General features: G+C 51.6%; 11 protein-coding genes across 26 annotated transcripts; 5 read left to right on the plus strand and 6 right to left on the minus strand.

Annotated features, from left to right (window-relative positions):
* Positions 1–1341: 1341 nt before the first annotated feature.
* Positions 1342–9922, plus strand: TNMD (tenomodulin). Its single transcript, XM_065689150.1, has 7 exons — positions 1342–1389; positions 1510–1644; positions 4764–4904; positions 6006–6107; positions 8093–8246; positions 8879–9051; positions 9460–9922. The coding sequence occupies exons 1-7, from the start codon at positions 1342–1344 to the stop codon at positions 9667–9669; spliced, it is 963 nt and encodes a 320-aa protein (XP_065545222.1). The 3' UTR covers positions 9670–9922.
* A 1790-nt stretch (positions 9923–11712) lies between these two features.
* Positions 11713–17907, minus strand: TSPAN6 (tetraspanin 6). The gene is made up of 8 exons (XM_065689795.1): positions 17728–17907; positions 17456–17644; positions 16671–16745; positions 15907–16005; positions 15601–15756; positions 14925–15008; positions 13174–13273; positions 11713–12377 (listed from the first exon to the last, which is right to left on the minus strand). Exons 1-7 carry the CDS (start codon positions 17812–17814, stop codon positions 13205–13207), a joined length of 759 nt encoding a protein of 252 aa, XP_065545867.1. The 5' UTR covers positions 17815–17907; the 3' UTR covers positions 11713–12377; positions 13174–13204.
* A 510-nt stretch (positions 17908–18417) lies between these two features.
* SRPX2 (sushi repeat containing protein X-linked 2) lies at positions 18418–23589 on the plus strand. Its single transcript, XM_065689323.1, has 10 exons — positions 18418–19045; positions 20606–20692; positions 20788–20979; positions 21076–21252; positions 21622–21748; positions 21836–21957; positions 22042–22221; positions 22301–22434; positions 22511–22632; positions 22879–23589. The coding sequence occupies exons 1-10, from the start codon at positions 18976–18978 to the stop codon at positions 23057–23059; spliced, it is 1392 nt and encodes a 463-aa protein (XP_065545395.1). The 5' UTR covers positions 18418–18975; the 3' UTR covers positions 23060–23589.
* A 396-nt stretch (positions 23590–23985) lies between these two features.
* SYTL4 (synaptotagmin like 4) lies at positions 23986–31842 on the minus strand. Of its 2 annotated transcripts, none has more exons than XM_065690087.1 (17): positions 31668–31842; positions 30883–31049; positions 30571–30786; positions 29955–30064; positions 29702–29816; positions 29442–29549; positions 29120–29240; positions 28947–29034; positions 28715–28818; positions 28549–28635; positions 27892–28070; positions 27665–27767; positions 26719–26880; positions 25941–26046; positions 25509–25608; positions 24898–25106; positions 23986–24233 (listed from the first exon to the last, which is right to left on the minus strand). In XM_065690087.1, the coding sequence occupies exons 2-17, from the start codon at positions 30990–30992 to the stop codon at positions 24091–24093; spliced, it is 2061 nt and encodes a 686-aa protein (XP_065546159.1). In that variant the 5' UTR covers positions 30993–31049; positions 31668–31842; the 3' UTR covers positions 23986–24090. The 2 variants fall into 2 exon arrangements, with proteins under 2 accessions (XP_065546159.1, XP_065546158.1); XM_065690086.1 differs by having other exon boundaries at positions 31664–31678.
* A 770-nt stretch (positions 31843–32612) lies between these two features.
* TRMT12 (tRNA methyltransferase 12 homolog) lies at positions 32613–36038 on the minus strand. 3 transcript variants are annotated; one of them, XM_065690089.1, is made up of 7 exons: positions 35400–36038; positions 35106–35253; positions 34845–35034; positions 34617–34767; positions 34429–34538; positions 33545–33663; positions 32613–33471 (listed from the first exon to the last, which is right to left on the minus strand). In XM_065690089.1, the coding sequence occupies exons 1-7, from the start codon at positions 35468–35470 to the stop codon at positions 33031–33033; spliced, it is 1230 nt and encodes a 409-aa protein (XP_065546161.1). In that variant the 5' UTR covers positions 35471–36038; the 3' UTR covers positions 32613–33030. The 3 variants fall into 3 exon arrangements, with proteins under 3 accessions (XP_065546161.1, XP_065546160.1, XP_065546162.1); XM_065690088.1 differs by having other exon boundaries at positions 33545–33702; XM_065690090.1 differs by having other exon boundaries at positions 33545–33702; positions 34845–35067.
* A 14-nt stretch (positions 36039–36052) lies between these two features.
* CSTF2 (cleavage stimulation factor subunit 2) lies at positions 36053–43220 on the plus strand. Of its 4 annotated transcripts, XM_065690081.1 has the most exons (15): positions 36053–36161; positions 36824–36902; positions 37576–37745; positions 38069–38205; positions 38298–38417; positions 38514–38669; positions 38792–38909; positions 39161–39223; positions 40342–40401; positions 40977–41118; positions 41454–41605; positions 41894–42171; positions 42555–42680; positions 42797–42923; positions 43033–43220. In XM_065690081.1, the coding sequence occupies exons 1-14, from the start codon at positions 36104–36106 to the stop codon at positions 42917–42919; spliced, it is 1782 nt and encodes a 593-aa protein (XP_065546153.1). In that variant the 5' UTR covers positions 36053–36103; the 3' UTR covers positions 42920–42923; positions 43033–43220. The 4 variants fall into 4 exon arrangements, with proteins under 4 accessions (XP_065546153.1, XP_065546154.1, XP_065546156.1 ...); XM_065690082.1 differs by lacking the exon at positions 40342–40401 and having other exon boundaries at positions 39161–39238; XM_065690084.1 differs by lacking the exon at positions 40342–40401.
* A 1257-nt stretch (positions 43221–44477) lies between these two features.
* On the minus strand, positions 44478–50057 carry NOX1 (NADPH oxidase 1). The gene is made up of 13 exons (XM_065689816.1): positions 49243–50057; positions 47940–48035; positions 47302–47412; positions 47126–47210; positions 46906–47051; positions 46648–46829; positions 46379–46517; positions 46198–46290; positions 45862–46097; positions 45627–45789; positions 45383–45529; positions 45085–45209; positions 44478–44994 (listed from the first exon to the last, which is right to left on the minus strand). Exons 1-13 carry the CDS (start codon positions 49285–49287, stop codon positions 44868–44870), a joined length of 1695 nt encoding a protein of 564 aa, XP_065545888.1. The 5' UTR covers positions 49288–50057; the 3' UTR covers positions 44478–44867.
* Positions 50058–50304: 247 nt separating this feature from the next.
* On the minus strand, positions 50305–60108 carry XKRX (XK related X-linked). 2 transcript variants are annotated; one of them, XM_065689352.1, is made up of 4 exons: positions 59943–60108; positions 54949–55285; positions 52740–52999; positions 50305–51353 (listed from the first exon to the last, which is right to left on the minus strand). In XM_065689352.1, exons 2-4 carry the CDS (start codon positions 55236–55238, stop codon positions 50608–50610), a joined length of 1296 nt encoding a protein of 431 aa, XP_065545424.1. In that variant the 5' UTR covers positions 55239–55285; positions 59943–60108; the 3' UTR covers positions 50305–50607. The 2 variants fall into 2 exon arrangements, with proteins under 2 accessions (XP_065545424.1, XP_065545423.1); XM_065689351.1 differs by lacking the exon at positions 59943–60108 and having other exon boundaries at positions 54949–55385.
* A 9373-nt stretch (positions 60109–69481) lies between these two features.
* On the plus strand, positions 69482–135891 carry ATP11C (ATPase phospholipid transporting 11C). Of its 6 annotated transcripts, XM_065689247.1 has the most exons (31): positions 69482–69549; positions 71445–71843; positions 74460–74509; positions 95998–96117; positions 97814–97903; positions 101853–101933; positions 102910–103017; positions 103628–103756; positions 106109–106212; positions 107123–107173; positions 108040–108104; positions 108654–108735; positions 109087–109237; positions 110001–110198; positions 111056–111217; positions 111552–111709; positions 112583–112654; positions 113488–113561; positions 114232–114335; positions 114915–115096; positions 115615–115878; positions 116583–116757; positions 117435–117537; positions 119118–119263; positions 119616–119675; positions 120704–120831; positions 123243–123378; positions 124823–124888; positions 125919–126022; positions 127475–127628; positions 132521–135891. In XM_065689247.1, the coding sequence occupies exons 2-31, from the start codon at positions 71822–71824 to the stop codon at positions 132635–132637; spliced, it is 3456 nt and encodes a 1151-aa protein (XP_065545319.1). In that variant the 5' UTR covers positions 69482–69549; positions 71445–71821; the 3' UTR covers positions 132638–135891. The 6 variants fall into 6 exon arrangements, with proteins under 6 accessions (XP_065545319.1, XP_065545321.1, XP_065545318.1 ...); XM_065689246.1 differs by lacking the exons at positions 69482–69549; positions 71445–71843; positions 74460–74509 and adding exons at positions 84914–84970; positions 131358–131453 and having other exon boundaries at positions 132521–132607; XM_065689249.1 differs by lacking the exons at positions 69482–69549; positions 71445–71843; positions 74460–74509 and adding an exon at positions 75422–75569.
* Positions 135892–140902: 5011 nt separating this feature from the next.
* Positions 140903–203669, plus strand: MCF2 (MCF.2 cell line derived transforming sequence). 4 transcript variants are annotated; one of them, XM_065689517.1, is made up of 30 exons: positions 140903–141042; positions 152563–152631; positions 153130–153244; positions 157610–157700; positions 164007–164126; positions 165193–165309; positions 170406–170555; positions 173222–173346; positions 173929–174043; positions 174417–174536; positions 175886–176077; positions 177593–177784; positions 177924–178095; positions 181009–181097; positions 181634–181722; positions 181958–182024; positions 183848–183963; positions 184077–184146; positions 184508–184600; positions 185254–185346; positions 186552–186677; positions 187424–187645; positions 189971–190063; positions 190984–191062; positions 191549–191612; positions 195619–195725; positions 195806–195918; positions 196187–196299; positions 197751–197851; positions 201732–203669. In XM_065689517.1, the coding sequence occupies exons 1-30, from the start codon at positions 140916–140918 to the stop codon at positions 201770–201772; spliced, it is 3381 nt and encodes a 1126-aa protein (XP_065545589.1). In that variant the 5' UTR covers positions 140903–140915; the 3' UTR covers positions 201773–203669. The 4 variants fall into 4 exon arrangements, with proteins under 4 accessions (XP_065545589.1, XP_065545591.1, XP_065545592.1 ...); XM_065689520.1 differs by lacking the exon at positions 140903–141042 and adding an exon at positions 152081–152103; XM_065689519.1 differs by lacking the exon at positions 201732–203669 and having other exon boundaries at positions 196187–196286; positions 197751–197822.
* Positions 203670–204951: 1282 nt separating this feature from the next.
* On the minus strand, positions 204952–217541 carry F9 (coagulation factor IX). Its single transcript, XM_065689757.1, has 8 exons — positions 217409–217541; positions 214440–214603; positions 214111–214135; positions 212105–212218; positions 210313–210441; positions 207845–208083; positions 206936–207053; positions 204952–205665 (listed from the first exon to the last, which is right to left on the minus strand). Exons 1-8 carry the CDS (start codon positions 217473–217475, stop codon positions 205118–205120), a joined length of 1404 nt encoding a protein of 467 aa, XP_065545829.1. The 5' UTR covers positions 217476–217541; the 3' UTR covers positions 204952–205117.
* Between the last annotated feature and the right edge of the window lie 58939 nt (positions 217542–276480).

The raw sequence follows: 276480 nt of genomic DNA on the forward strand, positions 1-276480 counted from the left end.
AGGGATGTTTCTCCTCCAAATAACCTGCTGTCTTTCACTCCTCGATATGGTTCCCTTCTGTTATTGGCCTCTCTAATATTACACTAACTCCCCCCTCCTTGGAGTGTTTTACATCCTGGAGCGATTGGTACTGGTTTAAGGGAACAGGAGCTGGCAAAGCCAGCACTGGACCTACTAAAAGCAATTTCTCCATTCCTCCCCTCTGAGCCAAGCCCAATGTGGGTTTTCTTTTATAGCAGTGCAGTTTTAATTAGTGCATGATGCACTCCAGCTTTATATTAGATGAACAGCTTGGAAAAGCAGCCCATGCCAGCTCCTCGACACCAGGGAGCCTCGTCCTGTTCAGACTAGAAACTCCATGCTGGATTGCTGGGAGTCTTCCTTCAGATGGGTTCATTTCCGTGCAGAAACGGTGCGATTGCAACAAATGGGAGCTCTGGAATGCCGAGACAAATAGAAAACTTAGTCAGGAAATTCCTGGCTAAGCCAAAGGGGCAGCAGAATGCGCTCCATGGGGAGAGCTCGGGCTTCATACTACATTGCTGTGGGCTGGCAGTGAGTGCATGCACAGCCACGCATACACATGTGCATGTACACACCCATACATACGTGCATGCACACACCCATACATATGTGCATGCACACCATACATACATATGCACACGCATGCACCCACACATATGTACATGTACACACCCATACATATGTGCATGCACACCATACATACATATGCACACGCATGCACCCACACATATGTACATGTACACACCCATATGTATGTGTATGAACGTCATATATACATATGCACACACACACACCCATGCCCACCCATGCACAACCATGGCCATGTAGACATGTTCCCCTGCCGTGCCATGTCCCCATGCCATGCAGGGACCCCACTGGAATCTCCTGGGCTGCAGAAGTGCCCCTGGATCATACGATCATATAATCATGGACTCATAGTGTCATAAGATCATGGAATCATCATGGAATCACAGACTAGTTTGGATTGGAAGGGAGCAGCCCCCACGAGCAGCAGCGCCCGCATCCCCACAGCTCCGGGGTGTCCAGGAGCCCTTGCCCATCCAGCAGTGCGCAGGCAGCAGCGTTGGGCAGGAGCAGCACAGACCCCTGTGCCCTGCCCGTGGCCGATGGAGCCCGCACCGCGCCGCTCCCTGCAGGCTCCTCTCCAAAGGCTCGGGAACGGCGTGCGGGCAGGCAGCGCTGCGGGAGCTGCCGGGGGAAGCTGCTGCACCGTCAGGACCCGGCCCTCCCTGCTGCATGTGCAGCGCAGAGCCGCCGTGACTCCACCTCGGAGCGGGCTCGCACACGGAGGAGACGATGGGAGGCACGGCTCGGGACAGCCCGGAGGAATGCCGCTTTCTGGACGTGAGTTCAGGGCTTGCCCTGCTGCTCTGCCCCCCTGCAGCTTGTCAGAGCCTGGTACCCGTGTGTGCGTGCCCCTCCTTGGGTCACCGGCGTCAAGCATTGCTCTTTGTCATTCCTTAGGCAGAAGCATCCAAGGGGCGAAAGAGGACCTGCTCCAGGTACCAGGTCTGCGGGCTGCTCGTCAGCGTGCTGCTCATCTCTCTTATCCTCATATTCTTTGGTGTCAAATACCTGCGGAACCCAGCGCCCAGAAAAGTAAGTAAAAACTCTCTGATCCAGCATTACAGAGTGCTGCTTCCCCAGGCAGAGCCTTCCCCCCTCCCCAACCCACCGAAACTGTTAACGACACCCCAAAACCCAGGCGACTTCACAAAGATGCACTTCCTTAGACCACAAGTATTCATGAGCCATTTAGAAATGTCTTTATTATTCATAACTAGCTTTTACTTTATGCGGGCTGAGGTTTATTTCTCTCTGCCACCGCATTCTGACAATTAGAGGGGATGGGAGCTATGCCACGAAGAGTTAAAGTTACTCTTATTCCACCGGCAGCAAATTTCATGACAAGTAAGAAAATATTTTCCATTTCATTTCAATTATCTTGCCAGAAACTGGTGGAAAAGTCATTATGCCACTGCATAAAGAGGAGAGAAAGCCAGGACGCGGCCGTGATGGATTGTCATGGATTGTATTTCTTACTTTAATGTGTCTGCAATGCGAGGGGACGCTGAGACGGATTAGCTTGTGGAGGAGCTCCTGCTAACTGGATTGGACTCCTTTATTCCCAGCTCCCCAGACAGACGCTGCTCTAAGTGCTGAGTGCGTCGGGGGCAGCAGCAGGGCTGCACGTCTCCCATACATCTCTGCCCAGCGTCTTGGCAATCCTGCCTTTTATTTCCTCCTGTACCCCAAGCAAATCACTTAACCTTGAATCATAGAATTAGCATTGACGCCAGCAGCTCGGTGCTCCTCATCCTCCTTTGAGTGTCCATGCCCACTGAGGAGGCCTTGCTTTGCACCCTGGCACCAGCGGGTCTTGCCAGCTCTCCAGCATCCCCATGCACAGACAAAGTGACCCCTTTCCCACATGGAATCTCCTCGCTCCTCCCATGCTGGAGCCACAGCATCCCGTCCAAGCTGCCCTCCTGCTGGGCAGAGGAAGCGCCCTGCTTGCTGGAAACTTGGTCTTTTTATCAGCAAAAAGAAATAAATACCTCCTAAAAGAAAAGAAGTGGCAATCAAAGCCATATGTGCCTGCGGGCTCCTGCCAAGACTGCTATAAAGCCTCCACTGTTCCTCGAAGAGCAGGGTGCGTGCCAGCTCTTAACCCCTGGAGGGGAGGTTCTCTCCGGGCCACTGAGCCATTGCTGCAGCCTCATAGCTCCAGCCCTCAGCATCCTCACTGATGGGCACTGGGGGAGGATGGAGCCTGGTGATGTCTCTGGAAGCCCTTCACAAGGCCTGAGGAAGCAAAGGTGTTCCTGCAGTGGAGCTGCATGGGATGCTCCTGGTGTCCGGCATCATTGGTGTCCATGGGCTGCTCCAGCTGGGCTGGGAATCCTGTGGGAAAAGCAGGATGCAGGAGGCTGGAAGTTCCTAACACTCAGAACTCTAACCCGAGGGGAATCAAGCTCTTTGAAGAGCAAAACCCCCTTCAAGCTCCCTTCATGAAACCAGGGAGTGGAAAAAAGGCTTTAAAGAAGACCTGCTCCTCTGAGGGGTGGCCTCTGCTTGGCAGCATCCAACACAGCAAGTGTCACCTTTAACCCTATAGCATCTCACAGCTCTCTGAGCATCAGGAGCCAGCAAAGCCCAAATGGGTTACCTGACCTCTGCAATGGCAAAAACCATTCTTCATAGATGGAGAGGCACTTGAAGATAAGGTATCACCCAGGATCCTAACCCCTGGAAGTTATTTATGACACTGAGTGCATTTTGTCAGGTGGAACCAACAGGTTTCCAGCCATTTTAGGCTGCGGACTCTTTCTGCCATGCCATTACATCCATTGTGGCTATATATTGTTAGAAAAGCCTCCTGCTGACTAAAAGGAGATGCTCATGGATGCCCAGGTGCTCGTCGCTCTTCTAGCTTTAAGCAGAGGTAAAGGTACCTGGCAGTTGTCACCTGCATGGCCAGTTCTGCACCCAGGCTGCAAAGCAGGGGATGCTGATGCTGCAGATGCTGCTGAAAGGCTCTGAACCCCCTCATGGGGAGGGATGTGCAAGAACCAGGGGACCCTGAAAGGGGGATTGGGTTGGGGTTTCAATGTGCTCTTTTCCCAGCTCCACAGCCTCTCCAGGGGATGAATAGAGCATCCCCATCCCTGTGCCTCCATCATCCCCTGTTCTGTGGGTTGGAGAGGGTCTGCACAAGCCCTTTCCTTCCACATGACACCATTAGATTTGGGAAGCGAGACTCCCCGAGGCTCAGTGCCAGCGGGATCACTTTTGTGCTTCAAATAGCATCTGCCACTGCTCATTCCTTAAGGGTCAGGCATCCAGAGACTGGAGCGCTGCGGGACTGGCTGCGTGCGGTGAGCACCTGAGAGCAGCAGAGGGCTGCTCCACCGGCACGGCTCCCCCCGGCTCCCGCAGGGATGAGTGCCGACGGGAAGCCGGCTGCTACGCCCCAAAGCTCTGCATCAGCCCTGGAGGAGGGCTTTGATCCGCAGGCAATCCCTCATCTCCTCCAGGCAGAGAGAGGATTTACCTCGGCTTTTCCAGGACAAACGGAAAGTGCAGTGATGGAGCAAGGGAGCTGGGGATGCAGTGATGGAGCAAGGGAGCTAGGGATGCAGTGATGGAGCAAGGGAGCTGGGGATGCAGTGATGGAGGAAGAGAGCTGGGGATGCAGTGATGGAGCAAGAGAGCTGTGGATGCAGTGATGGAGCAAGAGAGCTGTGGATGCAGTGATGGAGCAAGAGAGCTGCAGATGCAGTGATGGAGCAAGAGAGCTGCGGATGCAGTGATGGAGCAAGAGAGCTGGGGATGCAGTGAAGGAGCAAGTGAGACAGGGATGCAGTGATGGAGCAAGAGAGCTGGGGTTGCAGTGATGGAGCAAGAAAGTGAGGTCCATTGAGCTCTGGACTTCAAGCAGGTTCACACCACAGAAAGCACCACCAAAGGCTGAGCCATGGCCAAGCTCCTGGTGCAAGTGTGAGATGAGCATCTCCCAGGCTTGACATACATGTTCCCCCACAGCCTGGCCCCATCCCGCCCTGCTTCCCAGCCCTGGTGCTGCTTCTCTTTGCACTATCCAGGTGATCACCCTCACTCAGAGCTGCCCCAGTGCAGGGTACCCAGAACCATCCTGCTCACCCACCGGCCAGCAGGGTCAGGCTGAGCCAACCCCTGTGTGGTTTTGTCCCTCACAGGTTTATGACATGGAGCACACGTTCTTCAGCCACGGTGAGAGGAAGAAGATTGTGATGGAGATAGACCCGCTGGCCAGGACAGAGACCTTCAGCAGCGGGAATGGCAGCGAGGAAATCCTGGAGATCCATGACTTCAAAAACGTGAGTGCAGCAGGGTTTATCCCTGGGACCATGCATGAATTCATAGAGCAGGACCAATGGGATCCCTGAGGACACCACAGAGCCACTGGAGCAAGCCCCAGCCCTGCATCAGGGTGCTCTCCTGCTCATCCTGATCATCCCTGGGGGATGCTCTCAAAGCGAAAGAGATGTGTATCTACATAAGCTTGCATCGGTATTCAATAGTGGAGTGGTTCAGTTCCAACAAGATGCATCTCTAAAAGCAAGCCCCACTTATCGGATTTACCCTTGCAAAGGAACGCAACCAGCATCAATCTATCTGAGCCCTGTGCCTCTTTCTGTCTGCAGAGCGTTAAACCCTCATGACAATGTTGTCGGGCTCTCTCTGAAACCTAATTAAAATGTGTAGGGAAATATCCTGTGTGGTGACATATGGCACAACTTTAAGCTAATAGCCTGGCAGGACCCAGGGGCTGGATGTTCATACACCCATAACGGTCAGATGCATGTTTTTATTGATGATAACCACAGCTCCTGCATGTTATAAGGAGAAGGGGAGCAAAGGAAAATGTTATTGCTGTCTGCCTTCAAATATCTGTAGAAAGACCAATTCTCCCAACCCATAAAGTGTAAATCCCTTAGGAGAACCTGTTTGTGCATCTGAGCACCGCCACTGAGTGGGGTTTGCACAAGAATATCAATGGGAAAAGCACAACTGAACCCTCAACCTGCTGCACCTACAGGGGTGCAGAGGGACTCTTCATCAGGGACTGTAGCGATAGGACAAGGGGTGATGGGTTCAAACTGGAACAGGGGAAGTTCAGGTTGGAGATAAGGCAGAAGCTCTTCCCTGTGAGGGTGCTGAGGCGCTGGCACAGGGTGCCCAGAGAAGCTGTGGCTGCCCCATCCCTGGCAGTGCTCAAGGCCGGGTTGGACACAGGGGCTTGGAGCAAGCTGCTCCAGTGGAAGGGGTCCCGGCCTGTGGCAGGGGCTGGAGCTGGAGGAGCTTTGAGGTCCCTTCCAACACAAACCATTCAGTGATTCTATGCACCCTCAATACAACAGGGTTGCTTCTCCTGCTTTGCCCTGACTGCTTGTTTGCTGTTTGTTCTGATGCTGTAGGGAATAACCGGCATCTTCTTTGTGGGACTTCAAAAATGCTTCATCAAAACTCAGACTAAAGTCCTGCCTGAGACAACAGAGGCCAAGATCCCAGAGCTTGAGGTAGGTGCATAAAGCAGGACGCCCCTGTGCCCCTGGTGAAACCCTCTCATGTGCCCAGCATTGGGAGCGCAGCACCATCCCCACCGCCCTCCCATCTGCTTCTGCCTTCCAATGATGCTGCAAGGAAGGAATAATGAGTTCTGATCGCTTCATAAAACGATCTTGTTTCAGAGGATTGCTTCTGAAAACAAGTGGAAAGAGGCAGGATTAGGCTGCCGGCAGGCAGAAACCTCTCAGCACAATAGCGCAGATCAAGAACAATAATCCTGTTGTAGTCAAAAGGTCGCAAGGCAGCTCAGGATTAGCAGGCACTGAGAAGTCAATCAGATTGGTTTCTCCCAGAACCGAGTCTCATGTTCTCAAGCAGAATGAGGCAGAAGTAATGAATTTAAAAGAGCAGCCGCGTTTAAGGAATGGGATTTGGGAGCAGGCTTGGAGCGCAGCCCTGGAGGTGGGAAGCACGGGGCTGGGGATGCCTCCCTGTCCTGTGTGAATCCGTATGTGGGTCTTGTGCAAGGGGCCCCTGCCCGCGGCAGGGGTTGGAACTGGACAAGCTTTGAGGTCCATTCCAACACAAACCAGTCTGGGATTCTATGGTTCTATGGCTTTAACCCCTCTCTGACAGCCTATCCTCAGCTCAGTGCCTCGGAAGCATCCTTACTTGTCCCTATCCCCAAGCTCCCTGTGGTGGCACAGCGCCCCCGCATCCCCCTTTGTGGGATGCAGGGTGTTAGCACCCAGGGAAGCCGTTGCAGATGAAGCACCAGCAGGACACGTGTTTGAATTGAAGCGTGGGCAGAAGCGATTCCCTGAATCCTGACCCGAATTCCCAGATGCTCATTCTTTCATTATGCCTCAAGATGCCCATGGATCTCTTCAGCTACCGCCATAAAAGGGAGATGACTTCCCAGGCTTCAGCAGAACATTGCCCCGGGTTGAGAGCTGCAATGTAAAACCCAGCCAGATAAACATCCTTGAGGCAGCACCTCTCCAGCCTGGCTGCTTTCACCATAGGCTCCAACCCAACCCAGCCTGGGTCAGGTTAATGATGCTCTGCAGTGCAGGATGCGATCAATCCAGCCACGCAGGGAGAGAAACCCAGCTCCATGCCCTGCAGGAGGCAGGTAGGGAATGGGCACCAGGACAGGACTTGCACCCAGAGCAAGTTGGGGAGCACCAGGAAGAGCGGATTTCCAACCTGAATCCTAAGGGATTCAAGTTCTGGGGGTGGCATCCCCTTGGCCCTGCCCCACTGATGCTGCCCAAGCCTCTGGCCCCACAGCATCGCACAGCACTCAGGTTGTGTTGGCTCTTCCCTAAGACCTCCCAAAACCATAAGGAAAAGCTCTATAAAAGAGAAATACAGCTCCAGACGCCTCCCGGAAAGCAAAGGGATGCCATTTGCCAGCTTGCTCTATGGGCTACCACCACCACCACACACAAGTGGCCTCAGCAGATAGCTCAGCGCAGACCCGTTCAATAGTCTTTATATATCTCCCTCCCTAAGCGCCTGCCAAAACACACCGTGGGCTAATGCAAGGGCAGAGACATGTGCTATAAATTACAGGCTACGGCCGCGCAAGGGAGTTCTGCGAGGAATAAATTAAAGCGTTCGATCACAAAATCAGCAGCAGAAGGAGGGAGAAATTAAATAGTAAGAGAAAAGCAGAGGGGAGATGCTTTAATCTTGGGTTTGAAATGAGCTGGGGCGCTCCAGAAGGCTCCTCCAGATGGTGGGGACCACGCAGGAGAAGGCTGTTGAAGCATGATGAACAGGGAGAGGAGAGCAGGGGGGTGGTGGCTGAAAGCAGGTAGGGGAGATGGGGCTCATGATGGGACCAGCGGGGTGCTGCGTGTGCATCGGGTGAGCACCATAAGGAGATGAAGCGAAGATGCTGTCGGGGATGGGAGAGGTGCCTCTGGGTAAGCCGAGGGGAGCACAGGGTGTCTCATCATGCAGGGCTGAAATGTGGCTCTTCTTCCAGGGAGAAGAAATCACGACCACGTACTTGGAGCAGTCCGTGGTCTGGGTGCCCGGGGAAAAGCCCATCCAGAACAAGGAGTTCCTTAAGAGCTCCAAGATCTTTGACATCTGCAGGAACGTGACCATCTACTGGATCCACCCCACACCCATAGCAGGTACAAGGAAACATCCCCCATCCAAAGCACCACTCACTACCCCACTTCTGAGCTGGTTTCAAACACCCGCCCTCCGTTCTGCAGCCATCGAGGAGCATCTCATCCCACATGGGTACCACTCAGCTCATAGCCACTGATGCTCCCGGGAGCAAGTGAGGAGCAGAGATCCCCACTGCACAGAGAGGCTGCTGGCCCCTTTCTCCTCAGTCGCCACCATCAGACCCCATCTGCAGTTGGGTTTCAGCAAAGGAAATCAATGTCACTGTGGTGCTGGGCCTAATCTGCCCCAAATCCTGTCACTTTGCTGGGGCTCTATAAGTTCCCCCCACAGCAGCACCATGAGGAGGTGCTTCCCCACAGCATGACGATAATGCAAACATCAGCCATGGGTACCCACCACCCATGAGCACAGGGAGAGGATAGGACATGCCTTCTCTACCCTTTCCTCTCACCATGTTACCTCCCACAGCCCTTCCAGGCTTGGTAAGAGGCAGGAGGCAATGGAATGCAGCTAGTTTGCTGGTGGGCTTTCCTTGCACCTCAGCACCAGATTTTGGCACGTTAATACCTGCTGCTGCGTTTGTCTCTCTGCTCCATGCTTGTTGACAGCAACCTTTGGGCTCTTCCTGCAGCTCCTGAGCTGGCAAACCTCGAAGGGGCAGAAGAAGAAGACCCTGAGCTGCTCGTGGACAACCAGAGCTGGCTGGACAGGGGGAGCGAACATGAGGTGGAGAAGGATGCGCAGCCAGGGCCCAAGCGCCGCGCACGGCAGCTCACCGAGGAGGACCTGCCCATCAATGACTACGTGAGTGCAGGGAATCACACCCTGGGGCGTCCTGGTCATGGTCCCAGGGTGTCATGGGGTGTCCTGGGGTGCCCCGGCTCTACTCCTTGGGATGTCCCTCCCATGCCCCTGGGATGCCCTTCCCATGCTCCTTGGGATGTCCTGCCCATGCTCTGGGATGACCTCCCCATGCTCCTGGGATGTCCTGCCCATGCTCTGGGATGTCCTCCCCATCGTCCTTGGGATGCCCTGCCCATGCTCCTGGGATGCCCTCCTCATGCCCCTTGGGATGTCCTCCCCATCATCCTTGGGATGTCCTGCCCATGCTCTGGGATGTCCTCCCCATGCTCCTTGGGATGCCCTGCCCATGCTCCGGGATGCCTCGGTCACACATCCGCCTCTCTGTGCTGACACTGCTCTCCCCGGCAGTCGGAGAACGGGCTGGAGTTCCACCCGCTGTGGGACGAGCGCGGGTACTGCTGCGCCCAGTGCCGCCGCGCCAACCGCTACTGCCGGCGGGTCTGCGAGCCCCTGCTGGGCTACTACCCCTACCCCTACTGCTACCAGGGCGGCAGGGTCATCTGCCGCATCATCATGCCCTGCAACTGGTGGATCGCTCGGATGCTGGGCAGGGTGTAGGCTCCGGTGCTGCCCATGCCCACCCATCCGAATGCATCCCGACATACCCGACACGCAGGTCATTACCAGATTGGGTGCTGCCAGCCACAGCACCCTCACCATGCACACACCGCCTGCCCGCTGGCATCCTGCACTGCCCCATGGGGCTGGATGGTCCGTGTGTTCACACATCTCCGCTGCAGGGATGTGTGGTCCCCCTCCCAAGTGCTGCGGGGTCCGTGCTGAAGCGCATCGTGGCCACGCTGAGAGGCAAGAGGCAAACAATAAACGTCTTGTATGAGAGATTGCAAAGAAAATGGGAAGTCGTTTAGTCTCAGCCTGGGATGCTTAATGGGTCTGGGAGTGATCTAATTGCTCAGCTGCCTCGTCACGAGCATCCATAACTCAAGGAGCAGGACTGCCAGCGCTCACCTCATTGGGAACGTGCCGAGGTCCCTAATTTGCTCCTTGATGGCACTGGGAGTTGTTCAGCTCATCTCAACCTGCTGTTCCAGCGTGCTCTGATGTGCTCAGTGACAGCTCCAGTCCCATTAGGAGTGATGTGGGCAACGGGGAGGCAGGAGCATCCCTGGGGAGCCGGGTAGCCAAAGCCAGAGGGAGCAATGGTCAGGCCCTGCTCGGTGCCACTGTGCTGGGTGCCAGCCATGGTGTCCCTGGTGCTGTCAGGCCCTCCCTGCATCCCTGCGGCTCCCATGGGGCTGTAAGCACGTTTTAAGGGCAGCTCCCTCCATCCCTGCTCACAGCTGTGCTGAGCAGAGCAGCAGAGCTCCACATATGGCATCCCAAGGGACACCAACAGCCCTGGCGATACCACGTGTTTCTGATGAGTCGCTCAAGACATCTATCCCCATGAGAGGGGAGGTCTGAAGGCATCAGGGACATGTGAAAGCCACCCAAACACAGCTGCTGCAGGAAACCAGCCCGTGCTCGTGTCCTGGCTCAGTGGGTCCAGCCACATCACCAGGGTACATCAACGCCTTTGCCAGGACAGCATGGCATCCCCCCGGCACACGCCTCTACCTCTGGGATACACTGACGTCTCTGCAAATTAAAGTGAGGCATCTACATAAGCACTATTTAACTGGGTGAGATCCGCACCCTCTGATGGGTGTCTGTCTCTGGCTACGGGGACCAGCAGTGCTGGTTTTGGAACCTCTGGGCTCCCCAAGCCACCCTCTGACAACATCACCCCATACCTGTGCCCTGGGAAGGAAGCCGCCAGCGGAGGCAGGCACAATTCCCTCTGACACGGATGGGTTCATCCAGACCTGGCCCTGCTTCTCACGTGCTCTGTCTCCCTCCATGCACCAACCGCTGTGGGCCGATCCCTCTGATCTGGTTTGCGTGCTCTGACGCACGCTGCCCGACCTGGCTGGCTTTCGGTGCCGTCAGCGCTCTGATTGCCTCACCCGGGTTCGATGCAACACACCAGGGTTTCGGGTGTTCCCTTCGGGTTCCTCCGCCAGCAGCGGGGCTGCCCTGTGCTGGTCATTGCAGCACCATGGGGCAGCTCAGCCAGGCATGCGCTGACAGAGCCACCGCTCCTACCCATGGCTTAACCACTCCTTTTCCACCTTCCTCTGTGCTCCCATCAGTTCCATCCTCCAGACCCAAGAAGCCCCCAAGGAGGGGAGTTTCACTGCACCACATGGCACCAGCAAGGCAAAGCTGGCTGACAAACAGCCTGAAGATGAGCAGCATCAAATGAACACAGATGCTTCAGTGCATGTTTCTTACCCAGAGGAGAGGCTGGGCTCACAGGCAGCTCCAGCAGCTCTGCCCTGCCCCTCGCTCCGAGTGATCCACACATTTACATGGGGTTGGGATGCTCCAGGCCTTCTGCTCCAGCACTGTTACACAAGCACTGTTATGAAGAAATTCAGTCACAGGAGTTACTGGTAAGCTGAAGTGCACCAGTCAGCACTGGCGATGCGAGCTGCGATGACCCAGAGCTTTCCGGTTGGCCTGGGGCAACCACATCACCTCCCAGTGGGGTTTGCTGCTCTCCACAGTGCCAGGAGATGGAAAGAAAAGCCAAGGTGGTTTCATAGGGTAAAATAATATTTATTGTGTGTCAGGACGAGAGAGTTCTACTCAATACATAAAATGAGTTGAAGCAGCACGTAATACTGACAATCAAGTCACAGCTGACTCGGTGCAAGAACACCTACCAAAGGAAAGGCACCAGGAGCTATATCACCAGACCTTGCTACACCCTACAAAGAATCACTAAGGCCTGTACTTCAGAAAGTACAACTATAAAGAAGTATATAAACCCCAGGGCAGGGATGAGAGAGAAGAGCTTGGCATCACGCAGAGATCTTGCTGAGCCAAGGGCTTTGGGCAGGCAGTGCAGGTTGGAACAGGGCAACAGCCCCATCTCAAGAGCAACCGCATCCAGAGGGGCTGCTGGAGGTGAAGGAAGTGCTGCTTTCCCGATGGAGGCACTGAGAGGGGCACCGGGAGTCCCACAAGGCACAGCACCGAGCCAACGGAGGAGCATGCTTGCTGTAACCACCGCAGCTACACTGATTACCCCACACGGTGGCACAGCAGAGTAGTGTCAGGACAGGTCCCCGAGCGCACCAGGACGCTGCTGCGCGCGTTCCTATGAGCTAGGTGAGAGGATGAGTCAGTTCAAAGCAAGATTTGCCAAAGCAGCATCCAGAGGAAATCTGCAGGTGGTGGAGAGCCATGGAGAGCACACCCTGCAACACATGGAACAGCGTTAGCAGGGCAGGCTGGGTTACACACAGCTTAAAATGAATCATAGAATGGATTGGGTTGGAAGGGACCTCAAAGCTCCTCCAGCTCCAACCCCTGCCATGAGCGGGGACCCCTTCCCCTGGAGCAGCTTGCTCCAAGCCCCTGTGTCCAACCTGGCCTTGAGCACTGCCAGGGATGGGGCAGCCACAGCTTCTCTGGGCACCCTGTGCCAGCGCCTCAGCACCCTCCCAGGGAAGAGCTTCTGCCTAAGAGCTCAGCTCAGTCTCCCCTCGGGCAGGTTCAAGCCATTCCCCTTGGCCTGTCCCTACAGGCCCTTGTCCCAAGCCCCTCCCCAGGTTCCCTGCAGCCCCTTTAGGCACTGGAGCTGCTCTCAGGTCTCCCCTTCAGGAGCCTTCTCTTCTCCAGGCTGCCCCAGCCCAGCTCTCTCAGCCTGGCTCCAGAGCAGAGCTGCTCCAGCCCTCGCAGCATCTCCGTGGCCTCCTCTGGCCTTGCTCCAACAGCTCCACATCCCTCTTGTGTTGTTGCCCCAGAGCTGGACCATGGCTGCAGAGGGGGTCTCCACAGAGAGCAACAGAGTGGGGAGAATCCCCTCCCTCAACCTGCAGCTCATGCTCTGGGGATGCAGCCCAGCACACATGACAGCACATACTGTCTTGCCCTCTACCCCCACACCCCCATGTGGTACCCACCAGCATGCTGAGGGTCCCCAGGGGTGACCAGGCAGCAGCCAGGGATGCAGAGGCTGCCCATTGCACTTACATCACTGGACAGACCTACCTGGCCACAGCCACAGTGTGCTGGAGGCCACCTACACCATCTCGTACTGATTGTTGGTGATGTACTGGGACAGGCAGCAGGCGAGAATGATGCCAACCAACTGAAAAAGAGAAAAGAAAACAGATCAGAGGTAGCCACAACCAGGATATGGTGTTTTTTAGGGGTAAAGCTTGATATACTGCTCCAGAAGCCCAGTATTATAAAATCCAAGCATGGACAGTGGGATTTGCAAACCACAACACGTGCTGCTGTGCCCTGCTTTGGAGTAACTGAGAGGCTGAAGCAGAGCATCCTGCAGCAACCAGCCAAGCAAGCTCCCCACACGAGACGCTCCTCAGCCCATCCTGTTACATTTTGCTTCATGAAGCATCTACTGTTTTATGGCAATTCTGGAGATTACACAGATCTGAGGAGCATCACAGCCAATTACACAGCCACTAGAGAACAGCAGCCACCTCTCCCCGTGGCAAGGACAAGGTTGGTGTTTTCCCATCAGCATCTGAAGGACACACTCTTGTTATCACACCATGTCCTCCCAGCCCCTCTGCAGACATTTGGGGCCACATCCTACTGGAGTCTGACCTACACAAGCAGAGTTAAAGGCACATTTGCATGATGGGTCCCAGCCGGCCGCACGGCTCAGCAAGGCTTGCTGGAAGAGGGATTAAAGCCAGGAACCGGTTACAATTCCCAAGCCTGGCATCAGCGAGGATAACTCGGTATCTGGGAGCATGCAGCTCACCACTGTCCATATGTCGTCACGTCTCGGTGACCCCACAGCTCACTGAGGAGGACAGTGTGGTCAGTGGTGCAGCACCTCCAGCTCTTGGTCTCTCCCAGTTCCATCCAAAAGCATTTGGAAGCACAAGCTGCAGCCAGGAGCTGCTGCTCCCACCTCTCCCCCAGTTCAATCCATCTCTTACTGGGAACACACAGCAATGTGCTTGTTATGGGAGGAATATCCTTAATGGGGCTCCTTCCCCCCGTGCTGGCACAGGTCGACTTCCACTGGAAGTTCATACCACAGCCTGTACGTGCTGGATAACAAAGGTGAATTCCAGCCCCTCCGAAGTCAAGGCCATCCCAGAGCCCAGGCTGCAGAGCATCGGAAAACCCTCGGCACTTCGGGAAACCCCACCACGACGTCAGCGTGCCCAACGCTCAGTCTACAGGAGGGGCCCCTTGTTTCCTGATGGGATAAAGCCTGCTGGAGCAGGGGCTGGCGAGCGCGCTGCTGCTGCAGCTCCTGCAGGAAGTGTCCCGCGGGATAAAGGAGGGCTTGCAGAGAAGGACACAGAGGACAGGGTAAATGGTACAAGTGGTGCCCTCCACAGGCACTCACAGGGATGCAGCCACGCTGAAGTGATGCCAAAGCACCTCCCTGATGAAAAGGAAGGTCAGTGGCTAGGAAAAGGAAGGGCACACATCTGATCCCAACAGCAAACGCAGGGCGTTTGCCCAAGACTGGCTCTATCTGGTTTTCCCTGAAGACGGCTGTTTGAGGCAGGAGCTCTGTTCTCAAACAGCCTGGGCTCCCGGAAACAGAGCTGGCGCTTCAGCACGGGGTTTAAGAGACTGGGGACAGCACAACAGTGAGGCTAAACCCAAGGGGAACCTGCAGAATAGCTGCTCCTCCCTGGCTGACACAGGCCGTGCCTTCTGTACACGCACCAGCCTTTGTGCAGGAGTTAAATACGTCCAGAGACACAACAGTGCCAGCGCTCCTCCTGCGCCAGGCAAGGCAGGCTTACCTGGGAGCAGGCAGTGCCAAAGGAGATTCCAGCCACAACGCCCATCTTCGACTCCATCACTGACGTGACCAGGAAGAAACACCCCTGCAGAGGAGGGAAAGCAGGCACGTGGCTGCAGTGCTTATCACCACAGCACGCACCAGCGCCAGGGGAAGACGCTCCCATTCTCCTGCCCGACCTTGTCAAAGTCCTTCCCCTATCAGTGAGCAGCTCCCAGCCCAGCAGCGTTATCAAGGAGAGGGCTGCCCGTGGGCTGCTCCCAAGGGAACTGGGTTGAGCAAGGTGCTCCTGGTCCTTGCCTTGGGGCAGTGACTCATCAGAGGCACATCCCTTGCATCACCTGCAGGGTGAGGTCACCCCTGCCTGCACAGCACCGGGGCAGGCAGACGTCAGCAGTGCCCATACTTCACTGGGAAATGACCTTCTTATTCAGCTGCACACAAACACTTGGGTCTGGCTGGTCCCTGAGCTCCAAGGGAGGAGAGGAGGGGACATGAGACACAAGGAAGGGCTCATTTCTCTGTACCATACCCCTGCATCCACCCTAGGGGAATCCCTGGGCTGCAGGGAGCAGTTCTTTCCAGCTTCATCAGGAAGGACAAGCCCTTCTCCACCCATCCAGCTCTGCCCTGCCCACCTCCAGGACAGGCAGGGGGATTTGCTGAGCTTCACTTACATCCACAAACACTTTCAGCTTGGCCTTGCCCAGGTCTTTCAGGTCCTCCTCTGCGCAGTCGTCCTGGCTCTTGCAGCAGCTCTGCGGGATGCCTCTCTGGGTGAAGTATTCAGTTCTCTCCCAGTCCGAGTAGTTCTGCACCCCACAGCAGTGCAGCTGGAGGGGGAAGGACAGTCACCCATATCCTACCATCACCCCCATGCCCTTACCTCCCCACAAATTGCCCCCCCATCTCACCCAGCATCTCCCAAACTCAAACCTCCATGGTGCAGAACCATTCTCCCACCAGCACTGTGGAGCACTCACGGTTCTCTGGATGGTGTCAACAGCCTCGCTGTGCCGATCTGCAGTCACGTTATAGTCCTTCAAGGCCAGGTTGAGGTTACTCTCAAAGGTGGTCTTGATCTGCAAAAGAGAGGGCTCTGCGGTGCTGCCGTCGCCTCCCGTGCTTGGGGACCCGTGGCCCCATGTTAGTCACCTCTTGGTGATGGCAGGAATGAGTGTGGCCATGGCCAGCAGACGTTCCCTGTCCTCAGGCAGGTAAAGGCTGTTTTCAAGGGCAGGCTGGGATGCTGCGTGTGTGTAATAACAAGGATGTGCGTGGTGCCAGCTCCCCCCAAGAGGCTGCTCCGTGGTGCAGGAAGCCTCAGAGGCTTTCATTTAATAATTTAATTACAGAAATTACCGTAGGAGATAGACCAAAGCCAGGAATTAAAGTCCAGGCTACTCGGCCTGTTCTGGTGGAGGGGCAGCGTGCACCCAGCCTATCCCCTATGGGGACCTTATGGGTCTTTCAGGACCAGGTTGGACACAGGGGCTTGGAGCAAGCTGCTCCAGAGGAAGGGGTCCCTGCCTGTGGCAGGGGTTGGAGCTGGAGGAGCTTTAAGGTTCCTTCTAAACCAAACCATTCCATGCTCTATGGTCCTACAGGGACCAAGCTGCTCTTTGGGCCGGTTTAAACCCATTTTAGCTAAAGCAAGCACTGCTCCCACTGGTCCCTCCAGTGCCATCACTGTACCTGGGTTAACACCAGCACCAGACTGGCTCCACATCCCCAGCACCAGACTCACCTCATGCCTGAAGACGAACCCCACGACAGCAGCCACCAGGACAATGAGGAAAATGAGGGACAGGAGCATGGCATACTGCGGGCAGAAAGGATGGGGTGGGATGGGCCGGATGGGATGGGATGAGATGGGGTGCGACAGGACAGGGCTGGGATAGGGTAGGATTTGTCAGGGTTGGGATGCAGTAGGGTGGGACAGGGTTGTGATGGGGGAGGATGGGATGTGGCTGGGATGGGGTAGAATGGGATGGGACGGGGATGGGGTAGAATGGGACGAGACTGGGATGGGGTAGAATGGGACGGGACTGGGATGGGGCAGAATGGGATGGGGTTGGGGTTGTGGTGGGGTATGATGGGACAGGGCTGTGATGGGGTAAGATGGGACAGGATGGGGTAGGACAGGATGGGGTTGGGATGGGGTAGGATATGTCAAGGTTGGAACGAGGTAGGGCGGGACAGGGTTGTGATGGGGTAGGACAGGACGAGGCTGGGATGGGGTAGAATGGGATGGGTTGTGGTGGGGTAGGATGGGACAGGGTTGCGATGGGGTAGGATGGGGCAGGGCTGCGGTGGGGTAGGATGGGATGTGGTAGTGGTGGGGTACAATAGGGCAGGGTTGTGATGGGGAAGGATGGGGCAGGGCTGCGGTGGGGTAGGACAGGACGGAGCTGCGACGGGGTGGGGAAGGCTGGAGCAGGATGGGCCGGGGCAGGGTGGGCCAGGGCTGGGGCCGGGAGGTTGGGGCCGTGCCGGGACGGGTCAGGAGCGGATGGGATCCGTGGCACGCACCAGCTTGAGCATCCACGTGCTGCCGCGGCAGGTGGCGAAGCAGCCGAAGGTGCCCAGGAGCACCACGACGGTGCCGGCGCCCGCCAGCACGAAGGGGACGTTGGTGGCCTTCTCGTCCAGCAGCGAGAAGTACACGGCGAGGCTCACGCTGCCCCACACGCCCACCGCCAGCAGCACGATGCCCGACACCTGCGAGCACGGGGCACAGCTCGCCACTGTCGCGACACGGCGGCGCGGCCGCGACAGGCGGCGGGGTCGGGGCGGGCTCTCACCCAGAAGACGAAGGTGTAAGTGAGCAGGACGCTCTTGAGGCAGGTGATCACCGGCTTCGTCTGCAGCCGCCGCGACGGGGACGCCATGGCCGACACGGGCCGAACGCTGCCGCTCACGCTCCGCCCCGCTCCGCGCCGGAGCCGCCCGAGCGCTCACGGAAATGGCCGAGCGTGACCGAAGGCGTTGGAGCTGCTCCCCGTAGCGGCGCTCCGCCCTCCGCGTGTCGCCCCCTGCAGGCTACGTGCCGCCAGTGCCTGCGCCGCGGCACCTCCCGTGTGCCCTGTGTCCTCTGCCTGCCCCATGCCCCCCAGCCCTTGCTCCCCTGCCCTATGCCACCCCCTGCCTGCCCCATGCCCCCACTCCCTGCCCTCCTGCCCCAGCGCTGCCGGTGCACCCCAGCCCCACCGTGGCCCCCCGCTCCATCGCAAATGTCCCCCCCCCCCAGCAGAGCGGGGACCAGCCGGGGCAGCCACCCCGTGCCCCAGCACATGGCACAGCCACCATGGGGCGGGCACGCCATCCCCTCCCCGGGGGTGTCCCCACACATGGCCTCTTGCACCCCCCCCCCCCCCCCTGCTGCCAGCCCAGCTGTGCTCTTAATTACTGCGCTGGCTGCCGCATAATTAGTGCATTCAGACAGACACCCCCCCCCCCTTCGCTCCACGCCAGCTCTACCTGCCCATGCCAGGCTCATCCCTCGCCCGCCCTCCTCACCATGCTCCAGACCCCCAGCCCCAGGCAGCGGCTGCCTCCTCCCATCCAGCCCCATGGACTCGGGTGCTAAGGAACGTGCTTCATTACCTCTGCGCCGCGGGGCCGAACCTCAGCTGGAAAACCGCTCCCAGCTGGAAGCGTTTTCCTTCGGACCGCATTCGGAGCCCGCGGCTGCAGCGGGGCTCTCCCTCCCTCCTGGCACAAAGGGTCCTGGATGCCAGGGGTTCATCCTTAGCATCCCGGAACCCCATTCCCGGAGCTTGGCACAGGCTCGGCTCTCCCCTGTGTCTAAATAGGCTCCTGGTTCTGCTTGCGAAGGGAAAAGACCCCACAACCTTCCGAAGCCCGGGAGAAGCAGGAGGTGCGTTGGAAAACGGGAGATCCTGGGACTTGTTATTTTTAATAATCCCATCGTTTTGGGCCTGACTCACGGCTTTTGAATGCTCGGGACGGGCAGCAGAGGGGAGAAGTAGGTTTGCTGAGCGCAGGCAGCAGGGCCGTGGTCCTGCCCCCAGCCCCGCACGGCCCCCGGCATGGCGCAGGACGCGGCCCCCGTCCTCCTGGTTGTCCTGGCCAGGCTGGTGTCATCCACGTGGCATGGAGGTGAGTGCTGGGCTCCATGGGGATGCAGCGGGGTCCTGCTCCCATGGGGGGCTCGCAGTGGGGATGGAGGGAGGGGAGCAGGGTGTGGGTGACGGGGAGAGCAGCGGTGCCTGTGGGGTATGGGGCTCTGTGGGGGAGCAGAGCGGGCGCTGGGAGCCATCCAGCGAGGGGCAAAACCAGCTCAGCACCGCGCCTGCAGCATTCCCGCTGACCCCCTGCTCCCACCGGCCATCGCCTGCAGATGTTTGCTTGGATCAAGCACTCAGTCCCACAGCCGGGTCAGGGATCAACGCTTTTGTCCTGTTCGGGGGTGGGGGGGCTCCCCCTTCCCTGCTCCCATCCCCATTCCATCCCCTGGCCATTATGCCAGCACCGCTGGCTCGGGATGCTCCTACCCAGTGTCCCCAGGTGAGAAGGAACAGAAGGGGAATGTCACAATGAAATGGCACATCTGCCCGCAGCGATACAGTGCGATCCATCCATAGAGCCCTGGTGAGGGGCTCGGTAGCCCTCCAGGAAGCATCCTTGCTTGGGGGGGGTCACTGACATCCCCACCACCAGCCCCATGGATGCCAGCCCTGCTCCGGTCCCCTCCGCTCCCCAAGGCAGCGTGGGAAGCACATTAGGATGAAAGGCTTGTGGGAAGGAGTGGGCAACTTCATGGAGCTTGTGGGAAGCGGCAGGGAATCGCTCCGTAATAAAGTTCATGCTGGAAGGATTTGTAATGGAGTTTCCTCCCCGGGGCTGCTGCTGGGAATGGGCTCAGTGGATATCCCCTTCCTAAAGCCTGGAGCAGGGTGAAGGGGGGTTGCAGCCACAGCAGAGGTGCTGCTTTACCCGGGGTTCCCTTCGCTGCCCAGCGGGAGCAGGGCGCTGTGGGACGGGATGGATGGATGATGGCGAGGAGGGGGCCAGCGGAAACACAGCGGAAACGTGAGCTCAGAGCTGGGGAATGCCGCGGCTGCCGCGGCGCCGAAGGGGAGGACAAAGCCCTCGGCCCCTGCCTGCAGGTCCCTGGCCCATGGGGGGACAGGAGGATGGTGCAAGGCTGTCCTCCCCCTAACCCTGGGGCCATGGGTGGTGTGGGGCCAGCCCTTCCAGCAGCTTCACATTCCCTGATGGGAGTGGGGGGCTGCAGCATCCCTCGCCTTGGCCAGGAGCTCTGCTGGGATGAGAGGGCAGCTGTATTCCTTTGGGATGCTGTATTCCTTTGGGATGCTGCATGGTGCCACGGAGCGGGTGGAAGCACTTCCCGGCAGCGCAAAGCCAGGGGTCGGTGCCAGCCCACTCCGTGCCAGCGCCTGTTTCCTGCCATAACCACGGCTCCTGCCACTGTTTAGTCTGCAGCCGGTGCCAGCGCACACAGTGTCACTGGGGACTGTGCTCACTGTCTGCCGGGCTTAACCCCTGATGGCAGCCCCAGGAGCAGCAGGACAGGGATGGGAATCTCTCATTGGGATGTTTCGGTGCCGGCGGGTGCATGGAGTCATCACCACCTGGGTGCTGCTTCACCCACAAACCATCGCTCAGCAGCCTCCCGGTCTCTTCCCTTCTCCCCAGGGTCTGGCTATTACCCCTCCGAGAGCCACACCAACGAGGTGTACACAGAGGACGTGCCCCCAGAGCCTGCCCTGGACTACCACCGAGGTACCCTCACCCCACCCCATCCCTCGGGGCTCCCCATGGGCACACGGGGTCACCGTGGCGCCGGGTACCCCCCTCACTTGGCTCCCGTCCCGCAGTGCCGCAGTGGTGCGCCACGCTCAGCATCCACCGCGGCGATGCCACCTGCTACTCGCCCCGCGGCGGCTCCTACCGCAGCACCCTGGGCACCCGCTGCGAGCTGAGCTGTGCCCGCGGGTACCGGCTGGTGGGGCCCAGCGCCGTGCAGTGCCTGCCCAGCCGCCACTGGTCCGGGATGGCGTACTGCCGACGTGAGTGAGCCCCGGCAGCCCCAGCGCGTGCCCTGCCCTCGGGTACAGCCGGGAGCCGCTTCCCTCCCTCTCCCCTCTTGGCTCTGTCCACGGCAGAGATCCGGTGCCACGTGCTGCCCGCGGTGCTGCGAGGCTCCTACGTGTGCTCGGCCGGGGTGCAGATGGATTCCCGCTGTGACTACTCCTGCCTGCCCGGTTATCAGCTGGAGGGGGACCGGAGCCGGGTCTGCATGGAGGATGGGCGCTGGAGCGGCAGCGAGCCAGTCTGTGTAGGTAAATTCTCACCCTCTGTCCTCACAGCGCCATGCATCCAAGGGGAGGTCACCTCCATCCCCAGGGTGGCAGCAGGTATCACCTCCACATCCCACCCAGCCATCACTGGGTGCCAGCTCCTGTGCCCCGTGTCCTTGGGCCCCTATCAGTGATGCTCCCAGAGATGCTGTTATCCCCAAAGCATGGGTAGTGCAGGGCACATTGGTCCAGGATTGAGGCATTCCACAGCAGGTCTTGCTGGCTCTGGGATGTCTGTGCTACGCATCCTGGAGCACAGCACCCTGGGGTGTCCAAGCACCGGTACCCAGCTCTCGCAGCCCAGCCCCAGCACTCACAGGTTTCCCAACTGCCTCTCTTCCCTATGGGCAGACATGGAGCCTCCCAAGATCCGCTGCCCGGATTCCCGGGAGCGCATAGCCGAGCCTGGCAAGCTGACTGCCACCGTCTACTGGGACCCCCCCCGTGTGAAGGACTCTGCAGATGGCATCATCAAGAGGTGAGGTGAAGGTGCTGTGGGCATTGCCAGTGGGGCTATGGACCATGCTTGGTACCACTGATGGAGAAACCCATCTGCTGGATAAAGGGTGATGCTGCGGGGCCCGGAGCCTGGCTCAGAATTCCCTGAAGGAGAGCACATCATCCGCTACACGGCCCATGACCAGGCCTACAACAGAGCCAGCTGCAAGTTCAGCATCCGTGTCCAAGGTGAAGCCACCCCCAGGCTCTTCAACCCTATGGCTGGGACCGTGCCCCATCGCCCCCAGCCCTCACCAGCCTTTCCCTCCGCAGTGAGGCGCTGCCCTGTGCTGAAGCCCCCGCAGAACGGGCACCTCTCCTGCACCTCCGACGGCAACAACTACGGGGCCACCTGCGAGTACCAGTGCGAGGGGGGCTACGAGCGCATGGGGACCTCCCTACGGGTCTGCCAGTCCACACAGCAGTGGACGGGCTCCCAGCCCATCTGTGCACGTAGGTGTGGGGCAGGGTGAAGGGATGGGGAAGGGCTGATGGGGTAAAACCTTCCCCACACGCTCCCCTCTCCCCCCAGCCATGCAGATCAACACGGACGTGAGCTCGGCTGCCAGCCTGCTGGACCAGTTCCATGAGAAGCGCCGTCTCCTCATCATCTCAGCCCCCGACCCCTCCAACCGCCACTACAAGATGCAGATGTCCATGCTGCAGGTGAGGAGACCCTCCCGCTGCCCCCCTTCCCACCTCCACCCCAGCATCCCATCGCCATCACCCCTTCCATCCACAGCAAGCTGCCTGCGGGCTGGACCTGCGCCACATCACCACCGTGGAGCTGGTGGGGCAGCCGCCGCACGAGGTGGGACGCATCCGGGAGCACCGGCTCTCCGCTGGCATCATTGAGGAGCTCAGGTAAGTTTGGACCATCCCTTACCTTGGCTGTGGACAAACCAACCCAGCTACAACCTGTCGTGCTGGAGGGGCTTGTGCAGTGTGGGGCACCCCCGTTAGGTCTGAATGCAGCATCCCCAGACCTGAGGAAGCGATGGGAGCCGACACCCCCAGAGAACACAAGCATTGTTGGATGGGGTGGGCAGGCTCAGCCCTCCACGCACCCCCCCCTCCAGCCTTAATCCCAGCTCCCCTTGCACCCATCAGGCAGTTCCTGCGCCTCACCCGCTCCCACTTCAACGCGGTGCTGCTGGACAAGGGGGGCATGGACCGGGAGCGCTACATCAGCCCCGCGAACCCCGACGAGCTCTTTGTGTTCATCGACACCTACCTGCTGAGCGAGCAGGAGGCGGCGCGGCGGGCGCAGAGCGGGGACCCCTGCGAGTGAGCAGCGACGGGACCCCCTCGGACACCTCCCTTCCTGCTTTCCTTGTCGCCCACTGCAGAGGAGGAGCAGGGTGCCGGGGAGCTGCAGGGAAGGGGAGCCCCGCGCCGGCTGCTCTGGCCCAGAGCAGGGATGGGGCCATGTGCTGCAGGTGGGGTGGCTCACCAGGACCATGGTGGGAGACACTGGAGGGCCTCTGCTCAACGCCAGGGCAGGGGGGACGGGGAAACAGAGGGGACAGACAGGGCAATAAATAGCCTCTAATAGAGCAGCTTCACCATTATCATCCTCACCCCGTGCACAAGCTGATCCCCACTCCCTATGGCCCGGGTCAGCCCTGCTGGGCAGGGTCCTGCCATAAAGTCTGTATTCAAAGCTACAGCCCCATGCTCAACACAGCCAGCAGCAGCCCACTGAGGGCTCAACATCTCACCCTGTTCCTTGCTTCCCCTTACCAGCCACAGGCACCCTTCCTGGGAGCAGTTCTGGCAATAGAATTAACTTGGAATAAACATATTTGTTATTAAAAGTCAGTGCTGGAAGAAGGTGTGTTGAGGACAGGCTTGGGAATGAATGCTTCCTGGGGAACACCATCCCCAGGTGACCCTGCACGGCTCCGTCCTGGCCGTCTCCAACACCATCATCATCTCCAGCCAGGGCTGGGATGTGCAGGGCTGCCCCTGTCCTGCAAGCAGTCAGCAGGAGAAGGGTGGAGAAGGCGAGGAGGGAGCAGGCTGTGAAACCCAGGGGGTGGGAGGAAGAAGAATGGAAAGGACTAAAAACCCAACCACATCTCAAAGCATTCTGCCTGGAGGGAAATAAAGGGAGGGTCCACAAGGACTCCAGTTCAGCCTGAAAGCTGGTGCAAAGCCTAAGACAAAAGGAAAACCCTTTAACCAAAACTGGGCCAAGAAGACTTTCTGCCCGAGCCTGTTTAGAGGTGATGTTTATTAAAGCATAAGGATAAACCAGAACAACCCACATTTGGCAGCTCTGCTGGGCCATGCAGTGACTGTATTCCCGAGTCCCAGTGCCTATAGCTTCAGCTTGGCCATGGTGGAGCGGAGCTGGAGCGTCCCCTCTGCCCATGAGCCTGGGTATTGACACATCTTCTGCCATAGGTTCAGCTCCTCGCCCATAGAGTCCATCCAGTCCACAGCTTGCCCATTGCTCATGCCTGTGGGAAGGATGGATGTGGGCAGAAGGCACTGCCCCTGCCTGCAGCGAGGCAGCCCCAAGCAGGGCTGCTTGTGCCCATGGTTTGATGAACCCCAGGGCTCCTCATCCCTATGGTTTGATGGACCCCAGGGTTCCTCATCCCCATGGCTTAATGTACCCCAGTGCTTCTCATCCCTGTGGTTTGATGGACCCTAGGGCTCCTCATCCCATGGTTTGATGGACCCCAGGGTTCCTCATCCCCATGGCTTAATGTACCCCAGTGCTTTTCATCCCTATGGTTTGATGGACCCCAGGGCTCCTCATCCCATGGTTTGATGGACCCCAGTGCTTCTCATCCCCATGGTTTGATGGACCCCAGGGCTCCTCATCCCATGGTTTGATGGGACCCAGGGTTTCTTATCCCATGGTTTGATGGGACCCAGGGTTTCTTATCCCATGGTTTGATGGACCCCAGTGCTCCTCATCCCCATGGTTTGATGGACCCCAGTGCTCCTCATCCCCATGGTTTGATGGACCCCAGTGCTCCTCATCCCCATGGTTTGATGGACCCCAGGGCTCCTCATCCCCATGGGTTGATGGACCCCAGGCCTTCTCATCCCCATGGTTTGATGGGACCCAAGCCTTCTCATCCCCACGGTCTGATGGACACCAGGGTTCCTCACCATTGCCCACTCCAAGCCGGACACCCCCAAGGAAGTCATTGCTGGACAGTGGCTCCCGGTCCCAGACCGTCAGCTCCAGGCAGATGTGCTGCAGGTCCTCGGGGTTGATGCCGGTGTAGACGAAGGTGTGGTTGTAATGAGGGTTCAGGGTCTTCTTCACCACCGGCGTCTTCCTCTTGGAGGCTTTGGTCTTGTGCGGCAGGAGGTAGCTGGGGAAGCAGCCCCTTGGGTTTAGCACCATGGCCTGAGCCCACCTTCCCTCATAGGGCTTGGGAATAGGGACCACTGCAAGGGGCTGGGGCTCTGCTCTCCCTCCTCTAAAGCTCCTCAGCAGACTGCAAGCAGTCTAAGGATGCAAGAGGGCAAGGACTAGAGGCTGCTCACCCCAGTTATGCTGCCTGACGGCTGGGGTGGCACTTGGAGCCCTGCCCTGCACACAGTGTCCCACCATCACCTCTCAACCAGCAGAACCCAGGGGATTTGGCACCAGGAGCATCTTACCTCTGGGCAGACAGCAGAGTCCCTCCCCTCCCCATGTCCCCACAGCAGCGCTAGGAAGTGCCCTGGGATGCAGCCAGGGAGCACAGTGCCCATCCAGGACCCACACTCACCCCTTGACAAAGCTGTCCGAGGTCCCCCCGGATTTGGCAGCCGTGAGGTTCCTGGCTTCTTTGATCCAGACCTGGAGCTCGCCACCTTCCCCTGTTTTGCCTGGGAAAAGCCCATCACAGCAACAACCAATCAGCCCTCATTTCCACCACCTTTCTAGCAAGCTCTTGCTGAACACATTAGACTCCGGCACAGATCCCAGGTAGATCCATCCCTTACTGATGAGCTGAGGGCAGACAACTGATCCAGCCCCATGAAGGCACTGGGACCACTCGGCCAGACTGAGGACAGCCGGGTCTGCCCTACCCCAGAGCATCATTGCAAGCACAGCAGAGGGAAAGGCTGCAGTGGCACCATACAAGAAACCCACCCAGACCCAGCTCTCGTGGCCACAAGCAGGTCCCACACACTACACATTGATGCACAGCACTCACCCTTCCTGCCGTTCCCAGCCACAGGGTGCTTGGGAGATGGGATGTACTTCATGGACACGACCAGCTCCCCCTTGTACTGGTGGAGACCGGCAGCGTCCACCCCAATCTGCAAAGAGAAAGACTTAAACACTGCTGGAGCGGAAAGTGGACATGGTGGTGGTCTGGCCTGCCTGCAGCACTTCCCCATGCTGTGCCAAAGGGCCTGGCCTCTCCTGGATGTGGTTTAGCTGGTACAAATGCCTATGGACCATCCGCAGCATCACCAGGTCAGACTTTGGGATCCCTCTTTGGCTCCATCACTTCCCTTAAGAAACCCTATTTAGGGGTTTCCACAAGCCCCAACAACACAAAACTGAGCCCACACTATGAGTTAGTCCAGAGAACCAGCCTCAAGCCCAGCAGCAGCATCTGCTGCCAGGGAGCTGCAGTAAGGCCATCCCTGCTTTGCTCTGGAATCACAGCAGGATGTCCAGGCCAGTTTCCACCATTTGTTTCCTTGCATTGGCTCCAACTCCTCCCAGCTGGGACAGAGCCAGGAAACAGCATGGAAATACTTGATGGAGCAGAGACAAGCTTCACAGCATCACACAGGGGACTTAGTGAGGAAAAGAAGGGGGGCTCTCTGCTCTTAATTACTATGACAGCTTTGCTGCCTGCTGCTGGGGGCTTCACTTCTGCAAGGGTTTGAACTGAAACAAGCCTTTGGCAGCTCCTGCATCCCGCACCGAGGCCTCCCCACCACCCCGGGCAGGGGGATGCTGCGGGCACAGGGCAGCACCTTGCCGTGCAGGGGCAGGAACTCCTCCAGGTGCCTCTGGAAGTCCCAGGCCTGCAGCGGCACCTCCACCTCGCCCAGGAACGTGTTGCGGCCAAAGCGGTCGTGGTGCCAGACCGAGAACTGCAGCGTCCTCTCGGGCAGCAGGGACCTGTGGATCTCGTACTAGGGGAGAGACAGGAGAAGCCCCGTGAGCAGGCTGGGTGCACGCATCAGGAGCAATGGGTGCACACAGGATGCTTGTCGTCCTTCCCAACCTCAAAGCGCTGGGGCAGTGGTGCAGGAGAGCATGCTCTCCCCAGAGCCCATACAGAGGCAGGACCAGGGCTCATGGCATCCAGCCATTCCACCCCATCCCACCACAAGCGGAGCTCTGCCAGGCCGCCGGGCCTCAGGTGGTGAAACCTCAGCAAACACAGGGCTGCAGGAGCCTAGGAACCAAACTAATTCCCACTTTCCATCCCTGCCTCCCTAGGGATGCACTGCCAGGCTCAAGGATGGAGCCAGCCAGTCCTATCACCTTATGGAGGCTGCAGTGGGGATGGTGAAGGGCAGCACCAAGTGCCCCTGGGCTCAGAACTGCCTTATCTCTGCCCCAGCAGCCAACGCTGCTTCCCTCCAACCACTGCAACCTGCCCGCAGTGGGTCCAGGAGCCTTGTCCATGGAAATCAGTGCACAGGGTAGGCAGAACCAAGCCCTGGGGGATGCCCCAGGGCCAGGAAGGCAGCCTGTGACCACATCCACATTTGCACCTCCACCCCACCGTGGCCCCAGGGCTTGACACCACAGCCCCATCAGAGTCTGGAGTGGGTCTTCCCAGCCTTCAGAGTGTTTGGATATGGGTCCTCTGCAGAGCCAACCCCCCCGTGGTTTGGAGCGCATCCCTCCCCTGGCTGGTCCAGCAGCATCCCCAGCGCTGAAAGCCTGCATCCCAGCTATCCCCATCACCTTGAGCAGCTCATTGTACAGGGGGTTGATGGTGTTGCGTTTGATGGTTGTCTTGCGCTTCCCCTGCCGGGATTTGTCGGGCAGGAGGTAGGTCTTCACGTACCTGATGGGGGAACAGCACCAAGGACTCACCACAACTGACCCGCTGAGCCTCCCAGGGCAACCCCAGACCTCCTGCCTCGCCGAGACAGCCCCCCACAACCCAGCCATCACCCCACGGCTCTCACGGGTTGGAGCGCTTCTTGCCCTCATCCCCATAGGCCAGCTGGCGGCACTCCTTCACGTGGATGAACAAGGTCTGTGTCTTCTGCTCATAGCTCAAGGAGAAGGAGATCCCCCCGGTGACCGCGACGCTGCCGAAGTCCCCGGCCTCGCTGTAAATGCTGACCATGCTCCCCAGTATGCTCTGGAAGACACGGCAGGGCTGAGCCAGTGCAGCATCGCTTACAGTCCCTCCTCATCCTCAGCAAGGCCTCTTCTGCACAGCCACCCTCATCCCCATGACTGGGAATGGATGCTAAGTGCATCCCATCACACACAGGCTCCATAGAAGAGAGCTGGGTCTCCTTGTTTTGATTCCTTTCAAGCCCCCATACCCACAATCTCATGTCCATGCAGCCCAGAGGCTGCCCACCCTGCCTCCCTCCCACCCATTCCCCTTCTCCATCATCTCTTCCCGCAGCAGAGCGCAGCATGGCCCCATGCCATGGGGACTCTGGAATAGGCTGCCGAGGGCAGTGGTAGAATCACCATCCCTGGAAGTGTTCAAAACCACGTAGATGAGGCCCTCAGTGACATGGGTTAGTGATGGCCCTGGGGTGATGGGTGGACTTGATCTTAAAGCTCCTCTCCAACCTGGTTGATTCTATGATTCCATGACTCACGGAAGAGGTGCCGCTGCGCATGCTGCCCCGGGCCACCCTCTGCCGATGGATCTCCACCAGGTTATCAATGTCCTCCTCTTCCTCCTCCTGCAAGGAGATGGACCAGCCATGCATGGGGAGCACCACCAGCCAGGCAGCCAGCTCCATGGCATGATGAGGGTCTCACCAGCTCCGTGTTGAGGCCTGGGACCGACTTGCTCCTGTCCCCCAAAGAGCCGCCTTCCCCCACGAAGTCCTCGGGGCGCAGGTCGATCACCGACTTGGTGTAGTCTGCACAAGGGATGGGGAGGAGGGAGGCAGCGGTGCAGGGCACGCACAGCCCTGCTGCTCCCACTCGCACCAAAAGCCCACCACCCACGCCAGCACCCAAACCCCCCCGCACCGCACATAGCACTCACCCGCCGGCCTCACCACCCGACGCGGGTTCTTCTTGAACATCATTTCGTGCTCATCCAAGGCGCTGCTGCGGTTCCCCACGGCAGCATCCTGCGGAGGACAGGTCCTGTCAGAGCACGGCAGGGATGGGCATCCCATGGGGATCCTGGTCCCACAGCCAGGACAGGGCACGCACCCGTCCGGAGAGCATGTGCTTGGAGTGGAGAGGGAGGGTCAGGCTGGAGGCAGCAGGTCCTGCTGGTGCAGGAACCTGTTTTCCATCTCGGAGAGGGGCAGCTCTCTCCAAGGAGTTACTCCTGTGGAGGACATGGAAAGGTTTGTCCCAGGCCAGGGGCAGAGCCGGGAGAACAAGGGCTGGCCAGGATGTGCCATCTCCCCACGAGCTCCCTGGAGCACAGGACCTGCCTGCATACAGACAGGCTTCAGCCCAGCTCTCCCTCACCAGCCTGGGGGAACCACACTTGGTCCTTATCCAACCCACCCAGGGAGCCCCTCACCTGCCCCCCAGCCCACCAGGACTCGGTCTGTAGCCATCCAGGCTCATGTTTTCCATGGATTCTGTGTCGCTTTTGCCATCCCGAGGGTCTGAGGCATCTGGAAACAAGCTGCAGACAAACCAAACCACAGGTATGTCCTGTTTGGCGAGGAGGAGGGACTGAGAGGGAGCTGCTGCACCAGCACCGAGCCGAGCAGCATCGCTCCCATCCCTGCAGCTGATGCCTGGGGCTTGGAGAGGAGCAGACAGCGGGATCCTCACCTGGGCCCCTCCCGCGGTGCTGGGGGGCTCTGCTTCTGTGCTGGGGAGGAGCTTTTGGGCTCCCCAAGCTGGGCTTTCTGGAGGAGGGTTTGTCCCACGGTCTCCCTTTTGCTGGCTGGAAGCAGAGAGGCATCAGAAGAACCAATGCACCAAGCCCATTGCCTGGAGCAGGAGCTGCTCCCAGCCAGCCAGGGAAAGCTGGAGCACCCAGAGGGCCGGGATGCAGGAGGAGGCATGGCTGTGGCACCCCTACCTGCTGCCTTGTGCCGCAGGGACAGCCGCACCATGTCGCTGCCCAGGCGGTTGGCGAAGCGGTTGACCCTCTGGTCATAGAACCAGTCGCCTGTTGTCTTCTTCAGCTCACTGCAGGACAGGGGGGGAGTGAGGGTGGACAGGGGGGCAGTGAGGGTGGGCAGGGGGGCACCCCAACACCACCCTCAGTGCTGCCACCAGCCAAAGAGAGCATGATCACAGTGGGCACATTCAGCAGGTGACGATGCACCGGGCAGATGATGGACCCAGCTACATCGCCAGCAAACATGGGAGCAAGATGGGTTTTGTAGGACAAGAACAGCCAAGAGGAAGGACCTGGGGTGCTCTAAACACAGGATGACAAGGGGCACGGGGGGATGCTGAAGTAAAGTAAGGGGGGAAAAGGAACAGGAGGGCATGAAGACCCAAGAGTGGGTCACAACCCAGCTCTCCACCACCCAACCATGGATGCCCACCCCGGCAAGTGACAGCAGAGACATCTGCCCTGCGCTGAAGACCAGCGGGGGTAGGCAAGGACCATGGGGCATCAGGCAGGGGTAAGTGGGACTAGGAGGGGACCAGGAGGGGCACGCAGCGGTCCCAGCCCGGGTACTCACGCCTCCTTGGAGCAGACTTTGCAGCGCCAGGCGCTGTTGGGGCCGTAGGCGCGGCAGTCCCGGCAAACCAAGTGGTTGCAGCCCCGGCAAGTGTTGGCCTTGGGGCTGACCCGGCCCAGGCTCTGCTGGCAGCGGGCGCACGTCCGCTCGCTGTAGCGCTGGCTGCCGCGCTTGGCCCCCTTCCGACGGATCTCCAGCAGCTCGTTCTTGAGGCGCCTGCTCGGACCCCGGCAGTGTCAGAGCCGCAACGGCTCCCATCGCCCCTCGGAGCAAGGCAACCAGCGCCCTGCCCGGCCCCAGCCCCAGCCCCACCTGATCCTCCTCTCCTCCGCTTTGCGGAGCTCCTCATCGCGCTGCAGGACCTGCAGGATCAAATCCTTCTCCACATCCGACAGGAAGGACAGATCCACGGCCTCCGACATCGCTCCGACCGGGATCGCTCGCTCGCTCGCAACCAGCAGTATCCGGACGCGTCCGTGCTGGGAGCAATCCCTGCTCTCAGCACAGCCGCATCCCGGCTCGCAGCCCCGCCGGGTGCCCCGGTGCCCGCAGCCGGGGCAGGGCTGGCTGCCTCCGCCTCCCAGCCCCGAGCGCCCGCACCCAGCCGCCTGCCGGCCCTGCCCAGGGCACGGCGCTGCCGCGGGCCGCCCGCCAGCCCCGCTGACCTCAGCCGGCTCTGCGGGACCCAGCACGGCCCGGGGGGGAGAGCTGCCCCGGGCTGCTGCACGCACACACACACACACACACACACACACACACACACGGGGCGGCGGGGGCAGGATCCGGCCGGGCTCCGCACCGCAGCGGCTGCGCCCGCCCCGACGGAGCCGGTCCCGGAGCGCCCACCCGGGGGTCTCTGCACGCCCGACGGCACCGGAGAGTAGAGCCACGGACGGCGGCAGGGAGCGGCTGCGACCGAGCCCGACGGGAGGGACCTTCCTGCCGAGCCCGGGGGCAAGAGGAGCGAAGGGACGGGACCGGGAAACAACGACGACACCGACCCGGGCCGCCGGGGCGGGCACAGGCAGCAGCCCCCAGCCTGGCCGGGACGGGACGGAGGGGAACACCCGCCCCCCCCCCGTTCCCCCGGTACCTGCCTTGGCTCTGGCCGGCGCCTCCCGGCAGCAGCGGGGAGGGAACGGGGAGGGCGGTGCCGCCTCCTTAAAGGCACCGCACCCGCCGCACCTCCGGCACCGACGGCGCGGCCCGAGCGGGAGGCGGCGCCAGGCGCGGCCAACCCCGCGACTGGAGCTCAGCAGCCGCCTCCCCTCGGGCACAGCTCCGGGTCCCCGGGGACGGCTCCCCCCAGCACGGCCCGCTCGGTGCCTGGAGCAGGGCGCGCTGCCCCCGCTGCTTCCCTGCACGCAGCCCTGTGGGAAGGCAGCTCCTCCCAGAGAGCACACACAGGCCGGAACGGAGGGTACAGCCCCCCGAACTGCCCCTCGGGGTGCCCTGCACGACAGCAGGCTGTGGATGGAGACCTGAGTACCACGGCCACGGTGTCCCCAGGCCCTGCCCGCAGTAGGGGGTGGCCTCGCTGCAAGGCTCCAGTCTCTGTCCTTGTCCTTTGGGGGCAGATGTGCTTCCTGTCAGGCTCCTTGTGCCTGCAGCAGCACAGACAATGGGGAAACAGGATGAGGCGTGGGGCTCACAGCCTGGGAAGGTGGCTTCTTGGCACGCAGGGAGTGGGAGTGAGCTGGGAGCAGCCCCAAAGCAGATGTGAGGGCTCTGCCCACACGCTGGTTGCATCCCAGCGATCCTGCCCTAGGACAGAGGTTCCCAGCGCTGCAGGAGGAGATGGGACATCTACATAGGGGAAGATGCACCGCAACACCAAAGGGGCTGGGGGAGATCCCTCGGGGATGGAGGTTTCTCTGCAACGCAGGTACAGACACAAGGCTCAGGGCTTTGGGCTCACAGGTAGAGCTTGAGAGCAGAGACTTTGTTCCCCGAGCCCCTCCACACAGCAGCCTAAGACTCAACCTCCTTAGGCCATACCCCCACACTGTCACCAGCGTTCATGTTTTAAATGGACACTGACATAAGAGGTAAGAAACATCCTTATTTCTGCAGAAAGGTGAGAAGGAACTGAGATGAACAGATCTGGTTCCAGTACGCTGAAAAAGCATGTTGGTAAATGGAGACACAATGCCTGTCCCTGACCCACCGAAATTAAAAGCAGCAGGAACCCAGGGTTTATTCAGCCCCGTGGCTCTCTCCTGCGTGAAAATGGAGCTGAAAGTGCCACCATGTGTCCAAGGCACTGATGGGCAGGACTTGAGTGCCCTCAGCCCCAGCTTGCTCCATCCTCAGCCTGGATATGGCTCCTGGAGGGACATCCCATGGGAGTGCATCCCCCGGTGCCACCGCAAGGCGCTGCCACTGGGAACGAGGGGATGCAAAGCACATCCAAGGTACCAGCAGGCAGTGGTGGCATCTCCTGCCACCCGTGCTCCAGCGTCACCGTCCTGTGGGATCTGGAGTGATGGGGGAGCTGGCAGTGGGCTCCGTGGGCGGTGTCGGCCGGCACTCGAGGTCCAGCACGAGGTGATGCACATGGGGTGCGTAGGACTTCACCGCCTCGATGTGCAGGATGCTGGTGCTCCACGACTGCCCATGCAGCTCTGCCAGCAGCCCCCGGATCCGTGATGCTGTGGCTTCAGCCCATCTCTCCCACTCAGGTCTGATCCTGGCCCTCTGCTTCTCCTTCCCACCACCCTCTGCTGGGTGCTGTGCTTCTCCAGCAGGGCTGGATCCTGCTGGGACAGACTCCACGTTGTGATGGATGTGGAGAACACCACCCGTGGCCTTCTTGAGGACGCGGCATGCCACCGGCCAGCCCTCCTCCGAGCTGGGAATGAGCCCCAGGTTCACCCTGTCCGCCACGTCCCGCAGCTCCAGCTGGAAGGAGAGACAAGGGGTGGTGAGGGGATGCAGTGCAGGGATGGCGTCCATGGCTGGGGGCAGCTCTCACCTCCCGGCTGTCCCCATGGTGCACACGGCAGCGGTCCTGCACGCCGTTCAGCACCAGGTTCCTCCGCAGGGCCTCCACGGCGTGGATGTTCCACTCGCAAGCGTGGGCAAAGGCGGCTGCTGCATGAACCAGGTAGGGCAGGGTGAAATAGCCGATGCCTGGGGGGGCAGGAGGTGGCAGCAGCTGAGGGAAGGCTCCAAGCACCTCCTCTGGGGCAGGGTGGGATGTGACTGACACCCTGGGTCTCTGAACCTGCTCTGGGCTGGAACAAGCCCAGACACTGGGGAATGGAAATTCATCCCTCACTCCTCCTCAAGAGCAAAATCTGTCCTATTTACAGAGAAGTTGATTTTACTTAAAACAAGGGAAGTTCAGGTTAGATATAAGGCAGAAGCTCTTCCCTGTGAGGGTGCTGAGGCGCTGGCACAGGGTGCCCAGAGAAGCTGTGGCTGCCCCATCCCTAGCAATGTTCAAGGCCAGGCTGGACACAGGGGCTTGGAGCAAGCTGCTCCAGTGCAAGCTGTTCCTGCCCATGGCAGGGGGTTGGAACTGGAATATCTTAAGATCCTTTCCTTCATGAAGGTGTACCCATACAGGCTCAGGAGCCTTTCAGAAATGATATGAGGGCAAATCTTTCCCCTGGATCCACATGATTCCCATGACCAGCACTAGGTACACAGCAGTGCAAGGTCATCTGAACCGTTCAAAGGCACCAGGGACACAGAAGGGACAGCAGTGCCAAATTAACTGAGGGCTCACAGGCCAGGCAGGAGCTCTAAGCCTGGATATTTTTCCAATCCAGGCTGGAAATGAAGTTCCACATCCACCTGGATGCCATGGGTCCCTGCACCACTGCTCTCTGCCCTGCCAAACCCCTCCATTACCTGCATAGAGATCCACCAGCACCTCCCCGGCGCAGGGCAGCGATGCCACCCGCAGCTTCTCCGTGATGTTGCCCGGTGAGAACATGCACTTGGTCACATCAAACGTGTACCTGGGAGACACCACGGACCCGGTGAGGGCAGCCCCTTCCCTGCAGGGGCCACATCCTGCACCGCAGCTCCTGCCCTACCTGATCCCATTGTCCACGTGCTCCACCCAGGGGTCCTGGCCCAGCAGCAGGGTGACACTGGGGGACCGCATCCCGCCTGGCAATACCCGGCCTCTCCTGGCCAGCCGCCGCGCACCCAGCGCTGATGCCACCGTCTCCCAAAGCACCGGACCTGCAGCACATCCATCCCGGGAGCTTTGGGAAGAGCTCTGCGGGCAGGATGGGGCCGGCAGACCCCGTCCCCCTTACCCAGCTGCTCCCAGGGCGCAGCCCTGAGGCTGTCCTCGCTCAGCAGCACCAGGTCCCCGTGGCGCTGCCAGGCGCGGGGCACGTCTCGCTCCAGCTCCTCCGACCAGCTCTCGCCCAGCAGCCGCCGCAGCTCATCCCGCAGCCTCTGGGCAGGCGTCCGCCGGCGGAGTGCCCTGGAGGGGACGGGATCCTGCGGGAGGGATGGGGCACATGGGGATGGGACCTTTCCATCCTATAGCAGGGCTCTGGAGCTGTCCCAACCTGGATGCGGACCAGCCCACAGGGCATCTCCTGCGGCAGGCTCAGCAGGGAGAGCTTCTCCTCCAGCACGGGCAGGGCCATGCGGCCCCCCGGCACCTCCTGCAGCTGGTAGCGCTTGTCCAGGAGCTGCTGCGCTTCCAAATGCTCCCTACAGGGCCAAGGCACGGTTAGGACCTCCCCAGACCCACAGCCCACCCCACTGCAGGGAAGAGTGTGTGCCCGGGTGTGGGGCTGGCCCCCTTTGCCTGCACCCTGAGCAGACACAGGGCTCCCCATTCGCCCCTCCAGGCTCACCTGAGGCGCTGGGCGAACCGTGGCTCCGTGGCCAGTGCAGGGATGGCGATGGGGGCATCCATGGTCTCCATCCCGCCAAGCCAAGGATGTCATCGGAGGGCAGGGATGTGGCTGCCTATCAAAAGGGCACAGGCTGCGATGGAGAGCCAGAGTCCCCGTCACTGCCATGCAAGATCTGGCTGCCCTGGAGAGCAGCCGGTGACTGGGGCAGGGGGGTACCCGGCGAGACGGGATCCTCTGGGGAGGGGATGGGGATTGGGCGCTGCACGGAATGGGGCGCCAGGCGGTGGGATACCTGCTGGGATGGGGTGTCCGGGATGCGAGGGAGGGGGTGCCCGAGTGATGGGGTGCGCTGGGGTGGGATTCCCGGAGGATAAGGGTTGACGTACCAATGGATGCCGTACCGGGGCTGGGATACCCGGGACGCTCTCCCTCAGGGCCGGTGCCGGGGCTGGGTTGCTGTGGCCGCGGGGCTGCCCCGGGAGCCGGCACCTCGTGTCCGGGTGTCCCGGGAAGGGCTCCGCAAGGACCCAGTGTCCCTGCACCCCGAGATCCCGGTGTCCCGGTATCCCGCCCGCTCCGCTCCCCGCTCCTACCGTGTTTCCGGCCGGATCGCTTTCCCCGGTGCACCGCGGCCTCCGGGTGAGCTCCGGGTGGAAGCGGAAGCGGGAGGACCGTTGTGGTGTCGGACCAGCGGCGGCGCCATGGCGGGGCTGTCGGTGCGGGACCCGGCCGTGGACCGCTCCCTGCGCTCCGTGTTCGGTCAGCGCCGAGGGGCCGGGGCGGGGCGGGGACAGGGGCGGGGGCAGGGATGGGGATGGGGCAGGGATAGGGGAAGGGACAGGGGCAGGGGTAGGGATAGGGGTAGGGATAGGGATAGGGGCAGGGATAGGGATAGGGATAGGGATAGGGGCAGGGATAGGGATAGGGGCAGGGATAGGGGTAGGGACAGGGGCAGGGATAGGGGTAGGGACAGGGGCAGGGGCAGGGGTAGGGATAGGGACAGGGACAGGGATAGGGATAGGGATAGGGGCAGGGATAGGGATAGGGACAGGGGCAGGGGCAGGGATAGGGATAGGGGTAGGGATAGGGATAGGGACAGGGACAGGGGCAGGGATAGGGATAGGGATAGGGATAGGGGCCGGGATAGGGGTAGGGATAGGGAGAGGGAGAGGGGTAGGGATAGGGATAGGGACAGGGATAGGGATAGGGGCTGGGACAGGAATAGGGATAGGGACAGGGACAGGAATAGGGACCAGGACAGGAATAGGGACCAGGACAGGGATAGGGATAGGGGCCGGGATAGGGATAGGGGCAGGGGCAGGGATAGGGGCAGGGATGAGGGCGGGTGTTGGGGCGAGCAGGCTGGCCGGGCCCGGTGCTGCCCCCCGCGCTGACCAGTGCCTGCCGCCTGTGTCCCACAGTGGGGAACATCCCGTACGAAGCCACCGAGGAGCAGCTCAAGGACATCTTCTCGGAGGTCGGGCCCGTGGTCAGCTTCAGGTGAGGGTGGCGGCTCCCTCCGCGCTTCCTTCGGGTTCCTTTAGGGGAGGGTGGCAGCGGAGCGGGGCGGCCTCGGGGCTGTGAGGCTGTGGGGAGCCAGGCATTGAGGTCCTGCGCCGGGGTTCCGCAGGGATGCAGGCCGTAACGGCCCTAGCACAACAGCCCATGGTGGGGTGGAACTGGGTGGCTTTAAGGCCCTTTCCAAACCGAATTGTTGAGTGATTCCTTGGGATCTCCAGGCTGGAGGCACTGGTGGCGCGGAGCTGGGGCAGATAAGTCTTTAGGTCCTGATGAGGCTCTGTGCAAAGGGATGGGATTGCTCCACAGGGATGTTTTCTTGGCTTGGCACCAGGCCTCAGAGAGCTCTCAGTGAAGGGTTTGGGAGTCCCAGGAGCAGGCAGTCCGGTTCTGTGTCCCCAGAAGTTGTCTTTGTGGGGTTATGGGAAGCGCGGGGCTTGTGCTGGTGGCTTTCCTGACACTGGGGCTTTGGGAACAGCCGTCAGGCCGGATCCAGGAGGCCTTTTGGCTCTCAGTTAGGGCTTGACCTGACTCCGATGCCTTCACTCCTGCATGGTGCACCCCAACATCCCTCTTCAAGCACTGGGCAGCGGTGGGCACCGCTCGGTGCCTGCACTGCCCTCAGCGGTGTGGTTCTGTCCTCCTCGCTCTGCAGGCTGGTGTATGACAGGGAGACAGGCAAACCCAAGGGCTATGGCTTCTGTGAGTACCAGGACCAGGAGACAGCGCTCAGCGCCATGCGGAACCTCAACGGGCGCGAGTTCAGTGGCAGGGCCCTGCGTGTCGACAACGCCGCCAGCGAGAAGAACAAGGAGGAGCTAAAGAGTGAGTCTGAGCTCTGTGCTGGAGAGGGCACTGCTGTGGTGCTGAGCCTGCCCTTTTCAGCATTACATACGTGCCTCTTCCATGGGGCTGGCACAGAGACTCATGGAAGCAGAGGCTGCTTCCATGAGACCTCACAGAGCTGGCATGCTCCAAGTGATGCAGCAAGTAGTTTTGTAGAGGGATGCATGGGCTCAGCTGTTTTCTCTCTCAGATGATCCCGTTTTCATTGCTTCCCTTTCCTTATGATGATGTGGGGCTTTCCTTCTGATGAGCCCATTACAGACAATTCATGTTGCCATAGGAGGTCACGAACTCTATTGCAGGCTTGGGCACAGGCGCACCCATCATAGAGTCACCCTACGGGGACCCTGTCAATCCTGAAGATGCCCCTGAATCCATCAGCCGGGCAGTAGCCAGCCTGCCACCTGAGCAGATGTTTGAGCTCATGAAGCAGATGAAGGTGAGTGGAAGGCTGCACCCCATGAGCATAGCTTCTGTCATGGCTGCAGCCCTTCTGTCTTGCTGGAGCTCTGATCTCGTTTGTCTTCTCAGCTGTGTGTCCAGAACAGCCCCCAGGAAGCCAGGAACATGCTGCTGCAGAACCCCCAGCTGGCTTATGCCCTGCTGCAAGCCCAAGTGGTCATGAGGATCGTGGATCCAGAGATCGCACTGGTTTGTCCCTTGCTGCCTTGTCCAGGGTTGGTTGGGTATTGGTGGCAGCCCGTTGAGGGTGGAAGAAAACTCTTTTTCTCCTTCTTCTGCCCCTAGAAAATCCTGCATCGCCAGACCAGCGTTCCTCCTCTGATCTCAGGCAACCAGCAGGCAGTGCCAGGGCCAGGACCAGGACCAGGACCAGGGCCTGGGCCAGGGCCGAACGCACAGCTGAACCCACAGAATACCCCCTCGTCCCAGCCACAGCCCATAGTAAGAGCCTACACGATGCACGAGCAGGGCAGAGCTGGGCTTTGCCAGCTCCAGCTCTCCCAGCTGGGGGGCCTGTACCTGGGTGCTGGGGCTTCCCTGAGGTCTGGTTTCTCTCTGGGCAGGGTGGGATGCACGTGAACGGCGCTCCCCCTCTGATGCAGCCACCCATGCAGGGAGGAGTGCCAGCCCCAGGACAGATGGCAGCCGCTGTGCAGGGCCCCGGGCCCATGGCTCCAGGAGGTGAGTCCTGAATGGGTCCTGAAGACAGATCCCCCCCATAGCCAGAGGCTTGGTTCCATGAGAGCACACATAGTCCCATACTGTGTGTTGTGGCTGCTGCCAGCAGTGGTCCAGAGAGCTGGCTTATCCCTGCGTTCAAGTAAACTTCCAGATCCTTGCCCAGGAATGGGGAGGTATTTGGGGGCAAAGCAGTCTGATATTAGTGCAGGGATGGTTGAGGAGGGCTCTGATCTCTTCCTGTTCCCCCTCAGGTGGAATGCAGCCGCAGGTTGGGATGCCGGGCGGAGGACCTGTCCCATTGGAGCGTGGCCAAGGTAGAACACACATGGGTCAGTGCTATGTGCCATGTGAGCCTCCAGTGGGGCCCGGGCCATGGGTGCTGAGCAGAGCTGCACCAAGAGCCCCTGCCAGCTCCCTGCAGCCTTCCCATCCCTGTACCTGGGTCTGTTTGCTTAGGTGCAAGGCTGCGGCAGCAGCTCTCCTGCTCACACACACACACGCACACAGCACTTTGTTCTGTGCCATGTTACGCTTTGGAAGCCAGGAGAGCTGCCAGCCCCTGCAGAGCCCACCAAGCGGGACATGCCTGTGTTTTCCACCTCTCTGTGAGCCCGTGTCTGTCCCTGTGCTTGCGCAGGCAGGCAGAGCTTGCCCTTCTCTGGTCCCTGTCCTGCTCCTTCGCTGCCTGGGTGTGCTGGGAAGCAGCTTGAGCTGCAGCCGCGTCTCCGTGCCCGGCAGAGGGAGCCGGGCCCTCGCTTTTGCATGCAGAGAGGGTGAGGCTTGGCAGGGAACTTCCCAGGGGATGATGCTTGCCTTTCCCTCCGCAGGCACGGTCTGTACGGCCCAGCCCCGCAGCCGGATTCCTTACGGTGCACCCGCCGGGTTCCCGTTCTCCCAGTAATGAGGCACGCAGGCACTTGACACCCCTGTTGCCTTGACTTGTATCATAGGCCTTCTTTCAGGAGCCTGTTCTGAGCCCCTCTGGTCTTAGGGGCACTGGACTCTTTGTTTTCTTTGGGGTGGGCACCATCTTGCTGAGAACAACCAGGCAGTTCTTGGCTCCTAGAAGGTTTGGAGCAGGCAGAAAGCTGGCACTGGGGAGTGCTGTGGGGGAGCTGTGAGCAGGGGCAGGAGCTGGCTGTGCATCGTGGGGCACAGCGTGGCCCTGCAGCATGCCCGTTGTATCTCAGCGGGGTGTCCTCTTGCCTTGCATGTCACACAGTGAGTGAGGGAAGGGTCGTGCCAAGCAGTCTGTCACGCCTGTAGTGGAAGAGGTTGATCAAGCCAGATGTGCAGCGTGAGCATCTCCATAGGTTTTCCTAGGGCACTCGAGGGAGCGGAGGTGACCCTGCACTGTCCCACAGCTGAGTGCATGTGTGCATACACTATTTACGTGTCTGCTCTTCTCCCTCTCTTCCTGCTGCTTGCCCAGGGAACCTGCAGCTCTCGCCCGTGGGACCTGCCAGGCCTGCGTCTATCGAACGCGTTCAAGGTATCCCAGTATCCGCCTGCTCCCTCCTGCCGTGGAGCTCGTGTGGAGTGTGCAGCGAGCAGCGCTCCCCCGGCTGTGCTCAGGGGCTGCCAGGTCCCTCTGTGTGCCCTGCTTGAGAGGAGGAGGCAGGGCATCCTCTGGGGCTGGAGGAGAGAACAGGCTAGGGCCAGGCACTAGTAGAAACAGCCTGCTTGAGAGCACCTTTTGCTTAGGATCCAGCCCCCTTTGACACCTCACTACAGGGTCTTGCTTTGCTCCTGGCCCCACATCAGCAGGGTGTTGATGCCCGTGCTTGTAGGGCTTGCTATGGGGGCACCCACACTTGGTTTGGCCACCTGGAGCTATAAGAACCCTGAGGCAGAGCCAGAGAGGGATGAAGCCAGCAGCCAGAGAAGGGGTTTTGGTGCGCTGTGGCCGTGTGTGAGGGGCTGCCCCCTTGGCAGTCAGCACGGCTCACCCGCCCGCACCAGGGGAGCAGTGTGGGGCTGCCCCACACCCCGAGAGCGCTGGGGGACAGTGTCAGCACTGCACTGGTCATGCAGATCCTCACGAGCTCTTGTGTGTCTCCCTGGCAGTGCCCATGCCAGACCCGAGGGCCCCTATGCAGCGTGGACCTCTACCTGCTAGTGGCCCGCCGCCCCGAGGCCTTTTGGGAGATGCCCCGAATGACCCTCGCGGAGGGACCCTGCTCTCAGTCACTGGAGAAGTGGAGCCCAGGTGAGGGGAGAGGGAAGGAGAGGAGCTCTTGGCACCATCCCCTGCCCAAGGGTGACCTCTCGCTGAGGACAGGGATGGCACCGTGTGTGGTGCTGCCCATGGGGGCTGGCCCGGTTCCCCGGGGACGGGGCATCCCCGGGGTGGTGGCAGCAGCCCTGTGGCATGGGGCTCACAGCACCCGTCCCTGTGCCAGCCTCACCCTCCTCCCCTGCGCCCGGCTTCGGGGGCACATCCCAGCGCTCTGCCCAGACCGTGCCAAGCCAGCCAAGTCTGATTCACAACTCTCTCGCTTTTTCTCCTCCTCCTGCTTTGCTCTCCTCGTCTCTCTGCGTCAGAGGTTACCTTGGGCCACCCCACCAAGGAGCCCCTATGCACCATATGCCTGGGCATGACAGCCGGGGCCCCCCTCATGAGATGAGGGGGGGACCCATGGGAGAACCCCGACCACTGATGGGAGAGCCGCGGGGGCCCTTGATGGATGCTCGAGGTGAGAGAGGGGGCATGAAATAACGGGTGGCTTTAAAGAGCGCAGACAAGGAGTCAGAATGGAGCCCACTGCCCCAGCAGCAGACACAGGAAGGGGTTTGGGCAGTGGAACAACTGACTCCAGGGCAAGGAGGGACAGTCCCATGGGGTTAAAGTCTTCTTCCAGGCATGTCCCCTCTGCCCCAAGGCCTTGCACCTTCTGGCCCCCAGACACAGGAGGTAGGGGGCTCGCCCCATGCTCCCTGCATCACTGCTCTCTCCAACATCTTGCCTTGTCTTTCCTCTGCAGTCGGGAGAGATCCCCGAGGGCTGGAGCCGCGAGGATTGGAGCCACGAGGGCTGGAGCCCCGGGTGATGGAGGCGCGAGCCCTGGAAGCACGAGCCCTGGAGGCGCGAGGGCTGGAGCCAAGAGTGCTGGAAGCCAGGGCTATGGAGGCCAGGGTCATGGAGCAACGGGGCTTGGAGCCTCGAGGGCCTGGTCCCAACCCACGTGGCCCCATGCCTGGTGGGATACAGGGTCCTGGGCCGCTTAGCATGGGAGCCAGTGGCCCGCAGGGGCCCCGCCAGGTACACACAGCACCTCTGCTCGATCGGATGCTGGTGGTGTCTTGTAGATTGGGGCTGGGTGGGGATTGATCACATCCTGCAGCAGCAGCACCTCTGGCAGTGCAAGCCTTTGGCTGGTGGCTCTTAAGGAGTCAGGGCATCAACCCATCTCCACAGGCACTGCCTGTCTGTTGGGGACAGGACAGGGCTTGGGCTTCTCCACCTCCTTCTGATGTGCAGGAGTTGGAGGGGCAGGAGAGTTCATAAAACCCATGTCTCTTTATTCTCTGGTGTCTTCAGGCTGGCCGTGAGGGCATCCATCTGGTCATCTGCTTTACGTTCCTGTATTCACATGGCTGAGTCCAGAGACCCCTTGGTCCTTACCTCATCTCTTGTGCTCACAGGTTCCTAACATGGCAGGGGCAGGCATGCAGGGAGGAGGCATTCCTGGAGCAGGAGTCCAAGGAGCTGGTCAGCCCGGAGGCTTTAGCCCTGGGCAGAGCCAGGTCACCCCCCAGGATCACGAGAAGGTGAGAGGACAAAAGGGAAAGGGTGAGACATTGGGAGCAGCACTTCCTATGTGCCTCACAGTGGTAGCAGCAACTGTTCCTGGCTCTGGTAACCCAGTCTCTGACTCTCCCCACAGGCAGCTCTGATCATGCAGGTTCTGCAGCTGACAGCAGACCAGATCGCCATGCTGCCCCCGGAGCAGCGCCAGAGCATCCTCATTCTGAAGGAGCAAATCCAGAAGTCCACAGGAGCACCGTGACAAGGTGATGTCAGCCCAGCCTGTGCTTGCTCCCCTTCAGTGAACCAGAGCTCAGAAAGGGGCTCTGCTATTCCTCTCCATGCTGGGCTTACTCTTCCCCTTCCTTCCTGCAGCACTGGCTGGTGTGTGGTGAAGGTAATGCTCCATGGCGGCTGCTTCCTGTTGCTGTCTGAGCTGATGCTGCGTTTGGGAGAGGTTTCTTCTCCCTCCCGTCACATTTTCCTTTCCCATTCATCTTTTTGTTTTCCTGTGTGTATATTTTATGATGCTTGAAATAAAGTGGGAGGAGGGTTTGAGTAAAGTCATGTCTCTGGTTGCCTTGTTTGGTCTCTCATGAAGGCCCAATGGGACTGTTGGGTTCTGGGAGCATCCAGGCTAATGCAAACCACTCACCTTCCTCCCTTCTCCCAGCACCAGAGCAAGGATGGATTGCTGATGTGCCATGCTGTTGTTCACAGCTCTCCACAGGGGGTAAGCAAAGGGCAGGATGGGGAGCTCGGCTTTCTATCCCGTAAGTGATACAGCAATCGGATACCACCCCAGCCTGCACGGGGTGGGGGGGGGTGATTTTCCCTCTTCCCTGCATATGCTGGAACAGGATTTGTTGCCTTTGCGTGAGCTGCATTTGGATCATGGAATGGCTTGTATTGGAAGGGACCTCAAAGCTCCTCCAGCTCCAACCCGTGCCACGGGCAGGGACCCCTTCCACTGGAGCAGCTTGCTCCAAGCCCCTGTGTCCAACCTGGCCTTGAGCACTGCCAGGGATGGGGCAGCCACAGCTTCTCTGGGCACCCTGTGCCAGCGCCTCAGCACCCTCACAGGGAAGAGCTTCTGCCTAAGAGCTCAGCTCAGTCTCCCCTCGGGCAGGTTCAAGCCATTCCCCTTGGCCTGTCCCTACAGGCCCTTGTCCCAAGCCCCTCTCCAGGTTTCCTGCAGCCCCTTTAGACACTGGAGCTGCCCTAAGGTCTCCCCTTCATAGAATCATAGAACAGTTCGGGTTGGAAAGGACCTCAAGATCATCCAGTTCCAAGCCCCCCACCATGGGCAGGGACACCTCACACTAAACCATCCCACACAAGGCTTCATCCAACCTGGCCTTGAACACTGCCAGGGATGGAGCACTCACAACCTCCCTGGGCAACCCATTCCAGTGCCTCACCACCCTAACAGGAAAGAATTTCCTCCTTAGATCCAGTCTAAACTTCCCCTGTTTCAGTTTTAACCCGTTACCCCTTGTCCTGTCACTACAGCCCTTGACAAAGAGTCCCTCCCCAGCATCCCTATAGGCCCCCTTCAGGTACTGGAAGGCTGCTATGAGCTCTCCATGCAGCCTTCTCTTCTCCAGGCTGCCCCAGCCCAGCTCTCTCAGCCTGTCTCCAGAGCAGAGCTGCTCTGGCCCTCGCAGCATCTCCGTGGCCTCCTCTGGCCGCGCTCCAACAGCTCCACGTCCTTCTTGTGCTATTGCCCCAGAGCTGGATCAGGACTGCAGAGAGGGTCTCCCCAGAGCACAGCAGAGCAGGGGGAGTACCTACATGGAGGCTTTTAGTGCAAAGGAAATCAAGTTTAATGTACCCTTTCACGCAGATGACTGCTTTAACCCGGAGGGACACGCTTATCCCCAGTGCCTGCTCAGCATGGCCATGACCCATCCCTGTCCCATGGTTCTGCCCAGCCTGCTGGGTGCTCCTGCTGCTTCCCACTGCTCCAGCAGCATCATCGCAGCACGTGCCTCTGGTTTATCAATGGGGGTCCATGCAGAGCAGTCTTCGACCCTCGAGTTTCTCATGGAGAAGAAGTCTTGCCTTGTCTCGCCTGGCTTCAGTGCACATCCCCTTCAGGAGATGCTTACCCCTGGCATGGGGGATGAGGTAAGATGTGTAGGATGATGGTAAGGTGCGTAAGATGAGGTAGGATCCCCTGCCCCTGGGGCTCCCATTCTGGCTTCCTCTTAGAAGTTCTCCTTGTTGAAGTAGAATTTGACCTTCCTGGGGTCCAGGCTGGAGTGCTGGTGGCAAGACTTCTGCAGGCTCTTCGCCAAGGCCCCCGGCCCGCAGAGGAACACACCAACCACCGACCTGCGCACAGCATGGGGACATCAGCACCAGGTAAGGGGCTCAGGGAGGACGGGTGCCCCCAGCACCCTCAGCCCCCTGCCCTGCTCTCACCTGGGGTGTGCTGCAGCCACCGCTGTGAACTCGCTGTTCCACATGGGCCGCCCGAAGATGGTTTTGTGCCTGAGCCCCGTCACCGTGTCCACAGCAGTATCGAAGCGCAGCGCCACGTTGTTGGCCTGGGCAGAGCAGGGGCAGTGAGGACCCTGCCACCGCCCCTGAGCCCAGTGACAGTCCCTCGCCATGGAGGAGCATCGAATGTTGATGCCCACCAAACACCACTGCCTGTAAGCCATTGCCATGGTTCTCCTGGGCCACCCCATGTCCCCCCCCTTGCCCGTGGTCAACTCACAATGCTGGTGTCCCAGCCAGTGAGGAAGAGGCGGTAGGTGAGGAAGTCAGCCTTGCCCGACTCAGCCATCTTCTGCTCCAGCGAGGCAAGCAGGTCATTGAACCAGGCAAAGGCTCGTGTGTCCCGGCAGAGCCAGTAGAAGTAGATCTGGGATGCAGAGAGGGATTGCTTGCGGTAGAGCAGAGCAGGAGGGATGGAAGGATGACGTGTCAAACCCACGCTGCTCCCATGGGACAATCCATACCTTCTTGGTCTTGAGGGTCTCGTCACCCTGCTGGAACTTGTACCAGATGGACTTCAGGATGGAGGCAAAAGGAGTGACACCAATGCCTGCTCCCACCAGCATGGCCACTTCATACTGGAACACGTCTTCACTGGCTGTGCCGAAGGGACCATCCACCTCGATCCTGGCCAGGGAATGGTCTGGATAAGAGGCCTGGCCTCTCCACATCAGCCCATTTGAGTGGTCCCCAGCCTACCTGGGCATCTCCAGCTTCTGCTGCTGGAAGGTGTCGATGAGGCGCTCGGTCCAGTCTCCAGCTGCCCGAATGTGGATGGAGAAGAAGTCCTCCTCGGGTGCAGAGGTGAGGGTGAAGGGATGCCACTCCAGCAGGGAGATGGAGGGGCAGTTGACGAAGATGTACTGCCCCACTTCCATGCGGAAGCCCTTCTTCTGCATCTGCAGCTCCAGCACGTGGGCAGGGTGCATCACCACCTATGGGGAGGGATGGGGCTCAGCACCCAGAATGGCTCCTGTCCATCTCCCCATGGCCATCATGGCACGGAGCTTCAACGCATGCTCCTGTTCCACACACCTTGGTGACAACCACCTTCTGCTGTGCACGCCAGACCCGCAGGATCCGCTCGAAGATGTAGAGGAGGACGGGGGCCAGGACCCACTTCCAGGACTGTGGGTTGGAGGAGAGCAAAGGGCTGGAGCATCCCAAGGGAAAGGGAAGAGTTTCTCCCCCTGCCTCCATCCCAGCACTGCCCTACCTCGGCAGGGATGCTCCCGAACTCAGGGTCCTTGCAGCAGTCATGGTTGCAGTGCTTGTCCCTGTGTGTGAGGTACTGAGCACAGTGGTGTGGATGCACCTCCTTCATGCTCTCCTCTGTCTGTCCACGCACCAGCCCGCTGTGGGGAGATGAGGGCTGAGCCCGGCTCATGTTCCCTTGTTCAGGGTTTAGCCTCAATGCATGAAGCCAGCTGGGAATGGGGAGCCCTGGGAATGGGGACCTCAACTCCCTGTTGCCCAGAGCCTTACGCGATGCCATGGATGACAAGCCCAGCAAAGTAGATGATGAAGAGGTGATGCGTGTACCAGAAGACCTCAAAGTAGTTCCTGCGGATGAACTCCGTGGAGGACGTGACCATGAGGATGAGCGCTAGCGTGATGATGACCCCCGTCAGCCCTGGGATGGTGGTGAAGGCCACGTACTCCACAGTCTATAGGAACAGCAGGATGGGTTAGGGATGCAGGGGCTGGTGGTGATGGGGAGCTGGATGCCAGGGTCACGCTCACCGTCTGGTTGGAGTGGATGGGGTTCAGCCACTTGTTGCTGCCCTGCAGGTGCATCTTGGAGAGGACAGCGGGCAGGCTGCTGTCCGTGGCCTGCTGGCTGCTGTTGTAGCGCTCCAGGTTGAAAAGGTGGGCAATGGTGTGCACGGCTGGCAGGGGACAAGCAGTCACCGCATGGTCACCTCCCAGTCCCCACCATACCCCAGCCTGTGCGGGGCAGTACCTGTGAGCAGGGCCAGGGCGTACGCCACCAGCTTGTGGAAGGTGAGGTTGTGGTCCAGCTGCTTCCGCAGTGTCCGCCGGCAGCACTGCGGGACAGGCAGGGGCGTTGGGATAGGGATGAGGATAGGGATGAGGATGGGGATGGCCACGCTGGCCGTGCCACCATAGAGCCCTCACCGAGCAGGTCCCGCGGAGGAAGGAGAGGAGGTTGCGGCACACGGGCAGCAGGATCAGCATGCTGTTGAAGTTGAGGCACTTGGCTGATGCTCGAGCCCATGCCAAGGCGGACTGAAGAGAGGAGGAGGAGGAGGAGGGATGAGCGCTGCTGTTCCATGCCACAGGTTGGGTACGTCTGCCTGCAGCTGTGCTGCTCAGCATGGGGCTTGGGCAGGATGGGGTCAAGAGATGCTGACGTGGAATGGGAGCGGGAGTGATGCTCGGCTGGGGACGGGGAAGAGGGGTGATGCTGAGCCAGGAAAGGGCAGTTTTGTCCCCAAAGGGTGGTCAGGCATTGGAACAGGCTTCCCAAGGGAAGTGGGTAGAACCAGCAACCCTGGAAGTGTTCCAGTCCATGTAGATGAGGCCCTCAGTGCCATGGGTTAGTGGTGGCCTTGGCAGTGCTGGGGAATGGTTGGTCACAATGATCTTAAAGGTCTTATCTAACCTATTTGATTCTATGCAAGGAGGAGGACTTGGAGTGGGCGATGCTGGGCTGAGACATGATAGGGACCAGCATGGGCTGTGGACTGGGATGGAGCAGGCTGGGAGAGGGCAGGACAAGGAAGGGGCATGGGTGCTGCAGGAGAGAACCTTACCCCAAGGATGGCCCTGGTGTAGAAATACCGCTCGTCCCGGTCGAAGAACAGGAAGTAGTAAGTGAAGAGGAAGATGTTGATGCCCAGCCAGGCTGCCTGTGGGGACAAGCCGCAGCCTCATGAGGGACCCCCCTTTCCCCCTAGCATGAGGGTGCATCAGGACAATGCAGCCCCTTCTGCTCCATGTGAGCTGCAGCAGCACATGGGGCTGGGACATGGGGACAAAGGTGGGGAGGGTGAGTCTAGCAAAAGGACCATTGGGTCCCCGTGCATCACCCTGATAAGGAAGGAGGAAAAGCGGGTGCAGATCTCAATGGTGGTTGGGGCTGCGTGGGGAAGACACTGGGAGGAGGAAGTTTCAGCCCCACGGCACTGCCAGCCCCTGCCCAACCCCGCTGCACCCCACAGCAGCCCTCTCACAGCCACGCAGAGCTCCCAAAGCCCCTCTGTCTTGTGTTGTTTTCTCTGAGTAGTTTGAAGAGGTGAAGATGACCGGATAAGAGCTGGGGCAGCCTGGAGCAGAGAAGGCTCCTGAAGCGGAGACCTGAGAGCAGCTCCAGTGCCTAAAGGGGCTGCAGGAAACCTGGAGAGGGGCTTGGGACAAGGGCCTGTAGGGACAGGCCAAGGGGAATGGCTTGAACCTGCCCGAGGGGAGACTGAGCTGAGCTCTTAGGCAGAAGCTCTTCCCTGTGAGGGTGCTGAGGCGCTGGCTCAGGGTGCCCAGAGAAGCTGTGGCTGCCCCATCCCTGGCAGTGCTCAAGGCCAGGCTGGACACAGGGGCTTGGAGCAAGCTGCTCCAGTGGAAGGGGTCCCTGCCCGTGGCAGGGGCTGGAGCTGGAGGAGCTTTGAGGTCCCTGCATCCCAAACCAGGCTGGGATTTTAAGCTGCACATCCCTGTTTCCTGGGCACTTGCAGCTCCTCCCAAGCGGTGCCACCCGGACAAGCCCCATAACACCAGTGATGCCACAGCACGGCACCACTCGTCCACAGGGTCCACCATCACCCGGTGCAGGCCCCCACAGGAGCCTCCTGCTTTCCCATGAGGAGAAGAGATTCCCAGCCAAAGCAGCCAGGCAAAGGGATGGCATTTTCAAGCTTTACACTAGGATCCCCCTTCCCTTTAAGTCACATTTTCCTTAAGCTTTAGGAACCCCATCCCTCCCTGGCCACCGGTGCTTTGCAGGTTGGCTGAGCAGAGGGGATGCTTGTCTCTCCCTGCCCATCAGCCCCCTTTTCCCCCTGTGATCCCCCCAGCCCCTGCTCCCCATAGCCCCGTGCATCACCCCCAGCCCCACACACTCACGAGGACCGCGGCAGAGAACCAGTGGTTGACCAGCCAGTTGCCCATGGTGCACTGTCAGTGCCTGTGCTGCCTGCCTGGGGCTTTATGGAGGCAGCGGCAGCCCCGGCCATGGGAGCAGCTCCTCAGGGACTTTCCCCTGAGGAGCCTTTGAGGAAATGCGGGCTGGCTTCAAAGGCCGCCTTCCAGGAAGGCAGGGCTGACCCCATCAACAGCCCTGACATCAGCCCCAGCACTGAAGGGGTACGGTCACCGTGGAGGGGTTCCCTATGGCACCATGGCTGGGTGCTGCAGGGCATCAGGGTGCTCCTCGGGCGTGTTTGCACTATTTGGGGACAAAACGGGCTTTTCTGCAGGGGATTTCCTGGTGGGACAGGAGAGAGGGTTCAGCTCTGTTGTGCTGCTCCCAGCCTTCCTCACCAGCCTTCCCTGCCCCTGCACTACAAGGAACCATTGGAGGAGGAGGAGGAGAAGCATCCCAGCACTGTGCTGATGCCGGGATCCAAGCCAGGGATCCACTCCAGGGTGGGTGAATTAAGACTGAGCACTGCACCTCCATGAGCACCCTCAGCCTGGCACCAGCATCCTCCCCACCGAGCTGACCCCACAAATGATGCTGGGCAGTGGGGGGGGGGTCACACTCCTGATTTGGCACTGGGATGCTCGGGTCACACCAGCAGCCCTGCGGCTGTGCCAGCCACCCTTCCCCTGCTGCCTGCCCTCCAAGGCAGCGTCCCGAGCCCCACGGTGCTGGGTGCTCGCCTGGGAACAGCAGCCCGGGCCTGGAGGAACAGGTTGGGCAGGATTGCTCCTCACCGCCTCGCGCCTGGCCCGCGGCCATGGCCACGCTGACGGAGGTGCAGGGTGAGGCAGGCCCCTGCCCCGCCATGCTCCTGCCTCTTCCCGGCTCCACTGTGGGGCTGCCCCCTCACCCCAGTACCCGCTGGCACAGCCCCTGCTTGGTACCCGTGAGCGCAGTCAACGGGTGCGCACCCACGCCGGCCCCAGCGCGACGGTGATGGTCCCACCCTCACATGAGTCAGCGCCAGCACCTGGACACGCAGCCACAGCGGAGGTTCTTTACTGCTTAAACCAGTCCCGCTGGCCCCGTGTCCCCAGGGTCACTGTGTGTACCGCAGCAGGCAGCTTGGGGTGTCGGGGCACCCACAGGGCTGTGCACTGCACAGCGGCTGCTTGCAGTGGCACTTTGGGCATCCCAAAGTCCTTTGTGTCCGTGTGCACGGCAGGCAAACACGTTCCTGTCCCCATGACACTGTGGGATGCGCTAGGACCAAGGGCCAGCAGCGCTCGGTCTGTGCCACGTCTGCCAGCACATCCCTGTGTCCATAGCCGGGTGCTGGCTGTCCCTCAGACGATGCTGTGCCTCACACCAGGCTCATACGGTGCTTCGAGGTGCAGAGGGGTCCCCGGCGGGTGCCGGCGACAGCAAACACAGTGCAAGAAGTCAGCAACGTTGTGCTGGAAGAGCTGTCGGCAGGGATGCAGGTACTGGAAGAAGAGGAGCATGAAGTAGATGCCCAGGCAGTAGCCGAGGAGCAGCTGCACCACCAGCAGCGGGGTGCAGACGTTCTCGTAGACATCCGTCTTGAAGAAGTACCAGAGGACGACGAGGGCCGTGTTCTCCATCAGCCGTGCCACGTAGTACACAGCCAAGCGGCCCCAGTCCTGAGACTTGTCAATGAGGTCCCTGTCAGCCAGCTTGAGCTGCACGGCCGACCAGCAGAACATGTTGATGCTGGCGTAGAGGAGGGTGAAGGCGCAAAGCACCACCACGGTGCCCACGCGGCTGAAGTTCTTCTCGATGTTGTCGGGCAGGCGGGTGCCGCTGCGCCAGAACTGCACCCAAGGCATGAAGAAGACGATCAGCAGGTTGGCCAGGGCGATGGGGATGATCCAGTGCTTGAAGACGGTGCTGAAGAGCACGAGGACGGCCACGCGCGTGGAGATCTCCAGGCTGCGCCACAGCACGATGCAGAGGAAGGCCAGCGGCCGCAGCTGGACCTTGTAGTCGTCGTACTTGACCTGGATGGACAGGACGTTGCAGACGAGGGCTCCGTACGTGACTGACACGAGGCAGATGCCCATGAGGACCGCTGCAAAGGGAGAGGGCAGAGGAGTCAGGCAGCGCTGGGGACTGTAGCCCACCGCTCACCCCAGGAGCATCTCAAGAGCCAGCCTCATCCAGGGGCAAGATAAAACCATAGAACCAGAGAATGGTTTGGGTTGGAAAGGACCTCAAGATCATCCAGTTCCAACCCCCCTGCCATGGGCAGGGACACCTCACACTAAACCATCCCACCCAAGGCTCTGTCCAACCTGGCCTTGAACACTGCCAGGGATGGAGCATTCACAGCCTCCCTGGGCAACCCATTCCAGTGCCTCACCACCCTCACAGTAAAGAACTTCTTCCTTATATCCAATCTAAACTTCCCCTGTTTAAGTTTGAGCTCATCACCCCAAGTCTTTTCACTCAGGATGAAGATCATTCATAGGGAACACTGGCAGCTGCTCCTATTCACTGCAGCCAGGGAAACTGCAATGGAAGAAATGGGAAGTGTCTGGTCCCAGTCGTGCCATGCCAATGGTGATGGCTGTGAAATGCAGGACTGAGCTCAGGCATCTGAGCTGCAAGGGAATGACCTGGAATGTGCCAACCTGGATTCACCTCCTGCATCTGCTGCTGGAGGAGCACTGGTGCTCATCCTCCCTCTGATGCTCCCGCTCCCTAAAACCCCCTTTCAGGGGGATATCCCAAGGAGGGGGTTTCTATGGGGCATCCCCCCTGTTCCCTCTTCCATGGACACAGCTCTGGGCTCCCAGCACGGGTTGGCGAGGGCAGCTCCGTCCGCAGGCGCTGCACTGCAGTGGTGCAAGAGCTCCTGCGCGTCCGGCTCGGCAGCATGCCGAAGTGGGAGTTAAGAGCTTGCTCTGGCACATCCAGCCCCGAGCACATAAACATCCCGGGAGCGGGCAAAGGAGCCTGGGAGTGGAAGCGCAGGACTGGGAGCTGTGGCTGCTGGGAGAGGCACGGATCCAATAGATCCAATGGAGGGGCTGTGAGGGAGCCAGAGCATTCTATGCTATTTCCATCTATTTCTATTTGATCTATTTCTGTCATTGGAAATAGATCCAATGGAGGGGCTGTGAGGAAGCCAGAGCATGTAGCTGGCTGGAAAACAACAGCAACTGATGCAGAGTGGAGCAATGTGGGGCAGGGACATGGCATTTTCATGGGACAAGGCACTGGGTGCATGGGTGGCTTTGTAGGGCAGATATCTGTGAGTGGCGGGGGTGGGAGTAGCATATCCAGCTCTTCCCGCTTTCCAGCTGGAGAGCACAGAGTGGGAAAAGCAACAGGGATGGACGAGTGCAGGTTGTGCTCCACGTTATCCAGTGGCCACCATTCCCCCAGGGCTTTGTGGGATGCCAACCATCACCCACGGCTATGGAGCGGGTCCCCATGCACCGGGCGCCCTTACCTCGGGCAGCAGGGACGTACTTCTCCAGGATGCTGATGTAGAGCTGGACGCTGAGCTGTGGCGTGGAGCCCAGGAAGGCCTGGATGACCGCCATGCGCTTGAAGGCGTTGCGGTGCGTGGCCAGGCGCCGCTCTGAGTGACCCATCTCCTGCTCCATCTCCACCTCGTAGCCCTTCCGCAGCCGCCGCTTGCGGGTGATGGTGACGTAGGGCTCCTCCTGCCTCCCCGACCAGCAGTACACCACCAGCGCCTCCATGCACCTGCAGGGATGTGGCGGTGTCACCCACAGCCTCACCGTGCCCCCCCAGCGCATCCAGACCCCCTTCACCCAGTGCTGGATGGACCCTGACCCTGCTGAGTGCAGCCCAAATGATGTGAGTGAGGGCTCAGCAGTGCTGCAGGCAGTCCCTAGCCCTCGGACGTCAGGATGAGGGCAGGGTATCAGGATGAGGACAGGGTCACACCAGGACCATGGGGATGCCCGGTGGTCACTTCCCTGCTCCAGCACTCAGGGTGAAGCATGTAGGGCAGGGGGACAACAACCACCCCAGCGAGGGGTGCAACGACCGATGCAAGAGGTGCAGCATCCAGGGTACAAAACCGTAGCTCTTCTCAGAATCAGAGCTACAGGAAGTGGTTCATCACCCTTGGGCTCTGTTTCCCCCACTGGCACAAAAAGCATGTCTTCCTCTAAGCAGAGGCGAGAGAAGCCTCTGATGTCGCTTTTGATCTCTCCTCTTGTAGAAGGCTTCTATGCTTCCTTCTTGGTGGGGACGGCAGGAAGGGGAGCGCAGGGTGAAGCTGCCTGTGCCATGGGGAGATAAGAGAGCGCTTCTGCAGCCGTTTCCCCGCGGGACACCCTCACGTGTGCGCAGGGGATGTGGGTTCCTGCCACGAGGGAGGACCCCCCCTCCCCTCCACACAGAGCCATGCAGTGGGGTGCATGGGCTGGAGGTGCTCAGCAGAGGAGGACCCATCCAAGAGGCTTGGCTCCCACCCAGGGATGAGCTGGCTCTGGGGCCAATGGGATGTAATTATCTGTGAGTGCTCATTAGGGCAGCAGAAGTTGCTCTGTTTCAGACCCAAATGGAATGAGGTTTCTGGATACGTTCTGTTGCCAGATGAGGCCAATGCTCATGGCTCACTGCAAGCTCTAACGGGAAAAGGGTTCCATCCATAAAGTCTGGCTCCATGGGCAGTCCCAGCACTCCCAGTGCCCTGCCAGACCTTCTCAGCTCCATCTCCAGCCCAGCGAGCATCCTTCCCTGAGCATCCCTGGCTGGCTCTTGCAAGTGGCCAAGCACTATCATCATCATCTGATGCATCGCCATGGGTCAGCATGCGCTGATGTGGCCCCACAGCCCATCAAATGGCTGATGGCACCGTGGTGAGGCTGCCCGGCCCCCTCTGAAGATGAAACATCACAACAAGGATGTCCCCGGCACCCTGCTTGCTCCTGGTGCCACAGGAAGTGTGCTACAGGCCATGGTGTGCCCCAGAGCGTGCCCTTGGGGCAGGACCCGTGGCAGATGGGGGCTCTGCCATGCTGCCCACAGCACGCCCTGTGTGCTCTCACGGAGCAGGGTGCCTGGGGTGGCACAGCCCAGGGAGGCTCCACAGCATTCCCGAGCAGTGAGAGATCAGCACCTCTCCGGCTTGTGCAACGCCCACCTCCTCTCCCGGCGTGGTTCAGTGGACCCCAGCTTCCACACCAGCCCCAATCCTGCACCAAGCGCCTCTCCTCCACGGCCCAAAGCTGGCCCCAGGGCTGGGGACCTCTTCGGGGGGGGGGGGGGGAAGGACCCTTGTCCCCTCAAGCACTCAGCCAGGATTTGCATCTGTGCTCCCAGCCTATGCAAGGAGAGGACAAAACCCAGAGGCAGAGGGGAACGGTTGGGCTGCAGGAAGCAGCGCTGGGAAGAACCTTTCCAGCAGCTGAGATGCAACAGGCTGGCGGAGCCGAGTCCTGCCTGGAGGACCCCTGGGGAGCACGGTGGCACCACTGGGTGCTGGTGGCCGAGCACAAGACCCCCATGGGACAGGAGCAGCAGAGCCCCCAGGAAGGAACAGGATGGGGACACATCAGGAGCACCTCCGGGCTTGCCGGGAGAGATCCTGCTCTCACCCGCTGCCTGCTGCGGGGTCCCCTCTTCCCTGTAGGGTATCCCCGCATCCCTGCCGGGGGTCCCCGCATCCCCGCTGCGCTCACCTGATGATGGGCCCGAGCTGGAGCAGATGCATGAGCCCGATGAGGGGCCGGTCGCGGCTGATGTCGCGGTGCACGAAGATGAGCGTGAGCTGCACCAGCACGGACGGGCAGAGCATGAAGAAGATGGTGAGCGCCAGCCAGAAGCGGTCGTCGGAGTGGCTGTAGGAGAAGCAGAGCACGGCGGCCGCCGCGCTCTCCCCGCAGAACAGCGCCGTCGAGAACACGATGCCGAGCGGCAGCTTCGGCCGCAGCGGGGCGGCGGGCGGGCAGCCCCCGCTCGGGCCGTGCATCGCGGCCCCGGCCCGGCCGCTCAGCCCCGCCGCGGCCGCATCCCGGGCTGCAGCGGGGAGAGGAGCCGCGCTCAGGGCGGAGCGGGGCGGAGCGGGCCGGAGGGGGCTCCCCCGCCGCTCCGTGCCGCCGCCGCGGGTGCCCTGGCCCGGCCCCGCCGAGGCGAGCCGAGCCCGGCGGGGCGGGGACGGGACGGGACGGGACGCACCGGCAGCGCTGCAGGCCCGCCCCGAAGGGCGCAGGGGGCGGGACACCCCGGCAGGGACCCTCCCGGTGCGGTACCCCCTGCCCGAGGAGCCCCAGCACCCCTAGCCCAGGATCTCCCTTCCCTGCCTCTGCCGGGTACCCCCACTCCAGAGCATCCCCAACATGGCCAGGACCCCCACCCCGAACCACCCCACCAGCCCAGGGCACCCCTGCAGTACCCACAACCCCATCAGCCATAGCCCTGCCAGCCCCCTTGCAGCCCCCAAGCATCCTCCCTGGGACCTCCCTGCAAAGTCCTGGCTCCCTTGTGTCCTGGCAGCCACCAGCACCCCAAGGTGCAGCTACATGGGGGGGCCACCCAGGCAAGGGCCGTCATCCCTAGAGACCACTATGGGGCAGGGAGCATTCTGGTATTAAGCAAGTTGAGCTGCAGCAGGGGCATCCCTTTGGGTCTGCAGGCAGCTGGGGTGGGTCTCAAGGTTTGCGGAGGGTATTACAGGGGAGATGTGGCTCTTGCATCCTGGACGCTTCTAACTCCAGGTAGGAATTAGTAAAGACCACATTGTCCTACAGCTGAGCAACAGGGTGCTTTTCCCGTTGCCTTCAAGGACCCACTTTCAAGGTGATGGGATATATAACCTCACTGATGGAGCCTAACATCCCGTTGCTGAACCCACCGTTCAGCCCCACATCCCCTGTGTCTGTGGTCCAGCCCAGGGCAGCAAGCTGAGCCCCACACCTCGGTCACCACACAGCCATGAGGTCCCTGCTCTGCCCATCATGCACTGAGACCCTCAGCCCTGCCTTTCCCCCACAAGCGGTGGTGCTGGCACCATGATGCCCATGTGCTGCCTTCCCAAGCATGCGCTGCCTGCCAGGTTACTCAGTCCAGCCTGGGCACACGCTGGCTGTCTGGGAGAGGTGGGACAAGGCGAGGAGCGTTTGAGGTCAGCCGGTTTCCCCTGGTTTAGGCAGACTTCCAGTCTTCGGTAGCTTTTAAATCCCTCAGCAGCCAGACCTTCGCACAGGGAGGTGCCCGCGCTGCATCCATCACTCACCCAGCCCCATACAAGCCAAAAGCCATGAACCCTCCCAAGCCCCACACACAAGTTCCCCCTCTTTTACCAGGCTTATCAGTGGCAAAGCTGGGGATGAGACCACCTGAGCCCTCCGAGGCTGCGTCTCCCCAGTGGCAGCTCCCACACAGAAGCAATCCCAGTCTCAGCACTTTTCCTTCTAAACAGCTGAGGAGCTGCTTTGGGAAGCCACAAACACCATGAGCTCATAGGGACTGGCCTGACCGGCGCAGACGGGGACCCACGTGTGACTGCTCAGCTCTGGTATGACAGTCATGTATTTTCCAGCTGTTTTTGGAAACAGCCTCTCCAAAAAGAACCCCAGTGGGACAGAGGGCAAAGGGAACAGCATCCGAAGGAAGGAGCCGGCTGCTGCGGATACTTGGGATGGGAGCTGCGCATAGGCCTGGATGGACACTCAGGCAGTGACAGGGCACTGCCAACTGTGCCCACACCTCCGTAGTAGCAGAGCAAGGGGCAACTCACACCATTTACGCAACTTCCATTTATCCAAATTAAAAGCATCCCAGGGAGCCTGGCAGGACACCAAGCCCGGGCTCCGACTCATCCCATTGATGATTTCATCTTCCCTTGTTTCGTGATGAAATGAGCAATTGTTTAAGCACTCCAGAATTCCAGTCCTGCTTCAGGGAGCGCCGGCACCCATGATGGGAATGGTGGGGTGAATCCTCACCGCGCTTCCCACACCAGCTATTATCCCATGTTCTGGCCCGAGCAGCGGGCTGTGTTCTGGTGCACGCTGTGACTCACCCCTCCAGCCTAACCCTACCTGGCTGTGGTGTAAACAGCAGGCCATAAACACTCCCTGGGTCACAGATAGCACCAGCCACCCTGTCCCCATTGCCACCGCCGCTCCCTGGACCTGCGCCTCTGCCTGCAATCCCAGCATGGCTTTAGTGACACCGGAGGACATTGCACCCTTGCGTCCCCATCCGCAGTGTCTGGGTGCTGGGGCAGAGCCCTGAAGCAGAACTGGGGCTGGATGGGGTGAAGTGGCCTCCAATGTGATGCGGAAATATCATGGAAGTGCCCATCAGGATACAAACCAAGGTGCCAAACAGACAGGGACTGTGCTGGCACCCCTAGGACCACTTAGGAAAGTGAAGGGGTTTAGGTGGGTTGCAGTTCACTTCTGTTTGGGTTGTAAGGGGCCTTAAAGCTCATCCAGTTCCAACCCCTGCCATGGGATTCCCAAAATCCTGTCACTGGATGTCAGTGCTGGAGAGCATCCCAGCTCCATTGTTTTCTTAATCCCAGGTCCATTATGTTGTCAGTCCCGGTGCTCAGACACATTGAACACGGGGCTGTGGCAAGGGTGTCTGCCTGCCGGGATTTGATGTCTATGAGAGCCTGGGCTGAGCGTGGGGTGGGAGCAGGCTCCAGCTCTGAAAATAGCCGTGTGTGCTTTACACATGCCTGGCGGCTCAGCTCCTGTAAAAGGAGAAGAGATGGGAATGGGAGGCAGCTCCTTGCCAGAGCCCTTAAAGAGCCCAGGTAGGATCGCAGCCCTCGGGCTCTGCTCTCCGGTCCGTGCCGCACCGCACTAGGACCCGGAGCTGCTCCCGGAGCCAAGCGCACGCTGCCGGCTTCCCAAATATAGCCCAGCGCACAGCGTGGAGCAGGGGGTGTGGGGACCACGCTGCCCTTTCGGCCCCAAACCACCCCAGCAACACGCTCCGAGGAGGATTAAACCCTCAGCATGGAGCGATGGCGGGGACGTGCCGGGTGAGGTGGAAACCAGTGCTCCCTGGCTCCGCATGCACTGAGCAGGGACCTCACCGCGTTCCCAGGAATCTGTGAGCCGGGAATGCTTTACTTAGTTTGGAAATAGCTTTGCTGGTTTTGACAGCCTGAGCTGTTTGGATTCTGCGTTGCTGCCTCAGTAACTCAGCTGCCTTTTTGCCTGCCCCAGCTGTCTGTGGAATAGCTTCTGGTTGGGGAAATATTTCTTTCCATTTACTTCATCATGAGACTGCTTTTACCAGCCCAGTTCCTCATCCAGCTCCTCTCCCTTATCCTGCTGGGATATAAACTCGTGGCTGCCCTGAGGAGCTCATCCCTCTGTATTTCACTGCAGTGCTGGGCCCAGTGCTGCCCGTAAAGCAGGCACCCCGTGCTCCTCTGGCATGGGCCAAGCCACTCCTGGCTTCAATTCTCTAACAAGAAAAGAGTCACCTTCTTCAAGGTAACTTCAACACATTTATAGGTGTTTGCCATAGTTATAGGTGATGCCTCTTTGGGTGCAGTCCCAGCCCAGGCACCGGGTGATGCTGTAACAGTAAACCGGGGCAGGAAGGGTTAAAATGACTTTAATTAACCGATTCCTCTGGTCCCGCCTCCTGTAAGAGTATCCAGCTCACCCTGTTAACCCAGCCGGGAGGCACTGCACATGCCCAGGCATCCTGGCAGGCAGGAGGGATGGGTTACACTCTCCTTCCCTGCGCTGTAATGCTCTCAGCAAAACCACTGCAGGAGCCTGGGTAGGGCTTGTAGCCATCAAAGGGGCATCATAGAGCTGGCATCCTCCGCAGGCACCAGGGAATGACACAAACCCCAGCCAAACCCAAGCCTCTCCTGGGAATGTGTGTGTGCTCTGGCTGGGAAGCACCCGGCTGGAAATGGGGTGAGAAGCACCCAGCTCCCTGCACACATCTCCGCTGCTCCTGTGCCTGCTGAGGGGTGATGGTAGTGATGGAGGGGGAGCGAGGAGAGCTCTAGAAAAACAACTTTCTGTGCCTAAAATAGCTCAGCGAGTGGTTGCTGGGCTGGTGGTGGGGAACACAACCGGATTCCGCTGTGCTTGGTGCCGGTGTGGAAGCCATGGTGCAATCCTGCTTTACTCCCTGCCACCGTGCCAGCAAACACCCCCAGTGCCCCATTGCCACCAGGTCTGCGTGGCACAGGCTGTAATTATCTAGCATTTCCAGCCTGACCGCTGGGCCTTCGTCTGTAATTAGCTCTTGGGATTTAGGAGCTCGCATGATCCGGGTTATCGGTAACCACCAGAGCCGTGCTGGGATTTAAAGGGACGGCACATCTATCTGCACTGCCTCCGTGAGCCGCCTCGGAGGCATTCAACAGAGAGATGAGTCCCTCCCCAAAGCCTGGGCATGCCCTCACCCTGCTTTTTTTGGGCACAGTCGATGCGATCCCAAGCAAAGCTGAACAGCTTGGGAATATTCCTGCCAGGCTTTATGGTCCTTGCCATCACGTCGGTTTTCATCACCCCGAGATAAATGCTGTAGGCAGCCCCCATAACACTGCACTGGTCCCTGCTTTCCCTTGCAAGCCATCATTCCCCATGTGCAAGCTCCCCATCCCTGCCACTGCCGTCCCCCGCACTCAGCCCCTCACCCGGGGGTCTCACTGGGGCTCCTGGTGCCGGCTGGGGTGCATACTCACAGGGTCTAGTGAAGCCAAGGCAAGGCAGCCCGCCAGCCCGTGTCCATCTGCGCTCCTCTTCCGCCCTGTGCTCTCGCCTCCTTCCCTCGCCCGCGGCACTCCAGCGAGGCAGAAATAGCCCCAAAACACGTGCTGCCTTCCGGGAAGCGATGCCAGCGGCTGAGCAGCCCCAGTGCCCCGGGCACAGCCTTCCCTGGGGGGCTCCGGTGATGGCTCCGGCGAGGAGCACCTCCAGTCATCCACCAAGAGGATAAATCCTGCCTCGGAGTTTCTCACCTGGCAACAGTCACCAAGGAAACCCAGGCGGAGGGTACCCACTGGCACTGCCAGGGGGGTCCCTGCCGTGCTGGATGAGGGGCTCCCTCCGCTCTCTGTGTGGGATGAGGGCCAGCCTCTGCTCTGCAACCTGAGCCCATGGAGCTGGGCATGGCCCTCACACCGCCCCTTGGGATTCAAGGAAGGGTTCTGCCAGGTTTGGGATGGGTTTGGAGGGTTTCCCAGCGTCTGTGCCCATTGTGGTACGTGGGGAGGTGACCTGGAGCTGTTCCAGGCTCCAGGGGTTTCCCAGTGGCTGGCACCAGGGATTTGGGGCACTTGTGTCAACAGCAGCAGAGCACCCATTGCTCTGGAAATCCATTGGTGCTGGAGGGACACCAGCTCCTGCTGCCCCTCAGGAGGCTGTGCATGCCACCAGGGCTGCCTGACACGTGGCAATCCCTATGGATAGCACTTCTGGTCATGCCTCTCCCCGGCCCCTGCCTGGCTCTCACTGGCAGTGCCACCCCTAGGCACAAAGGCAGGCGTTATCGCTTCCAGCAAGTCATTTTGGCCCTGGTGCAGCTAATTCTGGTACAGCAAAAAGCTTCCCAGCCCCACGCTGCCTGCAAGCCTGGCACTGCTGGTGGTCCCATAACGGGCACAACGGTTCCCAACATAACAGGAGCTGACTGGGGACAGGGCTGTGTCCCATCAGCAGCATGGGCTGAGCAACAGCCCCAAATATTGTTGTGTGTGGCTGTGATACGGTGCAGGAACCTCATCAATCATTAACCACCAGTGGCTCCCTGCCCATGGCGTGGCTCTGGGCAGCTCCTCACCCAGGGGCAGGCAGTGCAGAGTGCGAGGCTGCGGTGAGGGGCTGCGCCCTGGGTCACCCTGGAGCTGTGGGATGCCTGGAAGCATCTCAGCATCCTTGGCACGTGGCTGGGGCTCTGATGGTCAAGGTAGTGCTGCTGGCACTGGGTGGTTTAGCACAGACCCAGATGAGCTGGTGGGAGCCTTGTTTGGTCCCCAGTGTGGCTTTGGAAGGTCTCGTGTCATAGAATCATGGAATCATGGAATGGTTTGGGTTGGAAGGGACCATAAGTCCCCGTCCAACCTGGATTTGAACACTGCCAGCTCATGCTGAGCTTTTCATTCTCTGCCCCATGGTCTGAGGGTCCCCATTGCCTCCCTGCTTGGCCGGGTGCCTGTTTGGGCTGGGTGGTGTTTCTCTTGCAGGCAGCACAGGACCTATTGATGCTCAGGGTGTGCTTCATTAGCACGAAGTACCAGCAGTGAGCAGTGATGTGCCACAGCCCGGCACAGAGGGGACCCTAGGTGGGCAGTGGAGCCGTGCACACCATGAGGGGCTGCAGAGAAGCATCCACGCAGGGATTAGGCAGCAAGAAGCCAGGGACGCCGTTGGTTAGAGCAGGCGCTAACTCAGCTGGCAATCCCATGGCTGTCAGGCCATGTTCCTGCCAGTTAAACGATCGATGGAGACACAGAGCGGCCGCATAGGTAACGCAGTGCTGTGCCATGCTGTGCCATGCCACCCAATGCGGTGTGCAGCCCCATGGCATTCCACATCCCAGTGGCCACCGGCCTGGCACGACCCACTGGGATTAGGGAGGCTGCGAAGAGTAAACCATTTAAATCCAGATTAGGTTTAAGCAGCTGCTGAGCAAAGGGGATGTGAGAGGGGCAGCGCGGAGGGGACAAGCAGGTAAAAGGCTGTTTGGATGCAAGAAGGGGCTGATGGGGGTCCGGACCCACGGGGCATCGCCAGTGGGGCTGGGAATGGGGTGAGATGCTCCCTGCCATGGGGAGAGCAGAGGAGGATGCAGCATGGGGACACAGCAGGCTCCTCACTTCATAGGTGCTGAAGAGAGGCCATCCCTCCACACGGAGCATGTTCCACCTCTTCTCCCACTGCTGGTCGTGGCTGCAGGCCATACAGGAGCCCATCAGGTAGGTCCCTGTGTGCTCCCCTTGGGGATTCCCAGGGGGATTTATCCACGAGTTTATCAATGATGCAGGAACCCTGCGAGAGCTGTGCTCATTGCAGGGACTGACCCCGACTGCAGAGCAGGGCACACGCGGGTCCTTGCAGGCAGGAGCTGGGCAGGCAGGGGTGGGGGCACTGCCAGTGGGATTCCCCCTATGCAGCGTCAGCAGCTTCCTGGGAAAGCTGGGGAGGATGTGGATACCTGAAAGGGGCCGACAGAAACCTGGAGAGGGGCTTGGGACAAGGGCCTGTAGGGCCAGGCCAAGGGGAATGGCTTGAACCTGCCCGAGGGGAGACTGAGCTGAGCTCTTAGGCAGAAGCTCTTCCCTGTGAGGGTGCTGAGGCGCTGGCACAGGGTGCCCAGAGAAGCTGTGGCTGCCCCACCCCTGGCAGTGCTCAAGGCCAGGTTGGACACAGGGGCTTGGAGCAAGCTGCTCCAGTGGAAGGGGTCCCTGCCCGTGGCAGGGGCTGGAGCTGGAGGAGCTTTGAGGTCCCTTCCGACACAAACCAGGCTGGGATTTGCATGTGCTGGGAGACCCAGGTTAATCCCTGGGGATGGCGCTGCACCAGCCCAGGCAGACCCTGCAGCAGTGATAGGGTTTATGGCCCTGTCCTGCCAACCAGGACATGTTGCTGTAATGCCAGCAGCAGGGCTGCAGCACCCACAATGTGTTTAAGGAAGAAAACAACACCAGGAATCACTGCTGAGGCTTCTCAACACCAGGGGAAGCGTTCTGTGCATCACTGCAGACCAAACAGGGCAGTTTAGCAGCAGGAAACACCTCCTGAGCCCAGGCAGAAGCTCATAAAATGTCCTTGCTACCTCTCCCTGGCTGTGTAAACCCACAGCCATCTGACAAGGAAGGGCACAAAGAACAATCATTAACCATTTGCGTGTAAGGAGTGATCATTTTGGCCTGTGCATATCATTGCTTAATCCTACCTGATATGAAAAGGAATCCTTGCTGTATGTAGCACGTTGAAGGCTCCACATTGTGGCTGTCCCATTGTGCTGGGGGGGCGGGTGTTCCAGCAGCCTGTGCCTGCCCTCACCCTCAGCTCATCCAGAGCCTGTGTCACCATCTCCTGGGGTAGGAGTTAACCATGGGCAAGGTTAGGGGAGCCCTGGAGCCAGCAGTGGTCAGTGGTCCCCAAGGGAGCACAGCCTTTCTCTTGATGCGCACATCCCATTGTCACTCCACAGGAAGGTCACGCTCCTTGTGTTGGGGCTGGACAACGCTGGGAAAACCTCCGTCATCATGGACCTAGACAGAGGTGAGGAGCTGCACTGCCCCAGAGCCAGCCTTGGCTGGAGGCAGCAGCTTTATGCAACCAAGTGCTTGAGCCTTGAAGGACCAAGACCCATCTGCTGCTGGCAGTGGGATGGGGAGCAGGAGGCACACAGCACAAGGGATGCTGCGGGCTCACTGCCCCGGCTCTCTGCCTTCTCCTGCCCACAGCACTGCCCAGCGAGGGGCTGCCCATGGCACAGCCCGGCCAGACCCGCCTGCGGGTGGAGCGCTTCGAGGTGACCCTGCTGGACCTGCCCGGGGCCCCGCGCTCCCGCAGCGCCTGGCGCAGCCACTACAGCGCAGCCCATGGGCTCCTCTTCGTGCTGGACTCCAGCGACCTGGCACGGATGGAGGAGGCGCGCAGGGTCCTGAGCCGCGTCCTGAGTCACCCCGATGTCTCCGGGAAGCCCCTGTTATTGTAAGGCTGGGTCCCAGGGGTGTGACCTGCAGGGTTCGGGGTGAAGGAGGGAGCGGGGACTCGTTGCTGGGGTCACGGCGTGTGCGACTTGGATGCTCAAGGGATGTGGTACCTAAGGGGCTGTTGAGAGGATGCTGGGACATGAGGACCTCAGTGATGCTCTAGGGGTATCCCTAGGGATGGGGATTCAGTGCCTGGTAAAGGCTTGGGCAACACTTCACCTAATCATAGCCAAACTGGAAGAAAGCATCCAGCCTGCCCTGCCTCCAGGCGCCCAGAGGCCGGGGTGATGATCACGCTCCTCTCTCCCCATGCCCCAGGCTGGCCAACAAACAAGACACGGCGTCTGCCCTGCTGCCCTGCGAGCTGATCGAGCGCCTGTCCCTGGAGCGGCTGGTCAACGAGAACCGCTCTCCCTGCCGCATCGTGAGTGCGGGGCTGCCCCGCTCCCGGTGCCCGCTCCCCGGTGCCCGTCGGGGCTGACCGTGCCGCTCCACCGCAGGAGCCCTGTGCCGCCAAGCGGGGCCCCGCCGCCGGCCCGCCCCGCACCACGCTGCAGGGGCTGCGCTGGCTCCTCCGCAGCATCCCCGCCGCCCCGGCCCCGCCGCCCGCCGCCTCTCCGCCACCCGGCCCCGGCCCCAGGGCAGCCCGCGGCCGCCGGCCCGCCCGCAGGTGCGTACGGGGATCCCGGGGTGCCCGTCCCCGTTTCCCGTTGTCCCCATCCCTCGCTGTGCTCTCGCCCCAGCAGGGACCCGCCGCTCCCCGCGGAGGATGCCCGAGACGGAGCTGGGATAACGGGCGAGTACCGGCCGCCACGGCCCGTGCCTCGCCTCCTGCCCCTGGTGAGCGCCCCCCCGGGGGTGGGATGGGATGGGAAGGGATGGGGTGGGATAGAAGGGGAGTTCCGACGCCTTCCCTCACCCCCCTTAGCCTGCCCAGGAGGACAGCGCTAAGGGAGCCGGGAGGAAGAAGAGGAAGGTGAAGGTGAGGAAGAAGGGCCTGGGGCAGCCAAGCCCAGCCGAGGAGCCAGAGGGACCAGGAGGAGGGGGTGACAGCCGAGCAGGGGCTGCCGGGGGGCTGCTGCCCCCCAACAGGGTCGGGCAGGAGGAGCTGGTGCCCACCGTGATGGCCACCCCGCACCCAGGTGAGAGGGGCTGCGGTGCTGCACTGCACATTGGGACCCCAGAGCCACCCCACGGGGTGTCCTGGGGACAACACAGCAGTGTGCTGCACCACCAGTCCTCGCCACCTCCATCAGCTTTGATTGCAGATCAGCTGGGCACAGAGCGGGGTCACAACGATCCAACTGGGAAGAGGAGAGACATCTCAGAGCATCTCCGCAGGGGCTGATGTGTGGAGGTGATGGAGGACTGCACCAGCAGCAGTCCTCTCAGCTGATGTGGTGACAATCGCATCCCTGCTCTGATGTAGCTCCTGACATTGTGCATTTCTCCTTCCAGTGCAGGCCATGAAAAAGAAAAAGAAGAAGAAAATCAAGAATAAAATCAAGTCGCAGGATCCTGCCATGGAGCAGCAGCATGAGGAGGTCTCAAGCACCTTCGGTTCGTATTTCCAGGGCAGATGTTGCAGAAAAGCACTTGGGTTCTGCCCTGTTAGCAGAGGGGCATAAGGTGTGCAGGAGCCCTTGGCCATGGGGTGCTTGGTGTGGGGACAGCACAAGCAAGTGCTGCTACAGGGTGGGGGGGGCTGTTGGGGGGGCAGATGTTCCACCTCTGGGATGTGGGGAGGCCTCATGGGTGCCCTGTGCTGGAGCCTGAGTGCCCTTGCTCAGCACAGGCTGCCTGCTGGGCCCTGGAGCTGCGCTGTGCTCAGCCCTGACCACTTCCCTCCTGCAGACCTGTACCGCCGGGCGATGCTGGCTCTGAAGATGAGGCAGGAGCAGAGGAAGCAGCCATCTGCCATCGCCCCCTGAGCAGGGACAGCACATCCCAAGGGGTGTGTGGCTCTGGGGAACCCCACACTGCAGTGGGACCCATGCTCAGGCAGGGCTTGTGGGGTGCTTGGCCAGGGCTGGCAGTCCTGGGGCATGAACAGCATCATTGTCCTCTGCATGGCTGGAAAACCAGGGATCGCAGGACTGAGCCAAAGTCCCTTTGTAAGACGCCTCTCTGGCAGCAGGGCTGCAGTCCTGAATGAAAGGGGAACAGCGGCCACTTCCCAACCCTGTGTTAGTATTCTGTGGAAGGCTCGGTCTGAATCCAGCTCAGTCTGTGGAAAAGAGGAAGATCAAAGGAGGCATCCCAGGGGAAAAAGCCCGTCTTGAGCTGACCTGTGCCCAGGCAAAGCTGTCTGCGCAGGTCAGGGGTTTGCTCAGCCCCTCATTCAGACCCTGGTTGCAGCTGGACAAGTCTCCTTTCCTGCTGGTGAAGGTGAAAAGGTGCTCATGGAGGGTCTGCAGAAGAGCTTCATCCATCCCCACTGGCATCACTGACAGTGGGCACCCTGCAGCCCTGCTGGTGTGTGCTCTGAGACAGGACCACGAGCAGCATCTGTATCCCAACACATCCATGTCCAGCAAAGTGATGCTATCACAGGGACTGGGCTGTACCCAGAGGGCTCCAGGTTGGTCCATGTGCTGGGAAACCATCCGTCAGCCCAGGAAACACTGGACATGAAGTCACTGGTGCAGCAGCTTTCCCTTCCCGGCTTGACCGGTGCTCAGCAGCAGAGCCTGAGTCAGCTCTGCTCCCGTGGTTACTGATTAACAGGCCCTGCCTTTGTGGTCCAGGGGAAGAACAATCACTGAAGCCCTTCCCTGGGCAGAGAAAGAGGAAGAGAAACCGCAGCTGCTCCACCTTGCCAGCCTGCTGTGAAGTCTGCCTAACTCAGATTCAACTGCAGTGACACAACTGCCAGTGACCAGATGGTCTTGAAAGTCCCTTCCAACCCTACCCCATGATTCTATGACATGGGGATTAACAGACTGCAAATAGGAATAGCACACGTTAATACTGGCCTCTAAATACAACACTTTTAGTAACCCATTGTCTCTGTGTGGTGGAGATCCCTGCGGTGCCGGTGCTGTGAGTGATGCGGGAGGGCGAAGCAGGGACCTGTGCCTATGGTGGAGCCCCTTCTCCTAAGGTCAGGGCTGTGTGTGCTGCCATGGGGACCCACTGGGGCTGCCAACCAGGCTCCTTCCAATGGGTCACTTCCATGGGGTGCTCCCTGTGCCTTGTGGTGGTTTGGGTCCTTGGTATGAGCACCGAAGATGGAGAAGACACCAGTGAGACCAGTCCAAAGGCAGAACTGGCCCTGCTGGTGCTGCGGGCAGCTGAGTGAAACTTGTCCTGGGAGTGAGCTGTGAGAAACCGGTTCGGTTCATCTCACACACTTGCCCCTGATCCCCAGTGAGTGATGCAGACAGGCGGTTCTAATGTATTCCAAAAGCAACCCCCCTTATCCTGGTGTTTCCATGGCTGTAGAGACACTAATCCCCACAACAGCCCGGAGACAGTCCTGGTCTGCACCTACCAAGAATTTTTATCTTCTATAGAAGGGGAGCAGCAGCCATTCTGTGTTAAAAATGGCCTATCCCAAAGCCAGAAACATCTCAGAAATGAGACCTCGGGATCTCTGTGATCAAAGATAAACTGAAAGTATCAATTAATGGCCATGGGCAATGCGGTGGGCTGCTCCTGCCATGTGTGACGAGCAGTGATTGGAGCAGGACGTGCACGCTGGGGTGGGCAGGGCTGCTTTTGCCATCGTTCTCTTCCTGCTATCCATCTTGCAGCCTTACAGCTCAATAACCAGCAAGGGAAGGAGGTGTGCTTGGTCCTGCTGCCAGTGGGGCGAGGTGCAGCTCTGCCCAGGCCGGTCCCAGCATGTCCCATCTGCTGGCAGGTGCACCCAGCAGCAGTGCTTATCTTGGGAACACATCCCATGGGGGACTGGCACCTTCCCAAGGATCCTGGGTTTGTTGGGAAGCGCTGGGCCTCCAAGTGTGCCAAGAAATATGAAGTGATGCAGCAGCAACCACCCCAGGGAGACCCATCCTCTGCCTATTGATGCAGGAAGTCAGTGGTACCAATAGCATCTTATGCAAGGAGCAGCTTTGCATTAATCCATTTTATACTATCTGGCATATCCTTTTGTGCAGGTTCCCAAAGGGGCTGGCTCAGGTGGGTCAGGCCAAACAAAAGCTGGTTCCTGCCTCCACGGGTGTTTATCGTGGGCTGTGGATGTGTTTAGAGCAACCCAGTGACACAGGAGTGAGTGTGTTTTGCAAGTCTGCATCCCACTTCCCCTCGATGGTGCTCATTCAGGGTACCATTCGGCATGGCCACCAGCAGCTCTCTCCATGGCACGTGTCCTTCTAAGCCTGAAGGATGGAGGGGAACAGGGAGGCTGTGCTTGTCGGAGCTTTGCAAGTTGCTGATGGAGCTGTACGGTGACGGGAGGAGGTGAGGAGCTGTTACAGGGAGTCCCTGTGGGTGCACACCTACATCTGGTCCCACTTCCTCACACCAGCACTGCTTTGCACAACCGGGTTTTTGCCTGATGGCTGTTGCCACTATTGAAATTGAACTGTGTGGGATGAAGTCTGAAGGGGAGGAGGCAGAGTGCAGCTCAGCTGAGAAGAGGGGTGGGGAGAACATGGCTTGGGCAGTGATGAACACACTGCCCAGCCCTCTGTGTACAGGGCATCCGGAAGAGATGAGGGAGAGCAGGGCAGATGGGACCATGTGGCCCTGGCCCTGTTCTGCTGTCTCCCAATTCTTTACACTACCTGCTGTTAACCAGCGCTTACGCTTCATTGTAACCCTTCCTTGCTCCTCTGTACCCCCAGGAGAGGACGAGGAAGGTGATGTTGACTCTGAAATCCTCACTGAGAGCTCGTGACGTGCCCCACAGATGCGGCCAGGGCAGGAGATCCCCCATGGCAAGGTGCGTGGGGATGCACAGGCATCTCCTGCTATACCACCACTGTTGTATTGTATTAATAAAAACTAAATCATGTATATTCTTCCCCCTATATGAGCCTTGCTGGGGCAGTGTGAGCCACCGTGGGTCTCACCATCATTTCCAGCTTTCCAGAGATGTTTTGGGAATCAGGCTTCCTGGCATCTGCAGTGAGGATACGCCACGCTCCAAGGGACAGGACAGGGGAGGTGAGCCCAGGTTTGGGACGCTCCATGTGCCAGGGCTTTTTGTCCATTCCTTCATTAACCCTAAAGTGCAGGAGAGGGAGCCAGAGACTGGGATTTGAACATTGCCCAGAGGAGCTGTGGCTGCCCCATCCCTGGCAGTGCTCAAGGCCAGGTTGGACACAGGGTCTTGGAGCAAGCTGCTCCAGTGGAAGGGGTCCCTGCCCGTGGCAGGAGCTGGAGCTAGAGGAGCTTTGAGGTCCCGCCCAACCTAAACCAGTCTGGGATTTAGTGCTGTAAAAGCAATTGAGTGCAAACAGCCCTTGCTAACGGGCGTGCTGTGAGGCAAATGCAACGGGTCACATCCTGCAGGGTGCCTGCAGGTGCTCCTCATTCCCTCCCTATAATTGCCATCACAAGTTGTAGGGCATATATACAGCCAGGGCAAGCCTGGGGCTCTCTTAAGGTGATGAAGGTCTTTCCCATGCAGCTCTTCTCTCTTTGTCCTGCCCAAAAGGTAAAATGTTAATGAACTTATAGCAGTACTAATGAGCTGCTCTCGCCCTACAGCAGTAGGAGCTGGTGGGAGTGAGCAGCCTTTGCTCCCTGGCTTTGCCATCTCTTGGGACGGGGCTGGATGTATCACAAGCATGCTGACCAGGCAGCGCTGAGGTTTGGAGCTCTTTCTCAGGTTGCACTGTTGCTGAAAGCTGGTTGTGGTATGTATGTACTTAAATAGATATAAATGAGTAAGGTTAGTGGGTTTTAAACCTCGGAATGGGTGGTTGGCTTGGTGAAAGCCTGAGGTGGATGGATTTTTGCAGCTTGAGAAGTTGGTTGATATATAAATAGAGGATGTTCAGGTTGGATATAAGGAAGGAACCCTGTGAGGGTGCTGAGGCGCTGGCACAGGGTGCCCAGAGAAGCTGTGGCTGCCCCATCCCTGGCAGTGCTCAAGGCCAGGTTGGACACAGGGTCTTGGAGCAAGCTGCTCCAGTGGAAGGGGTCCCTGCCTGTGGCAGGGGTTGGAGCTGGAGGAGCTTTGAGGTCCCTTCAACCCAAACCAGGCTGGGCTCCTGTGGCTCTCTGCACACTCTCCCGTGGCTGCGGCTCCTGCCCTGTGTCTCAGGTGGGCTGGGAGCCAGCAGGCTCCTGTGGCAGTTTCCCAACTGAGTCAGAAAGAGGAAGCCTTGGGAAATACTCGTATTTCTTCTGGGTAAGCGCACCAGGGCAGGGCTGATCTCCATGGCAGCAGTCACAGCATGGGCTGAAAGGTGCTGGTCGGTGCTGGTATGTGCTGTCGGGGCAGCTTGCCCTCTTCCAGCTCTCACTGAATGATGAATGACCGTGCACTGGTTCTGCTGGGTATTTGTCAGCTGTAGATCCTCTGTTGTAGTCCATTAAAGATGAGAGCCGGAGTGTTTGCTGTCATGGATCCTGCAGAGCTGTTGGGGAAAAACAAGGCAATCCGGTGAGAGTAGCTCCCTAAACTGTCCTTGATTCTTATGGAAGAGGCAAAGAGGACTTTGCAGGGAAAGAGGTGGTAGCAAGGACTGGGAATGAAGGAAACATGAAAACTCCCCCTTTCTAGGTTAAATGAGCCTTGTTGGGGATGTTTTTGCTGGCAGGAGGAGGAAGGATGGAATCAAATCTGTTTAATGGATGTATTTGTCTCAGGGCACGGAATGTGCTGGGGTCTGAGTTATATGGGTTTGTAACAACACAGACCAAATATATTTGGTGTTCTCCCCCTTATAAAAAGCTTGGTTTCAAAGGAGGATGCTTTCAACTAAAACTGGTGGTGTCTAAGTTATCACTCCAAGTCACTGCACATCTGAATAGACTTTAAGGGGAAAGCGCCTCTTGAGAAAGACTCAGCGTATTAATGAAAGGGCTTTTGCTCCAGAGCATCACTGGATATGGGATCGAGAGCCCCATTTGTTTTCCTTTTAAAGTCCTCCGCAGTGCTCAGAACTCAGGCCCTGTCTGTGGGAGAACTTTCACCTCATTGAACTGCGTTTGTGATTCAGTGCAGCTGGGTTTAGCAAGACCCTAGCCCCAGCCCCTGACCTGATGGTGTAAATCTGTTTCTTGGCATTCAAACTGCATTAGACTTTACAGCTCTCCTTCTATGTGTAGCACAGCTGTAGAAAGATGATGGGGGTGATTTTGTAGGTGTTTGAGGTACAATCGGTGCACAGGCTTGCAGAGACCAGCATCTGAGCTCTGTGCCCTATTCCAGCAAACCAGCTGCTGATGGAGTGATAAACTCATTTAAAGTGGACTTGGGGTAGAGGAAAGCATGTGCAAATCCCCTTGTTCCACGGACACCGCAGCAAGGATGCGGCTGCCGAGTCTACTCCATAGTGCTCAGTGCAGGCTCTGAATTTGCCTGTTCCTTCTTTTTTCCAGGAAGGCTGAGGAAAGCTCAGAAGCATTCCCTGCTGCAGGTTGTGACTTCCCAGAGGAGGCTGTAGGACCAAAGCAGATGGTTTTGGCACAGGCTGCACAGCAGGGCTTTGGAAACCGGCACCGTGTGATGCTCTCAATCACTGCTTGTTAGGCCCAACTGATCCAGGGGAATGGGATGCATGGGACCCAAGGGAAGCACTGAGGAATGCTTCATGTGAACCCCTCCGCAGACAGTTACTGGCTTCCTTCATTTGTGTGTGTTGCAAGGATGATGCAATTCCTCCTTGTAACACCCTCAATGGCATGCTGGATGTTCATTTGCCATTCCTGGTCCTGGATGAGACCTGCTTTACCAGGCAGAGGAGCACAAGGGGAAGATGAAGCCTACACCATGTCCTGGTGAGGGTCAGTGGGGAACGCCCATGGATGTCAGCAGCTAAAGGCTGTGTGTAGAACCCCAGCAGATGCAGTGTTTGGGTGGGTTTGGCCCCTTTCAGAAAGCCAGAGCCCCTGGTCCCATGCCCATCAGTCAGCCCTGAGTGGGCAGGATAAGTAGAGACCACATTGCAGGGTTGAAGGTGGATTTGAAGGTCTCTGTGTGAGCAGACCAGGATCTTGCCTTGGGACATGCTGGCAAAAATGCTCTCTATGTGAAGTAACAGTTGTCACCAGATCAGTGAAGGATCTGCCCTATCCAGAAGGAGGGGAGGGATAATGGTGTTGTCAGCTCCTCCTTGGCATCTTCCCCAAAAGGCTCCCATGGACCGGAATAGAGCCCTGCCAGTCTCTGCACAGTGCAGTGACTACAGCAGCCCTGAGCATGAACTCAGGCTTTCCCAGATGGAAATGGCCTTGGGATGGCTCTCAGAGGGACAGAAATAGCTTCCAAAGTGGATAGCTGTGTTGGTGGTCAGAGAGTGCCTTTTCCATCATCTTATTCCCCAATGCCAGCATAAGCTCCGCAAGCTGCCCGCATCAGCTGTCAATCCAAACAATCGGATTAACGAGGTCTACTCCAGGATATCACAACATCAAAGCTAAACCTGCAGTAGTCATCAGGAGGTGGATGGCTCATGAAGCCATGCGTCTCCATTGACCTCATACACCTCCGAATGCCCTGAAAATCCATAACCCGGTTCCAAGGCATGGCAAGCTGCTGGCCTGTTCTACAGACAGCTCTCATCCTCCAAAAGGCCACACGATGGCAGAAGAAGCAAAGAGCATCACAAAAAGAAGGGTTTTAACTAAACCAAAGCAGCGAGGCTGTATGTGTCTGTTTTAAGATTAGAGGGGATGCTGGCTCTGACCTCTTATTAATCTACCTACCAAGCACTGAGGTCCAAAAGCTTCCGTTGCTGCCAATATTAAAACCAAAGGTTTCGGGACTTAAACTGTTCTGTGAAAGGATGCAATGGACTCTCCCTAGTAGTGAGTAGCTCATAGCAGTCCCTTAGGTCACTCTGAGTTAATGCCCTGGTTGGCAGACTACCAAGGAGAGCTTGGCTGATGGACCAGATAACTAGTTTCTGATGCTAATTGAAGTGATGTGTCCCAAGTGAGCTGTACTGTGCAGAATTCCCCTTGGGATCTGCTCCTTGTGGTTCCCTTGCCACGGGCAGGGCATTTGTGGATGCAGGAGGCCCCTTTGGTACCCCTGTGTGTTATCTGCATGGGGACCAGCTGTCTGTGGCGTTAAAAGGGGCATTAAAAGCAGATTCCCATGTAAATGGCCTGAGAGCTGATGCAGTTGTTACCGAATCAGCAGCTGAATCACCCAGGCTGTTTGAGGGTGTGAAAAGCCCAGTCAGGGCTCTTCTTGTTCCTCTCTGTGGGGGTGGTTTCTGCTGAGATCGGGGTTTCGCTGCCCCAAGGCCACTGTGTCAGCAGCTAAAGGGGAGGTGACAGTGGCCTTGATTTCTCCAGTGAAATCCTGCCTTTGCTGCGCAGGGTAAATAGGGAGATGGATGGATGGATTTAAGCAGTCTGGTCCATGGAAGGAGCCTGGTTCTTGCTCTGGATGAGCAGGGGAGATCTGCTTCATCGGGGAGCTCCTTGGAGAAGGGTGTCTCCAATACCTTGGTCACAGGCATTGTTGACAATGCATTAAAGATAATGAATTACCTGTTTAATGCTTAATTCCATATCAGTGTTGCATTTTAGTTCTAATTCCAGCAAACCTCTATAGAAAGAGGGACATCAGCATTCCAAACTAAACTGGATAGGGGCTGCGGCTTGTAAGGGTGAGAGATGAGGAGTAACAGCACCTCTAGGAACATATGAAAGGGCAAAATATGGCTGTTTTTCTTCTATAGGCCAGGTAAGCCAGGCTGCCTTGGCAACAACGGGTGCCTGGCCACAGAGGCTGGTGGTTCACCATACATCACTGCTCTTTTCAACACGCAGGCAGGGAACACATCAGAGAACAGCAGCTCCCTCCCTCTTCTAGCCAACAAACAGGCTTGATACCATCAGAAACATAACCAAAGAGCAGTGCCAAAGGTCTAAGTTTAGTTCTCTGCTGCTGTTTTGTGGGGAGGGAAGCCTGGGACTGAGCTGGTCGGGCATTATGTGAAGGTGTTGAACAATCCCCATTCATTATTTAGGATGTGTTTAAAAGTGCTGAGCATTGTTCCCTGGTTTCCTCTGTTGTGGTCAGGCTTTTGTGTGGCAAGGTAAGGAGCAGCACAGCTGCACAGGGAGGAGCGGAAGGGTTGCACTGACACACAGGTGGTGCTTCATTGAGCAAACGTGGTGGCTTGAGCCTTGGTCATGGAATCAGGGAATGGTTTGGGTTGGAAAGGAGCTTAAAGCTCATCCAGTTCCAGTCCCAACACCTTCCACTGGAGCAGCTTGCTCCAAGCCCCTGTGTCCAACCTGGCCTTGAGCACTGCCAGGGATGGGGCAGCCACAGCTTCTCTGGGCACCCTGTGCCAGCGCCTCAGCACCCTCATAGCAAATCACTGCGGTGCTATTCTTGCTTTTAAAATGCCAAGTGAAAATCTCTGTGTTTTCCAGGTCTCTGGAAGCCCATAGCTGTCCTCTGGGCCCGGTCGTGGTGCAACGAGGTGAGTTTTGCTCAGTGTCCAAGGAGAAGCCTGCTTTCAAACTGGAGTGATGCTGGCAGCTGAAATGGAGGTGGCTCCTGGGTGCTGGGACTGAGCAGCCCTCTTGTTTCCCGCAGATCCTTGGGGCTGTTAGCAAGGGACAGCACCAGGAAAACTCTCTGCCCTGTGCTGTTGCAGCTGATATTGCTCCAGAAAAGGCTGTTTTACCACCAGGCAATAGCAATGTCAAACACATAACAGGATTTGTTAGGTTACATCTTGTCTTTCTCAATTCTGGTGGTTTATGTGGAAACATTCCCCTGCTCTGTACCCTCTGGACAGGGGAGATGCTCCCTTGAGGAAGCATTTCAGCTAAGTGCTGTTCCCACTAGTGTTATCCCACCCGGGAGGGAAGAGGGATGTGGGTTTGGCCTGTGCGTAGCCAAAAGAATGGGGACCCTGGGGAAAAACTGGTCAGCTTCTGTGCCTGGGCATTGCAAAGCTGCAACAGGAGTGAGCCCGGACTTGCTCTTTGCCTGCCCACCCACCCACCCACCGCTGTCCCTGCGGGGGTGCGCATGGAGCCTCCCGGGAGCAGTTTGCAGCGGGAGGAAGGAAACACCTTCCCTGGCCAGCCTTGACTCGGGGGCAGCGCTCCGAGGTGTTCGTGATGCTCGAGCATCACGGCAGTGGCTGCGCTTCTGTGCCCGAGCGCTCTCCCGCGGCACAGCGTTAAGGACCAGCCCGTACCCGGCTCTTCGGGGGTGGCGGGCGGCGGCGCTGCCGCTGCCTCCATCCGCAGGACGAGCCCCGGGGGCTGTGCGGGCTCCCCCCGCCGGCCCCGTCCCGCACTACAGCTCCCAGCCTGCTCCGGGGCGGGCGGCGGCGGGACAAAAGCGGGGGCGCGGGGGAAGTGCCTGCAGCCGAGCGGGGCCGGGCCGGGCCGTTCCGTTCCGTGCCGGGCTTTGCCGTGCGGGGCAGCGCGGCGGGGCCCCGCCACCATGGACCGAGCGGGGATGCGGCGGTGAGGGCGGCGGGGCCGGGCGCTGCCGCGATGCTCCGCCGCAGCCTCAGCCGCCTGGTGAGTGCGGGGCCCGGGCGGGAGGAGCTCGCTGTTGCTGCTGCCGTTTCCTGCTGGTATTTCCCGTTTAGCGGTGGTTTTGCCGGGGGGAGGTCGGGGTGCAGCGCTCCCGATGGGAGCCGCGGGGGAACCCCACGGCAGGGCCCCGCCGCGCTGCGGCTCCCCCGGGGAACTTGCTGTCGGTGCCCAAGCCGTCTTCTTTCATTTCCTACCCCAAAACCTAGAGGAGGGCACGTCCCGGTGCCTGGAAGCGCGCACGCAACCCGCGGGTTTATCCTGGTGGGATGCAGGGCACTTACAATGATGCTCCCCGCCGCTTTGCCACCCGGATACCTTAGAACCCCTCCCGGTGCCACATAAGCGGCTCGGAGATTTCACCGTGACCTCATTGCTTGGCCTGAACTCTGTAATTACTCATTTTTTCCCTCTTCCACAGCAAGTGCGCTAAACCCGGTGTTTTAACAGCTCTTTCAGGAGCTCCTCTTTATTTACCGGTGTCATTTGTTGTGCAGTGCGTGGTTCACAAAGTTCCTGGAGTTTATACACCAGGCGTGTGTTGTTAGAGCAGCGACGGCACCCCTGGAGGCTCAGGAGCTGTTCCCTGAGGCACATTGCACCTCTTGGCACCCCGTTCGCTGCCAGAATAATGGGCTCTGCCTGCAAGGCCAGAACCCCTGGGAGATGCATTCCCATCTCCACTTTTGGTGTGGAGCGAGCTGTTTGGGCTGGATTTCCAGCCTTTCTGCACAAGGGACTTTAATCTCTTCCTTAAGTCTGGAGGTGGCTCTGCAGCAGGTCTGGAGGGGGGAAGAAATGGTTTGTTTTCCCATTTGCAGGCTGTGTTTCTGTTGCAGGCTCTGGGTTAGCCCCGTGGAGAACACACCTACTGCAGCTGCTGGTTTGCAGCCCTGGGGACAAACGGCTCTAATCTCAGTTTCTGGCTTTGATGGCTTTGAGTTTACCTCTGCCTTGTGTTATGTGTTTCCTACCCCAGGAGGTGGTTGGGGTATGGAGCATCTCCTCTGAGTGCAGCTAGAAGTGTTGTTGAGGGGGTTTGGACCTTGTTTTCCACATGCTGGCTTTGAGAGTGGCGTTTGGGCAGTTGAGCTGTGTTTGTTATCAAGCTGGTGCATGGGTCCTCCAGCCATGGGCAGATAGCAGCTCCCACTGTGCTGCAGTGGCTCTGCCCTGTCCCCAGCCTTGCAGGATCTCCCAGGAGCTTTGGATCCCTCCTCCTGCTCTATGGAGGGGAGGCTGACCCATGGTGTTGATCTGGATGGGGAGCACGGGGCTTCAAGTGTTGCTTGTCTTGTGGCAGTGGCATTGCCACTGCAGTTGTGGCTGCCCCATCCCTGGCAGTGCTCAAGGCCAGGTTGGACACAGGGTCTTGGAGCAAGCTGCTCCAGTGGAAGGGGTCCCTGCCCGTGCCAGGGGTTGGAGCTGGAGGAGCTTTGAGGTCCCTTCCAACCCAAACCAGGCTGGGATTGTATGATTCTCTTCATTAAAGGCTGCAGTTTACCGACACTTAAGATCCCATAGGGCTACTTAGATTAACATTGTCACCTCTGCACTCTGTGCTCTCTGTCAGAGGCTCAAATACCAATGGATGTTAAACCCTATTTTCAGATGTATTTCACAGCTTAGGGATGATGAACGTGCCTTGCCCTATCAACATGACTTATGTGGTTCTGTTTGTCCCTCCCATAAGCTTCTTATCCTGGATAGAGTATGCAAGGGAATGTTAAGCAAGAAGGGCAGAGTCGTGTATATGGGTCTGCTTTGCTGCCCAGGGGTGCAGCCTGATGCTCTCTGCAGAAACAAATTGGGTTCTGAACTTCAATTTACGCTGCTGAAATCACCCCTGCTGAAAGCAGAGCGGGGTTGGGATCGCTGCGGGGAGGCGGGATTGAATGGCCACAGGTAATCCACTTTCAGGACACACTGTCCACTTGGAAATACAACTTCAGCTCTTTATTGGGAATGGATTCTGCCATCGGAGTCTTATTTATAGTCTCCTGCTCCTTGTATGGCTGCTGTGGGGAGGATTGCGGAGTGGAGTAGCAAAGTGCGTTGGTGACCAGGGAGTTTGGATCCGTCTCCTTGTGTAGGATTCTGCAATGAGTGATACCCACTTCCAGCCTCCCTTGGCAGGCACCTGGGAGCTGCTGGTCCCTGAGTCATGCCTCAGAGACGATGTGCTTGTTTTCCCTTAACGACTTCTCCGGGGTTTTTCCAGAGGTGGGGCTGTGTGCATCCGTGGGGCCACAGCTACAGCACAGCTCTGCCGGTGCTGATCCAGCTGCTGGGAGAAGTCAGTGAGGAACACAGGAAGAGAAGTTGCTGATGCCCCTGTTGGTTTTGGTTCTTCCTCCCATTTAGCTTGTATTTAAGCTCTCGCCCTGATCACTGCAGGAAGGATGGGGAGCACCCATGGGTGCTAGCCCTCCTCTCGGGATGCCCGGTGTTGGCTGAGCATCCCACCTGGGTCTCTTGTGTCTGTGGTCCCTGGTATTTTCCTCCTTTTGTTTAAAACCCACGGTAACAGCAAGCAGTCTGTAATTGGGAGCACAAATTGTTGTGTGTGTTTATGCAGGGCCTAACAGGACCATTGTTGTGTTATTCCCTTTTAATTAAATACCCTGGGGCCTGATCCTCTTTGCTGCCCGTGCCCTGGTAAATCCCTGGTGCTTAGCAAGTGCTGGGCTGGTTGTGAGCTGCCGGCTCTCGAGAACATTGTTTGATGCTGAGGGAAAGAGGATGTCTCTATGATGGGCACATGGTGCTTGTCCCTGGGCTGGACCTGTGTTGTGACTTGGTGCCTTTGCCTTGTTACAATGATGTTCCTTTAGTGGTCTCCTGGGGTCTCCAGTGATGGGGTTACCCCTGAGTTGGTTATGGGGCTGTGTGGGGTCCTCCAATGGGACTTGGCAGCTTCCCTGGCTCAGGACCTGTTCCTTATTGTCCCCACTGGAACAGATTGCAGAGGGACAGTGAGGAAAGCACGGGGGTTGCTTGGTGCAGCCCTAAAGCCTTTGTAACCGTTACTCCTAATTTGCATGCTCGGTGATGCTTTCACTTGGAGCTTTTCCATCTGGGGCTTATTCTACCTAATGTGAAAACCAGCGTGTGACCACCCCGGGGCAGGGTTAAGGGGACATGCACTCAAGGCTGGCTTTAATGTCACTTATGGGGCGGTCCCAGGCAGGCTCCCCTTGCTCTGCATCCCCTGGCTGTGGCCACCGTGCTGCCACCGAAAGGGTTTCTGTCATTGAAGTCATTCTGAGTGTCACAAATCTCCTTTCCAAACCCTTACCCTTCCCAGAGTGGTGTGGGACCGATCTCGTGCTTGTGGATGGGGGCTTATATACGGACAAGTGGTGCCTGGTATGGGATTTAGGGCTCTGTTGAGGCTTTGCTGAAGTTCTGCAAACCCAGCCTCTAGTTCCCCCATCCTTACATAGCAGGGGGAGAAAGGCTGGTGCTGCTTGGAGAGGGTCTGGGTTGGGATGTCCCACCACAGGCAGAGCCATTGGCAGGACCAGCACAGGGTGGTTTGTCCCCTTGTGTCATAGGATGCTTTGTGTTGGAAGGGACCTTAAAGCTCCTCCAGTTCCAACCCCTGCCACGGGCAGGGACCCCTTCCACTGGAGCAGCTTGCTCCAAGCCCCTGTGTCCAGCCTGGCCTTAAGCACTGCAGGGATGGGGCAGCCACAACCTTGCTGGCCCCAAAGCCTTGGGGAGGAATAGAGGCAGGAGGAAGGTCTCAGAGAAGGTGTTTCTTGATCTAAGAGGTGTGTACTGGAGGCTGGGGAGGTGCAGCCTTCCAGTACCTGAAGGGGGCCTATAGGGATGCTGGGGAGGACTCTTCATCAGGGTCTGTAGTGACAGGACAAGGGGTAACGGGTTAAAACTGAAACAGGGGAAGTTTAGATTGGATCTAAGGAGGAAATTCTTTCCTGTTAGGGTGCTGAGGCACTGGAATGGGTTGCCCAGGGAGGTTGTGAGTGCTCCATCCCTGGCAGTGTTCAAGGCCAGGTTGGATGAAGCCTTGTGTGGGATGGTTTAGTGTGAGGTGTCCCTGCCCATGGCAGGGGGGGCTGGAACTGGATGATCTTGAGGTCCTTTCCAACCCTAACTGTTCTATGATTCAAGCCTGGGAAGGAGTGGGGCATGCAGTGGAGCACTACGGGACATGTCCTGCCTAGTGCCGTGCAGGAAAACACCCCCATTGAGACCCATTCAACCAGCAGACAATGAGAAATGGCCCAAAGTCCCTGTATAGAAGGGGAACAAACTCCCCATTGGCTCTGGGGAGTGGGTGAGGAGGGGCAGTGGGAGAGCCCTGGCAGCGATGTGGGAGATGTCTGCGCGTGGGGTGGAGGATGCTGGTTTACGCTCCCGTCTCTGGGTTTTGCAGCAAATGTGTAATAAAGTCTATTTTAGGACCCGGAGCACATCTGTGATTTTCTTTCACGCTCGCCTTTTTATAGAGAGTGTGAACCAAACATGCCAGTGTGTGACTGCAGTTCCCAGTCTAATAGGAAAGAAGAGCATAGGTGGGAGTTGGAACCTTTCCCCCCCCCACACTCCAGCTCTGTTAACACCTTGAGAGTGAGTCTCTATGTCAAACACCTTGTGCCTGGCTCGAGCTGGCACCAGAAGCATTTTGCTTCCATTAATGTGACCAAACCCTGCAGCAGCAAAGGTTGGGGTTGGGGGGGGTCTTTGTTCTGCTTCCAGTGTGGATTTCAATGGAGTGACTTTGTTTCATGGCCGTTGCTGGAATTTATGGTGTTTGTTTAACCTGATAAGGACCAGTTCCCCTTTAGCAACTCATGTGTGACCACAGAGACATCAGAGGCTTAAGTGGGCAACCTGGAGCTGCAAAAGGCTCTTTCCCACTGCTGCAATCCCTTATGGATGCCCTTACCCTGGAAAATAGGGACATGGGGGTTGGAACTCGATGATCTTAAGGTTCTTTCCAACCCTAACCACCCTATGGGAGTTTCTCAGATCCCTGTACCCATCTCTTTAACCTTTCACAGCAGTGTCCTAACCATAGCCTTACTCCCAGAAATAGCTCAACCATTTGGCTATAAATACATAAAACTCAAACAAAAACCTCCTTTCCCAGCACTGGACAAGCAGCTGCATGAAAGATTCATGTGTGTAGTTAAAGTTTGGAGAGGTTGGGGATCGCTGTAAGGGGGGATTGGAGAGCACTGGTCAAACATTAATGGGAAATGGGGCTGCCAGTTAAACCTGTGCTGTGCAGAAACTTCCCGGTGGGGAGGAACACGTGTCTCGAGGCTGTGTTTTATTCATCACTCAGCATCGTTTGTGCCTCCAGTTGCATAGAAGAGTAATAATGATAGTGTGGGCTGTGTGGGGAAGGTCCGGAGCTGCAGCTGAAGGCACGGCAATCTGCTTTTAACAACCAAAACTGTAAAAGCAAACAGGCTGGCTATTAATAGCGAGCTTTGCCTCTGATTTCATCCTGTTGCCTTTGGTTTGTGCACTTCCTTTCCGAGTAAAACTGCTGCTTTCTGGCTGTGACCGTTGATGTCCTCTCTAAGGGAGAGGTTTCTGTGTTAGTACCAGTTAGCAGCAAAGCTGCTGGAGACTATTGGTGGCTTCTGTAAGCCAGGAGGAACCGTCACACCGAAGTCAGTTGTCCTGCCAGTGGCCAAGTTTGTAGCGATGCAGGATGGGTCCATGTGAGCATCCTCCTGTGGTACCCACACTTCTTGCATCTCTTATCTGCAGACATGTGCAACAGGAAAGCATCATCTGGCTGCTAATTCCTCATGGTGCGGGACTGTGTATCCCCTTGGGGGACTTTAACCCACTGTCCTTGTGGGGTGGGCAAGGAACGTGGGCACAGGGTGGCTGAGTGCACTGTTAACCCCTTTGCCCTGCCCTGGCAGCACTTGCTTGGGGTTTTCTAAGGGAGTTTCCTGTATGTATGTAGCTGTGTGTAGGAGGTGGTTGCTGGGGCTGGAGGGTGCTGTGGAGGTTTTCCTGTGTGAGTTTCCCAGCTTGGATGGTGGCTTTGGTGCCCTTCTGCCTTAAAGTGTCCTCTGGTCCCCACTGAGCCCTGCCCAGGGGAGTAGGTTAGGCTATGGTAGGAGCAAGCAGCCGCTCTTGCCTTGTTGCCCAGATGTCTTATCCCATGGTGAGCTTAGAAAATACTGATCTGTGGGTTCAGATTTAAATCTGCTTCTCGTTGTCCATCCCATGGCCATCTGTTCAGCCTGGAGAAGAGAAGGCTCCTGAAGGGGAGACCTTAGAGCAGCTCCAGTGCCTAAAGGGGCTGCAGGAAACCTGGAGAGGGGCTTTGGGCAAGGGCCTGTAGGGACAGGCCAAGGGGAATGGCTTGAACCTGCCCGAGGGGAGACTGAGCTGAGCTCTTAGGCAGAAGCTCTTCCCTGTGAGGGTGCTGAGGCGCTGGAACAGGGTGCCCAGAGAAGCTGTGGCTGCCCCATCCCTGGCAGGGGATATTTGATGTTTCCCCTTGTTAACCTGGAGCTTTGCAGCTTTCTCTACCTGGTGGGACCATGCAGAGGCTGATCCCAGCAGCTCGGGGTGCTGGGCTGTGGCTCTTTGCTGCATGTCAGTGATGAACCACTGTGTTGAGGAGCCTCACGCTGCTGGGTGGTTGTTAGCAGTGGTGCTGCATGAAGGATGCATCCATGGAGATGCTGTGCTCAGACTGTATCTTCCCCTTAGGGACACCGTGCTGGTCAGGAAGTGTGTCATGCTCACTGGAAATAGGGATCAGGGACACTGCTGCTCATGTTGCTGATGACTATAAGCCATTTCTATTCTCTTCCACAGTTTTGCTCTCCTGGGTCTCCTGCACCCTTTTTGCAGGCTGGCTCTACAACTACAAGGCAGTCCCTGCTGCTTTCAGTGTAACCATCACACTGCAGCTTGCTGAATTGCTTTGAATTATCCAGTATCCCACTGGCTACTTGGTTACCGTTTGATTTGGGCACTTAGGATTTGGCTTTTTGTGATAAACTTCACTCCAAGACTTGTGCGTGGAGCTGTTACACGGGTTGCCATCACCCTTACATGGTAGCAGGGTGATGTTGGTACTGCAGGGGATGGGCATGCTGTTTTAAGCTTGGCTTACTAACTTGTAGCCTGGGGAAACAGTGAAACTTCCCTGCTTTTAAAAGGTCTCCTGCCCTTTCCCAGCTCCTGCCTGGCTGCTGTGTCAGGAAAAGCCTGTTCTGCCCACAGGCTGCAGTGACTTCAATATATATATATGCATTAAATATACATGTATACAATATGTATGCATTAATTATGTATATGTGCAATATATAGGTGCGTTAAACACGTATTTTTGCATATGGGCTCTTTCTCGGGTGTAGCCAGAATCCGGGATGATTTATAGAATCCCATAGCTTTAGTCATTCAGTTTGAGGTGGAATTCCAGGTGAAGCCAGTTTAATCTAAAGGCATGGCAGCTCTTGACATCCAGTTGTAATGGATAGCGGCTGTGGTTCAGAGATATTTGTCCTGCTCTCCTTACTGAAAGCCTAATGCACTTAGTTCAGATCCGGCTGTTTGTAAAGGGCTCTTTCCTCTCCTCCTGCAGCGGAAAGGAGGGATGGGCACCCGCCAGGCTCTCATAGCCAGGTATTTTGAGAGCAAATCAGGCTCCTTGGTGTTTCTCACAACTCAAACAAGTTTCCTGTCAAGCTCCTTTGTGGCCTTGGATGAGTAATGCTTTGCGGTGTGCTTTTCCCTTGTGATTTCAGCTCAGTTGTGCAGCATCTATAGGTGAAAGGGCCCTTGGGCTTGGTAATTCCTAGCTGTGTATTTTCAAAGGGGCAGCAAGCGGTCTTTACGTCTGGCCTATCTTGAAGCGTGCTGTATACCTTCATAAGATATAAAGCTATTAAAGCGGGAAGCAGAGGCAACACTCAGTTGGTAGGTGTAATTTGTTTGCAGTATTGTGGCAGAGGCACTGATTTGCAAGCCAGAGGGATGCTATTTGTCTTGTAAAGGCTCTAGAAGAGCTGAGTAAGATGTGCAACAGGCCAGACTAGGCTATTTGAAGCTGCTTTTTCCCATTCTTTGGTATTGCAATCCAAGATCTTTTCAGCAATAATAAAACCCAAGCACCAACAGGCTGCAGTGATGCTGGGCTCCATTGCCTGAGTCTCAGTTGGCTTAAAAGGGAAAAAATCATTATAAAATCTCACTGCTGGGAAGTTAAATGTAAGGAAAACACAGAATGCGCTTTGTGAGCAGCCCTGCCACCTTTTGGGGTGATTTCTGGGGAATTCCTTGCCAGCGTTCACACAAAGCCAAGCTACCTGTAGTGCCCTGAGCACTGCATTGGGGCTGCACTGGGGGTACCCGCTCAGAGCAGGCTTGTTCTTATATGGGCTGCAAAGCTAAGCTTAGAATGCAATACTGATTGATTTCTAATGTTTTAGTGGTGTTTTGTGTGTTGGTCTTGTTTGCTCTGAGTTGTGGATGGGTTTTATTCCTATCTGTTTAGTTGTTTAGTTCTTACTCTTTTGCCCTTTACTTCCAGCTCACCTTTTCTTATACATGTTTGCTGAGGGAGTGCACTAGAATTAGCTGTGATACCCAGAGGGCATCATCCTTGCATCAGCCAAATCAATACTCTCCAGCACATAGAATCAACCAGGTTGTAAAAGACCTTTAAGATCATCAAGCCCAACCTTTACCCCAGCACTGCCAAGTCCACCACTAAACCATATCACTAAGACATTGTTTCTGCGGCCTGGTTTCCTCCCAGGCAGTTAAATGGATGGAAGTGGGACTTCCCACTTGACAAGTACCATTCCAGTAAGTGCAGGGTGGGAAGATCAGATGTGCAAAGAGAGGAAACGTTGGGTGAAGGAGCTTGTCTTGTAACTGTGAGGGTAGGAACGCCTTGATCCCCGTGTTCAGGGAAAGCAGTGGATGGGGATGGCTGAGTCATCTCCCGGGATGCTGCCCTGTTCTACAGCTGATGGACCACACTGAAACCCTTTGAGCACCAAGCCCAGCATCCCAGGGCTGTCTCAGACTTTGTCTCCATGTCCCTGTGGATAAGCGGATTTCCTTCCCACTGCAAAATGCAGTGCTGGTGTTGCTCAGTGCGGATGCTCGGTCAGCCTCAGGCAGGTTGCTCTGCAGCCGCTTCACCCAGCCTGGCAGGAACAGGAGCCAAAAGGATTTCCTGAAGATAAACAGTTCTAGGCCACATGTTGAGGATTTTTGTCCTGACTGGGTGGATTGCACTGATTCAGTATCCTCGTGTAACTGTGCCTGCAGCCCCAAGGGTGAAACTGCTGGTTACTGCAGTATCCGGACATAAAATGCTCCCAGTGAGATCTAGGGCTGATTTTGGATGTGGAGCAATGGATGAAGTAGGTGATTTCTCCTTCTCTTCTGCCTCTTATCTCCTGCTACTTCTGTAAAGACATTTCTCTGCAGTAGAGCACAGGGTGGGTTAGAAAAACGCAGCTTTTGGGGTTTTTTTGAGTAGAAAAACTTCATCCGAATGGAGGGGCTGGGACCTTGGGTACCCATTGCAGTACTGGTGATGATCACCCCATGATGCTGGTGTGGAGCTCAGTCGTCTCATGATGCCTGGACCTGCCCTCCCATCCCTCTGGGTACGTGGGAAGTAGGACATCCTCCCTGCAGAAAGCTTTACCTGGAGGATGTGGGTTGGGCAGCCCTGGGTACCAGCTTCTGGGCTGCTGCAGTGATGGCATATGGAGCATCTGCCCCTGTTGGTGGGCATCCTTGCTTCCATAAGGAAAGGGAGGAAACTGCTTTGGGAAATGAGTTCCTTGCTGGTCATTCGTTACACTCACTCTGAAATGATGGGAAAACTTAAAAAGGGGGAAAAATGCTCGTAGGAGGCAGAGGTTAGAGTAAAGCCTTGCTGGGCTGGGATGCACAACATGGTATTTAGGGTGCATTTTTGTTTCCATAACTGAAGAGCTCAGGCTTTGGAGGACTGGAAAGCAACGGGGAAAACCATCAAATTACAGCTCTGCTGGCTGATGCAAGCTGGACAACTGCGGACTTGGAGGGTTTTTTTCCAGTTTGCTCTTATTTTAGCTTTTGCCAGGGCAAATCACTGCTCTGCAGAGCTTGTGCCCTGCTAAAATAGCTGCCGATGAGCAGACATATGCGCACAGCTTGAGCAGGAGGTTCGGAGATGGGAAGACCTCGTTGTATTTGCTTTGTGACCTCTGCAAAACATTTGGCTCTTGTTCAATGTCCTTTTTCAGTTCTCAAGTTTGAAGTGTGCCTATGAGCCTGAATTCTCAATGCTGGCAGCGTGCTGGTCAGACTTTTGCTTTGGACTGCCAAGAATAAAACCACTCTGCCTGTATTCCAAGATGAGCAAAGGGGAAAAAAGGGTTGAGATCCTGAAAACTTCCAGAGGTGGGATGGTTTGAAGCAGGAGCAAGAGATTTCCCATAAGGCAGCAGCACTGAAATGTTGCTGTCCCAGCAGATGGCTGCTGGCTTTGGAGTATGGCTTTCTGCATCGTATGTGAACCTGACAGCAAACGGAGGCTGTGATCCATAAGGAGAGGGCTGGAGCGTGCTGTAAATGTGTTACCTAGGGAAAGAAACTTGTATTTCCTCTCTCCACCCTTCCTAAATCTTTCAAGTAGCCCTTTCCCCTGTTCGCCCTGCCCTGCCCTGTCTGTCTCTGCTTTTATCAGTGCCTTTATTTGTCCATGTCAGCTTTTCCAGGAAACTCAGCCTGGTTGGGCTCTGCTGTTCTCCAGCCCATCGTCCTTGGTGAAGGTGACCTTCCTGCATGCCCATATGGTGAAACAGCACGTCCTTGGGACAGAGGGGACATGGGGACAGGCTCTGGCCAGGGCCACTTACGTCACTGGACGCACTTTGCCTTGCACTGAGGATGGTGCAGTGTGGGTCGATAATGATGTGCTACATAGACATCATCCACCACATTGTCATCTCCATGAGGACCAGGGATGAGGTCTGGGTGTTGAGCCCCATCACGTGTTGACCATGGTTTAGAGGACAAAGTGTTGGTCATGGTCCTTTCTTATATTAATCTCAAAGAATCTGTGGCTGCCCCATCCCTGGCAGTGCTCAAGGCCAGGTTGGACGCAGGGGCTTGGAGCAAGCTGCTCCAGTGGAAGGGGTCCCTGCCTGTGGCAGGGGTTGGAGCTGGAGGAGCTTTGAGGTGGTCTTTCAGGTGCAGAGGAGAAGCCGAGCAGCAAGGCTGCTCCTGTGCTCCCCTGCCTTGCAGAACAGCACAGGCAGAGCCTCTGACATTGAACTGGGACCTTTGGCTTTTGTGGCTGGAGCCAAACCCTTCGTGTCCCTGAAGGCAACCCCCGGCCTGAGTGTGGAGACAGTGCCTGTGAGACTGCAGAGACAGCACACGGCAGCTTTTATGGACGAGAAATGATGCCGTTTCTATCAGAACTGTTTATTCAGAGCAGCTTCCAGTGTGTGAAGGGGCCTCCAAGGCTGCCAGAGAGGGATCCTTCATCAGGGACTGCAGCGACAGGACAAGGAGTGATGGGTTTGCACCGGAACAGGAGAAGTTCAGTTGAGGAATGAGGTAGATTCTTCCCTGTGAGGGTGCTGAGGCGCTGGCACAGGGTGCCCAGGGAAGTGGTAAATGCTGCATCCCTGGCAGTGTTCAAGTCCCGGTGGGACAGAGCCTTGGCAGGCACGGTCTGGTGTGAAGTGTCATTGCCCATGGCAGGGAGCTTGGAGCTGGAAGCTCTTGAAATCCTTTCCAACCCTAACTATCCTACAACTAAACTACAACTACAACTACATCTACCCTATAATTCTATGAGTCTAAGGAAAGTTAATTCTAGAGAAGAACAAACAACACAGCTGCTTACCCCTACACTAACCTATAACCTATTGAAACCCCAACAATCCTACACTAACCTGTAACCTATTGAAACCCCAACAATCCTACACTAACCTATAAGCTATTGAAACCCCAACAACACTTACTCCTACACTAACCTATCCCTATCTCTACCCTACGGATGTTCCTATCTACCTACGCCTACGTTTAGGGGCAGAGGCGCCAGTGGTGTCGGTCGGGGTGGGTGCAGCAGCCCCGCGCCTGGTGCGTGTGGAGCGGGGGGCTGCAGAGGGCTGGGTGTTGTGCTGCTCCTCTGCAGCTCCGGCACCAGGCTCAGCACCGCGCTGGCGTCTTCTCTGCCCGGTGCCCTGGACGCCGGTGCCCGGGGGGGCTGCGGTGGCCGCTCTCAGGCGCTCCATGGCGCTTTCTGCCCTCCTCTGGATCTCATCCAGGTTGGGGTAATCCCTCTGGAAGTAGGGGTGGTAGTAGAAGAGCAGCTGCAAAACGCAAAGGAGAGGAGTCAGTTGCCATCGGTGCAAGGAGGAGAGAGACAGAGATCCGGTAACTCGGCATCTGCATCGGAAAAGGCAAACGTGGGTGCTCAAAAGGACTTTCTGGGGCATTTTAAACCTCAGCTGTTCTGGCTGAATGCAATGTTAGGGTAGGGCTTTGGTCAGTCAGAACCACCCTTGTGTTTCCAGGTGCTGGGAGCAGAGAAGTGTAGGGTCTTCAAAAGCCTGAAATCCAATGGAGAAACCCAAGCAGGTCTCGTTTTAGAGCACCTGAGTGTGGAATGGGCCTGTTGGGAATAATGGTGGTGCTGCCGTGTATCTTGTCAGCATGGAGCAGCTGCCACAAGATGATGGAGGGCTCTTTTGTGTGCGGAGGAACCAACGTACCTGTCCCAGAGCAGGCCCTGACGCTGCTGCTACTGCCCGCAGCTCCCTAATGGGCACGGATACCACCATGTCCTCCTCCATCCGGCAGAACCCATAGAGGTGGAGCCGGTCCAGGAATTCGTTCATGGTCTCAGCCTGAAGGGCCCTGCGTGCTCCCCTCTTGCTGAGAACTTCGCTTTCGAAGAGGTTATCTGCAATAACCAGGCAGCTCCCATTGTCGCCCCACCAGATGGAGTGGAAGCGGAAGCAGGACATGAGCTTCCATAGGGCGACCAGGAAGGAGTCTGGTGCAGAGGTCTCTGAAACACAAAATTGCATGGTCAGGGCCCAGGGTTCGTCAGGCAAGCCCTGAAGGGAGATTTCTTTTGCGGGAGGTGCGGTGGCAGCAGCCCAAGGTGCTCCCGTGTCACCTCTTCGAGGCATGGTCGATGCTGAGGATGCCTCCCCTGAAGATGCCTCTCAAACCACTTGGTTCCACCCCTTGGCTCCAAGTGTCCCCCAAGCAGCCAGGCCGGGTCCTGCTGCTCAGCAGACTGAAGGGCGGTGGCACCAGCGGCCCCTCAAGTTCCCCAGCATCGCTGTGACATCGGGGTTCCATGAGGGTTCCATGCACGGTGCCCATCTCCTGGCAACAGGAAGGGGAAGGCAGCAGAAGTTGCTCGAAAGCCGCGTTGTCTTCTCCTGGAGAGAGCAGTTTAGAGCCGAGAAGTGACCCCAACTGTGTTTGCCTTTGGCCTGTGCTGCTGGGGCCGTGCTGCCTCCCGTTGCCCCGGGGAGCTGGTCCCCGAGGTGGGATGGGGAAGGCTGCAGCGTTGGGCATCAGAGTGCCCAGGCCTGAAGTTTCTCCCTTGGGCACCTTCCCCCTGTGCAGAAATGCCCCAAGCCTCTTGTGTGGAGTAACCCCGCTGTGATTGCAGCAGCGCTGCTGCTGTCGCGGCTGTGCATGTGCTGGGTGATGCTCTCAGCTCTCAGCAGGGCTCCGTGCTGCTCTGCAGGATGAAGCACAAGTGAAACACCCCCTGCGCTGATCCTGCATGTGAAATAAAGTGGTGCTCTGCACTCCTGTACCTTTTTGGGATGGGTTCCTCTGCTTTTCTTTGAGACAGAGCCCTTAGACCCAAGCCAGGACACTCAGTGATGTTCTCTCAGCCTTTTGAAAGCTGTCACCTCAGTCCTGAGCTGGAGGAGCATGGCTGCAGGAACAGTGGTGTCAGCTGCAGGGCCTGAAGTCCATGGAGCCTGACCTTAGAGCAGCTCCAGTGCCTAAAGGAGCTGCAGGGAACCTGGAGAGGGGCGTGGGACAAGGGCCTGTAGGGACAGGCCAAGGGGAATGGCTTGAACCTGCCCGAGGGCAGACTGAGCTGAGCTCTTAGGCAGAAGCTCTTCCCTGTGAGGGTGCTGAGGCGCTGGCACAGGGTGCCCAGAGAAGCTGTGGCTGCCCCATCCCTGGCAGTGCTCAAGGCCAGGTTGGACACAGGGGCTTGGAGCAAGCTGCTCCAGTGGAAGGGGTCCCTGCCCGTGTCAGGAGTTGGAGCTGGAGGAGCTTTGAGGTGGTCTTTAAGGTGCAGAGGAGAAGCCGAGCAGCCAGGCTGCTCCTGTGCTCCCCTGCCTTGCAGAGCAGCATGGGCAGAGCCTCTGACATTGACCTGGGACCTTTGGCTTTTGTGGCTGGATCCAAACCCTTTAAGATCCCTTCCAACCCAGCCAATTCTATGGTTCTGTAGTTTTCTGTTGACTCTCCTTTGCTCTTGCTTGTTGTTCTGCTTGGTCTGGGGCTCACATGGTTTTCTTCTGCTTAGGGATGAGCCGCAGAAGTCCCCTGCAGTGGGGAATGAACTTGGAGCTGTGCTCACCTTCAGCCCTTTCTCTTGGACCTGGGGGCTCTTTGTATTTGAAGAGCAATGTTCTTTTTTCCCAGAGGACTGTGCATGTTATCGACCCTTTGCCATAGGGGAGGGCACTGGGGTTGATCCCGATCGATGGAATTCTCTCTCTACCTCAGGACATCTCCCTAAAAATGTGGTCGCTGTGGGTAAGCATAGTCCAAACTGCTGAATTATTAAGGCTTTACTCAGAGCATCACTTGTATAGAAATGACTAAGGACAAAGAGGAAAAGAAACTTTGGCAGGAATCTAATTCAATTTAATAGATACTGGGTGCGCAATGAGGTCTCTGTGCTGGGGGAGGCTTTTCCGGGGTAGTTTTGGGATGCGATGGTAAATTTATGGAGGCTTTTTAGCCTTGTGCGTGTGTTTTCCGTGGTGGCTCTGCACTACAGGAGCGGGGAGCTGGAACAGGCTGCGTTCGGAGGTGGTGTTATTTCTGCAGGCTTTTTTGGTAAACCGGGTCGTCTTCTCGACTACTCCTATGATAAATGGAGCAATACGGGAGTGATTTGGCTTTAAACCATTCACGAGTTCTAAGCTGCGTAACATGATTTAATCTTTCCCCTGCATCTATTTAATATAAGCTGTGATTTCATTGAAAGGGTTGAGCTTTGCACTTGTACCGTGTAATTATCTCTTGTTTTAGCTGATGACTCCTTTAAAATGCCTGTGGTTTGTATTAGGCCTTATTTTCCTTCTGTGTTATTTAGTGTTTACTTTGCGGCTTGAAGATACCTGCAGCAAACATGAAAGGAGTTTCTTTTGCTCGGTTCGCTCTGATTTAGGTGCTTTCTGAAACTGGAGTAAACGGAATGATGGGGATGTGTCTTTTTCTGTCACTGTCTCTCTGGAAACGGGGCCAGCAGGTAGCACAGACCTTTGTTTTCCATATGGAGGATATAATTAAACCCTGTGTTTTGTAGCTGCCCTAGAAATAGCCCACTTCAAGTGGCTTCTTGTCAGCGGCGGCTGCAGAGCGCGGGTTCACCTCTCCTGTTGAACTCGGTCCCACTCCATTAATTTTTACCCAGGGTTGCTAATTTTTACCCAGTTTTGCAGCTTCTCCCGAGCGCCAGGTCCTGTGCCTGCTGCTGTGGTGGATTCCCAGAAATCTGGGGAAAGAGGAGCTTCTCCAGGTGGGAGCTGCTGTGCTGGAGCAGGACATCCATGTGGGAGAAGGACACAGATGGGAAAGGGGCATGAAGGGAGGCTTGTCTAAGCTCAGGCAAAGAATCTGGGGAGTTGGTGTGGGCTGTGAATGTAATTCTGCCATCTCTGTGTAATGCTCCAACAACTTCAAGTCATAAATGATGCTGGGTCATTAGTTGCATCCATTGGCTTTTATAGCCCTGATCTGATGCCTTTTAAATCGTACCTGTTCCTGACTCCTAGAGAAAAGCTTATAGCAAAATGCCAAGCCTCAGTTGGCCTATTGATGTGTGTTGATGGGCTTTGTAAATGCAGACAAGGTACAAAAGCATTATCCCATATGCCCTCTTTTCAGAACTGCTGCTTCAGGCAGTGACTGAGCTTTATACCGAGTTGAAAGCACAGGGAAGTTGGGTTACATGGAGACATTTAACAGGAATACATTCTGTATCTGGATTTCTCCATGGCATGAGGAGGGATATAGCACAGCAGCACTCTGCCTTGCTGTGTGTGCCTGCATCAGTGGCGATGATGCTGTTATTGATTACTGCAGCCTGGGCACCTGGTCCTGTTCGGGGTGTGCAGTGAGGATTGATGGTGAGCTGCCAGCTCGAGAGGATGCTCCTGGCAGGACAGCATCACTACCCTCATCTTTACCTCCTGTGATTTGTGTTTCACTCTGTAGGTGTTGTTTTCCAGCTGAGCTCCATCAGGGGACGTCTGGTTTGGGTGCCCTCTTGAGTGATTAACTCAGTGATGGACTGGGTGAGATGCTGGGGGAGTGGAACAGGAGCCCTGAACTGAACCTTGAATCGCTGCAGAAGAGGCCTGCATCCCTAGGGCTGTTCTTCAGGTGATGCAGGCAGGAGAGTGGCTCTTCTTAAGAGCAACCTCCTCCTCTCCATGCTTTTGACTCCTGGGGTGTGTGGTGTCCCCTGGGTGCTCTTGGGAGCTCATCTGGGTTACTGGGGCCCCCAACAGCACCCCCAGACCCTCATGTGGGCAGTCTGACACCACTCATCCCTATGGATCACTCTGGTCTCCCAGCGCTCCTGTGTACACCGTGCGTGAGGCACAGGGAGTTGATGCAGGTGTATGGAGGAAGCACAGTCCTGTTTTCCTCCAGTAATCCTTTGGCTCTAAACAGCAGAAGAAGCTGGCTTTTGCTTGCCCGAGCTGACCATGGTGCTGTGGACCATGGGCCTTACAAAACCCCGCAGGCAATGAGGCTGCTGTTTGAATTGGATCCAAGAAATATTTTCTTCCTTTTTTTTTTTCTATCAGAATTAATTTTTTTTGATGAAAAGCAGTTGGGAAAAGTCTCTAAATCCTCTCCCTGCTAATCTGCATGGGTTATGGTTTTCCCCAAAGCCTGGCAGTTACTCCCTAAATCTCGTCTTAGGTCTCCGCTGAGAGCTGTTATTAAGACTTAGCAGTCTATTAGCGAGCTGTTGGAGGTGGGCTTGTCAAAGTGAGAGCTTTTAATTGCTGAGCTGAGCCAGCACCTTGTGCGTGGCTGTGGGATGGTGGAGGGAATGGGGAGAGAAATGCCAGGAGAGGTGGTGGGAGTCTGGGTAGACCAGAGAGTGAGGACTGGTCCCTGTGCCGCCAGCGCAGAGGGCTCCTGTGCACCGTGGATCTTTGTGGGATGTGCTTCATAGAACCCCAGCCTGGTTTGTGTTGGAAGGGACCTCAAAGCTCCTCCAGCTCCAACCCCTGCCACGGGCAGGGACCCCTTCCACTGGAGCAGCTTGCTCCAAGCCCCTGTGTCCAACCTGGCCTTGAGCACTGCCAGGGATGGGGCAGCCACAGCTTCTCTGGGCACCCTGTGCCAGCGCCTCAGCACCCTCACAGGGAACAGCTTCTGCCTAAGAGCTCAGCTCAGTCTCCCCTCGGGCAGGTTCAAGCCATTCCCCTTGGCCTGTCCCTACAGGCCCTTGTCCCAAGCCCCTCTCCAGGTTTCCTGCAGCCCCTTTAGGCGCTGGAGCTGCTCTCAGGTCTCCCCTTCAGGAGCCTTCTCTGCTCCAGGCTGCCCCAGCCCAGCTCCCTCAGCCTGGCTCCAGAGCAGAGCTGCTCCAGCCCTCGCAGCATCCCCATGGCCTCCTCTGGACTCGCTTGAGCAGGTCCATGTCCATAATTGAAGGGGAGCTGAGGGGCAAGGTTCCTGGGGCTTCACATCTCCAGGTTTTCCATGGCTATTTATGGATACTCTTGCCAAGCGAATCGCTGTGTGTGTTTTTCCAGGACGTTTTTAACCAGAGCTCTGTTGCTCCCGTGTCAATGCCTGTGTTGGGCAAACTCTCACCCTTCCCATCACCCTGCCGGCAGCATGGCAGGGAAGCTCTCATTCCCTCCCCATGCCGGAGGGATGCTCGCCAGGCATGAGCCTGGCTCCAGCTCCTTCCTGAGGATGTGACAGGGACTTCATGCTTGGGGACAGTCTGTCCTTGCTCCCTGGCGCTGCTGTGGCATGGATGAATGGCTCTGGCTTTCACTCCTGGGGTGCATGTTGGCAAGACCAATAGCTGCGACATCCGTAATGCAGCAGATGCATCAGGGAGCCTTTTTGGGGTCTAGTTTCTCATTCAGATGTGCTGTTTGCTGCTGTGGGTAGTGGTGACGACGCTGGGAGGGCGGTCAGCCTGTGCTGGGCTGGTGGCGTTCCCTAACTGGGATCCAGATGTGGCCGGTCCATGTTTGGGAGAGCCAGATGTGCCCAGTGGAGATGGGAGCTGGTGGCTGCTGCAGTCTCTGCATCCAGGAGATGGAGGGACATGGTGTAGGGCTGCAAGAAGCTTTGTTCTTCTGCTCTAAGCATCATCCCCTGGAGGCTTGAGGATGCTGTAGCGTGTAAAAACACTGCTGTGATTAAAGGTGCTGCAGACATGGGTGGGGAGCCAGGGGAAGGAAGAGCTGCCGCTTCCTTTGGGCAGATCCTGCTCCTGGAGCAGCCAGATCCATTCAATTGCCGCTGCTCCAGGTACATGGATAGGGCTTAGGTTTTTATCTTTTAATTTGTTTAGGCTTCTCCTTTTGCTGTTTTACCCTTTCCCAAGCATCGCTCCCAGGCCTTGCTGCTCAGCACGGCTTTTCAGAGTGCCTTTTCTCTAGCTGGGTTTCACTTGATAAGCTCCCTGCAGTGGGCCCTTTAGATAACCAGGATGCTGAGCCGGAGCCAGGGCTGAGCCCATGACGGGCAGCTGACACGGGGCAGGGGTTTGGCATTTGTGGCACCTGCCCTGGTGGGGTTTCAAAGCAAACAGGCTCTAGGGTTGAAGATTAATGATTAAGTGGAGACTGAACAGTGCCCGCTGGTGCTTTAGCAGCCCTGTCGCCTCTTTTTGCCCTTGAACCATGAACAGTGACAAATCCTCTCATGTTCTCAAATCCACAACTCTAAAACCCCCTTAGTTTGGCCTAAGATCACGCTTTATAAGTGTTTTCAGGCCATGCTTTGTAACCTTAAGTTTGACTTTGCAAAAGACTTCCTGGTGCCTGGTCTCCTCCCTTGGCTGTGAGCATCTGTGGCAGGGACATTTGTTGTATGCGAGGTGGAACCTGGACAGGATGAAAAGCTGGTTTTTAACCTATTGCACAGTTTTGTTGCTTTTCAAAGTAGGCATTTCCAGTCCACAGAGAGCCTCGAGTGTGCTGGAAGCTGATGGAAACAGAGCCCATGGTGGTGGGCTCCTGTAAAGCCACTTTGCTACCCTTCTGAGGTTGTTCTGCTGCAGTTCCCCTCTTCCTTCCCCTGGTGCTACAGGGCAGCAAGCCCAGGTTATCACTCACTGGTGACATCTCCTTCTGCTTTAAAATAACCCCCCAGCAAGACAAGCGGGCACTGCTGACACCCCACGTGTCTTTTGGGAAGATTGGGATGTGAAACAGCGTTGTTAGTTCTGGTTTTATTGGACATATTACAATAGCAGAAGTGCATCTTTTTTAAGGCTAAGTCCCAGTTCTTTGAGCACCAGAGTGGTGTTGGGATGTTTAGGATGGACTTGAGGGTTTGACAGGAGAGCAAGCGTAAAGGAGGGTGCGGTTTCCATTGTACCCCATGAGGTCCAGGTTTAAAGCCTGTGTAGAGACCCAAGGGCTCTGCAGGTTGGATCTAGGAAGAGATGTGTAGCAGATAAATTATATTCCTCATGACTTGAAGTGCTTGGTCAAGATATATTCTCCTTTGGAAAGGAAAACTTGCCTTCAGTCATGGCATCACGGAAGGTGTCCCTGCCCATGGCAGGGGGTTGGAACTGGGGGATCTTGGAGGTCCTTTGCAACCCAAACCATTCTGTGATCAGCTGCCCTGCATAGGGCAGGAGCACAGCGGACATGAGCAGGGACTTGTCCTGGTGGGGTGTAGCGTGGGCTGTGGTCCTGGCGGGGTCAGTGGCTGAGCAGTGCTGGGGACCCCAAGTTGTAGGCTCAGTGTTGTATTGGTTTTGCTTTATGACCTTATGTGTGCTTCTGTTCTCCATCCTTTTGCTGGAGCAGAGAAGGGAACTTTTAAGGTTCCAGCCACCTTATTTCCAGTGAACACCGCGGTGCATTCAGCTAGAAGCTGTTAATGCAAATACTTGACCTGTTTTTTGAGCTAAAAGCCAATTTTTCCCTTTGCTGTTGCCCCACAGTGTGCTGGGGAGGAGAAGCGGGTCGGTACACGCACCGTGGTGGTCGGGCACCGGCCGGTCTCGGAAACAGATGCGTACGTGGCACAGAAGTTCTGCGACAACAGGATCGTCTCCTCCAAGGTGAGCTTGATGCCCTTGTCCAGAGTAACTCAGGGACTCTGGATTCCTCAAGGATGGATGTCAGGGTCTCTTTGCAAGCGGAGCAGCCTGGTACGTACCGTACACCCCAGCTCCAGCCTCTCTACTGGTCTCTTTTCCTTCCTATCAATCACAGTGGGGGTGTGTACAAGTTCCTTTCTTCTGGCTGGATGAGAGCAAAGCACATGGACACATTGGGTTTGTGGGGTCGGTTTGGTTTGATTTGGGTTTTCCTTTTAAATGTCTTCTGGCATCCCCTTTGGGAAGAGAGCACAGGTGAAGTGTAACACAGCACGAGACGCCAGCAGCTCAGATTTGCAGAAGGCGATGGGGATGATATTTTATAAATGGATAGGAAAGCACAATTCCCTTATTTCTTATTTTGTTCCATGGATTTTTTTTTTCCTCTCCTGAGTTAGGACAAAAATAGCCATGCTCTGTTTATCCCTTGGGATGAAAGGGGAAGCATTCAGACGGTATTAATGCAGCTTTTGTTTATGGTGGAGAGCTGCGATGACACCCATCTGCCTTCTGCTTAGCTTTTTCTTTCCGTGACATTCATGAAGCTGTTTCAAAAGCTTCGAAGCCAATTTGAGGGAAATATCAAACAAGTGGCATCCCATATTGTCAACACAGCTGGATACAGATTATGTCGCTTAGGATTCAGGATGCTCGGCATACAGTCAGGCTTCGGTTTCATGTCCTTGAGCCGTAAGGGGGGGGGGGGTTTCCTTCTCCTTTCCTTTTTTACACAGCTTGCATCTTATTTGTATTTATGTCTGTGCTGTCTCAGCTTATGCTGGGGAAAGGTTTTACGTGCAACCATGTTTAACTTGTGTAGCATTCCCGTTGATGCTTCCCTGGCACACAAGAGGGTCCTTCCTGTTTCAGTTCCCTCTCTGACAGTGCTTTGCTTTAGCACTAATTCTGCTTCTTCCCTGATTTATTATTGACTGTGGTGTCCTTGCTCTTTTTTCTCCATTTACATTTGCTGGGCATGGACTCTTCTTACGTGACCAGTCTTTTCCTATCAAGTGGGCATTGGTCTTGATACTTGGCTGCTTATTACTGCTTGAGGCAGACTGAAAGATCAGATATTAGACCCATTATCTTCCCCGTTGTTCTTAAGTTCCACATGTTCTCCAAAGCAAATGATTCAGCAGCCTTCTTAAAATGATAATGAGCCACAATCTAATAGCACATTTATGTGGGCAACAGGGCTTTCTTTTAATGGAAAGCAGCTCTAAGATGGCTTTTGGAATCTCAGCAGTGTGCGTTGCCTCTTCATGAAATCAGATCTACCTAGAAGCTGTCTGCTGAAACAGATACCCCTGGTTTTATCTTCCCTTCACCATCTCCAGCCATGTGCTTTGGGTTATTTTGACAGAAGAGGAATAGTTGCCTGCTTTAAAGCAAAGAAACAAAGCTGTGAGACACCTCCAATGTTTAAAGATCCAACAGAGAGGGCTGGACCTGGATGTTGAAGCAGGAGCTCGGTGGTACCCATCGTGCTTGTGGTTTTGAAGCAGGGACCTGGACCTTTCCCTGGAGCACACCAGACACCTCGGTGTGGCTCCTCACTGGGTTAAGGGACAACCCCCTTTCCTGTTCTGTGCAGATGCTTCCCCTTTTGTAGCTGTAGTGCCTTGGTGTGTTGGTGACCCCTCTCTCCCCACAGTACACCCTCTGGAACTTCCTCCCGAAGAACCTGTTCGAGCAGTTTAGAAGAATTGCCAACTTCTACTTCCTCATCATCTTCCTCGTGCAGGTAAGAGCTTTGCCAGGGGTGGGTTTCATGCACGCGCAGCTTGAACAAGAATTGAGGTTTAGAACTGGCCATGGTGCTTAGAAAGAGATGTTTGGGCTCTTTTTTAGTCGGAAGCTGTGTTATAATTGAGGCACACCAAGCATTAAAGAACTGGGGACTGTCTGAGATGATGTTTGACTGCTACGACAATCAAAAAGCTATGATAACTCTTTCACTGTTGAGATCAGTCAACCAGTGACAACACATGTGATGCAATAGAATTAAGGTCTAGATTTTTGGTCACCTTTATTACTTCTGTTGTGTTTACCCAAGTTACGTGATATCTGTATATCTTAGTTATAGGGAGTTTCCACACAAGCAGAAGAGACAGGCTATACTCAGAAAAATGCATAGCTTGAGCTTTGGGAAGGTGAAGCTGCTTTAGGGCTGAAGGTAGGCATTAGAACACTACCCCAGCAAATTAAATGGCACTGTGGGGCTACTGAGCAGCCTGCTGTTAGATGGACTTCTCTGGGGTTTGGTGCTTCATGTCTGGGGTATCACTGTCTTCCAGGCTTTGTGTTTAAGAGATGAGTGTCGAAAGTGCTTTATCCTTGCAGTAAAGAGTTATGATTTGTAGTCATTTTGGTGGCTGCTGCAGAGGGGGATCCCGGGATAACGGCCATGGATGGCTCATCCTGGCAGCATCACACGAAAGGCCGATCTACCCGGCATCATCTGGCTCTCCTCCATCTGATTCCACTGGCCTTGCTCTATTTTGTCAGGCTGAATTTGTAATCTGCTTTGAACCCAAGCGATGCCCTGGAGTCGGGATGTCCTTTTTGTGTAGCTGGCCATTTAGTGATGCGGTATCAGGTTTTGTCTTCGACCCTCTGGCCGTGAAGAACGTGGGATATTCTTGTTTTATACTTCCCAAACCAGTTGTAGTTCAGCTTCTTGCACATTTTAAACACAGGTTTATGGGGGTGGGAAGAGCCTGGCTTTTCCTCCTTGGTTTTATTCTGTGGGCACCTTTAAAATAAGGAAGCAACCCTCATGCTCTATTAGAGAAACAACAAACCCAAGTGAACTAAACCTGACCTGACAGCACTAATACACTTGCTGCTGTATAGAGTAACCGACTGCCCCTGGGTGCTTGCTGTTCTGGGATGCCGCTTGCCTTAAAAAAGCACTCAAGGCCACTCCATTCACTTAAAATACCAAGGGTTATACCTCGATAAATGGTATCTATAGCTTAAATCTTGCTGCTTATCTTTAAATTAATGGAATTGCCCTGTGTGCTGCATGAGAAGTGTCACAGCACTTGGGGGTTGCTTGGTGCATCTGCTCTACCTGCTGCTGAAACCCTTTATCAAAATGGCTATTACTCCTTGATTCCAAATGCAGCTCTTGTTTTAGAGAGAGGAAGTACATGCATTAAACATAAAACACCTATAGAGCACTAACAAAGACAAAGCACTGACAACAGTGCTTTGGTTCATCTACTGCAACACTCAGAGGAAACTGAGAGGAAGCTCCTGGTAGAAGAAGCTGGTTTGGAGTAAGCATAGTCCAAGTGTGTTTGCAGGCAGACCAAGCTGATGGCAGTAAGTTAATTCAGGAGGTGCCAGGGATGAAAAATGTCCCTTGTGATTGATGGAGGTGACTTCTGGACTGTGTTTTTCAGTCTCCTAAACAATGAGTTAGGAAGAAACTATTAAATAACAAGATTTTGTCACTTTTAAGTGGATCCAAATGCGGCTGCTGAAGTCCTGAAACAGCTCAAAAATAGCTTCAAAGGAGTCTGCCTTTGATGTTCTGGCTTGTTGCTTGTGTGTCCCTCGGCTTTCTACCAGCCACGAAGGGGAAGAGCAGTATTCAGCCAGGGGATGTGCTGGGAATGCAGTGTCCAAACACATAAATGAGTTATTCCAGGGACTTCATCTCATGTTTGTGCTCCTATGTCTATAAAACAGTGTTTGTGTGGACAGAAATCATTTTGTTTAAGCAAAATACATACAGCTGTGTCTTCAGTGCCTTTGTCTTTGTCAGCTAAATGCCGAAGTTCCTTTGGTATTCCCAAGATCTGACTTGCCTGTATTTCAGCGATGCCACGCTGGTGACTGGCCGTTACATGTGCTTTGTGCAGTGTGTCCATGGATCTATCCTCGCTTGAGGTTGTTATTCCAAAGTCTGGTTTCTACCTTTACACCAATTGGAATGAGCCAGGGCTTTGTGCTCCTGGAAGTATTTGCTGTGCTTATCTTGGTTTATACTTAACTCATAGACCCCTTACCTGGCTGCTTCTTGGGGTGTATTCCTTCCACTTCAATGCCTTCTGGCTCTTCTCGCTGTGGCTGCAGTACTGCAGGGTAACAGAGAATCATAGAATTGTAGAATAGTTTGGGTTGGAAAGGACCTCAAGATCATCCAGTTCCAAACCGCCCTGCCATGGGCAGGGACACCTCACACTAAACCATCCCACCCAAGGCTTCATCCAACCTGGCCTTGAACACTACCAGGGATGGAGCACTCACAACCTCCCTGGGCAACCCATTCCAGTGCCTCAGCACCCTCACAGGAAGGAATTTCCTCCTTAGATCCAATCTAAACTTCCCCTGTTTCAGTTTGAACCCATTACCCCTTGTCCTGTCACTACAGACCCTGACAAAGAGTCCCTCCCCAGCATCCCTATAGGCCCCCTTCAGGTACTGGAAGGCTGCTCTGAGGTCTCCACGCAGCCTTCTCTTCTCCAGGCTGAACAGCCCCAACTTTCTCAGCATTGCAGAGTACAGGGTTAAAATCCACGTAGCTTCCTGCCAGCTGATAAGAGCAGCCCTGTCCTTAGTACAGCTTTTCGCAGGCAGCCGAAAACAATGCACGTACAGATGCTGCTCTTTGTGAGCCTGCCAGGGAAGTGCAAACAAGTGGAGGCAGACAAAGCCCCTTTGTGGGCACACAAAGCCTTTCTACCGAGGTTCCCTCTCTCCACAGCCCTCACCATCTGCCTCTCCTGCTCCCGTCCTCTGCAGAGACAGCAGGAAAATGGCCAAATGAAGGAGGGAAGCTTGTCCTCCCCTTGCGTTATTCCCTCCTAGTTATGAACCTATTCTGCTGTTCTTACCCTTCAGGCCAACTCATGATACAGTCAGAACCTGCCTCCCGAAGGTTTAGTTAATGATGAAGGAGCCTGGGTTTGCTGCTTGAGTGCCACGCTGAGCTCAGGAAGGATCCAGCTATCTACCCCCAAGGCAGTTGCTGTGCTTAAATCATGCTCAGAACTCCAAATTGGAGAGCTTAAAGGCAAAGTGTGGATTTCTGTTCTCCTTGAATATTCAGGTTCCATTCTGCAGTGTATTTCCTAACTCATTCGGGCTGATGCATGTTGTTTTTAACCTCTGAGTGTTGATGTTTCAAGGCAATGGGTATTGTCCTCCCTCTCATAACCAGCTGTGTTTTAGGTTTCAGATGTGCCACATCTTCACTATTAAAGAGGAGAAACAACCGTCCTGTGGCTGAGTGAGAAATTAGGGTGTTTCTCACTTCATTCATTGCTTCTGCCTCTGCCCATCCTCCTTCCTTGCCTCAGTCCTCTGCAAAGCACCCCATGGTGGGAGCAGGCTTGTTGGCATCCGCACTTTGAATACTTGTGCTTATCTAGCCCATCTTCATTAGCCCATTCATCCAGGCTTTTGTTTCCCACTAGAGCAAGGTCAAATGTAGGTTTTAAGCTACTTCTGATAGGGTTTTTCCCACCCGAGGATATCCCATGGTCTTCCGGAGGAGGTGGTGGAGATGGAGGAGAGCGCTCCTGGGGATGCCTGCGTGGTCCTTCTCATGTGCCCCTTCCTTCTCTGATGGGTTGTTACGTACACCCAGCGGGATGAGCACCTTTCTTCCTGTTACCAGAGTTCTTGCTGCTTCTGCTTCCTGAACCCACTTGTCAGCAGTATATTTCTTCTCTCTGCAGGTGATAGTGGACACCCCGACCAGCCCGGTGACCAGCGGCCTCCCTCTCTTCTTTGTCATCACTGTCACAGCTATCAAACAGGTACCAGTGTCAGCGTGGGGAGAAAAAGATGCTCTCTGGGACTTGTGGTAGAGGAAAGCCATGAGTGTGTGTTTGAATACACTCCGAAGTCACCAAAATGGGCTGATAGGTTTGGTGAGCCCTTCTCAGGAGGTGAGGCATGTATACTGGTGCTTTGCAAGAGAGGCTGCGAGCACCAGTTGAGTGTGGTTATTGGTCTCTCTTGTTTTGGCAATATAAAGCATCTCTGTAGGCACTGTTGTAAGCAAACTGTGAGGGTCAGTAGAGGTTACAGCTGAATTTTTCTCCTCTCTTTAGAAATACTCTCTGAGTCTTTGCAGAGCCACGCTCTAAATGTAGCCCACGCTCTGCTCCCATGGTGGTAAATGGAAAGGACAGTTTCTGCTCAGCCACTCAGCTGCTGGAAATGCGTGTCCTCATCTTGTTGGTGTTAAAAGCCCTTTTTCCTCCCACCATATGGACGTGGGCCATTAAAAATATCCTCTACAGGGGGGTTGAATGATAAAAGAAGCTTCTTCTACAGGGGTCAGAAAGGGAGAGCAGGAGTAAAACCCATTTGCTTCCAATCTGAATGTTTTATTCTTTCACTAAGGACTGAAGAGGAAGAGTCTCATCCTGCGTTACCATAGGGAAGAGTTGCAGGGTGCTAAGTGTATTATTCATATTATCGGCCTGTTCTTGCCAACGCTGAGAATAATAGCAACACGTTACAGTGGCTGAGCTGCTCATTGCATGCACTGCATATAGATTGTGTGTGTTATTTTTAATCTGTTCTGAATCTGTCAAATATGCATATGAAGTTATTAAAATAAATTGATTCAGTCTGAGCCACTTTGGTGGATGCTTTGTCACGCACGAAGGAGGTCTTGAGGGCTGCTTGGTTTATTCATTGTTTTAATCTCTCCATCCCTGCTCATCCTCTTGTGTTAGTTTGCTTGCTTCCTCATGAGTTTGTGTCGCCTGTTTGTGTGCCTAGGGATACGAGGACTGGCTGAGGCACAGAGCTGACAACGAAGTGAACAAAAGCAATGTTTTCATTGTGGAAAATGCAAAGCAAGTGCGGAAGGAGAGTGAAAAAATCAAGGTAACTCTTCACAGAGAGCCCGTGTGTGGGTATCGCTGAAGCCGATGGCAACGAGAGGGTGTGCGGTGTGGAAACGGGAGCAGGGAGGAGGGATGCGCTGAGGTTAGAGCTGCCCCAGTGAGCTCACTGTCAGGTGAGGTGCTCCAAGAGCTGTTCCTGGTTCAAGAGAGAAGCTGCCTTTTGTTTGATTGCTTTTGAAAAGCTGTCTCACAAAAGCTGTGCCGGGGCTGACAAGTGACAGATCCGTCAGCGCTCTGCGCTTCCCCGGGACAGGCAGTCCTCTTCCATTTCCAGCTCTCCCAAGGACACCAGGAAAGTACACTTAGCTCTGACATTAATGTATCACATCGCACTTCAGACAAGTACAGTCTCTTGCTCTATAAAGATTTAGCAAAGGAATAAACGCCTTGCCACGTGGGCACTGTGAGCTGGTGCTGGGCTGGATGGACCTGTCGGGCTGTGCAGTGATATTCTGGGACCGACATACCTCTTGAACCCTGATTTCCCTTTTAGCCAACGTAATTTCTTCTAGGTTTTGAGAGAAGCTAAATCTGCGACCATCTAATGACAACAGTAAAGCTGTTCGTCTAAAAAGCTTCCTTTTCTCCAGGTTGGAGACATAGTAGAAGTGAAAGCAGATGAGACCTTCCCCTGTGACTTGATATTTCTGGCCTCAAGCAGCACTGACGGGACGTGTTATGTCACTACAGCCAGCCTCGATGGCGAGTCCAATTTCAAGGTGATGGGAATGGATGGGGCAGAGTTTGGGAGCTGGTGCTTGGGGGTACTGGGTGCCTGGAGCTGCCCCTGAAGCGGTGCTGGCACAGGCTTTGTGTGTGTGTCAGTGGTGGGTGCTCCCGTGGAGCCCATCCCCATGGCCGTATTTAAAGCTCTTCCCTCTGTCTGCTCCTGTGTGTCAGCACCGCAGTCCCCTGGGGGTTGCTTCCTGCTTTATCTCCATCAGCCATTTCTGCTGGTACTGCCCCAAATGGCATTGATATTCATTGAGGCAGCTTCACTGCCTTCCTGCCCATCACGGGAAGTGTGTTAGTGCTTCCCTGCTCCAGCCCCATGTCGGTAAAGCAGTACCTGCAGCTGCTTCAGCTCCCTTTTCAGGACATGCCAATGTATTTGGTGCTTCACCCAGCTTTCCCAGTGCGGTCAGGGACTTTTTGAGGCAGCATTTCCAGATCCATTTGGGGAATTCTTCACCAGCGTGAGAAGAACATCGCCTCTGGGGTTTTTTGTTCTCCCTTTCCCAGAATCAGGCGCTGGAATTTAATACCAGTCTCGCTCAGGATGGATCTCCTCCTCAGCTTTAATTCCTTTATTCATGCCGCCTTCTCTAACCTGGGGAAAGAAGCAGTAACAGCAAAAAGCCCTGATAGACATCAGAAGACATGACCATTTCATTGCACTTGTGTGTCAGAAATACTTACTCCTGCAGTTGCTAGTATCTGTATCAGACTGGAAGGTACTTCAAAATGACCTGGTTCATTCCAGCGTGCTCTGAAGTCGGTGGGAATGCTGTTATCAATCTGATGTGTATGCTACGGGCTCTGTGGCTTGTCTCTTTATGGGTGGCTGTTAATCAGTGCTGGAAATCCTGTGCAGGAGCTGGTGCGGTGCTGCTGCAACGTACTGGTTCCACTAGTGAAGAGGAGTGGAGCTTTGAAGTGGCTTGAGGCTGGGAATAGATAACCGTGTTAAACAGGCTGTTGCTTACTGGTGTGGGGTGTATTGTATGCCTGAGCTCACATAACCTCAGAGTCTTGGTTGTTACTGACTTTTGAGCCCAAGTGCAATGCTGAATTGCTGTATCAAGCACTGCAGTGGGTTTTCTTCTTGGTTTCTGGATTCCTGTAGGTGACTGGGAGCTGTCTCCCGTTTCTTGATGAGATGAAGATGAGTTTGAAGTGGAAGGGCATAGAAAAGGCAGTGCTGTTTGGGGAAATAGGTTTAACGGGAGGAACCAGGGTTTGCTCCACAAAGAGGCTCAGGGAAGCACGGCCCAAACCTCATCTGCACTGGTATCTGCTGGCCACCTGGTGGGGATTTTTGTGGTGCTTGGAGCATGTCAGGTCAAAGATGTGGGAAGGATGCCCGGTTAAGTGAAACTGGACCAGAACTACAGAGGGGATCTTGTCAGGGCTCTTTGAAGCACAAATCCTCAGTCATACGTTACCTAAAAGAGCATGTGTTTTCTAAATACATTAAGGGACCCAGGGTGCAGAGGTTGTGGAGTTGAAGCTTTCAAGTCCCACTCAGTAATTGCACAGCATCCATGGTGACAGCAGCATCAACCCCCCCCAACAAGGGCAGGGTTTGGTACCGGGCACAGCTTTGCACCGTGTTTCACAAACCCCATGGTTTATACCAGAGGCGTTTGTGTGTTTGTGTCTCTGCCTCCTATACAGAAAGCCAGGCAGGCTCCCACACCAGCACAAAGGTGGGCATTGCTGATGCCATGACCACAGCGCGTGGAGCGTAACGGTCCCCCCGGGATGCGCAAGACGGGGATGCGGGCGTAAGGAGCGGAGGAGCTTTGTGATGGATTTGTTGCTGGGGATGGATGGAGGCAGCCTGCCGTGCAGCCGCCGTGACTTGGAGCTCTGAGTAGCTCCTATAAATAGAGCCCGGGAGGCAGCGAGCGGATCCTTTGTGGGCTTTCCAGTTAATTGTGAGAGATGAACCTTCGCAGCAGCGGCTGCTAAAAATAGGCTGGAGTCTGACAGCGCTCTGCCTGGTCCCTGTGCGCCCGAGCTGCTGTCTGGTTACCCTCAGGAGCATCGGATCGGTGGTCCCCGGGAGCCCCTGTGCCCTGGGGGTACCTGCAGCATCACCCCACCCCAGGGACAAGCCAAAGATGCTCTGCTTGTGGAGCACGCCCTCCTCAGCAGCACATTCCCTCTGTGGTTTCTCTTATAGACTTCAGTCTATCACTGAGAGATGCTCTGTGGGAGCAGGGTGAGGGTTTGGGTGAGCTGCTGGTGCTGACAAGGCTTTGCTGGTGGTGTTTTAAGTAATGGGGTATAAAACCTGGGGATTGGGGTGCTGGGGGCTTGTGGTGACGCTGTGCTTCTCTGCCCAGACTCACTATGCAGTGCGGGATACCACTGTGCTCTGCACGGATGAAGCCATCGACACCCTCACTGCTACGATTGAGTGTGAACAGCCACAGCCTGACCTCTACAAGTGAGTCTGTGTGTCCTGCCCCTCCTGCCCTGCAGCTGCCTGGTGTCATCTCCCCACAGACACCTGAGTACCACCAGTTAGGGGATCTAATAATGGAGGAATGGCTTTAAGATGAACGAGAGGAGATTTAGACATTAGGCAGAAGCTCTTCCCTGTGAGGGTGCTGAGGCACTGGCACAGGGTGCCCGGAGAAGCTGTGGCTGCCCCATCCCTGGCAGTGCTCAAGGCCAGGTTGGACAGGGGCTTGGAGCAAGCTGCTCCAGTGGAAGGGGTCCCTGCCCGTGGCAGGGGTTGGAGCTGGATGAGTCCCTTCAACCCAAACCAGTCTGGGGTTCTGTGAAGTTCCAATTCAACAAAGTGAAGGGTGTTTTCATCAGAGACAAAAGGTTCTCAAGGCAGTGATAAGCTGCCAGGCTTCTTCCATATGAGGATGGTGAAGCGGACACTGCACTACTTCAGGGCTTGGTTCCTTCACAGCAAAACCTCCCTGGTGCAACACTCGGCATGATGAAATGAGCTATTCTTCGTCAGCTCAGCTGTGGTCATGGTCCATGTGCCCATCCTCAGGCCATTCTACTTCCCAAGTGAAATGCACTGGGCTGAATGACTTCCAGGATAATTGGTTCTTGTGATTAAATCCCTTGAAGGAGGGTTTCTGGGTTCTGTGCTCTGTAATGGGGATGTGCTGGGGTGCGCCGACATGGTCGGGTACTGCTGCTGCTGCTGGCTGTCCCTGGCCACGAGGGCTGTGTAGCTTCTCCCTGCCCTGAGCGCAGCCACGCTGCTGAAGCATTGAACTCTCAAATGCACGTGTTTGTGTTTGCTTCCATCTCATTACTTCTGTTTAGTGTGTTTCTGGTAGCTCTTTACAAGGTGTTTGTAACACAAGTTCCTCATGTTTTTATTGCAGGTTCGTTGGAAGAATCATCATCTACAGAAGTAACCAAGAGCCCGTAGCCAGGTTGGTCTTGCAGCCCTCTCACTGGCCCTTCTCAAAGAGGTCGGGCCTCTCCATGGAATTTCAAGGATCTGAACTTGTGCTGCCATCATTAGGGTTTTTCTTTACCCCTAAATGGTGGCTTTTACTTTAACCACTCCACGTATTTCATTACTAAGGGAGGCCTGTAGTCAACCTCTCCACTTACTGCCCTGCTGTGATTTGTTTGAGCCCCTCTTGGGGAAGCAGTGCAGGACCACCGGCAGTGGCCTCCCTGCTGGTGGCGAACAAGTGTACCAGGCGATTGCCAAATGCTGTTATTCAAAGGGAAGCAGAAACTTAAACTTCACAGTGTTTCAGGTAAAATATAAGCAAATTATGTTTGTAAGTCATCAAACCCCAGAATGATGCTGGCTGTGATTTGTGCTGTGGTTTGTCTGTCTGGACCCCAGAAACAACAGAGGGTTGCGGGTAGGGGTTTCAAAGAGAAATGAAAACATGAATGGGAGCGAAATAAGCCATTAGCTTTGGTGCCATTGACTGGCTGTGTTATAATGGACAGGTTTTTGAAGCCTTCCAAATCAGTTTTTTATGTAAGTATGGAACATATTAGATCTGAACATTTTTCACATATTCCTCAAAAGCCTTACTGATAATCCCCCGTTAAATCTGGAACTTTGAGCACCAAGAATAGTCTGTGTGAGATAAAATGGAAATACAAGTATATAAAGAGAGAAAGAAACTCAAGCAATGCCCATTTTAACACACAAATCCAGTAATCAGGTCTAAAGAACATCTGTTTAGCTTTATGGTCTATCTGTGGGTCTAAATTCTAAAGCAGTTTGAATGTCCTTTGAGTGATGTAACACTATAACTTCTTTTACATTTAGGTCTTTGGGTCCTGAAAACCTGTTGCTGAAAGGTGCTACCCTCAAAAATACCAAGAAGATTTATGGTGAACAGTTATTATTATATCTATTTACATAGTTTGGATAAATAATGGCAAATGTAGATGTTATTCACTAAATCTGGAGAGGAAATACAGTTACATTTGGTACGCAAGCTGATTGCAAAGGTGAAGGGGGAAATCAGGAGGTGCTGGTTGTATTTGCAGTGCTGCCAAGCTGTGCAGGTTGTGTTAATACACCTGAACAAGCTTTTCTTGTTGCCTGAGATGGGAAAAGCAGGGAATTGATCCCAAATCCTTCGCTGAGAACGTGCTAGGATCACAGTCCCAGACACTTGTGATTGAGGGTGATGCTGCTAGGGAAGACTGATGGCTTTTCTGACTGTGTGTGATCCATAGGCTCCTGCTCAATGCTCTGGGATATACAGTTACGTTACTTAGCAGCCTTGTAGGTTTCTGTAGCTGAACAGCTCTTGTGCAATGCCCCTTTCTAAGACTTAAGTTTCATGTCAATCCTGGTGCCCCATGTGTGTAAGTGCAAGCTGGGTCCATCCGGGGCTGCAAGTCTCGTATGAGCCCTGCTTTAATACCTTGTAGGAGTTGCAGTCTATACTGGAATGGAAACGAAAATGGCTTTGAACTACCAAGGGAAGTCTCAGAAACGATCTGCTGTAGAAAAGTGAGTATTTCTCGTCTGCAAAAGATGGGTAAAGCATTTGGGTTTGGTTTTTAGTGGATGACTTGTAGAGAAATAATCCCCTAATCTGCTGCCTTTTGTTTCAGATGCTCTCTGATTGCATAGAAAATCTGTGTATTTGATTGTTATCTTTCAAGAAGCTGCATCGCTTAATAGCTGTGTCATTTAAGAGAAACAAAGTTAAGAGTTGTTAATATACATGAACTGACCCTGAATATCAAAAGCGCTTGTTCTGTAATTGCCTTCTTAAAAGGAAGTCTTGTTCCTGCTTCTTTGCATGGTTTTCGGTATAAAAATAGCTGCAAGAACTGAAGGAAGAAACCTGTTTTTCAGATCTATCAACGCTTTCTTGATAGTGTATTTGTGCATCCTATTGAGCAAGGCCACTGTGTGCACCACTCTGAAGTATGTGTGGCAGAGTAATCCCTTTAATGATGAGCCTTGGTACAACGAAAAGACTAAAAAAGAGAGGGAGACGTTCAAGGTAAGGGGATTTGTGTTTCAGCCCCTCCTCTGGCTTTATTTGAATGGGTTTATTTAGAGTGATAGAGTCTGTTGCCAGCCCAGTGAGTCCCGTGGCTGTTGTTTCCTTCTGTCTCTCCTGCTCTTTGTGTTTCTTTCCTGCCTCTCTTGTGTTTGTGCAGTGCAGTGCTTGCATGGAGCAAGGCAAAGCATAAATACTCTCTATCATAGAAACGCAGCAGCCAGTTTAACCTGGATCCTTATCTGAACTCGAGCTATCTTTGAGCTTTGAGTAGGCAAACTTGAATTGAGGTCACGTCAACCAGCTTCCTCAACTTGCTGAGACACAGGCAGTCAAGCCTGAAAGAGTGAGTGGAACTGTATAGAGATTGGTTATTTGATGGATTATTGAGTAGGATTTATAGGGATGTCACTGCATCAGTTGAACCCTTGCCATAGCTTGCTCCTTGTTCCTATTGCTTGAGGTCACAATGAGCCTGTACTCTAGTGTATTTTGGAGGGGAATATACTTGCATAAAACGTTGTTTGGTCACTGTTAAGTAGTGAGATGCACTCTTGTGTTCTGCCCTTGTAGATCTGCAGAAAACAGTGAGATTTCTGCATCAAAGGAAATTGGAATATGGCTTTGTATCTTAGCTGTATTTCCAGGTTGTCTTTTTCCATTTAACCTTAGAGAAAAGCTCTCTAAACCCCCAGAGGTGCTGCTGTAAATCACCCCTGAATGGGCACCAACTGCATCATCTTCTCCCTCTTTTCCATCGCAGGTCCTGCGGATGTTCACAGACTTCTTGTCGTTTATGGTCCTCTTCAATTTCATTATCCCAGTCTCCATGTATGTTACGGTGGAGATGCAGAAGTTCTTGGGCTCCTTCTTCATCTCCTGGGACAAGGAGATGTATGATGAGGAAATAAAAGAGGGGGCCTTGGTGAACACCTCGGACCTGAACGAAGAGCTTGGGCAGGTCAGAACATGCTCTGTTTGCATCTGCTTGGGTGAAACCATCCTCCCTGATAGAACCTTTGTTGTAGCAGCCCTTTGTGGTCCCCTCAGGGCAGAGCTTCAGCCGGTTTGGTGGCACTTTCTATTTAATGTGATTCCACTCTCTCCATGAAACGGATAAGGTTATAAATAGAGCATGAAAGAGCAGGAATTGGGTCATGCCGGTTGTTTCTATATTGGGGAATATCGGGCGCAGGGCTCTGCCTGTCGGGGTGGTTTTGCTGTCACTGCCTCAGTTTGAAGATGAAAACCCTGATGTCTCTTCAAGGACTAATGAAAATTGCATGCCCAGAGAGATGTGCATGAGACAGCTCAGGCTTCCCTTTCCTTATCTGCGTCAGGAGAGGGTGAGCGGAGGGTCTCTGTAGTGCCTCCAGCTTCTTGTTTGGCTTTAAACCCCATAAATAAGTATTTGGAGTAGCAATTGCCTGATTTAAATGCAGCACCAAGATGAAAAGCCCCCAAAGGAGGCAGCAGACCTGCGGCAACAGCTATAGAAGCACTAGGACCTATAGCAAAGGACCCAATAAAGAGGATGAGGGGAAAGAGATGAGCATGGAAACAGCTTTCAGTCTTCAGGCACCTGTGCCATGGGCTGGAGAACAAAGAGAAGCTGCTCTGGGGAGCGAAGTAGTAGAATACACAGTGGTGTAACTCCTATTGGGTGTGTTTTGGAGGGGCCAGGTTAGGATAGCAGCAAAGTACTCCCCACCATTGGCAGAGGAGCAGTAAAATGCCCCAGGCATGTGGCTTTGGGGGGCTCCTTCCCTGGTGCATGGGTCTGGGGTGCAGTGGGGCAGCCCGCTTGCTTGCTTCTAGGTGGAATATGTCTTCACGGACAAAACTGGGACCCTGACGGAGAACAGCATGGAGTTCATTGAGTGCTGCATCGATGGGCACAAGTACAAGGACTGCATTTCGGAGGTGGATGGCTTCTCTCAGACCGACGGGCCCCGAAAGTACTATGGCAAAGCGGAAAAGGTAGGGAATGTGCATGTTGATGGCTGTTAGGGGCTTGTGGTCACCTCCTGGCTGGGTAAATACATCCAAAAAGAGTGGGTGCTGGTGATACGGTTTTAAAGTGTGCACACACCAGGAGCACAGCCAAGGGCTGTGAGGTGGGCTCAGTGCATCCATCCCTGGCGGTGTTCAAGGCCAGGTTGGACAGAACCTTGGTGCCATGGTTTAGTGTGAGGTGTCCCTGCCCGTGGCAGGGGGGTTGGAACTGGATGTTCTTAAGGTCCTTTCCAACCCGAACTATTCTGTGATTCTATGGTGTTAAGCTGGTAACAAGCCCTCCTTTCCTCCTGCCTAGAGCCGTGAGGAGCTGTTCCTGCGAGCCCTCTGCCTGTGCCACACTGTCCAGATCAAGGAAGCAGACCAAGTGGATGGGCTGATGGGGCAACCAGAACGCAAATACACCTACATCTCCTCCTCCCCAGATGAGATTGCTTTGGTGAAAGGCGCGGAAAAGTAAGGATATGAAGGTGTTGGGGTGTTTCATTCCCTCTCTCTGGTGGAGGGAGGTGAGGGTTATGTGAAGGAAATAGGCCCCTTTCCCCAGTCAAGACCACAGCGCTCTATGGGAAGCACATTGCAATACCAACACTGAGCCTGACCCTCAGCTCTGTGAAGCAGTCTGAGCCTGTGGGTTTAAATGAACTCCTTGTAACAGGGATGCTCTGCAAAGGGTCTTCCCTGAGCAGGTTCTTGGTGCTGCAGGGCCTGACTGGGGCAGAGGCTCCTTTGCTGGAGCCCCCAAAGCCATGTGTTTTAACCCACAAGAAACAGAGAACAGTAACTGTGTGCATACTGCAGCCAGCTTGCATCCTTGTGTGCAGTGGCAAAATAATGGGCTGGGTTGTTGTTACCAAACCCACACTGGAATCCTGTCAAAGATGCTCAAGACCAGGTTGGATGGGGTTTTGATCAACCTGCTCTAGTGGAAGGTGTCCCTGCCCATGGCAGGGGGTTGGAACTGGATGAGCTTTAAGGTCCCCACCAACCCAAACCATTCTATGCTATTACCAGCCCCTAGGTTTTAGACAGAGCCTGTTGCAGCCGTATGTACTTGCTTATGGCTTGTAAATCTGCTGGAGACGCAGGGGGCTGCATCCAGAGGCTTTCAGCATCTGTGCACTGCGATGCCCAGCTCCCCAAGTCAGCCAGCACATCATAGCAGGCTCTGCATGGAGCAAGCAAACAGCCAGTCAGGCTTTTTAGCTCGGGCTCCCTAACTTCATCGTTCTCCTCTGCCGTGCAGGAGGTGAAACGAGAACGTTGTGAATGTCTGACCTGTGCCAATGGGTGTTTTCAATGTTGTTCTGTCCTTTTGTTTATTGACAGGTATGGTTTCACTTTTCTAGGACTCGAAAATGATTTCATGAAAATCCGAAACCAAAAGAACGAAACTGAAATGTAAGTGCTGGTAGTGGGGGGGATGCTGCTGAGGAGCAGGGCTGCTTGTGCTGCACTGCCTCCCACCCAGCCTCCATTGAGTGTGGTCTACGTGGCCAACCTGGCAAGGGCAAAGCTGTTCCTTTTTGAGGGCTGTTGGACCATGCTGACCTGCCCTCAAACTCACATCCCTTTCACAGAGTGCAGCACAGCAGGGTGCAGGCTGAAAGGTTTTGCTTGCAAAAAGCTGCTGGTGGCTTTAGTGGTGTCTAAATTCAGGTCCCTTTAGTGCCTGCAGTCTCTTGCGTGTATACGTCATCCATACCCCACTGTGCAAGTGGCTGCTGGGATACATGGGGTGGTTGCTGGCCTTATGGGGCCTCACAGCAGGATGCTGTAACCCTGAACTGTGTGATACGGCTGCCATCCCTGTCACTCTTTTCCCTTTCTGAGCTGATAATAATGAGATTTCCCCCTCTGCTCACAGCCTGGGGGACATCCGAGGATCACTGACCTAATCCAGGCACTTCCTGAGGCCTTGCCTTCCCAAGCAAGTTTCACTTCTTGCTGCCCTTATGGTGGAACTCCTTATTTGAATGTCGGAGGCAATGTCTCTGCCTGCAGTACACGGTGCTGCAGCCTGGCCTCAGTGCACTGCTGGGCACCAGCACCCTCAGCCGCATGTTCAGAGCAGCACTTAAGGGGGGTTTACTCCAGTTTCTTGTGCAGTAGCTGTAAAAAGCACATTGCTCAGTGCAGGGTGTATTGATTCCTGCAGCAGAACTCCATGATTTTATGTCTTAAAGAGCTGGTTTTCTTCTACTGAGTCTAAGCTGCTTGATTTTCTTCTGAAGGTACCAGCTTCTCCATGTGTTGAACTTCGATCCTGTCCGTCGCCGTATGAGCGTCATTGTGAGAACCACCGCAGGTACAGTTAAAAGGCATTTCTGGACTCATACACGTGTGCATATGTACAAATGTAGAACACATCCTTCACCGCTCTAACCCAGAGGCAGAGCTGTAAGGTTTTCTAAGCTGCTCCAAGTTCTGTAGTGGGGCTGGTTGGGATAGAGTTGATTTTCTCCATAGCAGCCATTGGGGACCAGCAGCAGGTGAGGGGAGGAGACAGAGATGGGGAGGATGACCTATGGTAAGCTGCTGCTGGACTTGTTCCAGCCTGAAAGTACAAATACATGGGGGGAGAAGTGAGACCCATCCCCTAAGTAGGATGGGATTTCATGGGGAGAGGAGACAGAAACTCAAGAGGTCACCATCCGTCTCAAGTGTCAGGCCCAAAAGGTTATAGGATGCTGGGTTTATCCTCCCTAGAAAGGTTGCCAGAGTTTCTAAATAGGAAAAACTAAACTGCTGTGTGCAGCCTGTTGAAGAAAGCTTGCTCAGAGGCACAAGGGGCACCCCATGTCCAGCCTGAGGGCATGAAAGCTTTGCACAGGTTAGTGTAAGGCCACTGGGCTTCCAGCAGTACTGCCTTTGTCCGGCCAGATTTCCTCCCTCTGCATCACTTGCTGGAGCTATTGAAGCTGTGAAGTCTCTCTACAGCATGTGATGGCTATAAACTATTTATAATTTGCTTTCAGGGAAGTTGCTTCTCTTCTGTAAAGGAGCAGACTCCTCAATTTTTCCAAGGGTGCAGCAAGAAGAAATCCAACAAACAAAAGTCCACGTGGACCGCAATGCTATGGTGAGCACGTGGATGGAATGTGGCTGGCTCCTGGGGTCAGGAAAGTCTTATTCCAAACATAGGGATGTGGCGTTGCTTTGGAGGGAAGTGTTGAAAATCCGAGTGTCACTTCACACTGGTTTGAAGCCAGGCTTTTTTCCTTTTCTGTTTCGTTGGCTTCCACCTTTAGTTGAGCTTTGGTTTACTTATATGGTCTCCATCACGGTTGTGTCCAAGCATCTCCCATGCCAGTTAAAAATAGACATAACAAGAGCAGGCTGTTTACTGTGGGGAGAGAAGTGCTTGGGCCCAGTCGTGGTCCCTGCTCTCCCTGCTGGATGCACGCTCTCAGCACTGGTCCTTCTCTCTGCCATATTAGATGCACATAATAATCATAACCAAGGTTACTCTGATAGGGAGAAGTTACTGTATAAAGACGGAGAAATTGGTCTTTTAAGCCAACAAATTGTCCTTGCTGTCAGGGTCAGCACTGCCAGGAAGCACTGATGGTGGAGAAAAGCACTAACCCTCGAGTGGGGAGTGGAGAAAACCTGCTTTTAGAGCACTTGTCCACTATATTTTCCCTCTTTCCCCTACTAGGATGGCTACAGAACACTGTGCGTGGCCTTCAAAGAACTCACTCAAAAGGAGTATGACAAAATAGACAAACAACTGAATGAAGCAAAGATGGCTCTGCAGGACAGGGAGGAAAAGATGGCAAAGGTTTTTGAAGACACAGAAGCAGACATGCACTTGATTGGGGCTACAGCTGTAGAAGACAGGTAAAGAGGTGCCCATCACCACCAGCACTGTGATATCGCTGTGGTGGAGCTGAGCATCCAGGCGGATGCTGGAAGTGTCCAGGACAATTAATTACTCCATGGCACAACCATTACATAGTGCCCTAGTTGCTAAAATTGGCTGGCGTAGTAAGAATTAGGATTTATTAATGAAACTACGGAAGTACTCGAGCTTCTAGAGGGTGAATTAAGCACGCAGCGTTAATTTGCACATCAAAACAGATCCCGTTTCGCTTGCAGATGTAGTAACTGCATGTGTAAATTAAACTCTTACTCTTGACTTGAGGTCTCGCAATGTAAAGCAGTGATTGCTTCTTTTGGCTGCAAATAACAGCTTGGGATTGCTGACTTCTAATCCTTATTCCTATGGCAGTGGTCTCTCCAGCTCAGGGGATAATCAACCAGCTTGTCTTGAGCTGGTGTTTCCTGCCTGCAGAACAAGGGTTCTGTGGGTTCAGCAAGGCCCAGCCCATGAAGTGATGCTTTGCTGCTTCTCGCAGGCTGCAGGAGCAGTTGGCAGAGACGATTGAAGCTCTGCACGCAGCTGGCATGAAGGTCTGGGTGCTGACAGGAGACAAGATGGAAACTGCCAAGTCCACGTGCTACGCCTGCAGGCTCTTCCAGACCAGCACCGAGCTGCTGGAGCTGACGGCGAGGACGGTGGGCGACAGCGACAGGAAGGAGGATCGGCTCCATGAGCTGCTGATGGAGTACCACAAAAAGCTGATTCAGGATGTTCCCAAAAGCCGGGGGGGACTGAAGAGGTGAGTGAGCAAGCGGACGCGGCCCATGTATGTTTTGGGTGTGGATGCGAAGCCTATAGAGAAATAGGACCACGTTATGGCCCTGGGGACTGGCTCCTTCACTCTGCTCATCATCTCTAGTAGTAGTTGGTTTTGAACTTAGTTATGCAGTTCTGTTAGTAAAGGGTGCATGTTAAATCCAAACTTTTTAAGATTGCTAAACCCCCTAAATGGGATGGGGAGAAGTGATTTTTGGAGCAGCTCTGCTCCGGAGCCAGGCTGAGAGAGCTGGGCTGGGGCAGCCTGGAGAAGAGAAGGCTCCTGAAGGGGAGACCTGTGCAGCTCCAGTGCCTAAAGGGGCTGCAGGAAACCTGGAGAGGGGCTTGGGACAAGGGCCTGTAGGGACAGGCCAAGGGGAATGGCTTGAACCTGCCCGAGGGGAGACTGAGCTGAGCTCTTAGGCAGAAGCTCTTCCCTGTGAGGGTGCTGAGGCGCTGGCACAGGGTGCCCAGAGAAGCTGTGGCTGCCCCATCCCTGGCAGTGCTCAAGGCCAGGTTGGACACAGGGGCTTGGAGCAAGCTGCTCCAGTGGAAGGGGTCCCTGCCCGTGGCAGGGGTAGGATCTGGATGAGCTTCGAGGTCCCTTCCAACACAGCCCAGTCTATGATACAGGCAGTTAACTTCCTGAAGTCTGATTTTGTTTCGATCATGTTCCTTGCATTCCAGAAGCTGGACCTTGACCCAAGAGTACGGCCTGATTATAGATGGCTCAACGCTGTCGCTGATACTGAACCCTTCTCAGGACTCTGGTTCTAGTAATTACAAGAACATCTTCCTACAGATCTGCTTGAAGTGTGCTGCAGTCCTCTGCTGCCGGATGGCTCCCTTGCAGAAAGCACAGGTATTCACGCTGCTTTTAATGGGCCGAAGCACATCATTATGTGATGTGATGCACCTTTAATCCATCAGCTGGGTCTTGACCTGATCATGATCACCTAGGACTTCTACAGCCTTATGTGTAAGCCTCATCTGAACTTCGGAGTGTGATGGGAACACATCAGTCTTTCAAATGTGAATGTAAACCCTTTGTTTAATATGCCTGCAGGAAGCCACAAACCCAAGCCAAGTAGAATTAAACAACCCTCCCTGTCTGTTCTTTTTCCCTTTCCAAATTCCTCAAGTGGAGTCCATGACATCCTCACACCAGTGGATGGGATCCAAGCCTGATAAGCAGCTTGTTTCTGCCCCTCTTCCACACAAGAGGGTTTCCTGCATCCCAAAACACATGAGAAGTCCCATCTTCGAGAGAGCAGGGTCTGACAGCAGGGAAGGGCAGGATGCTGCTGCCTGGCAGTTGTTTTTAAACGCTGTCCTTCATCCCTGTGCAGCTGGATCCTGGCTTTTGCTCTGGTTGGTGACTGAGAAGGAAGTAACAAGGAGGTTTATTGATGTGAACCCTCCTGGTGTTATTTTCCCTGGTCGTTTGTCCTGGGGGGCTCTTGCAAATGGGGCAGTTGGGGGTCTCTGGAGGCTTTTTCACTGAATGTTTGGTTTCTGCTCTGTCCTTGGTTGGTTTAGATTGTGCGGATGGTGAAGAACACCAAAGGGAGCCCGATAACGCTCTCCATAGGGGATGGTGCAAATGATGTCAGCATGATTCTGGAAGCGCATGTTGGAATAGGTAAGACCCCCTGATAACACCCATCTGATGCCTAAGAGCTGTCTGCTGTTGGCTGGGGCTCAGTCAGTGTTTCTGGTTGCACGTGGCTACACTGATCCCACCGGAAAATGCAGGAAGTCTGCTGTTGTTTTCTTTGGAGCCAGGGTTGGCTGGATATCATCATGTACTGCTCACCTTCAACAGCACCACTCTCTTCATCAGTCATAGCTACAGATGGCCTTCAAAAACTGTATGGCCACACTGAAGGTGATAAAGGTTGGTTGCTGGTCAGAGAATAAAGGCACAAGCAGCAGACCAATGGTGATTACCGGCAGTTGTGGCACAGGCAGTGCAATGAGAACACCAGGCTGTATTAGGATAACAGGTCAGAGCTGCCAGTAACTCCACTGGGCCCCCGCATGTGTTCCTGGGGGCTGATGCTCAGTTCTGTTGTATGCCCTGTGTGTGTGACATTGAACCACTGGAGACCTTTGTAGTAAAGAAGGGTTGATGGAAGGGAAAGAGCAACCTCTTTATTTGGGGCTGTTGGAAATGCCACAGTGCTCTCTAATGAATGAGGTCCCAGGGCAGTTGGGTTGGATGTGGCTTTTGAGAGAACAAAACTGCCTTTCTTGAGCTCAGCTCTGCGGGTACATCTGAAACAGCCGGGCGTGTGCTGTGAAATAACCAGGCTGGGCGAGATACGGGCAAGCGCTGGGGAAACCAGTTCCTGATCTGTCGTCGGGCTTGCTGAGATACGCCGCCCCACACTCTTCCATAGGAGCTCCGACAGCTCAACCTAAATACAGCTTGAGAAACTCCAGAGGCAGGTCTGAGTGGTGTGGAGCCAAAACCATGCTGAGGATTGCAGCACGTCACTGTGTTACTCTCCTGGGGCACTGAGAGGGAAATGCTGCATTATGTCATGGCCTGAGACAGTGGTGTGAACAAACCTAGTGGGCAGCATTTGTCCAGATTAAACCTATACCACAGCATCAATCCAGATTCCAGTCATTTAGGGATTACCCTATACCATAGCATAGCCCAGATTCCAATACATTAGGGATTAACCCTATACCACAGCATCAGTCTAGATTCCAGTATGTTAGGGATTAACCCTATACCACAGAATCAATCCAGATTCCAGTCCATTAAGGATCATCCCTATACCATAGCATCAGTCCAGATTCCAGTCCCTTAAGGATCATCTCTATACCATAGCATCAGTCCAGATTTCAGTCCCTTAAGGATCATCTCTATACCATAGCATCAGTCCAGATTTCAGTCCCTTAAGGATCATCTCTATACCATAGCATCAGTCCAGATTTCAGTCCCTTAAGGATCATCTCTATACCATAGCATCAGTCCAGATTTCAGTCCCTTAAGGATCATCTCTATACCATAGCATCAGTCCAGATTTCAGTCCCTTAAGGATCATCTTTATACCATAGCATCAGTCCAGATTCCAGTACATTAGGAATTAACCCTATACCATAGCATCAGTCCAGATTCCAGTCCCATAGAGATTAGCCCTGTACTGTAGCATCAATCCAGATTCCAGTCCTTTAGGGATTAACACCTTGCTATGCTTCTGTCTCCAGGTATAAAAGGCAAAGAAGGGCGTCAGGCTTCCAGAAACAGTGACTATGCTGTGCCAAAGTTTAAACATTTAAGAAAATTGCTACTAGCACATGGGCATTTATACTATGTGAGAATTGCACACCTTGTACAGTATTTCTTCTATAAGGTAAGCGTGTGTGTGCAGTTTATGCCTTTGCTTATGCTATGGATTACTTCAGTAAGAGAAACAAATAGTAAACAGGATCATCTGTAGCTCTGTTTTCCTTCCCTGGATCAGGATATGTCTCTGCCGTGTGCCTGTCCATTGGAACTAGTGCTTACAAGGGAATGTGAGCATGATTTTCTTCTGCAGATACTGACTGCTCCTTGGGTTAGTTTTGTGCTTGGTAGAAGACAGTGCCCTGATTTGTCTGGTAGTGTCATGTCAGGCGCTAATGGCTGGAAATGGGAACAACGGTTTGGATTTAGGCTGAGAAGTCCTCATTTCCCTGCTCACCGCTTGTCCTTTGTTTCCCCAGAACCTCTGCTTCATTTTGCCGCAGTTTTTATACCAGTTCTTCTGTGGATTCTCACAGCAGGTAACTTCCAGTGACGTGTCTCTGGAGCCACGATAAAAAGCAAGGACCTCAGTGAGGTGTCCTAGCAGAGGCTTGGCTTATAGCACCCTCTCCCTTCCTCACCTTGCTGCAGAGGACAGTAGGAACCGACCTTATTGCTAAATGCTGTTGTCTAAAACATAATATGTGTGAGACCCATAGCTGAAAAGAAAGAAATCTGCTTTCTTTCCTTTCCCATCCACCACCCAGGAATAAGTAATGAGAGAGGGGTTTAGCTGGTTTCTCACCACCCTATTTTGCTGCTTCTGCTTCTCTTAAATAAAGCAGCTTTCAAAGAAGCCCTGATTTGTTCCCCTGTGCTGCATTTCCCTGCATTGAAAGTGTCTCTTAAAAGGCAGAACAGCTCATTCTTTTCTGACAGCCTTTAAAAAGAGACATCCCAAGTGTCATCACTTGCTTAGTCCAAATGAGTGTCAGATGAGAGACAGATCAGTGCGGAGAGCGGGTTCACGTGCTTGGAGATGAGAGCTTTGGCCTTTGTGTCAGCTTAATGGGCTTGTGTGTCTGTTTGGGCTCCGAAGCAATGGTGAGGAAGAGTAAATGATAGGAGATAATTCTCTGCTTCTCTTGGCAGAAGCACTTGCCTTTTTCCCCCCCTCTTTAAAAGAAGAAGCTGTAGTTCCTCTAAACCAGTCTAGCCTTTAGAGAGTCACAGGAGACATCGAGTGTATTAATAGAACCAGCAGCACAAGAGCAGCCACAGGAAAGCTGTGGGAAGGGCTGTTGAATCATGGCTTTCTGGAGAATGAGCTGGAGATGAGACCAGCCAGTTACAAAACTTCCTGGCAATGGGAGCAGGGTCCTGGCCATGCAGCTTGCATTGCATGGAGCATGACCCCTATCGAATGAAACCATCCCATGTGGCTGTGACAAAGGGATGAATCTGTAGGGTACGTACAGCAGCAGTAGCTTGGAACTTTAAACCTCTTTGTGGGGAGACTTCTGAAGTGGAATTTCTGTCTCATTTGACCTTTTCTTCCTCTTTCAAGCCACTGTATGACGCTGCTTATCTTACCATGTACAACATCTGCTTCACATCACTACCCATCCTGGCTTACAGCCTCCTGGAGCAGCACATCAACATCGACACACTGACCTCAGATCCTCAGCTCTATATGTAAGTAGCACTGGACTGGGTAAGCCTGTTCACAGCTTGGTTAACCATGGTTTAAGTTGTGTTGGTGCAGGAGTGTGAGCAGGTGTCACCACTTGTGTTGGTGATGGAGTCACCATGAACTGCAGAAAAGGCTGTTTCTGTCTCTGCTGGCTCCGTGTTAGAGCTGAGCAATGTCCTATTTACTGCCCATTTCTACTTATTTTGTTGTCTAACAGTATTTGGTCTGGCCAATTGCACTGCTGTGTCTCTGTAAGAAAAATAAACTGTAGGTGGAATTCTTCATCCATAGGAAAAATCAATCCGTGTGGCCAAGACCATCCGTTCACCTTAGCTTTGGGTAGGCAGCGTGAGCCAAGCCCATGATAAAGCATGTAATGGATGGAGGGAGGATCTGCCTTTCAGGGGGAAAAAAAGGTCCTCTCGTTTTGAGAAAGACAAATGTTTCTGAAGCCCAGCTCAGGCAGGTAGTTTCTCAGCTTGTCTAAATGGATGTCATCCCCCAGGCTTCCCCTCCAAAGGCCAAATGCCCAGATCAGAGCCTGTTACCAGGGAATTCTGCTGTTTGGTCCACACACTCGGAGTTTTCTGCTGCATCGCCCAGGAAAAAGGCAGTTTAAGAGGAGGCTGTCTCCCTCTGCTTTGCTGGTTGCTTTCTCCCCTTCCTTGGTTGCAGTGGGGAGAGGATCCAGCCTCCCATGGAAACAGAGATGCTTCCTGTCTTCCTCCCACCCTTGCCCATGTACTCACACTTGGGTGCAGCCCTTCAGGAAGGACTAAGGAAAGAAGCTTTTTTGGGGAGGACCCTGTTCATGCATCCCTGTTGCTAATTCCTGTGATGGGCAGCAAGCACAGGCTGGGACTGCTTTGGCCGCTGCCCTGTGCGAGCCCTGTCACCATCCTAAGATGCTCCTCAGCGTGGAGGAGCTGTGTGTGGCAGGACCATGTTCAAGCCAAGAGTGATGCCTTTGCAGGGTCAGGGTGGGGAATCAGACATCACACAACCTAAAGGCATTGTGTGAATGTTACTTTAGGTATGGAAGAATCAGAATGCAACAAGCAGTGTGAGGGTAGGAAAGGGCTTGGGTGCTTTTGAAGTGAGTGCTCAGATCCATGATTGATTAGACCTCCGTGTTCCTCCACTTGTATGGCAAAATGCCACCTCTTGTATCTTTAAATAGGTAATTGAATATTGTGTGACATAGACCGATAACAACAGCCTCATGCATTGGGCTGGTGACTGATCTCTGGGGTCTGTTCATTGAGGGAAAGCATGAATTGTGCAGGCAGGTAGCTGCAGGTTGAATAGTCATGCCTATGTATGTGCTGCTGAATGCAGGACTGCTGCTGTGTGCAGTGCTGAGCTGCTGCACTGCAGATCTCTAGTCTGAGGGGCTGTAAAAACCTGTTTACGATGAGCACCGCAGGACTTCAGTGTGAATGCAAAGCAGAGCTCACAGAGGGACCTATTTTCCCTCTTGCAATAAAAAAGCCCCACTTACAGTCTGGTTTATCCATGCTCTTTACTCATGCCCAGATTGTGGTATGCTAGAGCATTGTTGCTGCATCATCACGCATAGGATTCAATAGGGGGTTGGTTTAGAAACTGCAGTTTTAGGAGCCCAGCACCACACCAGTTTGCAAGGTGCATCTTGCTGGGAATCCCTGTATTGCTTTAACAGTTAGGGGTTAAAATGAGAAAAGAATGGGGATTTTTGGTGCTTTTCTCTCCATCAATCTTCAGATTTTAAAGAAAGTAATCTGAAAAGATAATGATGCAGGAAACTTTGACTCCCTCCTGCCCTGATAGCTGCCCCCCGCTCCCTGGGCTCTGCCTGTGGTCCATGCACAGCTCTGCCCATCCCATCGCGCATCCCTTTGCTGCTGCTGCCTCTGTGCCAGATCTCATCCATCCGATATTCCAAGCCTCCTGCTGCAGCCCCCGTGTTAAAAACACCCTCCAAATGATTCGGGAGGTTATTTTCAGAAAGGCACCGCTTCCAGGAATGGGCTTTGCAGAGCTTTTCTCAACCAGGGAGTTGGTGCATTCAGCAAAAAGAGGGGAGCACACGATGCATTCACTGCATCCCATATGGCTGCTCTGGTTTTGAAATTGAGCAGTTGATACCAGACACTGTGCGTGGTGCAGGGGGTGAGGGAGAGGCTCAGGATGGTGTTAAAGCTGTTCACTTTGGGCTGGGTTTTGTTTTGATAAGGAGAAAATATGCTGAACCTCATACGGTCACTCACGACCAGCAGCTGCTTATAGCAGGCATCTATGGCAGGTGTTTGTGTTTCACCTCCTTGTCCCCTACAGCAAGAGCTTGCTCCAGAGCTGATCAGCTGGCTGCAAAGGGCTTTACAGCACATCCTAAACGTGATGGTGATGTTCTCGTTGCTCCCTCTTTTGGCAGGAAGGTTTCTGATAATGCCATGCTGCAGTGGAGGCCGTTCCTGTACTGGACCTTTCTGGGCGCCTTTGAAGGACTCGTGTTTTTCTTTGGGGTTTATTTTCTTTTCCAAAACTCATCGTTGGAAGATAATGGAAAGGTAATGCCGCCAAAACATACCCAAAAGGGAGAGCGATGACTGCTGCTTCTGTGCCCTGCCTCTCTATACGCCTGGCAGGGAACAGCTACACGCTTAATCTGTGCGGTGTCTCAAGTCTCATCCGATGGCGTAGCCTTGCTTATGGTGTGATTCTGCAGCAAATGCTTGAGATGAAACGTTTCCCAAATCGCCATGGAAACAGGGCAGAGCTGGTTAAACTCGCTAGGTAAAAGAACTAAGTCTCACACACAGCTTTATTCCAACCCAGCGAGCTTTGCACAGCCTATTCCACGGTTCCGTGTGATGCCAGGCCATGGCCCAGGGCAGGAGCAGGTTAAAAAAGAAGTTGGATTTCTCTTCTTTTCCCTTTTTTCTTTCCTTCTTTCCATTCTGCTCGTTCACTGAGTACAGAGCCAAGCCCTGGTGCAGACGTGGTGGCCTGAGCTGTCTCAGGACCCTTTCCCCACAGGGGTATGCAGTGTGTTATCCCATCTCCATCGATGGGAAGCCTCTTTCCATCATCACTTCTGACCCTGGAGAACACCTTAGGCTTTTTTAGCAGCAAACACTTGGAAAAAAGCTGATGAAATTTGTGTCTGCGTATGTTGCATCAGTGCCAACATTTATAGCCCCAGCTACATGCAGCCAAACCCCTGTACTGTAGATTCAGTGCTTTTCTGTATTTATAGCCATTCAGGTTGTATTCACTAGAAGACAAAGCACTGGTGTGTGCTTCAAATGCCGTCAGAGGTCAAGTCTGTGTGGCACTAAAAGAAGCTGTGTGGTTATGTCCTATTCTGTTGCCACTTCTGCCTGTGAGAACTGCTACCAGCAATCGTTCATGGTATCCATGTCTGTTTGAGTGACTCCTGTTTTGCTCCTATTGACTTTAATTTTTGTTGCATTGTTTGGAAGCTTTTACATTTCACTTTCTGTTTTGATGTATGCATTCAGGTCTTGACAGCCTTTGGTAAGCATCCCTCCCATTCATTGCCATCATTTGGATTCATAGACAGTATCTGCTTTTCTTTGTTGTGCGTAGTCACTAGTTACCTGCAACCCAGACCAGATGGCAAAATATACACACTGGTGCCTTCTGCAAACTGAGATGATGAGCAGAGGTATTGCAAGAAAGCAGAAACTGAGTAAATTGCCAAGAAATCATGACATACAGGTGGTCCAATGACTTGTATTGACATTGCTGTTAGTAGGAGGTTGTACCTGTCACCATCCCAGCTCTGGGTCCTCTGTCTATGTAGCACTGCATGGCACAGGGTAGAGTAGTGGGTAGCAATCGCCTCTCTGAGCATCAACACCCCGTAGTAGTTGCTCCATCCCGTCCTTCCCGTCCGGTCCCTGCTTGCACCCCTGTCCTCATCGTTGTTGCTGTGCCTCTCCAAGGAGATGGACCCAGACGCCTGCGGCAATGTAATGTGTTTTCCAGGTTTTTGGGAATTGGACCTTTGGGACGATTGTTTTCACTGTGCTGGTGTTCACCGTCACGCTGAAGGTGAGGATCTGCCTTGCTCCTGCAGGCACTTGTAGTAATTTTCCAATGCATGTGGATGTGGTGTCAGATCATGCAGTAAATGTGTTGAAGATGAAGTTTCTAAGACTACCCACCACTTAAATCTTCTCTTCCATAGAGGCAGAACTTCCTTATTGACCATTTGAGTCTGTATTCCTGGGCTGTAGTAAAGTATTTATGTCTTAGTTAAACTATTCTCCCATTATTTGGCCTCTTTTGAGAGCTTCAGTTAATTATGGCTGATTTCCCCCCACACCTTTAGCCCTTGGCATTCAGTTCAAGCAAGAGAGCAGCAAAGAGACCTTGTGTTTGTCCACCGTGTTTCAGACATGGCTTAAACAAGCACCAGAAGGATCACAGAAGCACATCTGTTAAGTAACAGCAGCAAATCTGCTTTGCTTCCCAGAGCATTCCAGAAGGAACAGTTTGCATAAGACCTTGCAAAAAGTCTTTTATGTTTGGTTCAGGACAGCAGGTGGTGGCAGGAGGCAATTACAGACCCTGTAACCTTTAGACATCTCTCCCCTCTCACAGCAGAGGTTGTATCAGATTTATCCTATTAAAAAGTGTCAGTTATCATTAGAACCTCACTGGTTCCCTGTTGATGTTGTGCCAATCTGTATTGAAAATGCCTGCACTGATGACAGGGGAGACTGAGCTGAGCTCTTAGGCAGAAGCTCTTCCCTGTGAGGGTGCTGAGGCGCTGGCACAGGGTGCCCAGAGAAGCTGTGGCTGCCCCATCCCTGGCAGTGCTCAAGGCCAGGTTGGACACAGGGGCTTGGAGCAAGCTGCTCCAGTGGAAGGGGTCCCTGCCCGTGGCAGGGGCTGGAGCTGGAGGAGCTTTGAGGTCCCTTGGTGCTATGATTCTATGTTCCCTGGTGCACATGTACAGAGGTAGCTCTTTGGAGAACCTTCAACCTTAATGTGAAACCAGCCTGAGAAGTCACATAAATACAATGAGATGTGCCCTGCATGTAATGCCTGTTCTCTGTCTCTCTTGATACTCACACAGCTAGCACTAGATACCCGATTCTGGACGTGGATGAACCACTTTGTGATCTGGGGCTCCCTTGCCTTCTACGTGTTTTTCTCATTCTTCTGGGGAGGAGTCATTTGGCAAGTATCTGTTCTTCTTTTCCTGGTGCTTTCCTAGGGGAATGCCCAGCACCGGCTTTGTGGGAGTCATGTCTGCAGCATCCCCTCATTTGGATTATCCAGGTTATTCGGGACATCCGTATGGATGTCAGGGTGTGTGCAGCCATGCTTCTTTCTCTACTGGGAATGGAAGGGATGGTACCTCCATCCAATTCACACTAAAGGCTGGTGCTGGAGAGGGCTGTTGCATGATGAGATGTGCTGGAGGAGGTCTGTCAGCCTGAAAGCAGATAAAGCTGTGGTTGTCATTGAAGTGCTTGGCTTTGACAAGAGGTGGTTTGCTTTTCTGCCTTTGAGGTCATTTCTGGTGCTGAGGCCCTTGTCCTTCATTAGGAGGTTTTGCGATAAATATTTCAGGATCTGTTTGTGCATGTAGATGGGAACGAAAGGAAAAACTGATGGGAGATACAGAAGGGAAGGAGCAGATGAGGCAGATGCAGAGCAAGAGGACCCAGCACTCTGGGGCAGCTTAAGAGGGAGAAAATAAGCAGGATAAAAGCACAGATCCTGCTGCTGAAATCCTGGATCTGATGAGGAGAAGGAATTCGCATTGATTTGAATGCAACCAGGATTTTAGTCTTCGTGTCTTGCAAAAGCAGGGAAGCAAATAGTACATTGCAAGTACTATTAACTTCCTGTTTTCCATGCTGGAATTAGACGTTCATGTTGGCATTCACAGCAGAGAGCATCTCCCATTTTACACCTTTGCTTTCCCATGGGCTAGTCCCATGGGTTGCTGGCTAAATCCCTGACCCAGCAGCCTGCTAATAAAGATGTGCAATTGATTTGAACAGTTAAATTGAGGGTCACAGGCTTTGTTTAACTCTTCAGCGTTCCCAACCAACAGATGCAGACCCGAGATCTAACCAGGCTTCTGTGCTGCAGTGTGTGAGTGTTCCACTGGTGTGCTTAATTCTCGTAGCCCCATATTTTGGAGTTCATGCACAGCACTGGAGAGCCTTGTCATCAGTTATTTATGAGGCATTTTTCATAAGCATCTGTCAGCTCCTCTCCATCGTCAAGGGAGGGGAGAAACAGCAAATAACCTGTGGGGACCAAGAGTCTCTGGATTCCCTCTATCAAAAGCAAACCAGAAGCTATAGGAAAGCCCAAAGTTAAAATGATTTGGTTGGGGAATAATTCCTCTTTCAGTGATGGCAGCAAAATTCAAACCCCTCCACACCCTGCAACAAAACAGATGTGGAAGATGCAGAACGCATCATGTAAAGTGACTAGTGCAGCTGAAGGCAGGAGACGCACTGGTAGCGGATGGGCAGCGTGTGTCTGCGCTGCACCCATCCCCATCTGAAAGGGAGGTGTTATTGCTGACGGTGTGATCTGAACCTGCTGTGATTCTGACCTTCTTGGGGAGTTTGTGTTAACCACAATGTATTTGTATCCTTTCTCTTTCAGGCCTTTCTTGAAGCAGCAAAGAATGTATTTTGTATTTGCCCACATGCTGACTTCAGTTTCCACGTGGCTGGCAATAATCCTCCTGATCTTTATCAGCCTTTTCCCAGAGATTCTTCTAATAGTTTTCAAAAGTATGAAAGAGAAGAACCATCAGGTAAGGAGCAAGGGGATGTATTTATTGCGCAGTATTTTTAGTCTTCAGCACCAGCTGAACCTGTAGCAGCGCCGTGCGCCACTCGCGCCTCGAGGAAGGCTTTCTAGAGTCTCATCTCACTCTTTCACATGCCAGAAATGTCAGGAAGCTCATCTAAAAATACTGCCTATGTCTGTAGTGAGGAGAGGCTCACTTTCCTTGGCTGCCTTCACTGGATGGAAACTGCTATCTCTTGTGAAATGCAATGTCCCTTTCAAACCTGAACGGATCATCAAACCCCTCATATTGTGTCCCGCAGAAATCCATGCCAGAGAGCACACCCATGGTGTTCCCCTTGAATCTGTCCTCGGGTGTTGGTGCAGGGAGATCAGGGTCAGGTCTTGTCATGTCTCCCACTCCCCTTAATAACCAAGGGCTCGTACTGTCTTAGCCTCCAATGAAAAGGTCTCCTTCGAAGCAGTCTGGTTCCTTCACAGCTCTCTGCTGCTATAGAGGAGGAGGAGGGCTCGTTTTAGCAGTGGAAGCCATCTCCTGCAAGTTGTTTTTGCCACTCCTGCAGATGGTGAATGCCAGCAGTGCCGGGCTCACCACTCGCACCCTGCCGAGTCCTTCCTTCCCTTGCTCTCTGCTTGCCCAGCGGTGCTCAGCATCCCTGCAGCACTGCACTGTCACCCCAGCCGTGCCCCCGCTGCTCCTTGTGCCTGCCCTCCCTCCTGCAGCCCTTCTTTCCCTGCAGCAGCAGCAGCAAGTCCTGCCTTGGGTTAGCACGTGGTGCCTTGCCATTGGGTTTCATGTCCTTAGGCAGTGCTAGGGCAAGGAGAAGGGCCAGGGGCCGGTGCTGTTAGTGTGTGATAACCTCTGTGCTGACACCCAGCAGATGCTTTGGTGGTTCCTGGAAGGGAACCAGGACCAGCACTGTGGTGCCCAGTAAGGGTGGCCATGTCCCAGGAGACCATGGGATGACCTTCCAAACACTGAGGTTTGAAATAGGCTTCTCCCGTTGAAATTCTTGTATGCTGTGAGGTTTCAGTGCACTTTCCTCACCTGGGATAACTTGTTATCTTGGGTCCTTATTATAAATGATAATAGAATAAGACTGATTTGGGTTGGAAGGGACCTTAAAACTCATTCAGTCCCAAACCCCTGCCACGGGCAGGGACCCCTTCCACTGGAGCAGCGTGCTCCAAGCCCCTGTGTCCAACCTGGCCTTGAGCACTGCCAGGGATGGGGCAGCCACAGCTTCTCTGGGCACCCTGTGCCAGCGCCTCAGCACCCTCACAGGGAAGAGCTTCTGCCTAAGAGCTCAGCTCAGTCTCCCCTCGGGCAGGTTCAAGCCATTCCCCTTGGCCTGTCCCTACAGGCGCTTGTCCCAAGCCCCTCTCCATGTTCCCTGCAGCCCCTTTAGGCACTGGAGCTGCTCTAATGTCTCCCTTAAGGAGCCTTCTCTTCTCCAGGCTGAACCAGCCCAGCTCTCAGCCGTCTCAGCCTGATGATAATCTCAATTTAAAAAGCCTCCAATAAAGTAGTGAAGGTTTTCCTCTCCCATAACATTCCAAGTACAAGTTTGGCCCAGTGTCAGTGAATTGAGACGTGTATCTGCAAGACAAAATCCCCCTGAAACCATTCAAGTTGAAAGCGATAGAGATGGCTGAAGAAGTGTGGTTGAATTCTTTGAGGCTCCATGTAATTTCCTCCCATTAAATATGATTTAGTAGTTTCCAGCTGGACACCCCCATTGAATAGGCTGGGAGTGAGTGAAGGAGGGTGACCTGGAAGGGTGACCCGGGGGTTTCTGAGCCCAACCTCAACTCCCCTAAGAGGAGGAGGAGGAGCAGCCTTCAGCACTTGGCCAGGGGATCCATTCCCTTGTGCAATGCTTGCTTTCAGGAGTCCTTTAGATGTGTTAAAAAAGGCTCTTGTGAAATGATTTAGCAAAGCAAAGTACGTGTCAACCAGAGGCGTCTCTTCATACATACATGCATTCCAAACTAAGCACGGGCTGAGCCATATTTAAATGTACATTTTGAGCTTTGGAAGACGCCTGCAGCAGATACGAGCTCTAGATGTCTGTGTCAGCAGCCAGGCACTAAAGTCAGTCCCTTTCTTTGTAAAGGCATATAAGACCAGGTTAGATGGGTTCAAATCAAGACCCTTTATGAATATCCTAACATTAATATTGGGGATCAGTTTCCCATGGGGAGAATTAAAGGACAAAGAGGATGAGGGATGTTATTTAGGTGCCTGGGCCCACAAGTTGGCAGCCGAGGGTCCCCTTTGGAATGGGAGGATAGAGTTGAAGCCAGGTCGATGGGTATTTGCCCTTAAGTCAATGGGACAGGGATCCACCCCAAGTTCCCTATAACAGTGCATTGGCTCTGCTCAGTCTTTATTGCACTTCCTGTGTGGAAATGTGTTTTCCTTTTGTTTTCCTTTCTTTATCCTGTTTTACTGCATTTGTGTTTGCCTCGGTTTCTGCCTTTCTTGTACTGCAATTTTCTGTCTTTTGTGCTGTTGTGAACCAGGTAACGAAGCGCCTTCCTTCCTCAGGAACATCCACTATCTTCATGCTTTCTCAAACTTCCAGCAATCACAGCTTTTCTTGGAGTGAATAAGGTGATTTCCTTTCTGAGTCACTATGTGTTGCTTGCTCTACTGCTTTTTTTCCTAACGCCTAACTCCTGGAAACCTATGTTTAGATTTGCTCACCCAGCAAAACCTTGCTTTCCCTTCTCCTTTTGCTTTAATTTAGATCTTTTGCTTTAATACTTAGGCTGTCTCTTCCCCTTCAGTCTTCAGCTGCACCTCAGGTGGATGAGCTGGTTGTGCTCAGGATGTCCAAGTAGGGTGGATGCAGCCAATGCTGATTCACTCTCCCCGGCTATAGTTTTGTGTGTTAGTGGACTAGATTCAAACTACTCTAAAGCGTTGGACAAAGTGGATTCGACATCGATGGTCCTCTGGATGATTTGGCAAACAGCTCAGCATTGTTTGATGTAGGAGGAGGTCCCCAAGTGCCCATCTTGCTCCGTGCAGCACAGAACCCCCAGCCTGGTTTGTGTTGGAAGGGACCTCAAAGCTCATCCAGCTCCAACCCCTGCCGTGGGCACGGACACCTTCCACTGGAGCAGCTTGCTTCAGGTTTGCTGCAGCCCCTTTAGGCACTGGAGCTGCTCTCAGGTCTCCCCTTAAGGAGCCTTCTCTTCTCCAGGCTGAACCAGCCCAGCTGTCACAGCCTGGCTCCAGGAGCAGAGGTACCACTTGTTAGTGCTGCCGTTGTTTGTCCAAGTGAATAGCTGCAGTACTCAACCCTTTACAACAAGGGATGGTCTCTGACTTGCTGACCGTGGGGATGGTGGGGCTACCCCACAGCACGGTGCCTGGAGTCCGTGTCTCAAGCATTTGGTTTCACTGCAGATCTCCAGTATTGCTCACTGTTTTAAGGTACCAGTTACGTGCAGATCACGGATGGTTTCCTCCTCCCTCAAAAGCACTTGTAGCATAAACCTCACCCAAAGGTGACCATTTCAGGGCTACTTTCTGAACACCCTCTGTGCCTCCTACACTGCAGAACCCAGCCAGTATTAATAACCATGGTATTTAGGGTGTGTGTATTGCTCCATCCCTTAGGATGTGACTTAGCTGTCAAATGGTGTGTGTCTTGTATAGTTCGACCATTAGGCAGGGGTGTGTGTTGCATGTACTATAAGTCTCTTTGCCTCGCTGTTGCAGAGGAGCAGGAAGGCACCTGATTCAGTGTCGGCCAGACCTTCTGTCAGACCACTTCTTTTCAGAACATTCTCAGATGAGTCTAATGTGTTGTAACAGGTACCCTATCCGAAGGAGTTGGGATGGTTTTCAAAGGCATCGATTAACCAACTGTAACCTCCCCAGATCAATTAAACTGTGGTTCTTGTAATCCTCTTGACTATCGGTGTGGGGCAGCTGTCCTTGTGGAACGGAGATGCAATGCTTGGGATGCATTTTAATGTGCTGTCCAACCTCTTCAGCATCCTGGATGTGCACAGATCCTCTCGCACCGAAATGTTTTGCAGTATGGAAATAAAGCTCTCAATAGAACTGATATTTTAGTCTGATATTAACAGATAATTTAATGTGAGAATGCAGCCGGGGAATCCTGCTAGCTGGGTATAAAAGCTAACGCTGGTGTATTTACAGTGAAGCCTTCAAATGTCAGCTATTAAAATGATTCCAGTATTGCATCTGAATGGTATCAAACCCCCTTTTTCTAGGGTGCATGCTCTGTCAGATAGAAATAAGTACGTTTTAATTCATCTGCATAGATTGATACTAAACACGTGTACTTGTCTATGTCAGTGTATGCCTCAGTGTCTGTATGTACATACGCACACAGAGAGCATCCTGATACAAGTTGATTTGAAACGTCGTAGTAAGCTGGTAGCAGGGTAAAACAGTAAAAGTGCCTGATTGAATTCACACTTTTTAGGTGAAATTTATGTAGCTGCAAGCCTAAAACTTCAGGTTTGGTGCAAAGCGCTCCTGCAGCCACTTCAGAAGCGAGCAATGTAATGGGGCTGGCACAGAGAGCCAGGCTTGCCATGCCTCCAATGCATCTGGCACGGATCCTGAGCCGTGATCCCTCCCCACAGACGTTAGGTGGTGCTCTCCACTGCCATATACTGGTGCTGGAGGCGGCTGGGCTGGGGCAGAATGGGAGGCAGGCGCCACTTTTGGACTTCGTGCAGCGTTTTGCTGTCCTGTTATTTGTGAATGACATTTGGCACTTTTACCACGGGCTGATCTTTCTTCTTCTCCTATGAAATGTGAAGTATTTTCCTTTAAAAATAACCCAGGAAAAGGTTTGGGAATGTGATAATCGCAATACACGTGTGTTTTCCTTCTGATTTTTGCAGACTGACCCCTTTGATCTGCCTATGTTAGTCTCGTACAAACGCATAGAGAATGGTTACGTGAAGAACGAAGATGCTGTTACTAATCTGGCAGAAAGATATCCTCTCAGGATACTTTGAAGTGCTCCATGCAAACACTGCATCTTGTCATGCTGTAGGAAAAACCATGGTTTTACCCTTACAGTTCTCTTTAGTCTCACCAAGAACAGTAAGCAGCCATGCTGATAAAGCAGTAGCCAGGGCACTGGCCCCACGGTACCGGTTTGTCTTTGGTCTTGTGGCATGCCCACACCCTCAGAAATTAAACCTCCCAAATTCTACATCATTGGAGGCTGAGAAAGCATCATTAGGAATTCATCCAAAACAGCATGAATTGAAGTGCAAGAGAGCAACGCCAGCCCCATTTCGTACGGGGGCTTCCTCTGCCCATTGCAGATCTGTCCAAGCAGAGAGCTGCTGAAGTCTCTTGCTCTGCCTGACCAAAGAAGTAGCACAGACTTAAACCCCATAACAGCCCTTTGGGCACCCCAAAGGCACGGGAAGAGCCTGCTCCTGCAGATGCAGCCCTGTGAGCATCCCGCCTGGTGCCGGGGCTGCCCCCTCCCAACTGTGGGTTGCCAGATGCACGTGGCAGAAATACTTGAAAATCCAGGAGGAATCTTCACCGACAGTGCACAGTGTTCAGTCACATACATCCCTCCTCTGGGAATAGCTGGAAGCAGCCTGTGGTCCATCTGCAGTGGTGGTGTCCACGTGGAGAAGCGCTTGATGCTCAGGAAGCGCCTGAGCATCCTTCCGCAGACTGTTTGCTGGTGGGTTGATTCCTGGTGGAGGGGGAAGAAGAGATCCTTTTCCCTCGTGTTGTGGCTGTTTGTGATGGAAGGAAGCTGTTGTGGATGTTGGAAGTTGGGCTGTGCTGAGCCATTTTGCCCGGGCTCATGTGGTTGTGCTTACATTGCTGCACTGTGCAGTTGCTTCAACACTTTAAAGGCCTGAGTGACAGTGCAGCCCTTGGATGATCCCGGGGGACATGGGCTGTGCCTGTAATCCTGCAGGCTTATCAAACTGCATCTTGAGTTATTTGCACTAAGGAAAAAAGAAGGCGGTTTGAAAATGAAAGGAACGCAGGAACTTGGATTTCATTTTGCATTTTCTTTGGGTTTTAAATTGGCATGTTCTTTTTCATTCTGCCTGTACCCTGGTCGCGGGAACTTTCCTCTTTAGGCTGAGGTGGGATGCCTGATGTGATGTTTGGTTTGATTCTTTTCTCTGATACGTGGAAAAAGCAGCTTTTTTTCGTTGAGTGAAGTCATAAGCAGTGATGGAGCGCCCTGTGTGCCATCACTGTTGGGTGTGAAGGTCCCTCCTCGTGCTGCTTTCCCCTGGCCCCGGTGCGCTGCAGAGGAACCGCTGTGGGAAGTGTTGGAACCTCATTCCAGAGGGGCTGTGTTTGGCTCCTGCTCGCTCAGGCTTTGTGTCGCTTACATGCAAAGAAACAACCCTTTGGGACTAGATGAAGATGCCATTCAGCAGATTTCATTGAGTCTTGCTCTCCAGCTGCCATCCCTGAGCTCCATCTCTGTCTCCGGTGGAAGCAGGATGCGGATCAGCTCAGGCAGGTTGTGGTGTGCATCACGAGGACTTTGCAATGGGCCTTACCTGAGTGGGAAAGGGATGTGCCCAGTCCCTATGGCCAGGGGCTGCTCTTCTGTCACCCAGCATGGGAGGGGATGTACGGACAGGACCACTGTATTATACGCACTGCACTGGCCTCGATGCAAGTGGTGTTTGTTAGCAACCGCGGCTCGCCTCCTTGCTGCATGCAAGTAAGGAGCTGCACTTCCAGCATGTGTCCTATGGGCAAAGCTTTTATTTTTCCTTCTTTTTTTTTCCCCTTTTCCTAGCTCATTTCATGGACCTAGACTTCAACTTGCAGACCTTGTCCCATTCTCAACTTTTCTTGCTAAAATGTGGTGCCTACAGATGAAGCATACGATGACTACAATGAAGATAAGCTCTATATGCCAAATCTAACCTTTCTCCTTAAATATACAGTTGCTGACTTGTGTTTACATAACCTTTAAAATGCGGGCGCCGAAATGCCTGATTCCTGTGATTCAAAACCATTCCAAGCCCGGATGGTCCCAAGCCTGCCACCTTGCTTCTCGGTTTGTTTTGTGTCGTGCTCTGTTCCTACGGTCAAAGTCTGTTCCTGTGGAGGTTTTGCTGGTTACGTTAGTGGGAACAGAGCAAAGCTTGCCATGTATGCGTGAACTGTCCCGGTAAAGCCACAGAAACGGGCTCATTTCTGCAGCCTGTTTTGAGATGGAGCCTTCTGAGAACCAAATCTTTCTCTTCCCATTTCCAAGTGTCCAGTCTCAGGATGGAGCGAGCCATTGCAATAGCTGTATGTTCAAACCCAAGGCAGGTGTGCTGAGGGGTGGGTTGGAATTAATGGGAGGTGTCTTTTGGGGGGAAATGCAGGTTTTCTTGGGCTTGGATCTTCGGCTAGTGCGCTGGTGTGGTGTTGGGCAGAAGAAGCTGATCCTCATCATTCAGAAGCAGCAGAAGTGAAATTCCTGTTGCTGTGGATGATTTGAGATCAGGGCAAACAGGAGACCCCTTTTGGGTTGAAAAGGGAAGAAAAAGTGGTGATAGGAGCCGTAGGGTGTAAGCCAGCGGGATGCTGGAGCGGCAGTAACCCGACAGTGCGATGCTGTGATTGTTCATGTCCCGTACACACGCTGCACTGGTACAGTGCTCATTAGTGAGCTAAAAGGTCAGTACAGGCTTCTCGGTGGGAAAACCTGAAGGAAAAAAGGCTGGGGTTTCTTCATCAGAGCTGATTGAAGCTTAATCCCTGGCTAGTGACACTGCAAGATAGGAAACGTAATTAAGATTCCCTCTAAACCTGCTTTGTGGTAACAGAGGAACTTGGTGTAGTCACAGCTGCTTCTCGAAAACTAACCCTGATCCTTCTGAGGATGCTAGAAATGACTTGGAATTGCAGAACAGCTTCAAATTGAATTTGTGTACACACAGATTGAAAACGTACCTAATACTGCGCCATTTATCCAATTGCCCAGCTCTGGGGTTTTTAAAACCATGTAGTATATAGAAGGTGTAAATTCTATACAGGCAACAAGAAGATACATTTTCAGCTTCTTGCAAGAATATATATATATATATATAAAGAGGACTGCAACCTGACATTTTTTCACTTAAATGCAATTTTATACATTTATGTTGCTTTATATAAAAAGGAAATTGAATGTGAATGTTACCTTTTCTGAATGCAACTTGCTCTTTTTTCATTACAGAGACTTTTGTTTGAAGTAATCAATAAACTTTGGTATGTTGTTCTGATTAATAGATATATTCGTCTTGTCTCCTTGGGTTCACGTTTTAATGTGGGCCTTTTCCAAGGCAGTACAAGAGGGACCGTGGGCATTTTCACTGGGGGGTGATGCCAGCAAGGCCACACTTGGTTTTCTGATGGGAACTACTGGTTGCTTCTCATTTTATGTGTTTCCCAGCAGGTTACTAACAATTCCACTCTTAGTAGCTGCTACACATAGCTGCCCTATGTGCTCTGACCCCATTTCCCTCAAAACTCATGTCAAATTAAGACAGTCCTGTGAATTAAGGGAATAAACTGATTTATCTTTATAGAGGAGTTAGAGCGTTAGCTGGCATTTAGGAGCTGACTGAAACAATGCAGGTCCACGTGCCTGGCTTCCATACAGGCGCAAAGAGTTGTTCTTAATGCTGTGCATTGGTTCTGCCATGGCTGCCTGTAATAAATGAGCTGCTTTTTCAGATCGAAGACTAAAAGCACCCAAATGAGGATTATTGTGTGGTTTGTCAAGTACCTGCTGAAGTTCGGGCCGGGTATTCGCACGGATGAACCCCCAACAGCGCGATGCAGCTTCAGGACTCGGTGTAATACACAAGGGGAATATATGGAGTTCCTATGAGTTTTTATAGGAGGCGGCTGATTCAAACCTAAATGTTTGTAATGACAAGCCGGCAGTTTGAAGGATTCTGTTTTGGCTGCTTGGATGTCTCCAGCTCCCATCAGCCACCGGCGGACAGATGGCTGTGCTATTTAAAACAAACTCTAACCTTTAAGAAGCAGCTTGTACTATTGGAAACCAGATACACGCATTCAGAATCTTAATAGCCCGAGTGAGTGATAGTGAGAAGCGTCTGAAGAGCTGGGAATGGTTCTACTCTGAGCTGGCTAGCAAGGAGGATGGGAAAACCATAGTAAATGTAATGATGGGTGATGGCTGCGGGTCAGCGGCTATTTCAGAAGGCACCAAATCAGCATTTAAAATGCTCATGTAGCCCTTCATGTTAGGAAGGAGAAGCAAGGTCATTTGGTAAGGTGGGTTTTAGGAAGGATGTTTTCGAAGGTCAGGCTGTTGGTGTGTGATGGCAGCTCCTGGTAAGTGAAGGGCCTGCGGTGTCCCCATCTCTCCTTGTTCTCCTGCAGCCCTGGCACAAGGGGGTTGCTTGGTAAAGCTCCACGTGTCTGGGGATAACCTGCTAAGCTGGAAACACGCTGTGGCCTGGAGAAAGGGTGTGCGTGCTCCTGAGTGTGTGCTGCCTTCCCAGCCTGGGGTTGTAACAACAAAGCACATCTTACCCAGCGAGCAAGTGGGAGGGCGACAGCGGAGTCCTTTCTCTTGCTCACGTTGACGTAGTCCTGGCTGAGAGAGCTGGGCTGGGGCAGCCTGGAGAAGAGAAGGCTCCTGAAGGGGAGACCTGAGAGCAGCTCCAGCGCCTAAAGGGGCTGCAGGGAACCTGGAGAGGGGCTTGGGACAAGGGCCTGTAGGGACAGGCCAAGGGGAATGGCTTGAACCTGCCCGAGGGGAGACTGAGCTGAGCTCTTAGGCAGAAGCTCTTCCCTGTGAGGGTGCTGAGGCGCTGGCACAGGGTGCCCAGAGAAGCTGTGGCTGCCCCATCCCTGGCAGTGCTCAAGGCCAGGTTGGACACAGGGGCTTGGAGCAAGCTGCTCCAGTGGAAGGGGTCCCTGCCCGTGGCAGGGGTTGGAGCTGGAGGAGCTTTGAGGTCCCTTCCAACACAAACCACTCTATGAAATCCGTGCAGGCTTAACTGGCCACACTGGGGCCAGGATTTGTGCCAGTCTGGAGGCTCTGCTCCTCCTGGACCAGGTCGAAGGAGTCCTTAGTGGATGGTACCCCTGGATTGGGGGTGATGCTGCCTTGCACGTGAAACCTTCCTAAAAATCCCACTTTATGAAGACCAGCCAGAGCTTAATTACACTCCTGCACAAGTCTTTGATGTTGCTATGCTTATTCCAGAGGTGAGCAATTCCCTTCCACATCAGTTTGACTCCAAACTACATTTAGCCAGCTCTGTTTTTCCAGTTCTCAGCACCACCCTGAGAACAAATCAAAGCTCTCTTATCCCGTTTCTGCCTGTTGGAGTTGGGGCTGATGGGGCTATGTGATGCGTGGGGTAAAGGCGTTTGCAGCAGTGGTGTAGCAGGAAAAATGGGATTTGGGTAAGCCAGGGGAAACCAGTGCAACAATTGAGCCCTGGAGTGATGGGAGCACTTGGAGAAATTACCTGGCACCAGCAGGACTGTGTGTGGGAGCTGGGGCAGGCTGAATTGAGGGTGACAAGTTAAATTACCCCTTTGACCAGAAAGTGTTTTCCCCAGCAGCTGCAAGGAGAGAGGTGTTTCTGAAGGGCAGGCTGGGAGATGGGGTGGATTGAGCTGATGGTGACGGGTGAGCATTTATCAATGCGCTTTCTAACCAAGCAATGCCTCCGGCGATGCGTGGGGCTGGGGCAGCTGGACTCGCTGCTCAGCCCTTGCTTTCGCTGTGGTCCCCGATGAAAGATGAAGGCAGCAGCTTATGGAAGCTGCGGAAATGAAACCTGTGTTTTCTCTGAGTGATAAAGCAAGCGTATACTGCAGAGAAGTGGCTGATGGGATTATCCGGATCAGTCACAAAAGGTGGTTGCATCACTGCGAGGCCTCAGATGTCTGTGGTTCCCAAAAAATGGACCATTCCTGGCTGAATAAATAGGTGTTTTGGAAGGGTGATTTCTCACATCTGGATTATGGCACCAGTCCCAACAGAACCTTCTAGCCTTATTTTTGGGGGAGAAAAAGAAGGTTTTGAATTTTGTTTGAGGTTTGGGTTTTTTTTCTAGCCTTTAACCTGGAACTAATGACATTAGCAGGAGTTCTCCCTACACCTTTCTCCCTTTGATTTAAGGGGAAGGAATTGAACCCATCCTGCAAACAGAGGTGCTGCAATAGCTGGCAAGGTTTTGCCTCTGAATGTTGTTATGGAGCCTGGGTGGAAAACCCCTGAAATGAAATATCCATGTTTCTGGCTGCCTTTGTTTGCTTTTTATCTGTTTCCTTGTTCCTTCTATCTCCGCTTATCGTTCCTTGGGCAGGCAGAGTGTAACATTTGTCTCTGGGGGAGACAGATATGTGGAATAGCTTCTGGCAGTGTAAATACAAGTGGACATCGCCTGTGCTGAGTGTGTTGCTGGAATAGCTGGGCATTCATCCTGACATGCCCAAAAGGAAGGACTGTATGCGGCCAGGTTTCCAAAACAGGAATCCTTGTGGCCATACAGGCTTGTGAGGGAATGATGCTAAGGAAAAGCCATGACCAATTATCCCTCTGTTTGAGCCAGCGCAGCTTTTCCGTGCTGAGCTGGCTGGTGCTTCCTTGTGCCAGCTGAATTGGCTGGAGGAGATGCTGCTTTGGGATGTGCGGGATTCCTGCTGGCATCCGCTGCTGCAGTCCAGGGGCATGGATAGGGTGCATTGGCTGCAAAGACCTGGTCCAGATCCAGTCTTCATTGTTTTGTTTTCTGCTCAGAGGGCAAGAAATGGATTGAGTGCCAGACCTCAGGGATAACATAGCTGTATCTTCCACTGCTTTAGCTGTGCCAAAGCCAGTGTTAGCAGTGGGTATGCATCAGTCAGCCATGGCAGAATGAAGAAGAGATTTTAGATGGGCCTCATTTCTGCATGAGCAGTTTAGGGAAAAAAGCATTCCTGTGATAAGACAAGAGCAGGAGCGTGGCATGGCTGTGTTTCTGTGCTCGTAACCTTGCATAAGGCTATTTTATAACCGCATTTCACTGCTGTGCACCTGAGCTGGGTGTTTTGATGAGTAACAACACAGGAGCCCTCAATGTCACAAACGATGTGCTTCCTAACCAGACAGAACACTGCCTGTTGTTCAGTTAGCGAGGATCTGCTGTGGTAGGAGTGAGGAGCACTGATTGAATGGGTCAGTGGCGGAAGGGACAAGGTCTGCCCAAAGACGGTGTTTCTCACAGTACCATTGTTAGACCGCGGCTCCTGAATTAATGGCCCTGCCTGCTGGAGTGCTGGAAAAAGGTGGCTGTTCCAGGGAGGAGCGTAATTAAAAGGCTCTTTTGGAAAAACAAGACCATCCACTTCTCCGGGCTGCCTTCCTGGGCTGCTCAGGCTCCGGCTGAGAATGAGCTGGCATCGTTTGAACCTCAGCATCGGGGAAACTGAGGCCGGTGGGTCAGGCCGGTGCTGTGCTTCGGGCTCTGCCCAGCTCCGGCTGTGGAACGGCTTCATGTTCCCATGTGTTGGTGGAGGAATTTGCTTGAATGATGCTTGCAGGAAAACACTGTTTGTGTTTTAATGGGTTTTTTCGTAGTGAAGTGCTATAGGGAGTAAGGTGGGGAGGGGGTTTGGCTGCTGTGGGGTGTGCTGGGACAGTGGGGAGCAGCCGGGAATTAGAAACAAAAATAGGAAAAGGGAAAAAAAAAAGGGGGGGGGGGGAAGAAAAATAAAGGAAAAAAGGGAAGAAAGGAAAACAGAAAAAAAGGAAAGAATAAAGGGAAAAAATTAAAAAATTAAAAAAGGGAAGAAAGGGAAAGAAAAGGGGGGAAAAAAGGAGCGGGGCAGGAAAAAGGGGGAAAAAAGCAAAAGAGAAACCAAAATAGAACAAAAAGGAAAAAAGGGAAGGGAAATAAAAAAGGAAGAAAGTAAAAGAAAAGGAAAAATAAAAAAAATAAAGATAAAAACGGGGGTAAGGAAAAAAATATATATAAAAAAGAAAAAAGTGAAAGAAAGGGGGGGAAGGAAAAAGGGGGGAAAAAGGAAAAAGGGGAAAAGGGGCGGAGGGATAAAAGGGATAAAATGGGGAGAAAAAGTGGAGCAAAGGGAGCTGATCAAAGCAGGAACCACGGCTCCGGCGGCGCTCGGCAGCGGGCGGTGCTGGGGGCGGTGCTGGGGCCGGGCAGAGGCGGTGTCGGGGCCGTGTCGGCGGCCGCCCGCTTCCCCCGGCCCCGCCTCGGCGGCCGCGCGGGCCCCGGGCGGCGGAGCGGTGCGGGCGGCGGAGCGGAGCCGCGGGGCATGGCCCTGGCCCCGGCCCCGGCCCCGGCCCCGGCCCGCCCGCCGCCGGGGGGCACCTCGGCGGGGGAGATGGAGCGGTACTACTGCCTGCTGCGGGCCGCCGCGCTGCTGGAGGCCGCCGCCGCCGGTGAGTGCCGCTGCGGGGGGCGCAGGTACCCGCGGGGAGAGCGGCTGACCCGGGCATCGCTGTGCGGGACGCGGCTCCCGGCTCCGCGGAGGGGCACCGGGCCGGGGATGGAGGGGGCCGTTGGTACCCGGCCGCCGGAGGGCTGAGGAGCCGGGGTGCTGGGTGTTGTGATGTCCTGCGTGGTACGTGTAGGACGCGTTTGTGAGGAGAAGCTGTTCGCAGTGTGCTGCTGGGGTGTCCTTGTGCTGGAGCGCACGGCTCGAAATGCCGTGGGGAGACGGGAGATTGTTTTCGGGTTAATCCCCTCTCTCAGGTTCCCCATGGGCAGCCCTAAAGAAGTCTTCCTGGGGAAGCTGCGCCTTAGCCTGAGGTCTGTGCTGTGCCTTTCGCAGTTTCTGAAGTGGAAGAGCAGCAGATGTGTGTGAAGTGTCTCTGTCAGGCTCCCCCTGTGCCCTCCCTCCTCCTTTGGGCTTTAAACCTCGCTCAGTCCCAGGCTGTGTTGAGGAATGCACTGGTTGGTGATGATGTTGCTGTGCTGTATGGCTGCAGACCCTCCATGCGAGAAGCAAATGCAATGTGATTCCGTACTCCCTTGGCTGTAAGCTGTTCTCCTGCCTCTTTGGATGGACAACGATCTGCTCATGGACTGTGGAGCCCTGGCTTCTTTATGTTGTTCGCTTGTGGGGAGAGCAGTGGCTTTTCTTGCAGTGGTCTTTCAGAATCCCGGATAAGTGGTGGCATTCTGGGGTGCTCCAGCCTGGCTATGGGATGTGTACCTTGTCAGGCGGTGAAGGCACTCATCGTTCCTCACTCATCCACAGCCTGGAGCCCTGCCAGGCACACCAAAGACACACTGACCCCAGAGATGCTTCCAGTCTCATTCCAGAGCACAGCTGGTGGGGGGGGCAGGAGGAACGTATTGGGAGTGTAAGTCATAGGTGAGGACTTTACCAGTGTGTTGCCTGCTTGTCAGGAGCTGCTTGTGTTATAATGTCCTGTGGGATGATGCCTGTGACAGTACCTTCTATTGCTGTGGTCCTGCCTGTTGGACCCCTGCTGCTCCATTGCCTGCACCCTCCATAGGGAGTAGGGAAACAGAGGCAAGGGTGGTGGGGTCAGGCAGCACAAGGGTGCTGCTGGAAAGGATGTGATTAAAACAGTCTGATCCTCCTTGTGCTGGTACCAGCAATGAAACACCCACATGCTGGAACAGGAGCGGGGTGACACGAGGATGGGGATGCAGATAGTGAACAGCGTCTTCTGTGAGCAGTGTGATGGGTGAGAGCGGGCAGCAGGTTTCCCTTAGCATGAGCCCTGTCTTCTGACCAGCTCTTGGCAGATGACCTTTGTATGATGCTCATAGGGAATGAAGACATCTCCACAAAAGCCCTTTTGTGCGGTTATAGCTGCAGGGTCTGGACATGCGGTTTGGCACCTACACAGAATCTTAAGATGAGATATTGAAAAAGATACAAAGTGGAGTAAGGTTCCCTAAATCATGAGATTAAAAGTAAATCAAAAGGTTTTCTTTCTCCCCTCATGGCTGATTTCTGGGCATTCAGCCTGATTTGGGACCATGCTTTAACCTTTTCCCTTCATGCATTGGTGCAGGCAACTTGGTTGTTTCTAGTAGAAGGTGGTGTTTTCCCCATACCTGCAATAAGCCTGTATGAATCCCAAGCCTTTTAAAGCCATTCTCATCTCTACGATGGCTTGGGCTCCCTCCCTGTGAAAGCTCTGTGCTGCCATCAAGGTAGACCCTGTTGGGTGGACCATGGAGCAGTAGTAGTCTGGGAGCAGTCAGTAGTATGTGGGATGTGCTTCCTTTCCCTACATCCCATTTGCTACAACCACAGTTTAATGGTTTATCATTCATTTAGCAGGACAAAAGTGAAGTGACAGCAGGGCTGAGTAGGAGGAAAGCAATTCAAGTGTTGTTGAAGTGGAAATATGGTGGGGGGGGGGAAGAAGGACTCTTCCAAAGCACTGTCTTTGGCATCAAACTGGAGGATGCTAGGAGACATGGAGCTTCCCTTGGAGACGGCGAGGTCAGAGCTCCATGTCAGTGGTTGTGCTTGTGGTAGGAGCCTTTTGTTCAAGTCAGGTTTGGTGGACAGGACTTGCAGAGAGATCCTGGAGCTGCAAACAGGCAACTTTGTGCTGACTGACACGTGTTGGTGTGATGCTGCTTGCTTCGGTATGTGTGGTGAGAGCATCTTGGGTCACGCACTCCCCATCTTGCTCTGTGCCAAAGCTCTTATCTGCCAGCTTGCCCCACTGAAGGCCATTGCAAACCTGGGTGCAGAGGACCAGGAGTACAAGGAGCTGTGGTGGAAGGGGCTGGGTGATGCTGCCTTGTTTTCCAAACCCCTTTTCCTCATGGGCAATGCTGGACTCGGTTTGGCAGCGGCGCCGGGTCAGGAGCTCCCGGGATGGAGAGTGCTTGGCTGGGTTTGGAGATGCGCTTTTGTCGACAGGGGAATGCCAGAATTGGGCATCCCGTTTCCATGGAATGGTTTGTGTTGGAAGGAGCCCTAAAGCTCATCCAGTTCCAAGCCCCTGCCACGGGCAGGGACACCTTTCACTAGAGCAGCTTGCTCCAAGCCCCATCCAACCTGGCCTTAAACACTTTGCAGCTGAGTTTCCAGGTGATGCCATTGTGGGGACCTGGCTGCACCATTCAGTTTCCTGGCTCTATGAGCTATAAAAGCAAATCAGTTGTTCCATTGACCTCAGTGAACTGAATCCCATGCTCCCAGGCAGGTGACGGGGTCCTTCACTGCTGTTGTATCTCCCAAGGGTTGCTTTGGGCACAAAGCTGGAATTTGGCTTGGAAAAAACACCGCTTGCATGGGGTTGAATGATGATGGGGAAGTGCTTGGGGTGTGTATGCTTTTATGGTGGTTTTATTTGGCTTTGGAAGTCTTTAGTTCTGAATGGGCTGTGGTTTGGAGGCTGGTGATGCTGGCCAGGAAGGTGCGTTCTGGTGGCAGATGCTAAACGCGCACAGATGGCAAACGTGCGCTGGTGCTAGTGTGCACCTGAGCCTCTTGTAATGCCTGAAACTGGGACTAGGAGACAACTAAAAGTACATTGGAGCTCCTAAGTAGCAGAAACGCAAGGAACTGGATTTTCTCAGCTCCCACACTGCGTTTGAATCCACACGGGTGGGTGTTGAGAAACTTCTATTACGTTTCTTGCAGTTGATGTAAATTGGTGTGTAGTGGAGCTGGCTTTTATCTTTCCCACCTTTCACTTAGGTTTGGGGTGATGCGAGAAGATAGATAGTTTGTCTGACGGGACATGGAAACACGGGAGCATCCAGTATCTTGTTCCCATGCATTAGCGGATCTTCCAGAACACACAAGCCTTGTTACCATGTGGCTGATTTTTGCTTTGCCTTTTCCAAGTGAAGCTTCCAGTTTGCCAGCTGTCAAATCTAAACGGGAAGAGATTCCAGCCCCCAGGAAACCTCAATGATCTCCATCACACGGGGACACCCTGGACCTTTCAACCTCCCTTAAGCATCCTTCTCCTTGCTGTCAGCATGGCTCAGCCCTGGCTCTTGGGGACACTTCTGTGCTCAGTCCAGCTCCCAAAACTGACTTGGTAGATGGTATTCCCACAAAGGTGGGATCCGGAGCTGGCTGCCCCACTGCCACATGGTGAGCAGAAGGAGGTTGTGCTGGTTTGGTGTGTCAGTAAGGTACCACAGATGTGCCACATCAGTGCTTCGGGTACTCCTGCTCTCAGCCAGTGATTCCTGACGGGTGGATGCTGGAGGGATGCGCAGGTGCAGAGGTTCCTGCTCTGGGGCCTGATCCAGGGTCACTCCTGATCCAGTGTCGCTCTGTGCATGCCTGGATGCAGTGCATCCAGTCCCTCTTCAATGGCTGCTCAGCTCCTATTGTAAGGTGATGATTCAGCTGCCTGCATGATGGTCCACAAGCCTGGTCTGCACTGAGTTAACATTTTCTCCTTATTTCTTATCTTTATTTTTTCTTTCACATCATTTTCCTTTGCATTTGTACTCTTCTCCGCAGTGTGTATAAATCTAAAGCCTTTTGAAAAGGTCATTCTAGTCCTCCAGAAGCATCATTTCAGGGTGGCTTTGCTGCATAGTTTCTTAGCTGAGCACACTCCCAGCTTTGGGGGATGGAGATGTCTCTTGTGCTGAAGCATCCACTGCAGACAAGCCCCAGAAGGCCTCGGTGGAGAAGCACAGCCACTAGGTCAGAAGAGAGGACCATCTGGTGCTGTATCCTGCCTCCTACACTGTGCTGGAGTAGGTGCTTGGGGAGGGATAAAAGGAAGGGCTTGCAAAGAGTGAGCCTTTCCTTAAAATATCCTCCCTAGGCTGACAAAGGTTAATTTAAGGAGTCCTTGAGCCTGGCATGGTGACCAGCCCATCACACCTAGTGCTGGACTAACCCTTTTGAGGCTTTCCACAGCCTTTTTAGATCCCTGGGTGCTTTTAATGTGTTTCTGCCTGATGTAACTGCTTTGATTTCTCATCTGTGACATGAGGTGATGCTCCTGGTGAAGTTTGCATCATGGTTTTCACTGCAGCATGCTCACATATGGACAGTGATGGCAGTGATTTGAGGAAGAGGGGTCTGTGTTCATGCCCATGCGGCCATGGAGGGTGGTGGCTGTACTGGGGGCAGGTGACTGTCATGCACAAGGCATGGGTGTTCCTTTGAAGCAGTGGTGTGGTGGCTGCTGCCCTTTATGTCTCTGATGAAGACACCCTTTGCTTTGCGGAGCTGGAACTTCATAGAATCCCAGCCTGGTTTGTGTTGAAGGGACCTCAAAGCTCCTCCAGCTCCAACCCCTGCCATGGGCAGGGACCCCTTCCACTGGAGCAGCTTGCTCCAAGCCCCTGTGTCCAACCTGGCCTTGAGCACTGCCAGGGATGGGGTTCAGCTCTGCCATCCCTTGTCCCCTGGATTGTGCTGGTGGAGGTGCAGCTCAATCACTCTGTACAAGTGGGGTTTGCAAGCGCCTCCGTTCAGTGTGTACTGGGAGGCTTGCATGTGGCGGATGGAGGTTTGCCATCAGCCTATTGACAGAACAGGCTGAGAAGCCCCGTCATCGTCCTCAGGATCAATACATCATGTCTTCCAGAAATGCAGGCGTTATAGACCTAATCTGATTACTGATCTTTCCTCCAAATGAAACCTGGTTTTGACTGGCTGTAGTTACGAGCTGGTGCCCAGGGTTCGGGGGATGCAGATGCTCCCATGCAGCCTCCGGTCACAGCAAGGTACCAGCTGTCCCCACGGGCAGGGGACACAAAGGACCTGCAGCAGTCGAGGGTATTGAAGCTTTCTGCCATAAATATTTTAATGGCTCTTTTGTGTTGCTCCCTTGGCACAAGGAATGGCTGCCCCACCTGAAATTACACTCTGCAGCGTGCCAGGTTGGTGCAGCAGCAGCAAGCGTTGTTCTTGCGCTGAGATGGCTTAAGGTGAGTTTGGTCCATGGGCAGCATCAGTGCCTTTGCAACAGGTACCCCCAGTGAGTGTCTGTGTGTCAGGGCAGGATGCGTGAGCAGCTGAAGGTGGTTTTGGTGCGTACAAAGGTGTGTTCAGCTCAGCCCTGCTCTTAGAGATGACTGTTACACAGTTAGCTTCTGCAGTGTATCTGGGATCAAAACCTCAGCAGGTTTTGCACTTTGAGCAACCAAGTCCCTAAGTTTCTTCAGCAGCTGAACTTTGCGGGTGTAGAGAAGAAGGAATTTGGTGGATGCTGGATGTGCTTTGTTCCTCACATCGGGAAAAGGTCCCCATAGGTCTACGTCTGTGGCCAAGCTGTAACCTCAGCTATAAAGGTGCAATTGCAGCATGAGGCTGTTGTGTGCTCTGCAGCCCTGGATGACTGCGGTGGACATGAGTAGAAATGTCTCTTACCATTGGGCCCCTTTGCTTTTCTGCCCTATGAATCTTTAGGAGTCCTTGTTATGGGACCTTGGTCCCTGTAAGCCAGCGTGCTCTGAAAACTCACCTGTAGGGAAGAATGATCCCTTAGCCTCAGGTCCACGGGGAGGAAGCCACCAAGTCTGTGCTGGTGGACTTCAGTGCTGATCCCGAGACCTTCAGCTCTTTGGTGCATCTAGAAAGCAGCCGTGTGGGTTGTGGAGACCTTTTCTTTCCCAGCTGTCCATGTTGGTCCTACACCATCCAATGGTAGGGTCAGCAGGGGTTTTAACACCCTCCCTTTGATGTTAGCTCTTGCTCAAACCATGGACACCACATCAGCCTGATGGATGGGGGCTGCTGGGGTCTTTTCTGCCCTTTGGCATCAGACATGCTCACTGCCCTGTGGTAGCACCGTATCCTATCGGTACTTGTGTCTGTGCCCATTCCCAATGAGGAACTGAAGCTGCAGGAGACACAGTTTGCTGCCGGCTACCAAAGAGTTTAGTGTCGAAGCCAGGAAGCAGCCTGAGGACTTGGCTGTCAGTTCTCTGCTCAGACCAGGTCCTGGGGATAAGCTTTCGGTGAATACAGCAGGCCTTGTTGGGGAGCACAATGTCCCATTCTCTGCTTGTCATGGACATGCAGTTCAGCACGGGATCTCCACCAGCATCACGCTGCCTGGCCAGGGGCTCTCTCTGCTCTTCCATTCACGCATTTGTTCCTCTTATAGATAAAAATGTTATTTCTGTTGTCAAGGATTCAGCCCTTCCTGGCTCTGCTTCCCACAAACACCATGTAAACACCGCTCTGCCTGTACACAGCGTCCTGTCCTGTCCTTGTGCAGGTACAGAGATGTGGGAGGGTGGATGCGGTGATGAGGAATGAGGATCCTACTCCAGGGTATGCACTCGTCAGGGAAGCCACTGCTTGCACATGATGCAGGTGGGGTGTGATGCATGGGAAGATATGGGTTGAACCCTGCTCTCTGCCGTGCCCTGCCCTGCTCCTTCCCAAGGGACAGGCACTTGGTCACTCGTCTCCGTGCTGTGTGACAGCCCCCTGCAAGCGTGCTGGTTACTGCTGGGTGGCACTTTGCAGGCAGTGTAACCCAGTGCTTCTGCTCTGATAACTCCCTCTGTCTTGCTTGCTGGACGTGGTGTGCTGATAGGGAGAATGGGGATGTTCCTTGTGGATTGGGTTGAGTCCAAAGGCTTTGGGAATCGTTCGGTGAGAAAGAAGGGTGAGGCTCAGCCACTTGTCCGAGGACACGGTTGTGGTTTAACCCCAGGACACAACTGAGCCGCACAAAGCCGCTTTCTGCCCTCCTGGTGGGATGGGGAGAGAATTGGAAGAGTGGAAGAGAGAAAACTCATGGGTTGGATAAAGACAGTTTAATAGGTAAAGCAAAAACGATGCACGCAAGCAAAGCAAGGAATCCATTCATCACCTCCCATGGGCAGGCGGGTGCTCAGCCACAGCATCGCGCATAGCAGTGACTTGGGAAGACAAACACCGTCACCCTGAATGTCCCCCTTTTCTTCTTCCCTTATCTGCATTGAGTGCACCCAGCAATGGGCTGCAGGGCCTCTCTGAGTGCTTTGTGTGGGTATAGCACTGCAGACTGAGTTGGGGGGCACATTGCGGGGTGGTGCATTGGCTTCCTCAGACAAGACTGTTTCTGTTCCTTGCCCCAATAAATGTTTAATTTTGCCAAGTGGAGCAGCTTCAGCAGGAGGAGCTGAAAGGGCTGCTCCCTGCACTGCACTGGGTTCATGGCTGGGGCACTCTCTCTAAGGGATTTCCTTTCCCTTTCCTGCATAAAGCAGATGAGATGCGGATGGCTTAATCCTCACGCCCAGCCTTGCTTGTTCTCCATGGGCTGTTCTGGGAGGGTCACACTGATGCTGGCCTCACACAGGGGCCCCCCAGGCACCAGACCTTCCTGTAAATGCTGTTGGTTTATCATTAGCCTCAAAGGAACAGGAGGACAACCAAAGGCAGACACTGGCTGATGGCTAGCCCAGAAAGGCACTGCGAGAAGTGGAAATAGGTTATAACTGTGCTGCTCCGCAGGCTGCCTTGGCACCAAATAAATGCTGCTTCGCTGGGTGTAGACATCGGAATGGACAAGCAGCCGACAAGAAGCAGATCACGGAGGAGCTCAGTGTGATCCTTTACCCTTCTCATTTGATTTACTTCAGTTTTGTTTCCTAGACTACGGCAGCAGCCCTCCTCTTCAGAGCTGCTATTCTTCATTCACAACAAAGCCATCTCCAAATGGATTTTATGGCTGCAAACAATATTTGGGCAGTGCTGTGAAGCGCAAAGCGCTTCTCCATCGGCTCGGCAGATGTGTGACACAGCTGCTGTCTGCAGATGCTGCGGGACTGTGAAGTTTGGAAAGGGAAAGAAAACAATAGTTAGCAAAGAGCAAGGATCTTCAGTGTTCGTTTGAGGTTTATGAGAGGGATTTGGACTCGGACTGGAGCTGTCCCCTCCCCACCCTTTGTGGAAGTCCCTCCGTGCTTGAATCCCCCCAAAAGGGAGGATCGCTGGCAATGAGCATCATTCTCACAGCTGCAATCTGTGCAACAGCCTCAAGATACGGTCCTATGGAGAGGACCCCACAAAACGCTGTGGGCTGTGTAAGCCAAACGATGGGGACAGGGCTGAGTCAGCAGGTTCCCTGCTGAGCCACGTTAGTTTTTCTCGATGAGGTACGGAGCTCTGTATTTCCCCTTTGTCTTGTCCCTGCTTGGCTCCACGCATCCTCTGAAACTCTGTCATGGCAACGGTCTCCTCCATAGAGGAGTCTCTGAATGTAATAATTGCAGCAGCATTTTGTAAATACCCAGGTTAGAGCCTATATCAAAGGTGTTACTACACTGTTCTAACAGTTTATCATTGAGATGCTGCTTGGTTTTAGTAAGACCCTAAAGCCTGAGGTCATACTGACTGTACGGGGTTAGCAGTGCGGTTTGGGATGCTGTAACGCAAGGCGGTTCAGGCTGGATTTTATAGCAGCACAGCTCTAGTCTATAGTAGCTGATGATCACAAAGCCTATTTTAAGAGGAATGAGTGGACCTGCATGAAACCTGGACTTCCTCTACCTTGTGCCAAGGGAGATGCAGGCTGTGCGGTTCATAGCCAGTGTGGGCTGTACCCTGAGGTCTTTTCCGTACTGTCCCAAGAGAGTCCTCCAGATAAGAACCCCCCAGTTTGCTAATGCACATCAACTGAAGCCTTGTTTTTATCCGTGCCCCACTGCTTTTCACTGCTCTTTTTCCAGAGATTCGTATTTGAGGACAAGGGTCATGCTTCTGTAGAGGATTTATAGCAGCATCCCACTGATGTGCCTCAGGCACAGCAACACGCTTGTGAATCTGGTGCCAGCACTTGATTTTCCCTAACGTTTGCCCAAGAGGTTGGGTTTGATGGCCAAGGAGCAGCTCTAATGAGACCACAATCAGCCTATTGTTGTGCCTTGACCTTACCAAAGGGCAGTTATCCTGCTCCTCTTGTCGCTTGTTGGATTCTCCTACACTACAGGAGATGGGAAATGTAAGGGAAATGCTCCCTGAGTCTTCACTGCCTGAAGTGAAGTACTCCCACCTAGTTGTTCCTCAAACGCGTTATTTTGGGACGGCTCGGAAGGGGCTGGTTTTCTGATGGGGCTGAATGCCCTTTTCCAGAAATGTCATCCCTGGGGAAGCAGGTTGGAGCTTGGAGCACCCTGCTCTAGTGGAAGGGGTCCCTGCCCGTGGCAGGGGGTTGGGACTGGATGAGCTTTAAGGTCCCTTCCAACCCAAACCATTATATGACTATGATAAACTGTAGGTGAGATGTGAGCAAATAAGCACTGCACTCTGGGGTTAAAACATGCATTTTTGAGATTGTATTCTTTTCTATAAAGCGAGGTTTGAAAATATTTGTGGGAAAGTGCTTTTTTTTCCCCAACCATACTTGTCTCCAGCTTGTTTTAATGCTTTCCCAGCCAGTTTCCTTGACAGCTCTCAATAAACCGGCACATCCCTCCCATATCACTGCAGAACCAGAAACAAAAGCCTCATTTACTTGTACACCTGTAGCTGTGATTCCTTTTACCGCTGAGCACTTGAGTCACACAGGGGTGTTCTAGTGCATGGCCAAGCCATGGGGAGGGAAGGCAAGCTGACTTCACCGCAACTACAAAGGCAGACAGGCTGCTGAACAACCCCACGCTGTTCCGAGGCAAATAAGTGTGGCTGTGTCTTTGGTCTTGTATTTTCAAAGCCCAGCGTGTTTAATGCCATCTGCTTCATGTGTTGGAGCCCCTGAAGTTATTAAATATGCATTTTTATCAGTGTGAAACTATTGACCTGGAGAAAGAAATCTACTGGTAGAGGAGAAATCTGTTTCTGCAGCTTGTCCTCGAGTTGGGTGAAGCAGTTGAATGTGCATGTTTGAAATAGCTTTGCAAGACAAACTTTCTTAGCAAGACCCATTCTGAGCCCTGTTAAAATGAAGAATGCTTCTGTAGATGCCAATTGATCCTTAGCAAACAGAAATCACATTTTGATCTAAAAGAGGGAAAACTGTGTGCATGGAAGAGCAGAGAGGAGCCCATGGCACGTGGGGGTGCGGGAGCAGGGTCCCCGTCACCTCGTGCACCGCTGGGTGCCCACCAAGGGCCTGAAAAATCCTTATATAAAGCTGAAGTGAGCAGAAGGCCTTTGGAAACAGTGAAATAGAATAAATACTGATTACGCTGGAGTGTGCTGAAGTATGCAGCCCGTGTCATTTGAAACAGCCAGAAGATTACTCCCTAGGGCCGACTCTGTGCAATAATCAGTGTTTAAAATGTGATTATCTGACTCTAATCTGTATAGATGTGCTTGCGAACCTTTATTTGCAGGAACAAGGTTGTTTCATTTTAAGCTATCATTCCATTTATAGATAAATGTGGACCAGCTCTAAGCATCCCTTGTGTTCAGTCTGGTTTGCGTTTCCTTCTCCCAGGTAAAACCACGTGTAACCTTCCATTGCTGCTGCCATGGTCAGTGTGCTCAACGTGGCATGAAACCAGCCTCTCCCATTATTTAATTAAAAAGAAATCTAATAACCCAAAGCCAGCACAGCCTTTCCAGTGCAGATGGAACCGTGAGTTCAGAAGCTCATTTGCTCAAAATTAAAGACTCTAACAGTGTGAAAACCCAGCCTTGTTCGCAGCGTGGCAGCCTTGGATGATGCTGATGCCAGCAGAATCCTCAGCCCATTGCACTGCCAAGGTTAGGGAGCACTGGGGGAGTGTGCAGAATAGGGAGTAAAGTTAGTAACTTCAAAATATAACAATTAACATTGGATACACCCTGTTGAGCACCCAAACTCCCTTAGTACATTTGCTAGAATGCATTAACTGCTGATTTATGGCATTTGCCCTGTTGGAGTCATTAGAATCAGTGGTTTCTAGGAGATCCCTATGTCCTTTGTTATGAGATTTCATGTACAATTCAGGGAAGCTGCATTGGGTTCAAGTCCCACCTTTGGGTGAGCACATTGATAAGCATTTGGAGTTTTGCTTCCTTTCTGACTTCTGCTTCTGCTTTCCCCCCACCCCAGAAACCACAATTCCCATCTGTGCAAAGGACATCAGCGATGATTTGATGAAGGAGTTTGCTTTTCTCTCTGGTGAGTACAGTGAACTTCTCCGTGGTAATTAAATACCCCAGACAAACTTCCATGCTATTCGGCAAAATGATACTCCGCACGGGATATTATCCATCAGGTAGCCTTCAGTGCCACTAGAAAGGTTGTTAATAAAACATTGAGGCAGTTTGGAAGAGCATATTAGGTTTCTGTTTCAAGCCATGCAAAATGCTCTTACCTTCAAACACTCAACACATTAACAAGGGTTTTGCTTTGAAATGGTTTTCTGTAGGTTCCAGATTTGTCCTTGTATTTCTGCCTTCTTTTGCTGTCCCATGTAAAGTACACTCAGTAAATAAAGGAAATACCTGGTACCTAATACGTTTCTTTCTAGCACGTCTGTATGTGTGTTGTGCTTGAAATCAGAGGCAGGACTCTGTAATGATGGCAGTGTGTTTCCTGACCTAACCTGTGTTCCTGGGCTTTGCTACTGGCCCTCCTCAAAGGCAACCCAGGGAAGCATCCTTGTCGTTATTCCAGGTGGCCGAGGGAAGGACAAGGCTTGGATTATCACCCTCCCTGACAACGCTCGCTTCAACGAGGTGCCCGAGGAGATCGTATCTAAAGTCCTGACATACCTAACGTCAGTCCCCAGGTATGTGGCTCCCTTCTAGCTCTTGTCTGTGATGGGCAAGACCTGTTTGGGTCAGGCAGGGGATCTTCATGGTAGTGCCATGCATTATCTTCAGCTCTCAAGGGAGAAGATGGAACGATGCAAGCCCTTATGGTGTCCAGGCGTGGTACTTAATGTGCCAGTCACTGCAGGGTAAAAAGTGGCCATCATCCCTCTGCCTTGTCAGCCTGCATGTATCATAAATTGAGTTTATTAAGTTTCTAATTAACAACAAGCTTTCCTTAAGCTTGGACATGTGTCACCACTTAAATATGCCGTGCTGCCGCAGAGTAGTGTTTGACATGTACAACTAGAGAGTCATTACAGTGGAAAAAGCAAAATGAACCCAGGGAAGGGACTAATTACAGGGACAAAGCGTGTGGGGTCCCCATTCCACGCGCTGGCTCAGCAGCGTGCCACAGCTCCCATGTCTTGGGGTTAAGCAGCCTGTGCCAAGTACTTAGATTAATGGCCCTCCTATTCCTTGTTGCTGAGCCTCGTGACTCAGTTACCTGGAATGCTTAATTTCCTTGAATAATGCCTGTTTTGGCAAATTTCTTCCTGCAGGGAGAGCAGGTTGACAGCAGCTCCATGGGAGCTTTCCATCAGCGGCTGCCTTGGAAGATGTAGGGAAAGGAAAAGAGCCCTTGGTTCCTTTGGCCTCTTTTTGGATGGACTCTGAAGTCCTGTGGACATCTGCACTTCCCAGCTCTGCCCGGTTTCTCCAGGGCTTCTGGAAACACCCTGGCATTAGCATGATGAGCAGTCTTGCTGTCCCTCTAATAGGTCCAACTCAATCAAGAAGCTAATGAGAGCTGTGAGCTTGCGGTGATTCAGACACGTTCAGCATGTTTATAGGAGAACCACTTCAGTCATGCCTCTCTGCTCCTCCTACCATCATAACAGCCTGCCTCAGGACCTGACCATCTTGGAAACGATGGAAGGCATGGCCTCTGAGGAGTGGCTGAGACCCTCGTGTTTGCACTGTTAGGAGAAAAGGGGGCTGAGAGACAACCTCATGGCTCTGTGCAGCTTCCTGAGGATGGGATGTGGCCAGGGAGATGCTCTTCTCCCTGGGATCCAGTGAAGGTACATGTGGGAATGGTTTAGACTGGCCATTAGGAAGCATTCGTTTCCTGAGATGGTGGTCAAACACTGGCAGAGGCTTACAGAGAGGTGGTCAATGCCCCAAGCCTGTTAGTGTTTAAGGGGCATTCGATCAATGTCCTTAATAATGCTTGAACTTTTGGTCAGCCCTATAGAGGTCAGGCAGTTGGACTAGATGATCGTTGTAGGTTCCTTCCAACTGAAATGGTGTATTCTAATGCCATTTCTAATCCAATTTCTAATTCAATTTCTAATTCTATTTCTAATTATTCGATTTTGTTCTATTCTGTTCGATCCTATTCTGTTCCATTCTGTTCTGCTCCATTCCATTCTGATCCATTCTGCTCCATTCCATTCTGATCCGTTCTGCTCCATTCCATTCCGTGTTGTTTGACTCTCCAACTTGCTGGTATTTAGAGAAGCTCTGCATGTTTCACTTAGATCAGGAAGTGCAGTACAAAGTGATTCAGAACCGTGGCTGATAACACGGAGTAGTGACACAGCAAAGGGTGCTGGTGGCTATAAATACCGCTGAGTTTCAGTACTAGGCAGCCGGTCCTGCTGTCCTGCTCTGATCCCACCAGCCACGAGGAGTCTCTCAGTCCTGTGATAAACCTCCCAAGTGCAGCCTCCGGGATCTGATTTCAAGTCCTCCTGCAAAGCATCCCAAGCCTTTATTTTTAGTCTGATGAGTTCTACAACACACACAAAATCGAGGGGAAGGGGAAAGAAGTGACAAGAAGCTCCCGGAGAGAAATAATCCTCGATTATATTCTCTGTCTCCATCGTTCCACTGCTGGATGCAGATGAGCAGCCCTTGCAGCCTTAGTGAGAAAGCATTGATTGATTTTCATTGTCGGTCTAAAAGGTACATTGTAGGACTGGATGTCTGATAAACTGCAAGGCCGGGCTTGCTCCAGAGTAAATTCAGCGTTTCCCACAGGAGGTTTCAAGGCTTTTGGAACTTTCTTCTCTGTGTCTGTAAGGGAACTGATAAAAGGAGAAGAGTGTGCTTAGAGGTAGCTGAGTATAACCTTGTCCTGAGTAGATGGCATATTTTGGCATGCGGTTATGAATGGACAGTGCACTACAGCCTCGCTGCCTTCGCTAAATTACTTGGATTATAGGTTTTTGCCTTCGGGTTTTATTACGCTGGCAGCAGTGCTGTGTGAACGCTACGGCTCTGGGTCTGGTTTTACAATGGCAGCCTGTTGGGAAATCACAGAATCCCAGATGGTTTGGGTTGGAAGGGACGTTAAAACTCCTCCAGCTCCAACCCCTGCCATGAGTGGGGACCCCTTCCACTGGAGCAGCTTGCTCCAAGCCCCTGTGTCCAACCTGGCCTTGAGCACTGCCAGGGATGGGGCAGCCACAGCTTCTCTGGGCACCCTGTGCCAGCGCCTCAGCACCCTCACAGGGATGAGCTTCTGCCTAAGAGCTCAGCTCAGTCTCCCCTCGGGCAGGTTCAAGCCATTCCCCTTGGCCTGTCCCTACAGGCCCTTGTCCAAAGCCCCTCTCCAGCTTGGGAGACAGTGGAGGTTGGGGAATTGTTCCACCTAGAACGGAGACCTTTAAAAGCTTTAGGATGGGCTGAAAAAGGTTTTATTTTCCCTCAAACAAAGGGTTCCTTTTCCCCCCTTGCACCCACCCAGGTCATTTATCTCATGGAGGGGGTGAACAGAGCTGTCAGAAACCTGCATTAGTTTCATGTTGCCAAAACTATTTTAGCTGGCAAAGGTTTTGGCTGAAAAGCCGTGCCCGGTGCAGCTCACGGTGTGTAACCTCACACTTCCTTACATGCCAAAGTTCTGTGTTCAACCCATGTGTGAAATACACCCTCAGTTTTGCCTGCTCTTTTGTGCTGTGCCTCAATAGAGTGTCTAAATTCACACGCAGCCTTTGCACTTTGGGTGTGATGGTGGAGACCCTAAAGATGTATCTGTAGGACGGAGCTGGGTGCCTCTGTATCTGGTGTGTCAGTCACTTGTCATTATGAGCCAGAGGGAATTCTGTGTCTTTTCCTCTTGGCACAACCTCTAATTCCTTTTAAATGTATTTGTGTGGCTATCACATGCCAGAGCAGGGAGATGTGCATCGAGCGAGAGCTCCTGCACTGCGTTCATGCAGTGTAGCTGCCAAGTGTTGTCTGCCATGCGATACCTCTCAGTGATCCCCCATGTGTTTTCACTTGCCAAACATGAGAAGTACCAAAGCCGGTGCCTGCATGGGGCTGTGCCCAGTGCAGATACCTGACCCAGCGCGTGTACTGGGAGCCTCTCTGCAGCAATAGGGTAGGGACATGGCACTAGCACATGGGATGTGTTATCCGGTTTCAACATCCACTAAGTAAATGTTGTAGATATTACCTAGGCCTCCTGTAAATACACTCACATCAGAGGACTGGGTTACAAGCCGGCGTACCCTTACCTTTGTGCAAACATGATGCCAGTTTGTAACTCAGGCTGCCCTGGGGTGTATATCGTCATGGTTTGAGCTGGTTGAGCTGTGCTCAGTTAGCTGGGGAAGGCAATGTTTGATTACAGATGGGTAAGGATCTCACTGCCAGCCCAGGCATCCCTGGTACTGCTGCCTTGGCTGGTGAGGATGGGGATTTCAAAGCAGTTTAAAGGCTTTGGGTGTCAGAGGGATGCCAGGGAACCTGGGCATGCAGAGGGTGTTAGAAAGTGCCTCCTACTGCTCACCCCCTCTCCAATGGGGCCTTGGGAGGTGCTGGGGAAGCCCTGACAGCCTATTCCAGCCCCAGTTCCCCCTCTCCCCTTGCCAGGCTGGCATCCCTCTTCCCTGGCGTGATGTCTCCTCTATTGCCTTATGCCGAAGCAAATCATGGCTTGCTGTAACCTGGGCAAGGAGGTGGCAAGTCCCATCGGAAGGAAGAGCTGACCACAGAGGGATGTACATCTTGGAGCAGTGGCTGCTGCCTCCTTGGACCTCCTCAAAGGTCTTCTCCAGACCAGTGTGGGTTCCAAGGGCAAGCTATTGTCTACACTGATGTGTGTCTGCACTAATGTAGTGTCTCCACCTCCTGCACGGTTCGAAGGTGATGCTTCACCCGGGGCTCACCCTAAGGTGGGCTTCCCAAATTTCCTGTTGGAATCTGCTCAGGGAATTGTGGCAGTGTCACACTGTGGCTTGTGTTCCGTGTTCTGGAGTGTTTTTTGGGGAATAGAATACCATTCCCTTAAGATATTGTGTGGTTATTTGTATTTTCTTATCTCACAGTCAACATGAGTCAGACACCAGGTTTATCCTGATCCTGGATAGAAGATTGGACACATGGACATCGGTCAAAATGACTCTCCAAAAAATAGCCGTAAGTCCTCTTTAGTGTTAATATCTTTTAATGTACTAAGTCATCGTGCCCATTACATATCACTTTCAAGAAATCACTGGGAACCAGGAGCAATGATGCTCGTGCTTTCTCCCTAGGTCATAGTTTGGTATATGGCACTATAATTAACTCAGGAACAGCTCTATGCCCCATTTGAGTGTGTAAATGAGCTCTTTGAGTATTAACCGATTAATTTGCTTGGTTTTGTAGTTCTTCATAGTGGTTCAAATGGGGTTTGTGCCCTGTTCTGTGCTTTTGATGGTGGCGTAATATATGTTCTTTCTAGACACTGGTTATTAATGAGACTATGTTTTATCCAATTGTCAGTGACTGAAAGTGTTAGGTTCTTAAAACAGGCTTCACAAGCATTTGTATGTGGGCATGGGTGGCAAAAGCTATTTTAACTGTCTATATATGCATTCATGTATTTTAAATATGACATATGTTGAGGTGCTACACATCATCAGCACATATCCTGGCGGAACTTACCTCAAAATGAGCTTTTTGCAGCTCAGCAGTGCACTGTGTGCTGTGAAATCAGAGCATGGGGTTACAGCAGTGCATGCACGTGTAGGAAAGTTGGGTTTATAGGTGCATGGGTAGGTAGGAGCCAATAAATGCTTTTCCAGCCAGCCCATGCCATGTGGGTAAGTCAATGAAAATATTCTGGGTGTCTTATAATTGCCTTTAATCATGGGACAGTTAAAGACATTGGTCCATCTGATGGAGAATGAAGCAAAAGGTTTATACTGAGCAAAAAAAGCTCTTACCTCATCGTGGTTAGATCTGATAAAGTGAAATCTTACACTGTTTTAGTATGTAACACTGGTCCAGCTGAACTTGGTGTTCAGAAACTCAGGCTTTGATGGTGTTTAGCTGATGGGCGTCCTGTGGAAGGAAGAGGGGGTTACCTCTTTGCAGTGTGCATAAGATGCCTCTGTCGGTATTTTGGGCTCTGGTTTCCCTGGATGTCGTAAGCTGAATTTCCAAGCGTGGTTACCATGCCATCAGGGAAGAAAGAGCTTTTTAAAAGTACTTCTTTATCGGGAACATCAAAATTCAGTTCCGCTGCCAGCGTTCGCTACTACTGAGAGCATCTTTTAAGGATGATGCGGTTGCTTTGCGTAGTTTGGAAGTTTCAAATGGGGGGGGGGGGGAACAACCCTGTCCTAATTTGTGGCTTCTACAGAAGTGTCATTCATTTTGTGCTTAATAAGGAAATCTAATTATGGGGTGACCTTTGAGCATCCACCCTATTTGTGTGCCTGTGTGCACTGCGTGTCCATGTAAAGGAGTGACTCTGCCTGGAGTATCGGGGCTGTCTGTGTCGATAGTGTGGAGATGCTCTGTGTAAAGGGGAGTGACAAGCAGGAAACCGATGTCCACTAAATCTTAAGACTTGGGAATCTTGCCTTAAAACCAGGGTCTGGTCTTTGTGTCCAGGAGGAGTTTAGCTGGACTTGCCTCTGTGCAGGTGACACAAAAGAGCACATCTTGATTTCTTTCTAATCATAAACGCATGCTGCGATAAAAAAGTCTTCTGATCTCTGCCTGAGTTTGGAATAAAGAAGTGCAAATAAGCTGCATTTCAAATGCACAGTGTCCTATTTTTACAGCATGTGTATATGCGATTGCAGCTCTGCTCTTGTGCATCTGATCCAGAAAAATGTAGGATCAGACCGATTTTTGCTTAACTCTTTATGTATGTCTCTAATTGCACGGGCAGAGCAGGCTCACGCTGGTGCTACGTGCATTTGGAAGCAAGGCCGTGCAGCCCGGGTCAAACCTCAGGTTTTGGCAGGAGCATCTTTCCTCGCTCCCCGCCCCTAGAATCCTAAAGAACTTGACAGCACACATTGAGACAAGGCGGAGAAGAAGGGGGAAGGGGCGAGAGGATCGCTGCGAGCCCAATCCTCGAAGGGAAAAGCGCTGGCCTTGATTGCAGGATGATTTTGGGCATTCCACCTTAAAAGCAAACCCGGCGCTAAGGAAGGAGCGCGGTGCTGCGAGTCGGGCGCGGGTGCCGGCAGGGCTGCCTGCTGCCTGCCTGCTGCCTGCCGTGCCCGGCTGCGGGGCGAGCAGCGGGGGGACGCGGGGGGCTCCGTCCCGTACGCCCCGTCCGGTGCGGTCCCGTCCCGGCTGCGGGGCGATGGCCGAGGCGAGCCCGCGGCGCGGCGGGCGGCGGGCCGGCAGCACTGCGGTAAGGCTCCGGGCCCGGCGTGCTGCAGCGAGCACGGAGGGGGGGGGCGCGGCGGAGACAGGCCTCGTTGTACCGGGGGGGTGTGCGGGAGGTGATGGAGGAAGCGGGAGGATTGACCGGAACCGGTTTAATGGGGTGATTGTAGGAGCATCCTCCGTGCGGGCGGGCGTCGGGCATCGCTGTCCCGCAGTGCTGCTGCTTGTCGCATCGCGACATGTCCTAGGAAAGGCTGTGCTCGCTGCTGTACGGTACGAGAGAGCCGCTGGCAGGGAGCGGGCCCGGGGTGGGAGGTGTGCGGCAGCGATGCTCGCAGCATCTTCGGGGGTTAATTCTGCAGCCGGCTGCAATAAAGGTAGCAGAGCGCCTCGGAGTTTCATTTTGGCTCCGGGGGGAGTTGAAGCTCAAACGAGCAGTGCCTGGCGTTTTGCGGTGTGACTTTAAGGGACAGCAGAAAGTCATTGAGGTTGGACACTTAAGGCTCAGCTGGACAGGGTGCTAGGGCGTCTTGTTTAGCTCATGCTATGCCATGAAAGGTTGGACCAGATGATCCTTGAGGCCCCTTCCAGCCTGGTGCTCTGTGATTCTATGGCTCTATGGGTCTATGAACTTGAGCACCTGTATGTGTAAGGACCACTAGCCTCAGTCTCCATCACTCAGAAGCAAACTTAGTGGCAGATACTACTTTTTCTTTGTGTTCATTGATTTCTGACCTTCTGAATGTCCCAGTGAGCTGCAGGGAAGAATATTCCCTGAAGACTGAATTCCTAAAATGGGGGGAAAATCACATTAAATGCATCAGGATGAGATATTCACTGAAGAGATAATAACTGTGATGCTTTCAGTGCATGCCTGTGCTTGTGCTTTATTAGCCTAGTTCGTCTATATTGATTATATCAGGGCTGGCTATGGGGTTATAGTTGAGCATGCATTGAAGCAAGTTGCTGACCTGGGACCTTAAGATACACACATTTGTGTCCTCAGAAGGGGGAGTAAGTCCTGAGCATCGTCTTTGGTCAGGGAGAGAGTTAATAGTAATGAAATGTTGCCAACTGCCTGGTTTAGTGGAATTGTGCCGAGAGTTTTCCACCTTTCCTGGTATGCTGCAGAGGAATAGCAGAGGGCACAGGCATTAGGAGGTTCTTTTGTGTTCTGTTACCTAACCCCAAGGTCACCACATGCATGAGGTTCTTTGCAGTATTATAAGATAAAACATAAGGCAAGCTTAAGGCTCTTTTGTCTTTGCTTTTCCCAATGTATTGTGGGGAAGGGATTTTTTCCAGCAGTATCATTAGAGTTGAGTTTGCAGGTAACTTACTACACCTCAACCCTTAGAAACTACAACTGCAGCCGTGATTTAAATAGATATAGTCCCTCTGTTATCTCTCTGAGGAATAACTAGTTTATCATTATATATCTATTTATATATATGCACATATATATATGGGGGTTTTATCCTTTAATCCTTTCTCTAAAGTCTGTAGGAGGGTACAAGGCATGGGTTGATTGGTGGTTACCTTTCTGCAAGCTTATTTTTGGCTTTGTTTTTTTCAGTGCTTGAAATACATTAGGTCTCATGTGCAAAGCTCTGGTTCTTGGTTTGTAGCTACTCATAAGCGCTGGCCTTGAATCTATGTGGATAAAATCAGCTGAGAAAGGCCCAAATGCTTTCTAAACTGAATGGAAATGAACTCACCTGGAAACCCAGCTGCCCATTGGGTGTGTATGGGTGGGAAGTTGTGTCAAAGGGGGGTTTGCCCCTGTGGGGGGTGTCGCAGAAGGATGTGGGTGCCAGGTAATGGTCTTTTCCCCTATGTCGTGTTGGCATCCTGCCTTCAGGAAACAAAAGGTGTCCAAAGGCACCTTTCTTCTCAGTGAGGCATTTCACACCCTGTAGCTATCACAGTGTGGTTTTGGCAGGCATTTTACCTTTGGTTTCACTAAGAGTGGACTCATTACCATGCAGAAGGACCTAAAATTACATCCTCCAAGCAATTAAAGCGTTGTAAGACCATTGGCCACACAAGGCTTTGGTTCAAGTCAATTTGAGCCATGATGCTGGGGATGCAGGGCCTGTCTTGAAGCATCCTTTCCTTCGAGGTTTACAGCTTGCAGTGGCTTCTTGGTGGTATCTTTGAAACCTTGTTGGAGGATGCTACTGTTAGCCTGTCTGCAAAGAAATTCCCACTGGGAAATGACCAGAATGTCGAATGAAGCAAACATGGACATAAGGGTTGGGCATGAGGGAATGACACATGATGGACTCACAGCTCTGGAGGGAAGGGCATGACATTGCCATGAATGCAGACTGACAGATCTCTTTCTGGGATCTCCTAGTGCCTAGAGAAGAGCATCAAGGACCAGCCTGGTCAGTCAACAGGCCTGGAAAGAGCAATGCCAGCGTTTGCTGGGTTCAATAGAGAGCCAGTGTAGTGAGGTGGGAGAGGCGGCCAGCTTCTCTGGGGTGCACGAGAGGATGATGATGAGCTTGCCAGAGGCCTTCCAGTGAAATATGAATGTTGTTAATTTTCAGTTCATTCAAGATGCCTACAAGCCTGTGCCAGAGCTGGTGGTGCTTTCCTTAGTGAAGGTTCTCTGCATCCCAGTTCTGATGGTGCTTTCCTCAGGGAAGGGTTTCTGCATCCCAGGCAGAGACTGTCCTCAAAGTGAGGAACCACTCCAACTCCTCAGAGGTATCCAGTACCCTGTGGATGATTCTCCTTCTAGTTATACGGGAAGCTAAGGTTACGAGTCCTGAACTGAGGAGGGTCTCTGAGATGGGTTTATCATCAGAGCTGTGTCTTGTAGCTGAGCTGTTGGAGAACCTGCTTGGGGTTGTCTTGCAGGAGAGCTGATCTTCCTTGTAGAGCTAATTGAGCAGGCATTGGAGCAGGGAGCTGAACCTGGATCTCCTGCAGCCTCTTATCCATGCACTCTTGGGCAAGACCTCGGAGCTGCAAAGCTCTGGTGACTCCATGGTCAGGGTTAGACCTTTGGCGTGGTTGATGGGGCTGGAAGTTGGTTCATTGGGTCTCCCCAAGGATGGGTTTTGGCCATCACTGTGTGCCTGGGACTGGCAGCAGTTGTGTGCTGACCAGGCACTGGGTAACAGAGGAGCAGCACGCAGGGCTTGGAGCCAGCACCAACGTGTCTGTTGTTTAATGGTTTGCTTGGTTTTAGCGCCAAATCTTTGTCCCTGGCACCATGCTTGTTGACTTCCAAAGGGTAGGAATTTGGCACTTGATTCACATGAATTCATTTTTTCTCTGCTCCTACTTAAAATAACAACAGATCAATATAGCGAATTCATGTGGCTTATTTGATCCTAAAAGTCATTGTCCCTTTCTAAGTGATGTTGTGGGCGGTGGAAGCCACAGCCTGACCTTTCCTACACAAGAAAACTCGTTATGATGCAGTTCATGGGTGTCAGATCTCCGCTGTAAATCGTGGCTTTTTTGAAGAGCACGAACGCATGTTTACAGGAGCAGTCTTGGTTTAGAAGGCACAGATTAAGTGCCCTGCAATGCAAAACACCTAAACATGTTCATTACTCTCACCATTGGTATAGATGCTCCTACCGTGTTTCAAGGAGGAGGATAATATATGGAGGAATATATGGAGAAATATAACCTGGCCTGGCAGGATGTCAGAGTAAATCATATGTCTTAATTAACTCAATCCTTTGCATCATGCACTTAGCCACAATTTAATGATACGACACCTACTTGCTTAAAACCTCATTTTCACTCTTAAACACCCTTTCCACAGATCCATTTGGAATGCGCCTGCCAACCATATGCTTGAAGACAGGAAACTCCAAATTCTTACCCTAAATGAAACGTTGCCTGGTAATTACCAGGGACAAGACTATGCTTGATGCAGTTATGGGATGATTAGTGAGTTTGGCAATACGTCTTGCTGCCTCAATCTGTCTGTTATTCCTCTCGATGTTCCAGCCCTCTGTTCCTTGCTAAGTCGTAGTTTCACTCCTCAAGTCCTAATGCTGAACATTATATATATTATAGGTGTTTGGAAGCTGTTGTTGGACCTGCCGTGTCCTTAGAGTGGATTTCCCCTCTGTTTCCTTGCAGGCATCTTTCCCAGGGAACCTGCACCTAGTGATGGTTCTGCGTCCCACGGGATTTTTCCAGCGCACCTTCACTGACATTGGGTTTCGCTTCAGTCAGGAGGATTTTCTGCTCAAGTTACCGGTACGAGCATGCAGAGCTGTCGTGTTTGTGTGGGCTCAGTGCACCTCGGGTCAGAGGGTGGCAGTGTCCCACTCTGCAGGCACCCGTATGTGGAGTCACCAGAGTGTCCCTGCCAGAAGTGCCTTATTTCCACCAAATCGGTCTCCATCAAACCTCTCCTTTAGCATTTTTCATCTTCCCTTGTGCAGTTTACTCCCCACCAGAGTACCATGGTAGTGGCTGGTGGGCTTCTCAGCCTGTTCTCATCCCCCGTAGAGGCTGCGTGGAGGATAAAACCATGCTCAGGAGTTTGTTTAGTGTCTAAAAAGTCAAAAGACATGTCCAGTGAGGCTCTTGCAATGGATTCCGCCCATTTTCATCTCAGTATAAACTCCATACCATCATCCTGTTGGTGTTTGTTCCTAAAACAGCGACTGAAATGGTGTTTTATGCTCTTTGAGTCAGAGTTTCCACGGCTTCTAAAGCCACCTTGATCGTAGGACATAATAAGAATAATTAAGAGAAGTACAGTGCATCTGTGGAGTCTCAGCTGATGCAATTACAAATGCATAAAGCAAACTAATGTTTTCCTTTAGGAAATGATACGACTTTCACAAGCTTTGCATTTTTCACTCTAAAATGAATGATTGCCATTTGCACAGTCCTGAAAATTCATGACTTATCCGAGGGCAGATCAAGACACCCAAAGCCTCATGAATATATATTTGTGTGAAGCTGGCTTCATAACTTATTAAAGTGTATATGTATTTTTCTGAATTACTGTTCATTCCTTGCAAAACCCTGCATTACTTCTGCTTCCAGCTCTGTTCTGCAGTTAGATACTGCAGCATCGCTCTGTGCTTTGCATTCAAGGAAGAAAGCACTTGGGAGATCAGGGTTGGCTTACCAGAACGGTCAAATACATCAAATAAAAGCCATATTAAGCCGTAAGCACAAGAAGAAAGCCATTCTGTAGAACAGTATTTAGAGCAAACCCAGTTTTTAGATACATAAAGGCTTCTTAGGCTTGATTTGTGTATGGCTAGAAGTGATGCTCAACCAAGTAACGGTGTTGCCTTGCTTGTAGGTTGTTATGCTGAGCTCGGTGAGCGACCTGCTGACATACATTGATGAACAGCAACTAACCCCAGAGTTTGGAGGCACCCTGGAGTATTGCCACAGCGAGTGGGTCATCTTCAGGACTGTACGTACCGGGGCTGAGCATTGGGCTCTTGGGTGTTTGGGATGGATGGAGGAAGGTTTTCTGTAGTTATGGGTAGCTGGAAGTGACCCCTGATGCCAACTGCATTTCTTGTGTCGTATTTGCGAAGGAATCAAGTGGCATTAGGCCCTTGGTGGGTCTAGAAAGGAGTTAGATGATGAACTGCCTCCTTTTGAAACTGCTCCTTTTGAAACTGCTCCCAAAAGATTTGTCATTTTAAGTCTTTATTAAAATTCCCTTAATGATAGGTACAAAAATGGGCCTTTTTTTTATATATATATAATGGTTGTTTCATGTGATTAATATCACGAATGTGTTTGGGAACCAGAGCAATGAGACTGCTTTCTGCATGCTGACCGAATGCAGAGGATTCAGATGATTTCCTTTATGTTTTTTCTTCTGTGCAAGAATTTTCCTTTAATATTGCCAGGAATGAGGTGTTTAATTCCCTGAGCCGTTCCTTGCCACGTGTTTCTATGCTTGCTGTAACATTAGTTTTAACTGGGACTTTGTCTCCCAGATTGTATCCCTGCCTGTGGTAGAGGGGTTGGAACTAGACGATCTTTAAGGTCCCTTCCAAACCACGCTATCCTATCGTTCTATGCTGAATGGCAGATTGGTTTCCCAGTTAACTTCCCAATGAATCACAGCACCAATGAAACATATACCAGCCATCCTAGTGTCCCTTGTCCTGCAGCATCATCCACACGAGCAGATGTGGAGCTCAGCATAAAGGCAAAAGCACAAGACATTGTAGCTGGAGTAACTCCACTCTTGTGCCATGAACTTTGTGATGGTTTATGCTGTGTATCCAGAGCTCCCACTGTCTGCCTGGGATGTGTTCGGAGGTACCAACAGCACTAGTTTCCATCCCACTCTGTCCAGTTCATCTCCATTTTGCTGCCTCCCTTATCCTCTGATGAAGCTGCAGATGAGGTGCCCATGGTTCCATGCTGCATTGTAACCTGCCCTTTGGGCTTGTAAAGCTAGAAGCATCCATCACCAAGAAGCCAAATACATCTCGAAAGGTGGAGACACCTGGAGGTGGTTCCCAGTGTGGTTTAACTGGAGGAATTAAAGGGATTCAGCACTGGGCCCCCCAAAATAAGGACATGGAGCTGTTGGAGCAAGTGCAGAGGAGGCCACGGAGATGCTGCGAGGGCTGGAGCAGCTCTGCTCTGGAGCCAGGCTGAGAGAGCTGGGCTGGGGCAGCCTGGACAAGAGAAGGCTCCTGAAGGGGAGACCTGAGAGCAGCTCCAGTGCCTAAAGGGGCTGCAGGGAACCTGGAGAGGGGCTTGGGACAAGGGCCTGTAGGGACAGGCCAAGGGGAATGGCTTGAGCCTGCCCGAGGGGAGACTGAGCTGAGCTCTTAGGCAGAAGCTCTTCCCTGTGAGGGTGCTGAGGCGCTGGCACAGGGTGCCCAGAGAAGCTGTGGCTGCCCCATCCCTGGCAGTGCTCAAGGCCAGGTTGGACACAGGGGCTTGGAGCAAGCTGCTCCAGTGGAAGGGGTCCCTGCCCGTGGCAGGGGTTGGAGCTGGAGGAGCTTTGAGGTGGTCTTTCAGGTGCAGAGGAGAAGCCGAGCAGCCAGGCTGCTCCTGTGCTCCCCTGCCTTGCAGAGCAGCACGGGCAGAGCCTCTGACATTGAACTGGGACCTTTGGCTTTTGTGGCTGGAGCCAAACCCTTCGTGTCCCTGAAGGCAACCCCCGGCCCGGGTGTGGAGACAGTGCCTGTGAGACTGCAGAGACAGCACACGGCAGCTTTTATGGACGAGAAATGATGCCATTTCTATCAGAACTGTTTATTCAGAGCAGCTTCCAGTGTGTGAAGGGGCCTCCGAGGGTGCCAGAGAGGGATCCTTCATCAGGGACTGCAGCGACAGGACAAGGAGTGATGGGTTTGCACCAGAACAGGAGAAGTTCAGTTGAGGAATGAGGTAGATTCTTCCCTGTGAGGGTGCTGAGGCGCTGGCACAGGGTGCCCAGGGAAGTGGTAAATGCTGCATCCCTGGCAGCGTTCAAGTCCCGGTGGGACAGAGCCTTGGCAGGCACGGTCTGGTGTGAAGTGTCATTGCCCATGGCAGGGAGCTTGGAGCTGGAAGCTCTTGAAATCCTTTCCAACCCTAACTATCCTACAACTAAACTACAACTACAACTACATCTACCCTATAATTCTATGAGTCTAAGAAAAGTTTATTCTAGAGAAAAACAAACAGTTCCTTACTCCTATAGCTATACCTATAACCTATTGAAACCCCAACAATCCTACACTAACCTATAACCTATTGAAACCCCAACAATCCTACACTAACCTATAACCTATTGAAACCCCAACAACAGTTCCTTACTCCTATACCTATACCTATAACCTATTGAAACCCCAACAACACTTACTCCTACACTAACCTATTCCCTATCTCTACCCTACGGATGTTCCTATCTACCTACGCCTACGTTTAGGGGCAGAGGGGCCAGTGGTGTCGGTCGGGGTGGGTGCAGCAGCCCCGCGCCTGGTGCGTGTGGAGCGGGGGGCTGCAGAGGGCTGGGTGTTGTGCTGCTCCTCTGCAGCTCCGGCACCAGGCTCAGCACCGCGCTGGCGTCTTCTCTGCCCAGTGCCCTGGACGCCGGTGCCCGGGGGGGCTGCGGTGGCCGCTCTCAGGCGCTCCATGGCGCTTTCTGCCCTCCTCTGGATCTCGCTGAGGTTGGGGTAATCCCTCTGGAAGTAGGGGTGGTAGTAGAAGAGCAGCTGCAAAACGCAAAGGAGAGGAGTCAGTTGCCATCGGTGCAAGGAGGAGAGAGACAGAGGTCCGGTAACTCGGCATCTGCATCGGAAAAGGCAAACGCGGGTGCTCAAAGGGACTTTCTGGGGCATTTTAAACCTCAGCTGTTCTGGCTGAATGCAATGTTAGGGTAGGACTTTGGTGAGTCAGAACCACCCTTGTGTTTCCAGGTGCTGGGAGCAGAGAAGTGTAGGGTCTTCAAAAGCCTGAAATCCAATGGAGAAACCCAAGCAGGTCTCGTTTTAGAGCACCTGAGTGTGGAATGGGCCTGTTGGGAATAATGGTGGTGCTGCCGTGTATCTTGTCAGCATGGAGCAGCTGCCACAAGATGATGGAGGGCTCTTTTGTGTGCGGAGGAACCAACGTACCTGTCCCAGAGCAGGCCCTGACGCTGCTGCTACTGCCCGCAGCTCCCTGATGGGCACGGATATCACCATATCCTCCTCCATCCGGCAGAACCCATAGAGGTGGAGCCGGTCCAGGAATTCATTCAGGGTCTCAGCCTGAAGGGCCCTGCGTGCTCCCCTCTTGCTGAGCACTTCTGTTTCGAACAGGTTATCCGCGATAACCAGGCAGCTCCCATTGTCGCCCCACCAGATGGAGTGGAAGTGGAAGCAGGAGACGAGCTTCCATAGGGCGACCAGGAAGGAGTCAGGTGCAGAGGTCTCTGAAACACAAAATTGCATGGTCAGGGCCCAGGGTTCGTCAGGCAAACCCTGAAGGGAGTTTTCTTTTGCGGGAGGTGCGGTGGCAGCAGCCCAAGGTGCTCCCGTGTCACCTCTTCGAGGCATGGCCAACGCTGAGGATGCCTCTTCTGAAGACGTCTCGAGCACTGCTCGGTTCCTGCCCTCAGCTCTGAGTGTCCCCCGAGCAGCCAGGCCGGGTCCTGCTGCTCAGCAGACTGAAGGGCGGTGGCACCAGCGGCCCCTCAAGTTCCCCAGCATCGCTGTGACATCGGGGTTCCATGAGGGTTCCATGCACGGTGCCCATCTCCTGGCAACAGGAAGGGGAAGGCAGCAGAAGTTGCTCGAAAGCCGCGTTGTCTTCTCCTGGAGAGAGCAGTTTAGAGCCGAGAAGTGACCCCAACTGTGTTTGCCTTTGGCCTGTGCTGCTGGGGCCGTGCTGCCTCCCGTTGCCCCGGGGAGCTGGTCCCCGAGGCGGGATGGGGAAGGCTGCAGCGTTGGGCATCAGAGTGCCCAGGCCTGAAGTTTCTCCCTTGGGCACCTTCCCCCTGTGCAGAAATGCCCCAAGCCTCTTGTGTGGAGTAACCCCGCTGTGATTGCAGCAGCGCTGCTGCTGTCGCGGCTGTGCATGTGCTGGGTGATGCTCTCAGCTCTCAGCAGGGCTCCGTGCTGCTCTGCAGGATGAAGCACAAGTGAAACACCCCCTGCGCTGATCCTGCATGTGAAATAAAGTGGTGCTCTGCACTCCTGTACCTTTTTGGGATGGGTTCCTCTGCTTTTCTTTGAGACAGAGCCCTTAGACCCAGGCCAGGACACTCAGTGATGTTCTCTCAGCCTTTTGAAAGCTGTCACCCCTGTCCTGAGCTGGAGGAGCATGGCTGCAGGAACAGTGGTGTCAGCTGCAGGGTCTGAAGTTCATGGAGCCTGACCTTAGAGCAGCTCCAGTGCCTAAAGGGGCTGCAGGAAACCTGGAGAGGGGCTTGGGACAAGGGCCTGTAGGGACAGGCCAAGGGGAATGGCTTGAACCTGCCCGAGGGGAGACTGAGATGAGCTCTGAGGCAGAAGCTCTTCCCTGTGAGGGTGCTGAGGCGCTGGCACAGGGTGCCCAGAGAAGCTGTGGCTGCCCCATCCCTGGCAGTGCTCAAGGCCAGGTTGGACACAGGGGCTTGGAGCAAGCTGCTCCAGTGGAAGGGGTCCCTGCCCGTGGCAGGGGCTGGAGCTGGAGGAGCTTTGAGGTCCCTTCCAACCCAAACGAATCTGGGATTCTTTGATATGTTTCTATGAATATGTGAGCTGGATCCTATGGTGGCTTCTGCCATAGACCTCCACTATGTAGCAGGAAAAATCTGAGAATGCATAAGAATAGGTAGCCAGTGCCAAGTATCAGGTGTCTCTTCCCAATACAATCCTGTTGTGGGTTCAGTCTGCACTATGAGCTACATGTTGGTGGCCGCCAGCTGATAGAACACCACAGCACACATCTGGACATCCCACCCACCTCTCTCACATCAAGCTGTTTGCCTCCCTGTACACCCGAGCCATGGCTCTTTGTGCACTGCTAATGAGCTGTAAGAGCATCCTAAGTCCCATGCTGATTGCAGTTCTCATCTCCTACCAGGCCATAGAGAGTTTTGCTCTAACCGTGAAGGAAATTGCCCAGATGTTACAATCCTTTGGCACGGAGCTGGCAGAGACTGAGCTACCGGATGACATGTATTCAATCGAGCGCATCCTGGCCCTGCGCACAGAGAAGTACTACCAGCTCAAGGTATGGATCAGCGGCATGTTTCCAGCCCCTGTTTGCACAGCAAGGTGGGATCTCCGCCTTCCTCCCATGTGTATGTGTTGACAGACAAGATAAAACACAGCGTGACTCGTTCTGTAGGTTACCCATCCGCTGAAGCAAATTACCCTGCTAGCATCCAGCAGCCTGTCTCTGCTGCCGCCTCCTTGATCTTGCTGGCAGGAGGGTGGGTGGGAGGCTTCATCACCTCTGTGTTTGTGCTCCCGATGGGTTTCCTTTTGCTTCATTCCCGTGGCTGGAGAAGGATGCATGCAGAGATCATTGGCAGGTCTGGAGGGGTGGTTTGCCCAAGGACTCTCTGCCTGATGCTGCTTCCCTTGGGGGGGATTGAAGGAACGGGGCTGGAGAGCACCCAAAGTGAAGATTTTGTGTGAGCGCACGGCACAGAGCATTCCGGATGTGAATGAGCATGAGCCTTTGTGTTTTGTCTTAAACAACACTGGCTTCTTTAATATTTTAAGGTTAATATTGTGATAGGGTTTAGGGGAAGCTTTAGTGCCCCCAGATGCTGCTATGTCAACCTGTTGTCTTTGCTGCTCCTGCATCTTCCTGGGGACAGCAGAAGCCCGTCACCAAACCCTCACTTCAGAAACAGTTCCCTTGTTAAGAGCCATGCCGTGTGGCTGAAGGATGAGCTCCTTTGCTGTATGACAGGATTAGTTTCCATCAGTCAAAGAAGTGTGTCTATTCCCATTTATAATCACTTGTCATTGACGTGACTGTGAGTTCGCAGAAGGCTGCCTGTAAGAAATATGCAGAATGACATCCAAAGTGTGCTGTGAGTAGGCATAAATGTGTGTGTGTGTAGGGAGTATCTTTATAGATACTGCCAATAGTCCTTTATTCTTTGAGCATGAAGAGAGCTGTAGTGTAAAACAGCAGCTACATACATTGCAGTAGGACTTACTGACTGAAACTTCGTGCTTAGGATTATGTCCGAAGTGTAGGGAGAAAACACAAACTACACAATGCAGTCCTGTGTATAAACCAGTCAAACACACCCTTTCCTCTGTGGGGAAATAAACTGCGTCCTGTGTTTCCATTTGCATATAAAGCACAGCAGCACTCGGTACAAGGCATCTGTTGCTTTTAATGCCTCATCTATTGATTCCAAATATCAAACCCACTCGTTGGCTTTTGACTGAAATGACATCCACTGGACTTCTTCTTCTGTTCCCTCTAAGGCCATGAAGGATGAAAGCAGATGAGAAACCGTGCACAGATTGTGGTGACAGCAAGACACAGGGTCCTTGTCTCTCTCATGACAAGCCTAAGACTTGTACAGCTGATTCCTGAGTCCAGATAATGAGTTGATCAGAGTGATTTCTGTAGCTGTGATACTGAACAAGAGCAGGTTGCAAACACAGTGACAAAAGTGGTAGAAATTAATTAAACAGAGTAACGAAGAAATGGACCTCTTTGATAGACTGAATGGGAAGAAATCAAGTTAACATCTCTCTGATAGTCAGGCCACTTTGGCACACGTATAATGAGAGCTTTGAATCAGAAAGGGAGTGCTGGGCTCTTGGGAGGGAGATGTGTGAGGATGAAATAACAGCCACCTGCAGTCTAAAGCATGCTGCAGAATTCCTCATCCCTTCTGGGTCTCCTGCATGTGGTAGTGTCAAAAGGAGATGGGGTTTTGCCTTGTGATCATCTGCTGGGATGTTTTAGTGACAGGAACGCTATTTGGCAGTGGATGCTTTGTGTGTGGAGAGGAGAAGCTCCCATGGCCATGTCCTGCTCCTGGGCTACTGCCCTAAAGATGCTGTTGTGTTTAGGTTGCTCTGAGCTATATGGGGCAGGCAGATGCTTGTTCTGTGTTCTCTGTGTTCTCTGAATCTTCTTCTTAAAGTGGCTTTGCCATTGTTTCTCTTGCAATAGAAATATGCCCATCTCCTAGGGTGGGCTCTCACTCCTCTGTGAGTTGGCTGCCCAATGGAGCCATCAACACATTTCTCCTTCAAGGCTTCTTCAGCCACTCCTATTCCTTCCTCCTGACCTCTGTGTGTGGTCTCTTTTTTCCTGCAAATAAGTGACTAAGTGCACCTGTTTGTATGGGGCTGAGCCCAGCACAGCACAAAGCATCTCAGCTGATGCTAGTGAGCACACCAAGGCTTTAAATTGTCTCTAAGTGGTGCCTTTTAGAGGGTGTTGCTTCTACAGGTACAGGCTTCAGTAAGTGATGCCACATGGTCTCAGTCCTGGTTTTATCCCACTATGGGATGCTCCTCTTACAACATCCTGCAATGACCTTGATGGAGAAGCACAGCCTTCAAGCAGAAATACTTGCTTGAATGTATGAACTTGTAGACAGGTATCTAATACCAACTCACCTGCTCACCCAGGAGGACCTGTGGTGATGCCATCCTCCTGCCTCTTGAATCCTTTAGCGGCCTGATGTTTTCAAGTGTGCCAGTTTCCACCCAGCTTGGTGACCGGTCTGTGGTTCAGCCTCCTCCAGCTTCAGGGGCTAACCCTACATTAAGGGTGCTAAAACATCTGCTGGGAGTCCTTTGTTCTGATGGATGCCGGTGCTTCATTTCATACAGAGAAACTCAGGTAGGAGAAGCACAACATGACTTATCCTCAGCTCACCGAATGACTCAGAACTGTTTTGCATTGTGCAGGAAGATATCACAGCAGTCACAAAAGAGGGAAACTTGCTTTTGAGCAGTTTTGAAGAGCCGGACTCTGGGGAATGCAGCCAGGACCAGCCCCGCGAAAGGCCTGGGGACTGGGAGACTGTGAATCGGTGAGTGCACCAGGGGCCTGTGTGCCTGTTTTGCTCAAGTGATTTAAGCACAGATGTGTGGTTTAAGTCACTTATCGCATAGGTAAAGATACCAGTGTTTGCTCCGGACCCATCGAATTGCTGGGTGACTTTTGTCAGGTAACTTTGACGTGCTCTGATTTTTCCCCACGCTGATTTGATGAGGCTGTGGAGCAGTTGCAGGGTTCTCCCATGCCAGGCTCTCTGGTATTCAAAGCCAGGTTGGACACAGGGGCTTGAAGCAGCCAGGTTTAGTGGAAGGTGTCCCTGCCTGTGGCAGGGGTTGGAGCTGGATGAGCTGTAAGGTTCCTTCCAACTCAAACCAGTCTGGGATTCTGTATTGTTCGGATAAATAGAGATAGCAACAACTGCTGCACACAGGTGCTGTCCTCTGCACTTATGATTCCATGGGCATTCTCTCTGAGCTCCTCAACTCATGTATATGCATCTGTAACTTCCTCCTAAGAGCTTGGGTCCAGAAGACCTGAACATGTGCTCTCTAGGGATTGTCCATCTCTGCTTGTCCCCTATTTGTTCCAGTCCTGCCCTTTTCCTGTGCTGCAGGTTACTTGGTCAGCTGCGTGAGATGGAGACTGCTTTTGATGGCTTCTGGGAAAAACATCAGTTAAAAATGGAGCAGTATTTACAACTGTGGAAGTTTGAGCAAAGTTTTCAAGAGGTATGATCGGATCCACGCTGCCGGTGGTGGAAGGAAGAGCTGGAGACGGAAAGGAGGGGAGATGAGAGGAGCTTTTGTGCTTTCTATTTGAGGAGTGTTTTATTCCTGCTGCAGTTCCTTGGCTCTGGCAGGGCTGGTGAGCTTGGGGAGACCACTGTGCTTCCTCATTCAGAGCTAATTTAGATATCCCTGCCCTGCAGTCACAGAGATTTTGCTGATGGAAGCATCTTTGAGTGCAGTAATTAGTTCTTGGACTGTAGTTTTGTGCTTGGATTTAGCAGTCTTGGCTAAAGTGTGATTAACTTCAGTCTGAGAATGATTTTCTGCCTGTGCTTTGTATCCTTTTCGCAGCAGTCTTCTTCTTTGTGTCTAGGTCAAGAATGCCATTGAATTTCTAATGGGGCAGCAAGCAGAGCTGCCTGACACTGGTGACAGTGCCCTCCAAGTAAAACAAAGGCTCAAAGACTTGGCTCATTTCGATGGTATGGCTCAGGTGAGAGAATCTTTCATAGAAGGAGGCACTAATGAAACACAAGGGGCACGTTCTGTGTTTGTGGTAGGAGGTGTTTTCTGACATTACCTGCTTCTAGTGTAATCTGTTGGGAAGTGGCGGCACGAAAAGGATTGATTTTGTGTCTTTGCTGTGTGCAGAAATGCTGTGATCACTCTGCAAGCCAGAAACAGGCTATTTAATTATCACAGTTAAAATAAATCGCTGAGCCACCAGGAAGATCTAGAGCAGATAAATGTCTGAACATAGGGGAGGCGTGGGATTTAATGAGCTGGAAGAAGAATTATTTATATGCAAAGTGCTTTAGCAGTGCTAATAGGCAGAGACTGGTTACCAGGCACATGGAGAAGCAAAAAAAGTTGCTATCTTGATGTGTCTGTGATTTAAACACAACATATGGATGAAGAAAGACTAAGAGATGCAGGGGAAAGAAGAGTGAAGAAAGATGATTCACAGGAGCCCGGTGGAGGATGTGACTTCTCTAAAGGGATGTGCTTGGCAAGTGGGTCAGGCTGAGTGGAGAGATCCTGAAGGATCTGGAGCTAAGGCTTTCTGGCCATTAGGATGAAATGTGTGTGGACAGAGGGGGGAACAAAAGGCCAGGCAGGGTGCAACAGGGCAGCAGTCCCAGCAGAAAGCCAACCCTGGAGAAGACACAACCATTGCACTGAGCAGCACCAAGCTTTGCTGCAAAGGACCTGGGTTGTTTTCACCATAAACCTTAACTGCCCAAATTGCCTTTATGTTTATGAGCACAGTGTGTTTAAACTGGACAGGAGTCACAGGTTTTTATAGAGTGCAGTTCCTGGGGTGGCAGCAATACGTTTCCAGCATTGCTAGTTTGGTGAAGTGCTGTTTTCTTCTTCATCCTCTTTTTGGATAGTAAAAGGGGATTTTTTCCTAGCTAATGGGTGGCATTTTATCCTGTGTAAGCCACCTATTCTGCCTACTAATGGCAGTCATCTCTATGGGTTCCTGAAATCTGGGGAAGGGGAATGGCTTTAACCTGACAGAGTGGAGACTGAGCTGAGCTCTTAGGCAGAAGCTCTTCCCTGTGAGGGTGCTGAGGCGCTGGCACAGGGTGCCCAGAGAAGCTGTGGCTGCCCCATCCCTGGCAGTGCTCAAGGCCAGGTTGGACACAGGGGCTTGGAGCAAGCTGCTCCAGTGGAAGGGGTCCCTGCCCATGGCAGGGGGTTGGAGCTGAATGAGTTTTAAGGTCCCTTCCAACCCAAACTGGTCTGTGATTCTGTGATGCTCTGATTCTGTGTGGTTATATGTAGATATTTGGATATTCAATAAGTGTGCAATCCATTCTCTTCCTTTCACTGAAGGATCTGATAGGGAAGGCTCAGGTGGTGATACTACACGGACACCAGCTAGCAGCAAACCATCACTACGCCCTCAACTTAATCTGCCAGCAATGCAATGAGCTGCGGCACCATTCTGATGTCTTGTCTGATGAGATCAAAAGGAAGCAGATGCGACTGCAGAAGACCCTGGATCTCCACACCCGCCTTCAGCAGGTAGAGTTCAGAGACACTGGGCCTGAGAAGCAGATATGAGCTTCTCCATGGGGTTAGCATCTCCACTTCTTAGCTGGGAGCATCTGAAAGCTGCAGCTTTGATTCAGCAGTTCATAGTAGGAAAATGAACCGCAGGGATTGGAGGAGTGCCTCACCCCTCACTTAGCTGGTTAAATTAGCAAACAGCTACCTGCTGCTGCTGTGAACAGTCAGCAGAAAGAGGTGGGCAGCTCTTCAGAACACCAAAGTTCAGCTGCTGCTGTTAGTCATGATTTCATTCTGCATCCATCTATTAATTGACTTTTGAGGTTTTTACACTGAATGCAATAGAAGGGATGCTTTTGGATAAATGCCAGCCCGTTTTTCATAGAGATTTGTTAAGAATGAGCATAGCTGACTGCAGAATGAGGTGACAGATTGGTAGATAGGCACAGCTGCTGTGCGCTAGCATGGAAGTGGAGTCGTGGGGCTTCAACGCTCCTTGATATCTTGATCGGCATCAAATACTCATTTAGGGAAATTCACGCTAATTAGGCCAGAAGGCACAGGGCTGTAATATGCTTGAGGCTATTAAGAGAAGCAGTGAGGTTTGGCCCTGTTCCATCTCACTGGTTTGAGGGACTTGAGACTTGTTTTACCCCTGTGTGTTTACCTCAGTATTGCACTAATGTGTGGGGACAAGGCCATTCATTCCTCAGCAGCCTCTTGGCTGCAAGGCAGTGTCCTCTCCTGGGCTCCTGGCAGTCCTGGTTGGTGCTAGTGCGTAGCCCAGGGGCTCTGCTGGAGCATGCCATGGTCCTGCTCTCCATGGTCTCCCTTCCCATTCACAGGTCCTCTTGGCTGCCCCATCCCTGGCAGTGCTCAAGACCAGGTTGGACACAGGGGCTTGGAGCAAGCTGCTCCAGTGGAAGGGGTCCCTGCCCATGGCAGGGGTTGGAGCTGGATGAGCTTTAATGTCCCTTCCAACCCAAGCCATTCTATGATCTTCTCATGCCTGTGTACATTACATTGTGTGAGTGCCAGCTGAACCTATTGCCAACGTGCATTAAATGTTGGAAGATTAAAGTATGATTTGAAATCCTCTTCTTCTTTATTTAAGACATGAATGCAATTTCTTTGATAATTTCTCAGAGTTCGGGTCTGCACTGAGCCAGGCATTCACCACAGAACCCCTGCCTGTCTCCTTGTAAACTCTGTAGTGTCCCTTCAGCTTTCTGAGTTGGATGAATAACGACCTGCTTATCATTGGTTCAACTGTGCACCGAGCGGTGCTGCTCTGTCAGTTATAGCTCTGATTTTACCCAGTGGGAGCACATCTTGGCTATGTTGAGGACCCTGCAGACAAAATGTGGCCTTTCTGTTAATCAAAACCCAATGCAGAGGTCTTTAGGAGTACTACTTAGCTCTGTGTTGAACATACAGATCTGGTAAATGATATTCCTCATGGGAACGCTGGTTTAGCAGGGGTACCGCTGACTGTCCCACTTCCCTGTGCTTGCCCTGTGCTGTCACCAGGCTCTGCAGTGCTGTGATGAAGGTGCCTACCTGCTTGCCAACCAGCAGATGGATAAGTGCCAGTCTAAAGAAGGCGCTCAGAAAGCTCTCCAGGACATAGAAAGGTTTCTTGAAAGCTCTTCAGCCTACTTAAACTATGATCCCCAAGCCCTACACTGCGATTTTGAGTCAGTCTTAACATCAGAACTAAAGGTAAGCAACCCCTCCAGTTCCTTGGGACACAGTATAAAGCAAGTGAGTGGGATTGTCAGCTTTATAGTCCTCTCTTTGGGGTCAAAGTGCAGAATAGTGGTAGTTATTTGATCACAGGAGTCTCTCTCACTCTCTGCAGTGCCAGATACAGTCAGTGCAGGTCAAGCTTGAAAATGTCCGAAGCATGTTTGAGAACCGTCAGTCTTGCTTCAAGAAGCTGCTGGATAAACACGTACGGCCCGTCCAATTGGTAGCCCCAAGGCCGGAAAATCCACCCAGATCAAAATCGCCTCTCTTCTCCCCTAAACATGGTAAAATATTTTACATTCGTGGTGTTTTCAGATGCTATTTTTGCTTTTGGAAGAGTAAAGCTGAGGGTGGTTTTGAGAAACCAGCTCGGCCGTGCTGGCTGATCCAGAGTTGTTGTGTAATGCTGAATGTATAGGAGATGATTTATTGTCTTCCCAGTTTTGTGTCCTGCCTCGTGTGGAAGCACATTTTGTGTTCCCATACGTGTGTGAATAATAGGGCTGGTTGCTTGGTGTTTATTTTCACTTCCTACTCAGTGAAACAAGAGAGTTGTAAACGGTGCGTGCTTCCAGTTCTGCTTTACTAGCATCCTACTGGGCTGAACGTTGGTGTATTAGTACTATGGGGAGAAAAGGCAAGGGTTATAAGTGTATTAGCACACTTATTCTCTGTGACTGTCTTGAGCTGGAGCTGACATGAACTTAGGCTGATGTTTGTAAAGGAGCTTGGAGAGATGAGGAGCTCTAATCTCATGAGCAGAACTGAGCCTGATGCTTAATTCCCTTTGATTCCTCAAGGATGTCTTCCTTAAATCCCAATTACAGAATAATTAATGCCCATAAAACTACAGATTCTGGTTGAGCTGAGGTCACTGAATGTTCTGCCCTGATTTTGGTAATGGGATGTGGCAGTGTTAGCTTTAAATGATAACATTAGAGCTTCAATCCTTGGCAGTATTCTGAAGTTACATCCATGCATTTTAAACCAGGGACATGCTATGTTTTGTGGGAATATTAAATTCAGTGATCTGACTGCAGAAAGCAATGAAACATTTGTGTTTCAACACAGAATTTTTATGATGAATTAGTGAATATTGGTGCTGGTGAACTGTAGCAGGTATTGTGCAACAGTAAATGTGGTTGCAGTCCATAATGTGAATAGCCAAGCTAGTGGAGGGATGGGGATGAAGGTGAAGGCAGTGAGGGGGATAAACTAGTTGAGATGCAGGCCAGTGCAGCAAATTAATCCCAGATTTCCTCTTCCCAGGCTGATGCCACCTTCACTAGACCACGCCGCCTTCTGAACCCCTTTCCTTAATGAGAGAAAGTGCTCTGGGTCTTTAAACAGGAGTATTGCCCATTGCCTAACAGCTTACCCAGCTTTCTAGAAACAGGAGAGCACTAGGGAGGAAATACTGACTTAAAGAGCAGGGGTAAATGGGTGGCCACCTCCATGGGATGTTGTGAGACCATCATCAATTGGCTGGGCTCATTTCATGCCTTTATGGGATGCATGTTCTTCTTGCAAAGGCACTCAGTTGCCTGTAAAGCACTGGTATCCTCTGTTAATCCTCTTCCTGAAAGAGATGATCAAGTGTGTTGAAATGAGCATAGCCAGCAAGCAGGGAAAGACAAAAGGCTTCTCTTTGGATAGATCATGCAGAGAGAGCATTTAATAGGACCTCTGTTTGATACAAAACATCAAACTGCTGCGGGCCTGCTGGCGTGATGTGCAGTGTCAAAGACACATGCTGGGCTCTGATGGGAGTGCTTTGAGATGGATGGGTTTTATGGCATGGATTGAAACCAAACCACCTCCAAGCATGGTACTTTTGTCCTCTTTTTCTTTCTTTCCTTTGTTTCTCCCCCCCCCTTTTTCTGTCTGAGGAGAGATGCTTCCTCTTTCATCTCTACCCTGCATTTGAAGCCTGTCTGATAAATGTGGGTTTAATTTTGAAACTGCTTTTTTGGGGGGGGAATAGAAGAGTAAAGCTATCCTATCCTGAGCCATAAAACGTAGTGAGATGTGCAGAAGTGATACAGGAGGCTGCGACAGAGCCCTAGTGATGGAGCAGAACACCGAGCTACAGCTGATGACCATCTCCTGTCTCACTTCCTATATTGTTCCCTTCCTCCCAGTGGGACCACTGGCAGGTCCTTGCTGCTTTTAGGTCTTTCTGTCTTTGATGGGTCACACCACAATGCATGCTTCCAATCTGCTCTCCAGCACCCACATCTCTCTCCTTCCTCATGTGCTGTGTTTACACGTGGAGGTCTAAGGCCTTGTGGTATGATAATGCACCATAGCTTTATCTTACAGCAGCCCCATGTGAAGATGGGGGCCCTGTTTTCCATGAGGGCTTGCATTCCTCTGCATCCATTTTTCTCCCTACATACTCTGTTTCACAGAAGATGGCTCTTCACCGTCAGCATTCTCCAGACCTTCAGTGTAGACACAGCTGCTGTTGCATTTGCGTGTGCTGTGATGCCCTTTTCACCCTAATGGAAAGATAGTTCATTAGTCCAGTTAATTCTTTGTTTTTCCCTTTCTAGCCTTTTTTCTATACGTAAAGAAGGTGAATGTTGCACATCAGAATATGCTCAGTTTTGGTCCATCTCAGAATTTGGTGCAGCCGCTGGCACGTGGAGCTGTCACTGAAGCTGGAGAAATCCATTATTGCTGGGTTTTGTTGGGGGGAAAAAGACCCTTTGAGTGAAGAGTTGCGACATTGACTACTCAGGATTAAGAAGTATTTGAAAGATGCTGTATAAGTACTACAAATCGTAGTTATTTATTAACAACAGTAATAAACTCTTCTAAGGTGGTGAAACAGTTTATACAGCTGAGCTTCTTGCCCTGCATTCATAAAAAGGCTTTAAACCAGTATCCCAGTAGGCTCCATTTATCCCAGTAGATGCTCCATCCCTGGCAGTGTTCAAGGCCAGACTGGGCAGAGCCTTGGGCAACATGGTTTAGTGTGAGGTGTCCCTGCCCATGGCAGGGGGTTGGAACTGGATGTTCTTAAGGTCCTTTCCAACCCAAACCGTTCTGTGACTCTCTTATTCTATGATTCTCTTACTAGCTAACTAACTATCCTTCTTAAAACACATCCCACTTTTCTTTGTGACTTACTAGTTGCCGTATGAACCATCTGCTATAGACGCACATGACACCTTTGTTTTCTTCTGCTCAAGGTGTGGATTTTAATTCCAGTTTGAAGTTTTCATTTGATCTCTCTCTCCCTGGGAAGAAAACATCAAGAAAAACCCCAAGTTCTCGCAAGGTAAAAACTGTTCATGAAATCTGAATGTGGTTTATGCACTGAAGAACTGAAACCCTTCTAAAAATTGGTGGTATTTAGGCTTTGGGTTCGAGGATGCTCTCTTTTATTTCCTTTAGAAACTCAAACAAACCCTAAACCCTTTCGTATCCGTATGGTTTAGTTGGATTACCTGAGATCTATCTGGGATTGTTTTTCCAAGGCACAGAGACTGATTTCCTGTGTGCTATTTCCTGGATTTGCTCTTTGTATAGCAGAGGTGTCTGTCACTGGACAGGAAAACTGCCCATCTGCTGATGTCTCTCCTATGAACTACTGAATTATGTTACCCATGTTCCCAGATTTTATGTAGTAGAGCATTTTCTGGGAATATTTGGCCATCAATTATGTGCTATGCCCTATAAAAGCTGTGTGTCACAAAGGATTTCTTAAAAGGAAGCATATTCCATCCTTCCCTTGCCAGCATCAGGGGCTGGGCTCATCCTGGCTCTGCATGACCTCCCTGCAGCTCTTCCCAGTGCATCCCATTTCTCTTCCAGATTGAAGTCATGCACGACTACCAGGAAAAACGGAATTCCTTGCAGTATTTCATTTCAGACAGTGATGACAACTTGGATATACTAAAAGGGTAAGTTTTAACCCCGTTTACACCACTTAACATGACGTTTACTTCTGGCCAGTCCTTGCCCCATCCGTGGGCTCCTTCAACTGGATGTAGGGGTCATCTCTTGTGCTGTTACCTGTTTTATCATCCCTGTGTTGGTTGTTCATGAGGTCACACTGTGGTTTGGGCCGGTTGAACTGCGCCATGGGGTTTTTACACACATAAAGATGATATAATTCAATTTCTTTCTGTATTTTAGCCATGTTATAAATGAGCTTATAGAAACGGAGAGGGTGTACGTGGAGGAGCTCTTCACTGTTTTGACGGTGAGTCACTTCTTCAGGTTGCTCATTACAGTTCCCTGGTGGCTTGCGCAGAACAGAGCCTGCCACCTTCTCAAACCAAGCAGAGATGTGGTGGGGCAGGTTTCCACCAGACTGTCAGATCCCAAGCTAGTCATAAATGTTCATGTTTCCTCCTTAGGTTTTCTTTGTTGGAGGCATCTGCAGGAACAGTTGGTGTCAGGATGAGCTTTTCATCCAGAATGAGGGAGAAACCTTCTGTTTGTACACAGAAGCACTGGTAATTGATCAGTGCCTGGGGACACGTACAAAAAGCTGTGATTTTTTTAGCTGTTCCTTCATTTCCTTTACCTTTTGGAGGCAAAGAAGCTTGTGTTTTCTTCTTGGGAGAATCCTGTCCTGAGCTTGTGAACATAGAACGCACGTTTCTTTAGAAACCAGCTTATAATTTCTCATCCTGCTGTTTTAGACACTTATAATGTATTCCAATAGAGCTCTTGCTGATGGCCAAACCAAGCTGGCTGTTAAATAGCTCTCCCCCTTCATGTTTAACCCAGGAGCAAGCAGGGTATAAATCTGTCGGGCTCCAGGTAGTTACATGTAATTGCTCTGCGCTGATGTTTGTTGTGTCGAGCCACACTCTGTGTGATAAAGCAGTTGGCAAGCGCGCAGATTTATTGCTGTGCATATCGAGTCTAGATAGAGAAATAAGGACGGATAGACTAAAGCTTTCTGAAAATAGAGTTTCCTTTAAAGGGGGCAGCCTGCTTGCAGTGGGTAAATATAAATGACTAATTTTCCAGAGAGTTATCTTCTCCCACATCCTTAATCAACTACAAAATGCCTGCTTAGTGTAAGGAATACTGATTCCAACCACAGTGAGTGTGAGAGATTAATTTGGAAAGCCAGAGATGTGCTGTACATACTGAATAAATTCTTGTGAACATTCTTGCTGCTCATGTTAAAAGAGCCTCAGTTCTTAGTGTGGCCTTAGTTCTCTGTGCGATGCTCAGTGACTAGTGTGGCCAACGTGAGCTGTGGCTGATGGCCACCTGATGGCTTCTTTGCAGTGACGGTCCTGAGCTCTGGCAATGCCTTCTCCCTTACCCTGCAGTTAGGATGTTTACCCATTTTGGTGATGTTTCTGTATTGATGTGAGGATGTGACGTTACCAAGGGGAACTTTGCATTATTTCCTGCTTCCACCCAGCAGCTCAGAGTGCAGTGGTGTCACTTCCACCTCCTCCCTGGTTTGGGAGGCTGTGATATCAAGAGGGTTAGGGAGCCACAGAGAACAGAGATCCTGAGGCATTGAGGAGTGCAAGACCCGAACGCCCAGCAGGTCTTATACAAGAGCAGGAAGCCTGTTGACTTTGATATTTGATCTCAAGCTGTCTCTGCCTTGTGACAAGCCATCTCATGCGCTGGGTCTTGTGAGGTTGTGTGTAACTGCATACACCAAACATGTTATCACTCCTGTGTCCATGGTCATAGCAGCAGATGTGTTCAACCCAGACAAGTGTTCCTCTGGGAGCTCTACCACAGCCAGGCCATAGCAAGGAGCGAGCGGCTGAGACTTGCCTTTGGTGAATAAAGAGCATCTCTGCAGTGCTGGCCAGCCCTGTGGGAGTCATCCTAAGCCATTCCTGGCTGAACCACAACCATTATTCCCAGGGACTGAAAGAAAGGGGTTTGGATACAAAAATAAGGAAATAAAAAGGTTATTATATGTTGAAACAGAGCGGATTGTACTGAAAGTCTGTTCATGTCCCCTTTTCGTCTGCCTTCGAGGAGATGCCAAGCCAAAGCCTTACCAACTGAGTGATGAGCCCCTTTTGCATCCTGCAGGGCTACAGAGCTGAGATGGATAACCCTGCCATGCTCATCCTCATGCCTCCTGTGCTGAGGAATAGGAAGGATGTCCTCTTCGGAAACATGCCTGAGATATATGACTTCCACAACAAGTATGATGCTGGCTTTATTCCCATCTGTATCAGACTGATTTCCTATGATGAATCGGTACCCAGAGCGTACCTTGCTCACCGCTGCATTTTGCCTCTTCTCCCATCTCTTGCAGAATTTTCCTGCACAGCTTGGAAAGCTGCCTGGGAGCACCCGAGAGAGTGGGATTTTGTTTCCTAGACAGGGTGGGTGACTCATTTTCACATATAAAGCAGGCTGGAAGGCCAATGTTTCTCCTGGTTTGTCGTACTCTGAGACATCTCAGTTATACCAGTTGAGCGGGATGCCTCTGATCCACAACACCAACAGCGAGACCGGGAGTGTGGGTGCATGGCCAGCAGCAGATGGGGCGAGCAGCAGTCGTGACTACACTGTGGTCTGCTGTGACTCTCAGCAGTGGGGTGTTTTAACCCAAACTCTGTGACTTTTAGATGTTGAAGCTGGCAACAGAGAGAAAAGCAAGCGTACAGCATGGGTGCTTGTGTGGTTTGGCTGCCCAGCAGGCTTTGTGCATGTGAGTGACTTGCCTTTCGGCTTCCCTTACAGCGAGAAGATTTCCAGATGTATGAGAAGTATTGCCAGAACAAGCCCCGGTCAGAGTCCCTGTGGAGGCAGTGCTCAGAGAGCATCTTCTTCCAGGTGAGCTATTTGTTCCCATTGAGCCAGCATTATCCTGGGGCACTCACTTGTCCCAGACACCCTCCTCAGCATCCCGTGTGTTCTGTTTACTCTTGCGTGGAAGCCTCACAAAGATAGCAGTTGGGGTTCATTGTATACAAGGATTTTAAGGGAAGTCCATTCTTTATATTATTTTATATGTTTTAATAAAATTCCTTTACTTCCAGGCAGCATATGGTATTTTTACATGGAATCTTTGAAGTCATTAAACCACATTAGTCATGCCATTGGAATCATAGGATCATAGAATGGTTTAGGCTGGAAAGGACCTCAAGATCATCCAGTTCCAACACCCTGCCATGGTCAGGGACACCTCGCACTAGACCAGGTTGCCCAAGGCTTTTTCCAACCTGGCCTTGAACACTGCCAGGGATGGGGCATTCACAATTTCCCTGGGCACCCTGTGCCAGGGCCTCACCACCCTCACAGGGAAGAGCTTCTGCCTTCTGCAACCTGGACTTCCCCTGTTTCGGTTCAAACCCATCACTCCTTGTCCTATCACTGCAGTCCCTGATGAAGAGTCCCTCTCCAGTATCCTTGTAGGCTCCCTAGGAAGAACTGGTAGGAATAACTACTGAATTGGTTCAGAACTTACTCAGAATTCTTTGTTCCAGGAATGCCAAAGAAAACTAGAGCACAAACTCGGGCTGGATTCCTATTTGCTCAAACCAGTGCAGCGCCTGACAAAATACCAATTACTTCTGAAGGTATTTCCTCTTCTGCTGTTAAAGGGCATCAAGAGATAGATTTGTTTGCCGCTTCATTTTCCGGTGGAAGGTTACCTGTAGATCAGCACCGAGCTCTAGATTACGTGTTCATAGAATCATAGAGTAGTTAGGGTTGGAAAGGACCTCAAGATCATCCAGTTCCAACCCCCCTGCCATGGGCAGGGACACCTCACACTAAACCATCCCACACAAGGCTTCATCCAACCTGGCCTTGAACACTGCCAGGGATGGAGCACTCACAACCTCCCTGGGCAACCCATTCCAGTGCCTCACCACCCTCACAGGAAAGAATTTCCTCCTTAGATCCAATCTAAACTTCCCCTGTTTCAGTTTTAACCCGTTACCCCTTGTCCTGTCACTATAAGTGTTGCTTATCTTAGGAGTGTTTTTCAATGAAGACGAAAACTCACAGAGCTGAAAAAGGGACAAGTGCTTTGAACAAGCCATTTTTTAAGGGGAGAAAGACTGAATCTCTTCAGAGATGCAAAATGATAGAAACAATTCTAAGCAAACTGAACCAGAGATGATCATAAGAGTGTGATGAATGAAATACATGAGATTGATGCATCTCTTCTCCTCGGGTTGTTACAGTGCCTATAGTGTTTAATGCGTTCATTCTCATGTTCCCTGTCTGAAGCAAGGCAGTGCTGTTACTCCCACTTGGTAAAATGGGAATAACGCTGGGGTAGTGGCTTCTGAACCCCAGTTCTTGAATGAGAGATGAGCACACAGGAAGCTGTAAGTGGGCACAGGAGATGGGAAATGAAAGTAGTTTTATATCAATGGTGTAATTCCCTAATCTGCTTTCCATTTATTGACTTTAAGGCTCTGGGTTTTATAAATGTAACCTCATTTGAAGGCATATTGGCAGCTAATGGAAAACCTGAGCCTCAATTCCCCTTTCTTACCAAGCAGGAAAACACAGCGCAAAGAACTCAGATGAACGTGATGCTGCTTTATAACCTGACACGATCCTTAAGGAAACCCAGCAAAAATGGGCCACGCTTCGGTGATGTGTCCCACACCTCATACTCATTGTAGTTTAGCGTGAGTCTTGTTTCCAATGACGTGACAAAAGAAACCCAGGCAGCGTAGGTTGCCCTTGGGCACTGGAAACCTTGGGCGAGATGGCAAAGTCTGCTTTGTTCAAGTGCAAACCTGTGCTCTTCCATTCCTATTTTCAGGAGCTGCTAAAGTACAGCACGAGCTGTGATGGAGTTCAGGAACTTCAAGAAGCTCTGGTTGCAATGTTGGATTTACTGAAGTCGGTCAATGACTCCATGCATCAGATTTCAATAACAGGATATGATGTGAGTAGACCCGGGTGATGAGAGATGGGATGATGCATTGGGAATAGATGGTGTCCCAGAATGTATGAGCTGAAAGCTGTACTAGAAGAGCTACGAAGTGAATGGGATGAGGGAGCTCTTGTAGGTGACAGTTTTCCATCTGATCTGGGAAAACAGGCACATCCAAAGGACCTTTCCAAGCCGCATAGTGCCCACACTTGCCACCTGGTGGCTCTTGAGAGTATTTTCCAGCATGCATCTTAGTTCTGACCTGGGGTGTCTTCATTCAGCATTTAACAAAATGCTCCTTGAGGCTGATTTTGACCCTTGCCTATCGAAGTGGTTGTCTTCCCTAGGGCTTCAGGGAAGGGTGAGTGCTTGGCTTTCTAAGCTGCTGGCCTCCGTGAGAAGTCCATCCTCTGAGACCTCAGTTCAGGCTCCAATCTCATCTGCCCTCTCCCACTGATGTAGCCCTTGGCCTGGACTTCCATAGGATATGAAGAGCTTTCCTATCTTCCTAGTTTTCTACTTACTGACTTGCACCCCTTTACACAGACTAGCCACAGCCCTGTGTCCAAACCCTCTGCTTCACTGCTGGCACCATGCCTTCACTCCCAAAACGTCATCTGATCTTTCCAGGAAGACCTATTCTTAGAGCGACGTGCCTTGGAACAGAGCTGGCCCCATCACCTGCCATTATTTGGCCTGTCTTTATGTTTCAATTGATGCCTTTTTCTTACTTGCTTTATTCCTCATGCTCTCCCCAGGGTGACCTGAGCGAATTGGGGAAGGTGTTGATGCAAGGATCCTTCAGTGTTTGGACAGGACACCGGAAAGGCCCCACAAAAATGAAGGATCTTGCCAGGTTCAAGCCAATGCAAAGGCATCTCTTCCTGTACGAGAAAGCCTTGGTCTTCTGCAAGAAGCGAGAGGAGCACGGAGATGGATATGACAAAACCTCGTCTTACAGCTTTAAGCACTTTTTGAAAGTAAGGACTTTTTATCTGGGGCCATTGCCATGTCTGTTGTAAACCAGGAACCCTGCAGCCCCAGAGTGCTTTTCCTCTACCACAGTGGCTTGTTTTCTGCTATGAAGGGCTGTAATGCCCCATACGAAAGTGCTGTGTCCATGAAAAGCTCTTGGCTGTAATAAGCTGTGAGGACACCCATAGCTGAAGCAGCAGCTGGGGGAGCCTGTGGACTTTGGAGGCACAAATGTGATGGCATCTGCCAGGGACATGGAGCTGTGGGCAAGTCCCAGGGATGAGAAGGTGCCATTCCCCCTGCTCTTATCTGCTTTCCAGGCTTGGATGCAAGGGCATGAAACCAGGGAAGCCCTTTGCATCTTCCATCTGGGAAGCTCCTCATGCTCCCGGTCCCCAGGATGGTCTCTTGGGCTGGGGTCTGCCTGGCTGCTCCGGAGTCCTGTTTCCCAGCCAGGAGGATGCAGATAACTCTTCTTCCTCCCTCATTGCCTTTCTCCTTTGACAGGCTCTAACTGCAGCTAAAAGAACAATTATCAGATGAAGAGCAAAATATGAGGGGCATAAACCCCTGTTAGCTGTAAATGCTTAATTATTATCAATGCAAATCCCAAACTGCTCTTCCAGAATTGACCTTCTGGCATACTGTGTGTGACGAGCACTTCTAACATCTTGATAAATAAAACCCCAATATGGATGTATCTTAAAATGGGGGGAAAAAGGGCACTTGGAGGCTGAGCCCTCAGATGCTGCAGGTCCCTGATCTAGCAGCATCTGGGAAGGAGATGCCGCGAGTAGTCAGGAAGCAAAGTGAGAGTAGATGCGTCTGTGCATGTTACCAATTGTGTATTAAAAGCAAATCCCAGGCCGTATGTTAAGGTACTTCAATGTTTTCCCCAAACCGCACCATTTTCCTTCTGGAGAGCTTGTTTTCCCTGGAGTACTTGTCTTACCAGGCGTGCTTTTGGAAGAACTGAAGAGACAGACTGGGGAAAGCCTGCTTGGAGGAGAAAACCCTGCCTTGGAAGTCCAGGCAATGGGGCCAGGGTTTTGCTTTGCCTCAAGAGGGCTCATTTTCCAGTTGTTTGTGATGCCACACGGAGAGGTTGGGGTTGGAGAATCCGTGGATGCTGCAGGATCGCATCCGCACAAAGCCATTTTCAGAACTGCTGTCCTGAGGGCAGAGTAATTTCTCTGGAATGTGACATTTATTTGATTCATGGTCGTATCAGGGAATTGTTTTTCATTGCAGGAATGTTTTCTCGGGATTCAGAATTAAAGCAAGCTGTTGGGTAGAAGCCGTGTAACACAAACAGCAGAACCCCTTAGGACAGTATTTTACACACTGTGTAAAACATCCAGTGGTCAATGTCTCTTCAGCTGGGATTCAGTAGCTTACAGGATGCAGGTTCATAGCTCATTGTGATGGCAAGGAAATCAGTGCCATATACTACCATGGCAGAGGATGCAGATGAGCTTTACACTGACCCAGTATGGTCTACACTGCAGTGAACCACAGATTACTGAGGACAGTAAATCCTGGTCCGAGGGAGGAAATTGAATTTCAAGTTCCCTTAACATGAATGGATAGACCTTAAATATGTCTATTCCTGACACTTCTTTTCACCTGCTCATAGCAGAGGGGGTGAAACTTCTAATACCTTGATGCCTGGGTAGTAGTGTTGGAGCCTCTGTATAAACTGCTGTGCTAAACAAGATGCACAGTGCTTGCAGTGTCTGGATGAGGTGCTCTCTAGGCTGCCCTTTCTACATCCTTTATAACACTGTCATCAGCATGAAGCCTGATGCAGCTTCCTAAGGCATTCATGGCACTACACTGCAGATCTCTAGACTTAGGCTAGGGACCGAAAGAAGTTGACCTGAAACTCCTGAAGGACCTGAGTGTCACAAATGGGGTTTAAAGATTGCTGAAAGAATGAAACAAGAAATTAAAGGGAGAAAATAATAACGCGGTAGAAAAAAGAGGTGTGTAGGACAATAACGGGCCATGCATTGATAAAGCTTCGTATACCCCATCTGAGAAATGACATGCTGGAAGTGGTACGAGATGACTTTTCAGTTCGCTCGACTGATTGCGGAATGGAAAGTCCTCTAAGGTCCAATGACTGGTTTCAGAAAGCATGTGCAAGTACAGCAAGCTGGTGGGAAGTCAGGGTGGGTAAGTCAGCTAATGACTTTCAGTTGCTACTGAAATGGAAATTGATGGAATGTGTTAAACTGGCTGAAAACAGGTTTGTTTGTGCTGTAAAGAGCCTGAATTCATAGGGAAAAGGGAGAGGTTTTGATTTTGGGGTTCTTTTGGCTTTGCAGATGAATGCAGTTGGAATAACTGAGAATGTGAAAGGAGATCATCGGAAATTTGAAATCTGGTACAGTGGGAGAGAAGAGGTCTATGTCGTGCAGGTTGGTAGCTTCGGATATCGGGATATTTGTGCATGCTCTCAACGATGTTAAAGAAATGTCTCCCGTTGATCTTTATGGGATTATCAGCCATTTAACTTGCATTTCTTCTTCCTCATTCACAGGGAAGCTCTTCCCTGTGAGGGTGTTGGGACATGGGCACAGGGTGCCCAGAGAAGCTGTGGCTGCCCCATCCCTGGCAGTGCTCAAGGCCAGGTTGGACACAGGGGCTTGGAGCAAGCTGCTCCAGTGGAAGGGGTCCCTGCCCGTGGCAGGGCCTGGAGCTGGAGGAGCTTTAAGGTCTCTTCCAAGCCAAAGCATTCCATGACTTTATATATTCTCTGTGCTCCTCTACAATTAGATGTCAGAACTGCTCCCAGAGCAAAGTCTTAGCTTCTATGGTGCAATTTCCAATAGTCTTCTGACTTATCTACAAAATAGTAACTCAATTGACCTGATTCCTTCCTGTTTGCTTGGATTTCTTTTCTTTCCTGTAGCATTTTGAACAGACATCTGTGATGATGAAATCTTTGTCTAGGGGGTTGTTCATAGGAAAACCCATAGCTTTGATTGATAGATTTTTTCCCCTCTATGTTACAACACTGCAGCCAACTTACATTCATAAAGCAGTTGTATGTAGCCAAGTATATTCAAAAGGCAGATTTGGCCCTTCAGGTATTTTGTCAGAGATACAATGAATGCACACGTGTGCTATTGCTGCACTCCTTGTGTTGTACTGACGGCTCCACAATTTCCACTGTGTTTTGCCTTTGTAATGAGAATCATCAGTTCTCAAAGGTCAGGAATGGTTAAAATTTAGTGGTGGCTTTGGATAAAAGGAGATTTCAGATAATTACAGCATAGAAAAGTAAGGTTCTATTCATACATTATAATGGATGCCTCTTCATTTCCTCTTCTTCCAGGCCCAAACAGTAGACCTGAAGATGGCATGGTTGAATGAAATCAGAAAAATCTTGTTCAAGCAGCAGGAGCTTATAAAAGGTACCTTTTTGACCAATTTCTCTGTGGCAGAACCTTCCCTATTTTCACATTGCTGATCTTCAAATCCACTCATTCTCACCAGAGAATTGATTTTCAGAAGCAGCCTAGCAGCAAGATACTGGAGTGAGGTCTTACGGAGGGAAATAACATAACTTGGAGCAGTTGAGGCCAGGTGCTTATGTGAAAATGAATTACAGAAGTGCAATTTCACATTTGTTATCATAGGCTTAATTCAACAAATCCATAGCAGATGCCTAGTTTTAAGCATATTATAATCTTCAGTAGCTTGCTTGCTATTGAATTTGTACTAACATGCCATCTTAATCATAACTAAGTCTGTGCTTTGCCGGAGACCCTGGGTCTGTTTGTCTCTAAAGAGAAATCACTGGGGTTGTATAAAAGCTCTGACCTTTAAAACACTGCTTCTAGAGTGATGGTTGCTAATGAAAGAAATGGCTGTTCAGCTCGTGTTTGTCCTCCCTGCAGTGGAGAAGCAGCAGCCGGGTTTGTGCACAGACCAGCTCCCGCTGTCCTCCCAGCTGAGCGATGGGTGAGTGCCATGGGTATTTCTCCTCCCAAAAAAACGTAAACCAGACCCCCCCTGCAGCCCTGATCCAGCTCTGGGGCAGCAGCACAAGAGGGACGTGGAGCTGCTGGAGCGAGTCCAGAGGAGGCAGATGAGGTGCCCATGGTTCCATGCTGCATTGTAAACTGCCCTTTGGGCTTGTAAAGCTAGAAGCATCCATCACCAAGAAGCCAAATACATCTTGAAAGGTGGAGACACCTGGAGGTGGTTCCCAGTGTGGTTTAACTGGAGGAATTAAAGGGATTCAGCACTGGGGCCCCCAAAATAAGGACATGGAGCTGTTGGAGCAAGTGCAGAGGAGGCCACGGAGATGCTGCGAGGGCTGGAGCAGCTCTGCTCTGGAGCCAGGCTGAGAGAGCTGGGCTGGGGCAGCCTGGACAAGAGAAGGCTCCTGAAGGGGAGACCTGAGAGCAGCTCCAGTGCCTAAAGGGGCTGCAGGGAACCTGGAGAGGGGCTTTGGCCAAGGGCCTGTAGGGACAGGCCAAGGGGAATGGCTTGAACCTGCCCGAGGGGAGACTGAGCTGAGCTCTTAGGCAGAAGCTGTTCCCTGTGAGGGTGCTGAGGCGCTGGCACAGGGTGCCCAGAGAAGCTGTGGCTGCCCCATCCCTGGCAGTGCTCAAGGCCAGGTTGGACACAGGGGTTGGAGCAAGCTGCTCCAGTGGAAGGGGTCCCTGCCCGTGGCAGGGGTTGGAGCTGGAGGAGCTTTGAGGTGGTCTTTAAGGTGCAGAGGAGAAGCCGAGCAGCCAGGCTGCTCCTGTGCTCCCCTGCCTTGCAGAGCAGCACGGGCAGAGCCTCTGACATTGAACTGGGACCTTTGGCTTTTGTGGCTGGAGCCAAACCCTTCGTGTCCCTGAAGGCAACCCCTGGCCCGGGTGTGGAGACAGTGCCTGTGAGACTGCAGAGACAGCACACGGCAGCTTTTATGGACGAGAAATGATGCCATTTCCATCAGAACTGTTTATTCAGAGCAGCTTCCAGTGTGTGAAGGGGCCTCCGAGGGTGCCAGAGAGGGATCCTTCATCAGGGACTGCAGCGACAGGACAAGGAGTGATGGGTTTGCACCGGAACAGGAGAAGTTCAGTTGAGGAATGAGGTAGATTCTTCCCTGTGAGGGTGCTGAGGCGCTGGCACAGGGTGCCCAGGGAAGTGGTAAATGCTGCATCCCTGGCAGTGTTCAAGTCCCGGTGGGACAGAGCCTTGGCAGGCACGGTCTGGTGTGAAGTGTCATTGCCCATGGCAGGGAGCTTGGAGCTGGAAGCTCTTGAAATCCTTTCCAACCCTAACTATCCTACAACTAAACTACAACTACAACTACATCTACCCTATAATTCTATGAGTCTAAGGAAAGTTTATTCTAGAGAACAACAAACAACACAGCTGCTTACCCCTACACTAACCTATAACCTATTGAAACCCCAACAATCCTACACTAACCTATAACCTACTGAAACCCCAACAACAGTTCCTTACTCCTATACCTATACCTATAACCTATTGAAACCCCAACAACACTTACTCCTACACTAACCTATCCCTATCTCTACCCTACGGATGTTCCTATCTACCTACGCCGACGTTTAGGGGCAGAGGGGCCAGTGGTGTCGGTCGGGGTGGGTGCAGCAGCCCCGCGCCTGGTGCGTGTGGAGCGGGGGGCTGCAGAGGGCTGGGTGTTGTGCTGCTCCTCTGCAGCTCCGGCACCAGGCTCAGCGCCACGCTGGCGTCTTCTCTGCCCGGTGCCCTGGACGCCGGTGCCCGGGGGGGCTGCGGTGGCCGCTCTCAGGCGCTCCATGGCGCTTTCCGCCCTCCTCTGGATCTCGTCCAGGTTGGGGTAACCCCTCTGGAAGTAGGGGTGGTAGTAGAAGAGCAGCTGCAAAACGCAAAGGAGAGGAGTCAGTTGCCATCGGTGCAAGGAGGAGAGAGACAGAGATCCGGTAACTCGGCATCTGCATCGGAAAAGGCAAACGCGGGTGCTCAGAGGGACTTTCTGGGGCATTTTAAACCTCAGCTGTTCTGGCTGAATGCAATGTTAGGGTAGGGCTTTGGTCAGTCAGAACCACCCTTGTGTTTCCAGGTGCTGGGAGCAGAGAAGTGTAGGGTCTTCAAAAGCCTGAAATCCAATGGAGAAACCCAAGCAGGTCTCGTTTTAGAGCACCTGAGTGTGGAATGGGCCTGTTGGGAATAATGGTGGTGCTGCCGTGTATCTTGTCAGCATGGAGCAGCTGCCACAAGATAATGGAGGGCTCTTTTGTGTGCGGAGGAACCAACGTACCTGTCCCAGAGCAGGCCCTGACGCTGCTGCTACTGCCCGCAGCTCCCTGATGGGCACGGATACCACCATATCCTCCTCCATCCGGCAGAACCCATACAGGTGGAGCCGGTCCAGGAATTCATTCAGGGTCTCAGCCTGAAGGGCCCTGCGTGCTCCCCTCTTGCTCAGCACTTCGGTTTCAAACAGGTTATCCGCGATAACCACGCAGCTCCCATTGTCGCCCCACCAGATGGAGTGGAAGTGTAAGCAGGAGACGAGCTTCCATAGGGCGACCAGGAAGGAGTCTGGTGCAGAGGTCTCTGAAACACAAAATTGCATGGTCAGGGCCCAGGGTTCGTCAGGCAAACCCTGAAGGGAGTTTTCTTTTGCGGGAGGTGCGGTGGCAGCAGCCCAAGGTGCTCCCGTGTCACCTCTTCGAGGCATGGTCGATGCTGAGGATGCCTCCCCTGAAGATGCCTCTCAAACCACTTGGTTCCACCCCTTGGCTCCAAGTGTCCCCCAAGCAGCCAGGCCGGGTCCTGCTGCTCAGCAGACTGAAGGGCGGTGGCACCAGCGGCCCCTCAAGTTCCCCAGCATCACTGTGACATTGGGGTTCCATGAGGGTTCCATGCACGGTGCCCATCTCCTGGCAACAGGAAGGGGAAGGCAGCAGAAGTTGCTCGAAAGCCGCGTTGTCTTCTCCTGGAGAGAGCTGTTTAGAGCTGAGAAGTGCCCCCAACTGTGTTTGCCTTTGGCCTGTGCTGCTGGGGCCGTGCTGCCTCCCGTTGCCCCGGGGAGCTGGTCCCCGAGGCGGGATGGGGAAGGCTGCAGCGTTGGGCATCAGAGTGCCCAGGCCTGAAGTTTCTCCCTTGGGCACCTTCCCCCTGTGCAGAAATGCCCCAAGCCTCTTGTGTGGAGTAACCCCGCTGTGATTGCAGCAGCGCTGCTGCTGTCGCGGCTGTGCATGTGCTGGGTGATGCTCTCAGCTCTCAGCAGGGCTCCGTGCTGCTCTGCAGGATGAAGCACAAGTGAAACACCCCCTGCGCTGATCCTGCATGTGAAATAAAGTGGTGCTCTGCACTCCTGTACCTTTTTGGGATGGGTTCCTCTGCTTTTCTTTGAGACAGAGCCCTTAGACCCAAGCCAGGACACTCAGTGATGTTCTCTCAGCCTTTTGAAAGCTGTCCCTGTCCTGAGCTGGAGGAGCATGGCTGCAGGAACAGTGGTGTCAGCTGCAGGGCCTGAAGTCCATGGAGCCTGACTTTAGAGCAGCTCCAGTGCCTAAAGGGGCTGCAGGGAACCTGGAGAGGGGCTTGGGACAAGGGCCTGTAGGGACAGGCCAAGGGGAATGGCTTGAACCTGCCCGAGGGGAGACTGAGCTGAGCTCTGAGGCAGAAGCTCATCCCTGTGAGGGTGCTGAGGCGCTGGCACAGGGTGCCCAGAGAAGCTGTGGCTGCCCCATCCCTGGCAGTGCTCAAGGCCAGGTTGGACACAGGGGCTTGGAGCAAGCTGCTCCAGTGGAAGGGGTCCCTGCCTGTGGCAGGGGTTGGAGCTGGAGGAGCTTTGAGGTCCCTTCCAACCCAACCCAGGCTGGGATTCAGTGATGTACTGTTACTATTTCTGACCCTGTTCTATAAAACCTGATGGATTTTACGTTCATTCATAAAATAAAGCTGTTTGATTTCTTTTTCTTTCCTTTCCTTTTCTCTTTGAACCCCTCAGAAAGCAGCAGAGAGCCTCCATAAGCTCAGAAGAGAACGACTCAGAGCGCACCAGCCCGGTGATGCTTGACAGTGGGCTCCCGTCCCCTCAGAACAAGCCCAACAGAAGTATGGACCCTTCCCCTTCCTTTGGGGCATGCTTTGTGGGTGCTGGGGTACCGCAGCCTGAGCTGCACGCTGTCTTGCAGGCTGGCCAGGAATGTCCCAGTCCCTGGAGATCTGCGAGGGGCTGGAGGAGTGGTCGGGTAACCAGTACCTCTCCAACTGCTCGGACACCGAAGAGGAGGATGGGAACCAGCTGGTTAGTACAAGAGATGCAATAGTCCCAGTGCTGGGGCGGTGCTTTCATTATCTTGCTTTGTTTTGCTTCGCTGCATAATGGATGTGTCTCATCCAGGACTCTTCTTATATCTCAGTGTGGGGAATGAGATGTCTAAGCCGCAGCTTCTTGAAGTAATTTTAATTAAGGTGGCTGATAGGGCTCCGTCGCGTTCCCTGAGGCAGTCAGGAATAACAGCTGTGTGATAGGAAATGCAGCTAAATAACATCATTTTGTCTTCTTACCACAGTCTCCAGGAAGGTACAAAGCCCTTGCAGACTGCAAGAGGAGAGGATCAGAGGACCTGCTGGTGAAAAACGGGGATGAGATTCAGCTCTTGCATGAAGATGGTGAGGGACAGTGGTAGGTATTTTAAGATGACTTTGCCTTATCTCTAAGAGAGATGCAGGCAGTGCTGTGCAGCCTTGCTTGCCTGGTGATGTGCTCATTGCAGCTTCTGATTCAGTTTTAGACTATTCCAGAAAGCTGGAGAGTTCATTCCCTTGCCAAGACTAGGGCCTGTATGCACCGGCTTGGCTGGGAAAACACGTGAGGACCTCTTTTGCCATGGTGTCTGGGTGATCTCTGTTTTACCAGTGTCTTCACTGCCCTGCTTCATGATGCTTCAAGGTTGAGCTCTTTGCCCACCCAGCTTAGCTGCTGGCTTTATTCCTCTGGGCTTATTCCTCAATAGCAATATTGAGTAATTGCAGGATATTTTCCTCCCTCAACCAGCTGTATGAGTGTTAACCTGTTAATGGCTGTGGACCACCATCCCTCTGCTGTATTTAAAGCTGTGGCTCACAAGATAACAGTGCTGCGAGCATTGCCTGGGCAGTCACCATACCCAGCCTGTTGAACCAACCTGTCTCTGTGGGCAGTGTGCCCTCTCCTGACTTTTGTGGCAATTTGGCTGGTTTCTGGCTCTCTTTCCCTTCCAGGACCATTCCTGACTAGCTCTCATCAGCCAGCCCAGGCTTTTGGTAGGAGAGCGCACGGCACGCTGAGGCCGTGTTTGGGATGTGGGAATGTGGTACTAGTGGGAGCCTGGATCAGATTGGTGCAGTCGCTAGCCCATAAATGCACAGACATGGAGCCCTGTGGAGGATTCTTGGCTGACATCTTCAGCCCTTGCACTTCAAGGGCAATTAGAATGGAATGAATGGAATAGTAACAGACTATTTTAGTTGGAAGGGACCTACTGTGATCATCTGGTCCAGCTGCATCCTGCAGAGCCAGTTTGTTGTTAGCACAAGCCAGATGTAAGGCATCTCAGTTTTGCTGGATGCTCACCACCTGTTATGGTGTTTTTGGCCAGTGCCAAGCAAAGATTTCTCATACCAAACTTTTCTGTTAGCACAGATTTCACTGCATGAGACAGAGGGATGTCATTTATGAGCATGAGTATTTCCAGCTGCCTCAGTCTTGGCTTGAATTTACTTACAGTATCCTGATTAAATTCATCCCACCAGTCTAGCTCAATAATAGAGGAGCGAGGGAAGTTATTGCCCTTGGCTCCATCAGTAGTCAACAGGGGAAAACTGGTACCTCTGGAGGTCTCAGGCGAATAATGTATGCTCTGGAGAGCCTTGTTCCTCTCCATTGACTAGAGAGGGGCCCAAGACATCTGTGCCTATGTAGGCTTTTTAATTAGGTTCCTACATTAGGTGAAAAGAACACTTTAAACACACACCCCGCTCCTGTTAAAATGCTTTGAACACAGTGTTGGTTGCACCCAGAGTTGTGTAGTGTGCCCATATCGAATTGCTCCTGGGCTGGTTTGCTGCTCTTACTGACACCGTTGTCATTCAAAGGTTGGTGAAAAACCTCAACAGAAGAAAAGAAGGCTGGATTCCTGTGCACAGCCTGCAGCTGGTGGTCGGTGACTGCAGATTTCGGAATGCCAAAGTCACAGGTATCATATAGCACGCCTAGCAGACGTGTCTTGTAACTCCAGTCAGGTCTTTTGAGCCATTCGCATTACACTTGATGTACTAAATCCGGCTGCGTATGCCTCTGCAGGAAAAACCAGCAAGCAGCTACTCCCGAAAGCCTGCACAAGTAGTCAGTTAAGCTTTTATTTTGCTGTTTGTTAACACCTTAAGACACTTACGTGACTTTAGGCACTAGTAAATTAAAACCAAGCATTTAAATACATAGATTTCTTTGCAAGAGCGCTGGGTAGAAGATCGGGGAGAAGAGATGGAGTCTGAGCAGGGATTCCCGGGACTGCTTTGCCTCCTCGCTGCTGTAGCTCAAATCCCATGGGAATAGGAGGTGTCTAGGCAAAATCTCCTCCTGCTGCCAAAGATGCCATGGCCTGACCCCCAGCACTTTAAGGGCAATACTTTATTTCTGCAGCCTCCCTTTGCCCTCATTGCTGCCTGCTTGTTAGAAGAGCATTTGTAATAGACAGGTTACCAGGTTTTGGCAGAAGGCTTGTAGTCTCAAAAATCCTATTGCTCATTTTCTAGCCATAAATGTACATAGAAATAGGCAGGGAAGCATAACAGAGGACACAAGAAAATGCCTTAAGAGCAGCCTGTCGCCCTTGCTTTGTATCACCATCACCACTCCATGTGTTGCCTCATCACCATGCTGTCCGCTGGAAACGGGAGATCAGGGTTTGCCATGGGAGAAGCTCAGAAAGCCTACATAGATTTAGTCCAGTTAAAATGAAGATGCACTCGTTTTGACCATATGAGACACATTTTGCAAGTAGAGTTCTTTTTAAATACTTCCTTTTTGTCAAAATCTCTTGTTTTGTTGAGCATGAAGGAAGCCTTCTTAAAAGGCTTAAAATCCCAGTCAGACCGTGATGCTTTTCCAGTGTATTTCAGTGAAATCCTTCTTATATAGGAAGCTATTTTCTGTCCCCTTTGATGCAGGGCAATTGAATTTCACAGATTAGAGGTTTTCTGACTGTATATAAGGGGTAGCTTGTAGTGGGGTCTCAGTGCAGCTGAGAGGACTCCCCTTGGCACACTCCCACCCTGGAGTACTCTGTGTTGTCTTCTCAGCAAGCCTGGGTATCACATCTCACTGGGTCCTGGACCAGAGCCTGGGCAGGAGTGTTCTCCAGCCATAAATTCATCTAGAAAACAGGGTGCTGGCAAACTTTGAACACTGATGTGCGTTGTCAGTGGTCGTATCCCCCAAAGCCTCGAGACTCACAGCTCCAGGCTGCTTTATAATGTTGCTGGATGAGGATTTCACAAGGCAAAACCACAGGGAGCTCCTCCTGTGAGTCTCAGGTGCTTTGCAGTCGTGTTGCACTGGGCTCTGTTTTCCCTGTTAAGATGAAGCCTGTTCTCTCTCCCTGTTGCTGATGGTGTATGCAGTCTCCAGGCATGATTCTAATTTTACATGCACTCCAGGCAATATTGTGGGATGAGGAAGGATGTTTTCCTAGAGCTATTCCTAGAGTTTTTCAGTGACGTGTCCTTCTAGCCATAATGTACTTGCACTCTGAAAACTGATTTTCAAACAGTACCTTTGCATTTAGCAATTCCCTGTCCTCTATGGGCTGGTCATTTTATACTGCAGATGACTTTGTCCCGCTGCCTGCTCAGGGATGCAGGCTGGATTAGGCTCTTTCCTGCTTCTTCAGAAGGTGGAGCTCTTGCTCCAGTATAGCAGAGGCAGAATTAGGCAGCCAAGCTTGTAGAGCAAAGTAGGGGCAGGAGGGAGCACTGTAGCCCTCATACATTAATATCTGCTTGTGCTGAAGTGCTGTTTTGCATGTAAGCAGGGTAAGCTTGATTAACATGTTGGGTCCCCAAGAGCTTAGAGCGTTCTGGGATCACTTCAGTGCTGGGATAGATGCACTTTTGGCCCTTTATAGGGTAGTTGCTCTGTTATTGCTCAGCTCCAGGTCCCCACAATAAATAGAAATCCATCTCCAGTGACAGAATTTCACAACCAGAATTCATACAGACCTGCGATGTGGATGTTTTTCAATGCAAAGCGTTTAGATGGATAGATGAAATGGTTCTCTTACCCTAACATGTTTTCTTACATTTGTACTGAGGCCCTAACAGAAAGCTCCCACCACAGGATGGCTGATGCCCACACGCTTCCAAGCTGTTCCTCTCCCCTCTTGCAAATTATCCCAGTGTTGAGCCAGTACAAACCGTAATGAAGTTGCAGGGAACTTTCTGCTGCCCAATTTAAGTTATCAGGTGTGTATTTGGTCAATGCCCTGTTCCGCTACCATTGCCAGCCTTGCAAATCCACCATGCAGCCTATGTGCAAAGCTCAGCTTGAAACACCCTATTGCATCCACAGGTGATTTCTCTTCCTTCCCTCACGTGGTTGCACGGATAAATGTCCTTATAGATGAGTGGTTACTAGTGGCAATGCCATGTAACTGTTGATAAAGAAAGCATTTTGATGCATATCTCCTTTTGCAAAGGAGGAAACCTTATTAAGCTTTATATACATCTTGGCTTGCATATAAGCTATGAAGCTGTCTGGGAGGAAGATAGCTGGCTTGGAGGTTGTTTTGAAAACCACTTCTTGTGCGCCTCTTCTGAGAGGAGTTCCCTGCTGCTTTCTTCTGAATAGATTTATCCTATCTCCTGTGTGAATCCATGGTGGATTTTCTACGGGGGAAGGAAGAGCAAAACAGAACCAAAGCATTTGCAGCTTTTTTCAGCTGGCCTTTAGAAGCTGGGTAGAGAGAAGGGCAAGTGTCCAGTCTGCACTCGCTGCATGGAGGTTGCATGAGACTGGTTTATTTTAGAGAGAGCAGGAAATAGAGTAGCCTGAACAAAACCAGGAATTCAAATGAAAAATGGGAGCAGTGATAAATGCCTTTGCTTATTATATGTATTAAAGAAATATTGCTACAACTTCCAAGTTCTTTTAAGCAGCAAAACACGTTCCATGGCAGGATTTGACTAGAGCCCCAAGGCAGGGAGCATTCAGAGCAGGTATGGAAGGATGCTCCATGCCAAGGGGCACGCACCCACTTGGCTTAAGGAGGATGCAGGCTCCTGTTCTACACGCCAGACCCTCTCCTAGTTTAACACCCCACTTGCTAAATCATCTCTTCCAAGCCTTAAGGGGATCCCCTGCATGTGCTCTTGCAATAAAGCCGAGTAAAGGTTTCCCCCACTGGTAGTGCCTGAAGGTCCAAGCTTGCATGTCTCCTGCTGGCCAGGGCGGTGGGGATCGAGTCTGCTGAGCTTGAGGAAACCCCTTCTGTGGCCTGAATCTGCCCTATAAGGGTATCAGAGGTGGTCAATCTCTTGAGCTCCTGCGAGCTGGCATGAGCATGTTGGCTGAAACGCACCAGTTTTGCCTAAGTTCCACTTAAAATGCCATTTGTAGCTTTGCAGATGTAGCACAGCTCTTTGCACTAGAACTCATGCACTTTAACATGCAGCCACAGGCTTTTGTATGTATGCAGGGTCCATTAGAGGTACTGTTGAGTTTTTTTGGGCCTTTGAAACGTAAAGCAGGGTCTCCTTGTCCAACCCAGTGCCAGCCAGCTTTGCAGAACAGCTATTTCCTAATGCTGTAAAAAAGCCTGACAAAATAAGGAGTCTAGAGAAGACACTGGCTGGTCACACTGTGATAATCAAGTGATAGGTGATGGAAATGAGTCAAACCCTGTGGTCCTGCCCTAGGCAAGGCTCTCACTGGAGCAAGTGGGAGTTCAGCTTGTAAGGAGAACCACAGGAGAGCACTTGGGTTTTTTATGCCATACAAATGTTACGTGATTGCAGGGAACAATGTATTTCATGGAATAAGATGCTTTAATATTAACATCATTCTTCATTACTTTATAGATGCCGCCCTGTGTAACACGAGAAAGTTTAGTTCCCCTTGAATTAAGGGTGAACTAGTAGCATCCCATTTTCGATGCTCTTTGGAAGCTTTCAACTAAGTGTTACAGAGAAATAACACAATAGTTGGAGTTGTCCTGTACTGTTCATCACATTCACAGACCTCCACAGCTTCATCTGCACTGAACGGGACCGGGGTCCTAAGCAGCTTCTCATAGTCATCAAGGAAGCCATTTCTGCTCTATCCCTTTGTTCTTTCCTCTCCTCTGGAAAGTACAGTATTTTGTTCATTTTACCTGCTGTTTTTCCATGGCATTCATCACGTTTCATCAGAAAAGTACACTACAGTTCCCTGGCACTTTGTTTAGATGCTTGAGATTTCCTCTACAGGTTGAAGGCTTTACCTCCATATATTAGCTGACCACTGTTGAAGTTGCAAATAAAAGAGTTGAGGTTTGATAAACCAAAAACCCATCACCACCCGAAAGAGAAAGCAAACAAAGCCGCTCTGTGTCCTGTTGAATTGATTTTTATGGCTGGGTTTTTCTTAGCTATGTGAATGTAATGTTCTGTAAGAGCATCATCTGGCTGACTCACACGTGAAGATGCAATAACACTCGAGATCCTCTTTTTGCACTTAGGGCCTGACTCCAGCCCCTTGCAGTCAGCCCCATTGATTTCAGTGAGGTTTGGATCAGGTCAAACTGACAACTCAGGATTGTCACCAATCACTTAGGGTCCCAAAGCATCTCAAGGCTGAAACCTGTATTGAGCAAGTGTTGAAGTTTACATTAAATGTATGTACTTTTGGAACACGTGCCATAAATCCAAGTTAAATGTCCATGTTTGCACTAAGGATGTTCTTGTGATTAAGACTGTACTTTTCAGCATCTTTGACAATTACATATCTAGTGAACTTTTGAGAAAGAAAACAGCATCTTGAACACTCACCATTTAAGTTGGTGTTTCTTTGTCTAGTTTTGCTTTTGTAGAACATAGGTACAGGTGGTTTGATTTTTAAGCAGATGTGTGCAAAGAGCATCTGACTGTGTCGAGAGCAGGGTTAATAGTTTGCATGTGGTAGTGAATTTGCTCTGTCCCGTCAAAATGAAACACTTTATACCATGGGCTGAAGGGGGACCTTGATGATCTGACTCTGATTTGTGATCTGGGGGTCCTTAGACACCGTCCCACGCTGTTAAGTTCAAACACATTGGGGTTGGGTTATTTGGTGCCCATTTTTGTATGGGGGAATCACTGACCCACTTGATGGCTGTGGATGCCCGGGGGGCTCCCCACCACCCTGGCACTCAGCAGTGGGCTGGTTCCAGTTTGGGTGGCCAGTGTTGTGGGTAACCCCCATACACCCGCATAGATGTGACCAGCTGAGTATGGACTGAGCAGGAACTGGGAAGATCCCAGTGTTCTTCAGCCACTGGCAACCACAGCAGAGGGGTTTGAAGTCACTGATGGTTGTTTCCATCCACGTCAAAACTGGTCGCAATGCACTTGATAGGTGGAAAACCAGGAGCGTCTGCAATGACTCTTGGGGCTGTTATTAGTGGTAAGGATCCTTGTGGTAAGAGTACACATTTTGAGGTACAACTGTAAATACTTGTCTCAAACATAGCACACATTGCATATTTGATGGTTTTAACCTTTTTTGTCTTCCATAGTTTTAAATCTGAGCTTTTCCTAATTTATGAGGTTGATCAGTTCTGCCAATCTGAATGTACAGTCTGAGGTTTTTAACATTTGAAACTTTGCACACAACATGGTCTCTTACCTTAAGTATGCTGTTGAAGTAGGCTCTTCATGTATAGGGGTAAATCACAGTGGAGAGTTTTCTCTGACTGCAAGTTGAAATGAACTATATTGTATATGTACCTGTAAAAAAACGTGTTAAATCTATATTTAAAGATTAAAAACTTGTTAAATAAATTCATCTGGGAATATGCAATTCTGTCCAAATAGAACCTCTGCTATGGAATTTGAGGGGAAAAAAGTGATTCTCACAGTATTGGTTTTATTTAATTTCTTTGGAACAAATATAACCTCTTTACATGCATTTTGGTTTTAAAATAAGCAGTGCTGGATGCAGGCAATGAAACTGGGAGAGGCACCTCAGTGTTCATACCAGCATCTGAAATAGTAGCTACTGATATCCTGCCCTGGCTCAGGGGGGTCTCCATCACAATCCTGCCTCCCAGCACTGGTCCGGGCTGGGGACCATGGGGCCGTGCTCATGGTGGGGTACACTGGGGCTATAGGGGCAGCAGCAGCCTTGTTGGAGGTGGTGTGGGGGACACATCTCACCCAGTGGGAAGGGGGAGACCCCTGTCAATGGGGTTCTGCCTCTGGAGACATGGCCTGGTCCTGTGCGTGGTGGCTGCAATGAGGTGAAACCTGTGCAGAGCTGCACATCCATGCTGGGCACCATGATGTGGTTCCACAAGGCAATGCTTTTCCCTGTGCACCTCTGCAGTTTTCCATGGAAGGGGATACGAGATGAACCAGCACTGATCAAAGGTAACCTGCATTCCTCTGGCATCACTCCCATTTGAATCAGCCTGACTGAGGGCCTCTGCCCATCATAGCCTTTCCATGGGATGCCACATTCGTCTCCATGTGTGTCAGTGCCATTGCCCACTCCAGGCACAGGGCAGGCACCTCCCAGCAAGGTTTCTGCTCGGGCTGGGGTGTCCCGCGCTGTCTGCACTCAGGGGACATCCCACAAGCTCCATGGGGAGGGCAATGCACCGTCTCCATCAACACAAGCAGCATCTATGGCTGCAGCCTCTTAACGTGATTAGTCTGGAGACCAAGACAGGTAATGAGCACTAAGCAGTTCTCTTCATAATGCTAACAAGGCTTAGCAGAAACCATTACCATAAAGCAGGCCACTACCTTTAGATGAGTTTTATGCATGTTTTAGGTCATTTATACAGCCAGTTTTATGCCATCCTAAAGCAGGAGGAGCATTTCTTCCTGCCTGCGATCCATCTTGGCTTTGTTCATGTGAAAACATCTGGCCAAGAGCGCGGATATGTGCTCATCTCCTCCTGCTACAGAGATAGGTTCTATTTGCCTGTGGTATAGCAGCCATGGGCGATGCCGGTGGCACAGTGCTGCAGGGCATGTGTGAGCCGTGCCCCAGCTCATCCCCACCAGCCTCTGCACTTGGGATTTGGGGGTTTACAGCACTCAGCAGTGCAGCCACGGGTAATTAAAAGGCCTCTTTATTTCCTCATCACCACATTTCCACCGCGTCCTCTCCACTTTCACCTTCCAAGAGCAGAAATCAGTTCACTCAGAGAGGTTTATTATAACGCAGTGATTTCTGACGCACACGTCTCTCTCCACGTAACCAGTCCATCCCCAGCACTGGGTTAGGTGAGCCTCGTGGTTTCCTTTATCCACTTCAGGTACTTGGAGACCCTGGTGTAGATGCCGTACTTCCCCGGCTTGGCGCACTCCTCTCCCCAGCTCGTGATGCCCGTGAGGAACCAAGTACCCTCGATCTCGGTGGTGTAGGGCCCCCCGCTGTCCCCCCCGCAGGTATCGCTGCCCCCGGCCGGGAAGCCGGCGCAGAACATGTTCTGCAGGATGCTGGTGGTCGTGGTCTTGAGGCAGGTGGGCCGGTCCACGAAGGGCACCTTGAGGACCTGGAGCACGGTGGCAGGGCGGCCGCGGAAGAGGGTGCTGCCCCAGCCGCTCACCGTGCCCATGCCGTGCTTCAGCAGCGCGTTGGTGAACTCCCGGCTGCCCGTGCAGATGGGTGTCACGTAGCTGGTGAAGACGAGCGGCCGGTCCAGCTCCAGGAGGGCGATGTCGTTGTGGTGCTTGTTGATCCTGGCGTCGTACGTGGGGTGCGGGAGGATCTTCACCACCTGGCGCTGCTGCTCCGTGTGGTCGTCCTCGTTGGTGTTGTATTCACCTGCAGAGGCAAGCGTTGGCTTGGATGGAGCCCTCCATGGCCGGGCCAGCGACCGTGGCCTGAGGATGCCATCCCAATGGGTGGTTGTAAAGGGGGGAGCTCTGCACGCCCCAGCCCTCGGGCTGTGCTGAGGCCAAGCTGCTCGCTCCTTGTCCAGGGGCACTGGAGGTTCTCCGGCAGCAGCACCTCCCGGGTCCCTGCAGCCAGCAGGACCCGAACCCCAGCTGGGCCCCCAGGCACACACCAGCCCATCAAGTGCCAAAGGCCCAGGTGCTTTGGCCCAGGTTAGCAGCAATGTGGGTGTTTTAGGGGTTTGGCACCCTTGTAAGGGGATGTTGCCCTTGCATCAAGGAGGGGAAACCTCTAGAATGAAAACCCTTTGCTTGAAATAAACCATTTCTCATTGAAAATAAACCTGACCTTGCCTGTTGCAAACCCACGCCAGCACAGGGCAGAATGGGTGTTGGAGGCTACAAAGGGGCCCCTGATGCTCACAGGTGCTCCTGGATCCCTGCACGAGGCTCAGCTGCCTGTGATGGCAGGGTGCAGCTTGGGGCTCCTGTGGCGGGGCTGCCGGCAGCCTGTTACCCCCGGTCCTGCTTGTGCAGCAGGCAGAGGGAAGGGACAGTGCTCTGTGGCCCCGGGTGGCGAATGGGCAGCGGGGGGGTCTGCCCGGAGCCGGGTCCCCTCTCCCGGCTGCGTCCCGCTGAAGGATGCGGAGCAGGAGGACTTTTCCCCCTCTCTTCCTCGCAGCCCACGAGGCTCAGGGCGCGTTTCACCCCTGCTGCTTTGCTGTCAGCTCCAGAGCAGGCCATGGCCTCCGAACAGCACCTGCAGCACTCCTGGCCCCGGCAGGGTCCTGTGCCGGCCGCGTCTGCCTGCGAGGAGCAGCACGGAGCCCATCGGGAGAGGTGAGGGTGCTTTCTGTGCTGGTGGCTGGTGCTGGGTGCTCGGGGAGGAGGGTTTGCAGCACACTGTGGATGCCAGCTGCCTCCCAGGCTGTGCTTCTGCAGTGGGGATGCGAGACTGATGTGTGAGGAGACTTTCAGAAGGCTTTTCCTGTGCTATGTCTGCTTACTATTGCTGGGGACCTGAGAATGTGCTTCAGGGGTGGGAATGGAAAGGTAAAGGACAGAGGAGGGGAATGCTTCTTCCATCACCTGCTCATGGAGCAGCGTCTTAACTGAAATCCCTGCCCTCCCACAAGGGTTCTGTGCAGTGTCTTGTGCCAATGCAAGTGCCCCATCCCTCACCTGTGCTGGGTGCTCACCTGCCACGACAGAGACGTTGTCCCCTGGCTGCAGGCAGTGTGCTGCTGTCACCACCCATTTCTCGTTGATGATGGATCCACCACAGAAGCCCACACCTTTACTGTCCACCAGATGGACCTGTGGGAACAGGGGGAAATCACACCCAGGGTTTGTGTAAGTCAATGGGGAAGGAGAGTGGGGAGCAGAGATTTTGTCTGGCTGTAGGATAGGCTGTGGTTAGGTTGTGCCGACAGAGATGCTGCTTGTTGGAGTGTCCCTGCACCTTCATGCCCTGTGCTGTCACAGAGGGTGGCCAATGCTTTGGGAAAGATCCAAGCTGGGAGCTAACTTTCCTTTTGACAGCAGTTAAAAGGCCTTGGCAGAGTGGTGGGCTGGAGGTTTCTTTGCAGCCCTCCCCTTGCTGCGATGGCACTTTGGTGAGGTAGAGAGGACTAGGATGTCACAAGCTGGATAAAGAAGGAGCAGCAGGGCTTGGCAGATGTCATACAAGGGCAGATATTTTGCTTTTATAAATGATCATGGATCTGTTGAGACTGATGGAGCTGCGTTGGTCCTTGCAAAGCTCCCCTCACTCAGCCTTCAGCTTAATCTTAGTGAATTCATGGACTGCTGGGCAATCTGTTGCTGTAGCGCAAAACTGCATCCTTTGTGCCCAGACAGATAAAGCTGCTGTGGCTCTGACTTCCAGCTTTTTTGCCAGGTAGACCCTCGGCCAGGTAAGTTTTGTCACTGTGGCATGAAGCTGTATACAGAAAGAAGCTGTGTTCCTGTTAGCCTTGAGATCCATTGATACGCTAACCTCAGAGGTAGGTTTTGGGTATGTAGAAGTGAGATGAGCCTGCATTCAGAAGGGAATGAATAGGCAGTGATTGCTGGGGCTGCAGGGGAGCTGCAGAAATAGGCAGTACCTGCCAGGGCACCTCTCCTCTCATGCTGTCAGACCCACCAACAACCCGGGTGCCTGTTTTGACTATGGGTGTGATTTTCGTGGTGGCAGCCGTGCTGGTCTCTGTGACGTTGTCGAGCTCCTCATCAGGAGCATCATCGTGCTCATCGGTGGTGACGTTCCAGTGCTCAAAGGTGTTTATGGCACGGGTGAGCTTGCTCTTTGCTTCAGGAGCCGTGATCTTCCCACAGGGATATGGCACTGGGAGAGAAATGGGCATAGTTAGGACTGGCTGTGTGTTACACTGAGAATTACAGCCATCAGAGGAGTAGGTGAGGAGGTAAATGCTGCCTCATCTCAGCACCGCCTTTTAGGACTGACACAGGCTGTGGCCTGACTGCATGCTCTCCCTGCTAATAGGGATACCTGTGCCTTCGAGCTGCAGTGTAGGTTATATGTGAGAATCATAGAATCATAGAACAGTTAGGGTGGAAAAGGACCTTAAGATCATCCGGTTCCACCCCCCCGCATAGAATAGCAAACCCTGCGTTGTTTCTGGCCTGTAGAAATGACATCTGAACAGCTCTGCGAAAGGAGAAAGCTTGCAAGAGCTCACATCTGATGGGACAGCGCAGCTGTGCCCTTATCCCATGGGATGCTGAGGTGCGTACCAGGGATTCTTGCTGGGCTAGCCAGCCAGGAGTTTGGCTGACATTTCTATAGCCAGTAATGCCAGTACAACAGAAGTGCAGCTGGGAGAGGGCAGGAAATACTCATATCTGCCAACTGTACAGATAATCCCACCTGGCACGAAGGTGAGGAAAACATTAATAAACTCTTTATAGAGTTGTAGCTTTTCTCTGTTAATTAAGATCTCATCTGTAGCTTCATTTCAGACGAGCTCTTCCCATTTCTCTCCTACGCAGCGTGTGCCGAGTTCCTGCTGATAGTGGCAGTCAAAATAGTAAATAGCATCAGGCATTGTCTTTCATCTGCAAAGCTTTCGACAGCACTGTGCAAACAAACATTAGTGTAAAATCAGATATAAGTGTGGCCTGCTGAGATTTCAGGCTTCTTTTAAACAGGTTGCTTTAGGAGTAGGGCTTCAGTCAGCGTTGAGTGATGGAAAGTGTTACCTGTGTGGTTTAGGCTGGGAAATGAAGGTTTCAGAGCTAACCAAAGCTAAGCTTTTGTAGGAAGGGCAATTACCCAACCTGAAAGGTGATCTTATTGCTAACAGTGAAACTTTCTGGTCCACTGAAAGTGATACAGTGTGTTGGGCAACACAGGCCTGAGCTCTAATGATGTCCATCAACAGAAGGCCTCCCAGCCTAAGATACTTCCTACACTGACTGCTGAAAGTCAGTGCTTTAGGAGCTCGGAGTGTTCCTGTAGCTATGAGACCTTCAGAAACTAACTCATCTGTGTGGGTGCCATGTGCTTGCTTAGGTGTGCAAATCTGTTACACTCTGGTATTACAAATCAAACAGCATCAAGAGTTAGATTGACCTTAGATGACAAAATATTTCTCTACTCCATCTCGTTTTCCCTCTGCAAGGTGTGCTTCATGCCCAATTAACTTGCTGTGTTGTGGTGGGTTGGGATTGCACATGTTGGTGTACTTAAGAGGTGTTGTAACGGCCTACGAGCAGGGTGAAGTTGGGGAATATAACAAGAACCAGCTATTCTTTAGCCCTTTATGAAGTTGCAACCTCAAGCAACGCATTTCCCCTCCATCTTACTCAATACCACAGCTAAATCATAGAGTCTAACTGTTGTTGAGGGTCTTTGTGTGAAGATACACTGTTAGATACAGTGTGTAGATACAGTGTGAAGATGCACTGTTAGGAAGACAGCACCACCTTAAAGCTTTGCTTTTTTCCACCCACTTATAAGACACTGCATGATGATCAGCCATGAAATGAACTTCCAGGAGGATTTACAGTGAGAAAGATTGTCTTTTGTTCTGAAAAAGCCTACAGCATCCTCAATGTAGGATCAATAACCGAATAGTAGCTCCTGTTGGAAGAACATGGGAGTGATGGATGGATGGATGGATGGATGGATGGATGGATGGATGGATGGATGGATGGATGAACACCAGCATATAGGCTGCTGTAGCTGAACAACACATTTCTGCCTCCAGAAAACTACTGATCCATATCTAGGAAGATAAGATGCAAATGAGAGAGGTCTTGTGTGAGCAGCCATCTGAAAGCAGCATTTGCTTTGCGAACAAATTCCTGGACAACCACCCTCCTTCTCCATCCCCCTAGGCTATAAAAAAGGGTGTTTAAATTGCATCCTTCAAGCCTGACCCCGCATCTGCCTTTGAGAAAGTGAAGGGTCAGGCTCTTTACATCGCCTAAGCAGGAAAACAAGGCTGGTTTCCAACAGGTTATTGCATCTCTATGAGATTCATGTATCTAAAGCCAGGACAGGATTGTGGAAACTTTCACCCAAATCTCTTAAAAGCACTTAAAAATTAACCTGTAGGTTCACAGGACTTTCCATCTTCATGAAGTCTGTAGCCAGCAGCACAGGAACACACAACCTTCTGTGGCGGGTCGTGCCTGCAGAAGTGCTTGCAGCCTCCGTTTTTAATAGCACAAGTGAAGTCTGAAAGAAATAGAAACAAAACTGAGAAAGCTCTCTTGAAATACAACTTCTCTGAGGTTTACTGGGACTTGGCCCTTTGGATTCACCCTATAAGCCACCCTGGTTGTTCCAGCCTATGGAAAACAGATGCCTGTTTGCAAGGAGAGTGTCCTCCATCTAAATCACATCCTTGCTCATGATGGGCACCTCTTTGAGATGGGAGGTTGAGGAATGGCCCTGAGATTGGTCCCTCTGAGCCCTGGCACAGCCTCCAGCTTGGCAGCCTGACCACAAAGGCCTCCTGCAAATATTTGGTCAGGAGCCACGTGATTTCCCCACCGTGGTGCTGCTTTTACCTCCCCCCCGTGCTTAGGCAATGCAGGATGCTAGCGGGGAACATCGTGTGTTGAATGGGAGCAAACCCTGACCCCAAGAAGGGCTTTGTCCTGGGATTATCGCTGGGCTCTGTATTTAAAACCTCAGGCAAAGCCATGCGTTCTTCCTGACATACCCATTAACCATCGCAGCTTGATGTGAAGACCCATTTCAGCAGGATGCTTGATGAAACGGGTCCCAACCCAAGGCACAGTGAGGTTCCCAATGCTTGCCTGCGTCTTCTCCCACCCCACTTGCACTCTGTGGCGGAAACCCCATCCCCTGCAGGTGGGAAACCACTAATCCACAGACACCCTTTTCATTCCCAGTGAGTTTTCTAGTCACTTCACAGCAGATTAACTCCACTCCTACTTCCTCAAGGACACCTCCCTTCCTGTAGCCATTTTCATGCCATCATTTACTATTTTTACAGAGCTCCTCTTCACGCCTCACTTCTAGCTCTATTTCTGTCCCTGTCTCACTTCCACCAGAAATCTGCAATAAGACTATTAAAATTCGATGCGGCTTTGAAATGCTCTTTTCAACGTACTCTCCTCTCTTGCCAGAGCAGCAGCACAACTAGAAAGAGAATCTTTTATTAGTGCAGCGAGTCTAGCACATTATGCGAGTCGCACAGCCCTGATTATATTATAAGAGCTGAATATCCCTCTTGCTTAAATTATCAGCTCTTTGGGTTTCATAAACTCCTCAACCCATCGGGGAAAAATATTTGCCTTTTGTTTGCCTTCGGAATCCAGGTTGCTGGTGATAATTATAATTAGGAATTTAGCTGAGTGCTATCGAGAGGAGGCTGCAGTAATCCTGCCCTGCTGCCCAGCCTGGCAGGAGGGATGGGGAGAAGGAGGGAGAGGATGGGGTCCCCACTGGGGTCAATGGAAAGCTGTTGCTTCCAGTGGGTGAGCGCGTCGCCCCTGATTGACGAGCAGCCTCAGAAGGGCTTGTGCTGGGGAGATAAAGGAAGGACTCTGTCAACATTTGCGCTGGCAGCCCACAGTGTGCTGAACAGAAGACCTTGAGCCTGAGTCTCTGTTGACCCCGGGCATCTCGGTGCTCAGTGGAGGCTTCACCAAGGGCAGGAGAGGACAAGCACTTCTGCTCCTGGATCCCCAAGCATGCTCACCCCTAATTCCATTGCCAACAGGCTGAAATGGTACATTCACGCAGTGCCCTACAGCAAGGTGAATGTATCTGGAGCAGCCCTTTCGTAGGATGAAACTCTATGTCCACTTTGATCCGATGGGGTTTCAAATAGGGCAGAGCAACCACAGGATGAGCCCCCGGTACGTACCTATCTCACAGTTTCTGCCTTCATACCCAGGTGGGCACCAGCACACGTAAGAACTTACTGCATCCTTGCAAACAGCTCCGTTTTTGCATGGGTTGGGGTCGCACTGATCTCCATCTTGGGGAGAAGAAAAGAGAATTAACACACATGAGCATCCACCATGGCAGGTGCTGACCAAGCGCTGGAGCATTGCTCTGTGCAGGCCTTCTCTTAAAGACAAGTAGGGACTGCACACCTTCCTTCTTGATAGTGGAAAATAAGTCAGATCTCACACCCAAGTGCACAACAGATAGCATCAGCACTGGGGTAACATCATCATCAGTGCTTTAACCAAGGTCCTTACTATGTAGCCTGTCCCATGGGAGTGAATTCTGCTTGTTTCAGCAGCACTCTTCAATCTCCCTCATGCAACATCTCAACAGGACCTCACATCCTGGCTAAGTTAGACAAAGTTAGAAGGTTTGCTTCCTCAAGAGTGGTTAGCATTTCCTAATCTGAGTTATTAACACTACTGTCCTTGTTCTGTGAAGGTTTGGACATGGCTACTTAAGTTTGGAGCCCTCTCTCTGTATTAGGATTGAGACTCTCAGTTATCACCCTTTCTTTCTAAGCATTGCACTGCTATCAACTGGTCTAGATTTCTCTCTGTATGTCAGGGCTTTCCTTTTCACAGTTGCCTACAGCTGAGAAGCTGAGGCTTCAACAAAAATACCCAGTACTGCAAACCTGGTGATCTAACACTTCAGAAGAGGAAGTCAGTGATGTTAAATTACAGGGAAGCGTGCTTTGAAATGGTCATGCAAGGACAAGGAGGAAGCGGAATGTCTTGATGTGTTTGTGTCCCACCCGTAAGTGTGGCTGTTAAAGGTGCTTCCAGGAATGGGCTGGAATGCAGAAGGCAGGTTACAAACAGGGACAAAATCACGGAATCACAAACTGGTTTGGAAGGGACCTTAAAGCTCTTCCAGTTCCAACCCCCGGACACCTTGCACTAGAGCAGGTTGCTCCAAGCTTGTCTAAGGCATGGTGATGGAGGCTGCACGCACAATGTGGATTGTGGCTGCTGTTGCTGCCCGGTGGGGGCAATCAGTGCTTGGTACCACTTGGTGCTGTGCAAGGGGTGAGCTCCTGCAGGCTGCTGTTGGGAAGAGCAGCTCTAAACTGAACAGTGAACCCGGATGATAATGTTATATATGGCATTCATTACTTCTGAAGAGCTAATTGGTTACAGCGAGCAGGGAAATGCAGTGCTGAGCTTCATTCGAGCTGGTTTTTCAGAGGACAATCCTACAATGCAAATGTAACTTTTTAATGGTATAGTCTGGACTGAATAATCGGAATTATTTAAGGCTTTTTCAGTGAGATGTTCTGGGCCCTTTGCCAGCCTACAGAGCAGTTCATTTATTGAAATATCCTTAGAATTAGTTTCAGATGTTTTAGTGGGCATTGAAATCGTTTTGGTAAGGGACTGAGGAGCCATAGGGGATGGAGGCTGAAAGGAAAACGTAGATGGTGGAAGGAAAATGAAGGAGAAGCAAGGGTTTGGGAGCGCTGGTATGAATTGCAAACAGCTGCTTGCTGTGGTCACATTAAGGCTGCAATTGAATATGGCATTTCTAGGGATTCACACTGTGCTTGCATGAGGCTGTGCCTTATCTGGAGAGCTCTGCTTGAGAACAGCATTTGCTGTTTGCTGAAGGGCTCTCAATTACTGCTCTCCTGTTTTAGTCTATAGCAGGGCTGAAACTAGAAACCCAAGAGCGTGACCCGGGCTCAACTGATCCAGTGCTCTGTGTGAACTGGTTCTGTTCTCTGCAGTTTGTTCTAAAAACCGTGCTTGACCAAAGAAAATGTGAAGTATTTGGGTTGTGTACAAATGGCTGCCTGCAGGATTTAGGGTGCGTGACTCTGACTAGCTCTGGGATAACATATGTATCGTGTGCACAGGTAGCACCGAGAGATGAACGTTATGCATTTGAGCAGGAAGAAAGCAATGTATGTTTTCTTACCAATGTATGTTTTCCAAAACTCCATCTGAAAGGGAAAAGAAGAAAAGATTCCTTTGATTTCTAATTCCTGGACACCGAAGTCATAAAAGGATGACTCTAAAGCAAAAGGCTTGCAGGAAACCAGCTACCTCCATGATCCCAGTGGTGACCAGCATCCCTCTAAAGCAGTTCCCAGCCCAACTGGTGGATCACAAGTGACATCAAACCGCAGTAGATCTGCACTTGGCCCTGGCAGGTTTTCCCTTTACTGTTCACTCCTTCCCCTCACCCGAAAGGCTCATAGAGGTGAAGGGAACAGGGTATTGTTATTCTGCAGCAGAGATACTCACTGTTTTCTCTGTGTTCTCAAACACTTCCCGGGCTTCTTCAAAGCTGCATTTTTCCTCTATGCATTCTCTCTCGAGGTTCCCGGGAATAACCTCTTCCAGTCTGTTTGAATTGGCTCTCCTTTGCCTCTGCAGAACCGAGTTGGCCTCTTTGTTTTCGATGAAGACTGTGATTTGAAAAGAAATAGGGGCTAGAGAGGAGCACGCACTGTGTGATGCAGCAGGGATGGGCTGTCAGGGCTCTGTTCTCCCCAAAAGCAGGCCCTTTCCATGTGTTCACCCCTTTGTTGCCCCATGGCTGGGGATGTTTCAGGGGTGTTACCATCTACGTGAGGTTTCTTTAGTGTTTAACTTTAGGATCAAATCTGGAGAACCAAGGGTTAAAGCAGTCAATAGAAATGGCTGATGGTAAAGGTGTGATTGGGAGTGCTGACGTTTGATGCTTATATACCCTAAAGCAGATGGTGTATCTCCTATCATAGATGCACAGACTGGAATAATCTGTTTGAGAAGGTGACATGATAGGCTCTTTCATGCTGCTGTTTAAGAAGGTCTTGCTTGGACACAGAAATTGTCCTGCTTTGTCTCTGCCTGTTTTGAGTGTGAAAGGCCATTTGAAAGCCAGGGTCATTCACTTTTCTCTGTGCTCCTGAAGTGCCTGGGTACCACTGTTTGCTGATGGCAGGAGGGGAGACATGAGCCTTCCTCACCCCCTGGGCCATGCTATGTCAATGGGATGCTGTGCATCCACCTTCCCCTTGCTGGCCAAACTGCTGGGCAGAAACCAGCAGCAGGGACCCCCAGTCTAGATGGGATGCCCATGGTGGCCACCAGCATTCCCATGGTGGCTGCCTGGTGAAGGGCACAAGGATGTGCAATCCCATTATGGTTGCTATACCATGAATGCTGTTCAGACAGGGCCGCACACCCCATCAGCAAGGTCAGTATCTTCTCTGGGCCCTTCCTGACCCACCTCTTGGAGCCCCCCATCACCACTGAGCCCTCTTCCCCCATCCCACCGCTCTCAAACGGACATCATTCACTCACAGCAGCTTCTTGCCTTGCCTCCCCAGCCTCTCCTCGCCCTCCACCTCCCTTAGTGCTCGCAGCCATGTCCCTTTTTGTCACCAGATGGCACGGTAGAGCAGCAAGTCTTGGAGCTGCTGGTGGGTACAGGGCACACGGAGCCTTCTCTGGGGGCTCTGTGCTGGAAGGGGTTCAGGTACCCGTGGGTGAGCCTGGTTCCTCTGAGGGTTAAGGAGAGCGTGGACTATGAGGGGCAAGGGCTCATTCCTTCTCATGGCCACCTTCTGCTCTTGATCCAGAGCAGGTCCCAGCCTCTCTCTACCCACATAGGGTCAGTTTTGGTGAGGTCTGATGACCCCCAAGCAGGTTGCTGTGATTTACACGTTGCCCTGATGGTGTACCCAGCTCCATCACCTAAAGATCTCTCTGCAAGAGACTGAACTAGTAGTTTTTGCAATGCTTTTAATCCTCATACAACAAGCTTGCACCTCTGCCTTCCTCATGCTGGTATGGTTTTGGTTAAAACTGGACTGCATTAAGATCCTGACCTTAATCTGGTTGTTTGACAGTAGATACTGGTGGGCAAAGCTCTGACCTCCGAAGAAGCCAGGCTAGTTTCAATCACTGCAGCCCCTGAGGGGTGACTGGTCCCCTCCCAGGTGCAGTGTTGTGGCTTACATGAATATAGACCCCCAAGACTGGCTGAGAGCATGGAGGCATTGAGGGGGTATACCCTTGCTGGAGGAGACCTGTCCCTTTCTCCCCATGGCATGGGCTGCAGCCTCCAACTTGGTGAAACGGCTCAGAGCAGCCGCACATCCCCCTGTGTGAACTGAGGGGCTGCGTTAGACCCGCTCCTTCATCTCTTGCCAGTGGGATGTGCCAGGCATCGGCTGCAATTAATGCGTTTAATGGAGAGAACTCCTCTTAAAGAAAGCAGCTTCACCTCCTTGACATCTCTATAGGCTTTCTCCGTCGCTTCCTGACCCCATATGCTGCTTTACAAGCAGAACTGGATTTGAACTGAAGGTTGCAGGCCCATGGGGTCACAGGCATTGCGCTCACCCTGGCCGGAAGCCATCCTCACAGCAGGAATATACTCACACAGGACATAGCAACTTCTGAACCAGCCTTTGAGACAATGTGGTGGGGTACTGGGCTGTGGGACAGACCTGTCCTGACAGCTGAATGTGGTATTTTCTAGCAGGTTCACCCGCATGATGGTACCAATATGAGGCTCTGCTCACTCTTCATTGCTAAGCCAACATTTTGGGGAAAGACCACGTTTTTAACCTGTTCTTTGCCATGTTTTAATGAAAGAAGAAAGGCCTTGCACTAAGCAACTACTCACCCTGGATGTCAACCATCCTCTGCTGGAAACATTGCTGCTACAGATAAATCAAGCAACAGCCTGCATTACTATGTGTGATTGCCCACATCCATCAACTACTCTACCTTGTCTACAGTTTTGGCTGCATCTCACAGCCTTTGTTAAATTCATGCTGGGTTTGGCTTTAAACAGCTCTCACAGTGGCAAATCCAATGGCTGTTTTACGGATGCGAGCACTTGTTTGTACTCCAGGAGAAAGCGATGGCACACACAGAGCTGTGGATGTTACTCCACCAACAACTCTCTCCCTTTTTTAATCTTTAATGGGCCTTCTAAAATGGCTGAATCCAGCTTAAAAACTGCAAAACAATATAAGAAAAATCCTATTCTTATAAATTAATCCCTGTGACACTTTCGGAGGAAGATCGACATAAGAACTATTATTTCATCCCCAAGAAAAGAACCACAGCTTTAGAGAAAGGAGCTATGAAACGCAGCAGTCCCTCCAACCTCGTCTCGTGAGGCAGCACAAGCTGTCCCACTATCCAGTGACAAACTGTGCCAGTACCCCCTGCACCCAAAAGTGAAGCACTCCATAGCTTTTAAAGGAACCCACCTGTGTTTTCGGCACCAAGACAAGCTCCCAGAAGCCAGATGAGGAGTACGAGGGGGATCTTTGCCATCTTCCCACTGCCCAAACCGCTCGCTAGCAGATTGTCCGGGTGGTGGATGGAGCTCAGTCAATAGTTCCAAAGTGCAAGCGGTTGTTTATTGACTCTGGGTAACCCTTTAATTGAAGGTCGCCAGATGTGCCATTGCTGAAGCTTGAAGTGGGTGTTAGTGGAGGGGGCATGGCCATGTACAAGGTAATTGCAGTCCTTGTGCTCATCTTCTGCCCTGTAGTGTATTGCTGCTGTGTTTGTGGGTTGAGCATGACACAATAAATCAATTCAGCTTCAGTGACCCTCTTTAAAGCACTGGAATTCCCATTCCTATCCAGGTGATGTTGTTGGCCATAAGGAAGTCCACAGTAGTGTTCTCAAAGGCTTCAGCATAATCCATGTTTTGTCCAAAAGAGCAGGCACAATTCCCTTGAAGACAACCCAATAGATGATGTTTCCTCTGGGACAACAGGCACTCTTGGAGCAGGGCTGTGTCAGCAAACACAATCTCTTGCGTTGGGTGGGTTACCCAATACGTGGATTATCTAATTAAAAACCTGATGAAGTGAGGTGAGACTCACAGTCCATTATCCAGATTTGCTGGGGCAAATCCTGGAAACACATGGAGTTTGAGGAAGGAACCTGCTACTTGGTGGCTTGGACAATGGGCTGGTATAAGGATGTGCTGATAGAATGCTGGCTCCTGGTGGCAGGGTAGCCTTTGTCTAGGGCAGGTTTATAGGCTGCTCCTGATCCACTCTGGCCAAAGAGCAGACTGAAAAAGAGAGAAGATAGGGGAAATTAAACAGGGAAAAAAAGCAGGTTTTCATACAGAAAAGAAAGAATGGGTTTTCATATGAAACAATTTGTATTTAATGTTGGGTTACTTACGTCTTTTAAACCCTGTTTCTTCCCCTCTTCTGATTTTCCCTCAATCTGAAGAGCTGTTTCATAGCAAGTGATTGCTTTTGGGAAAATACGGAATATTGTAAAGAAATAAATGAAGCATTCACTTCTGGAAAGGGCAGAAATCTCTTCCCCTCTCTCCACACACACACACACACACACACACACACCCTTCCTTGAGCAGCTGTAGCAAAAGGAGGCCAAAATAATTCATTCCACTCTGGGGGCTTTCTGCTGATGACCTGGTCCTCAGAACCTGCTTCCCAGTTTCTGCTTCTCCCTGTGCACCGGGCAGAGCTGAAATCCATCATCACACACATGCACATCTGAGGCTTGCAGTGCTCTGCCCCAGCTACCAAAAGGTTTTAGATGGAGGCATTTCAAGACATTTTAAAGCAGAACCCCGTTTCTGACTGTGCTGGTGGTGGTGTTGCTTTTGGTGTTGGCTTAGATCTAATAGTGTGCTTAAGGGCGGCAGCAAGAGGTGCGCAGGATCTGATGGCTTGTTACAGCAGAAGAGCTTGTAGAGGGGAGCTGGCAGGTTTCACCCAGCAGAGCAAGCTATTGTCAATGCACGAGAACCCTGCAGTGTGTTTCATGGCACCACGAGTGCTCACAAGCAGGTCTGTGCCACCCAGTGAGGTGCAGAGTACGCCTTGCGTTGGATGTGCCTGTGTCTCGCAGGCTGGAGAGCTGTTAGTTGCTATGAGGCTCCAATAGCCATTGGGTAAGTTGTTCAAGTGTTTGCTTGAGCTTCTGAACCATAAATCCTGTGCATTCAGTCCAAAAGATTAAAAATGTTCTTTTGTGAAGCAAATGGGAGAGGCGTTTCTGGTTGCACGAGTTACTTTTGTATGCAGAAAAGACCCATCAACTGCAGGTAAATAGGAGATGCTGAATGCGAGTTACAGCTTTGTGAGATCCGTGTTGCCAAGGTGGAAAGAATCCTTTATTTTCCCTTTCCTGAGCAAACAAAAGGTCCTGGAACCTATCATTCATCTTTTTCCTTCTTGTTCCATTGGAAATGATCTTTATTCATCACTGACAGGAGCTTTTGTTATCAAATTTCTGTGGTAGATAAATGAGTTAGGATGAGGCAATGCGCTGTCGATGTAAATTGGATGCAAAGCGAAGGTGGTAATGATCATCTCTCATTTTCTCTGTATGAGCAAATGCAAATGCTAGCCAATAAATTGAGCTAAGATGCTGAAACAATACATCTCCTATCAATAAAGAGGAGTGTAGAGAATGGCCTGCCATAACAAAGGGTAATTAGAATCTCATTACTATAAATATTTTACTTCAGAACATAGGTCAGTCAAATTATTTTGGGGCTATGGTGCATATTTCACTTGTAATAGTATTTGCAACATTACTGCTAATTAATCTTCACAGAAAACACCAGCATCATTAGAATAAACAAGGCTGTTAATACAAATGATTTCTATTGTTTGCTGCTATTGCTATCAACTTCTGGAGCACTAAATTGAAAGCAAAGTGGTTCTTTGCCAACAAAATCCCCAGAATAGTGACCCCCACCATGGGCACTTTGGAGATTAAAGCCATTTAGGTGAGTGACATCAGTCAGACCTGGATGTATTTTGACTTGGTCTTCTATGTTCTCAAACGAAGGCAAATATTTGAAATACATTTTTTGAAATTTTTGAATACAAAATCATGGAATCACAGAACCCCAGCCTGGTTTGTGTTGGAAGGGACCTCAAAGCTCCTCCAGCTCCAACCCCTGCCACGGGCAGGGACCCCTTCCACTGGAGCAGCTTGCTCCAAGCCCCTGTGTCCAACCTGGCCTTGAGCACTGCCAGGGATGGGGCAGCCACAGCTTCTCTGGGCACCCTGTGCCAGCGCCTCAGCACCCTCACAGGGAAGAGCTTCTGCCTAAGAGCTCAGCTCAGTCTCCCCTCGGGCAGGTTCAAGCCATTCCCCTTGGCCTGGCCCTACAGGCCCCTGTCCCAAGCCCCTCTCCAGGTTTCCTGTAGGTTCCCTTTAGGTATTGGCAAATACATCCCCAAGTCACGTTCCTTCCAATTACAAAGGCTTTCTGTGGCAATGAGCTGTTAGGAGATGGCTCTTCTGGTTGGAGTTGTTAGGTTTGGGGCTTTTTCCTGTTGAAATATCCCTTTTTTATTGGAATCATCACACCCATGTGGTTGCTGAGGATGTATTTGTGTCAAAGGCAGAAGGAGGTGGCAGGGATGCAGCGTGTTCCCATTAGGGCCACCACCTCAGGTTTGGGATCTGCCTGTCTTTTGGATTGGAGAAGCTTTCTGCTGCAAGGGGAAATGAAGTTTATGAGAAGTCAGAACAAGAAAGCTATTTCCATTTTAATCTGATAGATTCCTTTAAAATGTGCTCTGCTGGCACTGATCAATAATGTTAAATAGCCTGATGGCTCGAGGATCTTGTTAAAGGATTGTTCATAATCTCCCTTGTCTCCAAATGCACTCTTCTAAGTGAAAAATCCTCACTCAAAACCTTCAGCAAATTGCAATTTGCCCTTGCCCTCTGGACAGTGTGGTAAATAATCTTCCCTTAACCAACAGCAAACAAGCTATTTCTGAAAGAGAAAGGGGGAAAGGAGAAGCCAGGGAAAGTAATGCTTGATCTTTATTTTCTTTTCCTTCTTTATTTGATTACTTTGAAGTCCCTGGCTTTTTCTGGAGCAGTGATTGTGGAAGTTATCCAAATATAGAGGCAGCACAGCCAGGGAGTCCTTTGCAGTGCCTATCATTCTGTTGTAATGATTACCACACAGGAGAAAGCACCGGTTCTGTTACAAGTCCCATAGCCTCTGGAGGTACTGAGGTGTATGGGGAGGTCAGTGGTGTTAGTGACCTGCCCCAGGTGAGGATATGCCACGGGTGGGATGAAGAAGCCTTGTCCCCTTGGCTCCGGGCTGGTGGGGTCGCGGACACAGGGAGATGCTGCTGCTGACCGCAGGAGCTGTGTTGGGTCTGAAAGCCTCTCCCCTACTCCCCTTATATCCATTTTAGGGCCTTCAGTCCCCATGTTGGTCATTTTTCTTCTGCTCTTATACAGAGGCTTTAATACTTGTCCCAAGGAGCAACATCCCCTTGCTGAATTCCCTCCAGATACATCCATCGCAGGTAGCACTTGAGCTCCATCCCTCCCGTTTTACTCGGTTTTTAATTAGACTCCTGAGCAGGCGCACGGAGCAAACTCTGCTTTCATCTGGGAGATCCTGTGGCTGTGAAATATTTACGGGGAGTAAATAACTGTCAGAAAGTAAATGAGTTCCCGACTCCGCACGGGGGTAAAAGTGCTTTGAAACAGTCTCATCCGAATAAAAGCTCCTCGTGTTGAGTGGCAGCAAGAAACAGAAACACAGGCAACGAATTCCCAGTGTAGAAGGTAAACACAATTACTAATTCATGGAGCGGCATGTTTCGCAGGAGCAGCTTTAATGTCTTTTTTGGTTTAAAATAGGCCAGATTTAAAGGAAATCTGGATTTGGTTTGGTCATCGTCTTTGCAGAAAGTGCAGACACAGATAGATACACCGGGCTGCAGAAGCTGCTCTAAATTTAGACTTTGCCATCTCTCCTTCAACCTGTGGATAAAGCAATGAAACAAAGCTCAGAGGAGACAGCAGCTCTTGCAGGTTTGGATGGGTCAGGTACATCACCAAGCTCGAACATCCTCATACAGAGCAAGAACTAGATTAAATGTAAGTTCAAAAGCTGGCTTGCCACTGTGTCTTGGCTAACTAACTAACCCCTGTCATAGCCCAGGCACATGTGTATGGGATAACTTGTCCTGCCCCAGGCTTGCTGATGTGAATGTGAGGTCTGGAGGTTGCTTTGAAACAGAGCCCTGAAAGGTGTTTCTCCTCCATCAAACCCATTGCTCCTTCTGCTGATGCTTTGTTCAGAAGATGTTGAGAGCCCTGACAATAACAGGATGGATGCAAAGGGGCAGATGAGGGCTGGAACCCGAGGTGATTGTGCAGAATGCAATGGTGCTTCGTCAGATTTGCACTGATTGAACTTTAAGTTGCTAAATTCAACTTTACTGAGTGTTTTGCACTTAAACTAATACAAAGTCATCTCAAAGAAGCAGTATTCCTATCCTACCTTAGACAAAGTCTCCATCTTGCTCTAGCTAGCACTCTTTGCACATAGGGTTGTATGACAATGAATATACTGTGCGAGTTGAAGCAGATTGTAAACTTCATAAATCAAATGAAATCTCCCACATGCATAGCAATACAACCAGTTAAAAGATGTGATGTCTAATATATGACACACTCCTAAATTAGGCTCATCTCTGAAAACATGCATGACCTCCACAGCTCAGGCTTAGATCCTAATTTGAAACTGCAGAGGATCATCTCAGAAATCACAAAAAGCATCTCCCAAGGGGTTTTGATGGGTGCTTCTTCACATCAGCTTTTTATCTTGAAGGCTGTGTCAAACTCATGGGACGATGAAGAGTTTGTGATGTGTGCTCCTTCTAAAAAGCATCACAGCTCCCAGCTATGAATCCTGGTTTGACAGGAAGATGCTACGGGTGCTCTTCCCATAAATGAATATGGGCCTGTGTGTTTCTCTTCAAGGTTTTGAGTTTTCCATCTAAGTGCAGGGAATGCAGGATGGAAACACAATTCATCTTACTCAAGTTGTTCAAGTACTGACCTTGTCTTGGATCTTCTTGTAGATCTAGGGCCAAATTGTGCTGCTTCTTGATGCCAGCATCATTGACTGTAATGGGGCTGTGGGCTCGGCCTTCTTTCATTGAGCTGCCTTGCTGCAAAACTCTGTGGCTGGGAGTCTGGAGCTGTGATTGCACTGGTGTCCCAGTCCTTGGACAAAGCCAGGCTAGTAAGAAAAACAGCTAGCAGGACTAGCTAGCACAGAACTGAGACTTCAGGGGAGTTCAGGCACTAATCCATAAATGCCTATGAGCTTTTATGGGAGTCTATGAGCTTTTAAATGAGTCTATTTGTACCTTGCACAAGCAACTGGAGTCAACCTCCCCAGGAGCTGCTTGGTCACCCTCCAGCCTGTGTTGGACCTAAATGACCATGGTACAAAGTGGCACCTAAATTGGTGCTTGTTATCCCACACAGCCACTACTCTGCTGCTTTTAAAGAGGAGATCTGTATCCTCTGCAGGAGGGGCGAGCCCTCCCTTTTCCTTTCTCCCTTATCTCCTCCCATACAATTCTGCTCTCCTGCGTTAGCTATCATAGTACTACTCAAGTCAGATTAATCATAAGCCATCCTTAATCACAAGCAATCATTTGGGGTTGGAACTAGAGGATTTTAAGGTCCTTTCCTTAAGATCTCTAACTATTCTATGATTCTATAATAGGAAATTCAGATGATGCTTCTGGTTATTATGGACATCTGCCCCAGCGCAAGGCCAGGAGACAAGGCTGCTGGGTTAGCACAGGAATAAATAACCCGCTGGGACTGAAGGCAAGCACAACTGAACCTTGGGACACTGCATTGTCTGCTCCAGGTTTAAAATACTAATGGGAGATAAATGAAGCTCAATGCTTGTAAATCTTTTTGACCTGTGCTCCAGCTGTGGGTAATTTACAGCACGCTGGAAAATCTGATCTGGGCTATGTCCAATTCCCAGAAGTTTATTCCCAAGGCAGTTATTTATGGGCTACCTTCCCGGCTCCCGGGTTTCTTGGGGAAGTGAATGAACATCTCTGAGCAATCACCATAAAACTGAGATTTTCAATTTTAATGGTGCCCAAACAGTTTAAGGCAAGTGAAAGGTTACCCAGCAAATCCTGCCTTCCACTTCGAGCTCTGAGTCTTTTAATACTTCTTTTGCCCAAGGAAGTTGTGAGTGCTCCATCCCTGGCGGTGCTCAAGGCCAGGCTGGACAGAGCCTTGGGTGCCATGGTTTAGAGTGAGGTGTCCCTGCCAATGGGAGGGGGTTGGAACTGGATGATCTTGAGGTCCTTTCCAACACAAACCATTCTGTGATTCTATGATGTATTAACAGCATCTCTGCTCTGCAGCAATGTTCAAAGGCTCAGCCTCATTCAAAAGAAGAAAGCAATCCATTTGATTAAAACCAAAGAGCAAATGCCATTTCTAAAGAAGGCCTTCAAGTCAGATTACAGTGTTTGGAACAATGATTGGCACTTTTGTCTTCTATCTAGTACAGCTAGAAATAGGGTTTGGTTTTGTTTCCTCCCTTAAATCTCCTTTGTGGTTCTTTAACATGGCTTGACCTTACAGGAGCAATGGTGGATTTCTCTGGGCAGATCCACAAAGTTGCTCTCCAAGGATGAGAAAGCTGGGGCTACTCAGCCTGGGGAATAGAAGCTGTGTGGAGACCTCAGAGCAGCTTCCAGTGTGTGAAGGGGGCTACAAGGATGCTGGGGAGGGACTCTTCATCAGGGACTGTAGCGATAGGACAAGGGGTGATGGGTTCAAACTGAAACAGGGGAAGTTCAGGTTAGATCTAAGGGAGTTCTTTACTGTGAGGGTGCTGAGGCACTGGCACAGGGTGCCCTAAGAAGTGGCGAATGCTCCATCCCTGGCAGTGTTCAAGGCCAGGCTAGACAGAGCCTTGGGCGACATAGTCTAGTGTGAAGTGTCCCTGCCCATGGCAAGGGGTTGGAATTGGATGAGCCCTAAGATCCCTTCCAACACAAACCAGTCTGGGATTCTACGTGGGGCCCTTGTGTGCTCATTGTCTTATTTGAAGTTCTGGTTTTCCCTTGCTTTAGCTGTGCAGCAAACAGCTGCTGTAATCTCAGAGGGTAATAGCTTGAGGTTTGGGAAATGTGAGGAAACTTTATCTCCCCCTGCAAGGCTTGAACTGCCTGCACTATTTATTTCCTTTAAAAACCAGTAAAAAAGCTTTCAATCTTCAAAATTATTCTCTACACCGTAGTGAAAAGTGGTGAAGGAAACAGTGACTATCAAATACACTTTCAGACCTCATCTGCATCATGTTGTCAGCTGGAAAAGAACCCCTGAATCGTGAGTGTACGTGGGGCTGGCATTGCTTTGCCTGGAGAAGTGCCTGACACCTCCTAGGAGGAGAAGAATGGTGAAAGCCTTCATTTGAAATGTGTGTTCCAAAGAAAGTTGTCTCATTGGTAGATATCTGCAAAGTTATCTTCTGTAAAGGTTGTTGGGTCAACTATAGCTGGAAGGACCTCGCTAGGTTGTTTTAATGGCTTAGTGGTAAGGTTATTCTTATGTGAAAGTCCTGCATTTGTGTGAGCACCCCATTAATGCATGCAGAGTTCAGTGGAAATAAGGGCTTCACAATGGTCATCTGGACCAATGTACAGGGAGAGAAAACCTCTCCACCAAGAACCCACAGGGAAATGGAAGGAGAGATGGAGCCAGTAGAACCTGCCCATGACAGTGCAATGAAAGAATGCCATAGCCAGATCAGAGAGCTCTGGTTTTCTAGAGAGTTAATCCAGCTCCCTGACTCTTCTTTCAGGCCGATGCCCCATTATCATAGAATCATAGAATCCCAGACTGGTTTGGGTTGGAAAGGACCTTAAGATCATCCAGTTCCAACTCCCTGCCATGGGCAGGGACACCCTACACTAGACCGTGACACTCAAGGCTCTGTCCAATCTGGCCTTGAACACTGCAAGGGATGGAGCATTTACCCCTTCTTCAGGCAACCTGTTCCAGTAAGTCCAACAGTGTTTTTGGAGGGTCTGTACAGGGCACAGTCTGTTCCTATCATGCATTAAAGCTACCACTGAATTGTCAGTGAAAATTTCTGGGACAGGGAGCAATAAGAAGCTTGATGAAAAGAAATATTAGCTATTAAATGAGGCGGGACTTTCTCAAAAGTGTGTAATTTCATAGCTAAGCAAATATAAAGCTAGGTAACACAGCTTATCTTCATCTGAGCCTCTTAACTTCCTTTGCACAATGTACATTCAACCCTCCCTCTTGAGTCTGCTACTTCAGCCTGTGAAGCCATCCCTTCTGTTTTACCTTCTTCCCCTCTCTGGTGCCTGGCTTTTAGCTGAGCCCTCAGCTAAAAGGGCTGCAGCAGTTGGGCTTCATTGCAAAAGATAAGGTGGCACCAAAACTGTCGATGGCAGAATGAAGGAAAACAAATTAATGTGCCTGAAATCAAATGAGTTTTAATTAATGCCTCTAATCTGCAGAGCGAAAGTTCTAAATGCCATTTGTGTCTTCATTGTTGCTCTAAACAGTGACAAGCTCATCAGAGGCAAACAAATTGCAGTGTGTGCCACTAAACTCGAATGTACCAGAAATGAAAGGAGTGATTTGAGTACAAAATGCATTGCAGGGAACCTGCTGTATCCCTGGCGTTCATGCATAGCATCCCATCTCTAGGAGCTTTAAGTATCACATAGAACTGGGATCTGACTTGCTCCCAGTTAGGCAGTGTGAGAACTGCAGACACAGGCCCCATGTTCCCAGCCCTGTCTCTTGGGAGCAGACCTCTCCCTGGATGCTCCAACATGGAAAGGTCTGGTTGTGGGTTCCTTCTGCAGGCAGCTTCCTGCAAAACCAATACCGCTGAGCAGTGGTCCTGCATGGGGAAGATTTCTCTTTAGCCGGAGAAGGAATTTAAGCCTTCCAGAAGGTAATTTAGTCAGAGTTAAACCTTAGTAACACTTTTTTCCCCAGCACAGGCTCTGTAGAGACCTAAGCAAGCTGAGCTTGGCGAAGACAGTTTTTCTTTTCCATATCAGTTTTTCCCTCTGGTTTCCTCTTGAGCACTACAAAATGCATACCTACAGAAAAGAGCACATCTACATCTTGACAGTGTGCACGTAGCCCGAAGGCTGGAGATACTCCGCAAGACTGACTCAAAATCTGGTTGGGATTCGTTGTTGGTGGTTGCATTTTTTAACCTGAGTTCTGTGTCCTGAAGGAGGAAAGGAGCAGTGATGTTATAGCAGAGTATAAAGCAGTCATCACAAACCCGGGCTCGAATTTAGAGACAGGTTCCTCTCCACAGAGTAAGGGAAGAGTCTAGGAATAGCCCGGTAGCAGTGGGGATGGGGGACAGGAGGGGAAGAAATCAAAAGAGGCTTAAAAGCAAAACCTGTTAAAAGCAACTGGATGGGAGAGTACACAACCTGGGACTGGGGTGGGAAGGGACAGAACTACACCTATGACCACCAAGCTCAAGGCTTATCCAAGCTTCTGCCCTAGGCTCATTAAAGGGAAAGCCGCTTGGGTGGAAAGACCCACTGCCAACTGTACAAGTGGTCCGAGTCCCGGACGGTGATTGCGGAATGAAACAGAAGCAAAATGGGAACGCATCTCTTTGATTTTGCAGCTAGCCCCAGAGCCCCTCCGTCTTTTACTTCTGATCTTTTAGAGGAGCTGATTGCATATCTCTGAGGCCTTTGGTCCTCTGCTGCAGAAATGAAAGCTCAGAGAGCTGCTGATTCACCTCTAGGAGTCGAAGCGGCGTTAGAGGCTGATCAAAGACTTCTTTGTGTGGGGGTCTTTCCATAGCATTTCCGCACAGACCTGAAGGGATGTAAGTGTTCTGCAGAACCCGACATCCCTGATTAGCGCTCAGTGAATCTCCTTGCTGAGGAATCCTTTCCAATAAAAGGAAACCAAGCTAAACCAAGCCCTTCTGAGAAAGCAGCCTGTGCAGAGCCACGAGTAAGCCTGGTTTCTCTCCATTGTTTTTAACCGCCCTGCAAATCTGATGCATCCTCCTTCTGCTGATGCTCAGTGTGTGAATAATTTGCCAGCCATTTCTTCCCTTTACTTTCACAGAACGGTTCTGGCAGATCTCTGTAGTCTTCTACCCTGTAGCCTCTGTGGTACATTTAATAGCAGAAAACAGGCAGTGCTTTGAAATAAAAATGAATTTAGATGTGGAAGGAAAGAGTTATTTCTTGTTGCTGTTTTCTTCTCTGCCTTTTTCTCTCTTCTTTTTTCTTACCTGCTGTGAACAGGGATGTTTTTAAGTCTTTGGTGTTTATGCTTCAAGCTAATGCAAATAAAACAGTGATGGCAGAGTGAAGGGGAATAAATGAGCTGGGGTTTGAAGGTATGCAGAGAATCACAGATTTTATGGACTCTTAGTATGAACAGTGAATTGTAGGAGGAAAAATCTCCTTTGCTCCTACCACTATGGGTTAAAGGAAATGTAATCTTGCTGAAGGAGTCTGATACAGTCTATTTGGGGTGAGATTACAAGGTTGGTTGGTTAAGATGCTTTGATACAACAGAATATGCATAGGCTTCTGCAAGACACCCAATTTGCTACCGCTGAGCCCTTTGTATGCAGCAAATAGTGAGAAAATTAGTATTGTGTGTATTAGATGGATTTAAAACTGCCTAACTAATGGTCCTCAAAATGATCCCCGTCAGCTGCTGGTGCTGTGAGTGCTCTTGAGAGCTCATTCCTTTCTGCCTTTCCATGATACTTACCAGCTGACTGGAAATAGCACTGGCAGTGAGATTCCAGTGCACAGGTTGGGATAGTGCCATGGGGAGAAATAGTAAAGAATGGCCAGAGGGGAAATATGCTGAATATGAGTTCCCCTATAGCAAAAATGTTAGTGGTTCTTGGTGTATGTGATTCTTGAGCACCTGTAGACTGGGAAGGACACTTAATGTACTTGCTATACACCAAGTCTCTCTAGGTCAGAAGTTCAAAATGGGTTGGGGTTAATTGGGGCCCCTTTAAGAAGACTTACCAAAACAATAGGATTGATAGACCTGTCTCATTGTGAGAAACCTGAACAATTGGCTTAGCTATTAGAATAACAGGTTGTTGTTAATCAAGGCAAGTCTTTCCGCATCTGGAGCAAAAGGTTGTAAGGGGAAGCTTTTCAGTATAGCAGATAAAGCTCTAATGAGATCTTGGAAGCTCAAGAGAAGAGTCTTCACATAAGAAATATAAGTGAATGGTCACTGGGACAATAACAGAGGTCATGGCCGAGGACCACTGATGGAGAATTCTAGATGGATTTAGCATTGATGTGGAATTACAGAGATGATGCATTGGGAAGGCCTTTATGCACTTTAGGCCGGAGGTTCAAAGCAATACTTTCACCCTGTACCAGGGTAGGAGTCCCAGGAATGATCTCAAACCCAGAGGCTGTCCCCACTTCTTTCTGAACTTGAAATCTAACAGCCTGGGGATGATTGTGTGGCTTCAGCACGTCATGGAGAGGGAAACCCATTCCTCCAAGTGGGTCTCTGTTAAAGGCATCTCCAAGAACCTGCAGGATCAAAGCTTTAGATTAGACTTTTTGTTTCTATTTCCTATTGGCTTTGCACAAATGAAGAACCAAGGATGGTTTTAAAATAGGAACTCTCTTATTCAACATTCATGCCCCAAAATTGATGGAAACAGCAGCAATTAGAGCGGGTGAGAGCGAATAAGGTGCCTCTTCCACTTCATTTAGTCAAGAAACCGAGTTGTCTCCCTTAGGCACTTGTCTTGCAGCTTGTGTGACTGCAGATGGCTGCCACTTTGAAGGAGCCCTGTAATTTAAAAGCAACTCTGAATCATCCTGCCTTTCTTGGCATAACACCACTTCACTTTGCTGCTCTGCAGAGGCTGGTGTTCACGGGTTTATCTTCTTGACTGGCAACACAGTGAGCCTTGCATCCGGGAGTAATGCAGGTGCCTTGAACAAGAGCAGGTCAAGTATTCTGGCCTACTACCAAGGACCCATTCAGCAGCAAGCATTACCTGATGCCCAGTGCTCACACCTGAGCCTTCATTATCAACCATCAGGGAAGCATCTATCTTGTACTCGTTCCCCTTGGGCTCAAAGCTGTGATGTATGTAACTGTTGTGGGGGGAAGCTGAATGTTTCTTGGGAATAAGGCAAATGTTAAGAGTCTGGCTTGGTAACATGGACTGATTCGAAGCAGATGTCTTTATGCGATACAAAAAGGTGTTTCATTATTACACCTCCATGAAGAGCCACAAAACCCAGTCCTGAGGCCTCCAAATAGGGTCTCAAATATCCCCACTGTTATTCCAGTGATTTTGTTACCTCCGTTTCCAGTTATTAAACAGCCAAATGCTGCTGAGCACCCTTCTGCTGGTGGTTTTCCTCCTCGTTGGGCATTTTGCAATGCCATATAGGCACTTTGTAACCATAGAGGAGAGATCTTGTGGGAGAGGACCTAAGGAGTCTAGACTGATCTCTTGCTCAAAGCAAGATCAGCAGTGACTTTGCAAGTGGTTGGTGTCTAGGAGTAGCTGAGAGACTGCTGATGGGGGCCAGAACTGGGGTGGTTTCTGTGCTTTTGGGGTCTCTCTCCATTTGTTGGGCACCACACTTCTCCATTCTAGTCTGTCTCCCCTCTATTAGTGCCTGGGCACAGCAATCCATGCTTTTCCATGGCAAAAGTCATTAAGGACACTATAGCTGACTTCTCCTGGTGCAGATGGAAAGTGATGGGCATCAAGGTGACTGTCTGTTTTCTCAGGCTATATAATACGAAAGCCTGGATCAGAATGGAGGAAAGTCAAAGGCCTAGGTAGGGTTTGGATTGTCAGCTCCCCACAGTTTGAGAGGCGTTTTGGATTGTCTTTGTAGCCCAGCTACAAGGAGAAAAGCCTGTTTCACTGCAGATTAGATATTAGCTGGTTTAGAAGTGCTTAAGCCACTGGAACAGGAGAATGGAAGATGAAACTGCCCAGAAGGGTGCTGTATAAATTCATCCCTCAGCTGCCGTTAAGCATTGAGGCTAAGTAATTGCCATCCCTGCCTCTCCAGATGTGCTTTGACCTCCTCTTTAATTATCTTTCCCCAAATGGCCCGATCCTGAGGTTGCTGGGGTTTGCTGCAGAAACTGCTGCCAATGTGCTTGAAAGATTATTTTACAGGCAAAGCATTTTCACAAACAGATTTAATGTTCACATTTCTTCCTGTCCCCGAGGGCTCTTTACCTCTGTTTATTCCTTATGCTCCCTTATCATGCAGTGGAACCTAAGGCCCTATTTACTGAGAAATGTTTTGAAAAGCTTTCAACTTTCTATTTCTATAAATAAATATGTCTGTATTGCTCGAGTCAGGAGCCTGCTTTTCAAGGCTTCTCGCTTTGGTTGGAGCTGGGCTGTTGCTTGGCCTCTGTTCTGCCTTCACATAGCGGAGTTGATGCTGTTTTCACATTGCAAATTCCTGTGTGCAATGTGATTTGCTTTGTTTTCTGCATCTCCCCACACCTCATGGGTGGTTATGGAGGAAACATGATCATCTGTGGGGAGATGCCTTCCAGTATCTGAAAGGGGCTACAAGGATGCTGGAGAAGGACTCTTCATCAGGGACTGTAGTGATAGGACAAGGGGTGATGGGTTCAGACTGAAACAGGGGAAGCTCAGGTTGGAGATAAGGAAGAAGTTCTTTACTGTGAGGATGCTGAGGCACTGGCACAGGGTGCCCAGAGAAGTGATAAATGCTCCATCCCTGGCAGTGTTCAAGGCCAGGCTGGACAGAGCCTTGGGTGAACATGGTTTAGTGTGAGGTGTCCCTGCCCATGGCAGGGGGGTGGAACTGGATTGACCTGGATGAGCTTCAGGTACTGGTTTGCCTGCTGCCACTGCAGGTTAAATAGATGCTTGACCCCACTAACAGTGTGAGCTGCTGCTGGGGAGAGCCTCTCCTGCCTCAATCTACCCTCTGGAATAAAGCATTTGTGCATTCAGCAGCAGCACTCGGGGTGGAGAACACAGGCTTCTCAGCGACCTAGTCAGTAAATAACATGAGGCACAAGAAAGGAGCTAATGGTATTTTTATGTAGGAGGAAGACAGGGCAATCATTCATTCACATTCATTTTTACTGTTTTATTCTCTCTGATTCAAAACAGCCACATTCCAGCACCTTTTCCTCCATTAGAGGAGCAGACTTCAAAACCCATCTGCTTTTCTCACACTTGAAAGGGAATAATGCCGTGCTCCATCAAATTGTGAACGCAGATGTCTCTCTGCATCTCATTTCAACACCTCTGAATCTAACTGCTCACCTCAGTACTTCTAGATGTAAAAGTCATGTAGTGATGGCCACAAAGTAAGCCCTCACCTGCACCAGCTGCCGCAGATAGGAGAAGGAAATGCAAGGCTCAGTTAATGTCCATCGGAAGAACACACGGGCAGTCCCCTAACAAAGGCTATTTGGGTTGGTCTTTGTCCAAAACCAAGGTTGAGGAGGAGGAGGATAAGGAATTTAGGGACCAGCTTCTACAGATAGACTGATTTTGGGAAAAACCTATAGGTAAAAAGCTCCAGTTTTGCTTGTGCTTCTTCCTGCAGTGATGAAAACGTTAAGCTGCAAAGGGAACACTTCCCAAAGTACAGTGATTGCAGGTGGTGCAAATGGATGGAGCCTTCCAATTGAGCAGCTTAAGGTCCTTTCCAAGCCAAACCATTTTATGATTCTATGATTGCTTTAAAAATCAGGATCAAATTTAATAGGAAAATACTTACTAAACATTGCAAAGTGCTTTCCCCACATGCATTGCACATGTGTCATTCGCTGCTTGGTATATGCAGACCACTGCTTTCAAAGCTGCAGTGCAAGTTCTCTGTACATAGAGAGTTAGCACATGTTTTTGCATTATCCATAATGTAACTTTCATCTCTTTTGCCTTATAATTTTCACAGCTCTATCTTAAGGGTAAAGAATCCATAGTTCAGGGACACTTTTGATTTGATGGGAGCTGATGAATAGGCCGAGATAAATACCATATAAATGTTTCTTTGAAATAATGGACTCGCTGGCAGAGTGAATCAGAACTCTGTGTTGCATGATGGTAGCTGTCACTTTATTAGACTACTTAATTCAGCACTGAAGCCATGCTTTACGGCCAGCTATTCCCTTCCTACTTCATAATTTGTCATCTCCAGCATATTGATTGTGCACCTAAAATATTTGCACATCTTCTCAAATGGAATTTTGCAGCTTGAGACTGCAGCTCTCACACGAGCACCAGCAAAATGGAAGTGCAGTGGAATCCCTCAGAGCCACAATAGGGTCAGTTTGGGTGGGTGCATTTGGGCAGGTTTTAGGTGAAGACGTCAGGGAAGAGTCAAAGCTGAAATGATGAGTTGTAAATAGTAAGTAGTTTTTGAGCTCCTATGCAAACAGATGCACTTTGAGAGCATAGACTTTGAAGACAATGATCAGTTATAGCTCCTAAAGGCAGTGCAAGTTACTGGTTCATGCTGGTTTTAGGAGGTCATGGCATCTAATGAGTGTGTAGAGAGTTAACTTCTGGCGCTTGCCAATGGAAAGATCTGTGCACCCATCCAAAGCTGGAGATTCAGAGCTATCAGACAATCTAAAATGAGTGATAGCCTGACTCACCCGCATGAGTCAGGGCTTGTTCTAGAAGGAGAACTCCTTTCTGCCTTTTCTTAGTGTGTGTAGAGGTCTAAGCATCACCAAAGCTTTGCTGGTGCTTCTCAATGACAACAGAAGAGTAAAGCAGTGAGAAGTAATGAAGTTGCTCATAAAGCTTGCAGAGGTGGGAAGAGTCACCCAGATCCCGTTTCATATCCTTTGCAAATAGCTCTAGGAATCGAGTAATCTAGGAAGATGGAGCTGCCTGTTTCCTCTCTGGAGTCTCTTTATACCAAGTCTCTGCAGCAAAGTCTCTTGGGTAGTTCTCCTTCCACTTGAACTGTGAAATGCTGGAATACGTACCTGCAAAGAGAGAGTTTCTTGGAGCAGTGTTCTCTAACACAGACATCGCTCTCTTTTGTTTTACCCATTTTGCCAGTTTCTTTAGGCAACCTTTTCTGGGAAAGGTTTTGAAAACTGCTTTCAGCTTGACAGGCAAAATGAAATGGGAATTCTGCCTTCTCTCCACTGTGATGGACTGCAGTTCCCATGTCATACCAACCTCCAGCAAGGTCTGCTGCAACGCTGTGGTCAACCCCTTCCTGTCAGCCAAGGAAGGACATTTGTCTGGAGCAGCCTTAGAACCCCTATGAAAAGCACTGTCTTAACAAATGCTACTTTAATGATTGGATGGGGTCCAAAGCCAATTGTTTTAACCACAAAACCTGGGATTTAGGTTGCAGCTGCCAGCCCCTCATTCTCCACATACTGGCTCTTTGTGGGTGACTTTGCTTGTTGCCTGAGGAAGGAGGTGGGTGGGATGGCAAACAGATGGAGAGAGCTGAAAATCCTGAGCCCCCAAAACCTGGAGCTCAAGAGTAATAATATCACAGTGTTCAGAAAGATTAGTCTTTGATCCTGTTGGCACAACCTGCTGTTTCCCAGCTGGTCAGCCAGCTCTGGCATCCTCCACTCACAATTGCAATGGCTGGAGAGCTGCTTCTGTGCTCAGATCCTTGCTGCCAGATGTACAATTACCGCTACTGAAGGAGCAGAAGAGCCTGGCTTGGGAGCAGGGCAGGCTCCAAGTGGTTCGATTTGCTTTTGACAGCAGTTGCAATGCATTTTGTGGCTTATGCCCCATCCCTGGCAGCGTTTAAGGCCAGGTTGGACAGAGCCTTGGGTGACGTGGTCTAGGGTGAGGCATCCCTTCCCTTTTCAGGGGTTGGAACTGGATGATCTTAAGGTCCTTTCCAACCCAAACCATTCTATGATTCTATGTCTAACTCTCGACCATGGCTTACGTACCTCTTGACCCATGCTAGCTGCAATTTGTCTTGTAGCTGTGATTGCTTCAAATGGCTGAATTACGTGACAGTGTTTATAAGCTCATGTACAATTCTAGCTGTGGGGAAGGGTGAAAGGGGCAAACCTCATTTCAATGGGGTCTGCTTTTCCTCTCACAGGTCTATGGTTTCCCTTCTTGACTGCTCCTTAATTAGCATGAAAATGGACTAAATATGTTAAGCAAATCAGAATTTCAAGAAGCAGTTTCAGCAGTGCCTCCCGTTTCAGTGTGTGCAGCACTGTGCACGTCATCATTGAATAATGAATTAATAAATATCTTTGAAGGAATTTTTAGCCCAGAAAGCCTGCACCGTTTTAGCTTCCAGTCAATTGCCCTATTTACTGTGCTGCTTTTTTAGCAGTGCTATCAGTCCTGGAAGTAGCCTTGTCAATATTTTAGTCGCTTTGGTGTGCAGAGCCATAGCATTCACTTGAATTGTAATCCTTAAATTGGCAAGCAAACAGGTTTGCTCAGCTTGCCTGTTCCCTTTTTGGCAACAGAAGCTTGGAAAACCTTCTAAATAGGGTAGGGATGAAGCTCCTTGTCTGACACAGCTGTGAGATTGTGTTGTCCACGGTTAAACCTCTCTGATGCTGCTGATTTGAAGGCTACAGAGAAACTTTGCCTACAGAAAAAAATCATCTTGTAGGCACATCAAAACCTTTCAAAGACAAGGAGAGTTTAATATTTAAATCACCTCTTTGCTCTTCTGCCTGAGAGACTTTATCTCCTCCTTCCCTGTTTTGAAGGTATTTATAGCTCACAGACCCAAACCTGCTAGAATATGAGGCTAAATAGTGATTTATATGACAGGCATTTGGACTCAGATTGACCCCCCTGCATGGGTTGTATGGAGCAAGTTGGTCCCTAGCCGCATCCATAGGGTCAAAGGAGGGATGCTGGGGGCAGAGGAGCTTTTGCGGGACATGGGTGTGCTGCAGCTGCTCTCCTGACCTCAGTGACTGGCCCTGCCTGATGTCTACCTGTGCTGGGATAGAGGGAGGGACACTGAGGAGAGAGGTCCCACACTCAGGTTGTGGTGGCTGGGAGCCTGACGGGTGACACGGTGTCCTGTCCATACCCTCCCTCTCCATAGCACTGTCTAGGATGGTTTACAAGCTCCCACATGGCACCTCTCCCAGTTAGATGAGGACTGTGTCCACCCCTGGAGATACCAGTCCCTGTGGTTGCACCTTCTGCTTTGAGAGCTCCTGTGGGTTTCATGGCCTTACAGAGGTGTGTTTGTGTTTTAGTTCTTTGCTGGGCCTCCTGCTGCTGTGCAGGGATGTGCTGGTGATGGAAAAAAGCTTGTAGGGGGTACCGTCAGATACAGATAGTAGGACCCTCAGTGTAATGTCAGTGATGATAGATTAATGATTGACAAGTGCACAAAATGAATAGACTGGTGAATAGTTTTCCCTGGAATCTTGTTTTATAATAGCTGTATTATAGAGCCATCATAGAATCCCAGCCTGGTTTGGGTTGGAAGGGACCTTAAACCTCATCCAGCTCCACCCTCCTACCATGGGCAGGGACCCCTTCCACTGGAGCAGCTTGCTCCAAGCCCCTGTGTCCAACCTGGCCTTGAGCACTGCCAGGGATGGGGCAGCCACAGCTTCTCCGGGCATTCTATGATTCTATGGAGAGCAGTCAGCAGAGCTGGGCTGCAGCTGGAAGCAGGGTATCAGGTCACACAATTCTGCAAGATGAAACCAACACTTGTTCAGGCTGTGTTTCAACTTGTCTCTAAAGCATGTGTATTAAATCCCATTGACTTCAGTGGGACTATTCGTGTCCTTTTAAAGTTACACAAGGGCTTAAGTATTTCTCCATGTTGAAGCCTCCCATTGAGACTTGCATTCATTTCTCTGTGTAACTTAAATATATCCCAATGGCAATATTTAGTTCTAGCTAGGAAAAGCCAGAGAAAAGATGAATTACACTTCTCATTGAGGCGCACTCAATATTTACATAAATAGTTGCTGTGAGGTGTTTTCTAGCCAAAACTACATGTGCCTGATTTACTTAGCAGCATCCTGAGGTCTACAGCTTTTAGCTTTGTTTCTCTTCAATTTCTTTAACGTATAAAACAACCAAACACAGTCTCTGAAGAGTAGTCAATCGTTTAAATTATATAATTAGCATTGATTAGCCTGACAGCATGGCACTTCCATTTGAATGCCATTAGAGGGTAAGTGACAGCCACAATGGATCACACAGGGGAAGAAACACTCGGCACAGAGGAATGGACGTGGTGCTGGAGGCTTCATAAGGCAGGAAAGAACAAAGTCTTCTTACTACTCAGGGCTACTGCATGAGAGCCAATAGGCTAAAACCACCTTCTTCAGGGGAAAAATAGCACAAAGAAAAGAGAGTGAAAGCACAAAGCTCATTAAGGCTTTGTATAAACACCACCAAACAGAATAGTTCTTATTGAAGTATGTGCTGAGACCTCAGCTGTGCCAGTAGAGCCTGTAGTTTAGGAAGACTTAGAAGTCCTCCAGTGTGCTCAAAAGAGCAGGTAGGGCAGGCGGCATCACTGCTTGCAAAGGCTCCTGCAGCTCCATACCTACCCCAGGACACTGATGTGGGCAGGGAGAGACGGGGGAAAAATGGACAGCTATGGAAAAACGCTCTCTTCATCCCAGGTTAGCCTCTATGTATGAGAAGTATTTGATCACAAGTATGTCATGTTGTAATGCTCTTGTAACATTGAGAAAAGCCAGAATAACCCATTCACAGTGAGCTGGCCCTGGTGAAGTCAGATTCATTTAAGCAGCTCTAAGTTGTATTTTTTACATATTACTGCTACACATAACCAGCTTGTAGGGTGTGAATTAGTAGTTTAAAATTAACTTGTCAAATTAACGCATGGTCTCTATGAGCATCTCTATGACTAGAAGTTGCCTTTAGTGGCCAGGCTGGCAGGCAAAACCATGATTGATGTGGACCCTTGGTTTAACTTCCAGTGTGTCATTTGGTGGCTCTCACAATTCACCCAGTTGATGTAGGTGTGTGAATCTGTGGTCTGACTTGTGAGAACCTTAACATAAATCTTGAGCTAAACATCCCTCTGGTTGCACAGGGTGATAGTGAGGCAGCCGATGTGCACACAACCGCTCTTCTACTCCCTCTTTTGATAAAAGTGCCTCTTCCCATGGCTAAACTGATAGTCACTGAATAATCTCTTCATTGCAGAAGATCTATCCTGTGCAGCTGAATAATTTGTTACAAACAGCCTCTAAACCCTGGTAATAGCTTTGTGAATACTGCATCGCAAAGGAGCTGTCAGCCTGCCTGTCTACCGCAAGCAGGAGTCAAAGCTATGGTAAACCCATTCAGAGCTGCCTTTAAGGGAAAAACTTTGACTGCAGACCCAACAGTTGTGATTGCAGGTTATAACATGCCCGGTTCTGCGATGCTGCTACCCAGCACAGTGGGGAAATCATGTGCCAAAGCTAATTTCTGTGATTCTAACTCAAATAACTCTCCAGCTCTGGCAGGCTGCTGGTACACACGTTCAGCAAAGGCAGTGATTTAGCAGGGATGGATTCACTGATCTCTTGCCCCTTCAGCCGTCAGTCCTGGTTGTGCAAAGTGATTCCAGCTCCGGTAATTCCGTGCTGGAGTGTTTCATACTCACGCTGTGCAGGAACAGCTGATAGTACCAGGTGGAGAGCAGAAGCGTGATCACGCCCAAGGAGCTTGTATGGAAATTCCAGCCAAGAATTCTTTGTGTTTTCTCAAACGTCCAAGATACAAATCCTTGAAAATGGCAGTTGGTAGTGGGAATGCTGACTCAACCGTAGCCGTAGTCACAGTGGCCCTGCTATGACTCTGCATGGGGAGAATAGATTGCTGTCAGCAGATGACTGCATATTTCAATTTAAGGAGCAATTCTCTTGATGCGCTAACCTTATTTACACTTGTTTCGGTACACTCATGTCTTTGGGCTGAATGTCAAGGGCAGCTCGAGAATTAAAGAGAATTAACAACTTCTTCCCCTGTTCTCCGCTGGAATGAAGTTACTTCAGCTTTGAAGCAGTGAAGGGGTGGCAAAAGGATTTGGTGTTGAACAGCACTGCGTTGTACAGATGGTGGCTGGATTCTCGTCTTGAACATGCTACTGTGTATGGAGACAAGTCCCTTGAAGTTTGCAGAGTGACAAATGTGTCTATTTAAATTTAGGACACAATATTATGTGTAATTCAGGGAATCAATTTAAGGCCAACAGGTTCTTTGATTCTTATCAGCACAGATGGGTGGGTGATGGATGGGGTCTCCAAAGAAGAAGGAAGGAGATGCACATACAGTGGCTGCACCACATCATCCCTTTAGGGTCACTGAAGTCTTTGGGTATCATTTGAAGTCTTTGGGTATATTCCAAAGTCTTGGTCCAAGTTTTCAAAGGTGCTGCTGTCCAAGCACCTTCCATGCCAAATGTAGTTTTCATGTGTCCTTACTGAAAGGCAGAGAGAGGCAGCAAGGAAGAAGCTTAGTGGCAGAAAGGAGGAGGGTTAGAAAGGCACACTGAAATGGTGCCAACAAACTCATACCAACAATGATACAAGCTGTAACAACCAACTTCTATTTGGCCATTCAGTATAGATTCAGGTGACTAAACATAGACTCTGATATCTATTCCGTGAAATCTGTTTGAAATTATTCAACATCTTCCTATTACATTTGAATAATCAGCGTTTTATCGCACTGTGGAACCTCCTGAACAAAACTCCTTTCAGAAAGTGCTTCTTTGCTCTTACTTGGATAACTCGGGAGAGATTTCCTTTATGAAAAGCAGCCTTCAGATACTCTTCAGAAGAGGAGCATCTTTGCAGACTCTAATGAGAAAAGAGCTAACCAGGATGTGAGATCTCACATGCCCGCTCCCCCTCACAGCTTTTTCTTTTGGAAGGTTGGGTTAGAAGCAGTTTCTTTTCCTGTAACAGACAAAACCTGGTTTTTAGAAGCCTTGTGCAGGGTTTTGGAGGAAACCGACACATCTGATTCTACATTTGAGCCTGCCCAACAGGATTTCATTTACCCTGATAACATGACCCGTGTGTTGTGGAATAATTCACTCTGCAGTCATATCATACTTCAGATTAAACCCGAACTGATGAATGGGCCCTTCACTTCTGAGTGTAATTGCTAACTATTAAAGCCTTAAACTGGCTCTAAGTCCTGTTGCACACAGTCAGGGAAATGGTAAAGAGCTGTAATCATAAGCTGTACTTGCCCAAAATAATTCCAGTTTTATTGTGTCATATGTAGACTGCATGGTCTACATGGGACACTAATATAGGGTATCACTGCTGCCCATCCTAGCATGGACCCTTGGAGCTTCGACCCATTGAAAAAGCTCTTTGAAGGCTATAAATATCCCAGCGTTGCTCCCTGTTTCTGAACGAGAGCAGTGGAAGCTCAATATGTGCTGACTCCAGTGTGACAGATCCTGCAGGCGATTCTTATTCGTTCTGATTCTTGCCCAGAATATCTCTTTTTGCAGTCCTACTTCTGAATCACTGAAGAAAACAACAGTGACAACTCCCCCCTCAGCCCTGCGCTGCACACAAGAAAGGCTCAGCTGACGTTACCGAGCTCAGCTAACTGCACAGCGAAACGGAATAGTGGTCATTTCCCTCCTTTCTGTACAAAACCCAGGCTGTCCTGAAGTGCCATGGCCGGGACCCTTTGGGATGGGTTCCTCTGCTTTTCTTTGAGACAGAGCCCTTAGACCCAAGCCAGGACACTCAGTGATGTTCTCTCAGCCTTTTGAAAGCTGTCACCCCTGTCCTGAGCTGGAGGAGCATGGCTGCAGGAACAGTGGTGTCAGCTGCAGGGTCTGAAGTCCATGGAGCCTGACCTTAGAGCAGTTCCAGTGCCTAAAGGGGCTTCAGGAAAGCTGGAGAGGGGCTTGGGACAAGGGCCTGTAGGGACAGGCCAAGGGGAATGGCTTGAACCTGCCCGAGGGGAGACTGAGCTGAGCTCTTAGGCAGAAGCTCTTCCCTGTGAGGGTGCTGAGGCGCTGGCACAGGGTGCCCAGAGAAGCTGTGGCTGCCCCATCCCTGGCAGTGCTCAAGGCCAGGTTGAACACAGGGGCTTGGAGCACCCTGCTCCAGTGGAAGGGGTCCCTGCCATGGCAGGGGTTGGAGCTGGAGGAGCGTTGAGGTCCCTTCCCACCCAAACCAGGCTGGGGTTCTAAAAGTATCCAGCTCTACAGTGTCAGCGCAGCTGACGCATCGGGCTTCTCTGGACAGCTTAGTCCTATCACCAGCTGCTCTTTCCTTGCCACCTGCACCATGAATTCCCAGCTCAAAAGATGGTGAAATGGAAAACTGGGGCAGGGGCAGGAGGAAAAGGAGGTTTCCAAGGCATGGCTGGTTCCTGATGCTCCCTACAAAAGCCAAATGCTAACACTGCTGTGAGGATGCTGGTTGTAAGGACAGGAGTAGGGCTAGTGAAGATCTGTTCAGAGGCAGGAGTGCAATAAGGAGTGAATTTCTAAGGAACAAAGCACATCCAGGATTTCTTTATTTGTTCTACACAGTGTGTACAACCTCCCAGGGAATACATCTGCATTTACGCTTTCAGGTTAAAATCCAAACCAGGAGAGAAATGGAGGTGTTATTCCTGCTGTGAAACAGTGAAGATTACAAGGGGGAAAAACATAGCCAAGACATGATGAAATTCAACTTGGTCCTTGAGGTGATACTGACATCCCAACAGCAGCTTTGTTTCTCCTCTGCTTGCAGGCATTTTGGCAGCATTGCAAAATTCCAAAGCTCCAGAAATAGCTAATTTACACCTGTGAGGTTTTGCTTTTCCAGCTCAGGAATGGGAGGCAGGAGTGCAAAACCAGATGGGAGCTGTCAGCCAGCTCCAAACCAACGCAAAGCCTCGGGATGTGTTGTATTTATGGAGATATTCACATCAAACAATCGCAGAAGATCTTTGGTATCGGTTGGAGAAGGGGAATTTGGTCCCTATGGCCCAGTTCTGCCCTCTTTCCAACATGGGCTTTAAGCTTAAGGAAGGATGAGAGGGGCAGCAGGGACATCCAAGCTTCCACTCTCCCATAAGAAGCCTGGGCTGGTGGAAGGGACCCTTAACGTACACTGTTAATATATAAAGGAAGGGAAGAAGCTCTTTTCTTACAATATGAAACAGAAGGGGGTTAATTTTGAGCTTTCAGGAGTGCACACACAATGTTCATGTCAGCTGCCCAAAATATTGTTAAACACAAGCGATTTGTGATTTAAAATATTACAGGCCTGCTATTTTTAGTGCAGAGGAACCTTTCGTCATTCTACATTTAGATGGCTTATCAGAATTAAATAAATAACAGCAATGGTTACTGCTCAAATTAGGTCTGTCTCGGTTTCCATGGCATCCAATCTGTTATCTCCAATATTCTTGCCAGGATTTGTACTGGGGCTCTGGGACAGCAACATTTCTTATAAGGCTTATAAGGAATTATCCTGTAGCAATTTCAGCTGTATGGTTTCTATGAAACCCTGGAATAAATGGATTTATTTAAGATGTGTTGAAGGGTTTTCTCCTTTCTTTTTCTCTTTCTTTTTTTGAACAGTTGTCTATTTTTAGCACTGCTGCCTGCTTTTATGTGGTGCTGCCTTAACTCTTTAGTGGATGTGTTGATGTGCTGCGCTGTGGCTCTGCCTGTTGCACTCTCCTGCGGGAGCAGATGAGGACTTTGATGCTTTGATACCACCAGCAGAGCATATTTGAAAGCCAGGTTTCAGGAAGATGGGATAAGAAGAGTCTTTGCTTCTGCCTTTTTGGTACCTCACAGTCCTTTGAAAGCAGCAACATAGGAGTATTTCCACTCGTTCTGAGACGCTGAGTGTAGTCACCCTCAGAGAAGAGACAGCATTGAGCCAAAGACCTCTTTTTCTGTGGCTAAGACAAAACAATATCAGCTACATCAAGTTGCTGGGCTCAGCGTAGAGGGAAATAGGTAAAATACATATTCCCGTGTTATGTGGAAAGCCAGGCTGGGTGATTTGATTCCCTCTGACCTAAGACTGACAGCTATGCATTAAGAAGGCAGTGATAGTCCCACCTCAGAAGAACACAGCGCGTACAGCAAGCTGTACAGCTGCAGAGAAGAGGAAAATACATTTGTGATCTAACAGCTGTGTATTTAGAATCATAGAATCATAGAACAGTTCGGGTTGGAAAGGACCTCAAGATCATCCAGTTCCAACCCCCCTGCCGTGGGCAGGGACACCTCACACTAAACCATCCCACCCAAGGCTCTGTCCAACCTGGCCTTGAACCCTGCCAGGGATGGAGCACTCACAACCTCCCTGGGCAACCCATTCCAGTGCCTCAGCACCCTCACAGGAAAGAATTTCCTCCTTAGATCCAATCTAAACTTCCCCTGTTTAAGTTTTAACCCATTACCCCTTGCCCTGTCACTACAGTCCCTGACGAAGAGTCCCTCCCCAGCATCCCTATAGGCCCCCTTCAGGTACTGGAAGGCTGCTCTGAGGTCCCCACGCAGCCTTCTCTTCTCCAGGCTGAACAGCCCCAACTTTCTCAGCCTAAAATATTTCCCCATAGCTCTTCAATTAATATTACCTTTTACGAGTACATTTTTTAGATCCTTGGCCATTAGGGTTTTCAAGTGAAGGTTTCATTAATCTTTCGGTTTATAGCATTACCTAGGATATAGATCCTGTTCTCTTTTCCCCTCTGGTAAACACTAATTTACTTTGAGGTTATTTGCATCCTGTTGTGAAGAAATTCTGGATTCATGGCATTTTAAAAATCAATGGCTCACTGGGTTTCTAATTTCCAGGTAATATTCCTAAGCCAAGGGTACCGTTGCATAGCACTGAGATTTATGGCAAACCATGAGTAGTTCTAACAAGTCCTCTAGTACTTTCATAGGAATGAATTGCGTAGGAGAGGATAAGCCCTTTTACGGTGCCTTTTATTCAGTAGATCCCAGGAGGACAGTGAGGACCATAGTGAATAATCTGATGTTCAACGTTACTTGTGTCTCAGTCTTAAGAGAGTGATACCTAAGAGAGTGATACCAACACTGCCCTGCAGGTCTTCAGCTGGCATAAACTGGAATCCTTTCCCCAGGCATCAGTGGAGCTGTGCTGATTTATATGGTGCACCTCTGGCACACACAACACTTCTACCATACCTCCCATGGGATTTGATTTACTCTGAATCATGATTGAAATACAGCTGTGTGTTTAAAGTGGGCAAGAAGTGATGAAGTACTTACTATTTATAGAGTTACAGCTACTTTTCAGAGCCAACTGAGCAATTCCCAGGTACTATTGCAATACAAAGGCTTTAATATTCTAGTGCTTCATCACCCTGTGGTCACTATAAATTTGCTGTGGCTGGGCATGCAGCCCCAGCACAAGTCTATTTGAAAAACACTTAGCTAGGCAACTGCATTAATGCAGAAGCTGACTATTCACATCGACACGCTCCATCTCTTGACCCACTCTGCATGAATGGAAAAGGGTTAAGCTGAACCTGCGAAATGCTGCACAGCACAAGGAGGTGGGTGAGATTGTGATTATGGACCTACCAGGTGCTGGAGTACCCTGCTTCAGCTTTTTGCATTGAAAAGGGGGCTGATGGCTAATACATTAATGGTACATAAGCTGTTGCAGTAGTTGTTTCAAGATTCCCATTCCTGGTGATTACAGTACTGCAGGGTCTCCTGTCTGCACTCTGGTCAGAGGTTCCTTCATTCCTGGGCTCCATATTTTAGTGCAATAGTTTGCTTTTTCAGTCATATTCCCTTCTTAAGGTGTATTCTTACATGACAATGCCCAATGCCAAGGCTTGAAATGCTTCCTGGGATACTACTTGTCTGACTACAGAGTTGGCTTTGTCCTGCATCCGTGACTTAAGGATGCAGCCACTTAAGGTGCACAGCAGTGGCTGTTTGCTGCTCTTATGTTTGGCGTAGCCAAATTCAAGCAGGCACGTTTTCAGCTCAGACTCATCGGGAAGGCTCCCAAGGAAGGGAAAATAAAAGCAGCTGCGCCATCTCTGTGTCTGCTCTCCCACCTCGCCGCAATCAGTGCAGCTTTCAGATGCCCCTAGGCACAGTGTGTTCCTGTGGTCGCACCCAGGCAGTGATGCTCCAGGCTGGTGCTTGGTGCTCTGAAGAGTGAAAGAAATAACACAAAGAACGTTCGCATGCAGCTGACATACCTGGGAGATTTTTCCCATAGCTATGACAGAGTAGGAAGTGGTCCAGTCTGTTCCTACCCTCTCTGTGCTACTTACCTAATCTTGAAGCTCCTCTTGTCATGTCCTCAGGGATGCAATATATTGAGGTAAAAATAACATGGAAATCATGGAACATTTACTGTGGCTTCGGGTTCCTCTAAGCTGAAAATAAACACTGGGTAAGCCCCTTTTGAGAAGCAGGCAGATGCTCTTGGAAAAGCTCATACATTGCAGAAAGCCCAAGGAACCGTGCTATGTGCCATAAAGCTCTCAGGAAAACAATGACACACACGTGTTTGCTGCTGCCAAACCAGCACCTAGAGGCATTGGTGGAGCGTGGTAGCAGCATTAGAAACCCCTCTTGAGGTTAGAGAAGCCACGAGGATCTGAAAGAATGAAGCCTACCAGGTTCTGGTTGACAACATGTCTCAACCTGCCCAAAGCAGAGCCAAATGTACCATGGGAAGCTCTACGAGAAGAGCTGTATATTTAGATGCTGGACCAGAGCATCCTGTGCAACTGGTAATATCATGGTCCCTTGCCACATGGAAATAGCTGGGAGGCATATAAAAGCTTCTCTTTATCGGTGACTCAAGGATTTCTTGCTGCAGAGGCTTTATTTCTAATGGTCCTGATGAAGTTTTCCCTTATAAATTTGTCCAATCACTCCTTAAATCACTGTAAGCTATGAGCACCCACAAATCTGCAGGGGAAGGCATTCCATGGGTCACTGCTTGCTGCTGGCAATGGCCTCTCTTCTGCTTGCTTTTGAACCATCTACTAGTTTCAGTTCACACTCCTTGGTTCTTGTGCTGAGAGATAGCGAGCGAGTGCCACGTAACCACCTGATAAAGTGATAGCCCCTGTCCCTGTGTGCTTGCCATCTACTTGTAGACCAGCTGTATGAGGGACATGACATGAATAAGTGGTGAGAAAGAGGGTACGGGGAGTGCTGCAGTGGCTGCGTTTGCACACAGGGTCGCAAACCACCGGTACAGCCATTAGTGAAGGAAGGATGGCTACCATGCAGCGTGGATGTCTCTGCTGTGCCTCTTCACTCTGCTTTCCTGAGTACATCATTTTTTCCTCTGCTAGGAGCAGGCTCTGTTTGTGAATACCTTTGCTGCTGCAACTATCAATATTACTGCAGCATTTGGCACTTCCCAGTTAATGTGCTGAACACTGGCAGAGTGCAAATTGATGTCTGGACTATATAAACCACCGCGGTGTTTGCGTCTTGGACGTAAAGGTGTTAACTCTTTCCGACTTAATTCATTCAGGCTGAGGGCACCCAGGGATTGAACCTGAAATACAGCAAATCAATAATATAAACTCTTTGAGCCTCGTGAGCTAAGAATAAACACCAACAGCAGATCGAGTCAAACGAACCTGGGCAAGAGGCACGGGGGAAATGTAGCAGTGGTGTTCTGTTATTGCAGGTCAATAAGGGCTAGATAATGTTTGGCTTTCATTACTGATTAAAAAGATTTCCTTGCAAATGTTGAGAGATTAACACTGAGCTTTCTGTGTGCACTGAAAGGGTACTGTTTAGAAATGATCATCCTGTGTTATCCCAGTGGAAACATGAATAATGGTGCTGCAAACACTGCTGCCCTGGCTGGGGATGGAGCAGGTCCTTCTGCCTGAGTCATGGGTGAATTGTGCATGGGCAGTGGGAGGACGTGTTCCTGGTGATGATTTCAGCCTGTGTGGCAGCCTGGTGAGTGGAGTTTGCAGGAAGCCCCGCACTGATGATGCCCTGTACATACCAACAGCAACAGGAGCCTTTCCCCGATTCAGCGAGTTTGAAGAACCACAGAGGACCAGCTTGGAAAGGACCTTAAATCTGGTCCAACCTTTCCAGGCAAAGCACGACCTAGACAAGATGTCCTAGCACCCCATCCAGCCCAATCTTAACAGTGCCCAGTGCTGGGGAGTCCACAACTTCTTTGGGCAGGGCAGCGTTCAAGGCCAGGTTGGACAGAGCCTTGGACAGTATGGTCTAGGATGATGCAGCCCTGCCTATGGCAGGAGGTTGGAATTAGATGATTTTACTGTCCTTTCCAGTCCAAACCGGTCTGGGATTCTATGATTATTCCTATGACTGATTGGTCTCATTGGGAAAAAGTTTCCTCTTGTGTCCAACCAGAATCTCCCTGAGAGTAACTTGTACCCCTCATACATGTGACTCCTTGTAAATGCAGGACGCCATCAGCTTCTGGGTGGTCATGGTCCATTACACCAGTGACACCCCAGTTATGACTGAGGAGGTAGTTTCATAATGCAGGCCTATTTTTAGGTGCTAATAGCTCAAAACCATTACCCTCTTGGTGGGAATTTATCACACTTGTTCTCATCTCAAAGCTGCTATGTAAGACTTGGCAGGTCCCCAGATAGCTGAAGAACAGCTGCCTGGGATGTTTCCCAACTGTGGTTTTCACCAGTTAAGTTTGTTTTCACACAGTTTGGAGTGGATTTTTTTTCCTTTGAGATCTTCCCTTGGTAACGCGTTACACACAGGCAGGATGCACTCTGCAGCCTCTTCACTTGGGTCCTAAAGCATACTTATACAGAGGTCTGAAAGGCACTTGTTCTCCTTGAGGAGCAGTCGGGAGATGTAGGGATCTATCAACATTTAGTCTATCTATATCTGATCTATAGCTCTAGAAAAGGAGGAGCTGCACACCCTGAAATAGAACCTGCTTGCCTTTATTGCTATGGCTGTATGGCAACAGGAAGGCAGCACAGAGAGGCTGTGCCAGGAGGTGAACCTGTGGGTGCTCTGGTGCCAGAATTGGCACCACACTGTTTTATGCCTTGTATCTTTTGCTTTTCCCCTTGTTTTAAGAGAAGACTTTCCCCTGGATTGAGTTCATCGTGACTCAGAGAAAGCGAAGGATTTCTTAGCACTCAGCAGTAACACTGCAAGGCAGAAATTGGATTTTCTTTGAGAACTGCCTAGACTCAGAAATTTGCATCCTTCTCTGCAGAGAGGTAGGGAACCGAGGCATTTAGCAGCTGTTTCCTTTAAACATAGTGTTTAAAGCTGCTCTACATTTCTCTGGATGTTCTGAAGCAAAACCTGCAGGCTGGGAAATAGCCAGTCCCAGGCAGAGCAGCTAAGCCTCTAAGAACGGTGCCAGGGAGTTATAAAGCTGGTTTTCATCCAGTGCTTTCCCTGTGTTACACCCCTGTGCTGGTGAGATACTGACCCACTTCCCAGCTCTGATAAGGTAGTGACATGGCCAAAGGCCCTGGAAGGGTTTGTGATGGAATGGCTTCAATAAACACTTTCTGTACCAATCCTAGAAATACCTCTGAAGGAAGGGATGCTGAAGGGATGTGTTCTGGCAGGAACAGGGCTTGCAATGTAGGTTTCATGTTGCCCAAACATATGAATACATGTGTGTCAGGAGTGCAGGCAGGTCTTTCCAGGAATATGGAGAGAACTAGGCTATGAAAATGACCTTACAGCAGCTTTCCAGTACCTAAAGAGACCTAAAAGCTGGAGAGGGACTTTTCCTATAGATAAGGGGCAATAGGAAAAAGGGGAATGGCTTTAAACTGATAGAGGGGAGGTTTAAGGTGTGGATACTGGGATGGTTTGGGGACCAAGCCTGAGCAACTGTGCAGGAGCAGGGATAAAGCCAGCTTATGATAAGCATGGTCCAGCCCAGCAGCAGGGTGGTAGCAGTCATCTGCTTGCCCCCAGGTTGGGACAGGATGGAATGGCAGAGCAGGGAGCCCTGGGTTCAGTGCTGACCTTCCTGATTTCCAGTTTGAGTGCAGCTGGTGGGAGGCACTGAGGCATCCTGCTGCTGAGTGCCTTCATAAGAAACAAGGCACATGTGGTGTGTGATGAGGGGAGGTGAGCTGGGGAGGTGCTGCAGATGAAATACACAGCCAAGGTAAGAGGAGGGTGTTTGCATTGGTGTAACTGGGAATGTGGTCATGTTTGTTTCATGCTTGGGAAGTAGATGGGGCAAATGGTCCCCAAGAGGCAAATGCAGCAGCAGCCTCTGAGTTAGGGGTCCCTGTTCCTGGCACCACACAGCATTTTGGCTGCAAAGAGCAAGAGAAGGTGAAGATCTTCCTTTTCCTGTGCTGTATGGTGAGGCTGCCAGATATGTGAGGGGGATAAAGGGATGTCATGTTCTTTCTATTACCACCAGTGGAGCAGCAACAGAGGAGAGGTACAGTCCTCGATATCATCAGGTTGTGCTATAGGCTTGCTTTGCCTTATGTTTTCTGTTTTGAGAGTCCTTTCTCATATTTCCCTGTTACTCATAACTTGTGCAATATCTCCAAATGCTATCTGTGGCCTTAACTTAATAAATCCCCTTTAAATGAGATGAAAACTTCTCATTGCTCCAGTCAGATGCAAAATGGCTGTAATAAGCCATAATGGGCTTTCTGGAGGCTCAGGAAAGCAGCTCATTTTTCCTTTTAAAGCCCTGCTATGAAATAAATCTGGGTTTCCTCAGAAATAAATACCCTGGGTTACAGTAAAAGGTCTTACCTGGCCGGCTGATGGTTGGAAGTCTGTACGAATGTGATGCTGCAGCCTGTGCATTGGCTTTCACTGCGAGTTATTCCTTGCCAAGTATTTTTCCTGTGTTATGTGAGATTTAGCCCATTGCCTCCATTTCCCAGCACATAAAAGTGCAGCTGGTTGAATGGGAGCAACAAGCCCTGTGGAAACTTCCCCAGCGTTCCATCTCTGTCTTGGATCACAGTGGGGTTTAGCCTCCACTTGGGAGGCTTAAAACGGATCTGTCTGTATTCGTTTGCTTTCTGCTATTCCAAACTCAGGATCCAGTTTAAGCTGTTACCTTTGGGTGTGAGGACTATGTGATGATTTCCCATGTGATATCTCTTTGCCTACCTTTTTGTATCCTTAAAACCATTAAAACCTCCATTAAACCGATGCTGTTCATGGTTCCAAATGGAGGCCAATTTCAGTTTGCGTTCAGCACAGAACTGAAGGTTTCTGACAGGCTTCTTTGCTACTGAGTTTTCTGGGGCCAAAACAACACATTTCGTGCTTTTAATCCTGATCTGTCTTCCTTTGGCGCTTGTGATTTCCCCACCTCCTGTGGGGACTTGAGGAAAAGATTCGTGTGGCTCCCTGCAGCAGGAATCGGTACATTCACATCACCACGGGGAAAAAACAAAGCACAAATCCCCCTTTTTCTACCTGAAATGACTTTTTGCAGAGGGCATGATTTTCATTGCCTTTATTGCCTTTCTTCCCCACCTTTTCCTCTAGAAGACCCCATCCAGGCCATGGGTGATCCCAGCATCTTCTATGCAGTTCTGCTGGATATTTTTGTCAGTCTTAAATCAAAGCAGTGCCAGATGGAAGCCCCATGCTTGCCATGGATGATCATTTCCAGCATTCTTCTGCGAGGCTGTATAACATATGTCCACGTGAAATTAGAAACGCTCTTTCCTTGTGTGAGCTGTGTGTGCTCAAGGGCACAGAGGAGGTTAAGAAAATCACTGAGCCGGGGCTGTTGTGTGCTTTTCCAACATTGATTTCCTAAAGAGAAGATATATTAACATTCAGGTTGGTTGCTGATGGGTTGAGGATGGTCTTGTTGCTAAAGGCACCTGTATTATAGGATAGATGGGGTTTGGAAAGGACCTTAAGATCATCAAGTTCTAACCTTCTCATACTAAATCATGTCACTCAAGGCTCTGTTTAAATTGGCCTTAAACACTGCAGGGATAGAGCATTTACCAATTCTTTGTGAAACACGTTGGTAAAAAAAGGGTTTTATGTTGGAAGTTGTGGTCTTTACTATCAGGAGGGTGCTGTTTGTCTGGTTTGGTAGTTTTGGGTTTTTTTTCTCTCGGTATGTTTGGTATTTTTGCCTCCAAACATGCTCAACCTCAGCTTAATGCAATCTCCATTGATACCTATGGAAACTGACCGTTGACTGGACGGTGCTCCTGAGCTGGAGCACTTTCCACACTTCGGGCAGGACTTCTGAAAGCCATCTCTGTATTGGTGTAGTAACCAGACTGAGATTGCTGATGCTGGCATTTGGATGCTCAGTTCTCATTAGTGAATAGGAGCAAAACCTCCCAGGCCCTGTACTGGCTCTGAGGAGGTCTGCAGGGGCCAGCTTGCCCCAGGAGGCTCCTACCCTTGCTACCCATGCTCTCCCGCTTGAGCACCCAGCCTCTCTGCCCTCTGCCAGCTTGTCTCCTTTCATTTACATCTACACATTGGGTCATGTCTATTATGTAAGTACAATCCCTTTGCATCTGTTTGTATGGGGTTTTTGTGAAAAGTACTACATATGTTCTTGAGAGCTATAAAAAAACCTAATATTTAAGCTACTGAGAGAAATGGGGGCTGCAAATAGCTGCAATAAACTGCAAGAAAAATGGCCAAGCGTCCCTGTTCTTTAAAGGTATTACAAACTAAGCAGATTAACTATCTCATGTTCATGCATGCACAGAAAGTGTTTAGCTTTGCTTATTGTAGGCATTTGGTCAAAAGGATCAGATCTTGATCAAATCCAACACCTTTGTGCTGATGTGAATAAAACTGTTTTGCTTTGCTGTCGGGGCAGGCAAGAGGAGTATGCAGCATCAGTTACTGTGGGCTACCCGGTGGGTGGCAGCTTGTTCAGGAGAGGTAATTAGGTTGCTTGCGAACATGCTATGCAAATTGTCAGTCTGTTTTCCTAAGGAAAAGAAGCCTTGTTGTGATCCTGCTGTCTTTCTCTGTTGAATATTCTTGGTCAGCTCCATCTAAATTGGAGAAAAGAGCAGAGGTTGCAAAATCCTGGCTTTCTTCTGGTTTTATCAAACCTGGTAGCTAGGCAGAAAGCAGAGATTCCTGCAGAAGAGGCAGTGATGGGAGCTCAAGTTGTCTCAGCCAGCACAGGTCAGAGATATCCACGTGTGTCGTCTTGGGTCGGCTACCTCAGCAATGGATGTAGTACATTCCTGGGAGGTGGGGAGATGCAACATCAAGTCCCCAAACCAGAAAGGGATCTAAAGCTGAATGATTTTAGTGCTAGGGGATCTCCTGACAACAGAACTATCCCTTTTCTTCCCTGTTGATACATAGCACTGGTGTAAAAGCCCTCCCAGGAAAAATGGGAATTAAGAAAGGAGATCAGTGTGCTTTGTCCGGTCTGATTCTCCACTGCTTGTTGGCATTATCCTCCTCCACTTCCAGGCATAATGCGCGCTGCAACTCAGGAGAGCACGGGGGGTTGGGAGGAGGGAATTGCTTGGTTGGGATTTTGCAGATGTAGCTTATATTAACACCCCTGTGCTTTCCTGAGCTCTTTGCTGGGTCCTGAGCTGTCAAGTGTCAGGTCAGATGCTTTGGGGCTGTCTAATACCGTGGGAGAAGAATTGAGAGACAACAACCGATTTTCACTCTATAGTTGGAAGCTCCTCTGAGAAGTTGGGAGACCGGGACCCTCCATGGATTGCCTGAAAATTAGCTTATTACTTGACTGTTAAGCATATTGTATATGCCAAGTAATTAATTTTTACGGCAAACTTGTCTAGGACTTGAGCAAAGGAGCAATTAATTCTGGGGAAATAGAGCCATTATCATAATTGCTAATGGATGCAAAATTCCCTCAGACACAGATGGACAAAAAAGCCCTTTCATCTCTCTGATTAGGGTACCTGGAAGTCAGGTCCATGTGTGAGTCACTGATAGTTAGCCCATTAGAAACCCCCATCTAGTGCTAATTGTGGCTGCTGAGCTCTAAAGAGGAGGAGAGAGCTCCCCCTCTCCCACAGCTAACACAAGAGCACCCACCCCATCACCTTTTCCTCTCTGTGGGGATGTTCTTCCCCTCATGGGGGTAAGTGGGACTTCCCTGCTGACAGCAGGAATCAGTGAATGTGATGCTACGAGCACCTCAAACCAGAGAGGCATTCACACTGGCAGTGCTGCACAGACCCTATTCTGAGAGAGGATCGTGGTCCCTGCTACAAACACTCCAGATTAGCACAGAAGGTGGGTTTGTCCCTCTGAAGCCCAACAAAATGGGGCTAATCCAAGGAAACACAACCATAAATGGGACAGAAATTGAACGGCAGCTTTGCTGTGTCATTCTGCAACAGATCTTACATCTTCCGCTTCATTTTAATTGAAAGGGCGCTTGGGAACTTGCAGAATCATAATTAACATTTCATACAACCCAGCCCTTGAAAAGCAGCTCACAAAGAGCACTGGGCACTGTGCAGCTGCCAAACACTGCGTGTTTCCCTGGGCCTGGGGACTTCCATGCTCCTCCATGCCCAGAGAGCATCCTTAGGGCCCCAGCTCTGCTGCCCAGCAAACACGAGTCGGCACTTGCAACTGGCTAATGTACCACTGATGGGAGATGGGAAGGGGTGAAGGGAATAGAACAAGAGGCTTTTATGAGAGTTGATCCATTGCTGTTTAATCTATAGTGACAAAAGCATTGTTAATAGAACATGGGGATGAGATGTGCCAGACCTTGGGCTTGAATGCTTGTGATGTTTGGGAACACAGACAGTGCTCTTCTGTTCAGCATTTCATGAGCACCTGCACTGTGCTTCTAGAGCATCTTCTTGCATGGCATTAGGTGGCATGACTTTTCTAACTAAAAGCCTGATAAGTTTCAGACCTAGCACAGGTCCAGCCCTGCTTTTCCTACCATCTAGTTAACTGTGTAAGAGAAAGGAGACAGAGGGAGAAAAGATACAAATAAGGAATTTGTAGAATACCAACATTTTTGGATGGAACCTTGTTTTCTTTGTGTTTATACATGGCAGTGGGGTTGGATCTTTAAGGTCCCTTCCAACCCAAAATACTCTGTAAGTCTATGTATTGCAATCCTTCAAGGAACAAAGGGCAACTCCTTTCATCAGGCTGTGTTCAAAAGCAGATGGATGGATGAGAGGCTCAGATGCCTAGAGCCCACCTGCATCCCTGGCTGGTGATGAGTGCTGAGCTGCGCTTGCTGCCAGAAACAACCATCTTGCCATTAACTGTAAGTAACGCTTTGAAGGGTCATCACTTGGTTATATTCAGCTAATAAGCAGTGACATTAGAGTCCTGCAATGGTGAATACTGTTATACCAGTTTCTAGGGCATATTTCATGTGGTTTAAAAGCATATTCTTTTTCTATTAAGTTGGAGAGCCCTTTTCTCTGTTCCTGCTTAAGGTAAGTCCAAGCTAAGCAACCACACTGCATACAATAATGGTATGGAGAGTGGGCTCATTAAGAAGTATCTTTAAATGATTGCACATTAATTATGAGTTTGACCAAGGGCCAAATTGGGTTCAGTACATCTAACGGAAGGAGAATTGATGTGAGCTTTTGTGACTGTACAACCAAGCAGAAATGTACTGACAGCATTGGGAACCAATGACAGCTTTGAGGGGAAGGAATAGGTATCAGGCTCTCCTCTATGGGTAATGACCCCACAAGCAGGGTTCTCAGTTCTTGGGGTTGTACTGCATGATACAAGCTTCATGAAATGAGCTTTGGCTCTTTCTGGAGTGTGGGAAGCACGTTGCCTGTTTGAGAACTGGCTTCATATAGCTCAGAGCAGGATTGGCCATGGGAAGCTACTTCAGTGCTGCTGGATAACAAAGAACCCCAGAAGAGCACTAAAATGCTTTCTGGGTATGGCAATGCTTTATGGTACTTGCTGGGTGGCTCCAGGGAAAAAAGATCAAGTTGCACATCACTTTCTTGTATTTGTCTATGTGACTTTGTGGTGATTTCCAACCTTAATTTCTTGCTGATGGGTGCTGGCTTGATGCCCTCGCTGACCGTTCTGTATTCCTAGCAGCACAGTTGAACCAGCAAGTTTGGAGAGCAAATATTTCTGCTAGAAATAACCTGGTTTTCCTTGGGACCAAAGGTATCCAGTTAGAGCAAGTTGATTTCCAAGTTCTAACTAAAGAAAGGGCAAGTCCTGACACCATGTACTAGGCACAGCTCAGAAGGTGAAGGAGTAGGTACCTCACTCATGGAAGTGAATGCAGCAGTACTTCATTACCGGTAGCTGAGGAAATGAATCAGAAGTCATTAGTGAAGAGCTCTCAGTTCATCCCTGCTTCAGGAAGAAGTAGCTCTTCTAGGTATTCTTAATGGGAATTGTTCTTACTGATTCAGGAATAGAAGCTGGATTGTTTCTCAAGAAGCGTTATCTTGCCCCACTAGACGTCAGTAAATGCAGGTGTACTTAACATTTTGCATGAAGAAGGGAGTTTTTAGTTGATTCAATTCCCTTTTCTCTTCAAATTATTGCCTGATGCTGTTTGCTTTAATTATCCTTTAATGGAAAAACAAACATGACAGAATATTGTACCCAATAACACAGTACAAAGATCCTTAAACTGCTTAGTCAAATTTAGTTAGATTCAGTGGGATGAAGTCACTTGTACTGCTGATTTCAATCTGCTTTACAAGTGCATCATCCGGCAAAGCAAGCTCACTTGCAAGAGAAAGCATCTGTCCCTCCCATGTACGTTACTGATGGGTTTGACTTCTTGCTTTAGCAGTAACCGCTGTGATTAGTAATTGGTACATTAACCACTCAAGGCTTTCATTTAAAACCCTGTGGCTTTGTGGTGCCTGGAAGTGAGGGCAGGTAACGGAGTGACCCTGGCTGCAGGTGAGCAGAGAGCCAGTGCCTGTCTGTGGTTTTATTGTTATGGGAGCAAAACTATTGCCCCCAGACTATTGCAGGCTGCTGGGCTATGGGGCTAGTCACTAGGTGGCAATGCGACATGCAGGCACACAGCATCCGCAGAGCTGCTCCCCAGCCTTGGGGCTGCTCAGGGCACCTGCATCCCTCCCTCCTCTGTGGGCACAGAGCTCTGTCCTGAGGACTCAGTGGTGATGTTGAGCCTGAGATCTCTGCTGAAGAATCATAGAACCCCAGACTGGGTTGGAAGAGGGTTAAATCTCACCCAGTTCCAACCCCTGCCGCAGGCACAGACACCTTCCACTAGAGCAGGTTGCTCCTTCTATACTGGTTTTAAATGCATGCATCCATCTTGATGTCCTAAGGTCATTAATCACAGAAACACTGGTCTGGAAGAGACTGTAGGAGCCCAGGCACTGGAGGGGAATATGCTGTGGTCATTGCCAACCCCTCTGTGCCTCTCCCTGGTCCACTCATCTCCCTCCCAACTTATCAGATCATTGAATAGTTACGGTTGGAAAGGACCTTAAGATCACCCAGTTCCAACCCCCTGCCATGACCTGGCCTTGAACACTGACAGGGATGAACATTTACCACTTCTCTGGGCACCCTGTGCCAGCGCCTCGGCACCCTCACAACAAAGAACTTCCTTGTATCCAACCTGAACTTCCCCAGTTTCAGTTTGAACCCATCACCCATTGTCCTGTCCTTACAGCCCCTGATGAAGAGTCTCCCTCCAGCATCCTCACAGGCCCCAGCTTACTGATGGGTTAACAAGCTGAAGGACAGGAGAGATGGGAATACAACAGCATCATTCATGAGATGGAGCCCTCCTCTACCTCCAACAGCTTTCTTGCTGGGGGAGGTCACTGCACCCCTGCGCTTCTCAGTAGGGGTGACAGCTCTCACCATCTGCAACCATTTAGGATGTGGCATGGAATCTGCTTCACTAAGTCTAAAAGTATCTGCAGTCATACCATGGTGGTGACCTCAGCTCTGTCCTGGAATACCAAGTACCACAAATATACAGAATTCTTGAGAGGAATTTGCAGATTTCCTAGAGTCTTCAAGCTGTTTCTGGCAGAGCACTTCCTGGAATCGGTAATGAAATCGGTCATTTTGCACTGCTCTCCAGTTTAATGCGTATGCACTTGGCGGTGGCAGCTTTTAAGAGCTGCTTGTTCCCTTTAAGTTCAGTTAACTCATGTCTGAAATTAGAAACTTTTCTGATTAATGGCTTGTGGCTGTTTGCTTTAAAGAAGATGCTCGCTAATGAGGTTTGGGGGTATTTTTCACTGCTGAGACTTGTGTTACTGCCTTAGTCCTGACACAGTGACAGTGATACTTGGTAATGATGCTGTTCGTGCCTCCAAGAACTGCGTCTGTGGAGCGATCGAAAGCTACACAGCTGTAATAACAGAACACAAGGAGAATGATTTTTTTAGTGCATTTCCCAGCTTTAGCACAGAAACTCGCATTAATTTTAATGCAGATCTGCAAGCCTAAAGATTAGGACTACAAAGGATAGGTCACACTCATCCTGACTTGCTTTCTTTAACCTCTGTTAGAGGCTCTGAACCGTGCTGACATGTAAGTAACGTCGGCACTAACCTTTTCATCGTACACAGCTCACAACTGGCGCCCTGAGTCAGAAATAGCAGTTATTTCCGACTCAAACAGTTCTTTCCAGACATGCACAAGCAGGGATGACAGCACTGGGGGTGTTACCACTGGAAGGGCATCCGAATCACAGCTCCCTCTGTTTCCACAGTGGGGATGCAGGGTTCGGATCGTTGTGGCATCTCTGCTCCTCCCCGAGCCCAAGGAGAGTGTGTAAGGCATTAATCCTGGGGTTTACAACGTCTCACTCCAACTGAGAAACGCTGTGACAGGATCTGATGTCCCCAGATGGTCCTTGCGCTAGGGTTTATTTCCATTTGAATTCAAAAGCCTTCATCCTGTAATAGGGCCCTGCAGTGATTTGGGGAGAAGGTGCAAGAGCATCTTCCTGTACCACAGCCACAAGCCCCACAGCACTGCTCTCAGTCTTGTGCCTGCCAAAGCCCAGGGGATTCCTTTCTGGGGGCAAACCCCCCCCCGCCCCAAAATGCATTTCTTGGACAAAAAGTCATCTTCTTCTTAAACCTCAGAAGCAAGCAGCCAGTCCTGGTTACCAAATATGTATACGTCTTATGGGAGACAAGGATTCCTTTGTTAAAGAACAGAACAAGCCGAATCCCAGCAGAGCCTGGATCTCTTAAGATCAGTGCTTTCCAAGAGGAAAACGCTTTATTTGCTTCCCCTCTGCTCCTTTTTTCCTCCTGTTATCATCTCCTGCTCTGTCGTGATTCCCTATTTTGAAGCTGGTTACAGCAGGTTACCCCTCTTTGTATACTGACAGAGGGATTTTGATGCAATGCTCAATTCTGTTATCCGTCAAATGACAGGTTGGCCCATGCAGTCGCGCTCCACACCTCTCCTCTCCCTCTGAAAAGGAATCCTCCGAGTGTGCTAAGCAAGAAGTGTTTCTAGAGTGACTCCACAAGTATAAATAGCTCGCAGGAGCAGCACCTGCCATCTCCGATATGTCTTGCGCTTCCCACAGATCACTCGTGCACGCTGGGTCTGATCACAGCTATTGTTTGTGCTAAGCTTCCTCCTACTCCCATAATCCTCCTATTTAAATGGATGGGATATTTTGCATATGGTAAAGATTTGGGGGATCTAAATCACAGCCAAGTATTCTGTGGGCATGACAGGGTGTATGTGCGTGTGTTCTGCCAAGGGCAGAGAAATGGGAATGTTGACAGGCACCACACTTTAAATGGAAAGGGTATGGCTCTTCCAAAAGTGCCTCCAGTCACGTACTTTGATTCTTATTGCTTCTTTTTAGGAGCTGCTGTTGCTTTCTGAATATAGCAGCTCTGGGTTCATGTGTGAGTCTGTCTGATGGGATCTGCGGCTTTTGGTGGCCTTGGGTGCATCAGTGGCCCCGCTGCACAACATGTGCCTGCCCAAGGGATGGCAGTGTGCATTGTCACCTACTCTGGTGTCCCCATATCCATTACTGGGAGGGTCAACAATCAAGGCTTTGTATCCCTTGAGGGCAACACCTTAGGCTGTTCAGTCCCAGTGACCCCTCTGCTGCTGGTGGTGGCTGTGCAGTGGGATGGCTTCTGCCATCAGAGCCTGCCCTGGCAGCCCTCTCCCATCATGGTGAGGTTTTCTCCTGCTGCGCATCATGCAGGAGGGAGTTTCAAGAGAGCATGGCCCAGTCCTTAGTGCTTCACATCAGCCCACGATTGATCAGCCTGGTTGAAACAGGAACAAGCCCTTAATGTCCAGGATTAGACAAGAATGAGGGAAGAAATAACCCTTTTAAATGAAGAGCATCTGACAGCATGGTGCTGTGCAGGGGAGCTATGGCCAAAGACAGCAGCACCCTGAGATGATGGATTGGGGTGTCCCAAGAAGAAAGTCCCGGCTGTTGATGATGCTGGACGCCCTGTTACTGATGGGCTCAGGTGGGTCTGCTGCAGGAAGTGTTGTGAAAGACTAGAGCAGTGATTGTTCCCCTGTACTGAGCACTGATGGGGCTGTACCTTGAATCACCTCAGTGCCATGGGCCAGTGGTGGCCTTGGCAGTGCTGGGGAATGGCTGGACTCCATGATCTTGGGGGTCTTTTCCAGCCTGGATGATTCTGTGTCTCTGTGAAGAGCACAGCAGTCAGAAGCGCCAGGGTCAATTGCTGTGTAGATTCCTATAGACAGGACTGTGTGGAGCCCTTTCCCTTGGAGCAGTTCCCCTGCTCTTCAAGAGCAAAGCCCTGAGCAGGCAGTAGGGTGGTAAGCAGCTATATTTAATAAAGCCGAGTGTCCACAATATCCTGATTGCCCATTACAAACATCTAGTTTAGTATTTTCTCTTTCTTTCCCCTCAAATTAAATCCCAGCAGCACCACCAACTGTATTAGCTGTACAGAATAAGCTAAGCAAGATCTCCTAGCCTGGGAATGAGGTGCAATCCCTTCTCTCTGAATTCTTCTCTCCACTTCATTTCTTTGGAGGAGATGAAGATGTTAGGTTTGTCCCAGTGGAGCCAATAACACAAAGTAGAGAGGAGTTGGACTTTTCAGCTCAGTAGTTTTTCTGTCTTAAATAGAATCTATTCTTACTGCAAATTCTTTTGGTAACCTAAGGTTTATAGGCATGCATTTGCACTATCACAGAATCATAGAATAGTTAGGGTTGGAAAGGACCTCAAGATCATCCAGTTCCAACCCCCCTGCCATGGGCAGGGACACCTCACACTAAACCATCCCACACAAGGCTCTGTCCAACCTGGCCTTGAACACTGCCAGGGATGGAGCATTCAGAACTTCCCTGGGCAACCCATTCCAGTGCCTCACCACCCTTACAGTAAAGAACTTCCTCCTTATATCCAATCTAAACTTTCCCTGTTTTAACCCGTTACCCTTTGTCCGGTCATTACAGTCCCTAAGGAAGAGTCCCTCCCCAGCATCCTTTTCAGAACTTCCCAGGGAACAGCAGGATCCAGTCAGGCAGTGCAGAGTTAGGTAAGTGTCTATTTCATCTCCAACCAAAGATGGATAGGGCATGATAACTGTTTGGGTTGGGTAGGGTTTCAAGACCACCCAGTATATGAGTACAGCTGGGCACCTGCAGCCCATAAAATGGTCCTGTCCTTTCTCATAAGAATGCTTACACCTCCAAATTTGCAGAGGCCTGGCACTGGCAAACACAGGTTTTAAGAAGTTTTCCAATGAAACCAGCTAAGACGTCTCTAAGAATCCCTTCATGGTTTACACAGCTATAAAACCCAAGTATTCATCCTTGCAATTGATTTTGTAAAGGCCGCCCTGAACGAGGCACTGGATGAGAACACAGATCAGTGTTTTCCTCAGTGGTTTAGCACCAGAGCTCAACCTGTAAGATCACATAAAAACTAAGGAGCATTTGGAGGATGATGGCAGAGACATTGCATAAGATTCAGTTATCCAAAGTGAACGTATCCTCCAACACCAATTAGAACTGCACATAGTATTGTTCTGGCCTTTTCTGAAGATGTTTGCTTGATTTGGCTTTACCACTATTTTTTGTGTCTTTCTAGAATATAGAATCATAGAATAGTTTGGGTTGGAAAGGACCTTAACATCATCCAGTTCCAACCCCCAATATACCGCCTACTTCTCTTGTATGTACTTTAATCTCCTTCAGTCTTATGACACCAAGAGATGACAAAAAATAGAAGATGCCATGGTTTTGCTGTGCCTTTTAAAGAAGCTTTAGATAGGTATTTGTATGTGTTCATTTCCAAACAAAACCAGCCAAGTTGCTACTTCAGAATCTACAGAGACTTGAGTTTAATGCTTGACACGATACATTCAGATTGTTTGATTGGCAGCGTGTTCTGAGAGCATAGATTTTATTGAGCACGCTGCGCATACCACTGCTTCATTGTCCTGTTTTCCTGCAGACACAGCCAAGGTCAGTTTTATATGCCTTTGCCCATGACTGCTGAAAGGAGAGACATATGTAGAGGTTACCCATCCTAGTTAATGTTGTCTGCAGTACCCAATGTGGCTTAGTTTTCCCTCAAGCCTGAAACTGCACAGCACAAACCTGCTTAAAAACTGCTCATGCTGTGAGGGTTTTCCTGCTCTCCCAACGTTTAATCGGACCCTGAAACACAGGATAATATTCCAGCTCACCAAGGCTTTCCACCCAGTATCTCCAAGGTGTTAAGGAGGATCTGGATAGATTCTCCAGCTTTAAACGTGCTTGATCACTGGTGGTGGTATCTTTCGTCAGTGAGGGGGGGGCACTTGGGTAATGCTGGTTGCTATTTAAACCAGCAGCAGATGTGTCAATGTGCCTGCGACGTTCCTCAGGATGGCTTGGGGAGCCTGAAGTCTATCCCTGATTCTTCTGACTCCTGCTAATTTTAGCCATGGAGTGTTTACAAACAGAGCAGCATTTGTCTCTGCTCCTGATCCAGCAGGATTTCAGCCCCATCCCTGCTGGCATATTCCCTCGAGGGGAAAAAAAGACCAAAAAGGGATGCAAAATAGTGATAGCTATTAAAAGATGCTGAGGGAGCATTCAGACTGGAAGCACAGGAGCCAAACCTTGTGGCTATAAACAATGTACCTGTACATAGCCTGGTCCCACCAGGAAGTGGGAAGGATGTATACCTATATATATACCTTAGGAATGATTTAGGAGGATAAAAATGGTGAACAAGGAGCCTGAAAACACCGTTCCTTTGTGGTGCTCCAAGGCAGCATCTAGCAATGGCTCAGGGAAAGGCCAAATCAGAATGGAACGACAAGAAGTAATCAAATTGTAGCTACACTTGATAGCTGTCACCAGCCCTGAACCTGGGTGCAGTCCTGCCTTCAACCAAAATGCCAAGTGTTGGTGCACCCCAGCGCTGCACACAATGCTCCTGATCTGAATGTACTGTTCGGTTACTGCTTTGAAAGGAGGCAAGAGCAAGAAGTCAAAGGAAAATCAGTTATGTCAACGCAGTTGATACGGAGCTTTAGAAAGAGACTTATAAATACACACAAACCAGTCAAAACTCCTTCTCCTTCCACAGCCACAGATTCCAAACACTGTTCTTTGAACAGGGAACATCTCCTAAAGGGTTGTGGTTTTCTTCAAAGGATGAGCAGGCAAATCCTCCTGTGTTGGCGAGGCAAGGACCTGCACTTGATGCCGGTTGGAAGGAGAGAGGCTGTAGCTGCATGTTCTGCCTTGAGCAAATCCAAATCCCCCAACTTACCTGCGGTCTGCTTTGTAAAGGAAAGCCTCTGGGTCACACAATACTTGACTTTCAGAGCTAAAGCTTTGCTTCTCCTCTAAGATCAAGCAAGCTGCTAGGCCACTGTCACAGCCAGCCACAGTGTGAGGTGGGAATTTAATGGGTCATGAGGGCTTAAGCAAATCTATAGAAACCAAAGGGAAAAGTCTTTCTCCTTTCTTTGCTTGTGCTCAACCGTGGCAATGTGCATGTCATAGCATCAAAACTCAGTTGACACATGAGAAATACCAGCTGCCATCTGATTAAGACATATGAGAAGTTTATGAGGCAGCTACAAGCTCAGTTGGAAATGAACGGGAGGCATGGGAGGGATATGGCACGGCTGTAGTGCCATGGTCAGGGGAAATGGGAGGAACGGTGCATCACTGCTCAGTGTAATCTAGGTGAGCTTCATCTTCGGACCGTGGGTGAGCACTGAACTCATGTCTTTGTGAAGGAAATGCTAGAAAAGTTCCATCAGATGCTGCTTAAAATTGCTGCAGGTTAAAGATAACCAAGGCACCTGGGATGAGCTGCATAGAGCTTTAAAGACAAAGACAATTTAATGCAGTAAAGGAACACAAAGTAGTAGAGAGATAATAAGTTCATAACAGGGAAAAGCAACTGATTTTATGGCTTTAAAATTCTAGGTCTGCTTGGTGCATAAGACTGTGTTCAAATTAATCTTGCCTTATGCGCTGTAGGCTACTGCAACACTTAGAACTTGCTTCTAAGATTACTTTCTTGAACTAATTTCACATCTTTCCACTTTTCCTTCAAGGATCCACTCTGAACTTTAAGCAGAACTGGTGTGGTTTAGCGTTCTTTGAGCCCAAAAGTAGCTCTGAAAAACTGATCATTACATTTCTCTGTCTCTCAGGCTTGTAAAAATCAAACACTGATTGGTTCTTACAATGCTAAAGGAAAAAGTCAGGCATGAAAAATGTTATCCTGTGATGATATTCGTTTGCAAGCTTGAAATAATGTTAGAGCTCTGAATGGCAAGTTGCCTTTCAAGTATTTCTGTGTATTCTTTCTCCTGCTCTATTATCTTTCTGTGTCTGAAACTGTGGTGTAACTCCAGGGAAGGCTCAGATCAAGCCATGTAATGCTCCTCATAGTCCTTGCCTGCCTATCGCCGAGGTGGCCCAAGGTTTCTAATGTCAGGTCTCCCATCGCAGTGGGACTTCATGTTTATCTGAGTTTACCTCTGCGTTTCAGGTGCAGATCTGGTATGACACACACTTTGCCTCCTCAGCCTCTTGTTCAGATACTGTTTTCTCTCAGCTCCACAACGGCTGGAGTGAGATCAGCCGCCACTGCCAGTCTGCAGCTTGGCAGAGTCAAACATCAAAGCTCCTGTTCCAGCTCGACTTCAAAACCTTTCAAGCTTTAAGACGTGACCAAGTAACAGTAAGAGTTGTAAGGGGAAGGCTGTAACGTGCAGGATGATGGGCTCTGGCCTTTTCTTCTTTCTTGAAACAGTAAGAAGTAGTGAGCGACAGTGATTTGTGCTTCTTGGTACTATGTTCTTGAGGGGTGTGGGACCACCTTCACCCTTTGACTTGTGCTGGGAACAGCAGCAGAACCACTCCTTAGTCTTTCATCTTTATACTCTTCTCTATTGCAAACCTGTCACCAGCTTTGCAGAAAGAGGCTGGGGCAAAAATGTGTTTTCCTAGAACCCCAGACCGGTTTGTGTTGGAAGGCAACTCAAAGCTCATCAATTCTAACCCCCTGCCATGGGCAGGGATACCTTCCACTAGAGCAGCTTGCTCCAAGTCCAGCCTGGTCTTCCACACTGCCAGGGATGGGGCATTTACCACTTCTCTGGGCACCCTGTGCCAGTGCCTCAGCACCCTCACAGTAAAGAACTTCTTCCTTCTGTCTGACCTGAACTTCCCCTGCCCCTACCTGGACCCATGAATCTCTCACTACTTTTTCTCTGCCCTGTCCAGCTGAGGAGAAGGTGACAGAGCAGCTCCGGGGGACTCTGGTGTCCAGCCAAGGTCAAGCCACCACACTGTGTGAGTGTGATCACTACCACTAGTGTCTGCTCAGGGCTTCTCTGTAGCTCAGACTGCATTATTTAGAGAAATTAAACTGCAATCTCCATAATGTCCATTAGCTGGAACTCTATTTGCATATAGCAGTTGGGTTTTGGCAGATAAAGAGAGGAAGATGCTGCACAGCAAGCTGCCTGCCAAAACAAGCTCTTCTGTGTAGTGCTTAAGACTGCGTAGGAATGGGAGTCGTAAAAATAAGATGGGGACCAAACTAAACATCCATCAGAACAAGGATGTATCTGCTGGAGAATGTGCTGTGCTTTGGCCCTGGATGTGCTATTTGTCTCATGTGCTGTGCTTTGGCCCTGGATGTGCTATTTGTCTCATCTGTAAATCTTTGTGGTTTGTGTTCAAACACCCAACTGGTAGTAAAGAAATTTGCCTTAGCATCCCAATTAAAACAACAGTGGTAGACCAGGCAGTAAGGAGATGTGCAACGGATTTATTTGGGCCAGTTTTACAGGCATCATTAGAAAACAGTGGCAACGAAACTCTAGATGTGCCCACTTAATCATTTGCTTATTTCATCAGAATGCAATAGATAACTTCTAGATGCCAGTATGAATATAAAGTTATAATTTCAAATGAGGAGTGAGTGCTCGTATTAGTGAGACTTCATCATGTCTGGAATCTGAAATTTAAGGTTTAATTTAATCCTGCTAAACCTGAACGTAGGGAGGATTTTAGATGTAACTGGGAACATACCAGGACCCATCATGACAAAGCTCATTTAAACTTGCTGGGTGGCTTGAAAGGCACGATGTGTAATTCCTGCTCTATGAAAGAGCAGAATCTGGACCTTTTACAAACCACTGCCTGCAGAAAAGAGAACATTTCAACTTGAGAATAAGCCAAAGAACCAAGGGAAAAGTACACTGAGGAGCAATGCCACTGCTGTATCTGTGTGAGCTCCAGAATTCCTCAGGGGATATATGTCTCTACAGATATTTTATGAGGGTGGGAAAAGCGTGTTCCTGACCTGAGTGTGTGTTTTATGGACAGACCGTACAGCTACTGGACATTAAACAGCAACTTAAGCTGTATAAAGGCACTTAGAGTTGACAGCTTCAGACTGTAAATGATAACCGTCATAGCCAAGCCCATGCCAAGTTAGAACCTAGATGTTATGGGGGGAATAAACACCTTGCGTAGAAGCAGAGCTCCGTGCAGCACGTCAGCCCTGCTGTGTGCCTGCTCCCAGAGAGCAGCCCTGAGCTGCAAGTGTTCGGAGAGCCCCAGTATGATCTGCTGAGTGGGTGTCTCCGCTGCAAAAGCCGCACGTTTCACTTCGCACTCCGAGCTTGAGAGACCTGGCTGTGCTTGGGGCCATCACGTCTGTGCCTCTGGGCAGGAGAGCTCAGGAGCCACCAAAGGATATAGATGATGCTTTGACTGTGCTGCCTTGCAGCCACTCGGCAGAGATGGCTCCATCCCAGCTTTGGGATGCGCAGAAAAGGTGTGAATTAGAGCAAATGCCTATATTCGACTTTGAATCCTGCTGCCCTGCCAAAGAGAGTCGTGAATCTACATCTTCCCTCGCCACTCAGGTGCACAGAACACATCCGCTTTGTTTGCATTAAACATCACTAAATCTTCTTCCTCTGAGTACCTGATTTATCCGGCAGCACAGAAATCATTTCTAATTCAGAAACTCAGGGAATGCTGTCAGTGGGAGGTACAAGCTCCACGTCAGGCCCATGTGTAGGTACGTTTCTGCGTAAGCCTGGCTGTGGTGTGTAGTTTGTTGTGTATCAGTTCTGCCACCACAGCATCTGAGTGATGCTCAGCTTCCAGTATAAGAGCTTGAAAGCAAGGAGGTGATGCTTTTCCTCACTATAGTTGGGTACTAAGAATGAGATTTGTGTTCAAATATTTGGGGGTTAGTTAACAAAGGTCTATTGCAAAGCCAGACCTCACATGATCTACCCCAAATTCAGAGATGCTCACATCAAAGCAAGGAACTAACAAGGGTATCTGAAGACATACATCAGTGCCAACCCCAAATACTTGGGGTTACTCCCAATAATACTTGGGTCTATCTCCACTAGAATACTTGATCTACCAAGATAGCTTTAAGAGTCAAGGCTGTACAAACTGAACCCAGACTGCAGTCAGCCTTCATGCAAATCCCCTAACATTTTGCATGCAGAACACCATATTTTATTGCTGTTTTAACTGACACTTCTAAGCCTTGCAAGCTAGTAAGGGGAAAAACGAACTCATTTCAGAACAGCAGGGGAAGCTCTCTCTGCCCACCCGTAGGTACAGTTCCTCCACATCATGCTGAGCTGCTGCCTCCTTCCAGTGTTTAGTTGGAGTGTATGGGCCTCATTTGGCTAATCTAATAACCAGGGTTGTAAAATCTAACAGATCTCCTGGCAGAGGCAAGAATGGCTCATGCAAGGCAAGATCACTGTCAATAGCGCAGCATTTATTACTGGCCTCTGGTGGAACGGACCAGAAGTGTGGATTGTCTGTGACCCTCATCAATCACTGCAACAGCCTTGAAAAGCAGGGTCTAAACTGCATCAGGCAGCTGAAATCTCCTCGCTGGGGCTCACACTGAACCACAGCATCCCTCCTTCCCCACTCCTCCCCTTCCGACTCCCTGCTTGCAGTGGTCCAAGTTTGAGTGGAGAGAAGCAGCCAAGAGGGAGCCCACGGGTTTGATCCTTCTGGCAAGTCTCTGAAGTGTTAAAATAATCTCAGAGAAGGCTCATGGAAAACAACCTTGTACTGAAGCAGCACAAGCAGTCAAAGCATCTTCTGTACCCTTTTATGGCTCCTGAGCTGTCCTACCCAGAGGCACAGACGTGATCATCCCAAGCACAGCAAGGTCTCTAATGCTCCAAGTGTGAAGTGAAACATGAGGCTTCTGCAGCAGAGACACACACTCGGGAATCATATTTGGGCTCTTTGGTGATAGCCCAGTATCGACACAAGGCTTGCTGAATCATGGAATTAGGGAATCATTTCGGTTGTTAAGACTTTAAAGAACATTGGGTCCAATGTTCTTGAAGTCCACCATTAAGCCATGTCCTAAGTGTACGTCTTTTTAATACCTCTAGGGATGGTGACTCCATTTTCCCAGGCAGCCTGAACCAGCAAAGCTGACCCTGCCAGGACAATTCCTTGATTCCAGACACAGAGCAGAGGTTTTGCATGGAGCAGATGGGTACATGGAGGACCTGAGGTTCAGTTTTGTGCTTTTCTTAGGGGCAAGTCATTTAATAAATGCAACGTCTTCCAAGTAGCAGCTCTGATCCTGGCTCTTCATTAGCTCAATCAACCCTGATTTCCCTCACCTCACACCTGATCTCCATCCACACGGGTGAGGGGGGAGTGTGACTTCATCACTGTGAAGCTGTGGCTGATTACCTCCTGTACTCCAGGTGATGTCCCAGCAGCGCAGCCCCTTTCTCTGGGGCAGGACCGCCTCCCCGTAAGCCGATCTGCACCCAGCTGTCCCCGGCGCTGGAGGGAGGAATTTGGCTCCGCTAAATATAGAGGCCTCCCAGCCCCGGCGGCTGCTGCCTCTCCCGGTGACCCCCCTCCGGTAAGCGGCTACAGTTGAGGCGCGTTGCCTCTCTCTCCGTGGAGGGCAGAATAAGCGGAGGAGCGCCCAGAGGTCACGGGGAGGGCCGTGCCCTGAGCATGTTGCCTTCCCCCGGGGTGGGGGTCCCCATCCCTGCCTTGTTCCCTGTTGGTTTTAGTGAGATCCATCATGTCGTCCCCCCCCCCCAACTGGGCCAGCCCAGGGGTGGGCTGGAGGAGTCCGGCTGCAGCACCGAGGGGCTCCCCAAGGCACCTCGCTGCTCGCCCTTCCCAGCTCTTTATTTCGGGCACTACCGAGCAAGGCCAGGCTCCAAGGGGCGCCGGCTGCATCGGGTTTCCCTCCCTTCCTCGGTGACCCCCCCGCCCCAGCCTTGCTGCGCAGCCGGCGGGGCAGGATGGGTGCCTGCGCACCGCGCTTCCTCCCCCGACGGCGACACCGGGTGTAGGAAGTTCTGCCCCTGCGAGGAGGACGGGGCGGGGGGAAGCGGTTTATAGCACAGGTGAGTGGAGCATCGGCTGCAGTTGGGGGTCCCTTCCTACCCCCGAGGGTGAATGTGGGGGAGAGGGGGGGTCAGCCCCATTTCGCACCACGGGGCAGAGCAGCGGGGCTGCGCAGGCTCTGTGTGCCCCCGGTTAGAGGGAGCCCCATGTTCCCCTTTTCCCTCCAGGTCCCCCTCCCCACTGTCCCCCGGCTCTTCTCACTCCTGTAACAGCAGCAACAGGCGGCTGGGCTCGGGACAGGGCGATGCCGGCGGCCGCAGTCCCGCGGCCCGGAACCTCCCCTCCGTAGGATGGGGGAGGAAGTGGGTCTCCAAACCGCGGCCATCCGGGTTCGTGCCACCCCCAGCCCGGCGCAGAGGAACCACCCCAGGGCTGGAGGGCAGCAGGGATGCGCTTTGCCCCCCTCGGTACCGTTTCGTGGGGGACCGGGCTGGGTGATGGGGAAGGGGATGCGCGGCCCTGGGAGGGGGCAGAGTGGGCAGCTTTGTCTCCAGTCCTCCTTGCTGCCGGAGAGTGTAAACCTGCCGCTTGTTCTGCAGTGCCGAGGACTCTCCTCTCTCCTCCCATCCGCGGCTGCAGCTCTGCTGCTCCTTCCTCGTATTATTAAGGAAGGATGCGAAAAGGAGGAGGTGAAAAAAACCACTCGCAAGCCAAACCCAATAGACCCAGGCAAACACCCTCCTCTCCCCCTCCACAACTCACCGTTCCCCCTCCCCCCCGGTCAGTGGGACTTCCAGGACCGGCTGCGCTTCCTCGGCCCTGGGGAGGGGAGGCAGAGCCGGGGAGGCGGGGGGAAGGAGGTGGCCGGGGCCAGGCAGACACAGAGAGAATCGCTTTTGTCTCCGGCACGGCTGAGCGGCGCAGGGGCTCGGTGCTGCGGCTGCCGGAGCCCCCCGCTCACCGCCCCGCTCAGCTCCCGCAGGCACCGCGCCGGCGCCGCCGGGCTCCGAGGCACCGCGCCGGGGAGGGGGCAGTTCCCCTGCTCCGGGCTCTTTTCCCCTTCCCTTTCCCTTGGTGTTATTTCTGCCCTTTCGGAGGGGAAGATCCCCCCCTCAGCCCCAACCCCGCTCGCACGCTGCCCCCCGCCCGAGGTTTCTTTGGGTCCAGCCGGAATCCGCGACGCTCCCGGGGATTTTCCCACCCAAGCTGGGGTCTATGAGCGGGAAGGTGATCAAGCCCAAAGAAGAGAAAGATGCTTTCAAGGGTAAGGCAGGCGCAGCCGCTCCGGTGAACAGCGCCCGACCGCGGGCAGCCCGACCTTACCGGGAGGGACGGAGAAGGGATGGGGGGGCACCGCTCCGGGGCAAGCCCGTAGCTCGGGGGCCGGCGGGAGCGGGTGGGCTCCTCTTAATGCGGTAGCGGCCAAAGTAAGTGCCCCCCCCCCCCTTCCCTGCCATCCCCTTGTTGGGGTGGGGGGAGCCGGGTCCGCGGTGCTCAGCTCTGCGGGCGGCCCCGGAGAGCGGAGCCATCGCCATGGAGACGCGGGGAGGGGGGGACACACACACACGACACCGTGAGGTCCCCCCCCCAGCCGGGTGCCCCATCCCGGCTCCCTCCGGAGAGGTGGGGAACGGGGTGCCCGCTGCGGGGCTGCACGCCGTGGGGTGTGTGTGTGTCCCGGGGGGGGGCACCGGTGGTCCTGCGCTGCGCTCCGCATCCCTGCGCTGCGGCGGTACCTGCCCCCGGGGCTGCAGGGCAGCAGTTGGGGGGGTGCGCTGGGCAGCCCCCTGTGAGTCGTTGTTCTGTGTGTTTGTGGATCGGTCTGTGTGTCCTCAAGCGTAGCCTCCGGTAGGCTGGGCTGGTGGGATGCTCGGAGCCTTCCCGAGAGGGGAAAGCTGCTCCTTATTTACTAGTTTTATAAACCGTGATGGGCGCTTGCCTGGCACTTACTTTTTGAGCAGCCTGAGAGGCCAAATCACAACGATTCAGTCTTTGTTATCTTGTACGAAACTTTCTGCTTTCTTGATTTCGAAAGTTTTTGGTTTATTTTTTAGATTTTTGAGACCATTTTATTTTCCCTTTTTACCTCTTTTTCCGTGGTCCAACTCTTTCCACTTCGATGTTCTGTCTCTCGTTCAAAACCTGAGTCTTTTCATCAGGGTTTCTCACAACCCAATCAAGTTGCACTGCAACCCCCCATGTTTTCTGTCTAAATATCTTTTGCCTTTACATTATTTTCTTTGATGTTTTCGTATTTTTTTTATGGTGGCCGTATTCACCAAAATGCCCTTTAAATAATTGATCAAGCAACGTAGAACGAAAGATTATTTTGCATGGTTTAGAACTGTGTTATAATCCTACACGAGAAGAACCATACTTGTGCTACACTTGCTTGTAAACTTGTTGGGCTGTTTTAAATCAAACTTACATATTCCATTTCATGCTATGATTACAAGTTTTAATGACATTGACTTTGTATTTGAAATCACCTGTGTGGGGGGTTTGAGACATCTGTGTATTTCTAAGCACTGGGGCACTGTATCTGCTGTTATTGAGTCAGCAGTGATTTAGATACAGAAAGCTTTGATTCCTGTGGTGACAGCGTACCAGGAGGTGCATTGTTCTTGAGTATCCCAGGCAAAACAGTTGATGCTGATCATCCTGGAGATGCTGGGATGCTCTTTGAGCTCTTATCAAAACTTTCTCCATTATTCCAAAGTCAAGAGGCAGGTTTAGATGCAGCAGGAGGAGCCGGTTCTTGTATGAGATGGTTTGGTGCTGCTGGAGGGAAGTGAGTGATGGTTACAGTCTATAAAATAAGGTTTTAAGAACCTAAGGTTTTAAGGTGCAGGTAAGAAGGTGGTGTTTACCAGTTAATGTATAGGCTGCATGGCCTTCTTTAGCCTCTTGTGGCACAGACTAAAATAGGAAATGGTTTTTCCTCTGAACCATTTTCCTCTGAACCACCGGAATTTTCTTTTGGTCATTTGATCATTGCTCTTAATGGGAATGTTTCATTTGGATGTAGTCATAGGAAAACCAGGCTTTGTTTATTTATGTTAAACATACAGTGAAACAGTGTCTGGAAAGGATGAGATACCATTTCCTGCGTGTTTCTACCGTGTGGCACCAGGAATACTCCAGTCCTGACAGCAACCTGTGTGGTTTTGAGTTAGTTAACCACCCTTTCAAAGGACGGTGTAAACAGGTTTCACATGAGAATAGCTTCTTGGGGTGATATGTGCACGTACCCCACGTTCTGTAAGATATAGGACGGAGTTTTAACACCTGCTGTAAATGCAGGGGTCCCAGGGCTGTATTGGCACAAGAAACGTGAAGTGCTTTGTTAGCAGCTAGTGTCAGCCTTTCTTACTCCTGAAGCTTTCTATGCATTACAGGCTTGGGCAGGAGATGAGACTTAGGGCTGTATTCAGCCCTCATGCAAGGAGCTGCTTTGTGCAAGATGTGAAATGACACTTCCTACAACCGGCTTTTGGGGTGGGTCTTTGTAGGAAAGCCTGATTTACCCAGGACCTTGAAAGGCCATGGGTTTCAGTAGGAATCAGCACACAACGCAGTGCAGGTGGGCACTGTCTTGCAATGGGTATTTCCATTTATATTGCCCTCTCTTGTAAAGCCTGTGGTAGTGTCAGTAGAGTTGTGCAGGTGTAACAGAAGTACAAGAATCTGTTTGTAAAGAAATATATATATGTGTATATATACATTGAATACATACCTTTTCTAAGGCCAGAGGGAAGTAACTGGTCGATTCGGAGTTTGTTGCCTCGCTTACTAGTCCTGCCTAGAAAACCCAGTAAGGACTCTTGTGCTCAAAATCTGGCTGCTTTTAAAACTGGCTGTGGATGTTTGAGAATGAACTTGCCCCCATCTAAATAAAGCTTGTGGATTAACATAATGAAGTCAGGGATGCACACCTTTACTTTCTGCAAAGCACTGCATTAACTCTGAATGTATATGTATAAGATCATGGCATTGATGTATTTATTTTCTCTTAACTGTGTGAGTGTCAGAGAGCTGCTGGGTACCATAAGCCCCAGCATCCCCCAGGCTGCCTCACTAAGGTGGATTAGCAGCGATGCTGCTCCAAGGTGGAGGCTCTCTGTGGTACCAAGCAGCTTGTTTGGAAGGGCAGCCTCGTCCCAGGTGTGTGAAGCATGGGGGAGGTTCCTGTGTCCATTCTCACCCTGCACTCTCTGGGGTTAGCAGGAGCGTGAGCACCTGTGTAACACCAGCTCAGCACCCTGCAGCGGCAGCCTGATGCTTGGTAGCAGCTTTGCTTCAACGGGGGTTAGTTCTGCTCTCAAGAAACAGCCCTTGGTACGTTCCCAGTTCTCTTCAGTCGGTTTCTTCTCCTACCGTGTGGCTGGTGTGTGTCAGGACAAGTGGCTGTCCTCAGTTCCCACTGAGAAGCTTTCACTTTGCACTTTGCGAGCAGTGTGGGCAGTGAGCATCGCGGCTGTATCAACACAACCTGGTTTGAATGGAATCTCTGTTAACCTTTTATCTGGGGGGAGGCATGTGGCAGCGGGAGAATATAGGGCATGAGAGAGCAAGCCGAGACCTTGTGCTTTGGATTTGGGCCTTAAGGAGCTCGTGCTGTCTGGTGTTACAGCCAGGCTGCTTTGCAGTTGGCCTGGCTCCTCCAAGGAAAGTCAAGAGACGGAGCAGGGAATCTGCAATGAAATATGAGGAAAGGATTCATCTGCATTTGTTTTTCTCTTTACCCATTGGGTTCTGTATTGGTGCCTTCCCCATCAAAGCAGGGACAGGGGGGGTCTTTTCCTGTCACCGTGTTCTCACTGCAAGGAACTTTGATAGCTTTGCCCACAAGTCTGATACCCTCAGCCATAAGCTGTGAGAAAACGCAGTGTATGGTTTTCTTCTCCAGAAAGCAAAACAGGAGGAGTGTTTTGGAAGCTGATAACTTCTAACCTGAGAAGAGCGCATTGAAATAGTGACAGTATGGGTGAAGACTGTGGAAGTGTAGGTACTGTTCTGATTTGGTGACAGCAGAAAACAAAGCACTCGGCAGGAAAAATAGAAGGCAGGATTTTGAGGTATCTATTACTGCTTTTCCTGGCTTTATGGGAATATAGTATAATGCAGCTTATGATTGAAAGGTCTGGAGAAAAGCTGACAGAAATAAAGCAGCTGATCTCAACAGTTATATTTCTATAGTACTGAATCATGAGACAGTAACTTACTTGAAGGACTGAAGGGGAGCAGCGCGGAGGCAACATGTAAGCTGACCATGTCTTGGGCTGAGTCCACGGGATCAAAATTAGCAGCAAGTGCAGAGAAGGGGGAAGGGAGCAGGGTGTTGCCACCCTTCCGTGCTGCAGGTGGAAGGCAGGGCTCTTCCTTGTGCTTTTATCCAAAGGTTGAGTGCCATTCCTTTTGCAGACAGACTTCACCAGCAGCTGTGGTTTGATGCATGAACTCAAGTCTCTCTTCAAGATGCTTGCCAGCAGTAGATTGGGTCTTATTGTGGTCAACTGGGGCTATTGACTTACACATCACAACTTGTGCTCGTGTCATAAACGTTTAATGGCACTAAAGAATGAGTAGTTAAGCTTGATGCCTTTATTCACTGGAAATCTCTGTGCCTCCAGTCTGAAAGCTGAGATTGCAGCTTGGAAGAGATGCCTGCATCACCCACTGGAAAGCGACAGCCAAAGTCTGAGGCATGGCCCACCCCGTCCTGCATATCAATGCTGCAGGTTACAATAGATACTCAGCTCTTGGCTGAGGTCCTGATCCATTCAGAATTCCCATGGACACCAGTGGGAGTTCTCTGTGTCCGCCTGTGGCATTGCCTCTGATTAGTGGGTGGTTGTTAATATGCCCATGCTTGGAATGTTTACAGTAGCTACCTCCTGTTATGACTCATTATCTATGATGGGTTTTGGTTCCACAAGCTACAGTAACTCTTTATAAAAGATGCATTTATAAAAGAAACATCCTTCCCTCTCAGTGCCCAGACCATGGTCCCTGACATCTGTTGGTCAAACACCAGCAATTAGAACATGGAAGTGGCTTTTGAGATCAAGATGACAGTACGTTTGTGTTGATGCTTTGTAATGGTTTTCAGTATGAGTGGAATCAACCCTCAGTAAGGCAGTATTTTCAGGGACAGCCTCCAGACTCTAGGGTTGGTGATGCTGTTGGTTCTTGTATGGCTGCTGTCCATAGCAAAGAACTCGTGTTGTATGGAAAGCAGTATAAGACAGTAACCTTCTTTGCTTCTAGAGGAAAACTTACTGTTGGTTGCATCTTCATATCTCATCTTTAAAGGAAAAACTCCCAGGCAGATGAAGCCTGGGGGATGAGTAGCCCCACAGAGCATCCCAGGGTGCTGCACAGGGGGTAAGTACCAGCATCCACAGGAGATACATAAGAATTCGTATGTCTCAGGCTTCTGGCATCTCTGGTCTGTGGCCACCCACAGTCTGCTGGAGACTTGTCATTAAATGTATTTGTGCCGTTTACTGTGATTTCCTTCCAGGCACTGGTCTTACCCTTATGCTTTGGGAATTTTGTGCTGCAGTGTAGCCTTAGGTTAAACGAGTGTTAATTTTCTTCCTCTGTTCCTCATTGTGTGTTAATGCCATAGTGTGTTTAGCAAAAGAAAGAGCTCCAGAGTTATATCCTGTATCAGGGACTGTAGCGATAGGACAAGGGGTGATGGGACACAGGCGAAGTTCAGGTTAGATCTAAGCAAGAAGCTCTTTACTGCGAGGGCGCTGAGGAGCTGGTACAAGGGGCCCAGAGTAGCGGTGAATGCTCCATTGCTGACAGAGTTCAAGGCCAGGTTGGACAGAGCCTTGGGTGTGAGGCATCCTTGCCTGTGGCAGGGGGTTGGAACTGGATGATCTTTAGGTCCTTTCCAACCTAAGCCGTTCTATGATTCTATATGAACCACTTCCTTGGGAGCAAAGACTTGGCAAATCCTGTTGCTCAGTATCTTCCCTGCAATCAGTGAATCCATGCTTTTCTGAAACCCTCTGTGGGTCTAGATGCGTGGTCAATCCTGTGTGCAAACAAAATGTTTGTAAATCTGGGAGGACAAGCTTTGCATCCTAGATGACCTACAGCTTAGTATGTTCAGACCAGGATCTTTGTGCTTGCCACTTAATGTATATTGGAGAGGAATTGTTCTCTTGATCACTGGGTGCTATTACAGATTCAGTGGCTTTAGATCTGTTCTGTGCCATATTTCTTAGCCACTCAAATCCCTCTTAGTTGAGCCTGGCTTTAGGGTCTCTGTGCCCCAAGCATTGCTTTTCTTTCCTTAGCTATGTCCCTTGGCCTAACAAAATTCCCCACTTTCCCCAAATATGCCTCATGTGAAAAGACGTATGTTAAACCCCCAAATGAAACAGCTACAGGAGTAGGTTATTTACAAGAGGTCTTTTACTTTTCTTGTGTGCTAACTTGGGTTTCCTTGAACTGCCTGCTCTGGCTTCTTGCTCAATATTTGTATTGTTTTGCTGAGAGGAAGGAGGGTGAAAATCATTGGAATTGCACCCTCGGGCAGGTAACAATTCAGTTCTTTTCATGAAGGGAGTGTAAAGTGAGACTGTTCTCCACTTAATTAGTTTTGTGCGAGTGATGTGTAAGGCAAGGTCAGCGCTAAGGGAAGAAAGGGCTGGCATGGATTGAACGCT

Source organism: Lathamus discolor, chromosome 9 (assembly GCF_037157495.1).
Source record: "Lathamus discolor isolate bLatDis1 chromosome 9, bLatDis1.hap1, whole genome shotgun sequence".
NCBI lineage: Eukaryota > Metazoa > Chordata > Aves > Psittaciformes > Psittacidae > Lathamus > Lathamus discolor.

Bases quoted from the DNA above. Each gene is read 5' to 3' on its own strand.
- TNMD (XM_065689150.1), top strand. From the start codon at position 1,342: ATGGGAGGCACGGCTCGGGACAGCCCGGAGGAATGCCGCTTTCTGGAC. The intron at 1,645-4,763 runs GTAAGTAAAAAC...TGTCCCTCACAG, and splicing joins GGAACCCAGCGCCCAGAAAA to GTTTATGACATGGAGCACAC. The intron at 4,905-6,005 runs GTGAGTGCAGCA...CTGATGCTGTAG, and splicing joins AGATCCATGACTTCAAAAAC to GGAATAACCGGCATCTTCTT.
- TSPAN6 (XM_065689795.1), bottom strand. From the start codon at position 17,814: ATGGCGTCCCCGTCGCGGCGGCTGCAGACGAAGCCGGTGATCACCTGC. The intron at 15,009-15,600 runs GTAAGTGAAGCT...CCTCCTCTGCAG, and splicing joins AGCTGAAAGTGTTTGTGGAT to GGGTGTTTCTTCCTGGTCAC. The intron at 13,274-14,924 runs GTAAGCCTGCCT...TCTCTTTTTCAG, and splicing joins TTGGCACTGCCTGCTCCCAG to TTGGTTGGCATCATTCTCGC.
- SRPX2 (XM_065689323.1), top strand. From the start codon at position 18,976: ATGGCGCAGGACGCGGCCCCCGTCCTCCTGGTTGTCCTGGCCAGGCTG. The intron at 20,980-21,075 runs GTGAGTGAGCCC...TGTCCACGGCAG, and splicing joins CGGGATGGCGTACTGCCGAC to AGATCCGGTGCCACGTGCTG. The intron at 22,633-22,878 runs GTAAGTTTGGAC...TGCACCCATCAG, and splicing joins GGCATCATTGAGGAGCTCAG to GCAGTTCCTGCGCCTCACCC.
- SYTL4 (XM_065690087.1), bottom strand. From the start codon at position 30,992: ATGTCGGAGGCCGTGGATCTGTCCTTCCTGTCGGATGTGGAGAAGGAT. The intron at 30,065-30,570 runs GTGAGTACCCGG...CCTGTCCTGCAG, and splicing joins AAAGTCTGCTCCAAGGAGGC to TGAGCTGAAGAAGACAACAG. The intron at 29,550-29,701 runs GTGAGGATCCCG...GTTTGTCTGCAG, and splicing joins GCACCGCGGGAGGGGCCCAG to CTTGTTTCCAGATGCCTCAG.
- TRMT12 (XM_065690090.1), bottom strand. From the start codon at position 35,470: ATGGAGACCATGGATGCCCCCATCGCCATCCCTGCACTGGCCACGGAG. The intron at 35,254-35,399 runs GTGAGCCTGGAG...TTGGCCCTGTAG, and splicing joins CGGTTCGCCCAGCGCCTCAG to GGAGCATTTGGAAGCGCAGC. The intron at 33,703-34,428 runs GTAATGGAGGGG...CTGCCCCCCCAG, and splicing joins GCTGGTGGATCTCTATGCAG to GCATCGGCTATTTCACCCTG.
- CSTF2 (XM_065690081.1), top strand. From the start codon at position 36,104: ATGGCGGGGCTGTCGGTGCGGGACCCGGCCGTGGACCGCTCCCTGCGC. The intron at 41,119-41,453 runs GTGAGGGGAGAG...TCTCTGCGTCAG, and splicing joins ACTGGAGAAGTGGAGCCCAG to AGGTTACCTTGGGCCACCCC. The intron at 42,681-42,796 runs GTGAGAGGACAA...CTCTCCCCACAG, and splicing joins CCCCCCAGGATCACGAGAAG to GCAGCTCTGATCATGCAGGT.
- NOX1 (XM_065689816.1), bottom strand. From the start codon at position 49,287: ATGGGCAACTGGCTGGTCAACCACTGGTTCTCTGCCGCGGTCCTC. The intron at 47,052-47,125 runs GTACTGCCCCGC...GTCCCCTGCCAG, and splicing joins CGCCCTGGCCCTGCTCACAG to CCGTGCACACCATTGCCCAC. The intron at 45,210-45,382 runs GTGAGTTGACCA...TGCTCTGCCCAG, and splicing joins CTGGCTGGGACACCAGCATT to GCCAACAACGTGGCGCTGCG.
- XKRX (XM_065689352.1), bottom strand. From the start codon at position 55,238: ATGCACGGCCCGAGCGGGGGCTGCCCGCCCGCCGCCCCGCTGCGGCCG. The intron at 53,000-54,948 runs GTGAGCGCAGCG...ACATCCCTGCAG, and splicing joins CAGCTCGGGCCCATCATCAG to GTGCATGGAGGCGCTGGTGG. The intron at 51,354-52,739 runs GTAAGGGCGCCC...CTCCCTTTGCAG, and splicing joins GTACGTCCCTGCTGCCCGAG to CGGTCCTCATGGGCATCTGC.
- ATP11C (XM_065689247.1), top strand. From the start codon at position 71,822: ATGAAGCCTACACCATGTCCTG. The intron at 114,336-114,914 runs GTGAGCACGTGG...TTCCCCTACTAG, and splicing joins ACGTGGACCGCAATGCTATG to GATGGCTACAGAACACTGTG. The intron at 119,676-120,703 runs GTAACTTCCAGT...TCCTCTTTCAAG, and splicing joins TCTGTGGATTCTCACAGCAG to CCACTGTATGACGCTGCTTA.
- MCF2 (XM_065689517.1), top strand. From the start codon at position 140,916: ATGGCCCTGGCCCCGGCCCCGGCCCCGGCCCCGGCCCGCCCGCCGCCG. The intron at 187,646-189,970 runs GTAAGGACTTTT...TTGGCTTTGCAG, and splicing joins GCTTTAAGCACTTTTTGAAA to ATGAATGCAGTTGGAATAAC. The intron at 191,613-195,618 runs GTGAGTGCCATG...TGAACCCCTCAG, and splicing joins TCCTCCCAGCTGAGCGATGG to AAAGCAGCAGAGAGCCTCCA.
- F9 (XM_065689757.1), bottom strand. From the start codon at position 217,475: ATGGCAAAGATCCCCCTCGTACTCCTCATCTGGCTTCTGGGAGCTTGT. The intron at 212,219-214,110 runs GTAAGAAAACAT...CTTCTCCCCAAG, and splicing joins GTTTTGGAAAACATACATTG to ATGGAGATCAGTGCGACCCC. The intron at 210,442-212,104 runs GTACGTACCGGG...TATTTCTTTCAG, and splicing joins AGGCAGAAACTGTGAGATAG to ACTTCACTTGTGCTATTAAA.